Here is a 209,123-nt window from a genome sequence, read left to right as displayed (position 1 = left end):
ACTCATGGAAGAGAAGCAGGTGATTCTGAAGCGGCAGCAGGAGGAGCTCAGCCGGCTGATGCAGACACAGGTGGGTGAGCGCTGCAGGTAGATGGACAGACAGGTAGATGGGCATGGCCAGAAAGAGGGGCCCTGGGGCCCTTGTAGAGGCAGGGGCCTCAGGCAGGTAGTCTGAATCAGGCTTTAAGCTCTGTCTATTTGTATTTCTCTGGACCCCTTGGAGTGTTGAGTGCTGTGATTAGAATGTCTCCCTCCTGCATGGGCAAAACTCCACTGATGGGGCCAGTTGTCTGTGCTGGAACACTCTTGGGACTGAGGGCTCATGAGGCTCTAGCCAGGCCTGGTGCCAGTCCTTGAAATGGATGAGGACACTGAGATTAAGTCACTCAATCTCAGTTTTCTCAAGTAGTTTCTAAAACCAAACCAAGAATAAGCACAAAAGGCTAGGAATTTTCTGTCGAGCATGATCCAACTGTGATGCACTGGAGTGATTCTTCTTTTTCCAGCTGAAATGCTCTGAGCTCCCCATGCTGAGCCCTGGGTTCCCTGCTGGGTCCTGAGCATGCTGCCCCTATCTCCCTCACTTGAGGTGGTCCATCTCTTCCTAGCCTCTTTTCTGAGTCTGCCATCCTGAAAGTCTTGCCTGTCTTGACTGCACCCGAGGTTTGTCCAGGGCAAGGTGAGGTCATGCTGAGCCAAGCTCTCACCTCTTCCTTTTAGGGCCCCCTGCCCTCACACACAGTGATGGCTGGCTCATGAGTCTGCCTCAGCCAGGGAGGAGTCCAGGCTTAGGAGGAGCTGGGCTCAGGGCTCAATCTATGACCAGTTTCAGCAGTTGTCCTGGGGGTGGGTCAGGGCTCTCCCTGGGGCCCACCGTGGAGGCCTAGGTTTCTGTGCATTGGTCTCATTATGCTTCCCTCCCCAGAAAAATGTTGACCACAAAAGTTTCAGTGAGCTGGTGGAAAACTTCAAGAAGACTCTGAGGCACACTGATCCCATGGTCTTAGATGATTTTGGCACTAGTCTACCCTTCATTGATGTCTACTTCTCCACTCTGGACAATGAGGATACTACTATCAATAGGTCAGTCCCAGCCCAGGCCTCTCCTGGTCTCTGGGGCTTCTTGATGTCAGCGGCCCTGGTGAGGGTGCAGGGTGGGGTGGGGCAGACCCAGGCCCTTCTTGGGAATGCAGGATTTCATGAACACAATGGGGCTAGGGCCTGGACTGCTGCCTCAGCTGGCTGGGAATCTGATCCCCATTCCCCAGTCTCCCAATCCATATTTAAATGCCTTGTCCTGTAACATTCCAGGACCCTCCTTACTAATCCGTCCCAGGAAAGAGCACTGATAGAAACCGAGGAGCCTAGTCTCCTGGCCCAGTTCTGCCACTACAATCCTGGGTGACCCTGGGCAAGTCTCTGCCTCTTTCCCACCTGTCACATGGGGTGATTCAATGAAAAAACTCTATGTGAAGCTCTCAGCTTGTCCCAGCCCAGGGCTTGTGCTCAGTGTAAGTTAGTTGTGATTCCAACTGGCCAGAGTGGCACAGGAGGGGTGTAAAACCCACAGCAGGTGGTGGACACTAGGGAGCCACAGTGACCTCTTGAATGAGGAAGGACATGATAAGCCTGGCTTCTCAACAAAAGCCCCTGGAGGGCTTCATAGACAGGAGAACTAAAAAGGAGGAGTCAAAGAACTCCTGCGTGTAGCCTGAGAATGGGCTATGCACTGCCTGGGCATCTCCCCACAGTTACTTCACCCAGAACCCAGGGGTGTGTAATCTCCAACCTTACTCATGAAATGAAATAACTTATCCAGGGACCACTGGCAGAGGTGGTAGACCATGGACTTGAACCCAGTTGCTCCTCCTTGACCCCACACTCGCTGGGGGTGATAAAGCCACAGGTGCCAGTGTAGGATGGGTTGGAACAGGGCTGGGGGCGGACCACAAGCCCCACCCCTGAGCCCAGGCCCCTACCCTCTGCTCCACTTTCCAGACTTCAAGAGCTGTACTATGAGACTTGCGCACTGTGCTGAGCCTGAATGCTTGAAGACCTTGCCCAGGAGGAAGCAGTCCCAGTCCTCGGAGATGCAGTCTCAGGCTTCGGAAAATCTCGATTAGAAGTAGCTGGGTGTGGGGACATCCATATGTGGTGGGCCTCGCAGGCTGCAAAAGGCCCCCATTAAACTCAGACTTTCTAAGTTGTCTTCTCCATACTTGCTATAATCATGGCGTCTCCCCACATTTGGGGATTGCGCCCAGTTATGTGCCCAGGAAGTCTGATTCTCTGGGACCCTCCTACCCCCCCACCTAGATACCCAGCCAGACCCAAGGAGTGGGGAGAAAGGGGAAGCTCTAGACTCACCCTGGCCAGAGGCCACACTGGCCTTGGACTCCCTTGACCCCAGCAGTAATGACCAGTTGGGCTCCTGGGGAAGCTGCCTGAGGACCCAAGACCACCAGGACAGGATATCCCCAAGAAGGACCTCCAGCAGCTCCCATAAAAGTGGCATGGCCCCTTTGAACTAGTGTGGCCCTACTGATCTCAGGGTCTCTGCACGGGTTGATATGTTTGAGTGTTCCCGTGCCCTGGCAGAGTTTGCATCTCTCTGTGCACTCACTGACATGGATACTCTCTTAGAAGTCTACTCAGAATGGTTGTGCTACCCCAAGAAGTGCAGTGACTGACGGATTCTGTAGCATGGCCAGAGCACAGGGTGGGGCCTGCCAGCCCAGCCACTGGCCGAGGGATTGGTCTCCTGGCCACCCCGAGGCTCCTCACACAGGGCCCAAGGGAGCCACAGCCTCAAGGGCTTGGGGCTGCTCCCCCACTTATGTTAGTTAGGACTCTTCACCTCAAAGGTGGCACTTTCTGCATCATTTATTGGCTAATAGTTGTGTCAGAGCTGCCAAGGTCCTGGTCCAAGTCACGATGGAGCTGCCCGAAGACCCAGGTAGGGCAGGCAGCTGGCAATTTTGCTGCAGTCTGGCCAGCTGAGGCCCAGCAGTGCCCCTCTGCTCCTGTTGTTGGGGAGCTTGCCTGAGGCCTGTCACTCAGTATTGCCCCTCAGACATGGCAAAGGCAGGTTCTGGGCAGGGCTTATGGGTGAGGAAGTGGCACCGACAGCTGAAGGCAGAAAGGCCCCTGCCCCACACTGGGGTGGGGGTGAGGGGCTGGGCAGGAAGAGTGGGCTGGACAGAAGGGTCCCATGGATGGACATTGTGGCTCCAGGCCTGGGTGACAGCATCCCTGAGGCCACAGGAAAAGGGCAAGTGGGAAGCTGTACTCCTGGCTGGAGGCAGGCCTGAGGCCATTCTGCCCCTGTTGCTGTCCTGCACCAAACCTTGGGCACAGGAAAGGGTGATGATGCGGCCCTTCCCCTGGCTGGGCCAGGGCCCAAACATACCTCAAGGTCAGATGGGGGTGCCAGGGCTCACCTGGGATACCCACTTGGCTAGAAGTCCTCATAGGGGCTGGAAGAGCTGGTGGAGATTGGAGCTGGGCCAGGTCTAGGGCACGTGGCTGAGCAACTCACAGCAACAGCTTCTATGACAGAAGCCCTTGTTGGGCAGGGGGTAGGGGTGGGGCTATAGGGGCAGGGGCTCTGGAAGAGGGCTCCTATCCTGGGGGCTGTGCCAGAGAATTCCAGAAATCAGCGATGGCTCTCAGTGAAGCTGTCCCAGACAAGACCAGATCATGTGCATGTGGGTTATAACAAGTTATAATGAAGTTGACACCCCTGAGAGCCACTTGTCCTTTCATCCATCCATGCTCCGGCCACTATTTTCTGAGCTGTGTGGGGGCCAGGGGTTCTGTGACGAGAAACCCACCCCCAGCTCTGGCCCTCTCAGAGCTCACAATTGTGTAGGGGAGAGAGTAATCCAGCCAGACCAGAGGAGAGAAAACTTCCCTGAGGAAGTGACAATAATTGTTTGAATGCAGAAAGTAAGTTCCTTCTAAGCAACTCAAATCATTTCTGTTTGTAAATGTTCACACACACTCTCAGGGCCAAGTTGCCAAATCGAGAACTATGAAAACAATGCCAAGGAGGCTTGCTCACGAGCGTGAGACCCATCGCCCCGCTATGGGAGAGCCCTCAGAGGGCAGGGAATATAGCTTAGCTGCTTCTGGGGTGGAGAGAACTCTGTGCCAATGCCTCGGGAGGGCCTGAAATGGGTAGGGTGTCTGTATCCCTCGTGGCAGGGGAGAGGCTCAGGGCCTCAGGTGTCCAGTGCCCATCTGCGAAGGAGACGACTCCAGGCTGGCAGCCTCTATGCTCAAGTAAACAGGGCTTTCCAGGTGACTGCAGCCCAGTTAGCAGGGCCTGCAGGCCTCAGGCAATAGCTCCAATTCACCTCTCAGAGCTGGGGCATGGTAGACAGTGTGGCCTGTACTACTGGGTGTGCCAGGGTCACTCAGGGGATAGTAAGACACATCCACCTGCTATCACCAGGAATCCTGGGACTTATCTTTGGCATCTGGGAATGAGCAAAAGATTTAAGGAGGGCAAAGTAGAAGTGCTTCTGTTTTGGAGTTGGGAGACCTAGGTTCCTTAACTGGGAAGCCTTGGGCAAGGTAGCTAGTCTTTCTAAGCCTCAGCTGTTTCCTCTGAGAAATGGGCCGGTAAGAGCCACCAGCTACCAGGATCAAATGAAATACACGTGAGAGGTTGAGCAAGGCTCTGGTCAGCTTATGGCTCATGCTTCCCAGCTGTCAGCCCTTTACCTCTGGGTCAGCTGGCTGCAGTGTGGTGTGCCGGCCAGGGGCTGAGAGGGAGTGCTTTCATCTGGACTGTCCCAAATCGAGGAAAGTATGGAGCTGAGAGCAGGAAGCAGAGGTCAGGAACCTGTAGAAGAGGCTGTGAGCTGGGTCCCCACCTGGAGCTGGTATAGATGGGCAGACCACATGTCAGACCTGGAAGGCCTGGGGCCTGGGCCCTACAGGGCCACCCCAGGAACCAGCCACTGAGGTGCAGTGTGGGAGGGCAAACTGTCTTTAAGGGCCCAAGCACAGGCTGTCACAGAGCAGAGAACTGGGAGGGGTGACATGCAGAGGGCCGGCCCAACACTGCTGGCAGAAAAAGCCAAAGGATATTTGGTGTAAAGTCCCAAAGCAGCATTTCTATTTGGCTCCATTTGCCTGCAGAGCAAACACTGGCAGATTGGAATTCCCACTTGGGCTCTCACCAACTCACACAGGCTTGGCCAGGATGTTCGATGGATTTGCCTTGGGCAGAAATGGCTCTGCTTGCCCAGGCCTGGCTGTGCAAAGCAGGATGCTTCTCCCCACCCCTCAGCCCTGGGGTCCAGCAGGGCTGTCCTCAGATGGCTCGTTGACCATCCTGCCAGTTTGGTGGCGTGAGGGATGCTGTAGGATACAGGAGCCCCAGGCCTGAGTCTTCCCCTGGTCCCAGCAGGCCCTCCCCCAGCTCCTGTGGGAGGGATCTGGAGTCCAAACTACTGGGGGTGTTTGAAAGTTGCCTGGAAAGAATGAAAACACGAACTAACAAGCTAACTTCCCTCCTTCCCTCTCTCCCTCCCTCCCTCCTTCCCTCTCTCCCTCCCTCCCTCCTTCCCTCCTTCCTTCCTTCCTCCCTCCCTCCCTTCCTCCCTTCCTTTCTTCCTTCCTTCACTGCATGTTGATTCCTCAGCAGGAAGCAGTCCTCATATTTTGGGGATCCAGAGAGCAACTGTTAATATAAATATCCTGTCTATTCCAACAGCCCTGGAAATCCAAGAGGCTAGAAACTGCACACCTTGATGTTTTCTTCAAGTGTGGGTGAGACAGGACACCTCCTAAAACAATCTGCCCTTTACTAGATCAGGCTTTGCTCCTGTTAGTGTCTCTACCTGTTTCAGCCCCAAAGTGCCTGGGCCTGCTCCATCGTCCCACAGGCTTTTAAAAGGTGTCTCTGAATTCCCAACTAGGCTACTCAAAAAGGAGAGGTGATTGTTGCTGATTCTGGTCACAGGGGTGTAACTGGGGGAAAGGAGCTAAATGTAATGGGGCAAGATTTATTAACAAATGAGTGTCCCCACTCTTCCACACACTCTGCCCAAAAGAATTCTGTCTCTGCTCCGTCAGCCACCTGCCTCACCTTCTGCAAGTTCTGCCTTTGGTTGATTTTATTTTCGGCTTTTTGTGGTGCAGCATTAGGGGAAGGGTAGACAGTCAGGATGGGAGAGCTGGAAAGAAAGGGGAAGACTCTTGCTTTCTGGGTCAATTTCTGGGTTCTCCTCTATGGTGGAAAATCAAGGTAATGGGCAAAACAAAGAGGAAACTAAAAACCAAAGATGCTTGGTTAATCTGTACAATAAAGATCTGGGGCCAGGGAAGGAAGAAGGAAGTAAGTAAATGCCAAGCACTGGGGGCTAGAGACTTTTGGGGAGAGGCTGGAGTGTGAGACCTGGAAAGGGGAAATGTGGACTCTGAAAGTCCATGTGGGTTAAGAATTAGATTCTTTTTGATGTTCTTTGAGAGAGGCAAGCAATGCTGGAATTATTTTAAAATGACTTTATTGCTGTATTATGCCTCTTTTTTTTTTTTAATGGAACCCCATAAATAGATTAGACCACATGGGGTCTGGATTATATTTGGGTTACAGAAAAGATCACCGTGTTTAATAGAGACCTCTCAGGTTAGAAATTGGGGAATATTAAGGGGCCTTTACCAACTGTGCACCAAGTGCCCAGCTAGGGTCAGAGGCTCCAGGTGAAGTACCCCAGGGGGTGGTGGCACCAAGCGTGACTTCACTTTTTGCAAAATGAAGCTGAAGTCTCAAGAGGGAAGTGTGGAAGAGGCAAGTGGTGGTGGGGGGAGAGCCTGTTCTAAAACCCCCAGATGAAAAGACACTGGGGACTGCCCCCAACCTGGGGGAACCGGTGAAGGAGCAAGTCTCCCAGCAGAGGCACCCACTGCGCCTTCCCTGGCCCACAGTTCAGCATCCTGGGAGGGCAACTGTCCCCTGATTCCCTCTCTCCCTCCCCACTGGGACCTTTCTGCCTGGGACTGGAGCCTATGATAAAAAGACCTCCTCGAAAGTTTACTGTGGGACCGGGAAGGAGGGATCCAAGCAGAGATCAGGCCTGGACTCCAAAGGAGCAGCCCAAGTTCTCTCTATTGACTGGGGAAATTCCACCTTCTGTTTTGTCAGCATTTCTGGTTACAAGATACTTTCACATGCATGATTTGAGTCTCATAACAACACTCAGGTATTTTCATTATTCCCATTTAACAGACGGTAAAACTGAGGTCTGAGGAAGTGAGGTAATGTACCCAAGATTGCACAACTAAGAGGGGAAGAACCAGGATTCATAATCACATTTAGCTCTTTAACAACTTTGCTAATTTTGCTGTGCTACAGTCATCCAGGGAGTTATTCCCATTTCATAGGTGGGCAAATTGGCACTCAGAGAGACTAGTGCTTGGCCAAGATCGTCATTGAAGGGCAGAGTCAGTATTTGAAGGCAGGCCACACACTTTCCCCTGTACTCTACTGCCTCATAGCAACCTTGTGCTTATCAAAGCTGTTCCTTACATTTTAAAAATCAAGCCACAGTTCCCTTCTGAGCAGGGCCTGAGCAAGGCCTCCTGGGATATGGAGGGCGCCCCCTCGGGTGGACCCGGTTTGCCACCTCCTTGGCCCCTTCTCACTGCCCGGTGAAGCTTCTGAGTCAGTGGCTCCTGGCTTGGCCCTGGGAGCCCCACAGCCACAGAGATGGAAATGATAGCCGGAAGCAATCAGTGTGTGCAGATGGGGTGGTGGCTGCGGCCCCTAATCAGGAAATTACAGCCTGGGCAGAAAGAAGGGTTTGGCTTAGATGTTGCTCTTCCCTGGGTTTCACTACTGCAGGCCCACACAGAGGCTTGGCTGGCAGTGGAATGCACTGAGTGGGAGTGAGCAAGGCTTAGCAAACGGACGCGCCAGCCTTGTCCCATGGCCGAGAGATCAGTCCTTTCTGGCTCTCTGTACTAGCTAACTCACTCAGCAAGGGTGGGAGCTGGGCACCCAGAGAGGGCCACCTGAGAGGCTCTTGGCCCGAGTAGGTGGCTTTTTACCTGACCCTTGAATAAGCAAGCAGAAAAGGAATGAAAGAATTGTCACGTGGGAAAAGCCAGTTGCAGAACAGCACATACATGACACCATCCGTATTTTAAAAAAAGAAAAGGGGAAATAAAGAAATAAAACCACCCACAAAATGGCAATGAGATATTTTCTCTCTTTCAAGTGCCAAAGAGGATAGACAAAACCCGGTATTGGCAGGAGGATGAGGAACGGGCACCCGTGTGCATTTTGAGCAGTGCAAATCAGGGCCTGCCTGGCAGGGGCACTATGGGGAGTCTGGAGGGAGGAAAGCTGGACATGCTAACCAAGAAAGGGCTTCCTCACTTGGGAATTCTCCAGAGATGGTAGTTCAGCACAATCACGAAGGATAGTTTTGTGCCTCTGAAGCAATAGCCCACCTGCAAGCCATTCAGGGCCTGAGTGTATTAATACCTAGTCACATCCAGGGTCTCCTCAAACCCTTGCGGAAAACCCTGAGAGGCAGGTAGGTCCAGGGCCCTTTTCACAGAGGGGGAGTCTCAGGCTCCGTGAAGGGCAGTCATGCCCTAGGAGAGAGCCTGGCCCAAGGACCAGAATCCAGGCCCTGGGGTGGCAGAGGGGGCTGGGGACAGGCTGGCCGCCTTCAGGCACCCACACCAGCCTCCGCTTAGTGGATATCCATGCCTTGAGGGGCTGGCTGAGTCTCTATGGGCCTGGGGCTGGGTAGGTTTCTGTGCCCTGCCCTGGGCTCTGAGCTGTGGGAGAAAAGCTTTGTGGAGTTGGCATCGAGTTTGGGAGGAGCCAGGTGTTCACCATGAAATAGTGTGTGCTGTGTACTCGGTGTCAGCCTTGGTAACTCAGTGGGAATGCAGGGGAATTCGGGGAGTGGAGGAGGGATGCTTGGCCACATTGAGTCTGGGGTGGGAGGGTCTTTTGTCTAAATGGATCCTTTATTAAATCTGGAGAGGTGTGTGCATGTGCCCACATGAGCATGTGTGTGCAAAAAAGGCTGGAGTACAGGTGGGGATGAGCATCCATCCCAGAGTGTGCTGGAAAGTTCCCAGATAGGCCACAGGCAGGAACAGTTTGCAGGAGCCCTTGCCGCACTCTGTCACAGCCAGGCAGGCGGCGCAGTGGCCGGCCGCTTTGTGGCTGCAGTGCCCCGGAGGGTTTGCCAGACACTTTCAGTGAAGTCACTGGGACGTTAAACCCTTGGTTCAATTAAATGGGTTAATAAGCTTTGTCTGATTCTGATGAATAATAGTGTAATGTGATAATGGCAATAATGATGCTATTAGCTGTGATTACCACACGTGCCCGCACAGTCCCAGGCACGGGGGGCGGGGGGAGGTGCAGCAGACATTCCCACAAGCTCAAGCCTCATTTTCCACTCATAAAACCCCCGTCCTCAAAGCCTTTCCAACCCAACTCCCTATATCCATTTTTGGGACAAATTACCAACACTTAAAAAAATTGGTCTATTTTGCGTGAAAGACAAATCCAAATTACTGTTACTTTCCCCTTTATGCTTTCAAACTTAATAAAAGTTGGGATAAGGAGCTGAGGGGGACACGGAATGGATAGAAAGGAGAGGATGATGGGAAGAGAGGGATAAAGTGTATGAATGAAGAAGGAAGAAACAAGCCGCCTTGTTTCAGTAAACGTGTATTTCTGGAATGATGTTTTAGTTTACTCAGGCAGAAAAATTAGAAATGGTGTGCTTAGTGCTTATTAAACAGGCTAAGTAAGCATGACTGTTTTTCACAGTGCAGTAAAACATTGGTAATTTGGACCCCTTTAATAAAGATTCCACGATCATGCCGGCTGGAGTGTGTGCGCGCGTGTGTGTGTGCACGTGGGTATGTGAGGCAAGGCAGGAGTGCAAACAGGCTGCATTGGAGGATTGGGAGTGTGGGGCTGTGGGGGTGAAGGAGTGAACAAGGGCTGAGGCAGGACTCTGCTTGAGAAACCTTTCTGAACACTGAGTTCTCTTTACCTAGCAATAAAAGATAGATCATTACAAATTATTCTCCTCTTTCCTCCCGGCACATTCGTCTATTGGCATCTACTGTTGACATCCATTTAAAGAACATATTTGAAAAAAAATTCCTTTTCTGTTAAAAAAAAAAACAAAAACCTGTAGGGTTTACTTGACACGTCATACTGCCCCCCACCTCCCAAAAAGGTTGAATCCAAGCAGTGATGGTAGACAGACACCTCGGGTGATGACAGGGACGCTGTGGGCAGAAAGCCTCTCTCTGTCCTGCAGATGCCAAGTTTTTCTATTTTTTAAATATTTATTGTTTCACTTCATCATCACTAAAGTAATGTATGATCAGTGCAAGAAAATTGGAAAGGACAAATGAAAACAAAACATCCCTCATTTTTCACCACCCTAAGGCAGCACCTTGTTCATGGTGAACACCTGGTTAACGCCTTGTGTGCAGCCAGAAACTTCTCTGTGCATATATAAGAACTAAAATGGTACCGTTTTACAGACTGCCTTGTTTAGTTTTTTGACAGAGAAGCTCAATAAAACTAAGTAAAGGCAAATCTATTCTTTTAACTTCATGCTAAATTTATAGAGAAAAGCCATCCACTCTGGGTTGCTCTCTTTGGCCACATAGTAGGCACTCAGTGAAGGAAGCATTCTTGATGGCTTCCACTGCTTCGCTGCATAGAGGGATGGAGAAGTGGGGTGAGGGCCATGTTAGGTTTCTGTCACTGGGGCCTCAAGGGGCTGCTGGTTGGAGAGAGTTAGAGGGGAGGGTAGTGGATGAGCTCTGGTGGTGGGCTCAGCCCTTGGGAATCCTGGGTACCAGCCTCCTGATGCAGGGGCATAAATATGGACATATTTTTAACAGCAGTGTCGGGAGCTTCCTGTGCTGAGAGCAGGGAGCAAGCGAGTGGAGGAAGAAGGGAAGAAGCAAGAGAGAAGTGAGAAAGGACTGGAGAGGGAAGAAGGGCCAAGATATATTTTTTTTGCGTGTGGAAGTGAGGGAAGGCAGCCCCTTGATTCTTTTATTCAGCAAACATTTATTGAGCAGCTATTGTGTGCAGACACTTTGCCAAGTTTGCTGTCTACACTTGGTTGGCTTGGTTCACCACCCTGTCTCTCTGTGACTGCAGCAGCCCTGCATAACTGCTATGCCCGACCTCCAGGAGGCAATGGCTACAGGTTCTTTTGGTTACATGACCTAACTGAGCCTCAATTTCCCCATCTATAAAATGATGCTAATAAGAGAAATGAAACATATAAAGTGTGCAGCAGGGGCCAGCAGAGAGCAAGACCTGTGGCCATATGACTGAGGCAGCCAGAGCAGCTTCTGTCCTCCACAAAGGCCGTCTTGCTCTCCACCCTGTGCAGCTCCCTGCACCTTGACCCTGCTCTGCTGCAGCATCCTGTTCCATGGTTTGGAGCCCTTCCGACCTGGCTGGGTTCCCGCTGCCATGTCGCCTGGGGGCTCTGCCACCACTTGATAGGTGGACACCTGCTCTGGGCAACACCAGCCACTCAGGAGGCAAAATCCAGGGACCTGAAAAGGTAACACAGGCATGTGATGAGTGGGCTCCCATAGTGAGAGGGGCAAGGAGGCAGGGGCCAGCAGAGGCTGTGAGGACTTCCTGGCAGGAGGCAGAGACTGCAAACACCCATCTAGGAAATGAGCAGTTTGTAACACTGAATGCAACAGGAATTTGGATTTAATGCCCACCCCTGCTGCACCTTCCCTGGTGCTTCCTCAGTATCTGCTGTCATGCAGGCTCTTTGCTGCTCTCACACACAGCGCTGCTCTGTGAGGGCCAATCCTGGCTGGGCTCTGGTGCCTTCTCTTTCTCTCCTCCAGAGTGCTGCAGGAGGTGAATTATATTTTTTATTTCATTTTTTCCCTTGACTACAAATGTGACTTACATTGATTGAAAAAGACTCAGACAGAATATATGGCACAGGGGGTGGGAGCATGGACCCTGGTCATTAGCTGTGTGACCGCGGGTGAGTTATTTATCCTCTCTGAGCTTCCATTGCTTCCCGCGTAAAATGAGGACAACAAGCCCCTCCCTCATGAGGTGCTGGGAGGAGGGCACGATGTTAGCTACCAACAACGTGATATAACCTGAAATAGAGGAAGCCCCTTCCAGAGATACACAGAAAGTTTTCAGGAATTTTCTTCCCATGTTGCAAGGGACCCTTAGAGGAGAATATAGGGGAAGGGTGCCCATCTTCTGCTCCCGTGGCTCATCTCTCAGAGTACTGGCCATATGCACTGGCCTCTCCCACCAGGCCCAGTGGATGGCAGGAATTGGGCCTCGTTCCTCTGGGCTCCCAGGGCCTGGCACAAAGAGGGTGGTTGGAAGAGATGCTGCACTGACTCCACAGGACAATATGCTGGGTTACTTCAGGTCCCCAGGTGGGGGGAGTGGGGAAGGGGGTACTGAGGCATGGCAGTCAGCACGACTGTCAATCATGACACACATTCATGACACCCAGCAAAGCTAGAGGGAAGATGAAGTCAGCCCACAAATGACATTTTTAGAAATGACCTATTGAAATACTTAGAGAAGCCCTATTAATGCAGCAAGTGGGGAACAGGGCCCTCAAGAGAAAAACTGGGACATCTCACCTAATAATACCATCACTATTCATGGAGCACTTACTATAGGCAAGCATCACAACTCACACTTTATGTGCATTTATCCCATTTACTCCTTTAACAGCTGTGTGACATAGTTGTCATTATTCCCTTTTCCAGAAGAGGAAACAGAGGTTCAGAGAAGTTACGTGTCCCCCCCAAGGTAACTCAGTGGCAGAGTCAGAACTCAAACTCTGCCCCACTGCCTCCTTGCTCTCAAATAAAATGCTGAAGGGTCCTGTGGATGCTAGTGCCAAGTAACGGGCCCAGGAAACAGGGATGGCTGTGTGCATAGAAACTCCCTCATGCCGATTTCCCACACTGGCCCTCTCGGTGGCTGAGGCCCTGCTGCTATGTCACTGGGGAGTGGCAGGCTCAGGCATGTGGAGTGGGAGGGCAACCCTGAGGCCTGGATCCCTGGGCAATGCCTCCTGAAAGGCAGATCTTCCAGCTGTGACCCACCCTCCCCAACTCTGGTAACTGGCTCAGGGAGGCTGTGGCCCAGAGGGAGGGAGACCTGTACCCTGGCCAGGAGGGGAGGTGACTTGGTCCCTGTCTCTCAATGACCAGGCACTCCGGGAGTTGGCATATTGACTCATCCCATATTCCTTTTGGTGCCCCTGTAAACACCTGGTGGGCACCAGCCTCCTTGCTCTCCAGTCCCCAGTTCACGGCCCCTCTAAACCTCCAGCAGCCCACTTTGGGGCTCCCTGTCAGGACCAGGTAAGAACAAATCTGCTTTACTGTTTCTTGGGGGTAGTCCTGTGTTCCCAGCAGGAATTATAATCTCTTCAAGGTCAAAGTTCCCTCCTCTGTCTTGCCCATAGTTCCAGGCATGGGGCAGCCCTGTGCAGAGGGCAGAGAGTAGGCACTAACTGGGTTTGAATATGCTCCATTACTTCCTGCTGTGTGACTTTGGCCAAGGGACCTGACCTCTCTGAGCCACAGGGGCCTCATGAAGGAACAGGGATAATGAGGAACCTTTCCTCTTAGGATGTTATGCAGGTAAAGGGGCTCATGAGAAGAGTGTGCACTTAGCACAGGACCTGGGAGCCAGCACAGGTTCAATAAAGGTTAGTTCTTGCTACGGAAGACAGAGATGGGGCCACCTCCCCAGAGCAGCCTTGCCTGACCACCCTGTTTAAAGTAGGACTCCCACTTTCTCTTACAGCACCATGTTCTTTTCTTCAAAAGCACTCAGTCTAGTTTGTAATTATACACGTTTGTTTACTTGTCCAGGAGAGCAGGGACTGCGTCTGTTTCCTACCGCTCAATCTCCAAGAGCAGGAACACAGGAAAATGTTGAATGAATGAATGATACACCCCCTGCCCCCACCCTCGTATTCTTCAGGCAGAGCAGGACTGGGACTTGCCACCTCTTCTCAGAGGACTTGGTTTCAGAGTCCCCATCTCCTCCAGCCCTCCCCCCCCCACCCCTGCCCCCCACCCCTGCCATTGCTGCAGCTAGCCCAGCCTGTGCCAGCCACAGGAGAGCTGGTGAGAACAGCCGGGTGGGGCCAAGGCCGGGCCTTACACTCACCTGGCTGGCCATGGTCTGAGGTCCTTGCCGGGTGAAGGGGTCATTCTGGGACTCCTTCTGCCCTTCCACCAGTCTGCTGTTTGGCCACACTTCCTCTCCACCAATGCTCCACTTCCGCCTCCCTCTCACCTGGGGCTGGGCCTGACTTTCTGGAGAGGCCTCCTCCCAGCGTTCCAATTATCTCCAGCCCCCCACATCCTTCTAGTTCTCTCCTGCCTCCTGCCCTCAACTGAGACCAGGGCCTCCTGGCCTTGGCAGATGCATGAGGCTGGGGGAGGCACGCTGAGTCCAGATGTGATTGTGTTTATGTTTCCAGAGAGTAAGGGGTCGGAGCTCTGAACTGGAGCCGTTGGGGGAGGGGTGGTCTGGCTCCAGCCCCTTGCCCCAGCCTTCCCTCCCCCCACCTCCCTCCTCCGGCCTGTGTATCTGGCTCCGTCCCTCTCAGAACCACACACTCCAAGTCACATAGCATCTGGCTGGGCTAACCTCCAAGAAGGACCCCATCTCACGCCTCATTTGAAGGTGAGAAGACCAGTGGAAAGATGCCTGGCTTTAGAATACAAAGGTGACCTTGGCCCAGTTACATAGTGTTTTTGAGCCTGAGTCCCATCGTCTGTAAAATAGGGGTAACACTCCTGACCTCAGAGAATGTGTGCACAGGGCTCTCCAACTATTAGCTCATGACTAAGCCAGTGGCTGTGCCCCACTCCCAGCTAGGGCTTGCCTGGGTCCAGGTCCAGGGCACTGCCAATCCCTGCCACAAGGTGATTCTTGATTCTTAAAGAGAATACCAACCCCTCCTTCCTCCCCCGCCGCAGCTGCAAACATTTTGTTTTGCCATTAGAAGTGACTTACTTAAGGAAAGCAGAATTTTACAGGCAGTTTACAGGCTGGTTTTGTTCAGTAGTTTCCAAAAGCCGAGGGAGGGCGGAGGCAGACGACAGCCTCCATAAGTTGGGATGGAAGGGAAGTGAGAAGTGAGTTCTGCGTGATCGACACTTTCTCCCGCACAGCCGCGCGCCCCTGGGTGGGATCTCGGCGCTTTCAGGGCACTAGCGAGAAAGGCGTCTGGAAGCCCTTGCTAGAGTCTGGTGGACCCAGCTGGCTCAGTATTCCTGGAACATCCAGGGCCGAGCCCCGAGGAGCCGGTACCAGGCTCACAGAAGATAAGGCAACTCCAAGCTCCGGGAGGGCAAGGGCCGCGTAGCGTCCTGGAAACCTCGAGGGTTACCGCAGACCCAGCTTGGGAAGAGCCCGAAGCGTCCGGGCGGGGGGAGGCAGGGGGTTTGGCTAAGGACCGGCCGGCGCTCTGCGCGGGAGACTGAGCCGCCGAGCCGGTGCGCGCCAGGCGGGCGCGGAGTGGGAGCTCGGAGCTCCCGGTGGCGCCTGGCTGTATAGAGCAGGTCAGGAATGGCAGTGGGGAAGTGGAGAGTAAGGGGCCCTAGCGGGGCCTGCCCAGACTCTTCCCTCCTACCCGTGGGGCCCGGGGTGGCGCAGTTCCCTTCCTACCCACCTCCCTCCTCCGCCGAATCAAACAGTCAGGGTCGGCGGCGGTGAGCACGCTTGGACTATGGTTTTAATAGACATACATGGACAAGTCGATATAGACAGATTTATAATTCTATACAGTCAGTCCGACATACACAGGGACGCTGTAAACAGGGGCGCGGGCCGGAGAGCGGGTGTGCAAAGTGGGCGCGGCGCGGGGCCCTAGCCGCGCCCCGCGCTCTCCCGGCTCGACTCTTGCACGGCGCACGGGGAGGGGGGGACTGTTCGCCGGGACGAGGGGTAGACACCATAGCCCAGGAGGGAGCAGAGGACCTAGGCGTGCGGCTGAACTAGGGGCCTGCAGCGCTCTGAGACGAGCCTTCACCATCCCACTCGTCACCTCCGCACCGCCAGCCGCGGCTCCGGGCCTTAAAAATAGGGCTCCGGGGCCAGGGCCGGCTAGAGCTCTTCCGGGCGCGCCAGGACAGTGTGCGGCTCCGCGGCGGGTACCTAATCCCAGGCTGGGCACCGCCATCCCAGGCCCAACGCCCTCTCCAACTCGGATCCCAATCGAGCTAAGGCGCGCTCGGCCCGATCCGGCTTGGAGAGGGTGCCTTATCTCGTCAGGGGCCACGGGTTCTCAGGCCCGTCCGGGGAGGCACTGGGCTCCTACGCCCGCCTCAGCGTATTTAGTTCGCAGGCACGGCCGACCCGGCCGGTGGCGCTCAGTCCAAGCCCAGCGCGGTGGGAACGCGGACTACAAGAGCGTACTCTCCCGGCCGTTGGGTCTCGGTGCTTGCAGACCGCGCCGCGTTCCCTCTGCGGAGAGTCCCGCCGGGGCCCGTGGGAGCGAACACACATCACCCGCGCCATCCCGAGGAAAATTGCAACTCATCCATTTTTCGCGGCACTTTTCTCCGACGTCTTTTTGGTTTTGATTTTTTTTTCTTTTTTTCTTTTTGTTTTTTTTTTTTTGAGGGCAGAGTGGGTTCCGGAAAAGCAAACACAAAACCAACCGGGAGATGGGGGAGTTGGGTTGGAGGGGGCTGCGCAGGCGCGAGGCCCGCGGGGCGGTGAGCCGTGACGCGCCGAGGTGCTGCGTGCGTCCTTTCCGCGGCCGCCCCCATTCCCGCGCGGTGCCGGCCGCAGGCCCGCGTGGCCCGGCTGGGCGGTCAGCTGTTGTACTGGCACGCGTTGAGGCCGGAGGCCGGGCCCTGCAGGCCGCCGTAGCCGAACGACGAGTGCTGCTTGGACTTGAGCCGCAGGCTGGCTAGGCTCGAGTTGCACGTGTCCCGGTAGACGCTGTAGGGTGAGGCGGGTGTGCCGTACGGGCAAGCACCCGGCGACATGGCCGAGTTAAGCGAGGAGCCCGTGAGGTTATTGATGTTGTTGAGGCCGGAGTTGGGCATGCCGGGCACGGCGCCGGGGCCCATGCTCGACGGCATGGTCATGGAGGAGATGGAGCTGGGTGCCGAGAACATGGACTGCGACGATAGCGGACTCATGGAGTTGAAGAAGGTGAAGCTCTTGGTGGAGAGTGGCGCCGGCGCTAGGCTCTTGGCTGCCCAGTTGTTGTAGGAATAGCCGGCGGCGTACACGTCCTCGTAGGGCTGCACCAAGCCGCTGAACTGCGGCACGTAGCCGCCCTTGCACAGGTCCAGCTGCTGGTTGCGCTCGCGCTTCCGCCACTTGGCTCGCCGGTTTTTGAACCAGACCTAGGGATGGAGGCGGGAGAAGGGTCAGGGGTGCTGAGGGCGGGAAGGCCCCCCACTCTCCACCCCTGCCACCCTGAGCCCTCTGCCTGCTTCTTTCACCCCGATATTTCTTCTACCGATATTTCTGCCTCTGCCTTCTCTCCATAATGGTTCTTTTTCTGTCCCCAGAAGATACTAGTTTTTTTTTCCTTTTCAAATCTTTATCCTGTTCCCCAAATTAAACCCGTTTCGTCGCCTAATATGGATCCTATTTTATTTTAACGAATACTCGTTTTCCTTCTTCCTCTCCCAGGCATTCCATCTTCCACTTTCTTCCCCGAACGGATCCCCATCTGTCTCCTAAATGTTCCATTCTTTTTTTTCTCCCTCAAATACAAAAGGGATCCTCCTGCTCCCCCATTTCTTCAATCTATTTTTCATTTCTCAGATGGTCTGTTTTCATCTTTATTGGCAATATTTGGTATTTTCATCTCTGCCCTAAACATTTATTTTCGTTTGGCCCACCCTGCTATCTGAACCTCTTTCTTCTTCATATTTCTGATTTCTCCTTTCTTTCTCCCTAATTTTTTTCCTTTTCAATCTTCCCCAAATTTCCTTCTTTCCAAATATCTGACCGTCTGTTTAAACTTAGTGGTTTCTTTCTTTTCCCAAATATTTGGTCCTTTTGCTTTTCCCTTAAACATTTCTTTCCTGTTGCCAAAATATATACCAAATATATTTCTCTGCAAAATATTTAATTTCCTTTTGCTTCTTACTAGCCTCTAGCTTCTCTCTAATCTCCCCCTCTATTGTCTCTGCAAAATTTGGTAAGAACCTCTTTTTTCCCAGCTCCTGGTCCTACCGATTGCCACCTACCCTCCCACCGCATGCCTCTGCCCTTCCTTACCCTGCTGCAGCCCTAGACTGAGTTTTCCAAGCTAGCTTGCTGGACTCCTCCATCACAGCTTCCACTGGTCCCCTGGCCTCAGCACTGACATTGCCTGATTCCACCTCCACCCCACCCTGTCACTATAAACCTGGGCAGGGGTTCAGGATTAGTGAGTGCTGTATCTTCACCCTACATCCTGCCTGGCTGGCCAACCTGACTGGGTTAGGGTGAGGCTGGAGTTACAGCAGGGAGTGCATGCAGTCCAGGTGGGACTTTAGTCTGGCTGGGGAGGTGCTCTCAATATCTGATTTAATATTTGTGCATCCAGGGAAGAAATGATTCTCTTGCTTCCCTGGTGGGAAAGCCTTATTTTTATTGGGAACAAAAGGATGAGGAGAGGAAGGGTGCAGTCTGGTCTTGGGTCTGAGACTTTACAGCCCAGAAGGGACTCAACCCCAGGGCCACCAGAGCCTCCCCCCCCCCCTTCATTTGACCTGACTTTCAGGAAAGGGTATTAGGGAAAGGGTCCAGCTACTGACTGACTGAATGGCCATGAGAGAGTCTGGCAGGGAATATTCTGACATTTTCGATAGGTGGGGTGTGGGATGGGACCACTGCTGTAGGAAGTTTTGGGGATTCCCAAACCCAAGCAACCTACATGCCTCTGAAGCTGCCAGGAAGGACCTGCCTTTCCCTTTCGTTTTCGGGGGAGGCAGCATCCCAATGTCCCCAGTGGCTGAGAATCATCTGCCCAGAATCTCAGGCTCAGAGTACCCCACTAACATCTGTGTGCGCCCTGGACCCTATGGGGCCTCGGAGAGCCCTTTGGGGCCACTGATCTTTAAGCTGGGGTTGTGGGAGACCCGGAAGGTCAGGTAGGACGTGGGTCAGAGGAGTCTGGGGTGGCTGGAGGAGCGTTAGCGGCCAAGAGGATTAGCAGCTGCTGAATGACCCGGATCCTAGACTGGGGTCCCTTTCTCCGGTGGAGGGAAGGAGCAAGTCTGAGTGGTGGGATAGAGGGTGCAAGTCTGAACGCGCGGGTCTAGACTTTCAAGGGCTGCGGCAGAGGCCCCCGGCGCTCACCCGCACGCGCGGCTCGGTGAGGTTGGTCCACACAGCTATCTCCTCTCGCATGCTCATGTCGGGGTACCGGTTCCTCTGGAACGTGGCCTCCAGCTCTTGCAACTGCTGGCTTGTGAAGTGTGTGCGTTGCCGCCGCTGCTTTTTCTTTTTGGTGGGGTCCTCCGTGCCGCCGCAGCCCGCGCCGCCCGCACTGCTGTCCTCGGGCCCCTTAGGCTCCCCGCCGCGCTCCTTCTCTGCGGCAGGCAGGACGGGGTGCCGGTCACTTCAGGCTTACGCCCTTTTGCACCCCTCCTGGCTCCGCCGAAGCGCCTGCCGTCAGCGCTGACGGCTCTCCCTCCCGCCAGGGGCCCTGGAATTGGAAAGAGCCCGCCGGGTCCCTGGTCGTCAAGTCAGTAGGAATCTTTGGTCTGGCCTGCCCAGGAGAAGAGTCGAGGAGCCAGAGCCGCAGGCCTGGGTTCCTGGCTGGACAGGGCCTACTCTCACGGCTCGCGTTCAGGCTCAGGCTTTGGGGCTGCTGCTGATGTTACCAGTAAATGTGCGCTTCCCACCCCCGCCCCCGGACTCTTGGGGGTCTAAATCTAAGGGGGCTCTGCTTTTCTGAACTAGGATTTTTCCAGACTCAAGCCCGCAGGAGCGGTGGGACAGGAGCCAGGCAGTGGCAGACAGCCCTCCACTTTCTTCTCCCCAGGGTTGTGCTGGAGGCACATTTATTCATATTTACAAAAAAACAGTATTTTATGAACATTACATTTTATTGAAATACAGTGCATTCTGAGAATAGCATATTTACTATAATAGAAAAAGAAACATTCCTAAGGTTTGCATATAGTTATTGTCCCGGCCGGCGGGACGTTCAACGGAAGCTCCAAATCCTGTGAGGGAGGAATGGTATGGGACAAGAGACGCGAGGAATGACAGCAAGACAGGTTTCTGATCAAGCTGCAAAACTTTATTGAAGAGGCAGGGTATATATACCCTAAGGGCGGAGGGAGTGGCTAGTACTAACGGGTGGCGGCCTAGGATTGGCTGCTGCTGTTGCTAGGGCGGATGGCAGATGTAAGGCTAGCACAGGATTGGTGGCTACTGTTGCTGGGATAGAAGGCAGGTAGTAAAGCTAGCACTCTAGATGTGAATCTTAGGCGCAAACGGCTATCACTTCTGTAAAGAGGGCTGAGGGCAACTTAAGCCGTTATTGCATCAGCCCCAGCTGTCATGTTGCATATCTCCGGCATCGCTGAGGGTGGATTTTATACATGCTACCTTAATCGTCCCCAACAGTTATGGTCACTACCTTTTGCCTTTCATATAGTTAATGAGTTTTAAAACATCATGTTTAAAAACATTTATTGGTATTGCTCATTCATTTGGATTTTTTTTCCTTTGAGAATTTGCCCTATTGCATTAGCACTTATTGTTTTTTCAGGTTTATATCTACCAAAGGACACAAATTTAATGGTGGTCTGTAAAACTGGTATTAACAGAATGCAGTTTCCTGACAGTCAGAACTCAAATATTAACAAATATATAGGAATCCATCTATGCATGAAACATGTAAAAATATGTTGGTTAGTTTAATTACAAATCTACTTGTGGCTCCACTGAGACCACTTCATGTGAAATAGATAGAAAAGAAAAAAAGTATTGGATGAATATGTATAAGAGGACAGAGGAAAATCTCTTTTTCCCTCTTTCTGAATGTAATATTCCTTGATAATATACATATTATTTATTCTAAGTTTGTTCTAAAGAAAACTATTAGAAACTTTTGGATTTGAAAAAAATTCCACTAAACTGTAAAGTTACAATGTATGTATTGCATTTTAATACCTTTGAGATTATAATATAGATTTGCAGAACCCAAAAGGTTTTAAAACAATTGAAATTTTAAAAGGGTGCATATTGTGTTGTTTGGGCTTGCTCTCAGTTAGTACAAACTCTGATTGCAAATAGATGTCATGTTTCGTACCTTTTTTATCAGGAAAAAAGCAGCAAGCCTTCAGGTGTTCCAGTGATGCCTGACACAGTGAGCTGGACTTTATGCTGCTCTTTACAGTAAGAGGTGTTGCATTGTATGTGGGAACTTTGTGTGCACTGGCATCTAAGACAGTGACCTCAACAATTTTAGCATGGCACAAACCATAGAGAACAATGTTGGACGACTGCATAATCAGTTGTAACATTCTGGCAGCTAAACTGCTACAAGAGTTTCTTCTTGTTGAGGCTTAAAATATAAAATTTTAATAATTTACTCAGAACAGTATAACTTCTGGCATACATAAATGCTTACATCTTTTTCATATGCTCATCTATCCACTTTTATTATGTATCTGTCATGTAGCTGTTTCTCAAGATGATGCTGGTTGCTTAAAAATTATTTTTCAAACTAGTTCCAGAAGACAATTGTTTAAATGTTGTACCTTAGAATAATATATGCCATTGTCAAGGAGTTGGTTGCATGTTGTGTTTCATAGTAAGACCATTTGACATTTCCTTTCAATTTATTTTCATTCCTGATTTTGTTACACATACTACATTCATCTTCCTCACTCTCCTCCCACCCCCAGCACATCTACTCCTGTGGTGCTGTGCTGTGTGTCAGAAGATAAAGCAGGTGTATTATTGTATAATGAATTTTGTATACATGAAAATGAGAAGTGAAATCAACTAAAGTACGTATGTTCATAACAGTGTTTGTCAGTATCAGGAGCTATGTACCAGGAAAAAAGGGAAGAATGGCTGCAGTTGTGAATGAATAACATGATTTAGAAACCTGAATCTACTGTTGATGTGAGTGGTTTTCCTGGAGTGTTAGAACTATACACTGGTGAGCATCTCCTGATTCCACTTAATTTTCTCCTTGTAAACAGTTTACTGGTGCCATGCTGAAGAGAAAGACATCTAAGTGATAAAACGAATTAAGTCTTAAAATATAAAATATTTTTACTTCTATATAATCTAAAAACTACATTGTACATCTTTTGTAACACTGTTTCTTGTAATGATGAACACTGAAATAGCATGTTAAACAACTGCCTATACTTCACAGTCAATTGGGGAAAACTGAACTTTTCTCCCACTGTATGACTGTTCCTTGAAAGGTAAATTGCTAATTTTATACTGTGTAATTCTGTTCTTCACAAAATAGGTTTCATTATTCTATATTAAAACTTGGTCAGAAAATGATTTGCTATTCAAGTAAGTTTGTTTTACTCTCTTCTTTAAAAAATATCTCTTCTTTAAAAAATATCTTAACATGCCTTATTTATTATTATCATATTAACAAATAATGAGCTAATACATATGAAATTTTCATTTTTTGACAGATATAACCTTGCATAACTAATCTTTAGTATGGGATGATTTTGATACTATCTTTGGAGTTTTGCATTGAATATTTTAAAAATACTGGTACAATGTATTGGAAGAAAACAATAGTATATGGTTAATTTTTAATATTTGGGGACATTTTTAAAATCAGTATTTCAGTTAGATTAAAAAATCTATTTTTAATTTACTTTTTAAAAGAATACCTGTCAAAGTAATATTCATTCCAAACTGATGTTTGTGTGAGTTAACATGCACATTTTTGTGAAATAAGAATTAACTTCTTTGCATTAAAGAGGGAAAAGAAAATCCATTTATTAGGTTAAGGGTAGTCCTTTCAGTGTGATTATAACCACAGTGTATTAGCTGAAGGAAAAAAAAAATCAGACTTTTCCTTTATGTTCTAAGAAGCTTTAAAAGAACAATCCAAGGAATGCTGATGATAACTGCTACTCTGTTAGTCATTGTCTATATACAGTAAAATTTTAGATCCCTTTATAGTAAAATATAAGAATTCATAACAGTTGTTCAAAACATTTTTTCCCTTGGACATAAAAAAATTTGACTCTATTATATTTTTGTTTTACTGATAGCTTAACTATATGCTATTAAAACTCTAGGATGTATCTAAATCTTTCCTTTGCTTTTTACCCCACCCTCAAGTAGATAAATCTGTGTTTTCCCATATAATATGTTTAATTTTTGGAAATTTTTAATGCTATAGCAAATCAAATGTGTGATTTATAGTAATCAGACCACTTTGATTCTTTAAGTTTTCAGTTTCCTTTTTCCACAGATAATTATGGAGAAATAATTACCAGTTAACTGATATAAGCACGCTGTCCTCTGCTGTAAAAAGTCTGAATAGATACTGTGTATGTTTTTATGTCCATGAACTTGAGCTACTCATGTGCAATTATGTGTATGGGAGTGGAGTAGTGTTCATGATTTGTATCTACATCATCATATGGATGTATATTTATTAATAAAGTCATTACTTTAAAACCAACTATGTTTACTATTTTATTTCTTAGCTTAGTATTTTTCAAGTAGGGGAATGGTAAATGGTAAACCTTACTCATGACTGCAGGTCTTGTATTTCTCTTGGGATTTTGCTTTCTGAAATATGCCCCCACTACACTTTTTTTAGTTTTCTTAAAATAGCTATATGTGTATTTGTGTGTGTGTGTAATTTAAAATTTTAACTTGCAAATCTAGTTAAAATCTAGACCTAGTTTTCTTTGAATCTTCTTCCCATTATTAAGCTATGTCAGGCTAATAGTTTCTACTAAAGGTTTATATTTAATTTTAAGTGTGATTGATCCCAAAGGGTTGCTTTAAAAAAATTCACATATGAAACTTTATTTATGTTAACTATAGGGAGAGCAAAGTATGCATCTTTTGTAACTTGAATATTTGAGTTATAAAAAGAAAAATACTTTCTCCTAAGTATATGAATATATATGTATTTTAACATATGAACCTTTTTCATATTCTCCAAAGCCTGCAGATCATCTACAACAGAGGCTGGTAAACTATGGCCCACTGCCTATTTTTGTAAATAAAATTTTATTGTAATAGCCAAACCCATATATCTATGCCATATGATACAATGGCAGAGTTCAGTAGTTATATGTGGCCCCCAAGCCTAGAATATTTACTATTCTTTACAGAAAAACTTTGCTGACCCTTCGTCTAGAAAAATAAATTGGGTTAGGAAAAGCAAATCAAATGTGAAGTTGGATTTCAAAAAATAAGCAAATGGTGGCTTTTTTTTTTTTTTGCTTTAGATTAGAAGATATTAAATGTTCTTCAGAATTGCTAAAGTGATTTACTTAAAACATTTTGTGTGCTTTTACTGAAATTGTTTAAGTCTTTTCACTTATACATGGGCACGAGCTGTTGGTTAGGTGGACGATTTCTAATCTAGGAAAAGTTCTACACCATGACAGTACTGTACCATTCGTGGATCAAAGCATTAGTTATTGTTCACCAAATGTATTTTTACCACATTTTTCTTTAGCTCTTTAGAGTTTTACACTAAAATACTTTTTTGTTCATTGTAATTATATTTGCCAAAATTCTCATTCTCTGGCAAATGTCTCAGAGCAGATTGGTGTCCTGCTCTGTTGAAAAAGTCATCAAATTGAAGTTCTGTAGGTTGAAGAGAAGGCCGCCTCCCTTTACCACCTAGAATTTATATGTTGAATACTAAAGATCTGTGTCTTTAATGGTGCAAGAATCATGAACAACCCTTAGAAAATAGTTTTATAACAAAAGAGAGCCATGCATTTTGGTACAAATATTTAGAATATGACATTTGTTACTAAGCATTTGAGAGAATGATGGTAGGTCTCCTGCTGCCATACATTTTCTTTTCTTAGCACCCAAAATACTTTTTTTTTCAGGGTTTATAAGGATTTCATCTTTTAGATAAGAGAGGAATTAGATGAGGAAATACCAGTGTTAAGTGAAGACATCTTTGGCCTAGCTTGGTAATTGCTGTTGGTAGAGCTAAGCTCAGGTTGCTTATAAAGAGTGGGGCAAGAGGGATAGTGCTTCCCAGATGAAGAAACACTTGAGTTATGAAGCTTGAACAGAGTTACCAAGAAGAGATGGTAGGGTGAGAATTGAGGGAAAGATTTTCAGTAGGCAGATTTGGAATAATCAGAACCTAACCTGTATTTTTATCACTGAAAGTTTGTATTATCAGACTATCAATAATGTTTATAGATGTACATCACAGATATCTTGTGAAGTAGATGGAAATTTTAATGCCAGATTTCTATAAGGATATTAAAGCAGCAAAAAGGTGAAATAACTTACACAAAGGCCTGTGATAAACTGTTGGCAAATTTAGAATACATTGTAATGTGGCCTTTTTGGTGATACCAATGGAAAGGCCAGCCTTAAAGGGAAGGTATAGCTGCTTCAAAGGTAATACCAACTATAAATTAAAAAAAAAAAAAAAACAAAACACAAACCCCAATTGGTGTGAAAGTATAATAGGGTACAGTAGTAATTTCTTCTTATATCAGTGCTTGACATATAATAAACACTTTACATACTTTATTTCATTAAATCATTGCAGCTTTATTGAACAGTGTGAAAAGAGGTGGACTACTCCTTTTACTAGTAAGAAGACTTGAATCCTTTCGGTGTTAACGACTACACCTAGTAAATGGGAGAGCCAACACGTGAGCCCATGTCTTATCTCAATCCACGCTTGGGATTCTTAACCACTACTTTATACTCAACATTGTAAAAGTGAAAAAAAAAAAGAGAGAGACGGGATTCTGCTTTTAGTAGTAGATGTTTTTGTACTGGCTCTGAGATAGGTAAATGTGACAGCAGCAAATTACAGTACATTCATTTAAGTCTCTATGTCACAGGCCATTTGGTTGTGAGAACCTAGGGGTTCTGAAGTAGCTCCTTAGCAAGGAGAGTGAAAGAAAGTCTGTTTTGTTTCTGTTTTTTCTGTCATTGGTCTCATTACTTTCTACGACTTTTAGTCCATTTCATTAGGTGTTTATTTCATATTGGCCCGGTGTGTTTTAAGTGCAGAATCTGCCCATTTTTGTCTTTGATCTGCCTGGTGTTCGTTTGTGACTTATAATAAGCTAGTTTGTGGTATATTGTCCATCATCTGTCCCTTTATCCTTGGGCTAACTTTTCTTAGGATAGGAAGTTATTTGTAGAGTGATAGTCACCCCAGTTGATGCTTTATAGCTGCATGTTACCCACAGTCACCACAGACAGACAGTTCTTTTTCCGTGTCCTCTTTGTATTGTTTTTTCTTGCCTTCATAGTTAACTTGCCACATGACTACAACAAACTAGTTTAGTCTAGTGAAAAGATTTCTGGAATAAATGGTTGAACATGAGTATGCCCACAATGAAATAACATTTAAGCTGAGAACTGAAGGATGAGTAAGAATTTGTGTGGGAAGGAGGGCAGAGAAAGAAAAGAACAAAAGCCTGGAAAGCATGACATTCTTTCAATAACAAAAAAATTGTGTATGGTGGTGGTGGTAGTGAACAGGATTGGGAAAGGGAGATAAAATGGACTATATCATAAAAATGTCTTGAAAATCCATCTAAAGAGTTTCTGTTTTCTTCTTTTTTTATCTTCATTTTATTGAGATATATTCACATACCACGCAGTCATACAAAACAAATCGTACATTCGATTGTTCACAGTACCATTACATCGTTGTACATTCATCACCTAAATCAATCCCTGACACCTTCATTAGCACACACAGAAAAACAACAATAATAATTAAAGTGAAAAAGAGCAACTGAAGTAAAAAAGAACACTGGGTACCTTTGTCTGTCTGTTTCCTTCCCATATTTTTCTACTCATCCATCCATAAACTAGACAAAGGGGAGTGTGGTCCTTATGGCTTTCCCAAACCCACTGTCACCCCTCATAAGCTACATTTTTATACAATTGTCGTCAAGATTCATGGGTTCTGGGTTGTATTTTTTTTCTTTTTTAATTCATTTTATTGAGATATATTCACATACCATACAGTCATAAAAAACAAATTGCACATTCAGTTGTTCATAGTACCATTACATAGTTGTGCATTCATCACCCAAATCGATCCCTGACACCTTCATTACCACACACACAAAAATAACAAGAATAATAATTAAAGTGAAAAAGAGCAATTAAAGTAAAAAAGAACACTGGGTGCCTTTGTTTGTTTGTTTCTTTCCCCCATTTTTCTACTCATCCATCCATAAACCAGACAAAGAGAAGTGTGGTCCATATGGCTTTCCCAATCACATTGTCACCCCTCATAAGCTACATTTTTATACAATCATCTTCTAGATTCATGGGTTCTGGGTTGTAGTTTGATAGTTTCAGGTATCTACCGCCAGCTACCCCAATTCATTAGAACCTAAGAAGAACTGTCTATATTGTGCGTAAGAGTGCCCAGCAGAGTGACCTCTCGGCTCCTTTTGGAATCTCTCTGCAACTGAAGCTTATTTCATATCCTTTTACTTCAACAATGGGAATTTATTAGCTTACAGTTTTTTTTTTTTGTTTGTTTGTTTTTTTAATCTTCATTTTATTGAGATATATTCACATACCACGCAGTCATACAAAACAAATCGTACTTTCGATTGTTTACAGTACCATTACATAGTGGTACATTCATCACCCAAATCAATCCCTGACACCTTTATTAGCACACACACAAAAATAACAAGAATAATAATTAGAGTGAAAAAGAGCAATTGAAGTAAAAAAGAACACTGGGTACCTTTGTCTGTTTGTTTCCTTCCCCCATTTTTCTACTCATCCATCCATAAACTAGACAAAGTGGAGTGTGGTCCTTATGGCTTTCCCAATCCCATTGTCACCCCTCATAAGCTACATTTTTATACAACTGTCTTCGAGATTCATGGGTTCTGGGTTGTAGTTTGATAGTTTAAGGTATCCACCACCAGCTACCCCAATTCTTTAGAACCTAAAAAGGGTTGTCTAAATTGTGCGTAAGAGTGCCCTCCAGAGTGACCTCTCGGCTCGTTTTGGAATCTCTCTGCCACTGAAACTTATTTCATTTCCTTTCACATCCCCCTTTTGGTCAAGAAGATGTTCTCCGTCCCACGATGCCAGGTCTACATTCCTCCCTGGGAGTCATATTCCACGTTGCCAGGGAGATTCACTCCCCTGGGTGTCTGATCCCACGTAGAGGGGAGGGCAGTGACTTCACCTTTCAAGTTGGCTTAGCTAGAGAGAGAGGGCCACATCTGAGCAACAAAGAGGCATTCGGGAGGAGGCTCTTAGGCACAACCATAGGGAGGCCTAGCCTCTCCGTTACAGCAACTGTCTTCCCAAGGGTAAAACCTATGGTAGAGGGCTCAGCCCATCAAACCACCAGTCCCCTATGTCTGTGGTCATGTTAGCAACCATGGAGGTGGGGTAGGCGAATACCCCTGCATTCTCCACAGGCTCCTCAAGGGGGCACTACAAATTCTTTTCCTTGTTTTTTTTTCTTTTTTTTTAACTTTTCCTTCCTTTTTTTTTTTTTTTAATCATTTTATTGAGATATATTCACATACCACGCAGTCATACAAAACAAATCGTACTTTCGATTGTTTACAGTACCATTACATAGTTGTACATTCATCACCTAAATCAATCCCTGACACCTTCATTAGCACACACACAAAAATAACAAGAATAATAATTAGAGTGAAAAAGAGCAATTGAAGTAAAAAAGAACACTGGGTACCTTTGTCTGTTTGTTTCCTTCCCCTATTTTTCTACTCATCCATCCATAAACAAGACAAAGTGGAGTGTGGTCCTTATGGCTTTCCCAATCCCATTGTCACCCCTCATAAGCTACATTTTTATACATCTGTCTTCGAGATTCATGGGTTCTGGGTTGTAGTTTGATAGTTTCAGGTATCCACCACCAGCTACCCCAATTCTTTAGAACCTAAAAAGGGTTGTCTAAAGTGTGCGTAAGAGTGCCCACCAGAGTGACCTCTCGGCTCGTTTTGGAATCTCTCTGCCACTGAAGCTTATTTCATTTCCTTTCACATCCCCCTTTTGGTCAAGAAGATGTTCTCCGTCCCACGATGCCGGGTCTACATTCCTCCCCGGGAGTAATATTCCACGTTGCCAGGGAGATTCACTCCCCTGGGTGTCTGATCCCACGTAGAGGGGAGGGCAGTGACTTCACCTTTCAAGTTGGCTTAGCTAGAGAGAGAGGGCCACATCTGAGCAACAAAGAGGCATTCGGGAGGAGGCTCTTAGGCACAACCATAGGGAGGCCTAGCCTCTCCGTTACAGCAACTGTCTTCCCAAGGGTAAAACCTATGGTAGAGGGCTCAGCCCATCAAACCACCAGTCCCCTATGTCTGTGGTCATGTTAGCAACCATGGAGGTGGGGTAGGTGAATACCCCTGCATTCTCCACAGGCTCCTCAAGGGGGCACTACAAATTCTTTTCCTTGTTTTTTTTTCTTTTTTTTTTTTTAACTTTTCCTTCCTTTTTAAATCAACTGTATGGAAAAAAACAAAAAACAAAAAAACACAATAAAAGAACATTTCAAAGAGACCATAACAAGGGAGTAAGAAAAAGACAACTAACCTAAGATAACTGCTTTACTTCCAACCTGTTCCTACTTTACCCCAAGAAAGTTACCTAACATAGCAACATTTCTGTGAACTTGTTCCTACTATATCCATCAGAAATTAACAGACCATAGTCATTCCTGGGCATCACCAGAACGTTGAATAGCTTATCTGTTCTTCTTGGATTATTGTTCCCCCTTCCTTAATTGCTCTCTACTGCTAGTTCCCCTACATTCTACATTATAAACCATTTGTTTTACATTTTTTTTAATCTTCATTTTATTGAGATATATTCACATACCACGCAGTCATACAAAACAAATCGTACTATCGATTGTTTACAGTACCATTACATAGTTGTACATTCATCACCTAAATCAATCCCGGACACCTTCATTAGCACACACACAAAAATAACAAGAATAATAATTAGAGTGAAAAAGAGCAATTGAAGTAAAAAAGAACATGGGTACCTTTGTCTGTTTGTTTCCTTCCCCTATTTTTCTACTCATCCATCCATAAACTAGACAAAGTGGAGTGTGGTCCTTATGGCTTTCCCAATCCCATCGTCACCCGTCATAAGCTACATTTTTATACAACTGTCTTGGAGATTCATGGGTTCTGGGTTATAGTTTGATAGTTTCAGGTATCCACCACCAGCTACCCCAATTCTTTTTTTTTTTTTTTTTATTTTTTTAATCATCATTTTATTGAGATATATTCACATACCACGCAGTCTTACAAAACAAATCGTACTTTCGATTGTTTACAGTACCATTACATAGTTGTACATTCATCACCTAAATCAATCCCTGACACCTTCATTAGCACACACACAAAAATAACAAGAATAATAATTAGAGTGAAAAAGAGCAATTGAAGTAAAGAAGAACACTGGGTACCTTTGTCTGTTTGTTTCCTTCCCCTATTTTTCAACTCATCCATCCATAAACTAGACAAAGTGGAGTGTGGTCCTTATGGCTTTCCCAATCCCATTGACACCCCTCATAAGCTACATTTTTATACAACTGTCTTCGAGATTCATGGGTTCTGGGTTGTAGTTTGATAGTTTCAGGTATCCACCACCAGCTACCCCAATTCTTTAGAACCTAAAAAGGGTTGTCTAAAGTGTGCGTAAGAGTGCCCACCAGAGTGACCTCTCGGCTCGTTTTGGAATCTCTCTGCCACTGAAGCTTATTTCATTTCCTTTCACATCCCCCTTTTGGTCAAGAAGATGTTCTCCGTCCCACGATGCCGGGTCTACATTCCTCCCCGGGAGTCATATTCCACGTTGCCAGGGAGATTCACTCCCCTGGGTGTCTGATCCCACGTAGGGGGGAGGACAGTGATTTCACCTTTCAAGTTGGCTTAGCCAGAGAGAGAGGGCCACATCTGAGCAACAAAGAGGCATTCAGGAGGAGACTCTTAGGCACAAATATAGGGAGGCCTAGCCTCTCCTTTGCAGCAACCGCCTTCCCAAGGGTAAAACTTATGGTAGAGGGCTCAACCCATCAAACCACCAGTCCCCTATGTCTGTGGTCATGTTAGCAACCATGGAGGTGGGGTAGGCGAATACCCCTGCATTCTCCACAGGCTCCTCAAGGGGACACTATATCATTTTTTTTCCTTGTTTTTCTTTCTTTTTTTTTTTTTAACTTTCCCTTCTTTTTTAAATCAACTGTATGACAAAAAAAGTTAAAAAGAAAACAAACATACAATAAAAGAACATTTCTAAAGAGACCATAACAAGGGAGTAAGAAAAAGACAACTAACCTAAGATAACTGCTTAACTTCCAACATGTTCCTACTTTACCCCAAGAAAGTTACATAATATAGCAACATTTCTGTGAACTTGTTCCTACTATATCCATCAGAAATTAATAGACCATAGTCATTCCTGGGCATCCCCAGAACGTTAAATAGCTTATCTGTTCTTCTTGGATTATTGTTCCCCCTTCCTTAATTGCTCTCTATTGCTAGCTCCCCTACATTCTACATTATAAACCATTTGTTTTACATTTTTCAAAGTTCACATTAGTGGTAGCATATAATATTTCTCTTTTTCTGCCTGGCTTATTTCGCTCAGCATTATGTCTTCAAGGTTCATCCATGCTGTCATATGTTTCACAAGATCATTCCTTCTTACCGCCGTGTAGTATTCCATCGTGTGTATATACATTTTATTTATCCACTCATCTGTTGAAGGACTTTTGGGTTGTTTCCATCTCTTGGCAATTGTGAATAATGCTGCTATGAACATTGGCGTGCAGATATCTGTTCGTGTCACTGCTTTCCGATCTTCCGGGTATATACCGAGAAGTGCAATCGCTAGATCGAATGGTAACTCTATATCTAGTTTTCTAAGGAACTGCCAGACTGACCACCAACAATGAATAAGAGTTCCAATTTCTCCACATCCTCTCCAGCATTTGTAGTTTCCTGTTTGTTTAATGGCAGCAACTCTAATCGGTGTTAGATGGTATCTCATTGTGGTCTTAATTTGCATCTCTCTAATAGCTAGTGAAGCTGAACATCTTTTCTTGTGTTTCTTGGCCATTTGTATTTCCTCTTCAGAGAACTGTCTTTTCATATCTTTTGCCCATTTTATAATTGGGCTGTCTGTACTATTGTCATTGAGTTGTAGGATTTCTTTGTATATGCAAGATATCAGTCTTTTGTCAGATACATGGTTTCCAAAAATTTTTTCCCATTGAGTTGGCTGCCTCTTTACCTTTTTGAGAAATTCCTTTCAGGTGCAGAAACTTCTAAGCGTGAAGAGTTCCCATTTATCTATTTTTTCTTTTGTTGCTTGTGCTTTGGGTGTAAAGTCTAGGAAGTGGCCGCCTAATACAAGGTCTTGAAGATGTTTTCCTACATTATCTTCTAGGAGTTTTATGGTACTTTCTTTTATATTGAGATCTTTGGTCCATTTTGAGTTAATTTTTGTGTAGGGGGTGAGGTAGGGGTCCTCTTTCATTCTTTTGGATATGGATATCCAACTCTCCCAGCCCCATTTATTGAAAAGACCATTATGACTCAGTTCAGTGACTTTGGGGGCCTTATCAAAGATCAGTCGGCCAAAGATCTGAGGGTCTATCTCTGAATTCTCAATTCGATTCCATTGGTCTATATGTCTATCTCTGTGCCAGTACCATGCTGTTTTGGCAACTGTGGCTTTATAATAAGCTTCAAAGTCAGGGAGTGTAAGTCCTCTCACTTCGTTTTTCTTTTTTAGAGTGTCTTTAGCAATTCGAGGCATCTTCCCTTTCCAAACAAATTTGATAACTAGCTTTTCCAAGTCTGCAAAGTAGGTTGTTGGAATTTTGATTGGGATTGCATTGAATCTGTAGATGAGTTTGGGTAGAATTGACATCTTAATGACATTTAGCCTTCCTATCCATGAACATGGAATATTTTTCCATCTTTTAAGGTCCCCTTCTATTTCTTTTAGTAGAGTTATGTAGTTTTCTTTGTATAGGTCTTTTACATCTTTGGTTAAGTTTATTCCTAGGTACTTGATTTTTTTAGTTGCTATTGAAAATGGTATCTTTTTCTTGAGTGTCTCTTCAGTTTGTTCATTTCTAGCATATAGAAACATTACTGACTTACGTGCATTAATCTTGTATCCCGCTACTTTGCTAAATTTGTTTATTAGCTCTAGTAGCTGTATCGTCGATTTCTCAGGGTTTTCCAGATATAAGATCATATCATCTGCAAACAATGACAGTTTTACTTCTTCTTTTCCAATTTGAATGCCTTTTATTTCTTTGCCTTGCCGGATTGCCCTGGCTAGCACTTCCAGCACAATGTTGAATAACAGTGGTGACAGCGGGCATCCTTGTCTTGTTCCTGATCTTAGAGGGAAGGCTTTCAGTCTCTCACCATTGAGTACTATGCTGGCTGTGGGTTTTTCATATATGCTCTTTATCATGTTGAGGAAGTTTCCTTCAATTCCTACCTTTTGAAGTGTTTTTATCAAAAACGGATGCTGGATTTTGTCAAATGCTTTTTCAGCATCTATTGAGATGATCAATTGATTTTTCCCTTTTGACTTGTTAATGTGTTGTAATACATTGATTGATTTTCTTATGTTGAACCATCCTTGCATGCCTGGAATGAACCCCACTTAGTCATGGTGTATGCTTTTTTTAATGTGTCTTTGGATTCAATTTGCAAGTATTTTTTTGAGGATTTTTGCATCTATATTCATTAGGGAGATTGGCCGGTAGTTTTCCTTTTTTGTAGCATCTTTGCCTGGTTTTGGTATTAGATTGATGTTAGCTTCATCAAATGAGTTGGGTAGTATTCCATTTTCTTCAATGTTTTGAAAGAGTTTGAGTAAGATTGGTGTCAGTTCTTTCTGGAAAGTTTGGTAGAATTCCCCTGTGAAGACATCTGGCCCTGGGCATTTATTTGTGGGAAGATTTTTGATGACTGATTGGATCTCTTTGCTTGTGATGGGTTGGTTGAGGTCTTCTATTTCTTCTCTGGTCAGACTAGGTTGTTCATATGTTTCCAGGAAATTGTCCATTTCCTCTACATTATCCAGTTTGTTGCCATACAGTTGTTCATAGTATCCTCTTATAATTTTTTTAGTTTCTTCAGGATCTGCAGTTATGTCACCTTTTTCATTCATTATTTTGTTTATATGGGTCTTCTCTCTTTTTGATTTTGTCAGTCTAGCTAGGGGCTTGTCAATCTTGTTGATCTTCTCAAAGAACCAACTTTTGGTGACATTTATCCTCTCTATTGTTTTTTTTGTTCTCTATGTCATTTATTTCTGCTTTAATCCTTGTTATTTCTTTTCTTCTACTTGGTTTAGGATTGGTTTGCTGTTCATTTTCTAGCTTCTTCAGTTGATCCATTAGTTCTTTGATTTCGGCTCTTTCTTCCTTTTTAATATATGCGTTTAGTGCTATAAATTTCCCCCTTAGCACTGCTTTTGCTGCATCCCATAAGTTTTGGTATGTTGTGTTCTCATTTTCATTCGTCTCTATATATTTAGCAATTTCTCTTGCTATTTCTTCGTTAACCCACTGATTGTTTAGGAGTGTGTTGTTTAACCTCCAGGTATTTGTGAATTTTCTAAGTCTCTGATGGTTATTGACTTCTAATTGTATTCCATTGTGGTCAGAGAATGTGCTTTGAATAATTTCAATCTTTTTAAATTTATTGAGGCTTGTTTTATGTCCCAGCATATGATCTATTCTGGAGAAAGTTCCATGAACACTAGAAAAGTATGTGTATCCTGGTGATTTGGGATGTAATGTCCTGTATATGTCTGTTAAATCTAATTCATTTATCAGATTGTTTAGGTTTTCAATTTCCTTATTGGTCTTCTGTCTGGTTGATCTATCTATAGGAGAGAGTGATGTGTTGAAGTCTCCCACAATTATTGTGGAAACATCAATTGCTTCCTTTAGTTTTGCCAGTGTTTCTCTCATGTATTTTGTGGCACCTTGATTGGGTGCATAGACATTTACGATTGTTATTTCTTCTTGCTGAATTGCCCCTTTTATTAGTATGTAGTGGCTTTCTTTGTCTCTCAAAGCATCCCTGCATTTAAAGTCTATTTTATCTGAGATTAATATTGCTACACCTGCTTTCTTTTGGCTGTAGCTTGCATGAAATATTTTTTTCCATCCTTTCACTTTCAGTTTGTGTCCCTGTGTCTAAGATGAGTCTCTTGTATGCAACATATTGATGGTTCATTTTTTTTTATCCATTCTGCGAATCTATATATTTTAATTGGAGAGTTTAATCCATTTACATTCAACGTTATAACCGTGAAGGCATTTCTTGAATCAGCCATCTTATCCTTTGGTTTATGTTTGTCATATTTTTCTCCTGTCTATTAATATCCTTTATTGTACCCATACCGAATCTCTTTAGTACTGAACCTTTCTCCAAGTCTCTCTGTCCTTTCTTTGTTTCTCTGTCTGTAGGGCTCCCTTTAGTATCTCCAGTAGGGCAGGTCTCTTGTTAGCAAATTCTCTCAGCATTTGTTTTTCTGTGAAAAATTTAAGCTCTCCCTCAAATTTGAAGGAGAGCTTTGCTGGATAAAGTATTCTTGGCTGGAAATTTTTCTCACTCAGAATTTTAAATATATCGTGCCACTGCCTTCTCGCCTCCATGGTGGCTGCTGAGTAGTCACTACTTAGTCTTATGCTGTTTCCTTTGTATGTGGCGAATTGCTTTTCTCTTGCTGCTTTCAGAACTTGCTCCTTCTCTTCTGTGTTTGACAGTGTGATCAGTATATGTCTCGGAGTGGGTTTATTTGGATTTATTCTATTTGGGGTTCGCTGAGCATTTATGATTTGTGTATTTATGTTGTTTAGAAGATTTGGGAAGTTTTCCCCAACAATTTCTTTGAATACTCTTCCTAGACCTTTACCCTTTTCTTCCCCTTCTGGGACACCAATGAGTCTTATATTCGGACGTTTTATATTATCTATCATATCCCTGAGGTCCATTTCGTTTTTTTCAATTTTTTTCCCCAGTCTTTCTTTTATGCTTTCATTTTCCATTCTGTCATCTTCCAGGTCACTGATTCATTGTTCAACTTCCTCTAGTCTTGTACTATGAGTGTCCAGAATCTTTTTAATTTGGTCAACAGTTTCTTTAATTTCCATAAGATCATCCATTTTTTTATTTAGTCTTGCAATCTCTTCTTTATGCTCTTCTAGTGTCTTCTTGATTTCCTTTGTCTCCCGTACTATGGTCTCATTGTTCATCTTTAGTTCTTTGAGTAGCTGCTCTAGGTGCTGTGTCTCTTCTGGTCTTTTGATTTGGGTGCTTGGGCTTGGGTTATCCATATCGTCTGGTTTTTTCATATGCTTTATAATTTTCTGTTGTTTTTGGCCTCGTGGCATTTGCTGAACTTGATAGGGTTCTTTTAGGATTTGTAGACCAATTGAAGTCCTTATCTCTAATTTATCAGATCTACAGCTTCGTGGAGTACACTTTCTCTAACTAGCCAGCAGGTGGCGTCCACGAGCCACCTGTTCTCCACAAGCCAGTTCTCCCCTGCTTAGCCTTTTTGGTGAGTGGGGGAGTGAGTCTTGTGGGGTCCAATTGGTGTACCAAGCTTGCGTGTGTATTTGGTGTTGCCTGCCCTGTATATGGGGCGTGTTTCTGGGCAGTCAGGGAGGGGGGGTGGCTCTAACAATCAAATCTCCCTGGTGATCCTAGAGTTTTAAAGCTGCTGCAATAGTCTAATCCTTCAGTTCAGTCCTGCCACAGTTTGTCTCTGCCACTGACCCACAAGTCCTTGGTATTGGCGTATGGTTCCTGAGACTTGCAAGTGGGCCCCTCTTCCAGGCCGTGCACCCCGGGTCCTCTGTTGAGGGATGACTGTGCTATGTCACAGGTGAGTGCCGTCCCCCCAGGGCAGTTCTGGGCTGCTGGGCTGTGTAGGGAGGCTCCCAGTCTGCTGAAATGATGGCTGAATGGGGCTTTGTTAATTCACACTGCTCTACCTTCCCAAGTCTGGGACAATCAGCTGAGGTTGCAGGGAAGGGTAATGTCCACGCCCAGTTTTGTGGTGTGTGCCTGTTATTTGAAGCACTTCCGTCACACTGGGTTGTCTGGGGCAGCTGTGGGCTATGGGGCTGGCGATGGGCAGGAGTGTTTCCTGTCCACCAGGATGATGGCTGTGAGCGGACACCTCCCTTTTCTTGGGAAGTTGTGGTGTTTAGTGAATTTTCTCAGCCACTGGATTATTGCGTTTTGTCTCAGAGCTTTCTTAGTTCTGCTCTTGACTTGACCTGCCCAAATTGCAAGTCTTTGAAGCTTTCTGTATTGGGCTTCTTAGAGTAATTGTTTTAGAAAAAGAAAAAAGGATTAAAAAAAAAAAAAAAAAAAGGGCCCTCCTCAGAGATCTAATGGGTTATTGAAATGCTAAGAGACAAAGCAACCAGGGCCATTAAGGAAAGGTCCACAGGGCAGAGAGATCAGCTTTTCTTCGGGATTTGCATATGCGCCTCAGGGCCTGTGCTCGGGCCTGAGCTCTGCCCTTCCCCTTTCTATGTTCACCAGAACTCCAAAAATCCTCCACTTTTATTTTGGAGTTTTTCGTGTTGTTTTTTTTCTCTATGCCTGTCTCCTCTCTGCTGGGCTGGCTGCTCTCAGATTCTCTGGTGTCTGGTCTCAGTCTATCTATGGTTGGAGTTTGGATCAGTAGAATGAGTTTCCAATAAGGGCTGCCACTGCAGTTCTCCCTTCTCCTTCGCGGAGCTGACAGCCCCTCCTCCCACGGGACTGAGCCTGGCAGGGAGGGGCGCGGGTCCCCTGGCCGCAAAAACTTACAGATTTCGCTGATCTCAGCAGTTCCACGTTTTCATGAGTGTTGTATGAAGTATGCCCAAAGTCAGATTGCTCTGTGGTGTCCAGTCCACGCAGTTCCTGGCTTTCTACCTACTTTCCTGGAGGAGTAACTAAAACATACAGCTCACCAGTCTGCCATCTTGCCCCGCCTCCCTCAGCAATGTTTTATAGTTTTCAGTGTACAGAACTTGTACTTCTTTTGTTAAATATGCTAAGTATTTTATTTTTTTGATGTTATTGTAAATGGAATTGTTTTCTTTATTTCATATAAAGATCATTTCTTGCTAGTATACAGATTTTTGTAAATTGATCTTGTATCTAGAAACCTTGATAATCTCACTTATTACTTCTAGAAACTTTTTGGTAGATTACTTAGCATTTTCTACATACAAGTCACCATCTATGAATAAAGACAGTTTTACTTTTTCTTTCCAAACTACATGCCATTGATTTTTTTTTTATTGCCGTACCGTGCTGGCAATCTTGAAAAGAAGTGGTGAGAATGGACACCATTGACTTGTTCCCAATCTTAGCAGGGAAACATTCAGTCTTTCAACATTAAGTATGATGTTAGCTGTAGGTATATGGTAGAAGCTTTTTTTTGTTAATGTTTTTTAATCAAACTTTTTAATCATTTAAAAAAAATCATGAATAGATGTTGAGTTTTGTAAAATACTTTTTCTATATCTACTGGCCACATATTTTTGTACTTCATAAATACAGTGTATTACATTAATTGATTTTTGCATGTTAAACCAATCTTGCGTTTTAGGGATAAATCTCACTTGGTCATAAATCTGTTTTACATATTGCTAGATTTGGTTTATAATATTTTCTTAAGGATTTGTTTCCTTCTATTCTTAGTTTTCTGAGGGTTTTTTTTTTTTTTTTAATCAGGAAGGTTGCTGTTTTCTGCCGAATGCCTTTTCTGTGTCAATTTAGATGATCATGTGTGTTTTTTTCCAAGATAATTTGAAGGTAATATCTTGTGATACTGGCTGGTGTTCTGTTGATGCAGGTACCCAGATGCCAAATCAATTACCAAACTTTACAAATTAAAAAATTCAGTATTTATTTTCATTAATGTTAAAGACTTTTTCCATTTATAATAAGAAAAATTAAAATTATCTTAAAAATATGCCAAGCACATATTGGGTTAAGTATTCTAGTTAACTAAAATAACACTGGGTGAAGTATTTATTTTACTTTGGTTATATAAATGTAAATCTTGCAATATCCCTGACATAGATATTATGTACATATTTAAAATGAAGAAAATAAAAGATTAAGTAATTTGCCTAAGGTACCACATTAAGTGGTAAAGCTTGAATTTGAACCCAAAACCAGACTCTCAATCAGTATGCCAAATTGCCCCATATGTGTTATTCTCATTTAATTCTCACTAGAAAATCACTTCTGAAGCTTTAGAAAGTTAAGCAACAATTTGACAAAAGGCATTAAGTTAGTGAGTGGCTGTGCAGGGACTCAAATTCAGATCCATCTCTAAGTCCAGTGTGTTTTGCTATAAACAGAAACAAAGAGGAAAGAAAAGTAGTATATATTATAAATATCAAATTAGGAAGATGAACCAAATAGTTTATTGAAACAGGCAGGGAGTGCCTGGGATAACACTTTACCAATACTCAATATATCTATTCTAAATCAGGGTTTGAACATTACACAAATGGCTAGGCCAACAAATGTCTGGCTGCATATAAGCAAATTTCAAGAAAAGTATTACTTTGTCAGGTGCCATGAAAAGATTAAAACTTTATCCAAATGCTTCTGCTGTCACCAGAAGGCCTCTGTGGAATGTTGTGGCAGGGGGAAAGGAACAAGAAAAAAGCTTACAGAGGATGCTTTAGCAGCAAGTGCAGAAAAACTGGCTAAGAGGAAGTCTGTGTGCACAGCAGGACACAAGAATTTGAAAACAAAAGGAATATGCTTAGCGATATCTCACATCCCTAATATCTGCTCAAAGGGCTACCCTAGAATCAGAGGAATCAAGAACAGGTCTTGGGCTGGATGTAGCACTTCAAACTGGAGCCAGTTTTCTTGCTTTCCTTCCTTACCTTACCAGCCTTTCTTTAAAATATCCTTTATTTACAAAAAATTAAAAAATATACTAGTGCCATTTTAAGGATTCTTTCAAACATCTTAAATATTTTGTAAAATAGCACAAATTAAGGAGAAACTGCAGGAAATTATTCCAAAACTCAAGACAGAGCATATGGCTCCCGAAATTGCCTTGCTAAAAGAGTCAAAATCAAAATTTCAGAATAAACCTCAGGTAATGCTCTTATTTAAAACCAGTGCTTGTGCCACCTGGTGGTGAGACAGTCAAATGTGCACTGTACCCTGTTGACCACATTTGAGCTTTCATTAGTGTGTGTATAAATAGCATTTATTGAAAGACAACAATCCTAACATTTATAAAGTGTATATGTCCAAACAAGATGCTAAAGCACAAACAGAGGGAGGGAATGGAGATAATAAAAAGGAAGGAGTAGGAACCACATAGCATCCTCATTGGGGTAAAGATGAGTTAAATCAGCTTCATTTTCATTAATTATAAATTGCCTTAGTGCTTGGTCCCATGGGCTTTTCACACACCTTCAAATCAGGTATGAGAGGGTATACGAGAGAATAAGTTAAAGAAGGAAAGGTGTACTATTCTGTTGGGGTGACAGAGGGCAGTTAGCCAAATAATAACTGTAGTGATAAACTCTAGAACTGTAGGCTCTTTCATCCACGTGGTCCACTGTATCAGATCCTCCTGGATCTACAAAATGACATCTGAGGACTTACAGCAAAACTATGGCAGCTTACTTAGAACATAAGAATCATCCACGGTGTCAGATATCTTTTCTGATCTAACAGTCTCTCTTTGATAGGTATAAGGGGACTATGGTTACTCCACTAGAACTGTTATGATCCTAATATTAATGGCTACCAACTTAAGTGCTTTCTGTCCGCCAGGCACTGAGTTCATCACTTTACATCTCATTTAATCCACATACCAACTGTATATAATCTCATCCCCATTTTACAGATGGAGTAATATAACCTGTCAACAGAATACTTCTGTAAGTTTTGGAGCCAGGAGTCACCACATTGCCAGACAGCCCAGGTTCCCTTTAACATCACCATATGTACCAGTGGATTGATGTAAGATCTTGAAATCTATTTCCAGTTTTTCAGCCTATTAGAATGAGTTTGAAAGCTACACTCTCTGCACAGGTTTAGCACTGGCAGCCGCTCAAGAAATATGTTGAGTGAATAAATGTATTTTTATATTCTGAGCTTGCTTTATTTGATTTTAGGAGGCCTGCACCTTCAGAATACCCCAAATGTTCACAAGGAGGGGCCATCCTTTCTGTCCCCTCTGAAGATTTTCTTTTAGACTCCCCACTGTGCCCCATCTATGCCTGCGCCATTCTAGGTCCTCTCCTTTCTGTTCTAGGTGGCTCCAGACCCAAAGCCGATTCCCACGGCCCTATCCTTGCAAGCCAATTAATTAAAGCCAGCCATCCAACAAACCTGCCCTGAGTAGGCGGGTAGGGTTACGTTTGCCAAATTAAGCAAATAAAATTACAGGACACTTAGTTAAATTTGAATTTCGGGATGTCCCTTATACTAAAAAATTATTCGTTGTTTATGTGAATGTCAAATTTAATTGCGCATCTTGTATTTTTTATGGCAATTCTACGTAAGGTAGCACGGGTAAGGAAAGAGATTTCAAGATTTCCAACCTACCACCCAGAGTCCGCACCGATGGGGGCGGGGCGCGAAGGCGAAGGCTTTCTGGCTTAGGGAACTAAGCGTGAAAATCCTCCCACGGGGGGCGGTGCGTGCTACAGGCTGCCAGGCTCCAGCTTGCGCGAGAAGAAAGAAGACTGTAGGCCTCTCTGCTGAAGCTCCTCCCTTGATTGGGAGGTCGGCAAAGTTCAAAACGATCTGCAAAACCTCGCGCTTGGCTGATAAAGAAGACTAGATTCCTGGCAGCCATCGTCCGGGGTCCAGAGGAAGACCGCCCGACTCCAAGATGGCGTCCGCGGCGGCTGCCAGCTGTTAAGATGGCGGCGCGGTAGCGCGCCCGCGCTCCCCGGGTCTCCCCCAACCTCCCGAGCCTTCTACGCGCTAGGAGCGCAACTTGCGTCGCGGTGCGCCGGTTGCCGGTCGGCCTGGGTAGTAGGCCCAGCCACCGCTCGTTCCGCACCATGCGGCTCCTCGGTTGGTGGCAGGTACTGCTGTGGGTGCTCGGGTCTCCCGTCCGCGGCCTGGAGGGTGAGTACGGGACAGGGCCGGGGAACTGCAGGCGGCGATGCCTGAAATGATGGGGCAAGGTGGACGTCTAGCCTGACAGCGTTCTTACCTGCGCGAAGGTGGGCGATGCGCGCCTACTTTCTCCCTGGCGTCCCTCTGTGTGCTTCTTCCTGCGTTGTGCCCACCTCTTTCTGCCTGTTCGCTGCTCTCTGGTGGGGATGTGTGTGCGGTAGTCTCACATCCAAAGCTTTTTGGGGCCTGGCCACGCTCAGGACAACCTCCGGAGGCATCTGTTAGCCAAGGATTAGCCGGTATTAGCAGTTATAGCGGATTATTCTCATGTGGTCAGCACTTTAATCCTCATCTGCATCTTCATCGGGAATAGCCAACATTTGTTGTTCCCTGGGTAGGAGCCAGGAACTGATTCTCTCATTTAATCCTCTCACCAATCCTATGAAATAGATGCCCTTAGTGTCTCTATTTTACAGATAAAGGAGGTGAGGCTCAGAGAGGCTAAGTAATTTGGCCAAGTTTACACTTTTGGGAAATGGCAGCACCCGTCTCTGACTTCAAAGCCTATGCTTTCTTTGGCACCTTGCTAGACCACTTTGTTAAATAGGTCACTCTTGCTTAAATGTCTGCACTAAGGACTGACCAGAAAAACACAGGAGACTCACAGGGGAACCCCCTTGCTTACCAGGGCACACTCTCAGGGCCTCTTCAGAGGTGGGGAAGAGGAAAAGCAACCACTGTGGAGGAGGGGAGTGAAGACCCTTTTCCCATGCTTTTTCACCCCACTCTTCATAGCCCTGTTAAAGTCTTGCTTGTTATTTAGACCTTTGCAGGAATTGGCAGGTCTTTCCCTGGGGTGCCCTGGAGGATACGTAGCATCAGACTGTTGCTGAGCCAGGGGAAACGTGAGGAATAGTAACCCAACTACCATTTATGGAAACACTCACTTTGTGCCAGATGTTGTGCCTATTGTTTTACTTGTATCATCTTATTTTTGTGTGGATAAATCAAAAAGAGAGGACTTGGCTTATTTTTGAAAGTTTGGATGATCACCAGAAGAATCCAAAGCAAACATTCACTAACAGTGATTTCCTGGGTGAGTGAAAGTTGGGAATGGAACAGAGAGATATGTACTTTTAAATTTTATTGTTCTGTATTCTTTGAACTGTTTTCAAGTACAGATTTATATTGCTTTTATGATAGAAAAGTATTGTGAATAATAGTATTATAGACAAAAACAAACCAAAAAGGACCCATGTGATTGATTTTAGCTGCAAGAAAGGAAGGAGGATGTTGGAAAGATTGCTTCCATCCTGAGGCCTGCCTTGTGAGAGAGGAGAAAAATTCCCAAGGAAAAGAAAAGGTAAAGGCAGCATTCTAGGGTGGCAGCAAGAAAACACTTGGCCTTAAGGAAAGATTTTGCTCCTCCCCCACAGTGAGGCAGGAGATGTGACCACAGGGGTCCTGGCAGTGGTTAATAGGCAGTATTAACAGAAATACTGGCCAGTGCTCAGAACTGGCCACTTAATAGCCACCCAGCTTCCTCATCCTACAGGAGGGGTGAAATTACCTTTATCTCACTGAACTGAGAGAAGGATAAGATGAGATGGCATAGTAAAGTACTCAATCAGCTGTAAGGCCGGATGACTTTTTGGGTCTCCATTTTTTTTCATCCATAAAATGATGGGCAGAACTACAAGGTTACTTCAGATGGGAGTAATCTTGAATAAGTTAAACCATATCTATGACTTGGAAAGACACTGTCAACCATTATGTTTGAAATATGGTGATTTCATGAGTCATCATTTAAGTCCAAATAACAGATACTCTCCAAAATAGATCTTACGGATTCTGAAAGGACTTTCCAGCAACATTGTCTCTGTAGGAATCAAACAAAATGTGGTATTAATCCCTGCTCCATTCCAGAACCATGTCTTACAACTGGAAGGCAGAATCTCTACAATGCTCAGGAAGCAGAAGTGGAAACCATACCTGTGGAATAGGTCTGTCTCTGCAAAAGCTTGAGCGGTATCACCTGGCTGCCACTGTGCCACGCCTGGAGGAGCCAGAGTTTCTGCCTCAACAAGCTGCCATTCAGGGCACTCGGTGGCCAGCAGCTGTGCTTTGCCACTCAGGGATGACAGACACTCCGAAGCCTAGAGCCCAATCCTTGCTGTGAGGGAGACCAACCTGTGACTTCTGAGGCAGCAGGTACCACTCCTGTATTTAATCTTCACATGCTTATGAAGTAGATGTTCTTACCATCCCCAAATTATGGATGAGTCATCTAAGACTCTGAGCCAATTAGTCCTTTGCCAAAGTCATTCAGCCAGAAGTGCAGGAGCCACCATTCAAAGCCATGTGCACCTTGTCTTCACAGCCAGTCAGAACCTCTGTACTCTCACTACACTCATCCACCAGCCTCAGAGAGGTGAGGGCATTTGCTGGATTTCTTCTGTGTACCCCTTGCTGCCCTTGAAGTTTCAAGGTTCTGTGACTGCTTCTGCCTCAAGGTTCTCTAGGTCTATAAATGTTAATTGGCTTCCCCTCTGCTGTTTCTGGTCCTGGAGTGCCTTACCATTGCTTTTGGTTTCCTTACATCCAGTCCATACCTTGGTGGTCCTTTATTATGCTCTTCTCAAACTGTCCACGTGTGCCATGACAGATCCTGGCAGAACCCTGGCTGATTCAGGGGACTTACTGTTGCAGTCAGTGTGAGCCCACCTTGCAGGCAGGATTAAATCCATGCAGAGCCTGAGGATAACACCATCCATGTGGTGGGTCATTGGTCTTCAGGGCCAGTCTTTGATTGGGATGAGGACAAAGGAACCTTCACCAGCTGGCTCTTTCTTAGGGTGGCTGAAGATCCAAGGCTTTTTTTCTGTAGAGGACACTGGCAGATTAGCAACTGGAAATGGCAGTGCTGTCCAGGTGTTCAAGGAATGGGAATCAGCTCCTGACTTCAAGAACCCCATTCCAGTCTGTGCCGGTTTGTATATATTATGTTCCCAAAAAGAGCCATGATCTTTTAACCCAGTCCTGTCTCCTGGAAACTTTTGATTGTTTCCATGGAGATGTGACTCACTGAACTGTAAGTAATACCTTTGATTAGATTATTTCCATGGAGGTGTTACCCCGCCCATTCAGTATGGGTCTTAATTAAATCGCTAGAGTTCTATAAGAGCTCAGAGACAGAAGGAGCTCAGTGCTGCAGCTGAGAGAGACTTTTGGAGAGATGCTTGGGAGCTGACTGCTTTGGAGATGCTAGCCCAGAGTTTGCTCCGGAGAAGCTAAGAGAGATGAGCCCAGAAATATTTTGGAAAAAGCCATTTGATACCAGAACCCCAGAGCAGACGCCAACCACATGCCTTCCCAGCTAACAGAGGTTTTCTGGGTGCCATCGGCAGTTCTTCAGTTAAGGTTATCTTCTTGTTGATGCCTTAATTTGGTTACTTTTATGGCCTCAGAACTGTAAATTTGTAACCTAATAAATCCCCTTTATAAAAGCCAATCCATTTCTGGTATTTTGCATAATGGCAGCATTAGCAAACTGGAACACAGTCTTTACTAGGCATTGAGCTATCAGATTCTTAATCAGCACCCATCCTATGCCAGGCACTTCTGGGCATTGAGGGTGCAGTGGTGAGCCATGCAGAGACACAGGCCCTGTCTTCCTGTCTGGTGGGGAAGGCAAATATTAAATGACTATAGATAATAAATTGCTAGAGTAGGGAATGTATCAAAGAGAGTCCCAGGGCATGATTGGATCCTGTAATGAGGGATCTCCTCTCTCCACCCTGCACACCCGCACCGGGAGTCAGATTAGCCAGGAGAACAGAGGGGAAGCCTGGTGAAGGCTCCGAGATAGATGGGGCAGAGCATGAGTGATGATGAGGAGCCATTGATACCTGGGTGGCACCAGATGAATTAGCAGAGACAACCTGAGTTCCCTTTACGTGGGGCCTGGTAGCCATGCTACAGAATGCAGACTTGTTCACAAGTGTGCCCCAGAAAGCCATATTCTTTAATACAATCTTGTGGGGGCAGACTGATTAATCTTTTTGATTAGGATGTGAACTCTTGATTGAATGTTTCCATGGAGATTTGACCCCGTCCATTCAGGATAGGTCTTGTTTAGTTTACTGGAGTCCTTTAAAGGGGGCTCTCACAGAGAGCAGAGAGATGAAAATGCCTGGGGATATGCTAAGCCAGGAGACCCAGATGCTTGCTGACCTTGGAGATGCTTGGAGACGTTTTGAGGTGCTAGCTCAGAGTTTGCTCTGGAGAAGCTAAGAGAGGACAAAATGCCCCAAGAGCAGCTGAGAGAAACTTTGGGAGAGACGCTTACTGACACTTTGAGATGCTAGTCCAGAGTTTCTCCGGGGGAGAAGCTTAGAGAGACAAGCCCAGAGACATTTTGGAGAATGCCATTTTGAAACACAACCCAGGAGCAAGGACCAGGTTCTCCAGACACTGTTGGCTGTCCTTCAGTGAAGATATCGTCTTGTTGATATCTTAGTTTGGACACTTTTATGGCCTTTGAGCTGTAACTTTGTAGCCTAATAATCGTCCTTTATAAAAGCTAATCCATTTTTGGTATTGTGCATAACGCAACATTAGCAAATCAGGACAACAGGGCAGGGGGACGTCATTGAAAATGTTTTAGGGAAGCAGTGTGACCAGATTTGCCTTCTAATTTTCATTTCTACTTGGGTTCCTGTGAGGAGCGTCGTCTGGAGGAGGCGATAGAGGGCAGACCAAGGAGACCAGTTAGTGGCTACAGAAGTTGTACAGGTGAATGATGGCTGTGGCCTGGACTGAGAGGTATTAATGGGGAAGGGAGAATTGGATGGCTCCAGAATATATTTGTCAGGTGAAATTAATAGGACATACTATCGCTCTGAACTGTAAACAACAGTCATTGTTATTGCGATCATCATCATCGTTGCCATCATTGTTGCCATTGATGGAGTGCTTACCATGTGTCAAGTATCATATATATCATTTCTCATTTAATCTTCACAATAGCCTTGTGGTTTTTTTATTTTTATATTTTTAGCCCTGTGGTTTTCTGCATTTCTTTTGGTATTTTCTTTAGTAGATAAGCACACTGGAGACTTACCAGTGGAAACTGGGTTGCTGCCCCTGCACTCCCTGGCTGTTTTCGGTATCCCCCCAGTTGGCTACCCCACTGCAGAAGCCATTGTGAAGAAACCTGCCCCTAGTAGAGAGCCTTCTGAGAAAAGCTGGAAGGGTGGGAAGGAGCGGACCTAGGCTTGGGCATTGTGGCTGAGCTAGCATGGTGAATCTACTGTGGTGTCCCCCATTCTTGTTCTCCAAACATTTTCTTTGTAGCCCATAATGCGATAATTTTTACTTTAGGCATGGTTCAGATGATAATTACCTTGTTTAGATTAAGACACATTCTAATTCTCCTGGTGGCTCTACTAGGCTTGCTGGCCTCAGAGAAATCCCTACTCTAGTCGCTGACTCAGTGCCCAAGCTGGTCACCTTGGGCTGGGGTGCACCCCAGGGAGGGGAGGGGTCCAGGTAGCTGGACTGCTGTGGGCACCTAGCCTTTCTGACTTGAGTCTCAACCGCAGTCGTCACCACCTTGGGCAGAGTTTGCACCCCTGCTTTGCGCGCGGAGCACCGAGGCCGGGCAGGCAATGCCCATGGTGTAAAAGCGCCCGTGGCGGGGGCCGACCTCTGCCCTCACCTCACACCCCTGCCCCATACCCTTGTGACCTGAGCTTTGGCGCTGCTGCCCAGGTGTCCCTCGATGTAGCCCGGCCTCTGGGTGCAGCCAGGCTTGGTGAGGCTGGGGCCGAGGTGGCAATGCACCGGACCCATTAGCACTGGGAGCACCAGGCAGCTGAGGTGGTGGGCAAGCCCTTCCGTGGAGGAGGCATTCCCTGGTCCCACTGGTTCTGCCACAATGCTGTTCAAGACCCGAGATGAATTGGGTCATCGACGAGATGTACCACAGGGCCAAGAGCAAGCCCCCCCAACCCCTGCTATCAGCTCCACCATTGACTGCAGCGACATGGAGACGACCATGCCGTCCATCAGCAGTGACTGTGCTGCACTGTGTGCTGGCTGCAGGGGCAAGATTTCAGACTGCTCCTACCTGCTGGCAGTGGACAAACAGTGGCACATGCCCTGCTTCAAGGGCTGCAAGTGCAAACTCAACCGGGAGTCAGAGCTCAGCTGTCTCAGCAAGGATGATGGCAGCATCTACTGCAAGGAAGACTACTACTGTGCAGCACTGGGCCTGCTGACATCTGGGCATCTCAGCCTCGTAGAAGGTGATGTGCGCCTGGGACTTGGTTTATCACCTCAACTGCTATACTTGCACCTCTTGTGTGCCAGTTTGGATGTATTATGTCCCCCAAAGCACCATGTTCTTTAATGCAATCTTGTGGGGGCAGATGTATTAGTGTTAATTAGGTTGGAATCTTTGGATTAAGTTGTTTCCATGGAGATGTGACCCTCCCAACTGTAGGTGATAATTCTGACTGAATTATTTCCATGGAGGTGTGGCACCACCCATTCAGCATGGGTCTTGATTTAATCACTGGAGACCTATAAAAAAGCTTACAGAAGGAGCTCGCTGCTGCAGCTTAGAGAGACATTTTGGGGACAGCCTTGCTGACAGTTTGCTCCAGAGAAGCCAAGGCCCAAGAGCAACATTTTGAAGAATGCACAGGAGCTGAGAGAGAAGCTGGAACACAACCCGCTATCAGCAGACACCAGCCACATGCCTTCCCAGCTAACAGAGGTTTTCCGGATGCCATTGGCCATCCTCCAGTGAAGGTACCCGATTGTTGATGCCTTGGACACTTTACGGCCTTAGGACTGTAACTTTATAAAACCCCTTTATAAAAGCCAAACCATTTCTGGTATTTTGCAAATGGCAGCATAAGCAGACTGGAATAGCGTGTAACAAAATGCTGACCACCAATGACCATTTCAGTATGAAGGACACCCTTGTCTACTGCCATCGCACTTGGAGGCACTGCTGCGGGGCGAGTATCCTGCTCATTTTAACCACGCTGACATAGTGGCGGTGGCCAAGAGTGCAGGGCTGGGCGCAGCGGGGGCCAACCCATTGGGTCTTCCCTACTACAATGGCGAGGGCACCATGCAGAAGGGGCAGTCCAGGAAGCACAAGAGCTCCAGCCCTGGGGCGGATCTGGCAGCCTACAATGCTGCGCTGAGCTGCAGTGAGAACGACGTGGAGTACCTGGACTGCGACCAGCTGTACCCCAGCTGCTAGACGACCAAGTACATGCGAACCTCCTTCAAGCACCACCAGCTTTGGACCATGAAGTCTTATTTTGTCATTAACTGCAACCCCGATGCCAAGGACTTGAAACAGCTCGCACAGAAGACCGGCTTCACCAAGCAGGTTCTCCAGCTCTGGTTTCAAAATGCCTGGGCCAAGTTCAGCTGCAACCTCTTACAACAGGAAAACACAGATGTGGACAAGTCCACGGACACTTTGCTGCAGATGGTGATGCCGTCGATGCCTCCTTGGAGCTCTCCAATGCCTCGCTCAGCCCCTCAGCATGCCTGCCCCCCTCACAGACTTGACTAGCCCCACACTGCTGACTGTGATGTCCATCTTAACCATCTTAACTTCTGTGCCTGACAATCTGGAGGGCCACAAGCCTCACACTCGTGGATGCCCCACCCCTGCCCCACAATTTCTTTGAAAAATAATCTTTAGTTGAATTCCAAGTGAATTTTAAAATAGAGGCATTGAGCAACTAAGTAACCAAATTCACTTACAATATGGCACTATAATTTATAATCCCAGTAATGAGCTACCATCACCTTTATCCATTCCCAAACATTTAAGTTCAACCTCATTAACAATTCTGTACATGTTAGGTAACTGCTCCCTCTTCTCTGGCTTCTGTTTATTACTAGGTTTCCTATAATCTACACTCTTTTGAGTTTACATGTCCTAGTTAGTTAATATTAGTGAAATCATATAATATCTGTCCTTTTATGTCTGAGGTATTTCTCTCAGCATTATGTCCTCAGTTTTCCATATCTGGAATAAATCCCACTTGGTCATGGTGTATAATTCTTTGTATATGTTGTTTTCTATTTGCTAATATTTTGTTGAGTGTTTTTGCATCTATATTCATGAGAGATATTGGTCTGTACTTTACCTTCTTATAATGTCTTTATGTAGTTTTGGTCTTTGGGTAATGTTGGCTTTATTGAATGGGTTAGGAAATGCTCCTTCTTCTTCAGTGTTCTGGAAGAGAATGTAGAAACTTGGTATCATTTCTTCCTTGAATGCTTGGTAGAATTCAGTGAAATAATCTAGGCCTGGTGTTTTCTTTTTTTTGGAGATTTTTTTAATTGAAAAGAAATTTTATTGTGGCAACATATATACTTTCAAGTGTACAATCCTGTGGTGTTAATTACATTCACTGTGTTGTGCTACTATCACCACTGTGCATTACCAAAACTTTTCCATCATTCTAAACAAAGTATACCAATTAATCATTAACTTCCCTTTCCTTACCCTTTTACCTTCTGATACCTGAAGATTATTAACTATTGATTCCATTTCTTTCATAGATACAGGCTTATTCAGAGTATCTATGTCTCCTTGTTTAAGTTTTGGTAGATTGTGTATTTCAAGGAATTGGTCCATTTCATCTAGGTTATCAAGTTTGTGGTCATAGAGTTGTTTATAATATTCCTTTATTATACTGCATGGGCTATTTGTTTTCTATGTCATATTTTTTGTTCCTCAATTTCTCCATTACTGCCTTCTTTTGTGTTTGATTTTTTTCTAGTGTACAATTTGCTTCTTTCCTTATTTTTGTTTCTGTATATTTTTTATACAGTTATATATTTTTTCAGTGGTTATCATGGGGATTACAATTAACATCCTAAATTTATAGCCATCTAGTTGATTTGATACCAACTTGGCTTCAATAGCATATAAAAACTCTGCTCTTGTATAGCTCTGTCTTCCTACCCCTTTATTTTGTTATTTTCACAAATTACATCTTTATACATTGTATGCCCATTAACATAGATTTATAAGTATTGTTTTTTGTATTTGTCTTTTAAATCATATAGGAAAACAAAAAAGGAGTTACAAACTAAAAATCTAATAATACTCGTTTCTGTACTTTATTTACCTTTACTGGATTCTTTATTTCTTCATATGGCTTTGAGATACTGTCTAGTGTCCTTTCATTTCAGTCTGAAGGACTCCCTTTTAGCATTTATTGTTGGGCAGGTTTTCTAGTGACAAATTGCCTCAGCTTTTGTTTATTTGGGTCTGTCTGAATTTCGCCTTCATTTTTTTTTTTTAATTGTGATTGTTCACATACCATACAATTATCCAAAATTCCAAAGTATACCATCAGTTGCCCCCGGTACCATCATACAGCTATGCATCCATCACCACAATTAATTTTTTTTTCAATTTTTAGAGCATCTTCATTACTTCAGAAAAGAAATAAAGACCAAAAAAAAGGAAATGCAAATCCTCACATATCCCTAATCACCCCCCCTCCATTGTTGACTCATAGTTTTGGTATAGTACGTTTGTTACTGTTGATGAAAGAACATTAAAAAACTACTAACTGTAGTATATAGTTTGCAATAGGTATATTTTTTCCCTATATGGCCCTCTATTATTGACTTCTAGTTATAGTGTCATATATCTGTTCTGGTTCATGAAAGAGATTTCTAATATTTGTATACAGTTAATCACAGACATTGCCCACCACAAGGTTCACTGTTCTATACATTCCCATCTTTTAACCTCTAACTTCCTTCTGGTGACATGCATGACTCTGAGCTTCCCCTTTCCACCCATTCATGCACCATTCAGCACTGTTATTCTCATAACATGCTACTGTCACCTCTGTTCGTTTCCAAACATTTAAGTTCACCCTAGTTGAACATTCTGCTCATAATAAGCAACCGCTTCCCATTCTTTAGCCTCGTTCTATATCCTGGTAACTTACATGTCATGTTTATGAGTTTACATATTATAATTAGTTCATATCGGTGAGACCCGGTAATATTTGACCTTATATGTCTGACTTATTTCACTCAGTATAGTGCCTTCAAGTTTTCTTCATCAACCCATTTTTTTAAGATGGTTTTGTTCACACACCATACATTCTGTCCTAATTAAACTGTCGATGGTTCCCTGTATAGTCACATTTTTATGTATTCACCACCCTCACCACTATCTATATAAGGACATCTCCATTTCTTCCACAAAGCAGGAGGAAGAGTCAAAGAAGGTAGAGAGACAAAAGAAAAAGAAAAAGAGAGAGAGAGAGAAAAAAAACATGACAGCTAGTAAACAACAAAAGGAAAGATAACATTAAAGTAGAATAGTCAGACATTACCAATGCCAAGAGTCTCATACCACTCCCTTATGCCCCCCTCTCATATGCATTTAGCCTCGATATATTGCCTTCGTTACATTAAAGGAAGCATGATACAATGTTTCTGTTAATTATAGTCTCTAGTTTACATTGATTGTATTTTTCCCCCAATACCTCCCTATTTTTAACATCTTGCAAGGTTGACATTCATTTGTTCTTCCTTATGAAAAAACATATTTGTACATTTTATCTCAATGTTGAACACTCTAGGGTTCACTGAGTTACACAGTCCCAGTCTTTATCTTTCCTCTTTCCTCCACATGCTCCTAACCTTCTTTGTTCAGTGTACTTACATTACTATGCTACCATCACCCAAAATTGTGTTCCAGACCTCTCACTCCTGTCTTTTCCTATCTGTCTGTAGTGCTTCCTTTAGTATTTCCTGTAGAGCAGGTATCTTATTCACAAACCCGGTCATTGTTTGTCAGAGAATATTTTGAACTCTTCCTCATATTTGAAGGACAGTTTTGCCGGATATAGGATTCTTTGTTGGTGGTTTTTCTCTTCGGTATCTTAAATATATCACCCCATTTCCTTCTTGCCTCCACAGTTTCTGCTGAGAAATCCTCACATAGTCTTATCAAGCTTCCTTTGTATGTGATGGATTGCTTTTCTCTTGCTGCTTTCAGGATTCTCTCTTTGTCTTTGATGTTTGATGATCTGATTATTAAGTGTCTTGGCATAGGCCTATTCAGATCTATTCTGTTTGGGGTACGCTAGGCTTCTTGGATCTGTAATTTTATGTCTTTCTTAAGAGATGGGAAATTTTCATTGATTATTTCCTCTATTATTGCTTCTGCTCCTTTTCCCTTCTCTTCTCCTTCTGGGACTCCCATGACATGTACATTCCTGCATTTCATGTTGTCACTCAATTCCCAGAGACGTTGCTCATATTTTTCCATTCTTTTCCCTATTTGTTCTCTTGTGTGTAGACTTTCAGATATCTTGTTCTCCAGTGCCTGAGTGTTTTCTTCTGCCTCTTGAGATCTGCTGTTGTATGTCTCCGTTGTGTCTTTCATCTCTTGTGTTGTGCCTTTCATTTCTAGATTTTGCCAGTTTTTTCAAACTTTTGATTTCTAACTTATGTACTCCCAGTGTTTTTTTATAGCCTTCATCTCTTTTGCCATATCTTCCCTAAACTTTTTGAATTGATTTAGCATTCGTTGTTTCAATTCCTGTATCTCACTTGAAGTGTAAGTTTGTTCCTTTGACTGGGCCATAACTTTGTTCTTCATGTAGGTTGTAGTTTTCTGTTGTCTAGGCATCTGGTTTCTTTGGTTACCCCAATCAGGTTTTCCCAGACCAGAACAGGCTCAGGTCCCAGAAGGAAGAAATATTCAGTATCCGGTTTCCCTGAAAGTGTGTCTTAGAGGATTAACACACCCTGTGAGGCCTCCAGCTACTGTGTCTTTCTGCTCAGCACATGGCGCCTGTCAGCCTGTCACTCCAGACTGGTGTAAGGAGGTGTGGCCTGTGGCTGTTTATCCCCAGGCTCTGGGGTCTGGTTCTGAATGGAAGGCAGGTAGTGGATCTGAGCACCACCTTTTCCTCTTAGGGAAGATATGCCCCCTAGGGAGTTTTCACTTGTATATAGAAAGGTTCTTTGTCTCTCTGACTCTGCTGTCTCCAACCTTGTCAGGGTCAGAGCACTGCTGGCTGAAAATAGCTGAGGCTTTCTCTACTGCAGAGCACTGTGAGCTGAAAATGGCTGAGGCTTTCTCCACTGAGGTGCTGAGGTTGAGAGAGAGAAAAAGGGACAGAAAGCCCCCTTTCAGGGTCAGTCCATGGCCCTCAGTTTCACCCGTCAGTCAGAGATAGCACCCAGTCCTCTGGGCTCCCCTCCTGAGACAGAGAAGTCCCCTGGATCTTCAAGGTGAGTCATCAGTAAAAGCCTCTGTCTGCTTGTTGGGGATTTGCAGCTTGCATTGAGCAGTCCACGTTTGCCAATTAAAACCTCATTTGGGGCTGGGCTGAGGTATATTTGCATGTTCAGAGAGTCCTGCTCGCTATCACAGCAAGGCTTTGCAGTTTGGGCTGCCGTGGTGGAGGGGGCTCCCAGCTTGGATCCTCAGTTTCTACTCACAGATTCCTTGCTGTGATCTCAGGCATTCCTGCCATTCCATGTTGGTGCACTATGTGTGGACAGTCACGCTTGTCCCCCAGCAGTTACTCCAGATCATTTACTGGTTGTTCCTGGTTGTTTATTAGTTGCTCTGGGGGGACTAACTAACTTCCACTCCTCTCTATGCCGCCATCTTCTTCTGTCTCTTGCCTTCATTTTTGAAGGATAGTTTTGCTGGGTGTAGAATTCTTGTTTGACAGTTTTTTCCTTTAGTACTTTTAATTTGTCATCCCACTGTCTTCTGGCCTCCATGATTTCTGATGAGAAATTGGCTATTAGTCTTACTGAGGATCCCTTGTATGTGCTGATCTAGTGCTTTGGTATAGTTCATTGAGCTTGGGGTTTGTTGAGCTTCTTGGAACTATGGATTTCTAGTTTTCATCAAACTTGAAAAGTTTTTAGTTATTATTTCTTCAGATACTTTCTCTGTTATCCAAATTATTCTCTCTGTCAAGTATTCCAATTGCCTCAACATTAGGCCACTTGAGTTGTCCCATAGCTCACTGATGCTTTTTTCATTTTTTTCAGATTTTTTTTCCCTCTGTGTTTCTTTTTGCATTATTACTATTTTTATGCCTTAAAATTCACTGATATTTTCTTCTGCAATCTCTAACTTGCCTGTGCAGTTTTCATCTCAGACATTGTGATTTTCATCCCCACTAGTCCTGGCCCTGTGTGACTGTTGGGTCCCGTACCTTGTAATCCTTTTTGGGGGTCCTTGGCTTTGGTAGTTTATTTACATGCATGTGCTGATCAGTACTCTGCTGGTTACTTTAGGGGATACCCTCTGCAGATCTTGGAGTCCCCCACCCCCCTTTTATACAGCTGTCCTCCAGTATCCTTTCCTGCAAATTATGGCTTCTTTGGTCTCCCTGGGTTCTCAACTCCATATCCTCAACTAAGGGGGTCTTCTGGGCTCTGTCTGGGTTTCCCCTCCTTAAACCATGGCCAGAAATTCTCTCAAGGCAGTAAGCTGGGGCAATTACAGGGCTCATTTCATTTGTTTCCTGTTTCTCAGGGATACTGTCCATTGTTGCCTGATGTCTAGTGTGCTTACACTGTTGTTTCATATGTTCTGTGTTTATTTTTGGTTGTTTCAGGAGGGAGGGAAAATCTGATCTCTGTTACTCCATCATCCAGAAGTGGATCACCCAGAAAATATTTTTGAATTGCATATTGAATCTTCAGATCTCTATGGGGAAAATTCCTCGAGACTTGATACAAATGTGTATATCCTAGGAAGCTCCCAGACTTCTCCCCAATTTATAAGCCAATTGGTCATTCACACTCCAGCAAACACTGTTGGTGTGGCAGATTTCATTACAGAGCTGCTGATTACCTAGCTAGACGGTGACCTTGCCTGAGGCAGGGGCTGTACTGGGCTCACTTCCCCCACCCTCATCCCCCAGTCAATGCCTGGCACAGAGTCTGGCAGCTGGTATTGGGTTGAGAGCTGGAGGGCAGTCATTGCTCCAGAAGCAAATGACGATTGCCAGGTTGGCACATAAGACTTCCCAGGATTCCCCCTTATCTGGGCATTTTGCCTAGGACCCACCCTTGGCTCCAAAGTGGGAGGAAAGCCTTCCTCTCCGTCCTGCTGCTACACTTGCAGTGCTGCCCACATCTCCCAGCACTCCCAAGAGTGGTGGTCCATGGGCAGCAGGCAGGAGAGCAGCATCCATTTGTCAGTGAGGACCTCAGGAAGGAAATGCTGTGTGACTTGAGCAGTGTTCCTCAGGCAGCACCACCCAGCATCCCTAGGGGCAGGAAGGATAAGGCCCATTCTAGACTAGCAGCCAGAAAACTTTGCTCCTGGACCTGGCTCTGCTGCTTACTAGTTGCGTGGCATTGAGCTTTCTGCTGAACTTCTCTGTGCCTAAGCCTGGTCATCTCTTAATTGGGGATGGTAACCCTGGTCCTGCCCATCTCACAGAGCTGTTAGAATGTATGCAAAGATGCTTTGCCAGAGTAGAACTTTCCATAAAGCCATTATTATTTTCTTGGGTATTCTTATCAAACAAAAGAAGTTGTTAAAAGGTTTGAATTATATTTTCTAACTGGAAGCCTGCATTGGAATTTGTTTGATGATAATCCAGTTGACAGTAGGTTTCTGAGTGAGCTATGTATTTGTCCATTTGTTTGTTTGGTGCTCAAACTCATTCATCTAGTACCGCCTGTGAGCACCTTCTTTATGACCTAGAGAAAGGTAGGTGGCTGTCTGACAGTTTAATGGAAATTTTCAGTGAAAATTTCATATTTGAGGAGTACTGTAACTATTTGGGGCTCATTTATTTTGAAATCAAATATGACTGTGAACATACTGGCATGTTTTAGTTGCAGAGGGAAGTGGTCACTTGTCTGAGGAACAGCCTGCTCACCCTCTCCAGGTGGAGGCTGTGTATCTGAGCGAGGAGGAGCCCCCGCGTGGCCCGATGGGCCAGGACACGTCAGCAGAAGAGGCTGGTGCAGTGCTGGGACTGGACACTGATGATGATCGCATGGTGATGTTGTCTGTGATTCCAGGGGAAGCTGAGGACAAACTGAGCTCAGAGCCCAGTGATGGCACCTGTGGGGCTGGAGGGGAGGAGGACTCAAGGTGCAAAATCAGAGAGAGCCTCTTCTCTTTGGACAGCGCTGGAGCAAACTTCCCTGATAGAGAAGAGGAGTATTACACAGAGCCAGAAGTGGCAGAATCTGATCTAGCCCCAACAGAGGACTCCAATAACACTGAGAGTCTGAAATCCCCAAAGGTGAACTGTGAGGAGAGAAATGTGACAGGATTAGAAAATCTCACTCTGAAAATTTTAAATACGTCACAGGTAAGAAACAAATAAGAAACAAATTATTCAGTACTTTTCTCCTTTTTAGCATAATAATTTTTTAAAACATTTTTATTATGGTAACTTTATGTAAAACACAGAATTTCCCATTTTAGCCACTTTCATGTGTAAAATTTAGTGATATTAAGTACCATCACCACAATCCAATTCTCAAACTTTTCCATTACCCCAAACAGACGCTCTGTACCATTAAGCATTAACTCCCCATTCCCCTCCTGGCCCTTGATAATCTGTAATCTGCTTTCTGCTCTCTCTGAATTTTCAGCCTATTAATTTTAATATTTAATTCTCTATCAGTTTTCAAATGGAGGGTCAGAATTGTTATACTGTAAGTGGAATAATATAATGCTGTATCATTGAAATTGACTTTTCTCTCTATGATATTTATAGAAAAAGGAGAAAATGTAACCCAGTGTTGATTATGCTTTTTAGATGGCCTAAACATAGTCCTCTTTGGGGTAATGTCACTCAAGCCTCATGATAAAAATCCCAGTGGATAGATGGGTGCTTGGCACAGACTCTTCTTCCAGATGAAAAGGATCCAAAATTTATTATAGAAGCAAAATTAAAAATATCTGAATCACCAAAGTTGTAATTTAGCATTATTTGGACCAGTGGAGCCACTGGGAAGTAGGTTATATTGCTGAAAAGCTCCTGTCTCCTCCAAAGAGTGTGAATCCAGTGTTTACTCTAAAGTGAGAGCTAAGACAATTGTTCCAAACTCAGCTATGCTTTTCTGGATAGCTGAGTAAATGATGATTTCAAAGCAAGTCCTGGGATAGCAAATGATAATTTCTGTAGTATCGTTAAGAAGATCAGGATGAATTCCATGCTGCTTGTAGAAGAGAAGTAAATCCCAGCTTTGAAAGCTGTGATTGCTTATTTTAAATAAGGGTATGGTATGTTTAGTGCATGCAGCTGTCCTCCAGGTGCAGGGGGATCAGCACTGGCCTCCCACCCTGTCCCCAGTGCTTGGAGGATATCAGGCCTCAGCTCTGCTGCACACAGCGACCAGTTTAAACAGTCTGAGTTAGGGTGGTGGCAGAGATGGTGCACACCTTAATTGAACCAACCTTTGACCAAATGTATTGATCCAACTACTTAGTACATATTTAGATCTGCTAAGATGATAGTTGGGGTCAAAGATCATAGTGCTCCATTGAGCCATTGATGCTGGGGCAGTTGCCCATGCCCTGTGAGAGCTTTGTATTTGATGATTTATGGAAAATATTAAAATTGCTATGTAGTAATAAAAGAAGGTTTATAACTTTTCATTTGATAGCACTTTTCTGCTGATTTGTGGATTCATATGGTTCAAAATCTAAAAGGTTCTAAAGAGTATAGAGTACACTCTCCCTCCTAACCCTCCCTCCACCCACCAGTTCTTCTCGGTGGCAATGGTGTTTCCTGTTTCTCGGGACTCCTTCTAGAAAAATGTGCATGTACATTAACTGCTGACTTTAACACTTGTTTCTTTTATCACAGGACCTTATGGACTTTCTAAACCCAAACGGTAGTGATTGCACTCTAGTCCTGTTTTACACCCCTTGGTGCCGATTTTCTGCCAGTTTAGCCCCTCATTTTAATTCTTTGCCACGGGCATTTCCAGCTCTTCATTTTTTGGCACTGGATGCATCTCAGCACAGCAGGTATCGTTCCTCAGCGGGGTTTACGTCTCATCCTTTTGAATGATGGTTGCAGTTATTCGGAGGTCATAACTAGTAACGTGAGAAGCAGAGAAGGTGGGCATGAGCTTTGAAAGGAGATTGAAAGTAGAGAAATACAAGAATGAGCGAGGGTAGCCAAACTCCTGAGGGAGCTGATGGCGTCATTTTCTGGAGGCATCGCAAAGACAGTGGACTGTTTTCTGTGTAGTATAATTTAGGATCACAAGTGTAGCACTCCTTTGTGGCTTGAGCAGGCAGTTTAGGTCCCTACACCTGGGAGCCACACATCCCCCACCTCCATGTCCACTTAAGATTTTTTTCTTTCCTTCTTTTATTTTCTTTTCCTTTCCTTCCCTCCTCTTCTCTTTTCCTTCCTTTCTCTTACTTTCCTCTTGCTTACATTTATTCTTTTCTCCCTGGATTTTGATAAATTTTCATTTATCATCTATTCCAACCAAATTATACAATCAATATCTCACAGTATCATCACTTAGTTGTGTAGTTATCATCACACTTACTTTTAGACCATTTTCATTACTCCAAAAAGAAAATTATCAGATAGATAAAAAAAGAAAACCAAAAACATTCCCTGTCCCTTATCTGCCCTATTATTGACCCTTAGTATTGGTGTGGTACACTCATTACTGTTGATGAAAGAATTTTAAGGTATTACTGTTAACTATAGTCCATACCTTGCAATAGGTATTTCCCTCCCACATACCTCTCTATTTTAACTCTTTGTACCAGTGTCGTTCATGCAAGTATTTATTTATATTTGTAGCATTAATCGATGACATACATGACTCTAAACAACCCCTTTCAACCAAAACACCTACAATACAGCACTATTCCTTATATTCTCACTAATGAGCTACCCTCACCTCCTTGTCTATTTCCAAACATTTTAAGTTCAACCTCATTACACATTCTGAACATAATAGGTTACCACTCCCCCTTCTCTAACTTCTGTTTCTAGGTATCCTATATTCTACATTTTAAGACTCAGAGTTTACATATTCTAGTTAGTTCATATTAGTGAAATCATACAAATATCTGTCCTTTTGTGTGATGTATTTCACTCAGCATTATGTCCTCAAGATTCAAACATGTTGTTGCATGTTTCAGGACCTCATCCCTTTTTACTGCTGCAGAATATTCCATCGTTTGTATATACCACCTTTTGTTTATCCATTCATCTACTGATGGGCGTTTGGATTGTTCCATCTTTTGGCAATTGTGAACAATGCTGCTGTGAACATCAGAGTGCAAATGTCTGTTCGTGTCCCTGCTTTCAGATCTGGGTATATACTGAGTAGCAGAGTTGCCAGGTCGTAGGGCAACTCAATATTTAGTTTTCTGAGGAACTCCCAGACCGTCCTCCACAGTGGCTCTACTATTTCACATTCCCCCCAGCAGTGAATAAGTGTTCCTATTTCCCCACATCTTCTCCAACACTGTAGTTGCCTGTTTGTTTAGTAGTGGCCATTCTAGTAGGTGTGAAATGATATCTCATTGTGGTTTTGATTTACATTTCCCTAATAGCTAATGAAGACGAACATCTTTTCATGTGCTTTTTAGCCATTTGTATTTCCTCTTTGGAGAAATGTTTATTCATATCTTTTGCCCATTTTATAATTGGGTGGTTTGTTCTTTTATTGTTGAGTTTATTCTTACATGCATGTTCCCTAGTAGACACTCAGTAAATTAATTTAACAAAATGATTTAGTCCTTTAAAATGACATTTTACCCTTGTTTTATATTACTTTCATATTGTTCAGTGGGTTTTTATCTTTTTTAAATGTCCAGTGAAATACTTTACAGAGAACTTTTGTTCAGATGTTATGTATTTCCTCTCAGAAGTGCTATGATTGTGCCTGGGTTATAGATTGTGTTCCCCTTCTTCCTCGAGTTAGGGGGGCTCCTTAGCAGGTCACAAGGAGGTTGGATGTGATTAAATTTAGAATGCCTGGAAGGTGGTCAAGTTAGTGATAAAACATTTTGAAAATAGGAAGTTGAAGTTGAGTAACACTATTAATTTGTACTCCCCTAATTTTCACTGTGGGTAATGTCATTGCTAATGTTTACCTGAAACTATAAAGAAATTGCCCAACAAATCAGTAATTCTCGTAAGGACTTCTGAGTGGCCCTAGGGAACAGACTGTCCTGAAGGACAGTACAGGTCAGCTGTCCACCTGTGACCCCGCCCCCCCACTCTTGCCAAGCTGGCAGGACCGGCACCCAGCACCTGCTCAGGTCTCTCTGAACTCTTTGGAATGGGGCCTTGTAGTCTTTCCCCCCCCTCCCCACTGGCTTTCATTTGCTCTGTTGTCTTTTCTTCATCTCTGTATTAGTTTCCTAGAGCTGCCGTAACAAATTACTACATACTAGGTGGCTTAAAAAAAAAAAAACAAAATTTATTCTTTCACAGTTCTGGAGGCTGGAAGTGTGAAATCAAGGTGTTGGCAGGGCCGTGCTTCCTCCAAAGCCCCTAGGGGGTACTCCTCACCCCTTCCAGCCTCTGGGAGCACCAGGCATTCCTGGGCTTGTGACAGCATGACTCCAGTCTCCGTCTCTGTGTTCATGTGGCCTTCTTCTCCCTGTGTGTCTCATCTGTGTCCAAATTTCCCTCCTCTTCTTCTTTTTTTGGTTTACAATGGTTTTATTTCTCTGCACCCTTGATAACACTTTTTTTTAACTTTATCGAAAAATTAAAAAAAAATTTCAAACAAAACAAAGGAATAAGAAAAACAAATAACTTAAAATAACTACATTGCTGCCAACATGTTCCTACCATAACCCAAGAAAATTTACAAACCATAGTTGCTCCTGTGCATTCCCATATCATTAAGATTACTCTCCATATCTTACGTGTTCTTATTAGATTATCGTTCCCCCTTCACTAGTTGCTGTTTATCTCTAGGTCCCCTACATTCTACAATATAAAACATTTATTTTACATTTTTTACAGAGTTCACGTTAGTGGTAACATACAATATCTCTCATTTTGTGTCTGGCTTATTTCACTCAGCATTATGTTCTTAAGGTTCATCCATGTTGTCGTATGTTTCACGACTTCGTTCCTTCTTAATGCCGTGTAGTAGTCCATCATGTGTATATATCACATTTTTTTTATCCACTCATCTGTTGAAGGACATTTGGATTTTTTCCATCTCTTGGCAGTTGTGAATAATGCCGCTACGAACATCGTGTCACTGCTTTCAGATCTTCTGGGTATATACCAAGAAGTGAAATTGCTATATCATAGGGTAACTTGATATCTAGTTTTCTAAGGAACTGCCAGACTGTCTTCCAGAGTAGCTATACCATTATACAGTTCCACCAGCAATGAATAAGAGTTTCAATTTCTCTGCATCCTCTCCAGCATTTGTAGTTTCCTGTTTGTTTAATGGCAGCCATTCTAATTGGTGTGAAATGATATCTCATTGTGGTCTTAATTTGCATCTCCCTAATAGCTAGTGAAGCTGAACATTTCTTAATGTGTTTTTTAGCCATTTGTATTTCCTCTTCAGTGAAATGTCTTCTCATATCTTTTGCCCATTTTATAATTGGCTTGTTTGTACTATTGTTGTTGAGTTGTAGGATTTCTTTTTGTATGCAAGATATTAGTCTTTTATCAGACACATGGTTTCCAAATATTTTTTCCCATTGAGTTGGCTGCTTCTTCACCTTTTTGACAAATTCCTTTGTGGTATAGAAGCTTTTAATTTTGAGGAGTCCCCATTTGTCTGTTTTTTTTTCGTTGCTTGTGCTTTGGGTGTAAGGTCTAAGAAGCAACTTCTTAATACTAGGTCTTGAAGATGTTTCCCTACATTATCTTCTAGGAGTTTTATGGTACTGTCTTTTATATTGAAGTCTTTGATCCACTTTGAGTTAATTTTTGTGTAGGGTGTGAGGTAGGAGTCCTCTTTCATTCTTTTGGATGTGAATATCCAGTTCTCCCAGCCCCATTTGCTGAAGAGACTGTCGTGACCTAATTACTGGGTTTGAGGCCTTGTCAAAAATCAGTCGACCATAGATCTGTGGGTCTATTTCCGAATTCTCAGTTTGATTCCGTTGATCAATAAGTCTATCTTTGTGCCAATACCATGCTGTTTTGACTGATGTGGCTTTATAGTAAGTCCCTCTTCTAAGGATACCAGTCATATTGGATTAGGGCCCACCCTAATTCTGTACAATCTCCTCTTAACTTGATCAGTCTGCAAAGATCCATTTCCAAATAAGGTCACGTTCACAGGTACTGGGGTTAGGACTTCAACATATCTCTTTGGGGGACACAGTTCAACCCATGACAATCTCCATGTATCCTACTAAGTGCCCAGTGTGGTGTCTTAATTATGGAGAATAGCAAGTACTTGTTCTTGTTATATGGGCTGGGTCACGTGTTTGCCTGATATGTTAATACCCAATTTAAGTTAACAGCATGTTTACAAAAGAAAAAACTTGATTATCTAGTATTATTACTATTTTACTAATGGAGGTAACTGAAGCTTAGGGACATTATTGCCCAAAGGTCACACAGCTGGTTCAGTGGCTGAATTGAGGCTTGAGTCTAGAGGCTTTTGACTCCAAGGCTAACCACAAGTGCTCTGCATTATATAAAGGTGAAACGTTATCACAGAGATCATATTACGTTCAAATTGCCCTGCCCTAATTGTGACCTTCCTGGTTTGTGTATTAGATTATATATTCTCATGTGCTGATTTATCAATCTCATTGCTTACATAAGCTGATATTTTTTGAGGAATGGGGATGGGCATTCCAAAGAGTTTGAAATTTCTTCTGCCAAGTAAATTGGCGCAGTATGCTTTGTGCATGAATTAGAATTTTAGGGTCCGATATGTTTTGGCTGTGAGGAACTTAAATAGTAGAATAGTTATTGTTTTGTGGGTAGCTCCATGTTGTAATGGAAAACAGCTCACAGAGCAGAACAGGGATGCCCCCATGACTCAAGCAAAGAAGTCAGAAACACTAACGAAAAACCTAAAGTTTTGACTATCAGAACCCTCCTTAGGTCATATAAAACTGATCTTTCCTCATGTATTTCCTCCTATTCTGATATGGTGACTGAGCAAGCCCACTGTTGATTCAAGGTTTCTGATCAACTTCTTTCTCTTGTAGCCTTTCTACCAGGTTTGGCACCGTAGCTGTTCCTAACAGTTTGTTATTTCAAGGAGCTAAACCAATGGCTAGATTTAATCATACAGACCGAACACTGGAAACTCTGAAAATCTTCATTTTTAATCAGACAGGTATGTAGAAAAAAATATGCTGTAGAAGAAATTTTATTCCTGGGTTTGTATGCCTTCTGTGGGTTCTGATCTGCTATAATCCTTATCTTGAGTGAAGGCTTCAAGATTGACTCTGAGGTATAAAACTTTCAAATCAGTGGCAAGCTTAACATGAAGAAGTTATTTTAATAATGATTGTAGATACCTTTAAAAAAATATGGGTTTCTTGAGGTATAATTTGCATATCATATACTTCTCCTTTAAGTGCCTTTTTATATACATTTTTCATTTAAGTATAATAATTACAAAAAAAATGCATAAATCATTAGTGTATAGCATGATGAATTTTACAAAGTGAACACACTGGGTAGCCAGTTCTCCCTCAGCACTACCCTGCCCACACTTCCCAGAGAAAACCACAGTTTTGACTCCTATACCATAGACTGTTGTCTCTTTTTGAACTTTATGTTATTGGAGACATACGGTACGTAATTCTCTTGTGTTTGGCTTATTCCTCCTAACATGTTTGTGAGATTCATCTATATTGTTATGTATGCTTGTGCATTGTTCATTTTTGTTGCTGTCTAGTGTTCCACTTATTAATCCATTTGTAAAAGCTATTGTAATTCCTTAAAATTTGCCAAAATAATGGCCTTTTTATGTCGTTCATAAAAGTTTGAACACGTAAATTGAAGAAATTTCCTCCATTGAGAAAGTTCTCTCCTCAAAAGTTTAATGCCTCAATTTATGAGCACTCTACCTCTTTCTGAAATGTATTCACTGGAAATATATACAAATAATAACATATCTTCCATATATATTAAGTTGCTTGAATTACTTATGTCTAACTGCAGAACCAAGAGCTTAGTTAGCTCCTCAGTGTAAATAAAAAGTTTCTTAGAGGAAGTTAGATATTCTAAGTCTTCTGCTGGACTCCTGGTTGTCATTTAGATTGATGTGGGGAGAGGGAGCCATTTTGTTTGGTGCTCTAAGAAAACCTAGCACACAAATGAGATCCAGGAGCCACGGCATTTTTGGTAATCACTGATACCAGTGATGGTTAGTTGTTCTAACAATTCTTTAAGTAAATTATTTAAATGCATTTTGAATTCAGCATTATTTAACCTGTGAAAATGGTCTACAGACACCTGAGAATACCTTTACTAGTTACTTGTTGAATTTTGGTCTCAAAAGAGAAAAACATCCTTGGAATGCTTGGCTAAGAAACCTCTGATGAGTTCACAGAAATTCTAGTATTTTAGCTTTGAACAGCTAAATGGATCCTGCTCTTTTGATGTGGTGGGGAGAAAGGCATGTTACAAATTATACCGATAGGCAAGTGAAATCCACCCCAGATAGACTAGTGGTGATGTTTATTTTAAGACTGCATATCATTTTGCATACCATGCATAATACTTCAGAAAATCTGCAGTGGGTGCTTTCTCTATCTGATTTCAACCAGTTGATTTCTCTTTCAGGTATAGAAGCCGAGAAAAATGTGGTGGTAACTCAGGATGACCAAATAGGCCCTCTTCCCAGCACGCTGATAAAAAGTGTGGACTGGTTGCTTGTATTTTCCTTATTCTTTTTAATTAGTTTTATTATGTATGCCACCATTCGAACTGAGAGTATTCGGTGGCTAATTCCAGGACAAGAGCAGGAACATGCAGAGTAGTGATGGGCTGAAAGGAGAAGTTGGAAAGATAAATTTCAATCCTTCATTGCATAAATTAATGCTGTGATCACATACATTTTCTTCAGTGAAGTGTTGGCTTGCAGTTTCACTCAGAATAAAAGAATCATGCATTTGTTCAACTACTGAATGTGTAAAAAAAAATCTAAGCTGGTGTTTTAACTAGTATTGTAACAAGCAAATGCAATATTCAAGAATTCAGTATTGTTTTTACTACTTGAGCATAATACAATATTTTAAGGAAGTAACCAGTTTAATATGTGAAGATGTATTCTGGTGGAATAGTGAGTAGAATAATATGCTATATACTATATACTATATAGAAGGCAGAAATCAGACTTTAGATTATACTTTTAGAAAACTCTTGATTCCCTATATGTCTAAGAAGGTTGGTTTCCTATTCTTTTGCAATTTTTCTTCCAAAGTCCATGAACAGGAATGTGCTCTGCAAGGAGCAGAGTAACTAGAATGAATAAATGAGCTCACAAGTAGCAACTGCTACTTGGTGTCTTTATTGATGGGGAAATAAAAGTGTCAAATACCTTGGTATATGTGTTCTCTAATTTCACTGAAAGAATTTGAAGGGGTTTAAAAAGTGTGTCTGGGTAAGGCAGATGGCTAGGAGAAAGTGTTACCATAACTAAAGATAGTTCATGCAGTTCCTTCCTATGCTAAATTATAACTTAAATTTTAGTCAATTATTCAACCAGCACGCGTTAGTTGAGCCGTAAAATGTTCTTAATGCTGTGCTAGATTTAGTGAGATCCAAAAGAAGTGTAAAACACTGTCCTTGCCTACAAGTTGATTCGTCTAGACATTCAGTAAAGAAACAACGTAATACACAGTTTATACAAAGTTCTTGAAAAACTGTTTCTAAGCAGTCCCTAAATTCTGATATAAAATAGCTGATTACATAATGATAAATTACTTTTATGCTAATTGTTCCCTGTGTTTTAGAGTAGCTCAATGTTCATTTTATAAGGCATCCTATAGTCTATCAAAATAGAATGTTAGATCTACAGTCTCCTCAGAGTGTTATAATGTGTGGGAGCCTGCACTTTATAGTTACGTGTTATGTTGTGGATGGCTTTGGCTGGGGTTGGAGGGGACATGGCTCAGAACAGTACCATCCGTTTTGCAAATGAGCAAACTGAGACATATATTAAATAATTTGTCCTGGTTACACAGATATTAAGTTGATCAAGCTGGGATTTGAACCTTCACTTCCATGTGTATTTTTAATTGCAAATATTGGAAGGAAAACAATAGTGATTCCATCTTAAAATAACTAACATTAGAGTATTACTGTGTTCATGCCAGGTACTGTTTTAAGCGCTTTGTATATACTATTTAATTTAATCCACATAACAGCTGAGACTGACACTACTTTTAAATATCTTCATTTTACATAAGAGTAAACTCAGGTCCTAAATAACTTGCTCCTGGGTCATGCAGTTTCCGGTGGTGGAACCAAGCTTCAAAATGAATCATTCTGACTCCAGAGCTTCTAGATGGGATGACACCCTGGCCGGCCTCTCTGTGCCACAGCCTGGGCACCATTGTATACCTTTCCTCTAGTCTTTTCCTGTGTGTTTCCCATAGTTGTAATCATAATTTAGATATAACTTAATTTAGCACCTTGTTGTTTTTTTCTTTTAACAAGTGGTAAATATTTTACTGTTGATAATATTCCTAACTTGGAGTAGATTCAGCATTACTTACCTAACCTATCTCCTTTTGCTGGATATTACGGTTGTATATGGGCTCATTTCCTTGGGGGCAGATTCCCAGTGTGGAAATTTTCATGTCTCATCTGGAGGTTAGGGAAGACTCCCAGGATGACCTAAAGATCCATGGCTTTGCTTCTAACACTTGGCTGAGACCAGCTAACCTGGAGATCTTCTGCAGACATGTGGAGTAGGGCTAGTCCCTGAGAGGAAGTTCGAGTGTAGAGATCGTGGTTGAACACCAGGAGACACTGGTGCCGAGGGAAAGGGAAGTGGAAGCTAATTCTTCCAAGACAAGCATGGTGTCTACGATAGAGGACATGCTTGGTAAATCTTTGCTGAGGGAATTAAAACTTATTAACTGGGGAGCTACATGTGAGGGCAGAGCATGCACAGCTCCTGTTGGTGGGCATCCCTTCCCTCTGGCCCTAGCGTCCCTGCTGCTATTTTCTTGACTAGGGCTAGATGCCACAGTTTCATATGGTGGCATTAAGGAACGAAAATGAGGAAGTTATACCTACTGAAAATGAAGGGTCACTAACTTGTTAACTCATATCTACCAGTTCATTCTTCAGTTCTCACATCAATGAGCAAATTTGTAGAGCATTTTTCATGATCATAAATACACATTGTAAATAACAGAAATGCAACTTTTAATCCTACCCCTTGTCTCAGCCTCAAGCACCAGGCAAAAGAAACCAAGGCTACAATGGAATGAAGCTAGGTTCTTGCATTTTAGTGTCTTGGATAAATGCCTTAAGATCAATGATATTTGATCAGTGCCCCCCAGTGTGATTTCTCCCTTGAGTTTTCTACTTGAAATAGTTAAATCTTTTCATGTGGACAAAAGGGAAGAAGGTGGCTCTGGTCAGAAGTTTGACTTTTAGGCTATTTTGAGGCAAAGTCCTTGTTTTCTCAAAAGTCCATATGCGAAACAAAACTGACTGCTAGCAACTGCTAAGTTGAACTTAAATGGACTTTGATCTTTAAAAAAATATATATTGAGTGTATTGTTATATCCTCTGCAAAACTGCTTATATTAATTTGTTTAAACCAGTAAAAAAATGATACCAGTGCATATGTTAAAAACCACTGAACTGTATGTACTCTTTAAAGGATAAAGTTTATGGTATGCGAATTATAACGGTAAAAATATTAATAAATACACATGCACACACACACATATAAAGGAAACAATACTTCCAAAAACGGTACAAGAGGAAATTTATCTAGATCCGTCCACAGGTATCTCGAGGGCCTAGCGTGTGCTACATCTACGCTGATGTTGATACTGCTACTTTTTCCAGAGCACTATGAGTCAGCTTTTCCTGACTATCTTACTTAAGTCATTATAGATGAGCTAGCTTGCCCAAGGGCTTGCAGCTAAGTGCAGAGCTTAGATTCAAACCCATGGTTGCCTCACTTAGAAGCCCCAGATTTGAACCACTATGGTCCGCCATCTCCAGTGAATGCTGAATTAATGTCAACTGGAGTGACTGTCCCGAAACACCCTCAGCTCATCTCCCGCTATCCCCTGTTCTCTCCCTGCCAACGTGGGAGTCGGGGACAGTCAGACCGTCTGCGACCCCGCGGCAACCCGAGGCCCGAAGCGGCGGCAGAATTCCGAAGACCGAAAAGCAGAACCAGAGGCCGAGCCTAAGCACGAAAGGAAGCCCGCAGCGTCCCGCCAGACAGGAAAACCGGACATCAAGGCAGGGATGACGCTGAAGGACAGCAGAGGCGGGATCTGCAGGCCTGCAGCGCCATGTCGGTCCCGGCTGCCAATAAAGTTGACGACCATTCATACTCCTGGGGGCTTTCCGGGGTCTTGACGCGCGTGGGCCTGCACGGCGAGGCCCGCGCTGTGCGGGAGACTCGGCCCGGGGCTGGGAGCTGTCCTCACGGCCGCCGGCTCAGGGTCAACCCCGCAGCCAGGCAATAAGGGCGGCGGGCGCCGAGCGTGACGCGGGCGGGCGTGCAGGCAGAGCGCCGGGCAGCCCTCGGCGCGTGGCTATGGCGGCCGTGCTGGGGGCGTGCGGGGCGACGCGACGTTTGTTCGCGGCGCTTTGGGGCCGGGACTGGAGCCTCGCGGCCATGGTGAGTCAGAGGAGGCGCGTGTGCGGGAGGAGGGCGAGGCCCCCACGGCGCAGGCTGAGGGGCAGGAGGGGCTGGGACAGGCCCGGGAATCTGCCGGGCCTTCGGGCTCGGACGTAGAGTCGCGAAGTGTGGGGACCCGGCACCTGCCTGACGCGCTGGTTTGAGCGAAGGTGCCCGCAGCATCTTCCAGTTTTTCCTTGGCTTAAAATTTCTGTCGTAGCCAACGAAATTGCTAACCGGAAAACAAACGAGAACGGGTTTTGTCTTAAAATAAGTTATGAAAGGACTTCATAAATATGAAAAGTATTTGTAAAATATTTGATGGTTACGCTGACTGGTGCCGTTGGGTCCTCGAGATTGTGCGCTCCGTGAGACCAGGGACCGCCTCCCTCACGGCCCGCTGTAAACGGGTTGACTGTTGAATTAACTAACTTGTTTTTGTGTTCATTTTTCAGAGTAATTATTATTAAAGGACACTTTCTTCTGTGTGACACATCGGGTTCTCTTGCCTCTTTCAAGGGGTCCGTTTTCCTGCGTTGGAAATTAGTATTTTGTGATACTAACTTGAGGGAAAGTTTTAACATGCAGCGCCACCTGGTGGAGAAATGTTGCATCAGATTCACCAATTCATTTTTTTAAGTTGCTTGTTAGCACACTTTACAATTTCTTTAATAGAAGATAACTAAAATAGCTCGATGATGGAGGGAGAGAAGCACTCTGTTGCTTATTCCTGAGTATTAGGGAGAGAACAGAAGTTGAGTGTTCACTGTCACCTAGGCTTGCCTCAAGGCGCACCCCCACCCAAGGGTTTGGTAGTGAAATACATTTATGATGTTCAAGTACAATTATGGTAGGGGAGAAGAATGAGTAAACAAACATGATCTGAATGGCTGCCATGTGCTGGACTCAAGACTGGGTGCCTTTGCATACAAGATCTCTTTAATTTTAAGTCTTTCAAAAAATCTCAACAGTAATATTCTGTAGAGATGAGGACACCGGAATTCAGAGAGGCTAAGTGATTTATTCAGCATTCCATGGCTAAAAGTAATAAAGCTGGGCCTTGAATCAAGTTTGCTCTTTCCAGTGTTCTCAGCCTCTCCCCTACTCCTAAAAAGGAAGCCAGCCACAAAGGGGTGGACCCTCAAGGGGGCCATGAGTGTTGTGGATAGAGAGTGGATCCATTTTACAGTCCTGGACATGATCTTGGTTCTTGGGCAGACATCTGTTGTGAGCACAGAGTGCACACCATTGATCTCACTGGGGATGTGGATGGCTGAGCATGCAGAGAAAACAGCTCAGAACACATTCCCCAGGCTCCAGGTGACTGCTGCATTATAGCAGCATGTTTGATAGTTTTCTTTGTAGCTTTTCAATGTGGGCACAGATGATTCCATTTCTTTACTGAGCTATTCCGAGTTGATTTTAAATACTTGTATTTAGTATGTCTTGCCGTGGATATTTGTGTAAACTTTTTCAGAACTATCATTGTAAAACTAATGAGTACATTTTTTTATTCTTCAATTTATAACAAGTCTTTTAAAGAAGCTTTTACTTTTTCAATTTTTACTTTTGTTAGTTGTGGGAAGGGGTAGCTGATCTAGCATGGAATAAAAACTAGAAAATTGGTTCATTAATATCCTTTTTTCTCTTCACAGACATAAATTGTCTTGAAGTAAAACAATTTTGCCCTCTTAATTATGCTAATGTCAGTGACAAAAAATTTCTGGACTTAGTGGAAGTGAGTTGTAGCTTCGTGGTGGAGAATAAACTCAGCCCCCAGTTACCCTTTGCTGAGGAGCCCTCACAGTAGTTCAGTCTTTTTGGTTGACAGTCTCTCTCTCACCTTAGCCTACAGTAGCCCTCCAAGTAGGCAAGGCAGTAAGTATTGGTTGGCACTTATGCTCAAATGAGAAGCCAGCTCCTCTCACTTTTAGTAGAGTATCCTTTTCTCTGGCTACAATTTTTAGAGTTCTTCGGTTAAAAAACAACTAACATGGGAAGTATGGGCCTGTCAACCAACAGAGCTGGGGTTTGTGAAAGTCATTGCTGAGTTAGTAGGAGCAAGGGAGACAGTGCACACAAATGCTTAGAACTGGGTAGCACTCCGGCCAAATTATGGAAGGAGTTCATCTTCTGTTGCTTTGAGAAAAGGGTTTCATAGATTCACTCCACTAAGACAACGGCTTTTTACCTGTGGCCCACAGGGTCAGAGAGTTCCCAGAATTTATAATACAAGATTGTATGTAAAAGTGCATTTGTTCCCCAGCACCCCTGGGGATTGCCCAAGATTCATCAGATTTGAAAAAGGAATAATGATCCCAAACAGTTAAGACCCACGTGAGTAAGCAGTGAAACCTACCCGTGGTGGTGTGGGACCATCCAAAGAGCAGAAGCACAGGGATTTGGAACCCTGAGTTGTAATCCTGGTTTTGTAAATGGACTTGCAGGGTTTCCTCAGGTGCGTGTGTGTTTTTTACCAGTTTCCCAAGTCCCAGAGTGCTGCAATTGTGCACATATCTGAGATGACCAGTGGTAATGGTCAATCTTGGCTAGATCTGTAATAAACCAGAGAAGCAGAATTGTGGAGTTTGAGGCAGCAGTAAGGGGAGGAAAGACAGCACACTGAGGAAGTAGCTCATTTTGCATAGAACCAGCCATGCTTTTGTCTATCTTTTGAGAACAAAGGAGCCAACGACGGTAAGAATTTGTTGCCCTTGAAACTTTTCTCTACATCTATACATAAAGTACAGAACTATAAGTTCATTTGAGTTTAACCAAACCTCTACATTTTCAGATATTAAATGTGTTCTCTTTACAGTCAGCAGATGCTCACTGGTTGACAGCAGAAGAGAGGAACCAAGTTATACTTGACCTTAAAGCGGCAGGATGGTCAGAATTAAGTGAGAGAGATGCCATCTACAAAGAATTCTTGTTCAAAAATTTTAATCAGGTAAATATTATAAATTCTTGCTAGTGCCGTGATCTATGTTGTCACCTTAGGCTATAATGGTTTCTGATGCTGCTGGTTGTCTGGTCTCCTGTGGATCCAGTTCCAGATTCTCCCTTCTTTTAGAATTCAGTGATAGTTATTCTATCCTCCTTGACAGTTGCTACAACCAAACTGGGTGACTTTTGGCTCTGGGGGAATGGGTTGGTTTGTGTCATTTGGAAAATCAAATTCTAAAATCACAGTTGCTTTACTTTGGTGTTGGCTAGGGTATTTAGTTTCTTTGGAAATTTCAAATAACATTGGAAGAAGGTATGAGCTTTTTGTGTTTATCATAAGGGAGCACGAGTAAAAATAATTGGCAACATACACTTGCCTGACTGATTTTGCTTACTTTCCTAAGTGGCTGGTAAATTTTCTTTCTTCCTGTAGTTGTATTTCTATCTCTGATTCTTCTCCCAAGCTGTACCTCCTTCCCTGATTGACACATTTTCCCCAAACCCCATAGCCAACCTTTGAAGCTTTTCTTAAAACCTTACCTCTCCCCTGGAGACACAGCCTTAACAAGGTAACTGTTCCATTAGGGTCCCACCTAATGGAGTCATGTTAGAGAGTCATCTCCCATGACTTGCCTTTGAGTTATTACTTCATTGCATTTATATAAGGTAAATGCTTTTGACTTTCATGTTTGTTCAGTTAGTTTGGCAATCCTTTGGACAGATTTATTGTTTTTATGTATATTAGGTGTCAGCATCTAGAAGTCAGAGACCATGTTTGCTGAAGTAATTCTCTATTGTACCTAGCACAGCTCTGGGTACAAACATGCATTGATGAATGCAGGCATTGACTAGTGTTTGCTAGTTTCTAAAAGGGTGTGTGAGGACCAGATTTCCACCAAAAAGAAACCTTCAGCATGTTTTCCTTGTAAATGCCATTCACTCCACTGAGCTGCATGTACTGTTCCAACCATCTGGCTGCCAGCCTTATGCTGTGAATCCCCAACTCGTGAGGAAACCTGTACTGAGCAGACAGACGGCCTGTCCCTGCCACCCCATGTGCTTGACCGCTCTTGTTAGGGTCTTAGCACCTGCAGCTGGTGGCAGGGAATCCCATTGGTATAGTAAGCTTGTGCATACCTCTCGGTAGCATTTTCCAAGCTTATTAAAATTCTTACATGTGTACAGCCTGACTTCTTTAAGCCTGGGCTAATTTATTGGGCTTGAACATGTGGCTTAAAGTACTTGAGTTGTGTTGCCTTGGGCTCTGCCCTTGAGTCAGTCCTCCAGAATCACTCTGTCCTTGCACTTGGGATGGTGACTTCCAGAAATACGAGGGAAGGGAAGCTGTGCAGGACATCCTTGATTAGTTGTAAGGTTATTCACTGAGATATTTAATTAACTCATCTTTTTTTTGTTTTTCTCCTTCACACAGCTTTTAGGAGAAGGAGGTAGATGGTAAGGAAATCAGCAGTGTCAGGGAATTTATTCAGAGAACCAGCACTGAGGTTATATCTTGGGGCCAGTTTTCTAGCCAGTCTCCTGTCTATGACTTCTGCATGTACAATGGCCCTGTAATGGCAACTGATAACAATGACAACCGTCAGTGCCCTCCAGTCAAAGACCACCAGGAGCATACGTAAAATTGAGCAAGTTGGGTTTGTTAGTACTCATGGTAATGAGGAAGAACTTTCCTCATGGAGAATCTTGGGCCATTTCAGGAAGAAAGTATTAGAAAAGACTTATTACAGGATTTGGGCTTGTATTAGTGATTTGGGGAGTATTTAAGGAAGCAGAGATTTGGATTGGATGCTTTCAGGACATGAGAGTAGTTTTATGATTGGGTATTTTAATAAATATCTGTAGGGAGAACAGACTGAAGTGAAGTTAAAGCTAAAATTGATTGATCAAGAAGCCTAGTGTGCCGGTTTGTATATATTACGTCCCCCAGAAAAAGCCATATTCTTTGATGCAGTCTTGTGTGGGCAGACTTATTAGTGTTGATTGGATTGTAATTCTTTGATTAAGTGTTTCCATGGAGATGTGACCCATCCAACTGTAGGTGATAACTCTGATTAGATAATTTCCATGGAGGTGTGGCCCCGCCCATTGAGCTTAGGCCTTGATTAGTTTACTAGACCACTATATAAGCTCAGGCAAAAGAAGTGAGCTTGCTACAGCCAAGAGGGACACTTTGAAGAAGGCATAGAAGCTGAGAGGGGCGCTGTGGAAGAGCGACAGTTTGAAGAGGGCCGTTAAAAGCGGACTCCTGCTCCTGAGAAGCTAAGAGAGAGCAAACGCCCCAAGAGCAACTGAGAGTGAATTTTGAAGAGGAGCTGTGGCCTAGAGAGGAAGGTCCTGGGAGAAAGCCATTTTGAAACCAGAACTTGGAGCAGACGCCAGCCACGTGCCTTCTCAGCTAACAGGTTTTCCGGATGCCATTGCCCATCCTCCAGTGAAGGTACCCGATTGTTGATGTGTTACCTTGGACACTTTAAGGCCTTAAGACTGTAACTGTGTAACCAAATAAACCCCCTTTGTAAAAGCTAATCCATCTCTGGTGTTTTGCATTCCAGGAGCAGCATTAGCAAACTAGAACACCTAGTCACCCATATAAGCCAGGAGAGGGGGATGTTTGGTATTTGGTGTCTTAGACAATGTTCATGTTTTTGACTGTGTTAGACATGATTACAGAGTGGTCTTGTTTTTGTCTTGATCCATCATGGCCTTGCCTGATGTTGTTTATGTTCAACAAGAGAACACCAAGTCTGAATGCCAGGTCAGCTTGTAGCAGCACCAAGGCCTAGCTGGTAGTACTAGCCCATCTCCCTGTTGGTAGGGGCTGCTTTTCTCTTTCTAACAACTGATGTTAAGATAGGTGATTCTCTGGACTGAAAGATCCTTACTCATCTTTCCTTTAAGACAGAAAAGTCATTGTTTATATTCTAGTTGCACTATAACAACAACATATTAAGATAGTGTAAATTAAAAAAATAATTTTCCACTGCAACTCCTTTCATTTTTCTCTGTTCTCCTTTAGTCTTTTTCATATGTGTGCCAATTTGAATGTATTATGTCCCCCAAACGCCATTATCTTTGATGTAATCTTGTATGGGCAGGCGTTATCAGGGTTGATCAGATTGTAACTCTGAGTGTTTCTTTGGAATGCTCCCCACCCAGCTGTGGGTGATGACTCTGGTTGGATGGTTTCCATGGAGGTGTTGCTCCACGCATCCAGGGTAGGTTTAAGTTGCTCAGTGGAGCCATATAAATGAGCTGACATAACGGAAGGAACTCAGTGCAGCTGTGAGTGATGTTTTGAAGAGGAGCAAGCTTGCTAGAGAGGAACGTCCTGGGAGAAAGCCATTTTGAAACCAGAACTTTGGAGCAGATGCCAGCCACGTGCCTTCCCAGCTAACAGAGGTTTTCTGGATGCCATTGGCCATCCTCCGGTGAAGGTACCTGATTGTTGATGTGTTACCTTGGACACTTTAAGGCCTTAAGACTGTAACTGTGTAACCAAATAAACCCCCTTTGTAAAAGCCAATCCATCTCTGGTGTTTTGCATTCCGCAGCATTAGCAAACTAGAACAATATGTATCGTTTATTTACAGTGAAGCTATCAATTGAGAGTGAGTGGGGGCTGGAGGGAACAGTGTTGGAAATCTGGGAAGACGGGAAAAGGTATGGAATAGTCACCCTGAGAAATAGGATAGTAACCTAACTAGGGAAATGTGGTCAGTTGCTAGACAGTGCTCAGTGTCCACTGGTGATTTATGGTCTTACATGTAGAGTGTATATTTGTTGTGTTTCGTCCAGCTGTGCTCAGCTACTTGGGCACTGGCTCTGAGTAGGTGGAGAATTGGGTTTAATGGGCTGAGCTTTTGCCAAATGAATGGAATGGAGGAACAGGGCAAGGGAAATAAGACTGTGGGTAAGGAAGAGATTAAAATAGTGGACCATGGTGTCACAGTTGGTAAGGAAGGATGTGCAGCTGTGATATGGGAGATGGGTAGTGAAGAGGTGGGAGTATAAATTGATATAATCTTTTTGGAGGGCAATTAGGCAATTTCCATCAATTTTTAAAAAAATATTTTAAATGGCTTTATTCAAACACCATGCAATCCATCCTAAGTGAACATTCAGTGGCTCCTGGTATAATCACATAGTTATGCATTCACTACCACAGTCTATATGAGAACATTTCCATTTCCTCTGCAAATGAAGAGGGAAAAAAATTTAAAAATCAAGAATTAAAAAAAATAATAAAAAAGGAGAAACAACAAGAATCCCATATCCATCCCTTATATCCCCCTCTTACTGACATTTAGCCTTGGTATATTGCCTTTGTTACAATTAATGGAAGAATATTACAAGGATACTGTTGGCTATAGACCCTAGTTTGCATTTATTGTATTTTTTCCTTATACCATCTGTTCCAGTTTGCTAAAGCTGCTGAATGCAATATATGAGGAATGGATTGACTTTTACAATGAGGGTTTATTAGTTCACAAATTTACAGTTCTAAGGCCACGAAAATGTCCCAATTAAGGCATCAACAGGATGATACCTTCTCTGAAGAAAAGTCGATGGCATCTGGGGTTCCTTTGTCACATGGGAAGGTAACATGGCCAGAGGTCTGCTGGGCCTCTCCTGGGTTTGGCTTCTGGTTTCTGTGGCTTCTTCAACATGTCTCTGGGCTTCTGTCTCTGAGCATCTCTGGGCTTTTCTGCCTTAGCTTCTCTCTCAGCTTCTCTGAGGGCAAACTCTGGATTATATATCTTAGCTTCCCTCAAAAATGTCTCTCTCGGCTTCTCTTGTGGGTCCTTTGCCCCTGGGTTGCATTTCTTTCAGCTTCTGATTCCAGTGGCTTTCTTTTTAAGCATCTGTGGGTTCTTACTTAGCTTCTCCCAGGCAAACTCTGGGCTTCATCTTTTCGCTTAGCATCTCCAAACATCTTTCTGTCTGCATCTCGGTGTGTGTGGGCTCTGAGCTCTCTCTCCCCAAAGTCTTATGGACTCTAGTAAACTAATCAAGTCCCAACTTGAACGAAGTCTTATGGACTCCAGTAAACTAATCAAGTCTCAACTTGAATGGGTAGGATCACATCTCCATGGAAATCATCTAATCAAAAATTTCCACCCACAACTGGGTGGGTCATATCTCCATGGAAACAGGCTAATCAAATGATCCCACCCACAATAGGTCTGCCCCCAGAAGAGTGGATTAAAAGAACTTAGTCTTTTATGGTGTACATAACAGATCCAAACCAGCATGGCATCCCATTTTCATCCTCTTACAATGATACCATTCATTTGTTCACCCTCATTTATAAACTTTTTTATATTTGTACATGTAATCACCATCATTGTCCACTCGAGGTTTTGCTAAGATATATAGTCCCAGTTTTTATCCTCTATCTTTCATTCTGGTGTCATAGTTGCCCCTAGCCTTCATCTTTCAACCATACTCACACTCAGCTTTGTTCATTAAACTTACAATATTGTACTGCCATCACATAGTATTGTACTATCCATTTCTGGACCTTTATAGTCAATTCTAGTTGCACATTCTGTACTCCTTCAGCATCAAATGCCCAATCTCTGCCCTCTTTCTACCTCCTGATAACCTGTGTTCTTAACTTTAATTCTCAGAGTTTGCTCATTATAGTTAGTTCATATTAGTGAGACCATACAGTATTTGTCCTTTTGTTTCTGGCTAATTTCACTCAACATAATGTCCTCAAGGTTCACCCACATTGTTGCAAGCATCATAACTTTACTCTTACAGCTGCGTAATATTCCATCATATGTATATACCATAGTTTGTTTACCCACTTTTCCATTGATGGACATTTGAGCTGTTTCCATCTCTTGACAATTATGAATAATGCTGCTATAAACATCGATTTACAAATGTCTGTTCACGTCCCTGCCTTCAGTTCCTCCGAGTATATGCCTAATAATGGGATTACTGGATCACACGGCAATTCTATACTTAGCTTCCTGCGGAACTGTCAAAATGCCTTCCGGAGCAGTTGCACCATTCTACATTCCCACTAACAGTGAATAAGTATACCTCTTTCTCCGCATCCTCTTCAGCACTTGTAATTTTGTGAGTTTTTTTGTTTGTTTGTTTGTTTTTGATAATGGCCTTTCTAATAGTTGTGAGATGATATTGCATTGTCATTTTGATTTGCATTTCCCTAATAGCTAGTGAAGTTGAGCATCTTTTCATATGTTTTGAGCCATTTGTATTTCCTTTTTGGAAAAGTGCCTGTCTGTCCATGTCTTTTACCCATTTTTAAACTGGGTTGTTTGTCTTTTTGTTGTTGAGTTGTAGGATCTTTTCGTATTTTGGATATTAAACCCATATCTGATATGTGGTTTCCAAATATTGTCTCCCATTGTGTAGACTGCCTTTTTACTTTCCTGACAAAGTCCTTTGATGTGCAAAAGTTTTCAGTTTTGAGGAGAGCCCATTTATCTATTCTTTCATTGCTTGTGCTTTGGGTGTAAGGTCTAAGAAATCACTTCTTAAGATCTTTAAGATCTTTAAGCTCTTTCCCTACATTTTCTTCTAATAGTTTTATGGTCTTAGCTCTAATGTTTAGATCTTTGATCCATTTTGAGTTAATTTTTTTGTACTTTGTGAGATAGGGGTCCTCTTTCATTCTTTTGGATATTCAGTTCTCCAAGCATCATTTGTTGAAGAAGCTGCTTTGTCCCAGTTGAGTTGACTTGACCGCCTTTTCAAAGATAAATTGTCCATAGATGAGAGGGTCTATTTCTGAACACTCAGTTTGATTCCAGTGGTCAGAATATCTACCTTTATGCCAGTACGGTGCTGTTTTGACCACTGTAGCTTTGTAATATGCTTTAAAGTCAGATAGTGTGAGACCTCTCACTTCATTTTTCTTTCTCAAGATATTTTTAGCTATTGAGGTACCCTGCCCTTCCAAATAAATTTGATTATTGGTTTTTCTGTTTCTGCAAAGTAAGTTGTTGGGATTTTAATTGGCATTGCATTGAATCTATAAGTAAAATTTGGGTAGTATTGACGTCTTAACTATATTTTGTCTTCCAGTCCATGAACATGGTATGTCTTCCATTTGTTTAGGTCTTTCTTGATTTCTTTTAGCAATTCTTTGTAGTTTTTTGTGTATAGGTCTTTTGGGTCCTTGGTTAAATTTATTCCTAAATATTTGATTCTTTTGGTTGCTATTGTAAATGGCAACCATCTGATATCCTCCTCAGATTGCTCTTTACTAGTGTATAGAAGCATTACTGATTTTTGTGTGTTGATCTTGTATTCTGCCATTTTGCTGTATTCATTTATTAGCTCTAGTAGCTTTGCTGTAGATTTTTTGGGATTTTCTACATATAGGATCATGTCATCTGCAGACGGTGAAAGTTTTACTTCTTCCTTTCCAATTTGGATGCCTTTTATTTCTTTTTTCTTGCCTAATTGGCCTAGCTAGAACTTCCAGCAGAATGTTGAATAACATTGGTGATGGTGGGCATCCTTGTCTTGTTCCTTATCTTGGAAGGAAAGCTTTCAGTCTTTCCCCATTGAGTATGATGTTAGCTGTGGGTTTCTCATATATTCCCTTTATCATATTGAGGAAATTTCCATCTATTTGTTTCATTTGAAGTGTTTTCATCAAGAAAGGATGTTGAATTTTGTCAAATGCCTGTTTTTGCATCAATCAAAATGATCACATGGTTTTTCCCCTTTGATTTATTGATGTGGTGTATTACATTAATTTTCGTGTGTTGAACCATCCTTGCATACCTGGGATAAAACTCAGTTGGTCATGGTGTATAATTCTTTTAATGTACTGCTGAATTCAGTTGGCAAGTATTTTGTTGAGGATTTTTGTGTCTATATTCATTAAAGAGAATTGTTCCTTTTATTAATACATGGTGTCTTTCTTTGTCTCTTTTAATTGTTTTACATTTGAAGTCTAGTTTGATATTAGTATAGCTACCTCTGCTCTTTTCTGGTATTGTTCGCATGAAATATCTTTTTCCAACCTTTCACTTTCATCCCTTTTTTGTCCTTGTGTCTAAAGTGACTCTCTTGTAATAGCATATGGATGGATCCTGTTTTTTTTTTTTTTTTTTTTTTTTTTTTTACCCATTCTGCCAATCTTTGTGTCTTGATTGGGGAGTTTAATCCATTAACATTTGATATTATTATTGTAAAGGCAGTACTTTCTTCAACCATTTTGTCTTTTGGATTTTATGTCATATGTATTTTTTTTTGTTCTCTTTTTACTCTTTTAGTTACTCTTACTGATAATCTTCACATTTCTACACTCTTCTCCAAACCTCTCTCTCTGTCTTTTCCTATCTGCCTGTAGTGCTTCCTTTAGTATTTCTTGTGGAGCAGGTCTCTTGTTCACAACTCTCTGTGTCTATCTGTGAATATTTTAAACTCTCCCTTGTTTTTCCCCGATATCTATCAGTTTTTAAAATGTATATACCCATTGTCCTATGCAAGAAATTTATTTTCTAGATATAGTCTTGCATGTATGCAAAGATGATGTATGAAGCTGTCTGTTATTGCCTGTGGGTCTGTAGTTTTTCATTGTGAACAGGCATCACCATGTGCATATCATGGCAAGACCACATTTTCCTCACTACCACCCCTCCCTCAGCAGGAGGTAAGGGAGGCCCACTTGCTACTTAATGCTCCTGCCACCAAAACAGCAGCACCTCTCCTGCCTCAGCTCTACACTCTGTAGGAAGCCATGGTCAGAACTGATGACCCTCTCCCTTGAGAGAGGCAACCCACACTATGTGCTGTCACTTTTTTTTTAACCTTTGCTGAACATAAAGGTAAAAAAATTGCATTCTGTTTCTTAAGCTCAATAAAATAAGAGCATTTTCAGTTCTTTACATAGTCTTTTCATTTTACTTACAATGAATCTTCAGAAGTATGATTACCCTAAGTTGGGTGTTACAATTTTTTTAATGGTTTGCTTACATAATGTGTGTATAATGGTACCACAAGTTTGCTTTAGAATTCATTTCTTTTATTACTATGGAAAATGAACATTTTCCCCCTTATGTGTTGACTGGATTCATACATTGTAGGTTTATTTTCAGTGATGCTGGATAAAAATCCTATTTCTCAAACCTTTGGGTTATTGTAATTTATACTGTAATGATAAATAACCAACAAAATACATTTTAACTTGTTTTCTATCAGAGGTTTTATTCTGAGATATGGTTAATTCCGAATAGTCCCAATTCATTTGGTAGCTCAGATGAGTGCAAATACTTGGAAATTATAAGTGCATAAATTTCCAAGGGATTCTAATAGGGCAGGTGAATGAAGTAGGCATAGGTTTCAGTTGCTGTTAGCCCACTGTCTGCCCTTGGTGACGGTGTTTGGGCTCTGGATTGCACCGACCACCCACAGTATGTGTGGGTTGGTGGGTAGTGAGAGGGTGATGGTGACACCCTGTGAGCAGTCAGGGCATGGCAGGGCTAGAACTCACAGCAGGGAGTTCTCACACAAGAAATGCTTGCACTCAGATGGGGTGACGTTGGCGTTTATAATGGAGTTTTGCTTTTTTCTGTTCATGTAGACATAAGGAGGGAGAGATCTCTAAGTGGTATATAAACTTAGATATTTGGGAACTGCAGGGTGTCTGCATTGAAAGAACAAGATGTCGGTTAGAAATGTGGGTGTGAGTGTCCCATAAAGATAAATTTTGCCATGCTCTGTCAGATATGGGGACAAGCAGGAAGCTTATGAAATCAGAGGAAATTTTAAGTTTAAACAGTAGTATAGGAAGTGAGGCTTTGGAACCCAGGACACAGCTTATGCCAGATGCCAGCAGGTGGAGCCCTCCAGGGCAGGAGCTTAAACTGGTCAGGCGGCACCATAACCCCCTGGCAGGGCTGTGCTCTTTCTCTCACTCCTGAATTTCTTGGATCACCCTTATTCAGCATGGAAACAAGTTTTCTATCAGGAGTAGGTAAGCAGTGGTGGCTGGGAACCTGAGTTGGGTTGGTACCTTTGGTTGAATGACTGCTGGGTGGAGGTTATAAGGGATCTCCAGTTGGTAATGAGAGAATGTTTCATTGAGGAAAGGGACCGAGCTTTGTGAGTTCTCTGCATTCCTGGAGGAGCTCCTTGTGCCTTGTCCATGCTTCCTTAGGTGGGGCTGCCTGGCAGGGTATTTGATTATGTTAGGTGGAATCATACAAACTAGCTGATAGTCAGTTTTGACCTACAAAAATGGTAATTTTATTTGGCTTGATCTAACATTTGTCAAAGGACAGTATCTTTTGCAGAGCAGGGTCCAAACTTTATTCTCTATCTTCATCACAATTTGGTTCTTGTAACTGCTGCAGTTGGAAGATCCCAAGCTGGGATGTGGGTGAGGACAGGGCTGGTGAAAGGGAGTGTTCTGAATGGCCTAGGCGGGGTGGGGGAGAGGTGGGGTTCTGTGCATCTAGCAGCAGTAGCACCAAATGTGAGTTTGGGGGGTGTAAAATGTTTATCTTCCTGCAGTAGAGAAGTTGCAAGTTACTGTTGCTCACTTACTTCATAAAAATGTTTTATTGAGGAGTTTTATAATAGGTTTGTGGGTAATATTTTGAAACACTTAATGAAGTTCAGGGCTTGATGATACCAGAAGAGAGACAACTGTTAATGAAAATCTTAATTCTCTGCAGGACTTTGGTGGAGGTCTCAACATTCCTGATTATGAAGGAATAAGTAGGGGTTTTATTGTTCATTGTTATGCACCAAAACTTGGTATGCATCGAAGTTGTGAATCAGTAATGCAATACTGTGTTGCAGTACTGTGTTACATCTCCACACTCTTGAAGCACTCCCCCATATGTGAGGATGGGGAAGCACTCCCGGAAAGGATGTTCTCAAGGCTTAGGGATCATATGGGTTAGAAAGTGTCATTTTGCTTTTAAGGTATAGTCTAATATTTATGTGTCTGGGAGCTAGGTAAAGTGAAAACTTGTATGGTTATCACACACAGTAGCTTGCATTTAAACTTGTGTCCATTGATGGGCTTTGTAATTACAGTAGACTAGAAACCTGTGAAAGTGTCCATAGCTTTCTCAGAACAGGGGAGTAGAGAAATTCATGTTTTAGCAAACTTTACCTAATATTCGAGAAGCTAATACAAAATATCCATGTGATGTATTCATGTTGGTGTTCAGTTTGGGATGATTCCTGGAGTTTCAGCAAGCCCTGGGCAGGACCATGTGGTTGTGGTCAGGTGGTGGCTGGAACATCAGTGATTATGTCCACCAGGAAGGGAATTAGAACCTAAAATGTTATTATTTGGAATCTTGCATCTACCATTTCTGTTAAACAATAGAACTGATATGTATTGTCAAAAACACATGCAATAGATAGATGAGGGTAAATGTAAAGCAGGTGTCAAAAATGTAGATATGACACCACACTGCAGTGTGAAAATGCTATGGTCATTACACCATCCTTTAATAAAAATGGTATTTTAGCTACATCATTATTTCTTAGTGGTATGGTGAATCTTCTGTTTACAGAACTTAGTCTGAGTATTTTGTAAAAGTCAAACAGCTAAGAAACATAATTTCCTCGACAGTCTTTGTCTTGCCCTGTTACAGATGGCGTAAAATCAGGTGTGTAAAAAATAAAAGAGCAGTTGAGCTGACGTGAAAGGTATTTCAGATTTATGCTTTGCAGATGATATTGGTATGATTAATGCATTCATTGCTTTTTTTTTATTGCTTTTCACAGATAATGTACATGATGCATGGAAAATGTTGTGGGTTTAAATCTTTGCCAAGTTTAGTCTGAATATCAACAGATGTTATCATATAAGTACCATAATTATTATAAAATAAAAAATTTTTACAAAATGCATTGACATAAATTTCATTTACGTAAATTGCTTTCGTTAGTATAAAACCTTAGTGTAGCTGTTAGGGTTTGTGAAACACTTTAGATGAGATTAACTTGGTATGATGTGGTCACAAATGGGTTGCTTTAAATTTAACTGACAAGAAAATAACACTCAAGAGTTAGGAAATTACTAAGGCATTTGTTTTCAGCCGGCATTGCTAGTACTGCTTAAATTGGTTGAATATGGATTAATAACAACGGACTGCTGGCTCAGTGATTACAGAAAATAATTTAAAGGAGACCTTAAATAATAACTTAAAAGTATTTCAGTCTTGCTCTTTTCCTTTCTATTTCTGTTTTTGTCTGGTATGCCAGCCCACTGCTTTAGAACGACCATTATCAATACTGTTCAGGTTTGCACAGCAGAAGTTTGGCTATTAGAGTTTTGGTGCTTTAGGGCTGTGGACATAGAAATTTGCCATTCAGCTGTTTCTAAATACTGACAGGGGATGCCTGATCACTCAGTCAAGGTCTTCTTAGCAGCAAATACAATGCTGCACTCACATTCCTGTGGCCTGGTGGTGACCAGCTGCTGTCTGCCCCCAGGAGGGATTCAGTGCTACGATGTGGACAGGGTGGCTGCAGTTCTTCCCTGTTTCTGAGCCCTCTGTGTTCCAATTTTCTATGTCCTTTTAAACAAAACAAAGCAGTAATAACCTCTGCCCTGTTTTGCAGATAATTTATCATGACCTAGGCTAGAATGGGACATTCTGAGTAAGTGACTGAATTTTACAGGACTCTGAACCACACTGAGATCATGGGATTGCTTGGGTCATGTCACGGTTAGTTCCAGACTAACTGCTGGTTCCTGCAGTAACATTTTAGATCCTACTGTGATATAGAGAAATTTTTTTAGGTGGTATTTTGTTTTCCAAGGACTACCTGTTGGATTACTTTTCTACCTTATGTGTGTTTCACCATACTTCCCTGAGAAAGGGAATATTCATCAGCTAAAACTAACAAAGCTGTACTTGTTGAGGATAACCCAGGTATCACTGTTGAGCAATCAGAGCTCATTTAATTGTATCATAAAAGTTAAGCATATCACCATTTCTGTTATTCCTCATCCATTAACAATGGTCTAGGAGATAAATATGTATAAAAATATTTATAAGAATCATATTGCCAATTTATATAAACTTGACTTCTCAAGTCTCCAATGACATAAATGAGGAGAAAATCATCTGAAAACATGTTTCTTTCATAAGTACCACTCTTAAAAAGCCCCTATTAATGTAGACAAAGTAAAGTGGATATATATAAAGAATATTTTTGTTAAATTTTAAGCATTTGCTAAACTGTCAATTACCCACATCAATCATTACTATTAATAAAGTATGTCAGATAATTGCACAAATAAAAAAAAAAAAAAAAAAAAAAAAGTTAAGCATATCAAAACAGCAAATGCTACTAATGAATCTGTTTCCTCGTGAGTTCTCAGCCAGCAAGGCAGGATTGTGTCCTCTTACCCTATCATTCATCAAACTGACTGTTCACATATCCTGTCCTCACCATTGCAGCCCTGGCTGTGGACATGCACCAGGTGTCTGGAGCAGACCCAGTCAGGAGCCATGTAGTTTCCCCACTGAGAGCCTAAGAGCCTGAGAGCCCTGGCTCTGTCAGGACCAGTGAACCCAGCAGAGTGCTTGAGCCAGCAACCGTAGAGGGCCTAGCACTATTCCGGGTTCAAGATGCAGAAGGAAAAAGATACAGAAGAAGTAAAGGCAAAGGATTCCACTTTTGCTCATAAGTGCTCCCAGTTTTGTTGGTGGGGTGGCACATTTAGATAGTATGAGATAGTTAATTTTTTTTTTTTAATCACCAAGTTACCTAGGTGTTAAAATGTGAAATATTACTACTTCACGTTAAGCTTAAGGAGGTGTATTCCAGGATGGCTGCCCGGAGAAGGGGAGTTTTGGATTGGCCGTTGAATATCTGATGGGTTTTTGTGAGAGAAGGAGCTAAGGGAGGGGTCAACAGGTGACAAAGGTAAAGGACAGGGAGAAAGAATACACATCTCTTTTGTAATGTGTTGGTGAAATGAAGGCTCCAAGATTGGTTTGGTGAGCTGGGCTACAGATTGGCAGGGGGGTTCTTGTGCATTCTCCTCTTTAGTGTTGCCTTAAATGTTAGGGCATCTGAAACTGAACACTTGCCTTTCTCTTTCCTCCAACTTGCTTGTTTCTCTCGCAGTACCACCTTCCTCTCAAGCATCCAGACCTGAAACTGAAGAAGACCTAATAGTCAGTCTTCCTTTAGTGTCTTCTGCTAAGACTGTGCTTCTGCTGTAGGTGTACCTTCCCTCTCCCTAGGGTTACTGTAGGAGCCTCCTGACAGCGTTTCACCTTGAGGCTCTCCCTGTCCCATTTGGCCTGCGCACCACTTCATTTTAATCAAGTTGGTCTCTGCTCAGAAAATACCACCGCTTTCCTGTCATAGCCTATAAGATATACTTCAAATTCTCAGAGGTTTTCAAAACTGCCCATAGACTGGACCTGACCTTATCTCTCATACTGTTATGCAAGAGGCCTTGCACTCTGTTAGAGATTAACTGTAAGGTCCCTGAGAAGTCACTCATTCCCCTCACTGAAGAAGTCGGAAAAATGAGGTTCAGAGAGGGGAAGTACCTTGGTTAAGGCCACACAGAGTAAGTGGCCATGCTGAAACTAGAACCAAGACCCCCAGCATTTTAGTTCATTTGTACCTTTATTAAAGTTCTCCTTCCCCCAACCCCATGTCCCATCCCGCCCTTACCCTTCCCCCCATCTGTTCATATCCCACCCACTTTTAGAAAGTTTTTCCTAACTTTTATTCATTTAACATTAGTAAATAATTAATGAACATTTACTACGTACTAGGCACTATGCTAGACACTGGGGATACAGTGGTGAACAAAGCAGATATATCCCCAACTTCAGGGAGCTTACGGTATAGTGGGGAGGGAGAGCATAAACAAAGAAAAGAATGATTATAAAATTACAAATTATGAAAAGTGCCCATGCAGGCAAATCCTATTCGCTAATGTTTACTGAACACTTGAACTATATGCCAGACACTATTGCAAGGACTTTATACATATTCATTTATATAATGTTCATAAACCCTGTGAAGTAGACACTATTTCCTTCATTTTGCAGATGAGGTAACTAAGGCTTAGATTAAGTAACTTGTTCAAGATCCCACAGATAGTAAATAGTGGAGCCAAGATTTGACTCCAAGGAGTCCATGCGATTAGCCTGCATGGGATACTGCATTTCCAACAGAAAAGGGTACTAGGAGAGGATTAATGGGAAGGCCTAATTCAATTTGAGGAGAGAGGTTGGGGAGGCCTCTCTAAGGAAGTGATGAACTGATGCATAATTTTAAAAGACCACTCAGAGGATGTAGAAGATGAAGTGGAGGGGAGCAAATGTCACATCAGGGAGAGTATTAAGGAGGCTTTGCATTCTTCTAGGTAAGGCATCTTTGCTAGGATGGGTATGGCAAGAGATCATGGACTGGGGTGGTGACTGGGGAGAAGCAGAGAAGTGTGAAGGATGGAGCTATACTTGGGAGCTTAAAGGAGCAGGAACCAGTGTGGTGTCATATATTTCTTATAGGAAGTACAAATATAAAGGGCAAACACAAGTTTCTCCAATGAGGGAGGAGTGGTAATGGTGAGGAAGAAGAGCAGGGGATGTTAAGAATGACTCCCAGATTTTGAACCTGGAGGAACTGGGTAATTGGAAGTGACATTTCCTGAGCTGGGAAAGTATGGGAGTGGAACAAGATTGGAATGGGTAAGGATCAAGATTTCTGGTTTGGACATAGTTAAATGTGAATTGCTGTGAGGCATCCAAATGTCAACTTTAAGAAAGTAGTTTTATATCTGAGTTAGGAGCTCAGGAGGGGTCTGTGTTGTAGATAATTCGGGAGTCATAGGTGTGTATGGAAAAAAGCCAAAAACATAGATGAGCTCACTCAGGAAGGAGTTAGAGTGTGAAAAGAAGAGGGCTCAGAACTCAGTCCATTTAGAGATTAGATAGAAGAAGAGGAGTTGCCAAGGACTGAGAAAGATTTATTAGAGAAAGAGGAAGAGAGCCAGGCCAATGTGTTATCACAGAATCCAAAAAAAGACGGTACTTTAAAAAGAAAGGAGGAATTAATGCTGCTGAGAGTTCAGATGAGATGAGATCTGAAGGATGACCATTGGATTAAGCAGCATGGAGGTCATCAGTGACCATAGCAAGGATGGTTTGGGGAGGGAGGGGTGCAAGCCAGCCTGGAGAGGAAGTGGAGCTCATATCCTTTATGCAGGTCCTTTGTAGCCTCAGGCATTAGTCTGTTCTTTCCATTTAGAATTCAGCTCTAGGGTTATCTTATTTGTTTGTGGTGTTCTTTCAGTCTTTTTTTGATATTGAACCTGTGAATATTAGAGCTTTGATATTGAATCTGTGAATGTTAGAGCTAGCAGGGATGAGGCAGCCAAGGCTCAGGCGTTATGTGGGTTGCTCAAGGTGACAATGAACCGTGGCAGAATTAAGATGAAACTAAGTGCAATTTAGACATGCACCAGAGGAATGAAGCAACTCACCTGTGTCTCTCTCCGGCTAGACTATCAGCACCATGAGGATAGAGGCTTGGCTTGTGCTTGTGTTTATCTCCCACAATCCCCAGCCCAGAGTTACCTAGTTGTCTTTTGAATATGGGAAGTCCCTTAATTGGATTTAAAGTAGGTGATCCTAGCCATCATCCTTAGCCCTGGAGGGGCATTGTGTCTTTTATCTTTTTGTCTCCTGCAGGTTATTACCTAAAACCCTTTCTCACCAAGGAAGTTTCCTCTCCCTCCTCTCCTTACTCCTAGACCCACATGGTTCCTAACAGTGACCAGCTTTTTGGCCACTAAGTTGCTGTGTATGATGGGATGAGAGAGTGTGATCTGTAGTGCCAGAGGGCACTTCCCAGAAGAACCGTAGCATTAATTGTGCCTTTGTTCTCCATGTAATTTTGAAGTCTCAGAGAAGGAAATGGACGACTGGAGAGCATCTCTAGTAAATTGCCTCTAAATTGAGGTGGGCACCTCCCCAGTATTTTGGCTCCACAGCTTCAACCACCCAAAACCAGTCTTTTGTGAATATTGGTGTCCCAGCAGCCTTGTAAGGTTAGGAATTAGTATCCCAGTTTTGCCAGTGGAGGAAACAGTCAGAAGCGAAGGAACTTGCTCAAACTCACAGAGCAAGCAGGGGACAGGGCTGTTCAACACTCAGGCATCTTCTCCCGAGGCGACCACTCTTCTGCTCTAACATAACTCAATATTTTGAAGGGTTGTAGAGTAACAAGATGTGGGTTGCAACTGTGTTTAGTAATGTTCTAGACTTTCGGATGTACAACACTGCCTTTCAAAATTGAGTCTATTTCTTTGTTCTACTTTATAAAAAATGTTTATTTTGGAGGGATTAAAGGAAGCTATGTGCTTTTTGCATATCTTCAAGGTAAGGGTAGGCACTGGTGATAAGAATTTGACCTGTGAATTACCACATGATTCCCCATGTCCTGAAAGCATTAGTTTATAATACTATATGGTTTGATTATTAATCATTCCTAAGTCAGTTAGAGATTGGATGGAGTGTTGGGGACGATTAAGGTAGCATGTATAAAATCCACCCTCAGCGATGCTGGAGATATGCAACATGACCGCTGGGGCTGATGTAACAACAGTTTAAGTTGCCCTCAGCCTTCTATGGAAGTGATAGCCGTTTGCGCCTAAGATTCACATCTAGAGTGCTAGTTTTACTACCTGCCTTCTATCCCAGCAACAGTAGCCACCAATCCTGTGCTAGCCTTACATCTGCCATCCGCCCTAGCAACAGCAGCAGCCAATCCTAGGCCGCCACCCGTTCGTACTAGCCACTCCCTCTACCTTAGGGTATATATACCCTGCCTCTTCAATAAAGTTTTGCAGCTTGATCAGAAACCTGTCTTGCTGTCATTCCTCGTGTCTCTTGTCCCATACCATTCCTCCCTCACAGGATTTGGAGCTTCCGTTGAACGTCCCGCCGGCCGGGACAATGGAGGTTAACTTCATTTAGAGATTGGAGGCCTACAAAATGCAGCTGAAACTTTATAGTGATGATAACTTTATCTTGCATCAATCGACACCAGCTTTCAAAGCCTTCAATTGTCCTCACAGTTATAGATACAGATGTGTAGAAGAGAAGTCTGTTGTAATTCTGAGTGTCTTAAAGTATGATTTTGTAATATAAGCTTCAGAGTGAGTCTGTCCCATCTTTCTATTTGTTTAAAACTGCATGCTTTAAATAGAAGGGTTTAACATTTGTGGATTACTCATACTACACAGAGATCAGCCAGGCCTCTCACTCTACAAGAGTGATACCCACCCTCATGTTAAATTTGTGGGGTATGTTTAGCTTGTTAATAAATAAAACATTTTTTTTCCTGATTGCATACTGTATTTTATAATTTAGAAAACTACGAAGAAGAAAAATATGCCTGTAATCTCTTTCTAATTAAAAATTAGTATGTGTGAATGTGTATTTGTGTAAGAGTGTGTGTGTGTGTATTTAATTTATATGGGGTGTCATGGCCCAAGAGAGCTTTTACAGTCAAAGGACTAAAGAAAGCACTGGACATGATCTGAGACATGAGCCTTTATTTTGGGGCTTACCTACAGGGTGGGAAGTCAGTCATGTTACCCTGAATTCAGGAGCTGCGCTGAATGGATTCAGGAGCTGCTCTGAATGGAAGCAGGTTCAGAGCTCAATGTGAAGATTCTCTGCAAAAGCGGGGGGTGCCAGGGAGTGGTTTATAAAGGTTAGGACAAACATTCAAATGGGTATGAGGGGAGCCCGGGCCTTGTGAGGTAGGGAGGGATTGATCATACTCAGCAGGGAAGAGAAGAGGATTATAGATTATCTTGTAGATAATAGTACCTCAGGGAGTTTCAGGGGGAGGTAGTTTCTATAAATTACATTTAGCACCAGGGTTCTGAATTTACCAGGAGAGTAGCTCAGACCTTAACTGTCCTAGGTCAAGCAAGCCACTGTGTGCTGTCTTCAAGGCACTTGGGGAAGACCCTGGGCCCTGGGCTCCCACAGGGGTCATACTATAGATACTTTTTGGTCTGTTGCTTTTTTTACTTCATGTATGGTGAACATTTTTTTTTTTCCATGTCAACAAAATATTTGACCTCGTGGTTTTTTAATGGTAAGCTATGTATAGAATTCCATTGGATGGATAGACCATATTTAATTTAACCATTACCTTTCTTTAGTAATCATCCTCATGGAAAGGTGTAGTGAGCTTACCTTTTCTAAATGTTCCCCAAAATGCTGGCAATTGATTACAAAGTTTCAGGGACCCATAACAGGTTCTTCTTGCCAAAGATACTCTGGATCTTGATGTTCATTGGGAGCAGGCATAGGTCCAGTTACTTGTTTAAAAAGTAAATAGAAATCATTGCCTAGATTAAATTGATTTGTTGAAGCTAAAAAAATCAAGCCCTATGAGTTACTTGAGAAGGCCAGAAGGAAAATCTTATGTTAATAGAGCTTTGTAGCTACTACCATTCTCACAGCTTAGTGAGTGGTATAGGGAATATTTTCATAGAAATGTCTCCCTTTTAGACATTTTTTTTTCAGGTAAAGAAGGCTTGTTTAATTTGAGAAGAGTTATTTAATAAGAAATTAAATCTTTATAAATCCTCTGTCACATTTCCACACTTGCCAGTTCTCTGGCAAACGATGGCTTCCGAATGGTGCAGGAAGGATTTCTTAAAAAGCAAATGATTCTATGTTTTATACACATTCATCTTTTTAAGTTTAAATTGGAAGGTAACAGAAACTAGTGTTTCCTCTTATAATTGTCTATGGTGATATTGCTGGTTCTCAAACACAGAATGTTAATTACTTGTATTGATTTTTTCCCCCTCTTCACCTGGTGAGAATGGTTTCTTGGGCATAATGAATGATTACAAAGAACTTTAAAAACCCAACTAGTGATGTGAGCTAAGTGCTGGAGAGTTGCTGCTGCTTAGAGATCAGTAATTGTTTGGTATGCTTGGTGGTGTCTAATCATATTGTGTACTTGGGAATCCTGAAAGAATTTTCTTTTCAAGTCTCTGTGCATCATTTTTTCCGACATTGATCAAAGGTTTAAAGACTAGTATTAGATACATAACTAGGGTATTCATAACTGTCATACATTCTTCATCTTTTGGCTATTTGGTTGAACTATATCTGTGCCTCTTAAATATTGAAAGCATAATATCCTTTAACCTATAACTGCGAGTTAAAATGAATTTTATGTGAAATATTTAGTTGTGGACCACATCTTCAGCTTTTTATATGCCACATTGGTCTTGTTTTTTTCCCTTCCATTGTCTGATACTGAGGTCATTTTCAGTCCTCTGAGAAATTCTATTCCCAGCCAGATGCGGCTGATATATTAAAAGTAGCACCTGTGGCTAATATCGCAGCAGCTTACCATAAATTTACATGGTAACTAGGATTATATCTGTCAAGACTGTTAAAAAACATCTAGATTTAATTTGATTTCCAGTATTGTAGAAGCTATCCAACATTTTGCTTCATAACTATATTTTAAAAGTTAAAAATCACTCCATTGTTATGTTTTATAGCACTCCTAGTGCCCATTAAGTTGATTTGTTCAATAGAGGTCAGAGTAAAGCAACTTGGTTACATTAAGATCGGAAACCAACCCATTTGTGACAAATTTAGTCCTTTCGTGTGAATCTTCTCAACGTCTCTGCACTGATTGGATTCAGGTGTAGCTTATGTCAGTAGCATTTAACCTCAAAAGAATGAGCAACGTGATTTGGTTGTTGTAAATTATAGAGCATTTTGCCTTTGCTTCTTTAAGTGTAACTGTTGACTCTGCTGCCCCATGCCTGAGTGCTCCACTACATTTTCCTATAAATGAGTAGTTTGGTTTTAAGGACATCTCAGAAAATTGGGGTACATGCCCTTATCCCTTTCCCTCCTTTATGTGACCCTTTCTAAACTGCTTTATTCCCCATTATCCTTTGAGTCATCTCTCACATGTTATGATTTGCACACCTGCAGCTATAAAATTATTTTGGGGTGTTATTATATCATGTTGTTCACTAGCTTTCCAGCATTTATGAATACAATAATGATTCACCATAAATCAAATCAATTTGCAAGTCGCAGAGAATCTGCTCCTACAAATAAGAATTGAATGATGAATTTCTCTGGTGTCCTCCCATTTGACATGGGTTCATAAAAAGAAACTGGTAACATATTTCTGTGTATTTGTGAAAGTTAATTTCTGTCCAAAATGGAATTAACGTATTAAGTTCAATCTTCTGGACATGTAATATTTTAAAACATATAAGCAAATGTAAACTAATCAAGAAATAAGCAAAATATATTTCTCAAGTAGTAGTTACCTCAGCAGTGATCTTGCTCCTGAGTAAGAGAATCACATTAAGTTTGGGTGCCCAGGTCAAGGTGTCATGCAGCCCCTCAGCATAGGGTCCTTAACTATGAGTGCATGTGCCCGCTTTAAGTTGGGACCCGGTACGGAGGCACTTTCTGCTCTATTGATCATCTTTTGGAGGGAAGCTTGTAAGCTTCCTTAAGCCTGAGCCTCACCAAGGAAATGAAACAGCTGCTAAAAATTATTATGCCAAAAAGGTTGTGGTGATGGAAAAAACGAGGAGTAGGCTAAAATTGTATACATTTAGTGTGTTATCAGGTGTAATTAACCACTTAGCAGCATAAGAAAACACCATTAATGACCAATTTGGAGGGTTGTACAGTGTTTTTGTTTGTTTGTTTGTTTGTTTTGGTGAATTATGACATTTCTTCTTTATTTGTGAACCTAGGATAAATTTATCTCCTTGGGTAACTTAGGTGCCCTACTTGTCAATCTGGATTGCTGTTGCTTTTTCTACTTGGACATCCATTGAGGGGAGGGGTGACAGTATAAGATGGATGTGCCCAGCACCGAGCTCTAATAGAGCCTTTCTTGATTGCTTTCTCCTTTGTCTCCCTTTACTTCTATACAACTCTTCATGTTTGACCTTTCTGCCCTATCTAACCACATTGGAAGCTCCTTGTGGAGCAAGAACTGTGTCCCTGGAAGATGCTTGCTACATAGCAGCAGACTGTAAATGTGTGTATCACAATCTTTCAGGAGCAGACTGTTAGGACAGTTCTGGAGCTTCCAAATAGGTTAAAGTTTTCAGATCCCATTCGGAAAGCAGAAACATCAGAAACTGACAGCTTATTTTGCTGACCATTAATCTTGTTCTCTTCAGTCTTCCATTGTAGTTAGAAGCAGATGTGTGATTTTGCTTCTAAAGATATCTATCTGAAGGGGATAGGAATCATGAGGTTGCTGGCAATGAGGCTGCCTCACCATGTGGCCATCTTCAAGAACCCTGGGTTTAGCTCTTAAAGGGCCCAGGAGCTACATCTGTTCCACAGCCACTGAACACAACCTTAGAAGGCTGATTTTTAGAATAGAAATAAAAGTTATTTTAGAAAAGCCACTTATTTTCAGAGAGAAGCATCATTTCCCCTCAACTCAGAAATGAGTTAACACCTAAAATAATTACTGAATTGAAGTGCATAGTGCTAGCACTCATCTCTCGTTAATGCCATATTAACTTACATGGTTTAGATTTGGGAGAAATGGCTGTAATTTAAAGTCAAGTGGACCAGTTTTATAGCTCTAAATATGTGTAAAGTGCTTTTGCATGCATTGGTTCATGAGGCAATATTTAGCTTGGCTCTTTTGCAAGTAGCACCCCATGTTGAAAAATGAAAACTGTGATATTGCATTTTTATTTAGAATTTTGTTTTAAGCCATGTAAAATAGTATTGCATAATTGATTTTTCAGAATACAGTGTTAGAATAAGTTGTATATTTCTTCTAATGAAATCCTCATTTGGCAGATTATGGCAGTTATGATATAGTTGCTATTGGATGAACAAATATATCCATTTTACAAGAAATTATTTTCATTTATTCTATCAAGAAGCATTTATTTTTTAATACAGACAACTTTTCCTCCACTGAAGTATTAAAAATAAGTTTTATTTTAAAAACAAATCATTTTCTAATCACTTTTTGGGTTATGCTGAGACCATGTTATAGATCTCTTCTAATATTGCAGCATTCTGGGACTATAATTAAGAATGGGTTCTGCTGGTAAATGTTGGGAAGAGGCAAAGAAGAAAGTTACAATACAGTGCCTATTTACAAATTAACTATTACCTGCCAAAAGCACGTCAGACCCACACAGCGGACATCCGCTAATCCAGTGGTTAGCCGATCCAGGCTCTAATGCACACTGTTTTACACGTTAACGGTTTTGAAGTTCCAGGCCAAAGCTGACCTTTCACATGTGCTCCGTTCACAGTAGGAATCTCCACTCACTGCTTTCTGTCAGAATGGATTATGGTGACACAGCCCAGGGCTCACTTTGACTGCAATTAAGTTTTTGATCAGAATTATTTCGTTCACAGACAATCACATTTGTTAAAATGTTATATCTGCCCTGAAAACCACTGGCAGCCTCTCAGTTTATCAATGCAATGTGAGTGTAATTCTTCACTTGTTTTTCATAAAACGGCAAGCCACTTTTTATGTTATTTATTGTTTTGTTTTTTCTTTTGCTGAGTTCTGCCTTTCATTTCATTGGGTTTAGAAAGAAACTATGTTTTGAAATTAGTATGAAGCTGTTCAAAGACTTTTTTTGAATGGAATTGTTTTTGGTGCAGGACAAAATTATCCAGTTGGGAGCCAAGACTTAAATATTATAATTATTAGTGGTAGTTTTATGTTTCTCACACAAGGAAACGTTTTAGCTGTGTGAGGTGGGGATTCAAGGTTTTGATTCTTGGTCTGCAATTCCCGTAATCTCCATGTCCCATGCCTATGATATTGCTGCCTTTCAGTATTTATCATAATGCACATCTCCAGCTCGATCATTATTGCCATAGACTTTGGGTGTCAGAAGTGAAACCAGTGTTGACTTTGGTAGCCTTGCCCCTCGTGGTTCTTTGGCTTGCTTTTAAAAGTAATTTTCTCACTAATAAATGACAGTAGATATATACTGAAGTAGCTTTTTCACTATTTTATATCTATAATATGACACAGGTTATCAGTGGAGATTTTGAGTTTTGTAGCTGATTTTTAATATATGATGAGAGTTTGTCTCCTATTTTGGAGAACAGTCTGTTTACATGGTACTTTTGCATGTTGGAAGGGGTGCTTTGGGAACACAGAATTGGAGTTTGAATTTGAGATTGACTTAAAATAGAAATTAACCTTTAACTTAATTTTGTGTGAGAGTAGAGGCTGGGGAACTGGTATGGAGGTAGTGGGAGGGGGGAAGGAAGGGAGTTTGGAGGTTGTGAAGTTGGGGAAAGCTTGAATGCTGTCTGAGAGGTTTATAAATTTTGATTACTTTGAAAAATATATTTAGAATGCTGTTAAAGGAATTTATTGCCAGGCTTTAAATATTGTTTTAAAACCCAAACCATTTCCCATTTGTCTTGATGTAACTAAATTCATTTATTACTAACTTGTAAAATTATAAGTGGCAAAAGAAAGGCGTTGCATCAAAAAAATCTCTTTAGTGCTAATTTTTTAAGCTTTTTAATAAAGTAGGATCTAGCTATACTTCTAAAATCCAAAGGCATTAGTTAAATGCCTTTAAGTACTGGCTATATTAATTTATCTTAGCATTCATTTTCTCTGTTGTCAGACTTGTAAGCAGATTTTTCTTAAATCCATTATTACAACTCTGTTTTTAGTCTTTTTAAAAATACATTTGGAATATACCTGACCATATTTACAGTGTATAGGAATTATATTTGGAGGAAATACTGAATAGAATAGAGTTTTGAGAGAAAACGCCAACCTGAAATATTCTAAAAATAAGCATACCTAAGTTTCTTTTAGCTGTCACCATTCGGTACTGCCCTTTCTTCTTAGAAAGTGTACACAAATGGAAGGTGGCCAGGCAGAATTAGTAACTTTATTACTAACTCTTGTTAGTGTAGTCATTTTCTGGTTTTGTAGTTTTTGTTGTATTTCTTTGAGAGTCTGAAATTTTCAGCTCTTCATATCCATAACCTGTCATGTTAGGCAATGTGTGCAGGCATCTGCTGTCATCCATCGGAGGATACTTTAACATCCTGGGAGGCGGGTTTTACTGAAATCCGTGGTAGTCAGGGGAAACATTGGTGTAGAGTGCCCCAGTCTGTGCAAAAAAAGCAGAGATCACTTAAAATCCTATACAACTTCCACCATGTGTAGACTCAGCTCCAGGCCTAAAACCTTAAGTGCGTCTAAGGAAGGCAACAGGGACCAATCCATAGCCTTCTGCCTACCATGAGCAGCAGTTTCACATGAAACACATAAGAAGGTTCAAAAGTGACTTTCTGGAAAGGTTGAGATAGACTCTGTGATACGGGGTCTGCTCTTAAAATACATGAAACTGAAAAATAAATTGGACACTTAACTACCTCAAAGTTTTACTGGAGCTTGTAAAAACATTTCTAAGGCTCAAATATGGCATTTTTGCCAGACAGAGTACTCTAGAATCTCTCCTAACTACCATAAAAAACAAACCCTCACTTCCTAAATAATATAATTGCTGGCTTAGGAAGACCCCACTCTGTGCTATGAGAAGAATCTTTTCTTTTTTTTTTAATTAAGGAACATAGCACTTCCCTCTTTATGCTGGTCATCTAGTTACATGGTAAGAAACCATCCCCATCACTGGTTCACCTGCTTCCTCCTCTCAATGGGAAAGCCAAGGCTGAGAGGGAGAATAACTATCCCAGGTGGCAGAGCTAGGCCTGCACCCCGGTCACACTTTCTCTTCTTGGTTCTTGGATTTTCTATATCACAGGACTACTCAGGTATTTTCCCATAACATCCTACATTGGCCCAGAAAGATTTAAAGATAAAACAGAACGCCTCTTTTGTAAAGAAAATGAGTTAAAACTCTAAAATTTGTAAGGCATACTTTTCTGAGCCTCAGGGATTTAGGCCAGATGACTGCCAAACTCTCTGCCAGCTACAGCCCCCTGGTTCTCTTGAAGCCTTGCTCTCTGGATTGTGCATTTCACCCCAATTCATTCCTGACCTCATGCCCACTCCCCGTGTTCACAGCTCAGCAAATTTTTTGTTTTATTATAACCCTGATTTGGAACTGGTCATAGTTTCCAAGGTCTCAATGAAGAATACATCTCTGAACACCAGTAAAGGTATGGCCTGTGAGTTTGCACTTGGGTGCTTGAGGTAAGATTAGATAGACCAAGAGGGCAATGGAGACGTTGACCTCATTATGAAACTCTAAAATCGTAGTTTTGAAAACTTAAGATGTGGGTCATTTCAGAGCAGCGCTCTTTCTTCTCTTAGTACTAAAGACAGAAATATATAAAACTCTTGCATCCCTGACTCCTTGGCCTTCTCACAGAACGTCAGTGCCTGGTCCTCTGCTGGACGAATGCAGTAGCTAAATGTGGAGGTTGGGTGGCATGCCCACAGTCATGCATGTGGCTGTAGGAAATATTTTGAAGATAAGAACTTGGTTCTATTAGCATTCTACTCCAGGAATCTTTCCACAACACATACTACTTGCACATTGAAAGATTTGGTTACGATATCCTTGCTGTTTCAAGTTTGATGGGTGGACTTTCTGACAGATTCAGTTGTCATTGTTTTTGGTACAACAGACTGTTATTACCTGAAATAATTCTTGCTTTAATAGGTGCTCAGCTAAGGAGGGTTTTATCCTATTACCTGTTTTCTATGGGCACTGAAAAAAAAAGGATTAAAAAAAAAAAAGACTTCTCATTTGTGTCATAAGCCTCCAGTTATTCAGTTGCTCAGTTTTTGCCCCTTGAAACTTTTTGGAATGTGTGTTCATAAAGACTTTAGAGAATCTTGATGTTCAGAAGGCCTGGCTTAGAAAGATATATTTGGTATACATATCTCTCTTTTACATGATTGAACCGTTTACAGAAAATAGTTTTTAAAAGAGAAAGTCACCCACTCTATGTGAGATTGTGTAGTTTAAAAATAAATAAAGGAAACCATGGAACCACATGGAAAATTAGTAGGTTGTTGTAATGTTATGAGAAGATAGATTCAGGATACAAAATTAAATGAACATTGTTGTGACAATTGTGGAGAAAAGGGCACAGGGGAAAAATAGAAGCAAAATATATAGTAGTTTTTTTTCTTCTTTTTCTAAATTCTCTGTAATGCTTTATTTTTCTCTTATAATTAAAATTACAGAAAACTTATTTTTGCTATAATTAGCTTTTAGGTTAAAGAAATGAACGGAAAAACTGTAAGCTGACATCGAGGATTTGCCCCTAAAAACATACTACACCTGGAGGCTTTGGAGTTGTACAGACTTGAATTCAAAGCCCAGTTTCACTTCTTATGAGGTGTGTGAGTCTGGGCAAGTGATTTAAACTCTCTGAGCTTCAGCTTTCTCCTCTCTAAAATGAGAATCAATACCTGAAACTATCAAACTACAACCCAGAACCCATGAATCTCGCAGACAGTTGTATAAAAATGTAGCTTATGAGGGGTGACAATGGGATTGGGAAAGCCATAAGGACCACACTCCACTTTGTCTAGTTTATGGATGGATGAGTAGAAAAATAGGGGAAGGAAACAGACAAAGGTACCCAGTGTTCTTTTTTACTTCAATTGCTCTTTTTCACTCTAATTATTATTCTTGTTATTTTTGTGTGTGTGCTAATGAAGGTGTCAGGGATTGATTTGGGTGATGAATGTACCACTATGTAATGGTACTGTAAACAATCGAAAGTACGATTTGTTTTGTATGACTGCGTGGTATGTGAATATATCTCAATAAAATGAAGATTAAAAAAAAAAATGAGAATCATAAACCTGTTCACAGGGTTGCAGTGTGTGCCTGGTCTGGAGTAGTTATTTTATAAATGCTCATTGAATTTTCCCTTTCCTTTCCTTGTCCTTTCTTTGTCCTTAGAGTAATGGCCCTGAGATACACTAAGATCCCTAGTCAGCAAGAATCAGTTATGTTCACAAAGTGCTACTTGATCAGGAAAGAGTCTACTCATTGGTATTCCTGAAAAAGATGAAAATTTAAAAGTAATTTATGGTTAATGTTGAAGTAACCAGAAAACAATGAGGCCTCCTCTTCCTTGTGCATACTAGTTGTTGTTGATGTTATTAGCTAATAGTCTCTTTTATTGAACATAACTGTGTGTAAGGGCCCTGTGCCATGCCAATGACACACACCATCTCCTTGTACACAGATGGGACTCAACCCATGTAAGTTATGTATCTTGCTGAAGGTCTGGGTCTAGAGTTGAGGTGTTCAATCCCCACTCTGACTCTATCTTATTGCACTGCTTCTGATAACAGTATATGTGGTTTTAAAATATTCCTCTTGAATGTTTGCAAATCAAATAAAAATTTACATAAATTAACCACAATTTATTTATCCATTCCCCTATTGGTGAACATTTAGATGGCTTCTGCTATCCATTATTACCATCAGTTCTGTAATAAGCATTCTTGTGTCACTTTTTCTATGGGTATGAGAATTTCCGTAGAATATAAACCTTGAAATGGAATTGCTGGATAACCCTCTAATAGTAAAAAATGGAGGTTCATGATTACAAGAAGGTTAGGGCTTGTAGTCCAGTAACCAGATTGTGTCATCTTAGAACCTCTAGCCATGCATGAGTCCCCAGTAACCCATGGTGACCTAAGTCCTCGTGACTTCAGGGCAATGGGAGCTGATTTTGAAGTAGTTTTGGAAATCTGGGAAAGGTGTACATAAGGTGCAGAGATCATGGAAACATGAATTAACAAGTAGGGCCACAGTCCAAGTGGGAGTGCTTTGGGACAAAAAGACCCAATCTACCAAAATTTACTGTTGATACCATTAACTTGGAATGTCACCAATAATAATTCCATAGATTGGTAATCTGTTACCTTAAATTTTTACAAATGTGCATGGTGTCAAGTTCAAATCCAAGTTGCTAAATATCTATTGTCTGAAAAAGGATCCACCAAAATGATACTTTCCCAAGCACAAGGCTCCAGGGTGTGACAAGTAAGGTAACTCTTGCTGCCTCCATTCCTGTACATATACCTGCGGGAGACTGAAAAATGGTGCTGGTCAAGTTGGTTTAGGTTCTGCCTATTCTGGGACTGACAGAATTGAGTTAGGATGTTGCAGTGGGCTTCTTTGGCTTTGGGGTTGGCAAGCAAATAAATGCCTAGTATCTGCAAGTCCTGTCTCATCCAGTTGTATTTTAGTAATCTCGTTTTTTTCAGTGGAGGAATCTTATTTTACACTGGACTTTATGGGCAAAGATAATTATATATATATGCCTGGGTAAGCAAATCAATAAACTTGTAATAAAGTGTATCAGACCATTTCTTTGGCGGGACTGAGCAGAACAGCTTGTGAAACACAGCCATTTCCAATGGAGCATGAAACGCTTTGAACATTCTCAGCAACGGCAGAAAGGAATATTTGAAACCACCCTTAAACAATTGTTTGTTTTCCTCTTCCCCAACCAAGTTTATAAAAATTTGGTCAGACAGGCGTTTTGTTTTGATTTAAAATATTTTCAGTGAATTGTTGTCTGCCGAATGCACATGCGTTCCTGCACTTTTTCTTTCACTGTTGTAACTTTAAACTCTTCCCTTAGTCCCCCTAAAAACCTCCCTTTACCCAATAAGGTTTTGTGTATGTGAGGGGGGTGAAGGGATTTGGACGCTGGAGAAACCTCACAATTTGAAATCTGTCTATGTAGTTTTGTAGCAGTAATGAACTTCCTCATACTGTGGCCTTTGTCTTTTCTTTTACCTGGATTCCTCACCCCTAAAAGATGTCACTTTGTTTGGGCATATCAACTTGTTTAATCAGATCGTGAGTGCCTGTGAGGAACGTGGCAAGATGCATGATTGCAGCATTTATAAAAATTTGGCTCCAAATAAGGCCCCATAATTTGTTTTAAAGAATTACCTCCTCAATGACATTAAAAAAAAAAAAAAAAAAAAAACAAACAAAAAACACTTTGGTTTATAACACCACACCTGGTCCAGATTGTACTGGATGAATCCATATTTGCTTCGTTGTAAATGATTTTGAGGGTGGAATTCTTGGATTGTTTTCTGTCTTGTAAGCCCTTGACACACTGTATTGGTACCTGTGTGTGCGCAAACCTACTGACATGGGAAAGGCCAGCTCAGCCTCCCACTGACAGGCAGGTTGGCTGCATTTATTCTGCATGTTCGTAGAATGAGGAAATGATATGACAATAAACAGAAATGCTCTTGCTGAAGAGAGAAGGGAAGCTGGTGTTTATCTGGTCAGGTGGTTTAGATTAGCCATGATGTGGCTCTGTATTATGTTACTTTAAATCATTGTGTCCCAACAGGACATAAATTATGAAGATTGTTACAGTATGTTTCATCCTGTGTAAGATCAACAAATTGAAATAATTTTTTTATAGGAAAATAACAGTGCTTTTGGCAAGGCTATTGAAGCCTTTAATTTGACTTGAGTATTTCTCAAATATTATTGCCTAATATGTAAAGTATGATTTGCATAAGGTACAAATAATAAACGTTTAAAAACAAAAGAAAAGAATTTCTCTTTAGTGATTACAACAAGTGGCAGAGCACTCCTACACCATCAATATTTATATTCTTTTTTGGTCCCAATGTTTTAGAACCGGTTCTGTTATTTTCCTCTGATGGGATTGTGAACAAGTTGAGCAGTTCTGGGTGCAGAGATGAAGCTTTGCTGTGTGGTGCTGCTTGCCTGTTAGCCCTCACCTGCACAGAGAAGGTTACTGCTCTATGCTAGAACTGAATGGGAGCCTGCTCAAAAGAGGAAAAAACAGACTTTCCCATTTACATGCATTCGGGAAAACAAACCATTTTTTTTCTTCCTTTAATAATATTTTGAATGATTTTTTAAAAAAATAACCCTACTAGGTCAGCACCTGAAGTGGAGGTAATTTAAATAGGAATATTGTGAAGACATTTACTTCAATAAACGATTTATTAATTTAAATTTTTCTTCTGTTCATTGCTGTTTTCTTGGTTATTAGCATTATATGTGCATTTTTAACACAGTTAAAATTTTCCATTTGTGTTCAGGATACAGCTAGGTTTATTTGGCTACACAGAGCAAATTTTCTAGATTAAAAAAATGGCACAAAAGAACTTTGAATAGATTTCAGGCAAATTGGAATCTTTCTAGGGTTCTACAGTAGCATGTTTTCTATGCAAAGACTGCACATTTTATGAATCCTCTGCACACAATAGTGAGGTTGAAGAAGAAGTAGAGCCTTAGATTTACAGAGAGACTAGTGGAGGTGAGGGAGGTTTAGGATTCACTCAAAGCTGTAGTACGAGACAGAGCTGGGATTAGAACTTTTCAGGCTGTAATGACCCCACCAGACCTTGTGAATCTTTTGATACCAAAAATAGGGTAAGTGCTAAGCTTATTTTACTCTCTTTGTGGCCTCAAGCCCTGAGATTTTTCTTTAATTATTAAGCAATACTGTTTAAAACTCAAAACCAAAAAAGGCTTTACTTTCCATCTATAAGGGTAGGAATAGCTCTGTCCTTAAGCCTTATCATAACAGGTTGAGGATAAATTCCGAATATATTTGTGGTTTGCTTCAGCTCAGTGCCTGAAGACTCTGACAGGTTCAGAGACCTTTCCAAGTTCGCAACCTGTGTGTGCACTTTGAAATAAACAAATATAGGCGATTTATAAGATGGTCTCTTTCTTCACTGGGCTTCTTCTGGATTGGCACTGTTTTCTGAGAGGTGATTCTGGCAGGCTGTTTTCTTCCAGTGATGCATTGCAGCCGTCTGTCACTGGAGGTCCTTTGTGCATGGAATTATGAGGATATCTGATCAGGCTCGGATATTTTGGTGATGTATTTTTCTTACAGAAAATATTGGCAAAAGTTGCAGAAACTGCTTAAAAACTCTTAAAAGGGGAATTGATTCCCAGTTTAAAAATAAATAAAACGTAAGTATGGATCCAGACTTCTTTATCTATCAAATATTTTGTGATGAGAAGTGGGATGAGACTGTTTTGCAAAGTGTGTACCACTTGTAGAAAATGTATTTACTGTACCATTAAGCCAATTTAGGTGTTGTTTTGTTTCCTTCAAGTATTTTAAGAGTGTTTTTCCCCAACCTTGGGATGGTAGGGGAATAGGCGTTTTCTCTGCCCTGAGCCCTTGTTCTTTCCCCCCATGTTTTTTTGTTATTGTTGCAAGGTCTTGACTTTCAATGTAACATAACATGTCCCAATTTGAGCAGAAGCCTTTTTACCTTCTCTATTTTTAAAATTAGATGCATATAGATTCTTTGTATTATACCAGGGCAAGACAGTTTCATGTCACATATAAAAATGGAATCGCATAGTGTAAGTAGGTGTTACATCTCTAAAGGAGCCTGTTGATTATAAAGAAGAAAAGCTAGGGAGTAGACTGCCATTTTGCATATTATTTGATTTTTTTAAAAAGTATTTAGTCAGATACTCTGTATATTTTAGTGGTTTGCATGCATAAGTTGAAGCCTAGGGATATTTTTAAATATAAATTTGAATTTTTATGAATTTTATCATGAGGAAAATTCCAAAGAGCTGAAATTCTTATTCAGAAAGGGATTGCTAAAGCAAAACAAACAAAAAAGCTTTAATAGTCTTTGCAATACCTCTTACCTCTTAAGACCCTAAAAGCTAACAAATATGGATTATCAACAGATTAGGAATGAAAACCTCCAACAGGACTTTTCTGACGCAGCTGATTGGCAATAATGAACAGCCTCAGTGAACAAGAAGGCATCAGAAGTTATTGATATTAGGGAACCATGGGTAAGTGACTTCTCTGGTAGATTCCTCTTGGGGTGATTTTGAAATCAGTGTTTCAGTGTGCATTTGGGGGAAAGAGTGAATAGAAAACTGGTGAAATGTGTTGATTCCAAGAGAGCAGAATTGAAGGATTGTGAGAAATTCAAGAAGGAGCTAATTGAGCTGAGCAGTTGGTCTGCCCAGTAGTAACTGATGATACATATGGAGAAATGTAATTTAAACTTAGGTGCAGAGGAATTCAGAAATGAATAGCTTTTTTTCAGGGAAAAGATACTCTGAGCTTGTGATCATCTTGGCCAAAATGCCTTTTTGACGTATATCAGCTGTGTCAAGAGAATGTTCACTAAAATGGAACAGAAATGAAAAGCCCTTAGGTAAAATTGTTAGTAGAGCTGTTTGTGGTGGTTAAATTCTGCTGCCTGGAAGAGAGTGGATTTATACTAGTAGACCTCTATCAAAGAAGAGTTTTCCTAGCCTGGAAATTTAAGAGGAATTTACTAATATAAAGGTAAATCCTAATTCAGCCAAGGAAAACTGTTTTGCGCCTTGCTTTTTTCATTTAAAAAGGATATGTTGAAGGTAGTATACGTCATTAGCTGAAGAGTTGCTTTATTCTTCCAAATGGCTGCTTAGGATATTATGGTAATTGCCAAAAATGGTGACTTAAGAACTTTTTAAAAACGGGACTAAAATATTAGGGTTCTGTGAGCACAGCAGCTTTTGAAAGCTTTTGAAAAGTGAGCGTGCTATCTCAGAGGTAGTGTGCTTACTACCACTAGCTGAGGCGGGACTAATTTAGCCTAGGGCACAGCAGAGCCGGTTGTTCTTTCAATAGCTTGTGGACAAGCACCTGGGAAGGCCAGTTTTAATTTCAGAATTGGATATTCTTTGTCTGAGTTACTGGAAATGTTGAGCTCTCTAGTGGATGAAGCAGAGGCTAGGTAGATTAGTGGCCATGGTGCGGTAAACACACTCACCGAACCGCTCAGGCAAGATCTTCAGTCTGGTTTCCTTGGGGAGATGTGAGTCACCTGCTTGGCCAAGATGTTCATCCACAGACTGCCAGTTCCACCAGGGAATCTTTCCACGAGGACAGCCACTTTGAGAAACAGTTCTATAGACTTTTTTTTTTTTTCAGACTTGCAAAGGTGATTTCTTTTGGCTTCAAATTGGTCATCTGCTAGGTTTGGAAAGGAATTCTTCCTCTTCACACCACAGTCACTATGTTAAAGTATTGTTGATGATGATAATGCTCATTAGCATTAATTGAGTACTTAGTAGAGTGCCAGGCATGTTGTGAAGTATGTTATGTGAATTACTCCCTTTTTACATATGAGGAAACTGAGGATCGTTTCAAAGGTTAAATAATTTCTCTGAGGTTACATAGCTGTGAATAGCAGATCTTGGACTTGAACCCAGGTTTGTGACCCTGAAGTCTCTGCAGTTGATCACCAAAGTATGGCTGACAGCCTGGAGGGAAAAACCATGGGTTGAATACGTATTTGGTTGGGTCTGTTCATCAGAAGTTTTATGTTGTTAGTCGAGAATATTCTTGTGTTGCCTGTAAATTAAGATCTGATGTTCCCTTTGCAGTGGCTAGAATAGTTAACCAAGAGTATTTTCCATGTGAAGGTCATTGTGAGACATGTGATCATATTCTGGCGCTAAGAATGCTTTTCCTTGGTGAACCAAGCAATGTTTGTGTGATTGAGAAGTCACCAACACCAAGGGAAGGTCCTGTCCCATGACATGTGTGTGCTTGGCAATGATCTTGCCTTGCATTTTGCTTAATAATTTTCATTATTTTTAATTAAAGTTGAAGAAGTGCAGACTAGCTGAAATTAAGGTAGGTTGTGTTGCCGGAATCTGGTAATTACTTTAATTGATCACAAGATAGTTTCCTTGATCACCAATTAGACTAAATTGCCGATCATGTTTCAAGACGTGAAGAAATGCCCAAACTGATTTATGTAATACTGTTTTCATTTCTAATCAGACATAAATATCATTTCCTTCCATAGCAATTGTGTTTTATAGAAGAAGGGTTATAGGCCTACAAACATAAAGGTGATTCATAAACAATAGACTTCTAATTCATTGAATTAGTAAAGGAAGTATTTAGAGGCTTAATGGAGATTGTACTGGGAAAATTACTTTGGAGTAGCTGGTGCTCATTTTCTTAGTGGGAGATATGTTCTTTTTTAGTGCCTAATTAAAGTAGGCTATAATCAAAATATAAAAGGCAGCTGATTTAAAGAACTTATATCAAAGAGAATTGCTCTGGGTAATGAAAGATTTGTATTGTAAATATGTGCTAGAAAGTTGTGTCTTAGGACTTTAATAAATCATACATGTTACTTGGAGTGGAGCTGCATTTTAAATTCAGGGTGCTGTTAAATGTTTCACAGATTGATACAGGATTTTTGTTTTGGTTTTATGCATCTGATATTCTTTCAGTTTTGTGGAATAAAATGAAACAAAAGAAACTTTAAGAAAAATTAAAGTTCCCAAAGAATACTTGATTTGGGGTTCATGGAAAAACCTTTTAATTGCTGATGGTTTGGAGATTTCCAAATGACAAACTTCATTGGCCTAATTTACTGTGATTGTAATGCTTACATTCCTTAAAATGGCAGTGACTTAAAAAGTCATACTTCATCATGCATTCATTGACTTGTTCATAAAATGTTTGTAATTTGCAACAGAGGAAAGACTGAAACTATTATCAGCCATTATGTTATTTGTTGGCCATATGTTTGTTTGAAATGGCCGTGGCTCAATAGAACATGGCTCATAGACAAACTATGCTGTAAATTGGTACTAAAAACCCACCTAAACAGGTAGGCATATGTTAAGAAGTTAACATGAGCCAAAATATTTTAATATGAACCATGTTACATGTGCTGCAGGATCCCACTTCCTTTTACTCTGGGCCCTTCATTTACATGACATTCATTTTTTCCAAAATTAATTAATTAAATAAAATGGATCAGGTTAATACATGGTACAAAATTCAAAAGTTACCAAAGAGCATATATAGTAGGTCTCTTCCTGTTCCTGATTCTCAGTCACACAGGTCACCTTTCCCCCAACACCCCTATCATTCACTATTACCAGTTTCTTGTGTATTATTCCAGAGATATTAATGCATATACAAGCATATAATTTCTTTCCTTTTTCATTTCAACGCAATTCATAGGCTGTTGTTCTGCATGTCTCCCCCTCCCCCCATTTAGTAATGTATCTTGGAGGTACTTCTGTGTCAGCAGGTAAATAGTTTCCTCATTCTTTTTAATGGCTGCCTGGTATTCCGGTGTATAAATATACTGTAATCTATTTAACCAGTGTTGTATTGATGGACAGTTTCTTGTTTCCAGTCTGGCTATTACAATCAATGTAGTGCTGACCATTCTTGGAATATATGTATGAATATGTCTGCAAGACAAATTTGTAGAGGTGGAATTGTTTAGTCTAAGGGATGGATTTTTAAAAAATTTTTGATAGCTATTGCTAAATTGCCTTCCATAGTGATGATACCAATTTATATTCACCAACGATGTATGAAAGCACCTGTATTAGTTTGGGTTCTCTAGGGAAACAGAACCAACAGGAGATATCTGTAAAGATGAGATTTTATAAAAGTGTCTCACACAACTGTGGGGGTGCACAAGTCCAAATTCTGTAGGATAGGCAGCAAGCTGGCAATTCTGATGAATGTCTTTGATGAACTCCCCAGGAGAGGTTGCCTGGCTGAAGAAGAAAAAGAGTTCCCTCTTTTCTCCCTTAAAAGTCTCCAGCTGATTGGGTTAAAACCAGCTGATTGAATTATCTCATTGTGGAAGTCACTCCTTTCTTGATGTGATCAGCCACATGTGTAGTCAACTGACTGATGATTCAGTAAACCAGCCTTCTGGTTTATTATGCAGCCACAAATGTCCTTGCGGTAATGGTTAGGCCAGTGCTTACTTGACCAGACACCTGGGCATGATCACCTGGCAAAGTTGACACATGAACCTAACCATCACAGTACCTTTTCTTCTTTATTTTCACTGAGTATTATCACACTTTTTGATCTTTGCCAATCTGATAGATTTAACTTATAGTCTTAATTTGCATTTCTCTTATCATAAATGAGATTGGACAATTTGTTTCAGAACCATATGAATTTCTTTTTCTTTTATCTGTCTGTTCAATTCCTTTGGCCATTTAAAACAATTGGGTGGTGGTTCTTTTTCTCATTAATTTGTAGGAGCTTTTCATATGCTAAGGAAATGTGTATTACAAATATAGTTTGTTGTTTGCCTTTGATTTTGTTTGTTGGTTGTCATTGCCATACAGAAAAATGTTTTAATGTAGTTAGATTTATCTGTTTTTTAGTAGTGTTTTTTTAAATTAAATTCAGTTTTATTGAAATATATTCACATACCATACAATCATCCATGCTATACAATCAGCTGTTCACAATACGTTCATATAGTTATGCATTCATCACCACAATCTATTTGTGAACATTTTCCTTACATCAGAAAGAATCAGAATAAGAATAAAAAATAAAAGTAAAAAAGAACACCCAAACCATCCCCCCACCCATCCCACCCTGTTTTTCATTTAGTTTTTGTCCCCATTTTTCTACTCATCCATCCATACACTAGATAAAGGGAGTGTGATCCACAAGGTTTTCACAATCACATTGTCACCCCTTGTAATCTGCATTATTATACTGTTGTCTTCAGGAGTCCAGACTACTGGGTTGGAGTTTGGTAGTTTCAGGTATTTACTTCTAGCTATTCCAATACATTAAAACCTAAGAGGTGTTATCTGTATAGTGCATAAGAATGTCCACCAGAGTAACCTCTCGACTCTATTTGAAATCTCTCAGCCACTGAAACTATTTCGTCTCATTTTGCATCCCCCTTTTGGTCAAGAAGATATTCTTGATCCCACAATTCCGGGTCCACATTCATCCCCGGGAGTCATATCCTGCGTTGCCAGGGAGATTTACACCCCTGGGAGTCAGGTCCTATGTAGGGGGGAGAGCAGTGAGTTCACCTGCCGAGGTGGCTCAGTTAGAGAGAGAGAGAGAGGTCCACATCTGAGCAACAAAGAGGTACTCAGGGGGAGACTCTTAGGCACCATTATATGCAAGTTTAGCCTCTCCTTTGCAGTAACGAGTTTCATAAGGGCAAGTCCCATGATAGATGGCTTGGCACATCAAACCGCCAGTCCCAGTGTTTGTGACAACATCAACACCAGTCCAGTTGAGGAAGTCCAACACTTCCCTCTAGCTCCTCAGGGCGGGTCTATATATATTTTTTTTTTATTCCCTGCCCAAATTACTCTGGGATGCGTCACTATTTCACTCTAACCTATACTAACCTACTGTATCTCACTTCCTATTCAAAGTTCCATGTAATTGTGGTGTTTGAACAAACCGACTATAGAGTTATACTGTTTAGAAAATATAGATCCTGCACCAAATAGACGTCTCTTCTGTTGGTCTCACATGGAAATTGAAGTTTTAAAACACAGTCAGTTTCAACCTTTACCCTTTGGCCTGATTTGCCCTAGTCTTAACCAGATCTGCTTCATTCATAACACTAATTGAAGTCTGGGCTCTTTTTCAGCTTTTTTTTTTTTTTTAACAGTTGCTGTATGTGCTAATATTGGCATTCATATCTGTCGAGCTCTAGCTCTGAGTTTCAGGTGTCTCAGAGATACGCATTGTTCTAGAGACCAATCAGGTTATACACTAAGGGATCAGCATCTCAAAGTTTAGAGCTAGGCATTACAATTCAGGAATAGAGTTGACTGCTATAAGAGCTCACAATCTAGGGACCATTACAGTAATCATTTCCATGTTAGGCTATGTTCTAAGATTCAGTTCTGAGTTTACACATTGTAGTTAGTCCATATTGGTGAAGCATTATAGTGTTTGCCTTTATTTCTGGAGTACTTCACTCAAATACTGTGTACAGGATCCATTCACCTGATTGTGTGTTTCACAGCTTCACTCCTCGTAGTTGGTCAGTATTCCATTGTATGCATACGCCACAGTTCACCATTCTGTTCCTCAGTCTGTGTACCCTTCTCCACCCATTGCAAATCATGATTACTGCCTCCATGAACACCAGTGTGCAAATGTCCATTCATGTCTCTGCTCTCGGATATTCAAATGATATACCCCATAATGAGGTTGCAGGACCTTATGGTCCCTACATACTTAGCTTTTTGTGGAATTTAGTAGTGTTTTAAGTTTGTCTGTATATAGAACTTACACATTTCTTATTAAGTTTATTCCTAGATGATTTTTACTGTCATTTTAAATGGAATTTTTTCTTTCAATATTTTCTAATTAGTTGTTGATTGTTATGAGAAGGCTATTGACTTTGTTGTCTTATTCTTGACTTTAATGGGAATTCTTCTAGTGTTTCGCTATTAAGAATGGTGCTGGCTTTTCAACTCAAAATATATTTTATCATGTTAAGAAGGGACCCATCTATTTCTGTTTCATTAAGAGGTTTAATAAATAACAGATATAGAATTTATCAAATGTCTTTTCAGCATTTATGGAGATCATCATGTCCTTTTTCTCTTCTGATTTCTTAATATGTGATGAATTATATTAATATATTCTCTACTATTGAACCATCCCCATTTTCTTAGAATACCCTACTTGGTTATGGTGTTTTGTTTTTTTGGGGGTGGGTGTTGCTTGGTTTTGTTAAGATTTCAATTAATATAAGATTCATCTATAGTTTCATTGTTGTTTGCTATCATTATGGGATCTTGGAGATGATGTTATGATGATTTATAAAGGTAATTTTGAAATGCTCCTGAAATCATTTAAATAGTATTGGAATTAACTGTTAACTAAAGATTGGTTAGACTTCCTCTGTGAAATGATCTGGATCTGTTACTTTTTGTTGAGATTCTTATATACATTTCTCTTTTATGGCTATTGTTTAGGTTTTTTTTCTCCTCTGGAGTCACTTTTGATAATTTTTATTTCTGGTAAAATCTGTGTTTTTAGTTTATTTGCATATACTTTGTGTTTCTTTAAAATTTATTTTTTTCTTATGTCTTAAATTTACATTGTATCTGTAGTTACTCCTCATTCTCATTTATTATTTTGTTTATCTTGTACTTCCTCCTGCTACCTTTTTGTTTGTTGTTTAGGCTCACTTTTACCATTTTATTGTTTTCTTAGATAACCAGCTTTTAGCTTTATTTGTTCTACCATTTTCTCTTTCCTTATTCATTTTGTGTCTGCTTTTCTCCTTATTATATTCTTTTCTGCTCTTTTTCCCTAGGTTTATTTTGCTGTTTTTATCTACTTTCTTGAGTTGGACACTTAATTTATGTATTTTTATTCTTGCAAGTTTTTAAATTTAAGATAATTTAAGTATTTAAAAATTATATTTACTCTGATTATTACTTAGGTATGTCCCTTATGTGGTACTTACATTATTAATTTCTATTCAATTCACTTTTGATTTCTCTGACCCAAGAGTTTTAAAAGGATTTAAAATTTTTTCAAGTAGTACTTTTTGTTGTTTTTGTGTTCCAGTTTTGTTTTTAATTTTAAAAGAGAATAATGTCAGTATATTTTCTATTTTTTGTAATTTATTGAGATTTTCTTTATCGGCTAATGAATGTTCAATTTCTGTTAATGTTCCATGGGCCCTTGAAAGATGTATTCTCAATTTTTAGAGTTTAAAATATATCAATTAGATCTACTTTTTTTAATAATTCAATTTTATTGAGAGATATTCACATACCATGCAGTATACAAAGTGTACAATCAGTTGTTCACAGTACCACCATATAGTTGTGTGTCCATCACCAAAATTAATTTTTGAACATTTTCATAACCACATACGCAAAAGTAATAAGAATAAAAATTAAAGTGAAAAAGAACAATTAAAGTGAAAAAGAACACTGGGTGCTTTTTTCCTTTTTGCCCCGGTTTTTCTACTCATCCATCCATACACTGGACAAAGGGGAGTGTGATCCACATGGCTTTCCCAATCACATTGTCACCCCTCATAAGCTACATTGTTATACAATCGTCTTCAAGATTCAGGGGTTCCGGGCTGTAATTTGATAGTTTCGGGTATTTACTGCTAGCTATTTCAAGTCATTAGAACCAAAAAAGGTTTATCTATATTGTGCATAAGAGTGCCCACCAGAGTGACTTCTCGGCTCCTTTTGGAGTCTCTCAGCCCCTGAAACTTGTTTCATTTCCTTTCACATCCCCCTTTTCATCAAGAAGATATTTTCCATTCCACAATGCCAGGTCCAGATTCCTCCCTGGGAGTCATATTCTACGTTGCCAGGGAGATTTACACCCCTGAGTGTCAGATCCCACATAGAGAGGAGGACAGTGATTTCACCTGCCAAGTTGGCTTAGCTAGAGAGAGAGGGCCACATCTGAGCAACAAAGAGGCATGCAGGAGGGAGACCACTTAGGCACAATTATAAGCAGGCCTAGCCCTCTCCATTGCAGTAACAGTCTTCCAAAGGATGAAGTCCGTGATTGAGGGTTCAGCCCATCAAACCACCTGTCCCCAATGTCTTGTGAGCACATCAGCAGCCATCAAGGTGGGGAAGCCCAATACCCCTGCATTCTGCCCCAGCAATGTTTACATTAGTGGTAGCATATAATATTTCTCTTTTTGTGCCTGGCTTATTTCGCTCAGCATTATCTCTTCAGGGTTCATCCAAGTTGTCATGTTTCACGACATCGTTCCTCCTTACTGCTGCATAGTATTCCATTGTGTGTATGTACCACATTTTATTTGTCCGCTCATCTGTTGAAGGACATTTGGGTTGTTTCCGTCTCTTGGCAATTGTGAATAATGCTGCTATGAACATTGGCGTGCAGATATCTGTTTGCGTCACTGGTTTCAGATCTTTCGGGTATATACCAAGAAGTGCAATCGCTGGATTGAAAGGTAACTCTATATCTAGTTTTTTAAGGAACTGCCAGACTGTCTTCCAGAGTGGCTGAACCATTATACAGTCCCACCAACAATGAATAAGAGTTCCAATTTCTCCACATCCTCTCCAGCATTTTAGTTTCCTGTTTGTTTAATGGCAGCCATTCTAATTGGTGTGAGATGGTATCTCGTTGTGGTCTTAATTTGCATCTCTCTGATAGCTAGTGAAGCTGAACATTTTTTCATGTGTTTCTTGGCCATTTGTATTTCCCCTTCAGAGAATTGTCTCTTCATATGTTTTGCCCTTTTTATAATTGGGCTGTCTGTACTATTGTCATTGAGTTGTAGGATTTCTTTACATATGCAAGATATCAGTCTTTTGTCAGATACATGGTTTCCAAAATTTTTTTCCCATTGAGTTGGCTGCCTCTTCACCTTTTTGACAAATTCCTTTGAAGTACAGAAACTTCTAAGCTTGAGGAGTTCCCATTTATCTATTTTTTCCTTTGTTGCTTGTGCTTTGGTGTAAAGTCTAGGAAGTGACCTCCTAATACAAGGTCTTGAAGATGTCTTCCTACATTATCTTCTAGGAGTTTTATGGTACTGTCTTTTATATTGAGGTCTTTGATCCACTTGGAGTTAATTTTTGTGTAGGGTGTGAGATAGGGGTCTGCTTTCATTCTTTTGGATATGGATATCCAACTCTCCTGGCCCCATTTGTTGAAAAGACTGTTATGTCGCAGTTCAGTGGCTTTGGGGGCCTTATCAAAGATCAGTCAGCCGTAGATCTGGGGGTCTGTCTCTGAATTCTCAATTCTATTCCATTGAACAATATATCTGTCTTTGTGCCAGTACCATGCTGTTTTGACTGCTGTGGCTTTATAATAAGCTTCAAAGTCAGGGAGTGTAAGTCCTCCCACTTCGTTTTTCTTTTTTAGAGTGTGTTTAGCAATTTGAGGCATCTTCCCTTTCCAAATAAATTTGATAACTAGCTTTTCCAAGTCTGCAAAGTAGGTTGTTGGAATTTTGATTGGGATGGCATTGAATCTGTAGATGAGTTTCGGTAGACTTGACTTCTTGACATTTAGCCTTCCTATCCATGAACATAGAATATTTTTCCATCTTTTGAGGTCCCTTTCTATTTCTTTTAGTCGAGTTATGTAGTTTTCTTTGTATAGGACTTTTACATCTTTGGTTAAGTTTATTCCTAAGTATTTGATTTTTTTTTTAGTTGCTATTGGAAATGGTATCTTTTTCTTGAATGTCTCTTCACTTCATTCATTTCTAGCATATAGAAACATTACTGACTTAACGTGCATTAATCTTGTATCCCACTACTTTGCTGAATTTGTTTATTAGCTCCAGAAGCTGTATTGTTGATTTCTCAGGGTTTTCCAGATACAAGATTGTATTATCTACAAATAATGACAGTTTTACTTCTTCCTCTCCAATTTGGATGCCTTTGATTTCTTTGTCTTGCTGGATTGCCTGGCTAGCACTTTCTAGCCACAATGTTGAATAAAGTGGTGACAGTGGGCATTCTTGTCTTGTTCCTGATCTTAGAGGGAAGGCTTTCAAGTCTCTCACCATTGAGTATTATGTTGACTGTGGGTTTTTCATATATGCTGTTTATCATATTGAGGAAGTTTCCTTCAGTTCCTACCTTTTGAAGTGTTTTTTTTTTTTTTATTAGAATTGATTAGAGTTTAGTGAGTTGCCAGATAAAAAAATCAGTGTATAAAAATCAACCATATTTCCATATATGAGAAACAATTAGATAATGAATAACTTTAAAAGTTACCCTTACAATAGTATCAATATCAAATACTGAAGTATAAACTAACAAAATATGTGTAACACCTGTATGTAGCAAATTAAGGCCTAAGATAAGTGGAGCACTATCTCACATTCATAGATTGGAAGAATTGATATCATGATGAAGTTGGTCTCCCCAAAGTACATTCATTACAATTGATTTAGTACAATCTTAATCCAACTCCCAACATATTTTTTGTGGGTGTGTGGAACTGACAAACTGGTTCTAAAACTTACATTGAAGTACAAAAGGCCAAGATAGCCTCTCAAAGAAGATGGATCAGGTGGGAAGACCTGTCTTAACAGTTATCAAGACATAATCACACTTTTTGGCCAGAACCGCCATCTTGCAGTAATTCACCAAAATGATGAACACAACGGAAAAGAGGAGAGGCACCTGCTATATGTTTCCTAGACCTTTTAAAAAACTTGGAGTTGTTCCTTTGGCCACGTATATGCGAATCTACAAGAAAGGTGATAATGTAGACATTAAGGGAATGGGCACTGTTCAAAAAGGAATGTCTCACAAACGTTACCAAGGCGAAACTGGAAGCATCTACAATGTTACCCCAGCATGGCTGTTGGTATTGTTGTAAACAAACAAGTGAAAGGGTAGATTCTTACCAAGAGAATTAATGTATGTATTGAATATATTAAGCACTCTAAAAGCTGAGATAGCTTCTTGAAGCATGTGAAGGAAAATGATCAGAAAAAAAGGAAGCCAAAGAGAAAAGTAACTGAATTCAACTGAAGCACAAGCCTGCTCCACCCAGAGAAGCACACTGGATCCTATTCCCTATGAATTCATGGCATAAAAGGTATAAAAAAGAAATAAAAGACTTATGGATTGTTAAAAAAAAAGACATAATCACAAAGCTATAATAATTATGATTGTGTCATATGGACAACCAAGACAGATAAGTTGACCATTGGAACATAATACAGAGCCCCCAAACAGATTCACACCTATGTAGACATTTGATTTATCATAGAAGTATGCTTTTGAGCAGGAGAGACAGGACATTCAATAAATGTTGCTGTGACAATTGGGTATTTATAGGGAAAAAAGAGAAAAACTGAACCCGTACTTCAGATCCTATACAACAATCAATTCCCACTGTCCTGTAGACTAAATGTAAAGGCAAAATTAAATTTAGAAGATAATATAGAGGAATATATTCATGAATTTAGGCTAGAGAAGTATTTCTTAAGACTCAAATACACTAACCATAATGGAAAATGTTGATAAACTTGACTACATGAAAATTAAGAACATCCATTGATCAAAAGTCAACCCACAGAATTGAAGGAAATATTTGTAACACATATACTTGACAAAGGATTTGTGTCCAGGATGTACAAAGAACTTCTACAAATCAATAAGGAAAATCCTTATAAATAAAATAAGGATTTTATAAATAAATAAAATAATTTTTATAATAAAAATTATAAGAGTGAGATAATGATTTCAATGAGCACTTCACAAAATAAGAAATCCACAAGGCCAAAAAAACATATGAAAAGGTGCTCAACCTCATTAGTAATCAGAGAAATGCAAATTAGTGCCATAAAGAAATTCACTGCACACACACGCCAGAATAGCCAAAATTAAAGTCTGATAATACCAAGTGTTGATGAGGATATGGTGCAAGAGAAACTCTCATACACAGTGAATGGGAGTACGAATTAGTAAAACTATTCTGGAAAGAGTTTAGCATTATCTAATAAAGTGGTAGACATGCCTGCCCTAAGATGCAGCAATTCTACTCCTATGTATAACAGATGCATGTTACACTATTCCATGCATATCTTCAAAAGCAGACAGAAGAAACTATATTGTTAAGGAACGTCTACACATATGGGGAATCTATTAAGAAAAGCAAGGAAGTGATTGGCATAAAGTCAGAATACTCTTCATCCTTGGTGAGGAGGGGGAAGGGTGTAGGATTTGATAGGGACACAAAGGGCCTTTTGGAGTGCTGACAAGGTTCTTTTCCTTGGTCTGGATGGTAGATACATGGGTATTGCCTTTTTTTTTTTTTAATCATCATTTTATTGAGATATATTCACATACCAAGCAGTCATACAAAACAAATCGTACTTTCGATTGTTTACAGTACCATTACATAGTTGTACATTCATCACCTAAATCAATCCCTGACCACCTTCATTAGCACACACACAAAAATAACAAGAATAATAATTAGAGTGAAAAAGAGCAATTGAAGTAAAAAGAACACTGGGTACCTTTGTCTGTTTGTTTCCTTCCCCTATTTTTCTACTCATCCATCCATAAACTAGACAAAGTGGAGTGTGGTCCTTATGGCTTTCCCAATCCCATTGTCACCCCTCATAAGCTACATTTTTATACAACTGTCTTCGAGATTCATGGGTTCTGGGTTGTAGTTTGATAGTTTTAGGTATCCACCACCAGCTACCCCAATTCTTTAGAACCTAAAAAGGGTTGTCTAAAGTGTGCGTAAGAGTGCCCTCCAGAGTGACCTCTCGGCTCGTTTTGGAATCTCTCTGCCACTGAAGCTTATTTCATTTCCTTTCACATCCCCCTTTTGGTCAAGAAGATGTTCTCCGTCCCACGATGCCGGGTCTACATTCCTCCCCGGGAGTCATATTCCATGTTGGCAGGGAGATTCACTCCCCTGGGTGTCTGATCCCACGTAGGGGGGAGGGCAGTGATTTCACCTTTCAAGTTGGCTTAGCCAGAAAGAGAGGGCCACATCTGAGCAACAAAGAGGCATTCAGGAGGAGACTCTTAGGCACAACCATAGGGAGGCCTAGCCTCTCCTTTGCAGCAAAACCGCCTTCCCAGGGTAAAAACTTATGGTAGAGGGCTCAACCCATCAAACCACCAGTCCCCTATGTCTGTGGTCATGTTAGCAACCATGGAGGTGGGTTAGGCGAATACCCCTGCATTCTCCACAGGCTCCTCAAGGGGCACTACAATCTTTTTGTTCCTTGTTTTTCTTTTTTTTTTTTCTAACTTCCCTTCTTTTTTAAATAACTGTATGAAAAAAAAAAGTTAAAAAGAAAACAAACTACAATAAAAGAACATTTCAAAGAGACCATAACAAGGGAGTAAGAAAAAGACAACTAACCTAAGATAACTGCTTAACTTCCAACCTGTTCCTACCTTGTACCCCAAGAAAGTACCTAATATAGCAACATTTCTGTGAACTTGTTCCTACTATATCCATCAGAATTTAACCAGACCATAGTCATTTCTGGGCATCCCCAGAACGTTAAATAGCTTATCTGTTCTTCTTGGATTATTGTTCCCCCTTCCTTAATTGCTCTCTACTGCTAGTTCCCCTACATTCTACATTATAAACCATTTGTTTTACATTTTTCAAAGTTCACATTAGTGGTAGCATATAAATTTCTCTTTTTGTGCCTGGGCTTATTTCGCTCAGCATTATGTCTTCAAGGTTCATCCATGTTGTCATATGTTTCACCAGATCGTTCCTTCTTACTGCCGCGTAGTATTCCATCGTGTGTATATACCACATTTTATTTATCCGCTCATCTGTTGAAGGACATTTGGGTTGTTTCCATCTCTTGGCAATTGTGAATAATGCTGCTATGAACATTGGCGTGCAGATATCTGTTCGTGTCACTGCTTTTCCGATCTTCTGAGTATATACCGAGAAAGTGCAATGGCTGGATCGAATGGTAGCTCTATATCTAGTTTTCTAAGGAACTGCCAGACTGACTTCCAGAGTGCTGAACCATTATACAGTTCCCACCAACAATGAATAAGAGTTCCAATTTCCTCCACATCCCCTCCAGCATTTGTAGATTCCTGTTTGTTTAATGGCAGCCATTCTAACCGGTGTTAGATGGTATCTCATTGTGGTTTTAATTTGCATCTCTCTAATAACTAGTGAAGCTGAACATTTTTGCATGTGTTCTTGGCCATTTGTATTTCCTCTTCAGAGAACTGTCTTTCATATCTTTTGCCCATTTTATAATTGGGGCTGTCCTGTACTATTGTCATTGAGTTGTAGGATTTCTTTGTATATGCAAGATATCAGTCTTCTGTCAGATACATGGTTTCCAAATATTTTTTTCCCATTGAGTTGGCTGCCTCTTTACCTTTTTGAGAATCTTTTGAGGTGCAGAAACTTCTAAGCTGAGGAGTTCCCATTTAGTTAGTTAGTTCCCATTTAGTTACTCCTCCAGGAGTAACTAAAACATACAGCTCACCAGTCTGCCATCTTGCCCCGCCTCCCCAATGAGTCTTATATTTGGACGTTTCATATTATCTATCATATCCCTGAGGTCCATTTCGATTTTTTCAATTTTTTTTCCCCATTCTTTCTTTTATGCTTTCATTTTCCATTCTGTCTTCTTCCAGGTCACTGATTCGTTGTTCAACTTCCTCTAGTCTTGTACTATGAGTGTCCAGAGTCTTTTTAATTTGGTCAGCAGTTTCTTTAATTTCCATAAGATCATCCATTTTTTTATTTGGTCTTGCAATGTCTTCTTTATGCTCTTCTAGAGTCTTCTTGATTTCCTTTATATCCCGTACTATGGTCTCATTGTTCATCTTTAGTTCTTTGAGTAGCTGCTCTAGGTGCTGTGTCTCGTCTGGTCTTTTGATTTGGGTGCTTGGGCTTGGGTTATCCATATCGTCTGTTTTTTTCATATGCTTTATAATTTTCTGTTGTTTTTGGCCTCGTGGCATTTGCTGAACTTGATAGGGTTCTTTTAGCGTTTGTAGACCTATTAAAGTCCTTATCTCTAATTTATCAGATCTACAGCTTTGTGGAGTACACTTTCTCTAACGAACCAGCAGGTGGCGTCCACGAGCCACCTGTTCTCCACAAGCCAGTTCTCCCCTGCTTAGCCTTTTTGGTGAGTGGGGGAGTGAGTCTTGTGGGGCCCATTTGGTGTACCAAGCTTGCGTGTGTAGTTGGTGTTGCCTGCCCTGTAGGTGGGGCGTGTTTCTGGGCGGTCGGGGAGGGGGGGTGGCCCTAACAATCAAATCTCCCTGGTGATCCTAGAGTTTTAAAGCTGCTGCAATAGTCTAATCCTTCAGTTCAGTCCTGCCACAGTTTGTCTCTGCCACTGACCCACAAGTCCTTGGTATTGGCGTATGGCTCCTGAGACTTGCAAGTGGGCCCCTCTTCCAGGCCGTGCACCCCGGGTCCTCTGTTGAGGGATTGACTGTGCTATGTCACAGGTGAGTGCCGTCCCCCCAGGGCAGTTCTGGGCTGCTGGGCTGTGTAGGGAGGCTCCCAGTCTGCTCAAATGATGGCTGAGTGGGGCTTGTTAATTCACACTGCTCCACCTTCCCAACTCTGGGACAATCAGCTGAGGTTGCAGGGAAGGCTAATGTCCACGCCCAGTTTTTGTGGTGTGTGCCTGTTATTTGAAGCACTTCCGTCACCCTGGGTTGTCTGGGGGCAGCTCTGGGCTATAGCGCTGGCGATGGGCAGGAGTGTTTCCTGTCCACCAGGATGGTGGCTGTGAGCGGACACCCCCCTTTTCTTGGGAAGTTGTGGTGTTAGTGAATTTTCTCAGCCACTGGATTATTGCCTTTTGTCTCAGAGCTCTCTTAGTTCTGCTCTTGACTTGATGTGCCCAAATTGAAAGTCTTTGAAGCTTTCTGTATTGGGCTTCTTAGAGTAATTGTTTTAGAAAAAGAAAAAAGGATTAAAAAAAAAAAATAAAAGGGCCCTCCTCAGAGATGTAATGGGTTATTGAAATGGTAATAGACAAAGCAACCAGGGCCATTAAGGAAAGGTCCACAGGGCAGAGAGATCAGCTTTTCTTCGGGGATTTGCATATGCGCCTCAAGGCCTGAGCTCCGCCCTTCCCTTTCTGTGTTCACCAGAACTCCAAAAATCCTCCACTTTTATTTTGGAGTTTTTCGTGTTGTTTTTTTTCTCTAATGCCTGTCTCCTCTCTGCTGTGCTGGCTGCTCTCAGATTCTCTGGTGTCTGGTCTCAGCTATCTATGGTTGGAGTTTGGAATCAGTAGAATGAGGTTTCCGATAAGGTCTGCCGCTGCAGTTCTCCCTTCTCCTTCCCGGAGCTGACAGCCCCTCCTCCCACGGGACTGAGCCTGGCAGGGAGGGGCGCGGGTCCCCTGGCCGCAAAAACTACAGATTTCGCTGATCTCAGCAGTTCGACATTTTCATGAGTGTTGTACGAAGTATGCCCAAAGACAGATTGCTCTGTGGTGTCCAGTCCACGCAGTTCCTGGCTTTCTACCTACTTTCCTGGAGGAGTAACTAAAACTTACAGCTCACCAGTCTGCCATCTTGCCCCCCGAGCCCTTTTGAAGTGTTTTTATCAAAAACGGATGTTGGATTTTGTCAAATGCTTTTTCACCATCCATTGAGATGATCATTTGATTTTTCTCTTTTGGTTTGTTAATGTGTTGTAATACATTGATTGATTTTCTTATGTTGAACCATCCTTGCATGCCTGGAATGAACCCCACTTGGTCATGGTGTATGATTTTTTTTAATGTGTCTTTGGATTCAGTTTGCAAGTATTTTGTGGAGAATTTTTGCATCTATATTCATTAGAGAGATTGGCCTGTAGTTTTCCTTTTTTTGTGGAATCTTTGCCTGGTTTTGGTATTAGATTGATATTAGCATCACAAAATGTGTTAGGTAGTATTCCATTTTCTTCAATGTTTTAAAAGAGTTTAAGTAATATTGGTGTCAGTTCTTTTTGGAAAGTTTGATAGAATTCCCCTGTGAAGCCATCTGGCCCTGGGCATTTATTTGTGGGAAGTTCTTTGATGACTGATTGGATCTCTTTGCTTGTGATTGGTTGGTTGAGGTCTTCTATTTCTTCTCTGGTCAGTCTACATTGTTCATATGTTTCCTGGAAATTATCCATTTCCTCTACATTGTCTAGTTTGTTGGCATACAGTTGTTCATAGTATCCTCTTACAATTTTTTTTAATTTCTTCAGGATCCGCAGTATTGTCAACTTTCTCATTCATTATTTTGTTTATATGGGTCTTCTCTGTTTTTGATTTTGTTAGTTTATCTAGGGGCTTGTCAATCTTGTTGATCTTCTCAAAGAACCAACTGTTGGTGTTATTTATTCTATTGTTTTTTTGTTCTCTATGTCATTTATTTCTGCTTTAATCCTTCTTATTTCTTTTCTTGTACTTGGTTTAGGATTAGTTTGCTGTTCATCTTCTAGCTTCTTCAGTTGCTCCATTAGTTCTTTGATCTTAGCTCTTTCTTCCTTTTTGATGTATATGTTTGGTGCTATAACCTTCCTCCTCAGTACCGCTTTTGCTGCATCCCATAGGTTTTGATATTTTGTGTTCTTATTTTCATTCATTTCTATATATTTAGCAGTTTCTCTTGCTATTTCTTCTTTAACCCACTGATTGTTTAGGAGTGTGTTGTTTCACCTCCAGGTGTTTGTGAATTTTCTAAGTCTCTGATAGTTATTGACTTCTAATGTATTCCATAGTGGTCAGAGAATGTGCTTTGACTAATTTCAATTTTTTTAAATTTATTGAGGCTTGTTTTATGTCCCAGCATATGGTCTATTCTGGAGAAAGTTCCATGAGCACTAGAGAAGAATATGTATCCTGGTGACTTGGGATGTAATGTTCTATATATGTCTGTTAAATCCAATTCATTTATCAGATTGTTTAGCTTTTCAGTTTCTTTATTGGTTTTCTGTCTGGTTTATCTATCTATAGGAGAGACTGATGTGTTGAAGTCTCCCACAGTTATTGTGGAAACATCAGTTGCTGCCTTTAGTTTTGCCAGTGTTTGTGTCATGTATTTTGTGGCACCTTGATTGGGTGCATAAACATTTATGATTGTTATTTCTTCTTGCTGAATTGCCCCTTTTATTAGTATGTAGTGGCCTTCTTTATCTCTCATAACATCGTTGCATTAAAGTCTATTTTATCTGAGATTAATATTACTACTCCTGCTTTCTTTTGGCTGTAGCTTGCATGAAATATTTTTTTCCATCCTTTCACCTTCAATTTCTTTGTGTCCCTGTGTCTAAGATGAGTCTCTTGTATACAACATATTGATTGTTCATATTTTTTGATCATTCTGCCAGTCTATATCTTTTAATTGGGGAGTTTAATCCATTTACATTCAATGTCATTACTGTGAAGACATTTCCTGAATCATCCATCCTATCCTTTGGTTTATGTTTGTCAGATATATTTTTTCCCTCTCTCGCTTATTGTCCTTTTTTTTTTACTTGTTATTTTGAAATAAATTCAAACTTACAGGAACAGTTGCAAAAATAATACAAACCCCATACACAGGAGTCCAGCATACCCCAACCCCCCTCCACTGATACCCTGATCCACCAACTTCAATATTTTGTCACTTTACCATTTCTTTCTTTCTCTCCCTCCCTCCCTCCCTCCCTATCATCCATCTGTTGCTGTGTCTTCTGAACATATGAGAGCAAGTTGCACACATCCTTGAACAAATAGTATAATTCACATATGCATTTCCTATGAACAAGAATATTCATTTATGTAATCACATTAAGTGTAGTTAAGAAGTTCAAGAAATTTAATATTGATATAAAGCTTACATTCTATATTCCATTTTTTCTTATGTCCCAATTGTGTCCTTTTGGGCCTTTTCTCTTCTATGCTTAGATCTCATCCAGGATCATCTATGGCATTTGACTGTCATTATCTATTTAGACTGTCTTTTTTTTTTTCAGTTGTGGAAACATATATACAGCATAAATCTTCCCATTGCAACCCTTCCTAAGCATTCCATTTAGTGGGATTTATCACATTCACAATGTTGCAATGCCACCTTCCCACCATCCATTACTAGAAATTTCCCTTCACCCCAAACAGAAACCCTACACTCATTTCTTATTAACTCCCCCATGCCCCTTCCCCCACTTCTCGTAACTCATACTCTACTTTTCATCTCTATTATCATATTGTCTGATACTCTGTGTTTACCATGGGGCTTAAATTTAACATATGAAATCTGTAACAATCTTGTTTTCTTTAATACCAACTTAACTTCAATAGGACACATAAACTATGTTCCTGTACTCCTTCATTCCCCCTTTATGTAGTTCTTGTCAAAAATCACATATTTTGCATTGAGTCCAAAACCCACTGATTTATCATTACACTTTATGTATTTTAGATCCTGTAGGAAGTAAATAGTGGAGTTACAAATAAAAAATACAGTAGTATCGGTATTTATAGTTACCATGTGATCTTTACCGGAAATCTTTATTTCTTTGTGTGGTTTCAGTCAATTGTTTAATGTCCCTTCCTTTCCATCTGCTCAGTTCCCTTTAGCATTTCTTATAGGACTGATTACTGGTAATGAAGTCCCTCAGCTTTTGATTATCCGGGAATGTTTTCATCTCCCCCTCATTTTTAACCTCCAAGTGTTTGTGAATTTTCTAAGTCTCTGATGGTTATTGACTTCTAATTGTATTCCGTAGTGGTCAGAGAATGTGCTTTGACTAATTTCAATTTTTTTAAATTTATTGAGGTTTGTTTTATGTCCCAGCATATGGTCTATTGTGGAGAAAGTTCTGTGAGCACTAGAGAAGAATGTGTATCCTGGGGATTTGAGATGTAATGTTCTATATGTTTGTTAAACCCAATTCATTTATCAGATTGTTTAGGTTTTCAGTTTCCTTATTGGTCTTCTGTCTGCTTTATCTATCTATAGGAGAGAGTGATATGTTGACGTCTCCCACAATTATTGCAGAAACCTCCCTTGCTTCCTTTAGTTTTGTCAGTGTTTGTCACATGTATTTTATGACCATGATTGGCTGCATAAACATTTATGATTGTTATTTCTTCTTGTTGAATTGCTCCTTTTATTAGTATGTAGTGGCCTTCTTTGTCTCTCGTAACATCCTTGCATTTAAAGTTTATTTTATCTGAGATTAATATTGCTACTCCTGCTTTCTTTTGGCTGTAACTTGCATGAAATATTTTCTCATCCTTTCACTTTCAATTTCTTTGTGTCCCTGTGTCTACAGTGAGTCTCTTGCATGCAGCATATTGATGGTTCATATTTTTTGATCCATTCTGCCAATCTATGTCTTTTAATTGAGGAGTTTAATCCATTTACATTCAATGTTATTACTGTGAAGGCATTTCGTGAGTCAGCCATCCTATCCTTCGGTTTATGTTTGTCAGATATATTTTTTCCCTCTCTCGCTTATTGTCCTTGAATGAACCATTACCAAATCTCTTTATTACTGAACCTTCTCTGTATCTCTCTCTCCTTTGCTTGTTTCTCTGTCGGTAAGGCTCACTTTAGTATCTCAAGTAGGGTAAGTCTTTGATTCCAGAATCTCTCAGCATTTGTTTGTGAAAAATTTAAGCTCTCCCTCAAATTTGAAAGAGAGCTTTGCTGGATAAAGAATTCTTGGTTGGCAATTTTTCTCGCTCAGTATTTTAAATATGTCATGCCACTGCCTTCTTGCCTCCATGGTGGCCGCTGAGTAGTCACAACTTAGTCTTATGTTGTTTCCTTTGTATGTGGTGAATTGCTTTTCTCTTGCTGCTTTCAGAACTTGCTCCTTCTCTTCAGTATTTGATGGTCTGATATGAATATGTCTCGGAGTGGGTTTATTTGGATTTATTCTATTTGGAGTTCGCTGGGCATTTATGCTTTGTGTATTTATGTTGTGTCGAAGGTTTGGGAAGTTTTCCCCAACAATTTCTTTGAATACTCTTTCTAGACATTTACCCTTCTCTTTGCCTCCTGGTACACCAATGAGTCTTGTATTTGGACATTATATATTATCTGTCATCCCTGAGGTCCATTTAGATTTTTTCAGTTTTTTTCCCCATTCTTTCTTTTGTTCTTTCATTTTCCATTTTCTCATCCTGCAGGTTGCTGATTCATTGTTCAGCTTCCTCTAGTCTTGTACTGTGAGTATCCGGAATCTTTTTAATTTGGTTGACAGTTTCTTTTATTTCCATAAGATCGTCTATTTTTTAATTTACTCTTGCAATTTCTTCTTTATGCTCTTCTAGGGTCTTCTTCATATCCTTTATATGCTTTGCCATGATCTTGTTGTTTGTCTTTAGTTCTTTGATTAATTGCTCCAAGTACTGCGTCTCCTCTGATCTTTTGATTTGGGTGTTTGGGTTTGGATTATCCATATCATCTGGTTTTTTCATATGCTTTAAAATTTTTTGTTGTTTTTGGCGTCTTGGCATTTGCTTAACTTGATAGGGTTCTTTTAGGATATGTAGGCTAATTCAAAGACTAATCTCTAATTTGTCAGATGTACAGCTTGTTGGCATACACTTCTCTAACTAACCAGCAGGTGGTGTCCGCGAGCCACTTGTTCCTCTAAAGCCAGTTCTCCCCAACTTAGTCTTTGTGGTGTGCATGGGTCTGATTCTTGTGGGGGTCCAATTGCTGCACCAAGTTTATGTGTGTAGTTGGTGCTGTCTGCCCTGAATGTGGGGCGTGTGTCTGAGTGGTTAGAGAGGGAGGGCAGCTTTAATAATCAAACCTCCCAGGTGTTCCTGGATATTTAAGGCTGTTGCAAGAGTCTAAACCTTCACTTCAGTCTCACCACAGATTGTCTCTGCTGCTGACCCACAAGTCCTTGGTATTGGCATATGGTCCCTGGGAATTCTGAGTGAGTACCTCTTCCAAGCCGTGCCCTCCTAGGGCCTCTGCTGAGGGAAGGCTGTGCTACGTCACAAGTGCGTGCCATCCCACAAGGGAAGTTCTGGGCCACCGGGCTGTTTAGGGGCATTCCCAGCCTGCTGTGAGCATGGCTGCATGGGGCATGTTAATTTCCCCCTTTTTGCACAGCTCTGCCTTCCTAGCTCTGGCACAGTTAGCTGTGGTGCACGAAAGGCTATTGTCCATGCCCGATATTGTGGCATGTGCATGTGTTGCTGGAAACACTTCCCATCACACTGGGTTTTTTGGCGAGGCCCTGGGCTGTGGTGCTGGTGCTGGGCAGAAGCGTTCCCAGCCCGCTGGGAAGATGGCTATAAGGGGTGTGTTTTTTTTTCCCCTTTTGGCTAACCTCTGCCTTCCTGACTCCAAGACAGTTAGCAGTGGGTGCGTGAAAGGCTACTGTCCACACCAGATATTGAGGCCTACTCACAGGCTGTGGAGACGCTGTTCCTTCCGCAGTTCACTGTGCAGTTCTCACTGCTGTATCTGCAGCCGCTTTTGGGTTTTTAAAAAAACTAGTCTGACTCCAAACACCAACCCACAGTTTCCCTACACCGCTGCTGCTGGATATTCAGCAGGCTCACTTACTCGCTTTAGAACGCAGACTCCGGGTTTCACCAAGTGTACGGTCCCTGTGGATTTAGCAGACCTTGTCCAGCTGGTGCATCGCTGGAACTGGTGTTCTGGATCACTTTCTGGCTTTTATCTAGTATTTTTCATGGAGGTGTTTTTTTGCCCTGTCCCTCTTAACTACCATCTTCCGGAAGTCCTTCAATTAGATATACTTTTTTTTCAATGGAATTGTATTGAAATATATTCACATACCAATCAATCATCCAAAGTGTACAGCACTTGTTCACAGTATCATCATATAGTTGTGCATTCACCACCACAATCAATTTTTGGAACATTTTCATTATTCCAAAAAATAAGAATAAAAATAAAAGTAAAAAAGAATACTGAAAATATCCCGTACCCCTTCTCCCCCATTATTCATTTACTTTTTGTCCCCATTTTTCTACTCATATATCCATACACTGGGTAAAGGGAGTGTGAGCCATAAGGTTTTCACAATCACCCGGTCACACCATATAAGCTATATAGTTATACAATCATCTTCAAGAATCAAGGATACTGGATTGCAGTTCAAGAGTTTCAGATATTTCCTTCAGCTATTCTAATTAACTAAAAAGGGATATCTATGTAATGCATAAAAACCTCCAGAATGACCTCTCAACTCCATTTAAAATCTCTCAGCCATGGAAACTTTATTTTGCTTCTTTTCTCTTCCCCCTTTTGGTCAAGAAGGCTTTCTCAGTCCTATGGTGCTTGATCCAGGCTCATCCCAAGGAGTCATGTCCATATTGCCAGGGAGATTTATACCCCTGGCAGTCATGTTCCATGTTGGGGGGGAGGGCAGTGAGTTTACTCACTGAAGTGGCATAGAGAGGCCCATCTGAGCAACAAAAGAGGTTCTCTGGGGGTGACTCTCAGGCACAATTATAAGTAGGCTTAGCCTCTCCTTTGCAGTAACAAGCTTCATAAGGGCAAGCCCCACGATTGAGGGCTCGGCCTACTAAACTTGTAGTCCCCAATGCTTGCGAGAACTTCAGGAATTCCCCAGCTGGGAAAGTTTAATATTTCCACATTTTTCCCCAGTTCCTCAAGGGGCTTTGGAAATACATTTTACTCTCTGCTCCAGTTACTCTGGGTTGTATTGGGGCTTCACACTGACCTGTACAAACCAACCAGATCTCCCTCCCTATTCAAGGTTCCATGTAATTACAGTGTTTGAATAAACTGACCATAGAAGTTAAATTGTATAGTGTGCTACAGAAAAAATAGATTTTGCGTCAATAAACATCTCTTCCTTTGGTCCCACACAGAAGCCGAAGTTTCAGACGGTTAATATCATCCTCTACCCTTTAGTCTGATCTACCCCAGTCTAAACCAAGTCCATTCCACTCATATCTCCAATTGAAGTCTGATCTTTTCAGCCTCTTAAACAGTTGATTCATGGGGCAATACTGACACCCAAAGCTCCAGGAATTGACCAGGTCACACGCAAACAGCTCAGCATCTCAAAATTTAGAAATAACTGTCACAACTTATGAATAGATGTGATTCTATAAGATCTTACAATCTGGGAACCTTTACATAAGCCTTCCCCTGATAACCCATTTTCCCAGATTAGTTCTCAGAATTTGCACATTATCGTTAGTCCATATTAGTGAGGTGTTATAATGTTCGTATTTTCATTTCTGGCTTATTTCACTCAACCTACTGTCCTCAAGGTCTGTTCACCTAGTTGCATACCTCACAACTTCATTCAGTCTTGCCACTGCTCAATATTCCATTACATGTATACACCACAGTTCACCATTCGGTTTATCCGTCAATGTACCCTTAGGCCACCTCTATCCATTGCAAATTGTGAATACTGCTGCCACAAACACCAGTGTGCAAATGTCCACTTGTGTCTCCAGTCTCAGTTCCAGCAAGTATACAAGCAATAACAGGGTTGCAACACTATATGGCAACCCCATACTTAGCTTCCTGTGGAACCACCATACTGCCCTTCAGATGGACTGCACCATTCTGCTTCCCCACCAACAGTGAATAAGTGCATCCCTCTCTCCACATTTTCTCCAGCACTTGTATCCCTCTGCTTAGTTTTTAAACACTTTCATGCACACACCATACAATCCACCCTAAGTAAACTAACAGTGATTCCCAGTATAATCACAGTTACACATTTACCACCACAATCCAGATGAAGACATTTCCATTTCTTTCGCAGTGAAAGAGGAAGAGGAGAAAAGAGAGAAGAAAAAAAGAAGAAAATAATAAAATACAATGAAAAGGTCATACAATAACACCACCACTACCAAGAATCCCATACCACTCCCTCATATCCCCCTCTTATAGACATTTAGCTTTGGTATATTGCGTTTGTTACAATTAGTGGAAGCATATTACAATGTTACTGTTAATTACAGACTCCCGCTTTTTTCTGGTGGTTGTTTGCATGAAATATCTTTTTCCAACCTTTCACTCTCAGCCTATTTTTGTCCTTGTGTCTAAAGTGAGTTTCGTTTAGACAGCATATAGATGGGTTCTGTTTTTAATCCATTCTGCCAGTCTATGTCTTTTATTGGGGAGTTTAATCCGTTAACATTTAGTGTTATCACTATAAGGGCAGTACTTTCTTCTCTCATTTTGTCTTTTGGATTTTATATCCCATATCTTATTTTTTCTTCTCTCTCCTTTTACCCTTCCTGATAATCTTAATTTCTACACTCTTCTCCAAACCTATCTCTCTTGTCTTTTCCTATCAGCCTTTAGCACTCCCTTTAGTATTTCTTGTAGCACAGGCCTCTTATTCACAAACTCTCTCATTGTTTGTCTGAAAATATTTTAATCTGTCCCTCTTTTTTGAGGGACAGTTTTGCCAGATACAGAATTCTTGTTTGGCACTTTTTCTCTTTCAGTATCTTCAATATATCATACCACTGTCTTCTTGCCTCCATGGTATCTGTAGAGAAATCTGTACAGAGTCTTATTGAGCTTCCCTTGTATGTGATGGATTGCTTTTCTCTTGCTGCTTTCAGAATTATCTCTTTGTCTTTGACATTGGACAAACTGATCAGTAAGTGTCTTGGAGTAGGTCTATTGGGATCTATTCTGTGGGGTACGCTGTACTTCTTGAATCTGTAATTGTCTGTCTTTCATAAGAGTTGGGAAATTTTCAGTGAATATTTCTTCTATTATTCTTTCTGCCTCTTTTCCCCTCTCTTCTCCTTCTGGGATACCCATAACACATATATTTGTGTGCTTCATGTTGTCACTCAGCTCTCTAAGACCCTTGTATTCATTAGGGCTCTCTAGGGAAACAGAATCAACAAGAGGTATCTGTAAATCTGAAAGCAGTGACACAAACAGGTATCTGCATGCCAATGTTCATAGCAGCATTATTCGCAATTGCCAAGAGATGGAAACAACCCAAATGTCCTTCAACAGATGAGTGGATAAATAAAATGTGGTATATACACACTATGGAATACTACACGGCAGTAAGAAGGAATGATGTCATGAAACATATGACAACATGGATGAACCTTGAAGACATAATGCAGAGCGAAATAAGCCAGGCACAAAAAGAGAACTATTATATGCTACCACTAATGTGAACATTGAAAATTGTAAAATAAGTAGTTTATAATGTAGAATGAAGGGGACCTAGAGATAGACAGCAATTATTGAAGGGGGAACGATAACCTAATAAGAACAGATAAGTTATCGTGTGTAAATTTAATGTTCTGGGAATGCCCAGGAATGACTATGGTTTGTTAATTTCTGGTGGGTATGGTAGGAACAAGTTCACAGAAATGTTGCTATTTTAGGTTATTTGTCTTTCTTATTCCTTTGCTGGGTTATAGTCTGTATATTTTCTTGGGGTAGAGTAGGAACATGTTGGAAGTTAAAGTAGTTATTTTATGTTAGTTGTCTTTTTCTTATTCCTCTGTTTTGGTTTGTTCGAAATTTTTTTTATTGTATGTTAAAAAAATTTTTTTGGTATAGTTAATAGTTAATTAAAAAAATGAAAAAAATATATAAAAATATATAAATATATATAAATATATAAATATATATATTTATATATATAAATATATATATTATATATATAAATATATATATATAAATATATAAAAAATATATAAAAAGATCTTATAAAACTGTCTCATGCAACTGTGGGGATGCACGAGTACAAATTCTGCACAGTCCACCCCTTGTCAACTTACAGTTATACACATCACCTTAAACCATACTTTATCTCTAAGTAGAGCACAATAACAGGCATATATTTTGCTTAACAATACTCAGCTGTCCTGCATACAACTGGAAACACACTAAATCTCTCCAGAATAGGATTCAAGACCTTGGGTGACATTGATTCTTAAACTTGATTTCCTTTAAGTTAAATACTGTGAATTGAACAATATAGCTTATGTCATATGATAAGGGGATAAGATAGAGAAGAAAACAAAGATTTGCTTTACAGACTATGACAGCATGAAATGAGGAAATACTCATGCCATCATAGTCCTCATTTCTGTAACTGGTCACATGGTCATAGTTTATATTTATCACTACCTTCCTCCACTACCTGTTCCATATTCCCTTTACCCTCAGCAAGCACTTCAGCTGGCTTGGTGGGGTGATCCAAACCTTCATTTCTTATGTTTCTGGGCCATTGATAGTCCTGCCTGGATTGGGTTTTTGCAGTTTTCCATTGACTTTAATCACAGGGCATGGTAGTACTAAGAGCCGCCCTAGGGGATCTCCTGTATTCCAGGAAAACTCTTCTTTACTTCCATTGTGTAGTTGCAGTGCTATTTCCCCTTGATAGTCAGGATCAGTCACCCCAGCCAGTACAGTAATCCCCTTCCTTGCCTGTTGATTCAGAGGCATAAGAAGCCCAAAGTGGCCAGGTGGCAGTCTTAACTTCCAGTTCAATGGGATTATTGTTATGTTTCCTGGTGGAAGCACTCCTCCTTTTGGAACCAAGACCTGTAGACCAGCAGAGCTTAAGCTTGCAGGGACAGGAAGCAAAAATTTCCCTAGTGGATCACTAGGAGTGATAGTGAATGGTGCCACTCCTGTTTCCACCCCTTGATTCCTGGACCCATGAATCCTGGCTATGGGAGAAACAGCACCATAGAGTGGACACTGATTCAGAGCATACACTGCCTCCTGGAGAACACTGCCCCAACCCTGCAAGGCACCATAATTGAGTCTTCAACAGGCCATTCCACTGTTCTATCAACCCAGCTATCTCTGGATGATGGGGAACATGGTAAGACCACAGAATTCCATGAGCATGTGCCCATTCCCTCACTTCATTTGCTGTGAAGTGGGTTCCTTGGTCAGAAACAATGCTGTGTGGAATACCATGATGGTGGATAAGGTATTCCCTAAGTCCACAGATGGTAGTTTTGGCAGAAGTATTGTGTACAGGGAAGGCAAACCCATATCTGGAGTATGTGTCTCTTCCAGTGAGAACAAATCACTGCCCCTTCCATGATGGAAGTGGTATAATGTAATCAACCTGCCAAAAAGTAGCAGCTGATCACCTCGGGGGATGGTGCCATATCGGGGACTGAGTGTGTGTCTCTGCTATTGGCAGATTGGGCAATCAGCAGTGGCTGTGGCCAGGTTGCCCTTGGTGAGTGGAAATCCATTGTTGAGCCCATGCATAACATCCATCCCTACCACCATGACCACTTTGTTCATGAGCTCATTGGGCAGTAACAGGAGTGGCTGGAAAAAGAGGCTGACTAGTATCCACCAAACCGGTCATCTTATCCACTTGATTATTAAAATCTTCCTCTGCTGAAGTCACCCTCTCGTGAGCATTTACATGGGACACAGATATCTTCATGTTTTCTGTGCACTCAGAAAGGTCCATCCACACACCTCTTTCCCAGACTTCTTTGTCACCAATTTTCAAATCATATTCCTTGCAAGTCCCTGCACATCCAGCTAAATCATTAGCAACAGCCCATGAATCTGTATACAAACACACCTCTGGCCAGTTCTCCTTCAAAGCAAAATGAACAACCAGGTGTACTGCTTGAAGTTCCACCCACTGGGAGGGTTTCCCCTCACCACTGTCTTTCAGGGACATCCCAGAAAGGGGCTGCAGCGCTGCAGCTGTTGACTCTTGGGTGGTGCCTGCATATTGTGCAGAAGCATCTGTAAACAAGGCCCAAGTTTTCTCTTCCTCAGTCAGTTGATTGTAAGAAACTCCCCAAGATGCCATAGCTGTGGGCTGGAAAAGAGAAGGTAAGGTGGCAAGAGTGGGGGCCATGGCATTTGGGCCACTTCCTCATGTAACTTACTTGTGCCTTCAGGACCTGCTTGAACCTTATCTCATATATACCATTTCCATTTTATGATGAAGTGCTGCTGTGCATGCCCAACTTTATGACTTGGTGCATTGGACAACACCCAGCTCATGATAGGTAACTCAGGTCTCATGATAACTTGGTGGCCTATAGTTAAGTGTTCTGTCCCTACTAGGGCCCAATAGCAGGCCAAAAGCTGTTTCTCAAATGGAGAGTAGTTATCTGCAGAGGATGGTAAGGCTTTACTCCAGAATCCTAAGGGCCTGCATTGTGATTCTATAGGAGCCTTCCAAAGGCTCCAAACAGCATCTCTATTTGCCACTGACATTTCCAGCACCGTTGCGTCAGCTGGATCATATGGTCCAAGTGGCAGAACAGCTTGCACAATAGCCTGGATCTGTCACAGAGCCTCATCTTGTTCCAGTCCCCACTCAAAACTAGAAGCTTTTCTGATCGCTCGGGAAATGGGCCAGAGCAGCACACCCAAATGAGGAATATGTTGTCTCCAAAATCCAAAGAAGCCAACTAGGCATTGTGCCTCTATTTTGGTCGTAGGAGGGGCCAGATGCAACAACTTATCCTTCACCTTAGAAGGATTATCTTGACATGCCCCACGCCACTGGACACTTAAAAATTTTACTGAAGTGGAAGGCCGCTGTATTTTTGTTGGATTTATCTCTCATCCTCTGCCACGCAAATACCAACAAATCTAGAGTAGTTGCTACTTCTTGCTCACTAGGTCCAATCAACATATCATCAATATAATAGAACAGTGTGATTTCTTGTGGGAGGGAAAAATGATCATGATACCTCTGGACACAATATTATGACATAGGGCTGGAGAGTTGATATACCCCTGAGGTAGCACAGTGAATGTATACTGCTGGCCTTGCCAGCTGAATGCAAACTGTTTCTGGTGGTCCTTACTAACAGCTATTAAGAAAAAAGCATTTGCCAGATCAATAGCTGAGTACCAGGTACCAGGGGATGTGTTGATTTACTCAAGCAATGATACCACATTTGGAACAGCAGCTGCAATTGGAGTCACCACCTGGTTAAGCTTATGATAATGCACTGTCATCTTCCAAGATCCATCTGTTTTCTGCACAGGCCAAATAGGAGAGTTGAATGGGGATGTAGTTGGAATCACCACCCCTGCATCTTTCAAGTTCTTAAGTGGCATTAATCTCTGCAGTCCCTCCAGGAATCTGGTATTGTTTCTTGTTCAGTATTTTGCTAGGCAGGGGAAGTACTAGTGGCTTCTACTTGGCCTTCCCTACCATAATAGCCCTCACTCCAGAAGTCAGGGAACCAATGTGAGGATTCTGCCAGTTGCTGAGTATGTTTATTCCAATTATGCATTCCAGAACTCAGGAAATAACCACTGAATGGGTCCAGGAACCCATTGGACCCACTGTCAGACAGACCTGAGCTAGAAACCCATCAATCACCTGACTTCCATAAGCCCCAACCCTGATTGGTGGTCCAGAGTGATGTTTTGGGTCTCCTGGAATTAATGTCACTTCTGAACCAGTGTCTAATAATCTCCAAATACCTGATCGTTTCCTTTTCCGCAATCCACAGTTACTCTGGTAAAAGTCTGTAGGTTCCCCTGGGGAAGGCTGGGACGAAGATTAACAGTATAAATTTTTGGCAGTGTAACAGGGTCCTTCCCCAGGGGTACCTGGCCTTCCCCTCATTCAAGGGGCTCTGGGTCTGTAAACTGTCTCAAGTCTGGGAATTGATTAAGGGGCCTTGATTTTCTTTTTTTTTTTTAAATTAAGGTCAACTATTGTTCACATGACTAGACTTCTTCTGCTTATACAGATCGAACAATTTAGTAGACTGCCCATCTATTTTACTTCTAGGTACTCCATGATCTACTAGCCAATGCCATAAGTCTCTGTGAGTCAGATTATTTTGACTGCTCCTTTGAGCCTGTTTTCTATTACAGTAGCCACACTCACCTTGTCTGACAATTAACTGCTGCCACATGGCTTCTGTCAACTTGGAATCCAATTATCCCCATTGTATTTAAGGATTCCACTTCAGTGACAGCAGTTCCTACAGTAATATCTGACCTGCAGAGAAGGGTGACTAGAGAGCTCTTCAGGGATGATGGAACTAGTCTCACAAGTTTATTCCTCACAGCCCTGGTATAAGCCCTGGACATTGCAGGGGTGTGTGGGCAGGTCTTCCATGATAAATCCACTCTAACATTCTAATCTCTCTAAGCCTTTGAATCCCCTCCTCTGTGTTATAACAGGGCATTTCTGGCATTTTGACCTCAGGTAATGTCGGCCACCTTTTGATCCATGTTTCAGCCAACCACCCAAACTGTTAACACCCTTTCTAACCTCTCAAGCTACAACATGGAATGCAGAATCTGCTTAGTGAGCCCGTATCAATAAATTCAGCCTGATCCGACTTTATATTCCTTCCACCATTACCCCACACCCTTAATATCCGTTCCCATACATAGTCCCCTGATTTCTGCATATATAAATTGGAAAATTCATACAGTTCTTTTGGGGTATAGTGTATTTTCTCATGGGTAACACTTTGTACCTCACCCTTCGGGGCCTGTTGGGACTTAGTTTGTTTATAGGTCTTGAAGAAAAGACTGCTGGTGGAGGTGGGTCATGAAAAGAATTAGAAGTATACCTCAAGTCATTTACCTCAGGACATTCTGTTGCAGTTTCATCTCTTGAAACAGGATTAATCCTTCCAGACAGAGGAGTGAGGGCTGCTTCCTCAGGGGAGGTGATTCTAGGTTTAGCAGGCACTGAAGGGTTAATCTCATTAGGTGAGGGTTGGATGGCAGGCTCCTTAGGACAGACTGGGGGTCAGGAAGTTGTTTCCTCAAAGCAGGCTGGAGGTTGGATAGCTTTCTCCTCAGGGCAGAGTGGAGGTGGGGTGGCTGTTTCCTCAGGGCAGACCATTACAAGGATATCTAACAAAGGCTCATCCAAATCCAGGGTTCCAGTGTCCTCAGTGCCATTATTATCAACCCATATGTCCCCATCCCAAGTTTCAGGATCCCATTCTTTTCCAATCAATGCCTTTACTTTAACAGCAGACACCCTGTGAGGTTGAGATTTTAGTTTATGTTGCAAATCTGCTAATCTCACAATGAGACCCTGGGTCTGGTTTTCAGAAATCTGAAGTCTGCAGCCACAGGAAATAAGATTTTCTTTCAGGGCACACGTAGAAACTTTTATATCTGTCATGTGTCACTTAAGTTTCAAATTTGAAATCTTTAGCTCATCCTTTTCTCTTATAATTTTATCCAGCATATCTAAGGGCAACCAACCAACCTCATTAAACCTCTTAACTCTGCAAAGCTCTGTTAAGGTGTCAAAAACACTTAGAGAGCCTTGCTTTGTACAAGAGTATGATTAGGCAAATCAAATGGTGATATTTTGTTTATCTCCATTGCCAACTTACTCCATGTCCTGTCAGTGACATCTTGATTATTGGAAATGGAGTCATTAGTGCCTCTGAATTTAATCAGAGTAGAAAACCAATTGTAAATGTGCATTTTAAGATTCTGTTTCTCAAGAAACTCTCCTGGTACCAAGCTGTATTACTTAGGGTTCTCTAGGGAAACAGAATCAACAAGAGTTATCTGTAAATATAAGATTTTATAAAAGTGTCTCACGCAACTATGGGGATGCATGAGTCCAGATTCCATAGGGCAGGCAGCAAAACTGACAACTCTGATGAAGTTATTCAAAGAACTCCTCAGACAGCAAACTGGCAACTCCAATGAAGATGTTCGATGAGCTCAGGAAATGCTTCACTGGCTAGCCAAAGAAAAAATGAAGGTCCTCTATCTTTCTCCCTTAAAAGTCTTCAGTGTATTGGATTAAATCCAGCTGATTGAATTCTCTCGTTGAGGAAGACACGTCCTTCATTGATGTAATCAGTCATAGCTGCAATCAGTTGACCGATGCTTTAATAAACCAGCCTTCAGTTTATTAACCAGCTACAGATATCCTTGCAAGGACAGTGCTTGCTTGACCAGATACCTGGACATCATCACCTGGCCAAGTTGACACATCAACCTAACCGTCAAAACCCTGCTTGTATTTTTCCATTTTTTTCAACATCTGTTCTTTTTTGTGTATGAATTCAAATGTCTTGTCTTCTAGTTCACTGCTCCTTTCTTCTGCCTGTTCAAATCTGTTGTATCCTTCCATTGTGTTTTTCATCTCCATGTGCTCTTCCTTCCCATAAGTTCTGCCATTTGTTTTTTTGAGTTTGCAAATTCTTCTTTATGGTCATCCAGTGTCTTCTTTATATCCTTCATCTTTTTTTGCCATATCTTCCCTCAGTTCATTGAATTGATTTAGGAGATTTGTTTGGACATCTTTAATGAGTTGTCTCAATGCCTGTATCTCAGTTGAACTATTAGTTTGTTCCTTTGGCTGGTCCATATTTTCGTGCTTCCTAGTATGGCTCATTACCTTAAGCTGTCTAGGCATCTGACTTTATTGATTAGTTTATACTGAAGCTCTTTTTCATTCTTTTACATAGGGTTTTCTTGTTGGTTGGTTTTGTTCTCTATCCTTTGGTGTTCAGTTCAGCTTATTCTAGACTTCTAACTTAGCTTCTACTTAATTGGTTAGGATTTTTCACCTCTTGTTTTTCTGTTTCTTGTCCTGCCTCTGTGTAACCTTTTGTGAGAGGGTCTCCTCAGATATGGTCAATCCCAATCAGGTTTTCCCAGTCCAGAGAGGCCCAGGTCTCAGGAGGAAGGTTTGGAGTTTCCCTGAGAATGAGACCCTCCTGTGAGGCCTTTAGACTCTATGCTTTTCCTATCCTGTCCAGCAAGTTGCACTTGTCAGCCCTCAGCTCCCCACCAGTGTAAAGAGGTGCGGTGCCTTGAGTTCTCTGCAGGCTTGGTCTCTGTCAGGGACATGGCTGACCAAAGCTGGTTTCTGAATTCTAGCCCCTGGGGTCTGAGTTCTTTGAAGGAGGGCTGCCAATTCATCAGGACCATGCCCCCCTTTTCTTGGGCGAGTTATGCCCTTTAGGGAATTGTCTCCCCCACTAGGTTCATTGCTCTGTCAGACCTATCTCGGTTGTCCAGAGGCCTGTTGCAAATATCTGAGATTTCCTGTAAAGAGCTAAAATTTCGCTGCAATCCCAGCTCTTCCACCTCTTCCGGACTTGTGTATGATGTGTGACTGGTCACTGGACACCCCAAAAATGCTGTTTCATACAGTTTCTGGCTATTTACCAGCTGCCCTAGGGGAGTGTCTAAATTCCATACCTCATCACTCTGCCATCTGGCCCCCTCCATTGTGTTTTTCATCTCTTCTAGTGTGCCTTTCATTCCCATAAGTTCTGCCATTTATTTTTTCAAGCTTATAAATTCTTCTTTATGTTCACCCAGTGTCTTCTTTATACCCTTCATCTCTTTTGCTACATTTTCCTTCAGCTTGTGGATTTGATTTAGAAGATTTGTTTGAACATCTTTAATTAGTTGTTTCAACTCCTGTATCTCATTGGGAGGGTTTGTTCCTTTGACTGGGCCATATCTTTGTTTTTCCTAATGTGACTTGTAATTTTTTGTTATCTAGGCATTTGGTTTTATTGTTTACCCCAATCAGATTTTCCCTGACCCTACAGGCCCAGGTCTCAGGAGGAGTGTGTAACTGTAATCAGTATCAAGTTTCCCTGAGGATGAGACCCAGCAGGTTGTCAGACTTCCCTGTGAGGCCTCTAGACTCGGTGCTTTTCCAATCCTGCCCAGCAGGTTGCGCTTGACAGCCCACAGCTCCTCACTGGTGTAAAGAGGTGCAGTGCCTTTTTCTGAGCAGACCCTGTCCTGGTCACGGTTGGAGGGTGTCAGATGCCAAGCTTAAGTTGTTTCTGTTTTGTTTTTGTTTTTTTCCCCCCCAGGCCCTGGGGTCTGAATTCTTTGGGGGAGGGCTGCCACTTGAGCTGGGCCCGGTCCCCCTTTTCTTAGGGAAGATATGCCCTTTAGAGAATTATCTCCTACAACTGACTTCTTCCTTTGTCTCTTTGACACTCTCTCTCTCTCTCTCTCTCTCTCTCTCTCTCTCTCTCTCTCTCTCGCTCTCTTTAACAAGAACATGGATCTTTATTTTGAGACAGGGACCAAGATATTGGCTTCTTGTTGTTATATGAGGTGCTCCTTATATGCTCTCAGAGTGTCCTGTACTTTTCATTGGTAGCACCTGCCACATGTTATGTGGAGTGGGTGGTCTCTCATCAGTCTCCCCAGACAGAATGCCCCAGTAGGGCAGGAATATTGCCTGTCTTGTTCACTGATGTCTCCCCAGCACCCACCACAGCCCGATTGACATGGGCTCTCAGGATATATTTGCTGAATGAATGAATGTCCAAATGAAGCAACTCAAAGGGAATTCCCTTTCCCTTCTGAGCCACCTGGGATGTCCTGCAGCTTCAGTATGAGGAGCACAGGGGAGAGGGGCACCTTAATTTATCCACAGAGAGAAGTGTTAGGAGGGGCTTTGGTTTCCTAGTCCTCCAATGGTTATAGATTGTCTACCGAGGGCTCAGCACAGAGTCAAGAAAGAAACACCCAGAGTATAATTGCAGTTAGGGCATTCAGTAGGTCAAAGAAGGGGACTCAAACATAGAGGACAAGGAATGGCTCAGTTACACATGGCTGCCTCCCCATTTGAGAGACACCATTCCTGCAACCTTCAGTAAAACTGTGCTTAGCCTGTGCACCATCTGGTATCACCACAGGAAACATGTACTTCCTCTTCACCCATCATCTTCAGGTGAATGATGCATGTTCCAGGGCCCTGCACTGCCCTGCCTTCCACCTCACTAGAATGCTGTTAACTGCATCTTAGATAGTTTCTTTTCTCATTTACAGGTCCAGGCATTCTGTAACTGTCTTCTGCATCCCTGTCTTGTGCCTCTCTTTCTCGGTTACATCAAGGTAACCTTTATTTTTCAGTCTCTTTCTTTTTGTCTATTCTCTCTCTTCTTTCTGCCCTATTTTAGAGGACTGTCTTCCTCTAAATAGTCTTGAATGCCATTAAAAACCTAATAGGCAATATGAATGATACCATTGCTGTGCTGCTATCTCCCAAAATTATTTCCCAAACCTCTCACTCCTGTCTTTTTCTTTCTGTCTGCAGTGCTTCCTTTAGTGTTTCCTGTAGAGCCGGTATCTTGTTCACAAACTCTGTCATTGTCTGTTTGTCTGAGAATATTTTAAGTTCTCCCTCATATTTGAAGGACAGTTTTGGTGGATATAGAATTCTTGATTGGTGGTTTTTCTTTTTCAGTATCTTAAGTATATCACCCCACTTCCTTCTTGCCTCCATGGTTTCTATTGAGAAATCCACACATAGTCTTATCAAGCTTCCTTTCTATGTGATGGATCACTTTTCTCTTGCTGCTTTCAGGATTCTCTCTTTATCTTTGATGTTTGATAATCTGATTATTAAGTGTCTTGGTGTAGGCCTATTCAGATTTATTCTGTTTGGGGTACGCTGTTCTTCTTGGATCCATAATTTTATGTCTTTCATAAGAGATGGAAAATTATCATTGATTATTTCCTCTATTATTGCTTCTGCCCCTTTTCCCTTCTCTTCTCCTTCTGGGACACCAATGACACGTACATTCCTGATTTTCATTTTGTCCTTAAGTTCCTGGAGATGTTGCGCATATTTTTCTATTCTTTTCTCTATCTGTTCTTTTGTATGTAGGCTCTCAGGTGCCTTGTTCTCCAGTTCCTGAGTGTTTTCTTCTGCCTCTTGAGATCTGTTGTTGTATGTTTCCATTATCTTTCATCTCTTGTGTTGTGCCTTTCATTTCCATAGATTCTGCCAGTTGTTTTTTCAAACTTTCAATTTCCACCTTATGTACTCCCAGTGTTTTCATTATATGGTTCATCTCTTTTGCCATATCTTTCCTAAACTTTTTGAATTGACTTAGTATTAGTTGTATAAATTCCTGTATCTCAGTTGAAGTGTAAGTTTGTTCCTTTGACTGGGCCATAACTTTGTTTTTCTTAATGTAGGTTATAGTTTTCAGTTGTCTAGGCATGGTTTCCTAGGTTACCCCAATCAGGTTTTCCCAGACCAAAACAGGCTCCAGTCCCAGAAAGAAGAACTATTCAATATCCAGTTTCCCTGAGGGTGTGTCTTAGAAAATTGGTACACCCTGTGAGGCCTCGGGCCACTGTGCTTTTCTGCTCAGCGGGTGGCGCCTGTCAGCCTGTAACTCCAGACTGGCATAAGGAGTGTGGCCAGTAGCTGTTTTCCCCCAGGCTCTAGGGTCTGGCTCTGAATGGAAGGTGTGTAGTAGAGCTGGGCTCCACCCCTTTCCTTTTAGGGAAGATAGACCCCCTAGGGAGAGGTCATTAGCATTTCAATGGTCTCTCTCTGCCTGTGGTAGCTCCACCCTTGTCTTGGTCAGAGCACTGGGAACTGAAAATGGCTGAGGCTTTCTCCACTGAGCCAAAACAGGGACAGAAAGCCCTCTTCAGGGCCAATCTGCAGCCACCCTCCAGCTTTCCAAGGTCATTCTTCACCCAAAGCCTCTGTTGTGGATTCGTATCAAGCAGTTCACGCTTGTTAGTTAAAACCCCAGCTGGAGCTCAGATGAACTGTATTCACTTGCTGGGAGAGAGCTGCTTTCTGGCACCACAAGGTTTTGCAGCTCGGGCTGTGGGGGGAGAGGGCTCCCAGCTTAGATCTACAGTTTTTACTTACAGATTTTATGCTGTGATCTCAGACATTCCTCCCAATTCAGGTTGGTGTATGATGAGTGGACTGTCACATTTGTCCTCCCGAAGTTATTCCGGATTATTTACTAGTTGTTCCTGGTTGTTTATTAGTTGTTCCAGGGGGACTAACTAGCTTCTACTCCTCTCTATGCCGCCATGTTAGATCTCCTTCTTTGACTCTATTAACCCCGCCCTTGCCTGGCAATTAAAAATGCCTTAGGCTTCCTCTAATGAGCTACTTAGAATGAGAGGAAGAAAAGAAAAAAAGAAATCCCTAGCTCCCCAGTTTCGCCAGTCAACTGGAGTTGGTACCCAGTTCTTTGTGTCCCTTTTCTTCAGACATAGCTGTTTTCCAGTATTCTGAGCTCAGGTGTCTCCAAAAGCCTCAGTTTTTATTTATCTACTATTATTTTTTTTTTCCATTAGTCCTGCCTCCTCTTCTCTGCCAGGAGAGACCTCAGGGTTTGTTTCCTGCTTGTTCCAGGTTTATCTGTGCTCATAGCTTGTATTTAGTAGTCCAGATTTGTTAATTAAAACCACAACTGGAGCTTGGTTGAGTTACTTTCCCTTGCTCCTTTTCCACAGGGAAGTGTTCCAACTCAGCCTGCCATGCTAGTGGGGGAGGGGTGCCAGCTCTGCAGTTTGGGGGGCTTTACTTACAGTTCTATGTTGCAATCTCAGCCATTCCATCCATTCTAGACTGGTGTACAATGTGTGTCTGGTCATGGATGTCCCCCAACAATTGTTCCAGACTATTTACTAGTTGTTCCTGGCTATTTACTAGTTGCTCTAGAGGACTAACTAAATTCCACACCTCCCTATGCTGCCATCTTGCCACACCTCCCTCCTCCCTTTTTAACTAAGTATTTAAGTAGCCCGTATCTTTACTGTGATATTCTTAGAAACACACTTAATGTCCTCCACTGAGTCAGTGGAAATGGCATATTTCAGACAAAGCACCCCGGAAGCCAAAGTATTCCATCGTCCTGTTAAATTGCATTTTGATTGTGTTGGTTTTCTCCATAGGGAAATATGAGGCTTCTGTGCTTGTCTGACAAGATCAAGAGAGCCCCAAAAGTAGGGTCACATCTCCTGTACCCCTGTCCCTCTATCTTGCCTATCTCCTTCCTGTTTGTTCCTTACAGTTATCCCTTCAGAGGGTAAGAATAAACTCACCATACATGTTCAGTACTGGCATCCCAGGCTGACAGACTTTGCATACTGCCAAGTCCATAAATGCCAACCTCCAGGACACTGCCAGCAGAGGGCACTGCTCCCCTTATGGTGAAAGCTTCTACCTGTACTTCACTACCGCAGCCTTCCCAACTAGCAAAGCCGGGGCTAGCCACAGGAATTTTCTTTTGCCCTGCTGAGCAGTTAGTGCCCCTCTTTGGCCTGAAAGCTGGAGCTGAGCCTTTTTGCTTCTGTCATAAAAGAATTCTGGCCAGTCGGACAGAGGAAGGATGTCTCACTCTCTTTTGCCACTAGGCGCCTTCGTTGGAAAGTTGTTGGTTAATGGGAAATGCGGAGGAGGGAGGCCAGGGACGTGGAACTCGCTCACCAGTATAAAAAATGAGCCTTCCGTGGAAAAGAGTTACACGTGTCCCCATTGGGGTTTCTGTCCCCACCTCCTTAAGTCGCCTGCGCCCCAGCCTCCATGACCCCGCGACTGCCGGTTGCTATACTGCGGCCTTTGCCCAGGGTTGGCGTCGGCTGGGCCGTTGCCAGGCAACGGGCAACTGCGCTACAGCCTCCCCCACGCCTCATCCCGCCCCCGCTGCTGCTCCTCATGTGGAGTTAATTGGTGTGCTTTTTTACCTTCAGACTGTACATTGGAAACGGAATGGGGAAGCAGTGTTCCGCGGTGCCCCAAACCGGTGCTTAATCTGTCTTGAACAGCCTGCTCGGCACAGAACGTACTCTGGGAGGGGCTGGCGTAATCCTCAGGGATCCTCACTGGAACAAATAGCAGTGCTGTTGATTTGAGTGTAAATCAGAACCTTAAAGAAGAGGAAATTTCAGTCAAATGTGGATAAGGACCGCGGAGAGAAGGGGTGAGAGATTTGGGGGCATGGGAACGGCAATCGTGGTAAAACAATCCTCTCAATGACCCCGGAATGTTACAGTCACAGCCTGGCTACTACTTAGATGGTCACAATGGGTGTTTTCCTGTTGTCATTGAAATTTAAATCAGCAACCACTTCCCACTAGGAGGTTCCCCGCCTTGGGAGAAAGATCTGGATCTCTCTCTTCCTCTTTCCTTCTCACCCTCTCTCTGTCCCTCTCTCTCTTCCCTCCCTTTCCTTCCTTTCCCTCCCATCATTTTTACCTCTTCCCTGCAGAGATATCTGGCCATGATTAACAGGTTCAAGTCCAGAGGTGTGGCAGTTGAGAAGGGTGAGGCTGGGACAGAAGTTCAAGTCAAAAACCTCCCTGAGAATTCAAATGGAGTCAAGAGGTTGTCCTGGAGGTTACACCTATGCAAGCTTAACCTAGCTGGTCATGCCAAATGACCACAGTATGATAAGCCCAAGTCAACAGTAGTCCCGAAAACCCTAAAGAATACCCAGATCCCTATCTGAGACTCTATAAAAGTTTCATTCAGTAAGTTAAAAAACAAAACAAAACAAAACAAAAACCCTCTTTAAACCCAAAAGGACAAATATTGTATGATCTCAATCATATGAAATAATTAGAATAAGCAAATTCATAGAGTCAGAAACTGGAACATAGGTTACCAGGGGCCTGAGTGGGAGTAGGGAATGGGGAGTTAATGTTTAACTGGCACAGAGTTTCTGTTTGGGGTAATGAAAAAGTTTTGGTAATGGATGGTGGTGACAGCATCGTGAGTGTGATTAACACCACTGAATTTATATTTGAATGTGGTTAAAAGGGGAAATTTTAGGATGTAAATACAAATTTTTAAAAAACAACATAGGACTGTACAAGATAAACAGTCAACCCTAATGTAAACTATGGGAGCACACATAATACTATAATTATAATTGTTTCATCAGTTGTAACAAAGTTACCACACTAATGCAAAGTGTTAATAATAGGGAAAACTCTGTGAGAGAGAGAGAGATGTATTTTCTCTCTGTATTTTCTACATGATTTTTTGGTAAACCTACAACTTCTCTAATAAAAAGCTTTGTGCAGGTATATACAAGAGAAATAAAAACTTATGTCCACACAAAAACTTAAACACCAATGTTCATAACAATATTATTCATTATTGTCAATATGTCCATCCACTGCTGGATGGATAAACCCAATGTGGTATATCCATCCGTGCAGTGAAATATTATTCAGCCATAAAAAGGAATGAAGTTCTGGTATGTGCTACAACATGAATGAACATTGAAAATATTATGCTGGTGAAAGAACCCAGATGCAAAAGATCACATATTGTATGATTCCATTTATATGAAATGTCCAGAATAAGCAAATTCATAGAAAGAGAAGGTAGATTAGTGGTTGCCAGGGTCTGGGTGTGGGGGAAAAGGGGAGTGGTTGCTAATGGGTATGGGGTTTCTTGTTCTTATTAGAGAAGTTGTAGGTTTACAGAACTCAGTTATCACACAGTTTTCCCTATTATTGACACTTTGCCCGTTAGAATTGATGAAACAGTATTATTATAATTATACTATTAACTATAGTCTATAGTTTACATTAGGGTACACAATTTGTGTTGTATAGTCCTATGGTTCTTTTTGTTTTTGTTTTTGTTTGAATTTTTATTCTAGTAACCTTATGTATACAGTGTGGGGTTTCTTTCTGGGGTGATGAAAATATGCAACTCTGAATATACTAAAAACCATTGCATTACACACTTTAAATGGGTGAATTGTGTGCTATGGGAATTATATCTCAACATAGATGTTAATTAAATTTTTTACAAGCTATCTTGAGAGCACTAACAGATCTATTTGTGAAACTATTTTAAATGGCCAAATAATTTATTCCAGGAAAAGGCCGAAAAAAGGGGGAGAAGATGGTCTCTGGGTGGTCCTAACTTTACAGCTGTGTTGAGGGTGTGCTCTCAGCCCAGCTGGTCGAGTGGCAGCAGTTCAGGTTCCACAGGGTAGCTAGAGGAATGCAAGGTAAGAGATTGGTATTTCTATTTTAACTAAAGTAATAACACATAGAGAGAATGGAATAGTTTCCCTTTTGTGGGAGTACATTTTTCCTAGTAGAATCAATTGTTATTTATCTATACAAATACCAATATGGTAAAAGAATGATGATCATGTAAAGCAGATCCACAAATCGGTGCTATTTGACTTTGGAATTCAGCCAGACACCCCCATGTGACCTACTCAGCACTCCTGACAACATCTCAGGCTGGTGTTGCAGTTCACAAAGAGCTCCATCTACTCAGTCCAAGGGCTCCTCCTTCCACACAGCCTATAGGACAGGTACTTTCAGTCTTGTGTCCCACAGAGGGAATTAGGACCTGGAGAATTACTAAATGAGTAAAAGGCTGAAATGAGACCAACCTGCTCTCCTGTGAGAAAACAGCCTAGTGGAGAACAGCAATTCATCCTGACTCTGCCTCTTACTAGCCATGAGGCCTGGATAAGTTATTTTCAACCTCCCTAGGCTTCAATTTCCTCACTTTAAAATCAAGATACTAATAGTACAGACCTTAAAAGGTTGTGGTTAATATGTGCAAAGTGTTTATAACTTTGCCTGCACTTAACAAACACAGGCTATCCATGTATTACCCATATCTTGTATCTCCATTAGGAAAGTGAGACTTGCTCAAGAACAGCCTACAACCTCCATTAAAGGAAATGTAAAGCTTTTAAAAGCTTGCTAATGATATGACTCATACACATCAACATTAACAACTTCTCCCCCATTAAAAGGACTGGTTCTCCTCCCTGTGACAATTCTAACTAGCTAAACTGCCTTAACCTAGTTATTTTCGTCAATTGTTGGAAATACCCTTCTTACAGCTGTACCTCTTGCTAGGCAATATATGGTTCCAGAAAACTTTCCATATGAGTATCAAACTAGAATTTCCTAGTTACTTACCTTATAGTTTCAGAAAGTCTTTCCTTCCACTGCAGAAAAAAGCAGAGGTTTCTAACCTCTGAGTTTAAGACTTTTTGATCCTATGCTTTTGTCAAATGTTTTACTTCACTCGGAAAGCTTGCAGCATGTCCTTCTGAAACACCAAGTTTCTTTTGACAGTTCAAATAACCCTTGTCTGGTCTAAGTGTATAATAAACAGTTGTTATTAGTACCTTGCTAGTTTAGATTTTGTCTTAAAGCAAGTCGCACCTCCCTCTGTGGCCTTTGTCACCCTGTCTCAGTCAGGCCTCTGTTACCATAGGAAATCTAATATTTTAATCTGTCTCTAGACCTTCAGCTACTCAGATTGCTATAATTGTTGCCTCCCACAATTTTTCTGCAGAGGGAGAAGATTTAATTTGCATTTTAAAATAATGTATGCAGTTTAGCTAGACTGAACAGCCACATGCCAGAGTTCCAGGCAAGGAAGGTGGGAGGGGTCAAATTAGGGTCTACCTTTAACTACAGTTCCTGGTTACCATATCTGTCCGTGATACACTCCTCTACATTACAGAGCAATCCAAAGTCTTTCAATAGTAGAAAGCTTGGAAGAGGCAGAAGAAGGATGAGAGAAAAAGGAAGAAATAAGGTAGAGAAAAACAAATGAAAAGAAAAACACAGTAGCAAAAGCTGCAGATTATTTAAGGGAAGTCCACAATCAGACAGGTTGGAACAAAATGGGGTACTGTTTATTCCAATGCTTAAAACAAACATTTCATGGATTGCCTTAAATAATTTCAAAGGCCTCAATGATATATATGGAAGAGGGAAAGTAAAGCCCCATTATCCTGTGCCACACAGACACACACAAACCCATTTGATACAACTAATGACATGCAAACACAATTTGCAAAAGCAAAGCATTATCACAATACATTAAAAAAAGTTTGTTGAGCAAATAGACTCCACATCTTTAAAAAAAGAAGAAGTGCCATTAAATTACACTGTGTTGAGCCTGGGAAATCTTGGCAGTATCTGCGAAACTTCTCCATTTACAGATCAAGAACAAAGGTCTAGCGAAGTTAAATCAGCTGGGTAAAGAGGTCTGAATTTGCTTTTAGGGAATAAGAAGTTGGTTGCTTTTGAACGGCTTTTTAAAATAGATATCACATACTTTTTGTTTGTACAGAACTTTTATATAAAATAGTTGTTCCTTAACTATAGCCATTAATATTTAACCAGTTAATTTTCTGATGGAATGCTATAACATTTTTTTTCTTTGAATATTCACCTACTGCACTGAAAGGCTCAGGCACATTTGAGAACCACAAATTCAGAAGCATGGCAAAAAGGTGCAATCACAAATATGTCACACTTTTAAAAAAATATATTTAGGTACTCATGCCAAATCAAAATAATCACCCAGTGGTACCAAAAATGAATGTTTATATTTCACCATCAAGACAATCACATGTAAAAAAGTATTTGCCCAAATGTCCCTATCCCCTCTGTCAAATCAGCTTTATTCCCAAAATGTTCTTGTTTCCTAATATTTAGCATTCACAGTACTATTAAATTAATTACATTCACAATGGCCACAATGGTTATTCTGTGTTCAAGACTCTCCAGAATCTTTGAGATTGCCTAAAATGAGGTAGATAAATTTTAAGGGTTTCCTTAGTTGGGACTAATTTCCTTTAGATCTTGATTATCTATTTTTTAAATATAATTCCAAAATATTTAGCAAAAGATTGAAAATGAGCATTTTACCTAAAAATGGAAAAATAGAATTTCAAAGGCTAGACTATTATGAAAGTTGCTTTACCTCATTTCAATTTAAAAACAGGATAAAAGCATCAAATTACAAAACCACAACTCTTAAAACTGACGAACAACCCAACATCATCCAATATTTAAAGGGACCCACTACCTTTGCTCTAGCTCTGGCTTGGTAGTGTGTAGACGCAGGGACATCTGGTTAACTCACTCAGGGGCCAGACCAGCTGCTGCCCCTTAACATTTGACCCTAAATTTCAACTTTCCTCCAGAGTTCAGCCCTGACTGCTGGAGTTTCTCGGAGGAGACTCGCCGTGAGATCTCTAATCCCATCTCTGGAGACAGAGCAGGTCTCAGACATAAGCTGGAGGAGCAGGCCCACCGGGGTAAGTCGGACGGCAGTGGAAGATGGAAACGGATAGGGCCACGGGTGTTCGGTCGCAGCCTTGGACAGGCTTAGACTGTAGGGCCAGATTAGATAAAGCAGGTCGTAGCCCTAGGGACTGTCAGGTTGTGGGGGGCAGGCTAGGCACTAGCCCAGCTAATGGCCCTGGAGTGGGTCGACGAGAGACTTCTGAGAAGGCTGGTAGGCCACCACGGGGCTTGGTCTTTTTGCGCGGGACCATGGGCGAGGCGCCCAAGAGCTTGCTGAAGGAGCCTGACTTTTTCAAGCCTCGGGTTAGGTCCTGGAGCATCAAGTCGTCTGCCAGGACGCCCAGAAACGCGCTGGTGGTGGAGCTGAGGATGGTGGCGGCCACCTGTACCGGACGCCGGGCCGCAAGGTTGCCACTACCTCCGCCAGCGGCGTCGAACTCTGTCGCGCCGCGTAGGCCTGGGTCTCCGAGTAGGCGGCGCAGCGCGTAGGAGGCACCGGGCCGCAGATACTGGTAGGCGCGCCGCCCGCTGTGGTCGCGTACGTGCACCTGTGCGCCCAGTCTCGCCACTAGCAGCACCGCAGCATCCTCGTGGCCGTGCAGCGCGGCCAGATGCAGCGGCGTGTAACCGCCGTGCGAGCGCGCATTCACGTCGACTGGGGCACCACCACGCCGCGCGACCTCCACCAGCTGCAGTGCCATCTCGCGGTCGCCGCTCTTGGCGGCCCAGTGCAGGGCCGTGAAGCCCGATATGAAATCGCGCTTGGCCGCCAGGCCGCTGTCGCGCAGCAGCAGCCCGTGCAGCTGGTGGGTCCACCGGCCACCTGCTGCTCGTACCAGCCACTCGTGTTCCGCCGGCTCCAGGGGCACGGCAGACGGCGGCGGCGCGGCGGGCACTTCCTCGGTGTCGGGGCTCAGCAGGCGTGGGCCGGCGCGCGACAAGCGCCTCAGGTGCGGGGAACGTCCCGGGCCCAGGCTGAGGCCCGGGCCACACTCCTCCACCGAAAGCCGCCGCCGCAGCGGCGGGGAGTCCCGTGGGCTCGGTTCTTCCGACAGTTGCCGGCGCAGACCCTGCTCCTCCGCCCGGATCCTGAGCGCGGTGGGACCGGGGACGCAGCGCACTGGCAGCATACAGGGCTTCAGCTGCGGCGCGCGTGGCGGGAGCGGCGGCCCCTTCGTCATCTGGACCCCAGGTTCAGGGTCTGGCGGTAATGCTGCGGGCGAGGTCGCCTCCGATGGTGCCCTAGACGGTGGGGCAACTTCTGCGGACGGCCCCTCGAAGGGTTGGGATAGCTCAGGGGCTGGAACCCCGAGGTCGGAGGGTCCGCCTAACTGCTGGACTGAGCCTAAGAACAACTCTCCAGACGGGTGAGTCGGCTCGGAGGCCCGGGCCCCAGGGGCGCCCCGTGGCTCTGATGGCGGGGCCAGGTCCTCTAGTGGTTCCTCTGACCAGTGGGGTGAGGCCAAGGATGGAGCCTCCGGGGTAGCGTTTTCTCCCGGTGAGACAGAAGTGATCTTTGACGGCGGCGCTGGTGCTTCGGGGGTGCTGGGGGTGCAGGAGGGCAGCAGCGCCAGTCCCTGCGGGGGCCGCGGCTTTTTCCTCAGCACCACGAACTTGACGCCGTCGAGCTCCTTCACCACCGCCACGTCGTTGATGAACTGCTTGAAGCGGTCCCTGCGGGCGGCGCGGCCGTGCGGGTCGCCGGCATCCAGGAGTGGCTTGAAGCGGTTCAGCAGCTCCGAGTTGCGCACCTTGCCGCCGCGCTCCTGCAGGAAGCCCAGCACTGCCGCCTGGCTCACTCCGGCGGCCGCGGCGGCGGCGGCGGCGGCTAGCGCCATGGCCGGTGTGCGCCCGCGGGGGAGCCGGGACCGCCCCCTCCCCCTGACCCTCGGTTCCCGGCTGCTGGGACACGGGGACGCCGCGGCTTTAGCTGGGACGCGCGGGAGCGGGGGACCCGGGAGTCATATCCGCCTCGCCCAAGCTCACAAGATCGCTTTCACTGCGGGCGGGCGGACGTGCACCCGAAGCTGGACCTTGGTCACGCCCGCGCCGTGGAGCGGCGGTGTATCCCGGCAACAGGCGCTGGGGGCCGCGGCCCGCACCTTCCGCCAGCCCCTGCCGGGCGCCTAGCCTTAGAGGGTAGGTTGCTGCCTTTACCTTCTGTCCAATGGACGCTGGGCTCCATCCTCCCTGCGCGGTGCTCTCCTTACAGGTGACAGCAGCCGCCAGTCAGCAGAGGGGCAGGGGAGCGGAAATTCTCCGCCTCCCTATCAAGGGAGAATTAAAGGCGCAGCGTCACGCGTCAGCCGGGGTTGCTAGGTGGTTGTCTTCCCCAGGGACGCCGCGGCCGACCAGCTAGGCAAGGGATTTTGTTCTTTTGAGAAACGTTTAACCACCAAAAAATACTGGGCGATGATTTAAAACCAATAATTTATTGTTTAAAGACAATGACTCAGATTTCCTATTGCTTTTCATATGGGAAAACTGGGCTTCATGCAATGTACAGCCAAAAAAAAAAATGCGTAGTGATGAATGTTGGTCGAGGAAGAGAAGAGACATTGTAAATAGCATTTTTCTGATAAAATAATACATTTCACATAGAATTTTGGGGGGAAAACACAAAGAAGAGAAATATCACCATTAACATTATGAAATTAATATTTCTTCCTCCTATATACACCTATGTGATTGTGTTTATGATTTTAAAATAAGAAAGCAAAACTGGAGTCATGCTCATTTTTAAAGTTTTCATTTATTCAACAAATATTTGAGTACCCACTATGTGCCAGGACGTACCTTTTCCACCTGTTGAATACATCTGTGAGTGACACAGACAAAAATCCCTGCCCTAGTGGAGTTCACGGTGTGTGTGCGCAGAAGTAATATAGTGACTCTGAAAACGGTATAATATGCACAGATAAGTACTATGGGAAAATAGACAGGTAAAGGAGAGAAGAGGCAGGTTTCAATTTTGAACAGGATAGTCAGGGTAGGACTCGTGAAGGTAACGATTGAGCAAGGACTTGAAGGAGATCATGGAGTTATAGAGATAGCTGGAGGAAGAGCTTTCTCAGCAGAGGGAACAGCCAAGGCAAATCTCTTAATTTACAAATGTGTTTTTTAATTTATGAAAGCATTAATACAAAAATAAAAGCAGAGGCAGTGTATTGTAGTAAAGAGAGCAAAGCTCTGGAATCAAAATTCTGCATTTGAATCCGGGCTCTACCTTGGGGAAGTTGCTTGATCTTTCTGTGTGTCAGTTTTCTTATCTGTAGAATGGGAATGATAATAACAGTACTTACCTCATTAGGTTATTATGAGGATTAAATGAGAAAATACACACAAAACACTTAGAAACAGTGTGTGGCTCACAGTAAACATTCAAGTTAGTAGTAGTATAGCCATTATTCTTATTAATACTCACTGAAAAGAAAAAGAGAACAACAAAATGTGAAGTATTTGCTCTTCCTGATCATACTCCCTAGAGGCAATTTCTGTGTCCAGCCTAGTCTCTAGAATGCATACAATTTAAACTTCTTTTTTTCCCTCATTCTGTGCTGTATTGTGAGCATTTCCCCAATGACAATAACCTATTCTTCAGAAATAAACAATTTTTAATGATTGCATCATATGAATGCATTGTACCTTAATTGTTTTTTATTGCTGATTATATTGTTTCTGGTTTTCAGTTCTTATGAATGGTGCTGCTTATAGGCAAAACTTTGTGTACCTCTCTGATTAATTTCTTAGGATGGAATCCTATAGGTAGAATTTAATATTTCTTAAGACTCTTGAAACATATTGCCAAGTTGCTTTTCAAAAAGGTTGCAGCTCCATGACAGGACCTTATCTTTCTGTCACTGGCGCTGAGTAGTATCTTTTTCTTTTTTAATCTTCCATTTTGAAAGGCAAAAAATTGTATCTCTAATTTGCATTTATTTTATTACTAGTGAAACTAAATTTTCCCCCTCCTCTTTATTTCTATTTGGATTTGTTCTTTTGTGAAGTGTCTATTTCCTTTACTCATTTATTAATATGTTTCTTGTTGATATGTAGTTATTAACCCTTTGTTATTTATGTTGTAAATATTTTTCCAATTTATCATTTGTCTTTTAATTTTGTTTTCTGATGACACTTTCATTTTTTAGACCACTTGTTTTTATTTATAAATATTATATTCTTTTAGCTTAAAAATGCAAGTGCAAAATCTTAAAACCTTTGATTTAAAGAGAACTTTAGGATAGGTTTACACTGTAACTAGTATTAAGCAATCTACTCAGAATAATAACAGTGCCATTTCCAACTAAATATTACCCCTCCTTTAAGCTCAGCTCAAATCCCACCCCCATAAAGCCTCTGCAGCTGCCCCAGGTGTGTCATCTTCCTCTTCTACACTCCTATAACTTAATTCAGCAAACATCTACTGAGTATCTTTGGTGGCAAGATAGTGAGCTGGGCTGTCTGGAAAGAAGATACAGCCTGCCTGCCTTTGAGTTGCTTACCACCTAGTGGAAGAGAGAAAAGCATGCAATTGATTATGTTACTTAGCAAAATGAAACTCTCCAGGCACTTACCAGGGGGTTGATTCCAAAGGGGAGGGGGGGTGTACCTGGGAAGTCTTCAAGAAGCGGATGTTTTTGAAAGACTGCTACCCACCTTAGGCTATGAAAACAGGATGGGCAAAGGCTTGGAAGTGGGATCGTGAAAGCTGAATTCAGGGTTAAGTCTCTCTGGAGACGCCGCGTTTGGACTGGAGCAATTCATGAGCCCAGTAAGCCACGGCCCAGAGCGCGGGGTGAGTGCGGAGTGCGATGTGCCGGGGAGAGGGACAGCCTCAGAACTCCCCAGAACGCCCGTCCGGCCAGAACCGATCTAGAGTGCTGGGATTCAAGACGCGGCCGCCCAGGAGCTCAGGGTGGTAGGGAGCCCGCCATGCAGACAGTGAGCCGGTACTGAGGGAAGACCCGGGCCAGGAGGCGCGGCCTGGACAACCCCTTCACAGAAGGGTCAGTTATGAGGCTGCTTGTGAGAGAGGTTCCATTAAATTCCTGATCATTTGTTGCATTTGAGGGGGTCCGTTCTCCTGCTCCTGTCCTGTCACCCTCCCTGAATCTCCTCCCATTGCCTTAGTGCAGTTTTACCCACCAGAAACTGTCTTCCTCTATTTCCCCTATAACCTCTAAGTAAAAACCTGAGTCTGCCTGCTTACCTGGTCCAACCCTTCTCCTGAGCTCCAGATCCACATCCCAGCTGACTGCCCAACTTGCCACAGACACCGCAAAGCCCACAGGCCCAGACTGAGACCACTAGACCTTTTGACCAGCACCCCTCCCACTTTCTCGTTCCTGAGCTTGGTGCCTCTACTTCCCAGGTCTCCAGCTCTGAACCCTGAAATCATCTTTGTCTCCTCTTCCTCCCTCACTCCTTCATTCAAGTGACAAATGTGTATTAAATACTCCCCAGGACTCCAAGTCTGGTAGTTTTCTAGCAGGGATTCCATGCTGCTCCCCCAGCTCTGGAGAGGCTTGGCAAAATGTCCTCAGAGATCTCTGAGCTCCAGCCTCTGGACTCCTGTTTGACAGCTGGCATTGGCTCAGCAGCCCAGCTCATAGCAGCTGGGTTCATCTGGCATAGCAGGTTCTGCAAAGGGCATCAACTTGCCAGGGTTAGCACTGCAAAGACATCCTCCAGACAAGTTAGGCTCAATAAGAAGACAAATATGTATACACATTTTTATTGCCCACTTCAAGCTGTTTTTATTTGGGGAACTCAGAATCCTTTGTCAACACAGTAACCCACAAATAAGGTAGGTTTTCAAGGTCTTTTTTTGAGGAAATATCTTTGTGTTTGAACGTCACTCCTGTCTGTAGATGCAGCAAGCTAACATGGGCACGCATGAGAGCAATGAACCAGTATATACAGTGCTCCCTGGCTGGGCTCAGAAGGACTAGGCAGAGAGAGGGCCAGTGGCTGGGCAGCCAGGGTGGGCTTCCTAGAGGAGGTGACTGTCCTCCCAAGGACTGCTGCTCAGAGTAGCTGTTTTCTTCTTATCCTTCTGAAGTCCAGAGAGTGGAAACACATTGCAGAAGGAGAAGGTCCTCACATTTGAGTGTGAGGACTGGATTGCAGGGTTGGGCTTGGTGGACATAAAAATGCCCCTGGTGGGCGATATCTGGTACCAGGTCTGCTGAGAGCCCTTCCTGGGAATGTTGTAGCTGCTGCCTGTAGGAAACACTATATTCTCTGACCACCTAACCCCCTACCTATCCTGACCAGGAATCTCTAGCGTTCTGGGCCTCAGGGAAGGGAGTAGAGGGTGACCCAGAGCTCCAAATAGTATCTAGGAGGCTCAGATGAATCTGTTTTTTCAGTCCCTACCCCTGCTACAGGCTACCCTACTCTGTACTCCCTACCAAGCAGCTCAAGGAAGGCAACCCACCCCGCAAAGTCCCCATAGCTCATAGAGAGCCCCACCTGCCCCAGTCATGGTTCCAGGCTGGGCACTGCACACCGATGCAACTCCTCCTCTCACTCTCCCTCCCAGGGCTGGGGAGGTATGGGTTTCTGGCCGGTCCTGCTTCAAGCTGTGCTTGCCCTCTCTGTTCCTAATGTTGCATGAATAACCTGGTCAGTGCCTATGGTGGCAACTCCTCCACCCATTCTGTCCCCTTCCCCAGAAAAGTCGATAGGGAGAGAGAGATGGGTGGGCAGAGGCTAAGGGAGGCCTCTTCTTTCTCTACCAGCACCACTCCCACATGTTCTCCCTGCAAGCCTGCTCCCTCCCTGGCCATTAACCAAATATTTAACACTGATTACATGCCAGGCACAGTGCCAGGTGCTGCGAAACAGAGGTGACTAAGATCAGGGCCTGTCGTCAGGAAGCTCAGGGGTGGGATAGGAGGCAGGAATAACAAGCAAGCCAACAATGCAGGGTGGTGAGTGCTGTGCTCAGGACACTGCAGGGCTCCCCAAAGGTTAAAAGACCTCTGAGCTGAGTCCTATAGGAGGAACAAGAATAGAGGGCATAGAGGCAGGTGGGCTGGTCATTCCTAGACAAAAGGCAGTCTCAGAAGCAGGGACCATATTATTCTGGAACCTGCCAATAGTTTGAGGGGAGGTGGGGCGACACCTCAAACTCCCACAAAGGAGTTTAGGCTTTAATGAAGGCTTCAGGCAGTGGCTAGAGGTGGGGTGAGGGGAGGGTGGGGGAACAGGGGAAATTGGCTTTGAGGAGGATTTGTTTCTAGGAAATTGATCCTGGTTGCAGTGATTCCAGGCAGGGCTCTGCCATTTACCAGCTTTGTGACCCTGGGCACATCATTCTAACCTCCACCCCCTTCAAGAGCATCCGTGTTCTCATCCGTAAAACGGAGATATCAGTTGAGAGGATCAAGGTAAATATATAAAGTGCCTGGAAAATAACCGGCACATAGGGAGGGAGGAAGGCTGTGAAACTGCCCCTGCCCCATGACCTGGGTCTCCTCCCCCTCCTTTCTTTGCTCTCTTGTGACCTCAGAATTCTCAATAACTGTTTATCAGGGCAAGATCAATGGAGAAGCGAACAGAGTGTCCAGAAAGCAGCCTGGGTGGAATGGGGTTGGAGAAGAAAGGAGAATATGTATGTTCTCATGCTCAGGGCCCAAGGAGGTACCAGGGTAGAAGCTAGGGCTGTAGGTCTGGGGGAGCCCCAGCAGAGAACACCAATTCCTTCGACTGAGCTGAGGCCCTTGACCTCCACAGCTGCTCCCGAGGGCTTGTCCTACAGCCCTTGCCATCCCTGACCCCTAGGTAATTCTGCCAAAATTCATGTGGGGGGAATGCCAGCAGGGGCAGAGGAACCAGGGAAGGGACATGTCAGCACTTGGCTCTATGTGGTGGAGGGGCTGTTCTAACTCCAACCCGGAGCTCCTCAGCTCGCCACCCCCATCCATGTTCTTCCAGGACCCACAAAGCCAACTAGCCTCAGCACCCACCACCTCAGCCATGGAGGCCCTGGGTTCTGGTGGTAACCGCACATCCCCAGCCTCATCCACTCACAGCCTTGACCTGCGGCGGCTGTCGACACGCGCTGACTCTGCCTATAGCTCTTTCTCCACGGTCTCCAACGGTCCTGAGCCTCACACACCATCGCCCGGGACCGACGCCTCCCCTTACCTAGACTGGGACTATGTGCGCGTGGTGTGGGGCGGCCCGGGCCCCGCGTCTGCCGCCGTCCACCGCACTTCCCCGCGGCCCTGGCCTGAGTCCACCGCCGGCAGTGGGCCGCGCCCACCAGACGTCCACGTGACTCCAGGGCCGCTCAGCAGACAGGCCACCCCGCTGCTGTACGCCCTGGCGGCCGAGGCCGCAGCACGGGCTGCCGAGCCGCTCAGCCCACCGGCCTCTAGGGCTGCCTACCGCCTGCGGCTACAGGGCGCGCAGCGGCGAGTGCTCCGGGAGACGTCCTTCCAGCGCAAGGAGCTCCGCATGAGCCTGCCCGCTCGCCTGCGTTCTGCTGCACCGGCACGGCCAGCCGCGGTGCACCCGCGCTCCGCCTCACTCAGCCACCCGGGCGGGGAGGTGGAGGGGACACACTCCGGGCCTTCCACGCAAGGAATCACCGGCCAGGGTCGCCTCGCTAACCAGCAGCTCAAGTGGTGCTTCTCGGAACCCGGGAAGCTGGATCGCATGGGTAGGGGCGCTGGGCCGGCTGGGGAATGCTCCGGTGAGGCTTGCTTCAGCTCTGGCTTTTCCAGGTCCAAGCCCCAGGAGATGCAGCATCAGGCGCTGGCGGGGTTCAAAGGCCATCAGATAGGATGGCGGCCCAGTATCCAGCCCCCAGGCACAGCCAACCCAGACCCTGGGTCCTTGAAAGTTGGTGAGGCCTACAGGTCTGCCAGTCAGAGCTGGAGTGCTTCAGATGATGTCCTGGGCTCCTGGGGAGGTCCAGAAGGGACCAGATCTATTGTCCAGGTATGGAAGAGATTGGGGAGGCAGGGAGAGGGGGTTGGAGGTGAGGAATCTGGAACACTGAAAACTCACACCACATTTCATCTGAGTGTTGTTTGTTGTTCACCTTGCCAGGCCATTCCCCAAGTTGCAGAACCCTCCAGACCATTTTGTCAGACCAAACTTTCCAGGTGAGAGACATAGCCACTCTAGGGACTAAAGTTGGGGGAGGCGGCTTTCATAGTTCTTGCCCAAGAAAGCAGAGTCTCTCCATCCCCACCCTCCCCTCATTCTGAGCCTTCTGACTCTGTCTTTTGCAAACTGCACCCCTCCCTTGGTCAACACACACACACATGCTACTATCTCCTCAGTGCAGCACCAAGAACTTCCTTTCTGTTCACTATGGTCAGTGTGGGGTCCCTGCCTCCAGGTTCCTAACTCAGAAGGAGGCTGCAGTGGTATGTCCTACAGAGGGCCCCCAGAGCAACCCTGCCACCTGTGAGAAGAGAGTCTCAGAAACCTGCATTGTGCCTACCCGGCTCCCCTCCCTGCCTGATGATGAAGTTTTCCTGGAAGAAGACTCCTGTGCCTCTCAGGGGCTCCCAACCAGGTGAATTCCCTCTTGCTTCCGCCCCCATCACAAACATCCACAAAATGCTAGAGGGCACGGAATTCTACCTGGAGCCTGGGGGTCCAAGTGGTGCAGATAAGGGCATGTGGCCTTTGGAGGCCACCACTTGTTTGTGGCCAAAGCTTTTTCTGATCTAGTGTCTTTTCCACTTTCAGCACTTGTGCTTCTGACCAGCATGGATCTAACCTGGGCCACAGGACAGGTCGGGCTACAATTCCCATGGCGAACCCCCTCCATGAGTGCCCAGAGACTGCAGGAGCAGATGACTGCTGGCAGGGAGTGAACAGTTCTGTGGGTGTCTCCAGGCCCACATGCCGCAACCTCCCTGGGGCTGCAAATGGTGACATCCCAACCATGGATGACCCCACTGGACAACTGATCACTGACCCCCCTGCAACTACAGAGAGTGATCCTCTCAAACCTCTCCCAATTGAAGCCTTGGGACCTCCAAGCAATGATTCTCCAGGGCCCCCTAACCACACTGCCCTGGCCTGGGGCACTGGCCAGCCTGGTTCCAGGCCAACGTGGCCCAGTCAGCACCTCGAAGAGCTGGTTCAGGAGCTGGCCAGGCTAGATCCCTCTCTGAGTGACACCCTTGTCCCCCACCCCAGCCCAGAGCCACACCTGGACCTGCTGGATGGGCTGATTCCATTAGCTGAGGTCCGGGCTACAATGGGGCCAGCCTTTGGGGGGGCTGGAAAGGAGGCTGCAGTTACTTCTGAGCCACGGTGAGTGAGGGGTACCAGGGACTCCAGATTCTAAGCTCTGAGACTCTGGGGCAGTAAAACCCAGGGAGCTCTGGCTTTGTCACCAGGTCCTGTCTACTCAGCTCCACCCATCTTCTGCTAACATCTCAGGAGGAGACAAGGTCTGAAAACCCTACCCCCTACACTATGCCTGACCAGCCAAGTGGCCAGGGGTGCCCTGAGCCAATCAATAGCATCCAGGCTAAGAAAGTGAGTGTGGAGGGTCTGGTGGAGGCCAGGTGGGGCAAAAGCCCAGAGTCTGGGCTCAGAAGGTAGAGGCTTAACCCCATCCCTGAGTACCCAGGCCCTCCCTGCAGATGGAGCTAGCTGACCTTCTCCAAAAGATGCTGTGGGATCTTTATGCAGAGCAGGAGCAGTTGCGGAAGATGGCCCAGGTGTGGGCCAGGTGTGAGGAAGCTCTGGAGACCGCTGTGGGCCAAGCCTGTGCACCCCGGGAGCTAGAGCGGTTCAGTCGGTTCATGGCCAACTTGGAGCGAGTGCTTGGCCTCCTGTTGCTGCTGGGCAGCCGCCTGGCCCGCGTGCACCAGGCCCTGGCATGGGCAGGCGCAGATGGTGACCCCGAAGAACGGGTAAAAGGGGTTCAGACGGGGAGAGCGGGGAGGCACCTTCGGTCTCCTCTGGAACCATCCTGGGAGCCGCTGCTCTCCTGCCCCGCTCATGGCACCCTCTCCTCGCGATTTCAGGCCTCTCTTCTCCAGCGACTCCGGCTCCTGCAGCGGCAGCAGGAGGATGCCAAGGAGCTGAAGGAGCACGTGGCGCGGCGGGAGCGGGCTCTGCGCAAAGTGCTTGTGCGGGCACTACCAGCTGAGGGGTTGCGCACCTACTGCTCTCTGCTGGCTGGCAAGGCTGTGGTCCTGGCCCAGAAACGCAGCCTGGACGATCGTGCCCGGCTCCTTCAGGACCAACTTGATGCCGTGAGGAGTGGCCTTGGCCATAGCACCCTGTGCCCCAGGCCGGCCTGGTCCCCAGAGACCCATCCTCAGGATAAACCGCCCTTCCCTCCTCCCCTCATTTAGTTCCAGGCAATGCGGGTGGGGACTGCCCCTGCCTTAACTGGGGGTGACCTTGATTTACTGGATGCTTTTCCTTTGAGGGCTCCAGGACCTTAGGGGATAGGGGAGACCCTGACCGGGGGTGTCCTCTGTTTCCAGGATAATCCTTCCAAGTGTTCTCATGTGGCCTTACTCAAGTTTTGGGGATTATTTGGTAATTAATTTATAGATCTTAAAAACTGCAATTCCCCCTTTTTGTGATGAGAGAGGGGCTCCTTCACAGTTGGAGACAGACAAGCCAGAGGAGCACTTTAACTTAAGATGCAAAAGGGCCACCCCACCCCCACCCCAATAAAAATTTACCTGAGAAGTGTGTGTGCCACTAGGGGTGGGGTGGGGGCTTCTGTTTACCAACTATGAACACCAATGCTGGCTGACTGAGCAGAAAAAGGATTTATTGGCAGGACTTCAGTAAGGACTGGGAATCTCTGGGAAGACTGGAAAATCAGGCTTGAAAAGAGGAGGCAAAGTACATGCTAGGCCCTCAATTTGCACTAACACAAATCATCTCTAACTGTTCCAGTGACTGTGCATCACTCCTGCAAAAGCCTCAGTCTGACTGGCCGAGTCCAGTTCTCCTAGGCTGGTTCCTACCCAAGCCTTCAACTTCAGTTGTGGAAGTGGGGGTACTCCCTCCATTCAAGACTCAAGGGATAGGGAATCTCCCAAATTGAAAATGGATTCATATGTTTTGCTGCCTAAAATCCCTGACAAATGTCCAGTATACGTGGGCATTTAGGGGCATTCATTCTAAGGTAAAAAGAATTTTATTCCTCTTTCAATTATGAATTTTCTCACCTCTCCTTTGGAAACTCCAGTGATCAGCCAGGCCTAGGGGTGAAAGCTGGAGGTGAGGGATGGAGACCTGCAATGTTGGGGAGAGGCAGCTCTAGTTGTGTGCTAGAGAGGCTGATTTGGGGGTGAGCTGGAGTTGGGAGTAGGAATTTAGGGGCTGGAGTGGAATGAAACATTGGGCACACTCCCCTCCATTTGTGCACCAGCCCTGTGTCCACAGATAGAATCAACATTAATTCTCAGGCATGTGAAAATCTGTTTCTGTATCTGTAGCTGCAAACGCCAGGGGCAAAAACATTGTTCAAGCAAATGATTAGTCTATTTTTGGAACTTGGGTACATTAAGGCATGCATATGTGTTTTTAAAGCCAACTGACCCCAAAGTGAGAAATATCTGCTTCTAGGCTTGTTTTCTGATGCTTATTGTCACTAAGTGCAACTGGTTGGGAATTTTAAATGGTCGTATTCATACCAAAAGCATTAGTTATAACAGTCGAGCTTTTGAGCACAGAACAATGCTCACACTGTGCCTTTTTATAAAAAACATATGGGGCTCCTGCTGAGGCTGCTGTGGGTTCTAACATTATGCTTTGCTTCTGTCGTTTGAACACTGTGGGTTGGACCTCCACTCCAAGGTCCTCAGCCTAGTGCCACAGCTCTCTTTGATAGACGTGCCCTGGATGGAATCTACTTGTTTCTGCCTTTTGCTCTGTATAGTCCCCATTGCAGTCTTTCATTGTGATATTCTTAGAAACACACTTAATGTCCTCCACTGAGTCAGTGGAAATGGCATATTTCAGACAAAGCACCCCGGAAGCCAAAGTATGCCATTGTCCTGTTAAATTGCATTTTGGTTGTGTTGGTTTTCTCCATAGGGAAATATGAGGCTTCTGTGCTTGTCTGACAAGATCAAGAGAGCCCCAAAAGTAGGGTCACATCTCCTGTACCCCTGTCCCTCTATCTTGCCTATCTCCTTCCTGTTTGTTCCTTACAGTTATCCCTTCAGAGGGTAAGAATAAACTCACCATACATGTTCAGTACTGGCATCCCAGGCTGACAGACTTTGCATACTGCCAAGTCCATAAATGCCAACCTCCAGGACACTGCCAGCAGAGGGCACTGCTCCCCTTATGGTGAAAGCTTCTACCTGTACTTCACTACCGCAGCCTTCCCAACTAGCAAAGCCGGGGCTAGCCACAGGAATTTTCTTTTGCCCTGCTGAGCAGTTAGTGCCCCTCTTTGGCCTGAAAGCTGGAGCTGAGCCTTTTTGCTTCTGTCATAAAAGAATTCTGGCCAGTCGGACAGAGGAAGGATGTCTCACTCTCTTTTGCCACTAGGCGCCTTCGTTGGAAAGTTGTTGGTTAATGGGAAATGCGGAGGAGGGAGGCCAGGGACGTGGAACTCGCTCACCAGTATAAAAAATGAGCCTTCCGTGGAAAAGAGTTACACGTGTCCCCATTGGGGTTTCTGTCCCCACCTCCTTAAGTCGCCTGCGCCCCAGCCTCCATGACCCCCGCGACTGCCGGTTGCTATACTGCGGCCTTTGCCCAGGGTTGGCGTCGGCTGGGCCGTTGCCAGGCAACGGGCAACTGCGCTACAGCCTCCCCCACGCCTCATCCCGCCCCCGCTGCTGCTCCTCATGTGGAGTTAATTGGTGTGCTTTTTTACCTTCAGACTGTACATTGGAAACGGAATGGGGAAGCAGTGTTCCGCGGTGCCCCAAACCGGTGCTCAATCTGTCTTGAACAGCCTGCTCGGCACAGAACGTACTCTGGGAGGGGCTGGCGTAATCCTCAGGGATCCTCACTGGAACAAATAGCAGTGCTGTTGATTTGAGTGTAAATCAGAACCTTAAAGAAGAGGAAATTTCAGTCAAATGTGGATAAGGACCGCGGAGAGAAGGGGTGAGAGATTTGGGGGCATGGGAACGGCAATCGCGGTAAAACAATCCTCTCAATGACCCCGGAATGTTACAGTCACAGCCTGGCTACTACTTAGATGGTCACAATGGGTGTTTTCCTGTTGTCATTGAAATTTAAATCAGCAACCACTTCCCACTAGGAGGTTCCCCGCCTTGGGAGAAAGATCTGGATCTCTCTCTTCCTCTTTCCTTCTCACCCTCTCTCTGTCTCTCCCTCTCTCTCTTCCCTCCCTTTCCTTCCTTTCCCTCCCATCATTCTTACCTCTTCCCTGCAGAGATATCTGGCACTGCCCATGATTAACAGGTTCAAGTCCAGAGGTGTGGCAGTTGAGACGGGTGAGGCTGGGACAGAAGTTCAAGTCAAAAACCTCCCTGAGAATTCAAATGGAGTCAAGAGGTTGTCCTGGAGGTTACACCTATGCAAGCTTAACCTAGCTGGTCATGCCAAATGACCACAGTATGATAAGCCCAAGTCAACAGTAGTCCCGAAAACCCTAAAGAATACCCAGATCCCTATCTGAGACTCTATAAAAGTTTCATTCAGTAAGTTAAAAAACAAAACAAAACAAAACAAAACAAAAACCCTCTTTAAACCCAAAAGGACAAATATTGTATGATCTCAATCATATGAAATAATTAGAATAAGCAAATTCATAGAGTCAGAAACTAGAACATAGGTTACCAGGGGCCTGAGTGGGAGTAGGGAATGGGGAGTTAATGTTTAACTGGCACAGAGTTTCTGTTTGGGTTAATGAAAAAGTTTTGGTAATGGATGGTGGTGACAGCATCGTGAGTGTGATTAACACCACTGAATTTATATTTGAATATGGTTAAAAGGGGAAATTTTAGGATGTAAATACAAATTTTTAAAAAACAACATAAGACTGTACAAGATAAACAGTCAACCCTAATGTAAACTATGGGAGCACACATAATACTATAATTATAATTGTTTCATCAGTTGTAACAAAGTTACCACACTAATGCAAAGTGTTAATAATAGGGAAAACTCTGTGTGAGAGAGAGAGAGATGTATTTTCTCTCTGTATTTTCTACATGATTTTTTGGTAAACCTACAACTTCTCTAATAAAGAAAAAGCTTTGTGCAGGTATATACAAGAGAAATAAAAACTTATGTCCACACAAAAACTTAAACACCAATGTTCATAACAATATTATTCATTATTGTCAATATGTCCATCCACTGCTGGATGGATAAACCCAATGTGGTATATCCATCCGTGCAGTGAAATATTATTCAGCCATAAAAAGGAATGAAGTTCTGGTATGTGCTACAACATGAATGAACATTGAAAACATTATGCTGGTGAAAGAACCCAGATGCAAAAGATCACATATTGTATGATTCCATTTATATGAAATGTCCAGAATAAGCAAATCCATAGAAAGAGAAGGTAGATTAGTGGTTGCCAGGGTCTGGGTGTGGGGGAAAAGGGGAGTGGTTGCTAATGGGTATGGGGTTTCTTGTTCTTATTAGAGAAGTTGTAGGTTTACAGAACTCAGTTATCACACAGTTTTCCCTATTATTGACACTTTGCCCGTTAGAATTGATGAAACAGTATTATTATAATTATACTATTAACTATAGTCTATAGTTTACATTAGGGTACACAATTTGTGTTGTATAGTCCCATGGTTCTTTTTGTTTTTGTTTTTGTTTGAATTTTTATTCTAGTAACCTTATGTATACAGTGTGGGGTTTCTTTCTGGGGTGATGAAAATATGCAACTCTGAATATACTAAAAACCATTGCATTACACACTTTAAATGGGTGAATTGTGTGGTATGGGAATTATATCTCAATATAGATGTTAATTAAATTTTTTACAAGCTATCTTGAGAGCACTAACAGATCTATTTGTGAAACTATTTTAAATGGCCAAATAATTTATTCCAGGAAAAGGCCGAAAAAAGGGGGAGAAGATGGTCTCTGGGTGGTCCTAACTTTACAGCTGTGTTGAGGGTGTGCTCTCAGCCCAGCTGGTCGAGTGGCAGCAGTTCAGGTTCCACAGGGTAGCTAGAGGAATGCAAGGTAAGAGATTGGTATTTCTATTTTAACTAAAGTAATAACACATAGAGAGAATGGAATAGTTTCCCTTTTGTGGGAGTACATTTTTCCTAGTAGAATCAATTGTTATTTATCTATACAAATACCAATATGGTAAAAGAATGATGATCATGTAAAGCAGATCCACAAATCGGTGCTATTTGACTTTGGAATTCAGCCAGACACCCCCATGTGACCTACTCAGCACTCCTGACAACATCTCAGGCTGGTGTTGCAGTTCACAAGGAGCTCCATCTACTCAGTCCAAGGGCTCCTCCTTCCACACAGCCTATAGGACAGGTACTTTCAGTCTTGTGTCCCACAGAGGGAATTAGGACCTGGAGAATTACTAAATGAGTAAAAGGCTGAAATGAGACCAACCTGCTCTCCTGTGAGAAAACAGCCTAGTGGAGAACAGCAATTCATCCTGACTCTGCCTCTTACTAGCCATGAGGCCTGGATAAGTTATTTTCAACCTCCCTAGGCTTCAATTTCCTCACTTTAAAATCAAGATACTAATAGTACAGACCTTAAAAGGTTGTGGTTAATACGTGCAAAGTGTTTATAACTTTGCCTGCACTTAACAAACACAGGCTATCCATGTATTACCCATATCTTGTATCTCCATTAGGAAAGTGAGACTTGCTCAAGAACAGCCTACAACCTCCATTAAAGGAAATGTAAAGCTTTTAAAAGCTTGCTAATGATATGACTCATACACATCAACATTAACAACTTCTCCCCCATTAAAAGGACTGGTTCTCCTCCCTGTGACAATTCTAACTAGCTAAACTGCCTTAACCTAGTTATTTTCGTCAATTGTTGGAAATACCCTTCTTACAGCTGTACCTCTTGCTAGGCAATATATGGTTCCAGAAAACTTTCCATATGAGTATCAAACTAGAATTTCCTAGTTACTTACCTTATAGTTTCAGAAAGTCTTTCCTTCCACTGCAGAAAAAAGCAGAGGTTTCTAACATCTGAGTTTAAGTCTTTTTGATCCTAGGCTTTTGTCAAATGTTTTACTTCACTCGGAAAGCTTGCAGCATGTCCTTCTGAAACACCGAGTTTCTTTTGACAGTTCAAATAACCCTTGTCTGGTCTAAGTGTATAATAAACAGTTGTTATTAGTACCTTGCTAGTTTAGATTTTGTCTTAAAGCAAGTCGCACCTCCCTCTGTGGCCTTTGTCACCCTGTCTCAGTCAGGCCTCTGTTACCATAGGAAATCTAATATTTTAATCTGTCTCTAGACCTTCAGCTACTCAGATTGCTATAATTGTTGCCTCCCACAATTTTTCTGCAGAGGGAGAAGATTTAATTTGCATTTTAAAATAATGTATGCAGTTTAGCTAGACTGAACAGACACATGCCAGAGTTCCAGGCAAGGAAGGTGGGAGGGGTCAAATTAGGGTCTATCTTTAACTACAGTTCCTGGTTACCATATCTGTCCGTGATACACTCCTCTACATTACAGAGCAATCCAAAGTCTTTCAATAGTAGAAAGCTTGGAAGAGGCAGAAGAAGGATGAGAGAAAAAGGAAGAAATAAGGTAGAGAAAAACAAATGAAAAGAAAAACACAGTAGCAAAAGCTGCAGATTATTTAAGGGAAGTCCACAATCAGACAGGTTGGAACAAAATTGGGTACTGTTTATTCCAATGCTTAAAACAAACATTTCATGGATTGCCTTAAATAATTTCAAAGGCCTCAGTGATATATATGGAAGAGGGAAAGTAAAGCCCCATTATCCTGTGCCACACAGACACACACAAACCCATTTGATACAACTAATGACATGCAAACACAATTTGCAAAAGCAGAGCATTATCACAATACATTAAAAAAAGTTTGTTGAGCAAATAGACTCCACATCTTTAAAAAAAGAAGAAGTGCCATTAAATTACACTGTGTTGAGCCTGGGAAATCTTGGCAGTATCTGCGAAACTTCTCCATTTACAGATCAAGAACAAAGGTCTAGCGAAGTTAAATCAGCTGGGTAAAGAGGTCTGAATTTGCTTTTAGGGAATAAGAAGTTGGTTGCTTTTGAACGGCTTTTTAAAATAGATATCACATACTTTTTGTTTGTACAGAACTTTTATATAAAATAGTTGTTCCTTAACTATAGCCATTAATATTTAACCAGTTAATTTTCTGATGGAATGCTACAACATTTTTTTTCTTTGAATATTCACCTACTGCACTGAAAGGCTCAGGCACATTTGAGAACCACAAATTCAGAAGCATGGCAAAAAGGTGCAATCACAAATATGTCACACTTTTAAAAAAGTATATTTAGGTACTCATGCCAAATCAAAATAATCACCCAGTGGTACCAAAAATGAATGTTTATATTTCACCATCAAGACAATCACATGTAAAAAAGTATTTGCCCAAATGTCCCTATCCCCTCTGTCAAATCAGCTTTATTCCCAAAATGTTCTTGTTTCCTAATATTTAGCATTCACAGTACTATTAAATTAATTACATTCACAATGGCCACAATGGTTATTCTGTGTTCAAGACTCTCCAGAATCTTTGAGATTGCCTAAAATGAGGTAGATAAATTTTAAGGGTTTCCTTAGTTGGGACTAATTTCCTTTAGATCTTGATTATCTATTTTTAAATATAATTCCAAAATATTTAGCAAAAGATTGAAAATGAGCATTTTACCTAAAAATGGAAAAATAGAATTTCAAAGGCTAGACTATTATGAAAGTTGCTTTACCTCATTTCAATTTAAAAACAGGATAAAAGCATCAAATTACAAAACCACAACTCTTAAAACTGACGAACAACCCAACATCATCCAATATTTAAAGGGACCCACTACCTTTGCTCTAGCTCTGGCTTGGTAGTGTGTAGACGCAGGGACATCTGGTTAACTCACTCAGGGGCCAGACCAGCTGCTGCCCCTTAACATTTGACCCTAAATTTCAACTTTCCTCCAGAGTTCAGCCCTGACTGCTGGAGTTTCTCGGAGGAGACTCGCCGTGAGATCTCTAATCCCATCTCTGGAGACAGAGCAGGTCTCAGACATAAGCTGGAGGAGCAGGCCCACCGGGGTAAGTCGGACGGCAGTGGAAGATGGAAACGGATAGGGCCACGGGTGTTCGGTCGCAGCCTTGGACAGGCTTAGACTGTAGGGCCAGATTAGATAAAGCAGGTCGTAGCCCTAGGGACTGTCAGGTTGTGGGGGGCAGGCTAGGCACTAGCCCAGCTAATGGCCCTGGAGTGGGTCGACGAGAGACTTCTGAGAAGGCTGGTAGGCCACCACGGGGCTTGGTCTTTTTGCGCGGGACCATGGGCGAGGCGCCCAAGAGCTTGCTGAAGGAGCCTGACTTTTTCAAGCCTCGGGTTAGGTCCTGGAGCATCAAGTCGTCTGCCAGGACGCCCAGAAACGCGCTGGTGGTGGAGCTGAGGATGGTGGCGGCCACCTGTACCGGACGCCGGGCCGCAAGGTTGCCACTACCTCCGCCAGCGGCGTCGAACTCTGTCGCGCCGCGTAGGCCTGGGTCTCCGAGTAGGCGGCGCAGCGCGTAGGAGGCACCGGGCCGCAGATACTGGTAGGCGCGCCGCCCGCTGTGGTCGCGTACGTGCACCTGTGCGCCCAGTCTCGCCACTAGCAGCACCGCAGCATCCTCGTGGCCGTGCAGCGCGGCCAGATGCAGCGGCGTGTAACCGCCGTGCGAGCGCGCATTCACGTCGACCGGGGCACCACCACGCCGCGCGACCTCCACCAGCTGCAGTGCCATCTCGCGGTCGCCGCTCTTGGCGGCCCAGTGCAGGGCCGTGAAGCCCGATATGAAATCGCGCTTGGCCGCCAGGCCGCTGTCGCGCAGCAGCAGCCCGTGCAGCTGGTGGGTCCACCGGCCACCTGCTGCTCGTACCAGCCACTCGTGTTCCGCCGGCTCCAGGGGCACGGCAGACGGCGGCGGCGCGGCGGGCACTTCCTCGGTGTCGGGGCTCAGCAGGCGTGGGCCGGCGCGCGACAAGCGCCTCAGGTGCGGGGAACGTCCCGGGCCCAGGCTGAGGCCCGGGCCACACTCCTCCACCGAAAGCCGCCGCCGCAGCGGCGGGGAGTCCCGTGGGCTCGGTTCTTCCGACAGTTGCCGGCGCAGACCCTGCTCCTCCGCCCGGATCCTGAGCGCGGTGGGACCGGGGACGCAGCGCACTGGCAGCATACAGGGCTTCAGCTGCGGCGCGCGTGGCGGGAGCGGCGGCCCCTTCGTCATCTGGACCCCAGGTTCAGGGTCTGGCGGTAATGCTGCGGGCGAGGTCGCCTCCGATGGTGCCCTAGACGGTGGGGCAACTTCTGCGGACGGCCCCTCGAAGGGTTGGGATAGCTCAGGGGCTGGAACCCCGAGGTCGGAGGGTCCGCCTAACTGCTGGACTGAGCCTAAGAACAACTCTCCAGACGGGTGAGTCGGCTCGGAGGCCCGGGCCCCAGGGGCGCCCCGTGGCTCTGATGGCGGGGCCAGGTCCTCTAGTGGTTCCTCTGACCAGTGGGGTGAGGCCAAGGATGGAGCCTCCGGGGTAGCGTTTTCTCCCGGTGAGACAGAAGTGATCTTTGACGGCGGCGCTGGTGCTTCGGGGGTGCTGGGGGTGCAGGAGGGCAGCAGCGCCAGTCCCTGCGGGGGCCGCGGCTTTTTCCTCAGCACCACGAACTTGACGCCGTCGAGCTCCTTCACCACCGCCACGTCGTTGATGAACTGCTTGAAGCGGTCCCTGCGGGCGGCGCGGCCGTGCGGGTCGCCGGCATCCAGGAGTGGCTTGAAGCGGTTCAGCAGCTCCGAGTTGCGCACCTTGCCGCCGCGCTCCTGCAGGAAGCCCAGCACTGCCGCCTGGCTCACTCCGGCGGCCGCGGCGGCGGCGGCGGCGGCTAGCGCCATGGCCGGTGTGCGCCCGCGGGGGAGCCGGGACCGCCCCCTCCCCCTGACCCTCGGTTCCCGGCTGCTGGGACACGGGGACGCCGCGGCTTTAGCTGGGACGCGCGGGAGCGGGGGACCCGGGAGTCATATCCGCCTCGCCCAAGCTCACAAGATCGCTTTCACTGCGGGCGGGCGGACGTGCACCCGAAGCTGGACCTTGGTCACGCCCGCGCCGTGGAGCGGCGGTGTATCCCGGCAACAGGCGCTGGGGGCCGCGGCCCGCACCTTCCGCCAGCCCCTGCCGGGCGCCTAGCCTTAGAGGGTAGGTTGCTGCCTTTACCTTCTGTCCAATGGACGCTGGGCTCCATCCTCCCTGCGCGGTGCTCTCCTTACAGGTGACAGCAGCCGCCAGTCAGCAGAGGGGCAGGGGAGCGGAAATTCTCCGCCTCCCTATCAAGGGAGAATTAAAGGCGCAGCGTCACGCGTCAGCCGGGGTTGCTAGGTGGTTGTCTTCCCCAGGGACGCCGCGGCCGACCAGCTAGGCAAGGGATTTTGTTCTTTTGAGAAACGTTTAACCACCAAAAAATACTGGGCGATGATTTAAAACCAATAATTTATTGTTTAAAGACAATGACTCAGATTTCCTATTGCTTTTCATATGGGAAAACTGGGCTTCATGCAATGTACAGCCAAAAAAAAAAATGCGTAGTGATGAATGTTGGTCGAGGAAGAGAAGAGACATTGTAAATAGCATTTTTCTGATAAAATAATACATTTCACATAGAATTTTGGGGGGAAAACACAAAGAAGAGAAATATCACCATTAACATTATGAAATTAATATTTCTTCCTCCTATATACACCTATGTGATTGTGTTTATGATTTTAAAATAAGAAAGCAAAACTGGAGTCATGCTCATTTTTAAAGTTTTCATTTATTCAACAAATATTTGAGTACCCACTATGTGCCAGGACGTACCTTTTCCACCTGTTGAATACATCTGTGAGTGACACAGACAAAAATCCCTGCCCTAGTGGAGTTCACGGTGTGTGTGCGCAGAAGTAATATAGTGACTCTGAAAACGGTATAATATGCACAGATAAGTACTATGGGAAAATAGACAGGTAAAGGAGAGAAGAGGCAGGTTTCAATTTTGAACAGGATAGTCAGGGTAGGACTCGTGAAGGTAACGATTGAGCAAGGACTTGAAGGAGATCATGGAGTTATAGAGATAGCTGGAGGAAGAGCTTTCTCAGCAGAGGGAACAGCCAAGGCAAATCTCTTAATTTACAAATGTGTTTTTTAATTTATGAAAGCATTAATACAAAAATAAAAGCAGAGGCAGTGTATTGTAGTAAAGAGAGCAAAGCTCTGGAATCAAAATTCTGCATTTGAATCCGGGCTCTACCTTGGGGAAGTTGCTTGATCTTTCTGTGTGTCAGTTTTCTTATCTGTAGAATGGGAATGATAATAACAGTACTTACCTCATTAGGTTATTATGAGGATTAAATGAGAAAATACACACAAAACACTTAGAAACAGTGTGTGGCTCACAGTAAACATTCAAGTTAGTAGTAGTATAGCCATTATTCTTATTAATACTCACTGAAAAGAAAAAGAGAACAACAAAATGTGAAGTATTTGCTCTTCCTGATCATACTCCCTAGAGGCAATTTCTGTGTCCAGCCTAGTCTCTAGAATGCATACAATTTAAACTTCTTTTTTTCCCTCATTCTGTGCTGTATTGTGAGCATTTCCCCAATGACAATAACCTATTCTTCAGAAATAAACAATTTTTAATGATTGCATCATATGAATGCATTGTACCTTAATTGTTTTTTATTGCTGATTATATTGTTTCTGGTTTTCAGTTCTTATGAATGGTGCTGCTTATAGGCAAAACTTTGTGTACCTCTCTGATTAATTTCTTAGGATGGAATCCTATAGGTAGAATTTAATATTTCTTAAGACTCTTGAAACATATTGCCAAGTTGCTTTTCAAAAAGGTTGCAGCTCCATGACAGGACCTTATCTTTCTGTCACTGGCGCTGAGTAGTATCTTTTTCTTTTTTAATCTTCCATTTTGAAAGGCAAAAAATTGTATCTCTAATTTGCATTTATTTTATTACTAGTGAAACTAAATTTTCCCCCTCCTCTTTATTTCTATTTGGATTTGTTCTTTTGTGAAGTGTCTATTTCCTTTACTCATTTATTAATATGTTTCTTGTTGATATGTAGTTATTAACCCTTTGTTATTTATGTTGTAAATATTTTTCCAATTTATCATTTGTCTTTTAATTTTGTTTTCTGATGACACTTTCATTTTTTAGACCACTTGTTTTTATTTATAAATATTATATTCTTTTAGCTTAAAAATGCAAGTGCAAAATCTTAAAACCTTTGATTTAAAGAGAACTTTAGGATAGGTTTACACTGTAACTAGTATTAAGCAATCTACTCAGAATAATAACAGTGCCATTTCCAACTAAATATTACCCCTCCTTTAAGCTCAGCTCAAATCCCACCCCCATAAAGCCTCTGCAGCTGCCCCAGGTGTGTCATCTTCCTCTTCTACACTCCTATAACTTAATTCAGCAAACATCTACTGAGTATCTTTGGTGGCAAGATAGTGAGCTGGGCTGTCTGGAAAGAAGATACAGCCTGCCTGCCTTTGAGTTGCTTACCACCTAGTGGAAGAGAGAAAAGCATGCAATTGATTATGTTACTTAGCAAAATGAAACTCTCCAGGCACTTACCAGGGGGTTGATTCCAAAGGGGAGGGGGGGTGTACCTGGGAAGTCTTCAAGAAGCGGATGTTTTTGAAAGACTGCTACCCACCTTAGGCTATGAAAACAGGATGGGCAAAGGCTTGGAAGTGGGATCGTGAAAGCTGAATTCAGGGTTAAGTAAAGATTAGTCTAGTATATTTGCAGTTAAGGGTATGTGTCAGGGATACAGAAGAAGATAATATTGGAAAAGTAATCTGGGGTCACGGGTTGAGGACCTTAAATGCTAGTTTTTGCACTTTATCCTCTTTGCAATAGAAAGCTTTCCTTCCTCCCTCCCTTCTTCCCTCCTTTCTATCCTTTTCTCTCCCCTCCCCTCCCCTCCTCTCCATTCCTCTTCTCTTTCCTCCCTCCCTCTCTCCTTCCTTCCTTTCTTGCTTTTTTCTTTCTGTAGCTTTATTTCTTTTCTGATTATAAAAGTAATAAGGATGATTTCCCAATTCTCAATATTTGCCATTATATAAAAAGAATAGATTACCCATAGAAAACCACTCAACATCTTTTTGGCTTATTCTGTCAGTAGTTTTTCATATTCCTGTATAGATGTGTACACCCTGATACATGCCATTCTCTACCAATGGCATTAGACTGCATGTTGTTTCATAACCCGTGTTTCTTCCCTGGCTGCTATAACCAATGCTTTTGTGGTGAATATGTGGCAGGGTCCCTGTAGGAGATGGTGAGAATCAAGCCAGAGCAGTGGGGGCAGAAAGACAGAGAAGGATGCCAAAAATGTTTCAGAAGCAGAGCTTGCATTATATTGCCTTTTTTCACTTTTTAAGCTAAGTTGTCTTTCTTGCAATTTTCATTTCAATATAAACTTTTAATATTTTATTTTCTTAACTTTTATACAGCAGATTGTTGGATCCCTTGAAGAATCGTTTCCATACTCTTATATGTGGTTAAGCATCAATTAATTTGAAATTTCATTACTGCCCACACTGAGGAGGCAGAGAACTCCCCTATTTGAGACCATTGATTTGTATGGTTTTGACTACGATCACTAAAAGTAGACAAGGGATTAAATGCTGATTGAATAGGAATTGCTGGTAAGCAAAGTTTATTGACAGCATTTAACACACTTCAGCCTCCAGCCTACAGAAAGAAACTTGCCCAAGGTCACAGTTAATAATTGGCTGAGCCCAAACTCGAACTCTGGGCTGTCTGATTCCAAAGCCTGTGCTCATTTATGTGCAAAGTCAGATCACCCATTATTTAAAAGCAATGCTCTGAATATCTAATAAAGCAGTGAAAAACTCTTAAAATAAAAATATAGCTTAAACCTTTAAGCTTATGTATCTGAACATACTTTGCTTTAATATTTTAAATGATTAGTTTATAATTTGAACAAGCAGTAGGGCGAGGATGTTAATGACATCTAGTTCCCTAGGCTGCGTTTTGATTTTGGTGCCCCACTGCCAGTGAGGCAATTTAATCAATTCTTCCAGTGACCTAGCAGTTTGCCTGTAAACATTAGGAAAATCAAATGTAAAATGTATATTTATAGCAAGGCTAAAATTCTATAATGTATCCTGAACTGTGATAAAGCAATAGGAAGGCTATTTTTTCTTATCTCAGTATCTTAAATTTGGAGGATGTCAGGGTAGAATGCCCTCTATATTTTTTAAAGCCACATTATTAAGTATAAAATTAAAACCCCTCCATAATCTGGTTTATGTTGCTATATTATATTATGTTATTATACTGCCTATTCCAATCCCCATTACCCTCTGGACCCCATACCTGGGCTGCACGGAGCATAAAGTGGATGCTGTATGTTTGCGATTGTTTTGTCCTAGGTCGTGATGGCTGGTGCCTCTAACTGGCCTCTTCCATTGGACTTGGTCCACCGCAGTCCACCTCCTCTGTCCCTGGAGTCCCACCAACACAGCATCATCGGTAGAGAAGAAGGAGGTCTGGAGCTCCAGTGATGTGAGGAGCATTGGCTGCCCAGGAGTAGCTGTAAAGGGACTTTGCCCAGATCTCAAGCTTTTGCAGTCATGACTTCCAGAACAAATCATGTTTTGTTCTTGCTTACCAGCACAGAGGAAGCAACAGGATCCTTTTTCTCATGCCTGTGGCTTGTCAAGTCGAGTCTTCTCTGGGGTCAAAGGGAAATTTATTTCTAAATCTTAGCAACAGATATCAGATCCTTTGCCTCTGTTGTAGGCTGGTGTTTTGTATCTGTGATTCATTTTTTCAGGCTGCATCTCTGATTTCTCCTACTGTTGCTTGGTTGCTATGTAGGGAACTGGTAGACCTGGTCCACAGAGACTTGGAAAGCTGGGTGCTGGCTCGGTGAGCCATGGGCGGTTGTTACCCTTTGCTACCTTTAGTCAACCTTCTTGGCCTGTTTTATTTATATGTATGAGTTTTGACTTAAGAGATTCATTGTCCCCCCAGAGACATTTTTGGACTCAGTTTTCCTTCCACATGGGTTTGAATTAGGAAGGGCCTAATTTGTGAGAGCTGCAAAGTGCTAATTCAACCACTTCCTCCTTGTTCAGATTAGGATAGGCAAATAAGCCACTCAGAGGCTGGACTTCCATTCCATTTGGAAGTTTATCATTGATAAATTGGGCTTAGAGATTATAGCACCAAATGTTTGGCGTGAAATCCACCAGCAGCATTCAACTTTGAAACAAGATTCTTTTCATCCTGGCTTTGGAGATGGACAGGTAGAGATAGCTCAGCTCTTACCTAAACTCTTGTACTAGTACCCCATGTTAAACTAGCCCTCTACTTAGCAACTTGGGTAAAGGTAAAAAGGATCCTTAGTCATCAGCTTATCCAGTTTCCTATTCAATGGTTCTAAGAGCTTGTTAACAGGGGGCTGAAATTGAAATAATTTGAAATAAGTTGTAATAAAAGGCTGAAATTGAAAGTCATGGGTTGACTGAGGCCTTCCCTTCTGAAGGGCATATTTTGGGGAGAGGAGTCATGTGAGGTCTGTGAGGTCTGGAGGGGATGGCGGATTAGGTGGGCAGGCAGCCAAAGGGCTAGTTCACATCCTCAGAAGATCTGCTTGCTTGCCACTTTGAGCCTATCAGCTAAGTAAATAGTGAACTGTTTTATTAGCAGCTCTCCGCATAAAAATTTCTGACATTGAACAGTGAGTAAGAAACAGGAAGATGAGCTCTTCCCCTGAGGCTGTGTGGTCTGGGGAAGAAGTCATCAACAGTACTGTTTTTATTTGATTACACATCAATGAAATACTGGCAATGCTAATTGAAAACTAAGGTGTATGTAGGTCTCTGTTCAGCAACCTATTCCCAAAATGGTTCAAACTCCTTGGTAGGAAGATGTTGTATTTTCATCTCTTGGAACATAGCTCTAAATGTTCAATAAATATTGATAATGATGAAACAGTAATGATTTGTCACATGTTAGTACTCTCTTCACTTGGATTTTTCTTTTTCAAAATGAAATAGCCTCTGGTGAGAGTCAGTAAACAACTTGGATAGGTTCCAGTAGGTTCAAGAAGTCAAAGAGCCCCATAATTTCAGCAGCTTGGAATGGAGCCATAAGAGGTATGCTTTTCTGAAACTTTTCCGAATGTAACCTTTTGGATACCTCCTCAGATGTTGACTGAAGGGAGGCGAATTTGACATAACAGCTCAAACATCTACACTAACAGTACAGGTCTTCAATTTCAGATAGAATGGCTGGAGCAAGAGCAAGGAAAAAAAATACATATGGTGCCGGGGGCACTTGACAAGAGAAAAGGCTCTGCTTCACCATCCAGTCTCTGAAGCACAAACTATTGAGGCTGAGAGTTTCTCTCTCAGTAGAAAGAGGCTGGAGGCTGTGACTTGACTATTCATGCATGGCACCATGTTCCTTCCTCTCTTCTTTCTCCAGTCTGTCTCTTCTTAGGCAATGATGATAGAATTTCCTGGGCAAAATAACCCTTTCTTTTTCAATTGGAAAGTTTTGGCAAAATGTCACAATGTTCTAGTGTCCTAAGAGCTCAACATACTGGGCCTTAGAAACTTTCCAGAGGAGAGACAATAAGACCACAGTCTGCACAGAGCCTTCTGTGTGGCTGTGACAGCAAGGACAAAAACAATCATGTTAATGTTGTTTGATTGGGATTGAGCTTTTGTGCTGCTGCTTTTTTGTGTTTGCTTGTTTTTCACTATTCAGTCTAAAATTTTAAAGAGCATTGTTTATGTCTCCATTTATGTTCCAAGTTGACAAGTCCTACATCCTATTTGTCACTTTCTGATTAGAAGGAAATGGTGAGTTTATCCAAACTGGAATGGAAGTTGTGGGGAAATGAACCCCTGAAACGTGAATAGCCATACTGGGGCATTCCTCAGGTCCCAGATCTCAGATGGCCCAAGGCTGGGAGGAGATCTGGCCCTGGCTTGTCTCAAGTAAAACCCATGGCTGTGGCTGCATGTTGGGGAATCCTGATATGTGGATCAAATTTTGGCAGCAAAAATTTCCCCACAGTATAAAGGTAACCAGACCCTAAGGAAGGCTCATCCTTCCACACGGTATTTTATATGATGAGACGGCAGGTCAACAGAGGCTTTTTACTGCCCTTGTTAACTCATTCCCTGTCTCCTCTTCCACCATGAAAGATTTTCACTTTCTCCCCTCAGCCCCTCCCGGGCAGCCACCACCACCCTTAATGGCTTGTATCCCTCCAGAATCATCCTCAACGTGGCATCCCGGGTAGTCACCACCAAGCTGATAGAGTTGACAAACAAGATGAGGTCTCTTTATCCTTCTAGCTTAGGAGAGAAAAATACAAAGAATAATAAATGAGATCCCTGGTATTCGAGGAATTGGTGGTCTGGTGGGGAAACCAGACACGTAAGCAGAGATCCACTGGAGGATGTGCTCAGCGCTAGACAGAGATCTGTTAGCATGCCAGGGCACCTAGAGAAGGGAGTGCTGCTCCTTGGGAGAGTCTGAAAACTTTCTAAGACAAGATTTGAGTTGAGTAACGACCAGGAACTCTGCAGGCTGAGAAGTCAGAGAAAAACATTCTAGGCAGAGTCAGCATGAACAAAGGCATATGGTGTGTTTGTGGAACAGCGAGAAGTTCAGTGTAACAGGAGAACAGGGGTGAAGGTGGGGGTGGGTGACCACAGAAACAAGGATGGAGAGGAAGGTTGGTGCCATACTATTAAGAGCCTCACTTATCCTGGATGGTGCAAACTGATTGGGTCCAAACTGACTTTGCTATCTTCTGCCCACAACCCTCCTGCCCCTTCCTCAGGGATTCCCAGTTCATAAGAGGGACTCTCACCCACTGAGCCAGCGGTGATCTGGGAGTCAGACGCAATTCTTCCTCATCTCACCCTCTTTTTTTAAGTTGGTTTGTGAAGTTTTCCACTGTCTCAATTTGTTGATATGTGTCTATATATCAGATTTGTCCTATTGTGACATTTTACATATTCCTTTATCCCCTGTACTTTCTGTGAATTGGTAATTAAATCTAGGGTCTTGATCAGATTCAGGTTTGATTTGTCTTGGTGGAGGCAAAACCCTTCAGAGGTGCTATTGTGTGCTTACAAAAGGAGGCACATCAGGTCTACTTGTCTCTCTTTTGTGACGTGAGCAACCATTGATGATCATTCCCACATCCATTCTTTCATTAGGGATTTAAAAAATAGTGATAGTTCTAAGTTTTTCATTTATTAGTTGGAAGACTTCTATATTAGAGAGAAATTTCCCTTCATCTACTATTTGTTACCTTGAGGTTCCTGTGAGAAGATTAGGATAAATGCTTGATTCTTTCCCTTTATTTATCATTTTTCAAAATAACGAGTCTGGTGATAGTTAGCTCATATGTCAACTTGGCTAGGTTATGGTATCCAGTTGTTTGGTCAAACAAGCACTGGCCTGATTGTTACTATAAGGATATTTTATGGATTTAAATTGTCAGTAGGTTGATTGCATCTATTGCTCATGACATCTACATTCATCAAAGGTGATTGGCTTCAGCAATGAGAGAAGTCTCTCCCTATCAATTGAAGGCCTTAAAAGGAGAAGTGATGGTTTCAGCAGTCAGAAGAGAGAATTTCCATCTCTACTTCAGCCAGCCAGCTGCTCCTGGGGAATTTGTCAAAATTGTTCATTAGAGTGCCCAGCTTGTGGCCAGCCTATGGAATTCAGACTTACCAATCCCCAAGTCATGTGAGCCAAGAACTATAATAAATCTCATAATATTTACTATTTACATTACACACACACACACACACACACACACACACACACACACACACAAACACATATCTCCTGCTCGTTCTGTTTCCCTGGAGAACTCTGACTAATACCAAGTCCCTAGTATCTTCCAAAGATAAGCTGTGAGGTAATTTTTTTTTTTAATTTTTACTCATAGATTTAAACATATTTGATATGCTGTAATCCATTGCAGTTATTATTCTTATTGATGTTCACATTGTTCCTTCCTTTGCCAGTGGAAGCCTATTTCAGTTGGCTTCTGGGCCTCTTACCTTGACTTTAGTAGTCTTCCTTGATAATCTGGAAAGATAAGGTGTTTCAGGTTCATCTTGCACATTTCCTACTGTAGACATGGAATAAACCATTTCTCTTTGTTACTGGGTTGGTCATTTCTCTAGAACTTTTCAGTTGACAGATCTATAACTGCATTTCTTTAAAGAAAAATACAGCATGAATTCATACTAGAACTTCTCAATCAAATTGAGGACCAAGGGTTTTTACTTGTGGATTTTACATCTATTTCTCCTTTCTCCCACACTCAACATGAGGTAAGCTTTGTCATTTCTTAAATGTCTGAAATTTTACTTTTCCCAACATCACCCGTCTCCATCTATTATAATTGTTTATTTAGTGCCTGTCTTCAGACTCCAAGCCCATTGAAGGCAGGGTCTTGTCTGCCTCATTCAGGGTTACACCCTTGCTTCAGAGAAGTGGTATGTGGTCATCCAGGAATTGATGCATGGTCAGTCTGGCTTTCTAGGAAGCAATCTAGTGACAATGTAGGTGATAGGCTGGAGGCATCCATGTCAGTCAGGAAAATAGGAAACTATTGCTTGAGTCAACAAGGGGGGTGTAAAAGGTATAGACTAGAGTAGTGGTAGGAGGGGTGGAAAACAGCCTGGTTGAGATGTTTCTGAGGGGATTATCAGGATTTGGTGACTCTTCACATAGAGATGAAGAAAGAGTATTCCAAGATGATTCCATGGTTTCTATCTTGTGAAGAAGAGTAAGGGTATTACTTCTTGCGGAAATAGAAAAGATTGAAGAAGGGGAGGAGCTAGCTGAGTTTTCGATAAGTTTGCAGTGTTTGTGGGTCACCTGGGAGATAGCTGCAAATGAGGATCTGGAGCTCAAGAGAGATATGCAGCTGGAGACCTGTGAGTTACGAGCTTCTAGAGAGTGGATGACATGACAGTGTGGGTGAGCCTATCCAGGAAGAAAGTGTTGCAAGGTGGAAACAGAAAAGGCAGATGAAGGAACAACTTAGGGAGGGGGAAAAGGAAAGAATAGACAAGGGGGCAGAAAAGCCAAGGGAGGAAAGAATTTCAAAAAACAAGGAAATAAATAAATGGCTAAATTGTAGTATGGCCATACACTTGGAACATGAGTCAGAAAGGTCTGTATGTACTGACAGAGTAAACTCCTTGATATTTGTTAGATGAATTAAGTAAATTTGTTCATTTGACCAATATTTACTGAGACCCTACCAAGTGCTAGGAACTGTTCTAAGCACTAGGGACTCCTTAGTTGGCAAAAATGACAAAAAATCCTTGTCCTTGTGGAGCTCACAAAAATAGTGAGGAAGACAGACAACAAAAAAGATAAATAAATGAAACAGACAGCATGTTAGAAGTAACAAGTGCTATGGAGAAAAAAGCAGGGAATAGGAATATGAAATGTAGGGAGGGTTGAAATTACACATAGGACCAAGAAGTTCTCAAAGAGGACGTTATTTTTGAGAAAAGACTTGAAAGAAGTGAGTAAGTGATCCACATGGATATCTAGGGAAAGAGTATTCTGGGAAGGGGAAGGAATGAGTCAGGAGTGCAAAAGGGACAGCAAGGAGTCCAGTGTAGCTGGAGCAGAGAAAGCAAGAGAAATATTGGGGGGCTCAAAGACATGCCATAGTAAGGACTTAAGCTTTTACTCTGAGATAAATGGGAGCCCTTGCAGGCTTATGAGCATGGTATCATTCACTGAGCAAGAGCTTTGGCATCAAAAATTTATGCTTTGATGCTCCAAGGTAATTACAGAGAAAGTTAAGAAAGAGAAAATTTGGAAGTCAGAAGTATACTTTAAAAAGATAAACATTTCTGTGGACCAGAAACAGAACATAAACCCAGAATAGTAGGCTGAGACTCAAGCCACAGGCCTGAGGGGTCTCAAATCCTGAGGCAATACAGGCATCCAGATTTGGCTCTTGTGTGGTGACTAGGGATAAAAATGCTGCTCACAAGGTGGGGAACAAGAGCCAGGCCCACCATGGGAAATTAGGTGTTGGGAGGGTGCTTGTAGAATGGGATTGTATAGTTTTTTCAGGTTTGCTTAAAAAAATTCAATTTTTTAATGAATTCTACCTTTGTTTATGCATGAACAAATGTTTGGAAAGACACACGTCATCCTGGGGAATGGAGTGGAATGCTTTCTTTTTATATACGTCTGGTAGAGTTGGCTCTTTCTCAATGCATATGTATAATATTACAGAGAAAGTAATAGGAGCCTAGTGTAGCTGTGGGCAGAGTAGGATCAGAATTGAAAAGAAGTCACTGGGTTTGGCCATTAAGTGGTCATTGGTAGCCTTGACAAGAGAAGTTCCATTGGAGTTGTAGAAATAAAAGACAGATTGGCAAAAGACACATGAGTGAGTTGAAAAGTGGACTACTCTTTCAAGTGGTTGGACAGGAAAGGGGAGTAGAGAGATAAGAATGGGACATGAGAGGGAAAGGTGTCAACACAAAGGTTTTTTTCCTCTCCTTTTAGACAAATTGTATTGTGGTAAAAATATATATAACAATTCTGGTCAACTAAGGCTGTGGCATAAGATGTTCCAGGGTGTTGTTCCCCCACAGAATCTTTGAACAACTAGCAAAAGCTGTCAAAGCCATCTTCCTCAAAACTTCAGAAAATAGTTAAAGGGTTGCAGTAACTGGGTGAATGCCAAATCTGGAATGCAGCTTTAAACAGAGTAGGAGGAGTTCTTGGTGCCCTTGCTGGTCCCTCCCCAGCCAGCCTGACCTCCCACTGTGGATCCCTGTCCCTGTTCTGGAGAGTGCAGAATAACCCTATATGCCTACTGAGGTGCCTGTACATTGGTGCTTTTCTTCTGGTGGCAGCCTGTAAGACTGCACCAGGAAATTAATCTAGAGATCACGCTCCCAGAACTTGCCCTGCAGGCGGAAACAGCTTGAAGACAGCTAAAGCAGTTTAAGAAATAGTTAAGTCAAAGTGGCCTGGGCAAAGGATTACCTATTTTAACTCATACAGTAGAGTACCCAGGGCTGGGGGAGAAAGCCTATTTCATAGGGAGTAGAAAGGCATTTGAATTCCTGTAAACAGGGGAATTCTTAAGGCCATGCACAAGCAAAGGTCCAGGACAAGACTTAGCTCAGAAAAAACAGAGAGGACCCAGCACTTCACATTCACTTTGGTGTGACCTTCTTAATAGGGAGGTTAAAGTCTGAACGAAGGCATCAGCCAACATAGAGCCAAGTTGCAAAGACTGTGAAAGGTGTCTCTTAGCACTCAAGAAAATCTCTCTCATATCACTAGCTGGATACATACTTAAGGAACAGATGGCTCAGGAGCTACATCCCAGAGTTAACACTTCAAAACATTAAAATGTGCAATGTGCAACAAAAGATTACAAGACAGACAAAGAAACAAGAAATGATGCTCCATCCAAAGAACAAAATAAAAAGCCAGAAATAGTCACTGAAGAAGACCAGACGTTGGACATACCAGACAGAGACTTAAAAAAAAAATAATAATAATAATCCTCAATATGCTCAAGGAGGTAAAGGATATCAGAAAAAAAAATGAATGAAAAATATGAGAATCTCAATAAAGAGACACACATTTTAAGGAACCAAACAGAAATATTGGAATTGAAGACCACAATAACTTAAATGAAAAATTCCCTAGAGGATTTCAACAGCAGATTAGAGCTGGCAGAAAAAAGAATCAGTGAACTTGAAGAGAAGACAATTGAAATGATTCAGCCTGAGGAACAGAAAGAAAAAAGAATGAAAAAAAGTGAACAGAGTCTAAAGGACCCGTGGAACACCATCAAAAATACCAGTGTGTTAGTACTGTGGGAGTTCCAAAAGGAGAAGAAAGAGACAGAAGGAATAGTCAAAGAAATAATTGGCAGAAATTTTCCCAAATTTAGTGAAGGACATGAATAAGCACTCTCTAGAAGCCCAGTAAATTCAAAACAGGATAAAATTAAAGGGAACTATCCCCAAAGTAGTCAAACTGTCAAATGCCAAGAACAAGGAGACAGTTTTGAAAGCTGCAAAAGAAAGCAGTGCATTATGTAAAAGGGAGTTCCAATAAGATTAATTCTAATTTCTCATCAGAAACCATGGAGGCAAGAAGGCAGTGGGACAAATATTTAAAGTACTGAAAGAAAATAATTGCCAACCAAGAATTTTTTATCCAGCAAAACTGTCTTTCAAAAATGAGGGAGAGATTGACATTGCCAGATAACCAAAAGCTGAGGGAGTTTGTCACCATTAGATCTACTCTACAAGCAATGCTTAAGTGGGTTCTTCAGACTGAAAGGAAAGGGCACTAGACAGTGGAGTTGAAGCAGCATTAAGAAATAAAGACGTCTGATAAAGGTAATCACATGAGTAATATAAATGCCAGTACTATTGTATTGTATTTTTTTGGTATGTAACTCCACTTTTTACTTCTCACAGTTTCTAAAATGCAAATATATAAAAGGAATGACAAATTCATGGCTTTGGCCATACTATATATAAAGATAGAATTTGTAACAAGTACAACAAAAAGGTGGGGGGACAGTGAATGTGTATGCTGTTGAAGTTAAGTTAGTATCAAATCAAATATGATTGTTATGGATAAAGGATTTAAATTTTAGCTCCATGTTAACCATGAAGAAAATATATGAAAAACATCAACAAACGCATTGGGGGAGAAAAAAGTATAAGACTTACAAAGATAAAATAGCAAAATGGCAGAAGAAGGTTCTGCATTTCAGTAGCTACTTTAAATATAAATGGATTAAACTCTCCAGTTAAAAAAGGCAGAGACTGGCAGACTGGATAAAAAATTATGACCCAACTATATGCTATTTACTAGAGACTCACCTTAAATTCAAAGACACAAGTAAGTTGACAGTGAAAGGATAGAAAAAATACGCTATACAAGTGGTAACCAAAAGAGAGCTGAGGTAGCTATAGTAATATCAGATAAAATAGACTTTAAATAAAAAACTGTTTCAAGTGACAAAGAAGGTCACTATATACTGATAAAGGGAGGGGTCAATCAACAAAAAGATATAACAATTTTAAATATATGTGCGTTGCGGTCGCAGTTGATTTGTCTGGGGGGGGGGTGGCGGCCGGTTGCTAAATCCTAGGCTCTCAGGATTGCTCGGAGGGTACCAGCGGCGGGGGCTCTTTCCCGGAGGCGAGGGCGAGGCGGGGGACTGGGCCCGGTCCCCGGCGGTGGCGTGCAAGGTGTGGAGGGCGGCGAGAAGGAACAGGCGGGACACGTTTCTTAGAGGGTGAGGAAGCCAAGAGAGTTTATTAGGGGAGAGTACAAGCTTATATCGGGCGGTTTAGAGGGCGGGGTAGCTGTAGGGGTTAAAGGCTTGGATTGGTTCTGAGAGGGCGCGGAGGTTGATTGAAAAGGGGCGGGAGTTGCTCCGGTAACGAAGAGGGTGGAGGGTGCGGGTAAGGCACGGGGGGGGGGGGGGTTTTCTCCGGCAAGCCCTCCCCAGCGGTTGTACTTTGGGGTGAGGAAATGGGGCCTGCATTCGGCTCCACTTTCTCAGGCCCGGGGGGCCGTGGAGGGCGCTACCACCCGTGCCCCACTACCTTTCCTAGGGGCTGATCAGTTCCCCTGGCCCAGGCCCGCCAAGTCGGAACTCGATAACAGTGTCCCGCATTTCCCCCTTCTTTTCTAATTAGAGGAAGAAGCTTACCGGAGAGATCCGCCAAGGGATGAGGGAAAGGGGAGGTGGGGGAAGGGATAGGGGTAGATGGTAGTCAGAGAGGCTGGAGCTCGACGTTGGTGTGGCGCCCGGGCGTTAGAGAGGGGCCTCGCTGCTTGCGGGATGGACGAGGGTGGCGACGCTGCGGAGGGTCAGCTTCTTTAGTGGAGGCAAGTTGTTGATACTGGACTTGCACAAATGATGAAAAGACAGCATTGGCTTGGTTCTTAGCAAGCTGGACAATTCTGCGGATAATGCAGGGCCCTAGGGTGAGAGCTAGAATAATCATTAGTAGGGGGCCGATGAGAGGGAGGAGGTATGGGAGGAGGGGGGTAAAGATGTGGGACCAATAGTTGGTGGCTTCACGGTTTCTTTTGCGTTGTTCTAGTCCCTCTCGGACCTTCTTTAGGCTGTCTTCGGCGAGACCTGTGGAGTTGGCATATACACAGCACTCTTCTCCTAGGGCGGTGCAAAGGCCTCCTTCTTTGAGGAGGAGAAGGTCGAGACCTCGGCGGTTTTGGAGCACGACCTCAGAGAGGGAATTGACAGAATTTTTAAGATGGGAAATAGCGTCTTGTAGGTGACGAATGTCCTCGTCAACAGCTGCCCGGAGGTGAGTTAGGGCGGAGCCTTGACTGGCTAATGCAGCGATTCCGGTGCTAGCGCCTGCAAGACCTAGGAGAGAGGCAATTGTGAGGGCGGTGATGGGTTCTCGCTTTTGCAGAGTGGCAGGAGCTGCAGTTCTTTCCAGGCGGAGGAAGAAGTTTTCCTCGCTGTGGTATAGGACCCTAGGGATAAGGACAATTAGGAGGCAAGTTTCATGAGTTGTATTGAGGGTCTGCACGTTAAGGCAGGGGGTAAGTCCTGTAGAGGAGCAGAGCCATTGGGAGGAGTTGTGAGGAATAAGAAACTTGGCAGAGCTGCTGGGAGATGAGTAGTTGGCACAGGCTGTGAGGTTGGGAGAGTTACTTGAGCGAGGGCGGATGCACTTTCCTGTAAAGGAGACTGAATGAAAGGTTAGGGGGACGGCTGAGGTATTCCAATTGCATTCCGAGGGGTTGTCTTCTGCATTTTCTGAAAAGGAGAGGTTGGAGGCGACGGGCTCATACAGTGAGGAAGAGGTGGAGAGGCAAAGTCAACAAGAGGAGGTAAGATTGGGGTAGGAGACATTTAGTGAGGTGAAGGTTGCTTGGATAAGGCTGAAGAGGGGAGAGGAGTAATGAGAGGGGGGTAGAAAAGGTTGGGGTGGTGGGGTTGGCGATGCGTTGTTTGCAGCTGAGGTGCGGCTGGTTGAAGCTAAGGTGCGGCTGGAGGGCTGTGGAGAAAGGGGGTTAATGACTTTATTGGGACCAATGGCAGAGAGGTTTTTTAGTACAGCCTCCTTCTTTATTAAAATAAGGGAACCTGGGTCGACTCCTTCCCAATAGATTCTGAAGCCCCAGGTTCGACCAAGTAGCCAAGAGGGATCAGTAGGGAGCTGTACGGTGAGATTTAGTTTTTGACAATTATATTTATCGTAATAAGGATTGATGGAATGGTCACGGGGCTTGCAACCAAAAGGGGCCCAATTTAAAGTTAGGTAAAGATCAGGGGCGTAAGGCTTTCAAGTAGTGGCTAATGTTTCACACCCCCAGTATGCACAGTAGTATTGGTTGGGAGCATTGCAGTACTGTTTCCCGGGGTTTGAGGATGGGCACATGTAATATTGGGCTTGGTTAAGGCAAGGTGTGCCCTCCGGAAACAGGATTAGGTCGCAGGGTAAATGACGAAGGAAGGGCGTCCTGCGGTAACGTGGGTTTGCACAATCTTGGAATCTTCCCATCGTGCCAAGGTCCATTTCCAAGGCTGGTGGGGGTTGGCCTGAGTAGAAGAGGCGAGGGTTAACATGGCTATTAGAAGAGAAGCTATGCTTGGGTGAGGGTTGTGAAGGTGTAGGGGGCTGGCTTTTGCCTGTCTGTATAGGCGCATGATTTGGACGATTTCTTGTCTTTCTTCTTGCGAGTTTTCAGGCCTCTCCGGGGGTGCCCTCGGACGGCCTTCCTGGTCCAGTTGCAAGGTTGTCATCTGGTATGTTAGGCTGCGGAGACGGCGGCGTTCTCGTCTTGTCGGCCGTTTGGCTGCTGGTGGCGGGTCGGATTGCTTTTCCCGGGATCCAGATTGGTTGTGATGCATCATCTGGGAAAACACAAGCAAACCCGCGCCCCTGGGCGAGGAGTGGGGAGGGACCCTTCCAGGCATTATTCTCTGGGTCTTTCCAGTAGACCATCGGGGCCTGGGTGGGCCTATACGAGGGCCCCCAATGTCTATGTAGGGGCGAAAGCCCTTCCTTATTGAATGTGAATAGGTTAAGGTGAATAAGGGCTGCTATGATAAGGTCCCCTGGAGTTGCCTGGGGGAGCATGGCCCTTTCTTTTTCAATTTGTGTTTTTAAGCGGCGGTGGACTGCTTCCACAATGGCTTGCCCCTGAGGATTATAAGGGATGCCGAAGTGATGGGTGATGTTATATAACTGAAGAAAGGCCGCAAAGGAGGCACTGCGATAGGCAGGCCCATTGTCCGTTTTTATGTCCCAGGGGACTCCCATGAAGAGAATTCCCTGTCTTAGGGCCTTGATACAGTGTTTGGCCGTTTCCCCGGCGAGGGGGACTGCATAACACATGGCTGAGAAGGTGTCAATCATTACATGTACATACTTGAGGCGCCCAAAGGACGGAACATGAGTTACATCCATTTGCCATCTAGAATTGGGTTTTAGGCCTCGTGGGTTGACTCCCTGAGGTTGCAAGGGGCCAAGCGGCACAAAGGGCGCACAAGTTGCACAATTGCGGACAAGATGTTTACAGGTATCTAGGGGGAGGCCACATAAATGATGCAATGACGTAGCCGAAAAGTGAAATTTAGAATGCAATAACTTAGCCTGGTTAACAGCATCCCCCGGAGGGGCTGCTGTGTGAGTTAGCATAGCTTGGGTAGTCTGAGCTGAGACCGCTTGGTCTACTATACTATTGCCATTAGCCAAGGGCCCCGGAAGGCCTGAGTGACTACGAATATGGCTAATGAACCAAGGATCCTGTCGATGCTCCAGGATGCTCCTGAGGTTAGAAAGTGCTTTATCAATGGCCGAGTCCCCGGGGAAAAAGGTGGAAAACACGAGGACTCGGCAGACCTGATAAGTGTAGAGGCTGTCAGTGAAAATGTTTACTGGGTGGTTACAGTGGGCGTTTAGCGCGTATGACACCGCCAGAATTTCCCCCACTTGGACTGAATGAAGGTTGACATAACTGAATAGGCGGGGTTCCGGGTGGTCCTGTGAATAAGAGAGGAAGGCGAAACGGGTTTTGGAGGCGTCAGTAAAGACGGTGGTGGCACCCGGGATGGGTGCAGAGGAGGGGAAAGGATGGAAGGGACTGCGGAAGGGAAGCTTGGCGAGCCCCTGTAACAGTCGATGGCTAGGATAGTGGCAGCTGAATTCTCCCTGAAATCCTTCTAAGAGGATTTGCATGTCCGGGTTATCACGTATAAGCAGGCGGGTTTGGCCTGCGTCTAGGGGCCAAACAATTTTTTCTGGCGGCTCTCCAAATACATGAACAGCCAGGGTGACTAGATCTGAAGCTAGGCTGGTCCAGAGCCGCACTGCGGGGCAAATTTTTCTAAGCCGGCTTTTAGCAGGGTGCACCCAAAGTAGAGGGCCTTCCTGCCACAGGCAGCCCATGGGTGTGCCGGGCGTAGGAAGGATGAGTGCTATAAGATTGCCCTCTTTAGTGCTGAACCTGTTGAGACAGCAGGCGGCGAGTGCCTTGTTAATTGCGGCAATGGCTTCCTTTGCCTCCTGGGTGAGCTTAATGCGCCGGGAGATTGCTAGCGGCGGGGCTTCAGGGACACTCAGCAGCATAAAGAGTGGTTGGAGCTGCGCGGTGGTGATTGGCAATGCAGAGCGGAGCCAATTGATCTGACCGCAGAGCTGTTGAAGCTCAGTGATAGTGACCCGATCCGGTATGTCCAGCTGGGGAGCGGACGGGGCAACGGTTTTATCAATACTAAACCCTAAGAAGGCTAATGGTGGCACAATCTGAACTTTATCGGGCTGAACCGTAAGGCCGAGGTCAGCTAAATTAGTGGTGAGGTCTTTAAGGATTAGAGGAAGCGCTTCGGCGTCCTCAGAGGCCACCAAGATGTCATCCATGTAATGGATGAGCATGGCCCGCTTTCGCAGGGGGGCCACTGAGTGATTAACATACATTTGGCAGATGGCCGGACTGTTACGCATCCCTTGAGGGAGGACTTTCCATTGGTACCTGCTAGCCGCGCCCGCGTGATTGGGAACGGGAACTGTAAAGGCAAAGCGCGGGCGGTCTCGCTTATGTAGTGGGATGGAAAAGAAACAGTCTTTGATGTCAATGGTGGCTACATGATAGTGGGCTGGGATGGCCACCGGATGGGGGAGGCCAGGCTGCGGGGAACCCATGGGAAGAATATGCTTATTGATCTCCCGCAGATCATTGAGGAGCCTAAATTTCCCTGTGGCTTTTTTATGAATAACAAACACTGGCGAATTATAGGGACTAGTAGAAGGTTCTATGTGGTTAGCGTCCAATTGTTCTTGGACAAGGGCTTGAAGTGCCACTAATTTATGCGTGGGAAGGGGCCACTGCTCCACCCATATAGGTTCCTCAGTATCCCACTGCAGAGGAACGGGCGCTGGAGGTGTTAAACGAGCAGTGGCGCACATTATTGGGGGGGCTGTGTGGTAAGCACTGCCCCAGAGGCGGCGAGGATGTCACAGCCCCATAAAATTTGGTCTATGGTGTGTAGAAATAACAGGCGGAAGGTGCCTGAGTGGCCCTCTTCATCCTCCCACTTAATGGGCCCTATGGCCTGGAGAGAGGTGGAGGTACCAGTGGCTCCCACTACTGAGGGACCATCGAGAACCATGCACATGGTGGCATACTGAGCGGGCATGCAAGAGACCTCTGCCCCTGAATCGAGCGTGCCCGTGTACCATTGCCCCTCTATTCTTAACTTACGAGTAGGCTTTTCTGGAGTGATAGGCACTGTCCAGAGAAGCGTTTTATTGCCAGTGAGGTGATTAGTTTTATTAGAACCGGCCGGCACGCTGCCTCTTAGGGGTGGGGCTGAGGCTTGCCCCGCTTGGAGTTTAAAGCTTGCTCAGCGTTTTGGCACTGATTGACACCAGGGCAGCGGCAGAGGTTTTTGGGGTTATTTTTACAATCGCGCGCCCAGTGATAGCCACGCTGGCAGCGTGGGCAAGGAGTGGGAGGGGGGCGCCCATTGCGCTGCATGAAAGGCGGGCGGTTGACTTCTGCATTGGGGCACTCCCGGGCAAAATGACCGCTCTGCCCGCACTTAAAGCAACCGGTGGTGGCGGCTAAGGCGGCAGTGACAGCGCCAGAGACAGCCTGGGCTAGGGACGCGGCAGCTGGGTCAAAGGCGCTGCAGGCGAGTACCCAATCGTATAGGCTTTTCTCCCGCAAGGGAAGAATAGCCTGCTTGCAAGGGGGATTGGCTCCCTCGAGAATGAGTTCTCGAGCGAGAGCCAGTTGGGCTTGGGGATCATTAACCTTTCGAGCGCAGGTTTCTTCAACCCTAGAGACAAAGGTGGCAAAAGGCTCATTTGGCTCCTGGAGGAGCTTGGTGAATTTAGTAGGCCGACAGGCGGAACAGTTGGCAAAAGCTCGCAAGGCGATTCCCCGAAGGATAGGCCAAAAGGTGGCAGGCGCATTAATATAGGCGGATGCATTTATAAACGCTCCCGTGCCCAAGTAGGCTTCGGGGTGATGATAGACTTCAGTGGCTGCGTCTTGCTCGCTTTGCTTAGCTGCTTCCGCCTGGAAGTGAGCACGCCAATCAACAAACTGGCCGGGGTTAAGAATGGTACGGGCAAGCGAGGCCCAGTCTTGGGGGAGGCAAAAGTCCATGGCGATATCCTGTAGTAATTGGGAAGCGTATGGGCTACCTAACCCGTCTTCCTTGACGGCCCTGCGAAGCTGCTTGATAGTATCTGAGTCAATGGGATACCAGTCGTACGGTTTCTGCGGTGTGGGGGTAAGGTTAAGAGGAAAGCAGCGAAAAGCACGAGAGAAAGGAGGACGCGCTTGCAGAGGGCCTGGCACGGGAGTGGGGGTAGGGGGAGCGTTGTCCCAAGGGTTGCCTTGAGGTGTAGAAGGCAGCCAGGGGTTGTTAGTCGGCAGGGTGGGAGGAGCGGCGGCAGCTGCCGGTAGCGGCTCCGAGGGGGAGCTCGCCGAAGGGGGAGGCGGAAGTGGGAGGCCCCAAGCGTCGCAAGACGGCGGCGCGGTGGGAGTGGCTAAGGCATAAGATGGTGGACTAGCCCCGTCCTGTGAAAGGGCGGGGCCTAAGGCATAAGATGGCGGACTAACTCCACCCTGTGAAAGGGCGGGGTAAAGCACATGCGGTTTCCGGCCTGGCTTAGGGCTGATGTCGTCATTAGAGCACTTCCTCCCCTCAGTGGAAGAAGAAGGAGGAAGTTCGCCATTTTGGAGAGGCTTAGTATTGCTTTGTTTTTGGGGGGCGACTTCGAGCGCGTTGTTAATTTGCTCGACTAAGGATTCTGTGTCCGAATCGTGGTCCACATTAGTATCGCTGTCTGAATCTGTTGACTGGGTTGATAGGGCCTCCTTGGATTTAATGGGGCCTCGATCAGGGGGGAGGGAGCCTTGAAGGCAGGAGTGGACGGTTATTAAGGTGGGGAGCAAGCCGGGAGGGAAGCGCTTGCTCTCATGTTCCATGGCGTTGGTGACCCGATCAATAAGGCGATTATAAGTAACAGGGTCCCAAAGATGGCAAGTGGTGAGCCATGGGTTAAAGGGCAGCAGGAGGTCCCAGTATACTTGCAGCTGCCGGACAGACACCTTACAGCGATGTGTGTCTAGGAGACCCGCTAGAGCGCGAACTTGAGGTGCTTGGCGTGCAGATAGACGATTACCCATAGTGGAAGGAGAAAAAAAAGGGGGGTTGATTATTGAGTAAAGAAAATGAGGTAAACCGTGGCCGCGAGGCCGAAGGAGATGGCGAGAATAGAAAGCAGGACCCTCTGGTAGCGAGAGCAGTTTGGGGGGGGGGCGGTTGCAAAGAGGCACACGGCGCCAAACAAAGAAACAAAGACACAAAGGACCACAGCAAAGTAATGGAGGGGAAGAGGGAAAGCTACTGGAGGAAGAGTGTTAGGAGGAATGGGGGGACATAGGAAGAGAAGATGAAAGGTAGTCGGGGGCAAGAGCCAGGTTAATGTGGGAAAGGAAGAGCGGCCCAGGCGCGGAGCGGCGTGGGAGAGGCGGCTCCGGACGTGGAGCGGCGAGGGAGAGGCGGCTCCGCGGGGTGGCGAGGGAGAGGCGGCCCTTACCTTGCAGGCGAGGAGAAGGGGAGTTGGAGAGGCGTCCGGGCGAGCGGGTGGTTAAGTCGGGTGGTTTTACTGGACCGCTGCGTGGAGAGGACCTGCCCCACGTTGGGCGCCAGTTGCGGTCGCAGTTCAATCGTCTGGGGGGATGGCGGCCGGTTGCTGAACCCTCGGCTCTCGGCGTTGCTCGGAGGGTACCGGCGGCGGGGGCTCTTTCCCGGAGGCGAGGGCGAGGCGGGGGACTGGGCCCGGTCCCCGGCGGTGGCGTGCAAGGTGTGGAGGGCGGCGAGAAGGAACAGGCGGGACACGTTTCTTAGAGGGTGAGGAAGCCAAGAGAGTTTATTAGGGGAGAGTACAAGCTTATATCGGGCGGTTTAGAGGGCGGGGTAGCTGTAGGGGTTAAAGGCTTGGATTGGTTCTGAGAGGGCACGGAGGTTAATTGAAAAGGGGCGGGAGTTGCTCCGGTAATGAAGAGGGTGGAGGGTGCGGGTAAGGCACGGGGGGGGGGGGGGGTTTCTCCGGCAAACCCTCCCAGCGGTTGTACTTTGGGGTGAGGAAATGGGGCCTGCATTCGGCTCCACTTTCTCAGGCCCGGGGGGCCGTGGAGGGCGCTACCACCCATGCCCCACTACCTTTCCTAGGGGCTGATCAGTTCCCCTGGCCCAGGCCCGCCAAGTCGGAACTCGATAACAGTGTCCCGCAGTGCACCTAATGGGAGGGCTCCAAAATATATGAAGCAAATATTGACAGATTTGAAGGGAGAAATAGGTGGTTCTACTTTAATAATAGGAGAGTTCACTACACCACTTTCAACAAGGAAATAGAAGTCTTAAATGATACTATAAATCAACTAGTCCTATATGTTAGGACTAGTTGATTTATATATATATATAACATATATATATTTATATAACATATATATTTATAAATATATATATATAATGCTGGTTCATATGGTAATTCTGTTTTTAACTTATTGAGGACACAAGGCTTCTTTAGATTGCCTTGTGTCTTTAGATTGCCAAGCCTTGAGGGTGTTGGCCAAACAAGAGGGTAGGAGAAGGAGGGGAGAGACAGATTTAAGATGTAGAAAACAGAAGGAATAACTGAAGCAATAAAAGGAATGCCCTGGAGAAGAGTTGGGCACTCCTTCTGGAGCCCTGAGCGGGGAGGTCCAGGCACCACTGTTGGATACAAGTCTGGGCCTGGATGAGTGGTTGAGAGTGGGTTTGGGGGTAGGAAATTTAGAGGTGGGCTGTGCCTAGCAGCTTCAGTTTTACATTAGGCCATTTGCCCTTCTGTTATGCTTGTATTACTCTAAGGGCAAAACCATGCCTGAGAGACCCCCATGGCTCCAGCACTCAGTCAGTCTTCAGCAAATGTCCATTGACCAAATGAATGGATTTTCTTTGTTAAAAAAAAAAAAAAAAAAGAGAGGTTGAGAGCAAAAGGGGACGGAGTCGGAGAGACTGATTAATATTTGGAGCAGCTGCAATGGGGAGTGGGCCAGGGAGGTGAGTAGAAGCAAATGAAGGATTTCTAAGCAGCTCAGGGAGGCCTGCTGACCTGGAACCACCAGGATTAGTGTTGTCAGACAGCTGGGTTTGTGATTTTTTTTTTTTATTCATGAAACTCCGGGCAGCTCAGGAGCGTGCTGAGAAAGCAGATGAGTTTTTTGTAATGTGAGTTGACCTGCTGTCCTTCTCTCAGTGGTGGCCTGGGAGAGTTAATATAGCTCCCCAAGGTCCTGGCTGCTTTCCTGGAGAGTGCTTTTGCCTAGGGTGGGCTCATCCTTTGTGGTGAAGCTGCTGCTGACCAGAGCAAATTCGTGTGTTAGGCCTCAGCCCACATGTCATCCTCAGGGAAGCCCCCCCACCCCCACCCCACCCCACCCCACCCCAATCCCTGGGGGCAGGAGCCACTGTCAGAGAGCACTTCCAGATTTGTGTTTGTCTGGGCCCTACCAGCACAGCCTGGGAGTTTGGTATCTGCCAGGGCACAGCACAAGATGTGAGGTGAGGATGCACCCTCAGGCCTTTCACTGGATGCTTTTGGAGCCAAGGAGAGCAGGCACAATGGTGTTAGTCAGGACACAGGGTTGTGGCAGCCAGCAGAAACCCAAAGTTAAATGTCACCCCATGCAGGCTAGGCGAGTGACACAGATATAAGGCAGGACAAGGTGGAGGTTCGCACTGAGATGCTGGGCTGGAACAAGGCGGCTCAGGAGTTGGGCTTAATAATGCTGGGTGTTTGTGCCCTTTTATTGGACTCCAAGCACACTGCGCTTTGCTAAGGGCAGATACTTAAAGGGGTAGCAAAACTGGACTGTGTGGTGCTGTAATTGATCATTTAAATGCTTGCTCTCCTGTTGGACCCTGAATTCAGGTACAGTAACCATGCCTTTTTCATCCACATGCCATGGCACACATTAAGTGTACACTAAATCTTTATTATATTCATGACTTTATGAGCTCAGTGTTAAGACAGTCCAGGAACTTCCATAATCAGAATTGCCTGGGCCAGCAGGATCCTGAGAAGTGAGCCAGTCCTTCCCATGCCCTCCAACGGGGACTTCACAGATGAGAATAAATTCCAAAGTCCCCTGGATCTTTAAATTATGAGAGAAACTAACTCCTTTATCTGAAGTGAACTCAGTGTATCTGACCTGGAGTCAGAGGACCAGACTTCTCCCTTTTTCCTTTCTCATAGGACTCTGATATTTTTCAGATACCAGTGTGCTGGGGGAGGACAAGTCACAGTTAGTAGCCATGTGGGAAATTACCTTGATGCCACGGTAGCCTCCAAGTACACTTAGGCAAGTGCTCTGGAGGTTCTGAATAGAAATTCTCATAGAACAGTTTAAGAGCTTGAATCACCCAGCTTCTTGGTTCAATTTAAAACCCACAGTGAGAAACAAGGGGAAAGAGAAGGGGTAGGTTAACCATTCACGACAAGGTATAAACAGGGTGGAAGGAGCACACCGCCCGAAGCCTGGATTACACGGCGTTCACATGTCCTGTCTCTCTGTGTCTCATCATTCTTCCCTCTGACACTGTGGTTATGAGACCCAGAGTTGAGGCTGAATAAGATGGCTCAGCAAATGGAATGTCCCTGGAGCCAAAACACACCCTATCACAGAGACAGGGGCAAGTACACCTGGCCATAGCCAAAGCTCTCTGATCACCTATGAGCAGCTAGGGCAGTGCACGCAAGGGCCAGAGTGGGATCACGCTGGGGGTCACCAGGGGCCAAGTTGCAGATGGCATAACTGTCCTTACCTTATGACTTGGTGTTTTCATCCCTTTCTATCTATAAGCAACACTCATGTGTTCTGCCCTTTTAATCTATGTTCAGCACCCATATGTTTATTCTATGTCTAGCATGTCTCACTAGTTACCAAATTACTATCTATACTTAATTCATCTTATGAATTTTGCCTACTGTTTCTGTTTTACTTGCCTCCTACAGCAGAATTAAATGTTCTTAAACAATTCAGCCAACATACCTGATACTAATCCAAGCCAATTTGAAACTTCTGTGTAGTCATGTGACTCAGTCCAGGCCAATGAGACCCCGGGGAGGGAGGTATCTGGGGAGATCCGGGGAAGATTTCCTTCCTTGTGGTGGTTTGAAGCTGAATGTATCCCAGAAAAAACATGTTCTTAAACTTTATCCACTCCTGCGGGTGTGGACTTATTGTAAGTAGGACCTTTGGATGAGGTTTCTTCAATTAAGATGTGGCCCAGCCTAATCAGGATGGGTCTTAATCCTATTACTGGAGGCCTTTATAAATGGAATTAATTCAGACATGAGAAAGACAAAGCCACAGAGGGAGCAGCCCAAAGCTGAACATCAGTGGAATCCGGAAGGGAAGGGAGAGACCGGAGATGCCGCCATGTGCCTGGCCATGTGACAAGGTAAGACCCGAGGCTCAGCCAGCCCCAGAACATCAGTCTTCAGGAAGAAAGCATCACCACAAAACCATGAGCAAGTATATTGCCATTGTTTAACCTGACCAATTTCATGGTACTGGCTTGAGCAGCCTAGGAAACTAAAGCACTTCTTATAAGGCGACAGCAATGCAAGGAAAAATCCCTTTGTCCCTTTCCTCCCTGCTGTGTTCTCAGCATCTGAAATGTTTCTTGGCCCATAAATAACACTCAACAAACAGCCTGCTGAATGAGTGACTAAATGGTGCTGATGCCCAGCCTTCACACCTGTGGCACTGAAATCATGCTTCATCTTTTGATCAAGCTTCATTTCTGAGTCCAGGGTTGGGAAGGGGAGAGCAGGGTGGTGAAAATCAATCTTGTGATGATAATTGAATAATAATACTAAGATTAACAGCAGCTAACATTTATTGAGAGCTTATTTTAGGTCAAAAGAAATGGTTCAAAGTACTTCACATGTAATCCTCACAATAGCCATATGAAGTGAAAATTTTTATCTTCATTTTGCACATGAGGAAAATTGAGGTCACTCAGCTGGCAAGTGGTGGTGCTGGAATTCAGACCCAGATGACTTGAGTTCAAAGTGCACGCGCCTAGACACAATGCCATCTGTGTTAGTTTCCTACTGCTGCTGCAACAAATTACGACAAACTTGGTGGCTTTAATCCACACATATTTATTATTTTACAGTTCTGGAAGTCAGAAGTCCAAAATAGGTCATAATAAGTTAAATAAAATCAAGGTGTTGCCAGGGCTGGAGGCTCTAGGAGAGAATCCATTTCCTTACCTTTTCCAGCTTCTAGAGGCTGCCTGCATTCTTTGGCTTTTGGCCTGTATCACTCTGACCTGTGTTTCATTGCCATAGCTTCTCTGACTCTCCTGCTTCCCTTTTATAAGGACCCTAGTGATTACATTGGGCCCACCTAGGTAATCCAGAATAATCTTCCCATCTCAAGAACCTTAACTTAATCACATCTGCAAAGTCCCTTTGCCATGTAAGGGAAGATATTCAGGTTCCAGGAATTAGGACATGGTCACTAGGGTGGGGGTGAGGGCATTATTTTGCTCACCACACCACTCTGCCTATTCATGTCCCAGGACCTACACCACCTCAGGTCTTGGACTAATGGGCTCCAGGACCTGCTGCAGAAGTTCTGCCACCCTCTGAAGAATGGAGGAAGGTCCCCTTGAACCTTGGCTCACTGTCTTGTTCCTCCTTCCTCACACAGCCTCCATCAACTAGTGAGGAATGCTTAGTAAACCAGTTGTATGAACCAAATAAATGTATTATAGGGCTTTGACCTCTTGTTCACCATTTCATCTAGATTGGGTTCTATTCACTAATCAGGTCCTTAGTTCTCTCTATTTTTATTCCTCCATCAGCTGGCTCCATCCTTGAGTATATTTTCTTTATTGCTATTTTACATTTATTTCTGCTCCTAATTCGAGTTAGAGTAATTTCTCTCAGCTCCCTTGGAATATTTCTCCCCATGTGTCTGACCAACCCCTTAGTTTTAGGTAAGAACGCCACCTCTCCACTGTCTTAACTCGGACTCAGTGGCTTCCCTGGATTCTGCCAGCAGCAGCCCTTTCCAGACCCATTTTGTCTGTCTGAATAAATTCCTCACAGAGATGTGGTTATCAGATGTCTTTAAACTGCAGAAGAACCCTTTGATGAAACAAAAGCCCAATACCTGGAGCAGATGGAATGGAGCTGCCTGGGGAGAGGGAAGACACCCCTGCCCTCGGGCTTAGTCCCTTCTCTTCCTTACTCCCTTCCCCACAGCGCTTCTGGGCCCAGTTTGAAAACCATCGCTCTGCAGACCACTGCCCCTTTAAGTCTTGCCTTGCCAATTCTCCTCTCCTCAGGTATCTGTCTCCTTTCCTGATAACTTCCTTTAGCACCTCAGCCAGCATTAAACATCCTTTCTCTCTCTGTTTCCTTCTTGCCTTTGAAGGCCACATTTTTCCAAAAAAGCAAAATGCTTTAACTTCCTCAGCTCTGCCTGGCACTGAGACTACGTGGGGCTTCCTCTCCCACCTTGTCTCCCACCCACCCAGGGCTGCAGGGATGGCGGCATGTGGAAGTGGGCTGGGCAGCCAGCTGTACATCACCTGGCCTCCTTGTGATGTGAGCATCTTAAATAGATTGGACAGTTGACATATCCTTTCCCCAGAGAACTCCTTTGGTCCAACTTTTGTGGAGGAGTAGCAATGCTTCCACCCTGGGAAGGCCCTGGGGTCCCAATGTGCTCTTGGCAGGGGTGAAGCCCCTGACAATTGGTAACAATCATCTGTCCTCAGGCTCTCCGGACCAGGTTTGGAGTGGGGTTTTCTCCCCAGAGGGCACGCTGAGTCATGGCGGTTGCTGCAGGGAGTCCCTGCAGACTGGGAACCTGAGGACGTCCCTGTGGCCCATTTACTGAGGGCACATGCACCTGGCTTTCATGAAAGACACGAAGCTTAAATTTCCAGGTGTCTCACTTGCATGGCACCCTTCCAAGTCCTGTTCTTTTCTCATTCTAAATAAATAATTACTTCCATACCTAATTCTGTATGTATAATTTTGTGTTCTTTTTCTTAAAGAAAGACTTCTAAATTGTATAAAGCTTCAGGTCCCACCAAATCTGGAAGCATCCCTGTGAACCATGGACTCAGGAGATGGAGGGACCCACGTGCTACTGGAGGCTCTTTTGTGAAACAAGGGCAGAGATTCTGAATTTAAGGGATGATTATGATTACTGAATCATTATATAGATTTTCCTTTTTTTACTTTTTGGTATATTAGAGTAGACAGAGGGAAATACCTGAAATCTTGGAACTGTAATCCAGCTGCCTTGATCTCTGATAATGATTGTATAACTTTTATCTTGTGCCCTTGTGGTTGTAAAAACCTTGTGACTGATCCCACTACTACCCATTTTATCTGTTTTTTCAACTTTAGAGTCTTATGATCACTAAAGACAGCCCCTAATGTTTATTAATGAAGGGCCTTGAGTCAGCACAAAACTAACCCACCCTAATTCCAAAGTTATCTTGATAACTAGAAGTGGATCTAACCAAAATTGACCCACCTATGCAGTAGCTTAGACTTTAACCTATAAGTGACCTAAACTTCATTATAATATTAAAAATCAAGCCCATTACATATTAAGGCCACCATTTACTTACATACATTCTATGACTTAGCATGTAATCAATCTGTGCATGCTTAATAATTAGATCATCTCTAACTACAGCATCTAGAATCATTGTGTTCACTATCCTATAACCTGCCCATCTTTTTTAATGCAATTTTATTGAGATATAATCACATAACATACAATCATTCAAAGTGTACTGCCATATAGTTGTGCATTCATCACCACAATCAAACTTTGAACATTTTCATTACTCCAAAAAATAAAATAAACATTACGATAAAAAAGAACATCCAAAACATCCTATTCCCCCCTACCCCCATTGTTCATTTACTTTTTAAAATACAGTGTAATTGAGATATATTCACACACCCTACAGTCATTCACATTGTACAATCAGTTTTTCACAGCACCATCATCAGAATCAATTTTTTAACCTTTTCCTTACTCCAAAATAAAAATAAAAGCAAAAAAGAACACCTAAATCTTTCCATCCCCTCCATCCCACCCTATTCTTCATCTAATTTTTGTCCTCATTTTCCCACTCATCTGTCCATACACTGGGTAAAGGGAGTGTGAGCCACAAGGTTTTCACAGTCACACAGTCACACTGTGCAAGCTACATATTTATACAATCGTCTTCAAGAATCAAGGTCACAGGGTTGCAGTTTGACAGCTTCAGGTATTTCCCTCTAGCTATTCCAATACACTAAAAACTAAAAAGTGTTATCTATATAGCACATAAGAATATCCTCCAGAGTGACTTCTCGACTCCATTTGAAATCTCAGCCACTGGAACCTTATTTTTTTCATCTCTCTTCCCCCTTTTGGTCAAGAAGATCCTCTCAAACCCACAGTGCTGGGTCCAGGCTCATCTGCAGGAGTCATTTCCCAAACCTGCCCACCTTTGATACTATAAAACTCTCAGAATTACTGCAGTTCAGGGAGACAGAACTGAGCAGAACCTCAGGACAGGAGCATGCCCAGATATTGTAACAATGACTGCACTCTGCCTCAGCTGAGCTTTCTTTCCCCTTTCCCCTCTTTCCCTTCAGGCCACTAAAAACTGTATAGTCCCTCAGACAGTGGGGAGACAGTAAGTCCCTCTCCCACCCCTCCATGCTAGAGCCACAGAAAGAAGGTCCAGACAGAGCCACCGAAGCATGAGCAAGATGAAAGGAAATGGTGGAGCAATAACACAAACACATGGCAGCAAAACATTAATGATAAAGGGAAACGGAGGGCAAAAGACAGGGGCTCCTCTCCCCCCCAAAAAAAACCTTGAGAAGGAAATTCCTTACGACTGCTTCACATTATAAAAGGATGCAATAAGTGGCAATGAATGCACAACTATATAAAGGTACTGTAAACAACTGAATGTATGCTTTGTTTTGTATGACTGCATGGTATGTGAATATATCTCAATAAAAATGAATTTAAAAAAAGTATGCAATAAGATCATGAATTTAATAAATCAGGAGCTCAAAGATGGGATGAAAACACAAGAGAACAAGATAGAAAGGAAATAAAAAGGACAAAAACATTATTATAGGACAAATAAATAAAATAGAACTATCAAGAAACAGAACAGACTTGCTGAAATGCAAACTACTAAATTGGGGCAGCTACATAAGGCTGAAAGATTAAAGCAATTAGAATTAATAGAAATGGAAGACAGAAGAGGATGATCTGACATAAGGATTAATTGATACCCCTGAAGAAGATAAACCAAAAATAGTGCCAAAGAGAAATCCCCTAATGCATAAAAATAAACCTAAACAGCAGGTTGAAAGGACATACTATGTTTCAGGAAAGCTTGACTCAGAATTTGTTTAATACTAAGACATATCTTAGTTAAGTTGTTGAGCTGAAAAAATGATGAAGAGTGACTTCTTTAGGCATTGTTCAAGCAGAAAAAATACATCATCTATGGGGCAGGGTGAGGCAAGGGAGGAGGGTATTATACTGAGACAAGATATGTTTCCAGTGCAACAGCCAGACATTCTTAAACACTCACAATCCTTCCTGGAAAAAACAGCTTAACAATGAAATTCAGTTCATTAATGGATCGATTTGAAATAAAGAACTTGCAAATGGAGAAAAGCCTTCATAAAATGAGCAGTTAGGATCATTGAATTTGTTTAAATCTATTATGTATATCAAGTCAATATTGAATTAAAGTTACAGAACAGAATGTGAATGTTATAAACCTGGATAATGCAACAATAATATAAGTAACAAAATCTGGAAGCAGGGTCAGGGGAGACGGAAGCATGGAAAGAATCATGAGAGCTGATCTTTCAAAGCAATGAATACACACACACACATATAATTGAAATGTGTAATTTTTAAATAAATGACTAACCTCTTAATGCTTTTCACAATTTTTGTCTAACCTCAGAGGGATCTTTAGGAAGTAATATCTTTTGTGGTCAAGATATATTTTTTCAAGTTCAACTTTCCTTCAGTTTCATTTCAATTTCTTTTTCTTCTTTTAAATTCAAGTAAAACTAAATTTAATACTTTTGATTAAAATAGCATCTGCATTATGGTCTAAATCATTATAAAATATTTCTATTATCTTTCCTTCTATCTGTTAATATGTATATATAATGTTTATGCAAATATGATGCAAACAATATTTATGATGGTTATTTCTGGATAGTGGAATTGGGGTAAGTTAAACTTTTCTGTACTGTTTAAATTATTTAAAGTGTAAATATATCATTTTTATAAAATTACAAGATTTTTATTAAAGGGGGATAGGCTAAGAAATTATCTGGTGGTTGATTCTGAATGATGGTAAACAGATACTTACTTTCTTCCTTTTTCATATTTTAATTTTCAGTGAAACAGCCCAGAAACAGCCTTGATAGAAGTTGCTGCTGTCACCCAGCATTCATTGTCCTCTTCTAACATGTTATGGTCTTTTTAGCTACACACATGCTGGCCAGAAGAAAGACTCCATTTCCCAGCTCTGGCTAATGGAATGTAAGCAGAAGTGCCACAAGGCAGCTTCTAGAATCATTTGAGAGTGTTTACTCATTTCTCTTTATCCTTTCATTCCCTCCTGCTACCTGGAATGCAGATATTACCGTATTGGGCCATGATGTCAAGACCATTTGAAGCAAAGCAACAAGATAGAAGGTATGTGTAGAGCGTCACATCAGCCCTAGACTACCTACCTGGACAATGTGAGAAAGAAATAAATTATCTTGTCCAAGCAACTGTTATTTTGGGTTTTCTGTCAATCCCCACTGAACCTACTACTAACAGATCCACAGACCTAGATACATATATAGAATTTTAGTCTGTGAGACCATTGGCATTGGACATCAGTGGGAAAGGGATGAAACAACCAGCTTGACAATAGGGAGTAGGGAGAGTATCCTCCAACTTACCACCCACAGTTAAATGAATTACAAATGGATATAAATGTGACAAACACCTCTTTAAAAGTTTTATAATTAAATGCAAAGAGAATATCTTTATCAAATTGAGGTAGGGAAAGATTTTTTAGGAGATAAAGGGTGAAAACCACAAAGGAAATTAACATGTAAATTAGCCAACATCAAAAATTTAAACATCTGTATGTCAAAGAAACTATAAACAAAAGTAAAAGACAAGATCAAGATAGCAGAGTGAGATGCCTCAGGGCTCCACTCTCCCCCCCCCCCCCAAGCTTTGAATAATCAGCAAAAAGTGGAGGAAATTTCTTGCTCAAAGCTCCAGAAAACAGTTAAAGGCTTGCAGAAACAGGTGAGTGCCAAGTCAAGGAAAAGGCTATGAAAAGCAGTAGGATCTAGTGGTGCCTTGACGGGCCCCTCCCACATCCATTCGCCAGCTTGGCACAAAGCCAACTGCACTCCCAGTAAAGTCCCAGTTCCAGAGAGAGTAGAGTAACCCTCATGCACATACTGGAAGCATCTATGTCTGGCACAATCTTATGGTGGCAGCCTGAAGGACTGAACCAGGATACTTGTCTCAGGTTCTCCATCCCAGAACTTGCCCTGTGTATAGAAGGCAGCTCACCAAATTCACCTACAGAACACTGTGGGAGAGTAGTCAAATCATGACTACATGGGGCAAGGGACTGCTGTCTGTAGGATATATAGTACAGTGCCTGGGACCATGAAGAAACTGTTTCCTAGGGAAGAGGGGATATTTGTATTTGTGTAAACAGAGGAATTCCTAGGGCCACACATGCATGCCCAAGGCAAGACTCATGTGCAGAAAGGGTCAGGGAGGCCCCTATGCTTGGCCTGGAGCTATTCTCTGAACTCACTGTATGGGTAAGCCCTGAGGAAAGTACTCACACATATCAGTCTGCAAAGACTGAGAAAGGTGTTTTATTTATTCTTTTTTTTTTTTTTGCTCCTTGCATTCAAGGAAAGATCTGTTATAACATTGGATACAAGCTTAAGGAACAGGTGCCTCAGAGTCTAAATTCCAGTAATACATTAAAATATCAAAATTTCTGGTTTCAACAAAAGATGATAAAACACACAAAGAAACAAAAATTGATGGCCGAGGCAAAGAAGATTCAAGCATCAGAAGCCACTGATGAAGAGGACCAGACCCAGGTCATACTAAACAAACACTTTAAAAAAAGAATAAAAAAAGGTCCTAAATATGCTCAAAAAGCTAAAGGAAAGCACGGAATTATAGGAAATCAGGAAAATCATAGACAAAGAGAATATCAATATAGAGATGGAAATTATGAAAAGGAGCCAAACAGAACTGAAGACAACAGTAACAAATATTAAAAATTCCTTAGAGGGGGTGGGTTCAAAAGCAGATTGGAGCTGGCAGAAAAAAGAATTAGTGGACTTGAAGATAAGGCTATTGAAATAATTCATCCTTAGGAGCAGAAAGTAAGAAGAATGAAGAAAGGTGAACAGAGCATGAGCAACTTTTGGGACACCATCAATCAATGCAGGCATTGTGGAAGTCCCAGAAACAGAAGAAAGAGAAAGGGGCAGAGAGAATATTTTGAAGAAATAATGGCTAAAAACTTCCCAAATTTAATGAAAGACATGAATATATATATATACCCAAGGCACTCCAAGCAGGATAGACCCAAATAAACCTATACAGTAACTTATTGCAATCAAACTGCCAGATGTCAAAGATAAAGAGAGAATTCTGAAAGCTGCAGGTAAGAAGCAATGTGTCACATAAAAGGGAGACTCAGTCAGATTAAGTGCTAATTTCTCACTGGAAACTATGGAGGTAAGAAGGCAGAGGGATTACATATTTAAAGTGCGGAAAGCAAAAACTACCAACCAAGAATTCTATACCTGGCAAAACTGTCTTTCAAAAACAAGGGGGAGATTAAGACACTCCCAGATAAAAGCTAAGAGAGTTTGTCACCACTAGACCAGCCCTATAAGAGATACTAAGGAGAATGCAAAAGAGAATTGAAAGGAAAGAACACTAGACAATAGATTGAAGCTGTGTGAAGAAACAGAGATCTCTGGTAAAGTTAATGACAGTGGTGAATATAAATGCCAATACTTTTGGATTTTTGTTTGTAACTCCACTTTTTACTTCCTATAGGATCTAAAAGGCAAATGCATAAAATGCAATGGTAAGTCAGTAGTTCTGGACTCAGTGTATAAACATGCAATATTTGATAACTACATAAAGATGGGGAGACAGAGGAATATGGGAACATAGTTTGTATATACTATTGAAGATAAAGTAGTATCAAAGCAAACTGGACCGTTACAGATTTAGGATATTAAATTTAAGTCCCTTGTAACTCCAAAGGAAATACTGGATAATATGTAAGCTCATAGAGTGACAGAAATTAGAATACAGGTTGCCAGGGGTTGAAGCAGAGGAAATGGGAAGTTAGAGGATAATGACTACAGGGTTTTTATTTGGAGAGATGGGAGTTTTAGTAATGGAGGGTGGTGAGGGTAGTACAACGTGATTAATCTCACTGAATGGTATATTTGGGGATGGTTGAAATGGGAAACTTTATTTTATAGATATGTTCCCACAATTTAAAAAAAGAGAAAGACAATGTCAATTAAATGCAATAAATGGTCCTGGACAGGATCTATTAAGGGAGGAGAAAAGGCTCAAAAGGATATAATTGGGACAAATGAAAAAAACTGGAATATAGACTGTAAACGTCATATCAATGTTAAATTTCTTGAACTGGATAATTGCTCTAAGGTGGTTACATAACTGAATATCTTTGTTCTTAGGAAAAGTACATGGAAGTATTAAGTGTTCAAGGAGCATAATTTATACAACCTAAACTCAAGCCTTCAGAAGATGGATGGATGGATGGATAGATAGATGGGTTGAGAGATAGATGGATGAATGGATAGTTATTTTTTTAACTGTCTTGTAAGTTTGAAAGTATTTCAAAATAAAAAGTTTTTTTTTAAAAAAAGAAGTGAAAGAGAAGCACCAAACCTGGAGGCTGCACTCCCTGGTGCTGTGTCTGTGTGGTGGGGATGGGACACTGGTCCAATAAGTTGTGTCTTCTTTTTTCTAAGTTGTGTCTTCTATTTTCTTCTCAGACAGTGACAGTGCATATTAGCTTATCAAAAGCTCTGAGAACTATTACAGAACCTCTTTTCCAGTATGGAACTCACCATTCCCCACAGTTATTTGACTGTGTGTGTGTGTGTGTGTGTGTGTGTGTGTGTGTGTGTGTGTATGTGTAACATCTATGAACTTGCCCTGGATATGGAAGGAATACTTGGAAATGTTGCCGTAAGGAGTGACACTTTGCCTGATGTGAGAAATGATTATTGCATTCACCTTTGTGTCCCTACAGGTAACTCACTCTCTCAGTAGTTCTGCCCAGCAGCAGTATCTGAGAAAGAAGAAAGAGGAGGAGGAGGGGAGAAATAAAAATAAATGTAGGGTTTTGGGAAATAAGAATAATTTTCCTAGTGGAGTGAACATATCCCAAGAGAAGGAAGCCAGCTTCAGTCTGGGCTTTTCCTTCATACATACACTGGCTGAGTCTTCTAGAAGTGGACATTTGAGACATACTCAACTAGAGAAAAAAAGACCATTTTAATGATAATTTAGGGTAGATCCCAGAGAGTAATGATGCAGAAAGTGGCAGTCAGTCGGGATTGATTTCTTGCCAGTTATAAGAAAAGGAAAAGGAAAAAGAAACAGCAGATATGGTCTGGGATGATCAAGTCAATGTTGATTGGTCACTGTCTCTGGGGTCAGCCATTAAGACCTTTGTAGTCAAGAGAGGAAATTTTATTAAACACTGCGGTCGCAGTTGATTCGTCTGAGGGGGGGGGGCGGCCGGTTGCTGAACCCTCGGCTATCGGCGTTGCTTGGAGGGTACCGGCGGCGGGGGCTCTTTCCCGGAGGCGAGGGCGAGGCGGGGGACTTGGCCAGGTCCCCGGTGGGAGGCGTGCAAG

At 43.1% G+C, this 209,123-nt stretch overlaps 5 protein-coding genes, 2 long non-coding RNA genes and 1 pseudogene across 15 annotated transcripts; 4 read left to right on the top strand and 4 right to left on the bottom strand.

The window, feature by feature from the left end:
- Positions 1–16,688: 16,688 nt before the first annotated feature.
- Positions 16,689–23,775, bottom strand: LOC119507757 (pituitary homeobox 1-like). Its single transcript, XM_037800915.1, has 4 exons — positions 23,772–23,775; positions 19,644–19,718; positions 19,370–19,602; positions 16,689–17,418 (listed from the first exon to the last, which is right to left on the bottom strand). Exons 1-4 carry the CDS (start codon positions 23,773–23,775, stop codon positions 16,876–16,878), a joined length of 855 nt encoding a protein of 284 aa, XP_037656843.1. The 3' UTR covers positions 16,689–16,875.
- Positions 23,776–41,943: 18,168 nt separating this feature from the next.
- On the top strand, positions 41,944–66,955 carry LOC119508123 (thioredoxin domain-containing protein 15-like). Of its 6 annotated transcripts, none has more exons than XM_037801615.1 (7): positions 41,951–42,402; positions 43,665–43,756; positions 44,320–44,604; positions 57,292–57,776; positions 59,283–59,446; positions 64,604–64,734; positions 66,192–66,955. In XM_037801615.1, exons 4-7 carry the CDS (start codon positions 57,390–57,392, stop codon positions 66,386–66,388), a joined length of 879 nt encoding a protein of 292 aa, XP_037657543.1. In that variant the 5' UTR covers positions 41,951–42,402; positions 43,665–43,756; positions 44,320–44,604; positions 57,292–57,389; the 3' UTR covers positions 66,389–66,955. The 6 variants fall into 6 exon arrangements, with proteins under 6 accessions (XP_037657542.1, XP_037657548.1, XP_037657547.1 ...); XM_037801616.1 differs by lacking the exon at positions 41,951–42,402 and adding an exon at positions 42,890–43,489; XM_037801618.1 differs by lacking the exon at positions 43,665–43,756 and having other exon boundaries at positions 42,384–42,402.
- Positions 48,351–50,398, top strand: LOC119508124 (annotated as a pseudogene).
- A 1,886-nt stretch (positions 66,956–68,841) lies between the features above and the next one.
- On the top strand, positions 68,842–204,860 carry LOC119507568. Of its 3 annotated transcripts, none has more exons than XR_005211310.1 (3): positions 68,842–70,230; positions 73,049–73,180; positions 105,917–106,028. It is a non-coding gene; the product is annotated as an uncharacterized LOC119507568 (long non-coding RNA). The 3 variants fall into 3 exon arrangements; XR_005211309.1 differs by lacking the exon at positions 105,917–106,028 and adding an exon at positions 204,803–204,860 and having other exon boundaries at positions 68,844–70,230; XR_005211308.1 differs by lacking the exon at positions 105,917–106,028 and adding an exon at positions 74,609–75,217 and having other exon boundaries at positions 69,162–70,230.
- Positions 149,850–153,738, bottom strand: LOC119507567 (ankyrin repeat domain-containing protein SOWAHA-like). Its single transcript, XM_037800731.1, has one exon. The coding sequence runs from the start codon at positions 153,109–153,111 to the stop codon at positions 151,405–151,407; it is 1,707 nt and encodes a 568-aa protein (XP_037656659.1). The 5' UTR covers positions 153,112–153,738; the 3' UTR covers positions 149,850–151,404.
- LOC119507565 (protein Shroom1-like) lies at positions 155,865–164,644 on the top strand. 2 transcript variants are annotated; one of them, XM_037800728.1, is made up of 11 exons: positions 155,865–156,068; positions 158,521–158,667; positions 159,215–160,225; positions 160,337–160,392; positions 160,632–160,811; positions 160,988–161,560; positions 161,647–161,788; positions 161,896–162,168; positions 162,283–162,513; positions 162,751–162,805; positions 163,175–164,644. In XM_037800728.1, the coding sequence occupies exons 1-11, from the start codon at positions 156,036–156,038 to the stop codon at positions 163,231–163,233; spliced, it is 2,760 nt and encodes a 919-aa protein (XP_037656656.1). In that variant the 5' UTR covers positions 155,865–156,035; the 3' UTR covers positions 163,234–164,644. The 2 variants fall into 2 exon arrangements, with proteins under 2 accessions (XP_037656656.1, XP_037656657.1); XM_037800729.1 differs by lacking the exon at positions 162,751–162,805 and having other exon boundaries at positions 155,989–156,068; positions 163,175–163,212.
- LOC119507569 lies at positions 163,035–165,876 on the bottom strand. Its single transcript, XR_005211311.1, has 3 exons — positions 165,629–165,876; positions 165,114–165,295; positions 163,035–163,516 (listed from the first exon to the last, which is right to left on the bottom strand). It is a non-coding gene; the product is annotated as an uncharacterized LOC119507569 (long non-coding RNA).
- On the bottom strand, positions 170,062–172,948 carry SOWAHA (sosondowah ankyrin repeat domain family member A). Its single transcript, XM_037800730.1, has one exon. The coding sequence runs from the start codon at positions 172,321–172,323 to the stop codon at positions 170,617–170,619; it is 1,707 nt and encodes a 568-aa protein (XP_037656658.1). The 5' UTR covers positions 172,324–172,948; the 3' UTR covers positions 170,062–170,616.
- Positions 204,861–209,123: the final 4,263 nt, after the last annotated feature.

The sequence above is a fragment of the Choloepus didactylus genome, chromosome 13 (genome assembly GCF_015220235.1).
Source record: "Choloepus didactylus isolate mChoDid1 chromosome 13, mChoDid1.pri, whole genome shotgun sequence".
Lineage (NCBI taxonomy): Eukaryota > Metazoa > Chordata > Mammalia > Pilosa > Megalonychidae > Choloepus > Choloepus didactylus.
Note: the sequence above shows the minus strand (reverse complement) of the source record. Positions and strands in the feature narration are given on the sequence as shown.

Coding starts and splice junctions, on each gene's coding strand:
- SOWAHA (XM_037800730.1), bottom strand. CDS start 172,323: ATGGCGCTAGCCGCCGCCGCCGCCGCCGCGGCCGCCGGAGTGAGCCAG.
- LOC119508123 (XM_037801614.1), top strand. CDS start 42,336: ATGCGGCTCCTCGGTTGGTGGCAGGTACTGCTGTGGGTGCTCGGGTCT. Junction 59,447..64,603: donor GATGCATCTCAGCACAGCAG/GTATCGTTCCTC, acceptor TTTCTCTTGTAG/CCTTTCTACCAGGTTTGGCA. Junction 64,735..66,191: donor CTTCATTTTTAATCAGACAG/GTATGTAGAAAA, acceptor TTTCTCTTTCAG/GTATAGAAGCCGAGAAAAAT.
- LOC119507565 (XM_037800728.1), top strand. CDS start 156,036: ATGAGCCCAGTAAGCCACGGCCCAGAGCGCGGG. Junction 161,789..161,895: donor ATAGCATCCAGGCTAAGAAA/GTGAGTGTGGAG, acceptor CCCTCCCTGCAG/ATGGAGCTAGCTGACCTTCT. Junction 162,169..162,282: donor ATGGTGACCCCGAAGAACGG/GTAAAAGGGGTT, acceptor TCGCGATTTCAG/GCCTCTCTTCTCCAGCGACT.
- LOC119507567 (XM_037800731.1), bottom strand. CDS start 153,111: ATGGCGCTAGCCGCCGCCGCCGCCGCCGCGGCCGCCGGAGTGAGCCAG.
- LOC119507757 (XM_037800915.1), bottom strand. Junction 19,603..19,643: donor CAGGAGGGGTGCAAAAGGGC/GTAAGCCTGAAG, acceptor TGCCTGCCGCAG/AGAAGGAGCGCGGCGGGGAG. Junction 17,419..19,369: donor TCACCGAGCCGCGCGTGCGG/GTGAGCGCCGGG, acceptor CTCCATCCCTAG/GTCTGGTTCAAAAACCGGCG.